General features: G+C 43.5%; 3 protein-coding genes and 2 long non-coding RNA genes across 11 annotated transcripts; 3 read left to right on the forward strand and 2 right to left on the reverse strand.

Moving 5' to 3' along the window:
* Positions 1–48,777: 48,777 nt before the first annotated feature.
* RAB31 (RAB31, member RAS oncogene family) lies at positions 48,778–169,387 on the forward strand. 2 transcript variants are annotated; one of them, XM_001489527.5, is made up of 7 exons: positions 48,778–49,368; positions 103,935–104,014; positions 112,152–112,233; positions 130,766–130,837; positions 131,893–131,999; positions 152,637–152,746; positions 165,643–169,387. In XM_001489527.5, the coding sequence occupies exons 1-7, from the start codon at positions 49,330–49,332 to the stop codon at positions 165,738–165,740; spliced, it is 588 nt and encodes a 195-aa protein (XP_001489577.2). In that variant the 5' UTR covers positions 48,778–49,329; the 3' UTR covers positions 165,741–169,387. The 2 variants fall into 2 exon arrangements, with proteins under 2 accessions (XP_001489577.2, XP_023503232.1); XM_023647464.2 differs by having other exon boundaries at positions 49,036–49,368; positions 162,971–166,844.
* On the reverse strand, positions 105,714–120,877 carry LOC138925371 (uncharacterized). The gene is made up of 4 exons (XR_011441426.1): positions 120,514–120,877; positions 112,759–112,849; positions 107,999–108,464; positions 105,714–106,564 (listed from the first exon to the last, which is right to left on the reverse strand). It is a non-coding gene; the product is annotated as an uncharacterized lncRNA (long non-coding RNA).
* LOC106780932 (uncharacterized) lies at positions 143,450–147,070 on the reverse strand. Its single transcript, XR_001377351.3, has 3 exons — positions 146,778–147,070; positions 146,365–146,488; positions 143,450–144,830 (listed from the first exon to the last, which is right to left on the reverse strand). It is a non-coding gene; the product is annotated as an uncharacterized lncRNA (long non-coding RNA).
* A 19,174-nt stretch (positions 169,388–188,561) lies between the features above and the next one.
* Positions 188,562–190,610, forward strand: TXNDC2 (thioredoxin domain containing 2). 5 transcript variants are annotated; one of them, XM_014727790.3, is made up of 2 exons: positions 188,562–188,919; positions 189,204–190,610. In XM_014727790.3, exons 1-2 carry the CDS (start codon positions 188,835–188,837, stop codon positions 190,520–190,522), a joined length of 1,404 nt encoding a protein of 467 aa, XP_014583276.1. In that variant the 5' UTR covers positions 188,562–188,834; the 3' UTR covers positions 190,523–190,610. The 5 variants fall into 5 exon arrangements, with proteins under 5 accessions (XP_014583276.1, XP_005612787.1, XP_023503234.1 ...); XM_005612730.4 differs by having other exon boundaries at positions 188,562–188,907; XM_023647466.2 differs by having other exon boundaries at positions 188,589–188,705.
* Positions 190,611–214,293: 23,683 nt separating this feature from the next.
* On the forward strand, positions 214,294–254,337 carry VAPA (VAMP associated protein A). Of its 2 annotated transcripts, XM_023647467.2 has the most exons (7): positions 214,294–216,010; positions 233,588–233,740; positions 236,697–236,800; positions 237,481–237,561; positions 245,752–245,886; positions 250,161–250,334; positions 253,568–254,337. In XM_023647467.2, the coding sequence occupies exons 1-7, from the start codon at positions 215,932–215,934 to the stop codon at positions 253,724–253,726; spliced, it is 885 nt and encodes a 294-aa protein (XP_023503235.1). In that variant the 5' UTR covers positions 214,294–215,931; the 3' UTR covers positions 253,727–254,337. The 2 variants fall into 2 exon arrangements, with proteins under 2 accessions (XP_023503235.1, XP_023503236.1); XM_023647468.2 differs by lacking the exon at positions 245,752–245,886.
* The last annotated feature ends 34,021 nt before the right edge of the window (positions 254,338–288,358 follow it).

The raw sequence follows: 288,358 nt of genomic DNA on the forward strand, positions 1-288,358 counted from the left end.
TAAAGAATCCATGGGAAAAGTATTAGAAATAATTAACAATTACAGTAAAGTTGCAAGGTACAAAATCGACATACAAAAATGAGTTGCATTTCTATACTCTAATAACAAACTTACAGAAAGAGAACTGAAGAATACAATTCCATTTACAACTACAACAAAAAGAATAAAATGTTTAGGAATAAATTTAACCAAGGAGGTGAAAGACCTGTACAATGAAAACTCCAAGACATTATTGAAAGAAATAGATAATGACATAAAGAGATAGAAAGAGATTCCACGCACATGGATCGGAAGAATAAACATAGTTAAAATGTCCGTGCTAACCAAAACAATCTACAGATTCAATGCAATCCCAATCAGAATCCCAATGACATTCTTCACGGAAATAGAACAAAGTATCCTAAAATTCATACGGGGCAACCAAAGACCCTGAATTGCTAAAGGAATGCTGAGAAAAAAGAACAAAGCTGGAGGCATCACAATCCCAGACTTCAAAATGTACTACCAAGCCATAGTAATCAAACAGCATGGTACTCGTACAAAAACAGGCACACAGATCAATGGGACAGAACTGAAAGCCCAGAAATAAAACCGCACATCTACAGACAGCTAATCTTCAACAAAGGCGCCAAGAACATACAATGGAGAAAAGACAGTCTCTTCAATAAACGGTGTTGGGAAATCTGGACAAGTACTTGCAAAAGAATGAAAGTAGACCATTATCTCAGGCCATACACAAAAATAAACTCAAAACGGATCCAAGACTTGAAGGTAAGTCCTGAAGCCATAAACCTCCTGGAAAATAATATAGGTAGTACACTCTTTGACATCCAACTTAAAAGGATCTTTTCAAATACCACGTCTTCTCAGACAAGGGAAAAAAAAGAAAAAATAAACAAGTGGGACTTGATCGGACTAAAGAGCTTCTGCAAGGCAAAAGAAACTGGGATCAAAACAAAATGACAACCCACCAGTTGGGAGAAAATATTTGCAAATCATATATCCCACAAGGGATTAATCTCCATAATATATAAGGAACTCACACAACTGAACAACAAAACAACAAACAACCCAATCAAAAAATGGGCAGAGGAGATGAACAGACATTTTTCCAAGAAGATATACAGGTGGCCAATAAACACATGAAAAGATGTTCAACATCACTAGTCATCAGGGAAATGGAAATCAAAACTACACTAAGATATCACCTAACACCTGTTAAAATGGCTATAATCACTAAGACTAAAAATAGCAAATGTTGGAGAGAGTGTGGAGAAAAGGGAACCCTCATCCACTGCTGGTGGAAACACAAACTGGTGCAGCCACTATGGAAAACAGTATGGAGATTCCTCAAAAAATAAAAACAGAACTACCATATGACCCAGGTATCCCACTACTGGGTATCTACCCAAACAACTTGAAATCAACAATCCAAAGCAACACGTGTACCCTTATGTTCATTGCAGCACTATTCACTACAGCAAAGACATGGAAGCAATCCAAGTGCCTATGGACCATTGACTGGATAAAGAAGATGTGTAAATGTATACAATGGAATACTACTCAACCATGAAAAAGACAAAATCATCCCATTTGCAACAACATGGATGGAACTGGAGGGTATTATGCTAAGCGAAATAAGCCAGACTGAGAAAGACAAACACCATATGATTTCACTCATATGTGGAAGATAAACTAACACATGGAAAGGAAAACAGTTCAGTGGTTACTAGGGGAAGAGGGGTGAGGGGGCCACACGGGGTGAAGGGAGCACTTATGTGGTGATGGACAAGAAATAATGTACAACTGAGATTCACAATGATGTAAACAATTATGAACTCAATAAAAAAAATAAGCAGAGAATATGAACAGACATTTTCCCAAAGAAGATATACAGATGGCCAACAGGCACATGAAAAGATGTTCAACATCACTCATTATTAGGGAAATGCAAACCAAAACTATAATGAGCTATCACATCACACCCATCAGAATGGCTATAATTAACAAGACAAAAAATAAAAATGTTGGAGAGGGTGTGGAGAAAAGGGAACCCTCATACACTGCTGGTGGGAATGCAAACTGATACAGCCACTACAGAAAACAGTATGGAGATTTCAAAAAATTAAAAATAGAAATACCATACTACCCAGCTATCCCACTACTGGGTATTTCTCCAAAGAACGTGAAATCAATTCAAAAAGATATATGCACCTCTATGTTCATTGCAGCATTATTCACAATAGCCAAGACTTGGAAACCAAAGTGCCCATCGAGTGATGAATGGATAAAGAAGATGTGGTATATATACACAATGGAATACTACTCAGCTAAAAAAAAAAAGATGAATTCATGCTATTTGTGACAATGTGGATGGACCTTGAGGGTATTATGCTAAGTGAAATAAGTCAGAGGGAGAAAGTCAAATACCATATGATCTCACTCATAAATAGAAGATAAAAACTACAAAACATAAATTTTACCATTTTAACCATTTCTAAGTATACAGTTCAATGACATCAAATACGTTCATATGTGCAGCCATCACCACCATCCATCTTCAGAACTCTTCCATCTTCCCAAACTGAAACTCTGTACCCATTAAACAACTCCCCATCCGTCCTCTTCCAGCCCCTGGCAACCACCATTCTACTTTCTGTCTCTATGAATTTGACTACTCTAGGCTCCTCATATAAGTGGAATCCTACAATATTTCTTTTTCATGACTGGCTTAGTTCACTTAGTATAATGTCCTTAAGGTTCATGTGTTGTAGCAGGTGTTAGAATTTTCTTCCTTTCTAAGGCTGAATAATATTCCATTGTATAGATATACCACAGTTTGTTTATCATTTCATCCATCAATGGAGAAACCCTTTTCTTAAATTGTAAATCTAATACATATTTATGTTTAGAAATCCAAACAATTGAGAAAAGCATAAGATGAAAAGTCAAAGTCCCTACTCCTCTTTCTCCTGTACTTTCACCACAGTGACTCTCGGTTAGCACTCAGCCACGCATCCTTCCGGAAGGGTTGTGTGGTTGCAGAAGCTCACCTCGTCCTTCCTCCTTCACTCACTAGTCTGTCCTCTACAGACTGGAATCCTGACAGCCTTGGCTTCAAAGCCCGCTGATGCAACCTGATTATAGGACAAGTTAGGCTTTGATACTGTTTGAGATGTATTAAAAAAAAACATTTGTGGGGTACTTGTCCTGATCAATCCAGGTCCCTGAATGTTTGCCCACTCTTGGTAAGAGTCAGAACTAGATCCAGCCGGCCTGTGAAAGGGAGGGCCCACGATGGCCAACTCTTTGGCAGAGCCTGAGGCCATAAGAAAAGGACTCACGTGGGGCTGCTCCTATTGTACCTGCTGGGAACCACAGCAGGCAGCAAGGATGGGGGAACCTCCAGCTGCTGGAAGGACGGAGGCTCCCTCCTCCACTGTCACTTTGCCCTGCACCTGCCTGAAGGGTGAGAGACTGTTTCTCTAAACTCCACTCTTGTGCTTTCTTTCCCTCTGGGTCACAGGAGAACAGGAACATCGAAGCCTGGTTGTGCCGAACCTACGCTCTGAAGGCCATGCTGTGAGTAGGGCTCCTCATTTCAAAGAAAACTAACCCGAAACTAGGTTAGTTCTGGAACGAGGCAGTAGGTCCTTAATCGTCACTGGCCCAAACAGTCACAGTGAAGCTCGCAGCAGGGCACAGGCATGGTTCCTTTGAGTAAAAGCTGAAGCCACCACAGAGCTTTTTTGGGCTTTTCACGCTCAAGGGCATTAGAATTTTTGCTGAAGACCTAGATCCTAAGTAAGCTCTGGGCCTCCTACCCAGAAAATTAACCCAACGAGTCACAACCAAGGGAAGGAGAGACTAGCCTATAGAAGAGGAGAATCCTGAATGCCAGCTCCATGCGTGTGCCAGGGCTGCTGGAACACAGCGCCACAGCTGGGTGGCTTAGAACGCAAAAATTCGATGCCTCAGTTGAGGCCAGAAGTCCGAAATCAAGGTGTCAGCAAGGCCGTGCTCGCCCCGCAGGCACTAGGGGAGGGGCTGTTCCAGATCTCTCTTCTTGGCTTGTAGATGGCCACCTTTTCCCAGCGCCTCTTCACGTCGTCTTCCCTCTGTGCATCGGTCTCTGTCCAAGTTTCCTCTTTTTATGAGGACACAGTCATTTTGGATTAGGGCCACCCTCATGACCTCATTTTAACTTGATTACCTTTGCAAAGACCCTATTTCCAAATCTGGTCATATTCTGAGGTACTGGGGGCAGGACCTCAATACATTTTTGTGAGGGGACACAATTCATTCCATGACACCAGTCCAAACTCATAACCAGTTGCAGAAAAATAAGTGAAGTGCTTCTGTCTGCATTTTATTGCTTATTGCCACAGTGAACCAATTATCATCCTTTTCCCTTTTAAAAAAGGTTATCATAATTTGTCCCTTGTTTTTTTTCTTTTCTTTCTTCTGCTTGATATTGGATTTGGTATTGTTGCCCGAATGTATCGATGTCTCTAAAGTGCAGAACACTGAAACAGGATCTCAGCAGAAGTGGAGACGTGTGGGCCTGGCCTGAGATCCTGGCCCTGGGGAATATGGCTCCGTGAAATGATGTCCACAGGCAGCTGCTGACTTTAACTCAGGATTATGTCCTCTTGGGGAAGAGCGCGTGCACAAGAGGTTAGTTCAGTTGAGTTAGACAGGGGCATCGTTAAAAGGACCGGGGAAGGGGTGTGTATATAAAATACAGAAGGCTCCTTCTCAAGGTCTTTTTCCAGTGGCCGTCTGAACTAAGTGATTTTGTATACCTGGACTAATCCATTTCCGTTCCTTTTGTGATTTTAGACTCGGAATGGAGAGACCTGATGTGCAGTGAAGAATTAACCCCACCCAAACAGAGGTCTGGCCTTTGCCCTCAGCTACTGGGAGGTGATCTCCTGGCTCTGGAGTGTCCTGCCTGATGGGAGTGTCTTTGTTCCCCTTGGAGTCTGGCCACTGGATAGTCTAACAATGTGATTTGTGATGGGGGCTTTGGGCTACAAGCTATCTGTTCTGCCTCTGGAAGGGACTGGAGACGAAAGGCATCAGCCCGCCCTCCAGGAGGGGCTAGAGACTAAAGGCTGGCCACGTGGACAGTGCATGATGGAGTCTTGATGAAAACGCTGGACGCCAAAGGCTCTGGTCAGCTTCCCTGGTTGACAGTACTCCACGCGTATTGTCCTGTCATGGCTGGGAGAAGTTAACACCGTCCACAACAAACACGGAGAAGATGGTCAGACAGAAGCTCTATGTTAGGACCCTCCTGCTCCTGGCTCTGCCCCATGCATCTCTGCCCATGGCCGATTTTAATCTGTTTCTTTTCTCTGTAATAAGCCATAACCATCAGTATTAGACAAGCTGAGGGTGGTCCTGGGAACTGACCAAACTTGCAATTGGTGTCAGAAGGAATGGCATTCTCTTGCGGGAGCTGTTCTCTCGGAGAGGACAGCGGGCTAACCTCCTGCGCCCAGGCTCTGGTGGTCAGTGTTGTTGAGTTCCATGAGCGGTGGCTCCAAGGAGAAAGTCTACCGCTGTCTGCTGCTGAGGTGTGCAGAGCTCGCCTGACTGCTGCTCTTTTTGTGTTAGTTCTTTGATTCTGCAAAATAACAAGGATCTTTCAAAAAAATCACATTTTTTTCTTAAGCTTTCCAAAATTGGATTCTGTTATTTGAAACCCAAAGAATTCTTAACTGCTGTGGAAGAAGTAATGCGTGTTATGAAAGCGCGTGGTAGGGGATTTGACCAACAGACTTTCCTGAAGAATTCCTCTGAAGGATAAATAAAAGACAACTTAAGTGAAAAGGGGACAGGAAAGAGAGAACAAGAAGTGAGATAGCCTTAAGTTTGATATAAAATCAATTTGTTATTTTTTAAATTGAGACATAAAGGGAAAGGGTCAAGCATTTATCCTGCTTCCCTGACGGGTTGATGGGAGAAGTTCTTCTAGAAGGATCAGTGGTTGTGGGGGCGGAGGGATACAGAATCAGACCACCAAGCACCTCCACTAACAGAAGAATGGATGCAGGCAACGAGGAATGGCCTTGGCCGGTGGGTGAACATTTGACGGGGAATGTTCCACTAACGGTCAGGCTGAGCGAACTGAACCCCTGATCAAGCTCCACATGACTGGCCACACAACCAGAGCTGAGGGCGGTTCCTCGTGAGATGCAGTAGGAAACGTCCAGCCCCACCTTTGAAGTATTTTTGATCCTGACCAAATTGAACCTGAATGTCAACAAACTTCTGGATCTAACCATCAGTTTACAGGAAATATGGGGCGTATTAAACTACCAACAAGAACTCAATCACCCAAAATCAGGTTGTGAGAAATTCTACGGAAAATTGTCACAACATCTTCAACAAATAAATGGCAGGAATAAAAAGGAGTGGAGAGGCTCCACTCACAGGTGGAAGTTAAACATGTAGACAAAGAGAACTGATTGTTGGTTACCAGGGGAAAAGGGGTGTGGGGGGAGGGCACAAAGGGTGAATCGGTGCACCTACAACGTGACTGATAATAACATACAACTGAAATTTCACAAGGTTGTAAAGTATCATAATCTTAATAAAAAGTTAAAAAAAGAAGGAGTGGAGAGGTAAACTGTTAAAGACTAAAGGAGTCTTGAGACTTAATCAAATGCATTAACTGGACTGAGTTGGAATCCTGATTTCAGCAAACTGATTGTAAAAAGACATTTGTAAGACAATCAAGGAAATTTAAACACTGACTCTGTATTTGATAATATTAAAACAACTTTATTTAAAGAGAAGATAATATATTATGGTTATGTTAAAGTAAAAAAAGAAGAATTTTCATCTGTTAGAGTCCACCCCAAAGTATTTCTGATGAAATGTTATGTCTTCTGGAGTGAAATGTTATATCAAATAGTCCAGTTGGGGCAGATGGGTGGGAGGGGTATAGATAAGACAAGATTGGTCAAATCTTTGTAATTGAAGCTGGGTAACAGGAAGTCATTCTACTCTGCATCTAAAATCAACTTTTGTGCATGTTTGAATATTTTCACAATAAAAATGACACTGGGAAAACTGGGTAACACACCTCACATTCTACACTGGGATAAATAAGGCTTAGTTGTAAAAACTGAAAAGAAAAAAGGCACTGGAAGAAGCCATCAGAGAATTGTTTTTGTAATCTCAAAATGCAGTAGGGTTTTCTGAAAATGCTTGACTTTCTGTTAGTCTTCTAATGGCATTGTATTCTATATGTTAATATTTTGCTCCTGGCATACGTGGTATTTGACGGTGGTTTACTTTTCTGTACTATTTTGTCAGGTTTTCATATTAGGGTTAGAATACCTTCATCAAATGAATGTAACCTTTTCCATCTTTTCTGAAGCTCAGGCTTAAAGTATGTTTTTGGAGACAGTTCTTCAACATCTTGTGCGTTTTTTCCAGTGGTATCCAATGACTTGTTGAGTGGCTTTCTTTCCCTCTTTCTCTTTTAGTATCATACTGAACTAATGAGTTTTTATATATACAACGTGTTTCGATCTTCCCTTCAGGTTGGTTCCTGTGTCCTTCGACATAACCCTCGAAGCCTCTGATAGCTTTCTTGCTTTCTGATATTTCAGATCTAAGAGGCTCATCTTGTACTTTTCCTGCCCTGGAGCTGTAAATATCCATTTCTCCAAGGAGCCCTGGTTCCTTTTAGTGGAAAACAGTCTTTAGCGACCACAGAATGGATGCCAGGTCAATGCTTCAAGGCCTTTTCAATTCAGAGCTAGGCAAAGCATATTAACTTTTTTTTTCCAAAAAAGAAAAATACATCATGAGTTCATATTTATTTTTAATTCAAATTAAATATCTCATGGACTTAACTTCTTGATTTTATGTTTGTATCTTTTTCCTCTTATGTTGAATAGCTTGGTTCTTAAAAAAATTAATATAATTACTTTATATATATATTACATATATATATACTATATACCCATATATATAGATAGATATATAATGTCTGTGTGTGTGAATGTGGGTATAGCGGTGGCTAATTATTTGTCAACTTGGCTAAACAGAACTACTTTTTCCAGAATTCCCTTCCCAGTACATCTCTGCTTAGGGTTGGACCCAAGAGAAATTTATGATTTCAAATCACTAAATTTCAAAATCGTGATTTTGAAGTAGCCCTGCTTACTCTGTGAAAGTCAGTGTAGGCTAGGCCCTGTTGGAGCTAGACCTGAATTGGCAGGCCCTGTCTGTTCTCTGGGTCTACTCATCATCACGGGGGTGGTTTCCCCAGTTATGGCCTCTCTATCTTGTTTTTTTTTAAGATTGGCACCTGAGCTAACAACTGTTGCCAATCTTCTTTGTTTTTAATTGCTTTTTCTCCCCAAATCCCCCTAGTACGTAGTTGTATATTTTAGTTCTGGGTCCTTCTAGTTGTGGCATGTGGGACGCCACCTCAGCATGGCCTGATGAGTGGTGCCATGTCGGCACCCAGGATCCGAACCAGTGCAACCCCGGGCCACTGAAGCAGAGTGCACAAACTTAACCACTCGGCCACGGGGCTGGCCCCTATGGCTTTGCATCTTTAATGGAATAACTGAGTTCTTAGAATTGGAGTTAATAATTGACATGCATTTTCCTAAGATGGTTTAGTCATAGCTCTGTCATATCGGTGTCTTCAGACCTGCACCACCTCTAAAACCACACCCTAGTGAGCCAAGAGGCCTTATAGTCAACAAGTCACGTGGTTCTTAGCTACCGAGGAAAGGTAATTAGACACTAATAATAGAACGATCTCACCCAAATGGCACTCTTTTGCTTGTTTGCGAGTATCAGGCTATTTTAGTGTATAATTCCTCAAGCAATCTAAACATTTCTCTCACGTGTGGTAAATGGATGTCAACCAGAAATAAAACTTCCTACTTGAGCAGTTTCATAAGGCAGTAAAAGACGTTTCTTTCATCTCTGAGTTTCTCTAACACAGACGCTTCCTTTTCACTGCTTAATACAAGCACGGTGGACCTACAAGGGCTTGTTGGCTTAGAGGCGCCGCCATCTGATGTAAGGGTTGGAAACCACATGGAGGCTGGTCCAACCCTTTTGCAAATGAAGAGCCGGTGAACTGCCCAAGGACACAGGGACTTCCGGGAAGAGGGCGGTTTGAATCCCAGATCTCCCAGCCTCTGGTCTGCCCGTAATGTCTCATTTCCTCACCTGTAAGCTAGGGCAGTCGCAGCGGTGGTAGATACTATTATTGTAAGTATTAACGGAGATAATATATTTTAAGTCCTTAGGGCAGCAATTGGTATACCACATTCAGTAAGTAAGTGTAGGCTTAAAATTTTAAACTTTTAACAGATACCTGGACATGTGGAATCTTCAACACTTCAATGGTCATGGTGTCCCTGGGTTCCTACAATTAGATGGTAAAGAAAATAGAGCAGTCTTGGATTGCAGAATTTTAGATACTTTTAACTTATCTCATGAAACCAACGGGCTGGCTGGAGCATTTCTACCTAAGAAATGTTTAGATGTAGCAATCTGGCTGAAATCAGAGCAGTACTTCACAGTAAGACCACAATTTTTGCTCTGCATCATATCTACTTGCACATCATTTAAGACAGCATAGATTTTACTCAGTTTATATAATATTGAGAAAAAGGTCAATTTTCCAGTCAAAAAAATGTCATTTTGTGAGTTAACCACTGGGGAGATACTCTCAAGGTCCTAGGGTACTTAGAGCCCTCTCCATGCAACTCTTTGCTTCCACCGCTGAACTTCAACTTGGTGATTTCTCTTAAAACAATTTGTTGATGCAAATAACCAATCACCATTCTATAGGTGCGAGAGCAGGTGAATTTTACTTGAGCTAAGCTCAGGGTTATAACCCAGGAGAGAAGCCTTCACAAAGGAGGAAAGAGCTCTGGAGAAGCTTGGTTTTCAGTACACTTTTATACCTTCTTAGAACAAAGAACATACATTAAACAGCCCAGGATACCTATTCATCAGTTTCAAAGAGATATTTAGTTGCAGATTAGCAGGGCAACATGACCCTGACATCCAGGAAAGGAAGCTTATCTTCAGGAGTACTGACACTGGCATGGTAGGAAAGGAAATACCAATCCTTATCTCCACAGAGTGCGTTATTTCACTTTGAGGTGATGGGTAGTGCCTTCCTTAATAGTTAATGCAGATGTCCAATGCATGTTTGCTAGCCCATAAGTCAGGCTTCTTTAGTTTAGGTCGAATCAAATTTAAACCAGAACAGCTCACATAGCTCAGTATGTAAAAATTGCTCATGAAATTCAAAACAGCAAACTTACCTACTTATTTATTTTTGGCAGGGGAAGAGTCACCCTAAGCTAACATCTGTTGCCGATCTTTCTCCTTCCTTCTTCCTTTCCCCTCCCCCAAAGCCCCAGTACACAGTTGTGTATGTTCTTCTGGTTCTTGTGTGTGAGCCATTGCCCAGTATGGCTACTGACAGATGAGTGGTGTGGTTCTGTGTCCGGGAACCGAACCTGGGCCACTGAAGCGGAGCATGCTGAAAACTCAACCGCTAGGCCATCACGGCTGGCTCTCAGCAAACTTATTTTTAATCAAAGCTTTAAATAAATTAAGCCCAGGTCCATAGTATTTATTTTCTATACTTCTCACCTCCAACATCAGGTCAGCAAGGGAATTTCCACATCAATGGGATAGGGTTTTTACCTTGGGGTAACCACTGGTGACTTTTCAATATTCGTTTGACAGAGAACATTTGAAAGCCCCAATTGGAGCAAAGATCAGTGGAATTTTTTGGCCCCGTGGAGTTTTCCTCTTCAAAAATAATAAAGGTGAAGGTCTGTTGACCATATTTGGGAAAAATGAATTCCAGCTGAAAAAGGAATGTTAGATGCTAGAAAGGGATACAGGTCCTATCCTGAAATGATAAGAAGTGGAAGACTTCTCAGGGAGTCTTGAAAAGCTTTTGAGTACCGCCTTCTGCTCCTTAAACTGGTCGCCCTGTGTGGCTCACCCTGATGCTCTTTTTCCACATAGATGAAACTCCAGAAGAGTTTGCCGCTAGTTTAGGCGTGAATGGGCAATGCTGTGCCTCCGTGGTTACGTCGGATGAATGGGCAATCTTGGCTGCTTATATTTTGGGTGGGAGGGAGGGGGAGTGGGCAGTAGATTTGGCAGATAAACCCCTGAATAGGAAAACCTGTCCTGCGTCTCCTCAATTTTGTGAGAAATTTTACTCATAGAATACTTCTGTACTCTCAGTAATACTTCACTTCTGATAATTCTGGTCTCCAAATGTGTGGGTGTTTTCCCCACATCAAATAATTCTACGACACCAGCTGGGTGTCCTAGAATTGAACTCAATTCTGACACCATCTACCTGGAGATAGCATCAGATCCCATAGGAGAGGGGCTCAGTCCCACAAGACTGCCTCTAGTTCAGACGCCAATCACAAGTCCAGATTGTCACCTGTGCTTCTGACGTACCAACTATAGGTTAGAGGTTCTCATGACCCCCTCCTCAGGTTTGATCATTTGCTAGACTGGCTCACAAAACTCAAGGAAACACTTTACTTACTGCTGCCGATTTATTGCAAAGAATATTTTAAAGGATACAAATGAACATCCAGATGGAAGAAATGCATAGGGCAATGTATGGGGGAAGAGGCAGAGAGCTTCCACGCCCTCTCCAGGCACACCACCCTCCCAGCACCTCCACGAGGTCACCAACCCAGAAGCTCTGAGGAACTCCATCCTTTTGGGTTTTTATGGAGATTTCATTACATAGGGATGCTTGATTAAATCACTGACCATTGATGATTAAGTCAACCTCCAGCCCCTCTCCGCTCCCCAGAAGTCAGGGGGGTGGGACTGAAAGTTCTAGTCCTCTAATCATATGGGTGGTTCCACTGGCACCGAGCCCCATCCTGTGGCTAGTTATCTAGGCTTCCCAAAAATGACCGCGCTAACACAAACTCAGGTGTGATTGAAAGGGGCTTGCTGTGAATAACAAGACTCACCTCTGTGGCTCTTGTCACTTACAAAATTTGAAAGGTCTTAGGAGCTCTGTGCCAGGAACAGAGACAAAGACCAAATATATATTCCTTATTATAAATTACAGTATCACAACCACAATTTGTTTATCCATTCACTTGTTGATGGACTTTGAAATGTTTCCTGTTTGGAGCAATTACAAATAAAGTGCTATAAATGTATATTTGCATTCCTCCTGGTAAACAGCTAAGAGTGGAATGTCTGGATCATAAGATAGGTGAGTGCGTAAGTTTTTAAGAAATTGCAAAACTCTTTCCCAAAAGGGTTGTAACACTTTACGTTGCCACCAGCAGTATATGAGGGTTCCAGTTGCTCCATATCTTCACCATCGCTTGGAATGATCAGTCTTAATTTTAGTCATTCTAATAGGTGGGTAGTGATATCTTATTGGGGTTTTGATTTGCATTTCCTCAATGTGTTATGATGTTGAATATTTTTTCATGTGCTTATTTGCTATTCATATCTTCTTTGGTGAATGTTTATTTGGGTCTTTTGCCCATTCTAAACTTGTTTTTCTTTTTCTTTTCTTTCTTTCTTTCTTTTTGGTGAGGAAGATTGGCCCTGAGCTAACATCTGTTGCCAATCTTCCTCTTTCTGCTTGAGGAAGACTGTCACTGAGCTAACATATGTGCCACTCTTCCTCTATTTTTATTTGTGGGATGCCACCACAACATGATTTGATGAGTGGTGTGTAGGTCTGTGCCCAGGATCTGAACCCGCGAATGTTGGGCTGCCAAAGCGGAGCATGCAAATTTAACCACTATGCCACTGAGCCAGCCCAAAATTTTTTGTTTTCTTATCATTGAGTTTTGAGAGTTCTTTATATAAGCTACATATAAGTACATATTTATCAAATATTTTCTCCCAGTCTGTAGCTTGTCTTTCATGTGTTTAAGTGTCTTTTGATCAGCAGAAATTTTTTTTTAATTTTAATTTTTTTCAATTTTATTTATTTATTTGTTTTTAATTGCATTAATGTTGGGTCATAACATTATATAGTTTTTGGATGTACATCATAATATATTTCGAATTCTGTGTAGATTACATCATGTTCACCACCCAAAAACTAATTATAGTCCATGCCCTCACATGTGAGCCTCTTCACCCCTTTTGCCCTCCCCCTGCTTCCCCCATGGTAACCACCAATCCAATCTCCACTGCTATGTGTTTGTTTGTTGTTGTTTTTATCTTCTACTAATGAGTGAGATCATACCGTGTTTGACTTTCTCCCTCTCACTTATTTCACTCAGTATAATACCCTCAAGATCCATCCATGTTGTCACAAATGGCCAGATTTCGTCATTTCTTATGGCTGAGTAGTGTTCCATTGTGTCCAAATACCACATCTTCTTTATCCATTTGTCCCTTGAGGGGAACCTAGGTTGCTTCCAAGTCTTGGCTATTGTGTGTAATGCTGGGGTGCAGGTATCTTTATGCCTTTGCATTTTCAGGTTCTTTGGATAAATACCCAGCAGTGGGATAGCTGGATCGTATGGTAGATCTATTCTTAATTTTCTGAGGATTCTCCATACTGCTTTCCATAGTGGCTGCACCAGTTTGCACTCCCACCAGCAGTGTACGAGGGTTCCCTTCTCTCCACGTCCTCTCCAACATTTGTTGTTTCCTGTCTTGCTAATTACAGCCATTCTGACCGGAGTCAGGTGATACCTCATTGTAGTTTGATTTGCATTTCCCTGAGAGTTAATGATGTTGAGCATCTTTTCCTATGCCTGTTGGCCATCTGTATATCTACTTTGGAGAAATCTCTGAACAGCAGAAATTTTCAATTTTGAAAAAATCTAATGTGTCAATTTTGTGATAGCTTAGTAGGTCACGCTTTTGATGTTATATCAAAAAACCCTTAATTAACTCAAAGTGACAAAAGTTTTCTTCTATTTGTTCCTAGAAGTTTAATTATTTTAGGTTTAACGTTTAGGTATATGACCATTTTGAGTAAATTTTTGTATATGATATGAGGTATGAAATGAAGTTCTTTTCTTTTTAATTTGGATATCTGACTGTTTCAATACCACTTATTGAGAAGATTATTTTCTTCTCTTAATTGCCTTTGTATCTTTGTAAAAAATCTGTTGTCCATTTATGTGTGGGTCTATTTCTGGACTCTCTATTTTGTTTTAAAGAACTATTTTTCTATCTTTATGCCAGTACCATGCTGTTTTTGTTGCTGTAGCTGTAAAAGAAGTCTTCAAATCAAGTAGTGTTAGACCTACAACTTTCTTTTTCTTTTTCCAAGTTGTTTTGGCCACATAGGTTCTTTGTATTTCCATGTGAATTTTAGAATCATCTTGTCAATTCCTACAAAGAAGTCTGCTGGGATTTTGATTGGGATTATGTTGAATCTATAAATTAATTTGAGGAAGATTAACATTTCAATGATGTTGAGTCTTCTGGCCAATGAACAAAATATGTCTCTCCGTTTATTTGGTTCTTATTTAATTTCTCTCAGCAATGTTTTGTGGCTTTCAGTGTATAGGTCTTACACATCTTTTGTCAGATTTATCTTCAAGAATTTTATAATTTTTGATGTTTATTGTGAATAAGTATTTTAAAATTTCAATTTCCGATTGTTGCTAGTACAGAGAAATACAATTGATTTTTTAATATTGATATTGCATCTTGCAGCCTTGCTGAACTTACTGATTAGTTCTAGTAGACTCCTTCCAATTTTCTACCTAGACAATCAAATCATTTGTAAAGAAAAAGTTTTGCTTGTTCTTTTCCAATCTGGCTATGCTTATTTTTATTTTTTTAGATTGGCACCTGAGCTGACATCTGTTGCAAATCTTCTATTTTTCTTCCTTCTTCTTCTCCTCAAAGTCCCCCGGTACACAGTTGTATATTTTAGCTTAGGTCCCTCTGTTTGTGCTATGTGGGACACTGCCTCAGCATGGTTTGATGAGCGGTGCCATGTCCGTGCCCAGGATGTGAACTGGTGAAATCCTGGGCTGCCAAAGCGGAGCACGCAAACTTAATCACTTCGCCATGTGGCTGGCCCTTATGTTTATTTTTATTTTATATCTTTCTTTTATCACACTAGCTTGAATCTCAATATACTTGTTGAATAGAATTTCTAAAAGCATAAATCCTTGTTTTGTCCCTAATCTTAGGGGGAAAACCTTCAGTCTTTCCCACCACTAAGTATGATGTTAGTTGTAGGTTTTTGTAGATGTCATTTATTAGGTTGAGGACATTTCTTTCTATTCCTAGTTTACCAAGAGTTTTTCTCAGGAATGGATGTGATATATTATTACATGAAAGTGGACTGTGATGGATTAAATATGTCAAGTTGGTTGGTTGTGTTTTTCGAGTCTTCCATATCCTTACTGATTTTCTGTTTACTTGTTCTATCATTTATTGAGAGAGGATTGTTGGAATCTCTGACTATAATTCTGAATTTGTCTATTTCACCTTACAATTCTATTAATTTTTATTTCATGTATCTTTCAGCTCTGTTATTATGGGGCTAACATTTAAGATTATTCTGTTCTCTTTATAAATTGACCCCTTTATCATTATGAAATGACTTTCTTTATCCCTGGTAATATTCTTTGCTCTGAAATCGACTTTGTCTAATATTAATATAGCCACTCCATCTTTCTTTTGACTAACATAGCACATCTTTTTGCATTATTTTACTTTTAACTCTTTCTGTTTTTATATTTAAAGCGTGTTTCTGGGGCCGGCCCTGTGGCTGAGTGGTTAAGTTTGCGTGCTCTGCTTTGGTGGCCCAGGGTTTTGCTGGTTTGGATCCTGGGTGCAGACATGTCATCACTCATTGGTCCATGCTGGAGCAGCGTCCCACATGCCACAACTGGAAGGACCCACAACTAAAAATATACAATTGTGTACTGGGGAGCTTTGTGGAGAAAAAGGAAAAATAAAATCTTAAAAATAAATAAATAAATAAAGTGTGTTTCTTATAGACAGCATATAGGTGAATCTTGATTTTTTATCCAATCTGAAAACCTCTGCCTTTGAATTAGGGTGTTTAGGCCATTTACATTTAATGTGATTATTGAAATGATTTGGTTAAATTTATCATCTTGCTATTTGTTTTCTATTTGACTCATTTTTCTTTGTTTCTTTTCCCCTCTTTTCTGCCTTTTTTAAAAAATTACTTTTTATTATTCCATTTTATCTCATTTGTTGGTTTATTACCTATAACTCTAGCTGTATTATTTAAGTAATTGCTTTAGGATTTGTGGTATACAGCTTTAACTTATCACAATCCATCTTCAAGTGATATTGTACCACTGTGTGTACAGTATTACAATGATATATTTCTATTTTTCCCCTCTCAATCTTTGTGCCATTATTGTCATACATTTCGCTTTTATATATATTATATTCCCTGCACTATATTGTTCTTATTTTTCTTTAAATAGTCAATTATCTTTAAAATATATTTAAGTACTAAGAAAAAATTATGTAATAAACTGTAGCTGGTACTCCTTATTCTTTTATGTAGATCCAAATTTCTACCTGGTATCAGTTTGGTTCTTATTTTACTTTAAAAAAACTTTTCATTGTGGAAAATTTCACAGAGTAAAAAAAGGAGAGAAGAGAATAGCTAACCCCTGTGTATCCATTACCCAGCTTTAATGATTATCAACTTTTTTGTACCATTTATGTTTTCTAGCATGTGCATGTGTTATATGTTAAGACAAATAAATAAAATTACAAACATAAAATATATGTGTTCAAGCCATACCACAGAATTATGGAGACAAAATCTTTGGGTTGGGGCCCAGAATCTGCATTTTAACAAACTTCTTGCCTAACTGGTATAATTTTCCTTCTGCTTGAAGGACATTTACCATTTAAACATTTCTTGTACTGCAAATATGCTACTGATGAAGTCTTTCAGCTTTTGTATGTCTGAAGATGTCTTTATTTCATCTTCATTTTAGAAAGATATTATCACTGAGTATAGACTTCCAGGTTGATAACTTTTTCTTTCAGTAAGTTAGACATCACTCAATTTTCTTCTTGCTCACATTGTTTACCACAAAATCTGCTGCTCTTCTGTTCTTGCTTGTTCTGTAGGGAATATGTCTTCTTTTCTTTTGGCTGTTTTACCTTTTCCTCTTTATTTCTGGTTTGATCAATTTTATTATGTTGTGCATTGGTATAGAAACTATCGCCTAACCCAAGGACACAAAGATTCACTTCTACATTTTCTTCTAAGAGTTTTATAACTTTAGCTCTTACATTTAAGTGTATGATATATTTTGAGTACATTTTTGTGTATGGTATGAAGAAGGGATCCAATTTCATTCTTTTGCACATGGATATCCAGTTGTCTCAGGACCATTTGTCAAAAAGACTATTCTTTCCCTATTGAGTTATCTTAGTACCCTTGTTGAAAATCAGTTGACCATGAAAATGAGAGTTTATTTCTTGATTCTGAATTCTATTCTATTGATGTATATGTCTATCCTTATGCTAGTGCACATTGTCTTAATTTCTATAGCATTGTAGTAAGTTTTAGAACTGGGAAGTGAGACTGCTCCAAAATTATTCTTTTTCTTCTTTTCAAGATTATTTTGGATATTCTGGGGTCCTTTGAATTTCCATATGAATTTTAGAATCACTATGTTAATTTCAGCAAAAATTTTGATAGAGATTGTGTTGAATATATAGACCAATTTTTGGGATAATTTCTCTTTATTTATATTCTCTATTTGATGACACACAGTCATCATACTTTACTTCTTTAAGTGTGGTATCCTTTAGCTCTTTGAATATGTTTGTAATGGCTGCTATGAAGTTTTTTTCTGTTAAGTCTGATGTCTGGGCCTTCTCACAGCTAGTTTCTGTTGTCTGCTTTACTTTCCAGTGAATGATCCATACGTCACTGTTTCTTTGCACGTATTACAATTTTTGTGTGTGTGAGGAAGATTCGCCCTGAGCTAACATCTGTGCCAATCTTCCTCTATTTTTTTGTATGGGGGATGCCACCACAGCATGGCTTGACAAGTAGTGTAGCTCCCTGCCCAGGATCCAAACCCACGAACCCCTGGCTAATGAAGCAGAGTGCACGAACTTAACCAGTACGCCACTGGGCCAGTCCCATGCACATATTATAATTTTTTATTGAAAAAATTGACTCTTTAGATATTGTAACAACTCTGGATACTGAGTCCTCCTTTCACTTCTCCACCCGCAGGCTTATTGCTGTTTGCTCACTCATTTGTCTGGCGCTTTGGTTGTGCTATTTTAGTGAAGTCTATTTTGCCCACAGTGTGAAGCTTCTTTGGAGGGTGCAGCTTTGGGTATGTGCACCATAACCCTGGGATGACCGGTTTTAGCAGCACTCTCTGCCTCTTTCCTTAAGCTTTCTGTTAAGCTGTCTGCTTCTGTTGGAATCACAACCAACTCTTTGGCTCTACTGATTGCCAGTTGATTGTTCTCTTCATTTCAATAGCACCCTGAGGATTAATTGCTCCACTGGCCGATCAAATTAAGTTCAGGCTCCTTTGCAGGGGTAGTTTTTGAGGCCAGTCTTTGAGGTTTGTTCTGACCCCAGGAAGGTTCTTAGCTGTCTCTTTTTTTAGTCCTCTCTAGTAAACTAGCTGGCCTGTAGTTTGCTTGTTGCTGTCACAGAGCTACCAGCCTTCTCTTAATTGCTTACTACCAAAATCTCCATTGTTCTCAAGTATGTTCTTAAACTTGAACTTCTCCATATTGTGTTCCAAATAAAGTTAGTTCCCTTGGGAAGAGATTCAGAGTTCTCCATCCTTATGGCCTGACCGTTCCCCTGAGCAGATCTCAATGCCTGCTCCAGAGCCAGGGGGAGGAACAGTGGTCACTTTCTTTGGAGTAACACCTCTGCTTTATGAGCAGGTTGCTGAACAGGGGTGGTCACCTCTGGTCTTCTCAGCTTGCATCTTGGCATCAAACCTCTGTCCTATGAACAAACAAGGGCAGGAACAACAGGGACCTTGGTGTTCTCAGCCTGCCATGCCTCGGGTAGAGTCTCCGTGCTGTAAGTGGGGATCGGGTGGAGCAAGGGAGCCCCTGACCTCTTGACTGCATTCACTGGGAATTTTGCCTTTGCAACATGGCTCTAGCGGGGAAGGGATGAGAAATGCTGGCAACCTTCCCCTCCCAGAGAAATGCCATTGCCCTTGACTGGGAGTTCTTGGTCACATCTGCTCAGAGTAGAGCTTCCGTCACACTGAGCTGAGGGGAAGGGAGGGAACAGGTTGTGGCTCAAATGCCATGGCCTCTGATGGTTCTTACTGAGATTTACTGGATTTTCTTGACTGTTTCTTTTTTTTGAGGTTGTGCTGGCTTATAACATTGTGTAATTTAAGGTATACATTATTATGTTTCAGTATCTGTATAGACTGCATCACATTCACCACCAATAGTTTAGTTTTTATCTGTCACCATACATATGTGCCCCTTTACCTCTTTACCCCTCCCCACACCCCCTTCCCCTCTGGGAAGCACTAATCTGTTCTCCTTATCTATAAGTTTATTTGTCTGTTTATCTTAAACATTAGAGTGAAATCATACGGTATTTGTCTTTCTCTGTCTGACTTATTTCGCTTAGCATAATACCCTGAAGTTCCATCCATCTTATCACCTATGGCATGATTTTGTCTTTCTTTACAGTTGAGTAATATTCCATTGTATATATATACATCTTCTTTATCCACTCATCCATTGATGGGCACTTGGGTTGCTTCTGTCTTAGATATTGTGACTAATCCTGCAATGAACATAGGGTGCATATATCTTTTTGAATTATTGATTTCATGTTCTTTGGAGAAATACCTGGTAATGAGATAGCTGAATCATATGCTATTTCTATGTTTAATGTTTTGAGAAATCTTCATACTGTTTTCCACAGTGGCTGTACCAGTTTGCATTCCCACCAGCAGTGTAGGAGGGTTCCCTTTTCTCCACATCCTCTCCAATGCTTATTATTTTTTGTCTTCTTAATTACAGCTATTCTGATGGGTGTGAGGTGATATCTCATTTTAGTTTTGATTTTCATTTCCCTAGTAATTAGTGATGTTGAACATCTTTTTGTGTGCCTGTTGGCCATCTGTATATCTTCTTTGGAAAAATGTCTGTTCATATCCTCTGCTCATTTTTTGATCTGGTGGTTTGTCTTTTGGTGTTGAGTTGTATGAGTTATTTAAATATTTTGGAGATTAACCCCTTGTCAGATATATGATTTGCTAACATTTTCTCCCAGTTGGTGAGTTGTCTTTTCGTTTTATTCCTGGTTTCCTTTGTCTTGCAGAAGCTCTTTAGTATGATGTAGTCCCATTTGTTTATTTTTGCTTGTGTTTCCCATGCTTGAGTAGACACGGTTTTCGAAAAGATGCTGCTAAGACCAATGTCAAAGAGTGTACTGCCTATATCTTCTTCTAGGAGTTTCATGGTTTCAGGTCTTACATTCAAGTCTTTAATCCATTTTGAGTTAATTTTTGTGCATGGTGAAAGATAATGGTCTACTTTCATTCATTTACATGTGGCCATCCAGTGCTCCCCACACCATTTATTGAAGAGACTTTCCGTTCTCCATTGTATATTCTAGGCTTCTTTGTTGAAGACTAGCTGTCCATAGATAAGTAGTTTTATTTCTGGGCTTTCAGTTTGTTCCATTGATCTGTGTGTCTGTTTTTGTGCCAGTACCATGCTGGGTTTGGTTTTTTTTTTTTTTGGAAGATTAGCCCTGAGCTAGCATTTGCTGCCAATCCTCCTCTTTTTGCTGAGGAAGACTGGCCCTGACCTAACATCCATGCCCATTGTCCTCTACTTTATATGTGGGATGCCTGACACAGCATGGCTTGACAAGCAGTGTGTAGGTCCACACCTGAGATCCGAACTGGCAAACCTCAGGCCACTGAAATGGAATGTGCGAACTTAACTGTTGTGCCACTGGGCTGGCTCCATGCTGTTTTGCTTACTATAGTTTGTAGGATATTTTGAAATCAGGGATTGTGATACTTCCAGCTTTGTTCTTTTTCCTTAGGATTGCTCTGGCTATTCAGCGTCTTTCGTTGTTCCATATAAATTTTAGGATTCTTTGTTCTATTTCTACGAAGAATGTCATTGGGATTCTGATTGTGATTGCGTTGAATCTGTAGATTGCTTTAGATAATATGGACACTTTAACTATGTTTATTCTTCCAATCCACAAACATGGACTATCTTTTCATCGCTTTATGCCTTCTTCAATTTCTTTCAATAATGTCTTATACTTTTCAGTGTATAGGTGTTTCACCTCCTTGGTTAAATTTATTCCTAAATATTTTATTCTTTTTGTTGCAAGTGTAAATGGGATTATATTCTTGATTTCTCTTTCCACTTGTTCATTATTAGTGTACAGAAATGCAAGTGATTTTTGTATCTTGATTTTGTACCCTGCAACTTTACTGTAATTGTTAATTATTTCTAGTAGTTTTTTGGTGGATTCTTTAGGGTTTTCTCTATATAGAATCATGTCATCCAGAAATAGTGACATTTTTACTTCTTTCTTTCCAATTTGTATCCATTTTGTCTCTTTTTTTGTCCAGTTGCTCTGGCTAAAACTTCCAGTACCGTGTTGAATGAGAGTGGTGATGGTGGGCATCCTTGTCTTGCTCTTGTTCTCAGGGGGATGGTGTTCAGTTTTTCACCGTTGAGTATGATGGTGGCTGTGGGTTTGTCATCTATGGCCTTTATTATGTTGAGGTACTTTCCTTCTATACCTATTTTATTGAGATTTTTAAAATCATAAATGGATGCTGGATCTTGTCAAATACTTTCTCTGCTTGGCTGTTTCTTAATTTGCTGTATGCCCTTAAGACAATTTTCAGACTTTAAATGGTCATGGAAAACAATAATTTTCCCTAGTTATGGTTGTTTCAGTAGGGAGTAGATCCATGGAGCTCCTCGTGTCACCATTCTGGGAGTCATGCCGCTATGTTCATTTTTTAAAATTCCTTTTCTCCTGGTTTCATTTTTGATAGTTTCTATTGCTATGTATATATATATAGTAATGTTCTTTTATGTATAAATAGGAAAAGCATCTGGAGACACACATTATTTAAAGACATTAAAAATAAAATGCAAATAGCTGCTCCAGATCAATGCTAACCTCTCCAGTGGGCTGCACTCTGCAGAAAAATCTCCACAGCCAAAGGAACAAAAGAGACCTAGGGATCACCTAAAACATTCAGGAAGGACATGCCCAACTGTCTCAAGTTCCACTTCATTCGTGGTGTGTTCTCTCTCTCTCTTTCTCTCTCCTTCTCTTCTTTCTCCCTCCTTCCCTCTAAAATTGCAATATCTGGAACTGGCTTTAGAGCAAAAAGGAAGACTAAAGGGTTTATGTTAGCAGTTGAAAATTTGGTTTTACTTAAAGAGTACCCCTTTAAGTAAAATAATAATATGAAAGAATAACATACTCAGTATTTCAAAATGTTCCTACTTCAAAACCCAAACAAAAGTCTTTTAATACTCAACTTTTATAGTTCTGTTTTTACCAGACACTGGAAAACATTGAAACCAAACCAATCCCTCAAAAATGTGTTCCTAACCACAACTCCATGTAGGCAGACAGACAGAATTTATGTCAGTTCCTGGAAAAGAAGGGCTTAGGAGCCACATTTAACCCTTTCATCTTTTTTGTTCGTTTGTTCTCTGTCTTCTTCAGAGGCGGTGAAGGCCAAGTGTCAGGCATGTCAGTTCTCCTCCTGCTTCTGTTCTGCTTGTGCTTCTGGGTTCTCACTGGTCTGCCCTAGATTTCCTGGAGGCCTTTCTCTGGCTCCTTACCCCTTCCCAACTATGCCCAGAAAATTTGAGTCTCCCTAGGTTCTTTCCATTACAACCTGATTCAAGCTGGGACAGAGGCTGTTGAGTAGGCAAACTGTTGCCTTCGCATTGTATCTGGGGACTCCTCTCTCAACGTCCCCAGTTCTTGGTGTCCTCTGCTGTAATCGTCCCATTCTAGAGGATGCCTTCTTTCAGCAAAGCCAACTTGCAGTGCAGGGGAAGTTGAGGACCAGCCTCAGCTTGTGTGTGGCTATCGCTGTAACAGGTAAATTTCAGGGATGTGCTGGTCAGGTCCTGCCATGTGGATGGGACAGCCAGAGAAGTCCAGCCTGCAGACGGAAAGGAAAAAAAGAGCAGATGTGCCGACAAAAGCAAAAAGGAAGGTCCGGATGACTTTGCTCTTCCAAGTCCAGCCCCTTCCTGAGTCCCTCATGTGTTTCCCCTCTTGACCTTATGAAATATCCCCAAAGCTGTTCAATCACTATCTCCGGCTAACCACCAGTTTTTTCTGGCCTAGGCCAAGCTCCCGAGTTGGTTCCTGTTACGTAACACATAACTGCTCCCAGATCTGTTTCGCTTCAGTGTGATCTTGGATTATTAAAAAAAAAAAAAATCCATGCTAATTGCTTGGGAATGTTATTTTCATATTTTGAAAGTTATGTGTTAGAGAACTTGTGTCCAATAAAGATAGAATGTGAACTACGTATGTAATTTTAAATTATCTAGTAGCTACATTTGAAAAAGTAGAAGAAACATGTTAAATTTATTTATTTATTTATTTATTTATTTATTTATTTATTTGAGGAAGACTGGCTCTGAGCTAACATCCATGCCGATCTTCCTCTACTTTATATGTGGGATGCCTGCCACAGCGTGGCTTGATATGCAGTGCATAGGTCCACACCCACCTAGGATCTGAACCGGCAAACCCTGGGCCGCGGAAGCAGAGCACGTGAACTTAACTGCTGTGCCACTGGGCCGGCCCCTAAATTTATTTTAATAATATATTTTATTTAAGCCACTATATCCAAGATATTATCATTTCAACATGTAATCAATAAAAAAAATTAATGAAATATTTTGAATTTTTTTCACACTAAGTCTTCAGACCTTGTGTATTTTCCACTTACGGCACATCTCAGTTTGGACGAGCCACATTTCATGTACTCCACAGCCACGTGTGGTTAGTGGCTTCTAGACAGGATAGCTCTGGTGGCTTTAATTAACAGGAATGACTAATAGTGGGAGTATAAAATGCCATAGCAAATTGATAGACATTATTCCAGGGGAAGTGGAGCCCTATGGTAGCCTTCATATGATACCATATAACAAAGGAAGGCACCTCTGCTCCTTCATAAGGTGGGCCCTCTAAAAGAAGAGGACTTCTCCAAAACTAAGAAGATAACCAATGATAGCAATGAGGGTACTCATTATTGATTAAAAAAAAAAATCAATTTTGTGTCTCTTATCTAGGACTATGCCCAGAGCTGAAGTTATAAAAATAGAAACATTTTCCCACATTCATGGCCACTACCGTCTCTTGAGGGAGAGAAATATTTATCAGAATCACACAATAAACGTGCCAAGTGTTATGGAGGAAAGGCATTGAGAGTGATGAGAGCAGATGTTGAGACTTGATCTCATCTGGAGTTTGGGAAAGCTTCTTTGGGGAAAGGATGTTTGAGCTGACATTTGAAAGATGTGTAAGTGATTACAGGCCAAAAGGAGGGGAAAACATCCCAGAAGAAGAACGAGCCTGAATGCAGGTAGCAGGAAGTGCGGCACATTCAGACATCTGAAAGAAGAGCTGTGGGGCTGAAGGGTAGAATGAGAGACAGGGGCGGAGCATGGGGTAGAAGAGGTGGGCAAGGCCAGATCATGCCACATGTAAGACCGGGTCACAAATGTTGGTCTTTATCCCAAGAACAACGAGAAACCATTGCTAGGTTTTAAGAGAGGTGCTGTAATCAGGTTTCAGTTTGGAAAGTGTGGAAAGTGCCCAAGGAGGGCAAGATGTGCCTGTGGGGAGACAGCCAGGATGTTAGTGCAGTCATCTCAGCAGGAGACCACGCTGGCCCCCATTACAGCGGTGGCAATAGAGATGGAGAGAAGTGGATGACTTGGAGAAATGTCAGGAAGGTAAAGAGACAGATCTTTGTCGAGGGGTGTGGGGAGGTTCCAATCATTGCACTAGGACAAGCATAAAGAAGACCAGCCTCGGAGAGGAAGCTCACGGAGAGCTTTAGGGTCCAACAGACATCCAAAGTGGACATGTTGATAGGTAGTTAGACATCAGAGTCTGGAGCTCAGAGGACAGGTCAAAAACGAAGATGATTTTGAAATCATCTGTGTAAACTCCATTTTCCAGCCACCCTGGCCTTTGAGCTCCTCAGAGATTTCACTGTCCAGTGCCTTTGCATATGTTGCTCCTCTGCCCCAAATCCTTTTCCTTCTCCCCTTTGCCTAGTGATCCCCTACCTCTCCTTTGGATTCCAGATCAATTATCGCTTCTTCAGGGTTACTTTTCCTGCCCCCATGCCTATCATAAACCCTCAGAGCACCAAATACCTCACTTTTGTGGCACTTGCAGCAATTATCGAATGTAGTTTTACATTTATTTGCATCCTTATTTGATTGACAACTGTCTCTGTCATTAGAATGTAAGAACAGGACCAAGTCTTTTCTTTTCTTTATTAGAATAGATTTTATTTTTTAGAGTAATTTTAGATTCACAGAAAAATTGAGCATAAAGTACAGAGAGTTCCCATATGCCTCCTCCCCCCACTACATACACGGCCTTCTCCACCGTCATATCCCACAGCTGAGTGGTACATTTGTCACAATCGATGAATTAACACTGACACATCATTATCACCCAAGGTACACAGTTTATATTAGTGTTCACTCTTGGTTTGTACATGTTTTGGGTTTGGACAAATGCATAATGACATGTATCCATCATTATAGTATCACACAGAGTAGTTTCACTGCCCTAAAAATCCCACATGTTCCACCTACTCATCCCTCCCTCTCCTCAACCCCTGGCAACTGATCTTTGTAATGTCTCCATAGTTTTGCCTTTAGCAGAATACCACATGGTTGGGATCATACAGTATGCAGCCCTTCAGATTGGCATCTTCCACTTAGTAATATGCGTTTAAGTTTCCTTCATGTCTTTTCATGACTTGACAGCTCATTTCTTTTTAGTGTTGAATAATATTCCATTGCCTGGATGTGACACAGGTTATCTATCCATTCACCTACTGAAAAACATCTTAGTTGCTTCCAAGTTTTGGCACTTACGAATGAAGCTGCTATAAACTCGCACGTGCAGATTTTTTGTGTGAATAGGAGTTTTCAACTCCTTTGGGTAAATACCAAGGAGCACAATTGTTGGATCATGTGGCAAGAGTATGTTTAATTTTGTAAGAAACCGCCAAACTGTCTTCCAAAGTGGCCATACCATTTTGCATTCCCAGCAGCAATGTGCGTTCCTGCTGCTCCACATCCTCACCAGCATTTGGTGTTGACGGTGTTTTGAATTTTAGTTATTCTAATAGGCGGGTTGTGGTACCTCATTGTTTTAATTTGCAATTTCCTGATAATGTATGATGTTGAGACTCTTTTCATATGCCTATTTGCCATCTGCATATCTTCTTTGGTGGGGTGTCTGTTCAGGTCTTTTACTCATTCTTAAATCGGGTAGTTCATTTTTTTACTGTTGAGTGTTAAGGGTTCTTTGCAGATTCCAGGTCTGTTTTTGTTCACCACTGTGTACTCAGTGCTGAGGATTATACCTAGTAAGAGTTGAGTAAATGTATACTGAGTGAATGAAGAAGTGAAAGCAAAAGGGCAGATAATTCAAGCTGTGGATAAAGATTAGTTATTGGAATAGAGAGTATAACAGTGAGATGAGAAGAGATTCTCCAGGCCAAGATTTTGAGGATTTCCCTTATTTAATGGCTGGATAGAAAACACAACCGAAATGGCCGGAGAACACAAGGAGAGAGGCTCAAACTCGTTAGTCATTAGAGAAATGCAGATTAAAACCACAACAAAATACTCCACACCCACCAGAATGGCTAAAATTCTTGAAAAGAATGGAAATACCAAGTGCTGGCAAGGATGTGGAGAAACTGGAATGCTCATCCTCTACTAGGAGAACTGTAAATTCACACAACCAACTTGGAAAATTGGTGGCATCAACTAAAGCTGAATGTATTCATATTTTATGACCCAGCAATGCCACTATTAGGTATATATCCAAACGACCGATACAGAGAACTTTATAGTTCTATTTATATAAAATTCAAAAGCAGGCAAAATGGATCTATTGCATTAAAAGCCAGGGTAGTCATTACCTTTGGAGAGAGGTAGTGACTTGGAGGAGGACCAAGGTGGGGATGAGTCTAAGGCTCTGGTATTTCCTGATCTGGGTGTTGATTACATGAGTGTGTTCAATTTGTGATGATTCATCCCTTTATGATTTGTGGGCTTTCCTGCATGCATGTTTATACCTTAATTAAAAATTTGTTTAAAAAGGAAAAGACAAGAGTCTATTTGCAGTCCTCCAAAAGAAATAGCAAAGCTCTTTTTCCATCCTTTCAGTGTCCCAAATTGTGAGTCTATGGCCATAGTGAAAGCAAAGGAACCTGTTTATAATTTTAAACGTTGATCTTTTAACTTGGAACCTAATACTATGGTCAAGAAGAAACTTAATTGAGGGTCATGGAATGATAAAAATATTTTGGAAATAGTCTAGGATATTTAACGGGTCATGAGGGAAAACACTTGGACCTTCAAACTGGGTTCTACTACTGATTCTTATGTAACACCGTTACATAAAAAACGTAAATTTTTTTAGCCAAGACAATGATAACGTGTAGGTGAAAAGATTTATTTGCCTGGAGACTTACTTTGGTTTTTAAAAATCCATTGTTCTTGACGAATGTGAGTCATGAGTAGCTCTCAGCTGAGCTTTAGGTAATTGCTTGGAAATGCTGTGATGGTTTCCGCTACTGAGACAGAGTTGAACATGGAAGGTTGTCCATAGAGCTGGTCAGTTTCTCATAAGCTCTCTCTTCACTCCTGGATAGAGGCCACTAGGTGATTGCTACTGCCTTGAATTGTGGAATTGGGATAAAATAATCAATTCTACACTAGGAAGAAGTGATTTAGTAGAGTTAAAAGAATATCAGAATTCTAGTTAGAAGAAGCTGTTTGTATCCTAGTCCTGCTGCTTCCTGTGTGACTATGGGTAATTACTGCACCTCAGTGTTCTCATCTATAACATGGGGCTGATTCACCGGCTTGCTGGGAGAGGTAATGACTCACCATTTGAAAGCATTTAGCATGTGGTACGTGCTCAGAAAACATTCTCCTCATTCTTGTCAAGATAACTGAGAAGTGAGAAAAAACACATGCTATAATCTATTTTTCAGTAAACATAAACTTTTCTTTAATAGAGTTGTTGAAATAATATATATTCTGTGCCGTAATTTAGTGAAAAGTGCTTCAACCTCAACAACTCTATGTGAACACAAGGACCTTGGTTCAAATCCTGCTTGCCATTTGCTAAATATTTGACCTTTTTATTATTTAAAAATAAACTAGTTCCGGTATCAGAATTTAGTTTTCTCATCACAAAAAAGCAAAATGTTACTAGTTTCTCTACACGCTATTGTGAAGGTTAAGAGTGATGTATGTAATAGTTAGAGGTCTTTGTTTGCGAATGAAACTCAGCTCCACCTAGCTTAAGCCATAAGCAGAATTTATTGGCTCTTGCTGCCAAATTTAGGAAAGGGCGGAGGTGATCTGGTCTTGGGGAGTCGCAGCCTTGGACTTAGACACTTTAAGTCTCTCTGTCTCTTAGATCAATGTTGGCACTTCTGTTCTTCTAAAACAGATACCAAGAAAGAGGCCCAACCTAGGTTCTCCAGGCTTGAAATCTTAATTACAAATGATGTGTCCTTTGAGAGTTTCAGGGTCACCTTACTAGGCTTCTCAAAGGTAACTTTGTGACCCTGTGCCATCTTTCTTCTCTTCCACTGTGAGTGTTGGCACGGTCATGAGCTCTTTCCCAGCTCTCTGAAATGGGGACATTGAGGCAATCTTGAGACTTCTTGGACAGACTTGGATACTTCTATTCTTTTTCCCTTAAGGGTGAGTTCTTTCCCAAAAAATGCTTTGCTGAGAGACTAAGATAAGGGGTACCTTTGGTGGCTCTTGGTATTGGAGATTGGCCATCAGTCCCAATGCATTCAGTCATGCTCTCTCCTGAATGCAGATAAATCCAAGTCAACCTGTTCATTTTCCCTTATGCATACAAGAAAAAATACGTATATGCATGTAATTATGTTATTTATAAAGGCATAGTGAATAGTTTTTCTGTGGGCTCCTTAAAATTCCTGAAATTCTTATCAATCTTTATTAATTTTTATTATTCCTTGAAGCATATCATGTTATTTAAAAGCACAAGCTTTGGGTCTAGGAAAAATGTGGCCAATGTTTTCAATTGGTGAATCGAGGTGAAGGGTATCTGAATGATTTGTTCTAGTCTTTCAACTTTTCTGTAGGTTTGAAAAATTTCAAAATAAAAAGTTTGAGGCAAGTCTCCACAGACACTTTCAGCGTAACACTATAAATTCCCCCTTCTGGCAGCAGCTCGGTTAGAACATTAGAACAAGTCAAGACAGGTACTAGAGAGAGACCATGTTGCTTTCCTCTGCTTGTCCACATAAGGTGTTAAGACAGATTGTAAAGTTTGTTGGGAATAAAGTTCAATCCTAGGGTCATAGAATCTGTAGTTGGAAGGGGCTTCAAGTCATATAGCTCAGTACTTTCAGACTCTTGGATTTCATGGACCAATATAAATTAAAAAACAAAAATATACACACACATACAGAACAAAAGAAAACAAAAGATGGGGAAACTGACATAAAGTTGCTAACTTTGTATTTTGTCTAGTAAAAACATATAAAAAATTCAAAAACTCATCTATTATTCCATCTGTTATCATACTTAGGTCATTAAAAACATCTTTTTACCCCAAAGAAAAAGGCAGTCTATCGTCTCAGAGTGAAATTTTTTTAATTGGCCATTTTCAACCATGTGAACACACATGTTGTTCTTGTTCTCAGTGGACAAGTGAAGGTGGTGGCAGGCTGGCGTGAGTTACAGGACAGACACTGGCGACCACTCCAGGGTCCAGCCACCTCCTGGGGGGGAATTGCCTCACTAATGTTCTTGCAGGCGGCCTCTGCTTGGAGCCTTCAGGGGAGAGAGGAGGACAGCTACCTCCTTGCTCCAGAACCTAGTCACCCTAGACAACTCTGTCAAGAGTTCAGCTCCTCCTTTAGGTGAGCTGATGTGGGCCGCTCTGACGCTTCCACTCTTTCTTACTTGGCCACCTGGAGCACCTCAGATTTTAGCCACCTTGTTTTTTTCTTCTCAAATGAGGTAAGATATGAATCTAAAAAGAAATAAACTGGGAACGAATCTTTCCTCTATTTTCATGAATGTGTTTGTGAGACTTGGAGGTTGCTGACATGTTTTTCCTAATCATCCTGGATCTAACACATTTACCTTTCAAACATCCTTCTTAAGCTATTGGTTGGTAACTTGATTTGTTCACTATTTCTTGAGCTTCCACTGGTTGGTAGGACTAGTGTTTTGCCAGTGTGTCTGTGGGGCCCTGTGAAGGTTCCTTCTATTCTAGTCACGGAAGGCTGGTTTGCCCTCTTGGGACACCAGAATCTTGACTGGGATTGCCATTTGGGGTTGGGTGTGCCTGAAAGGGTCTGCCTTTGTCGAATTTCTTTGGGCTATAAGAAACTGCACCTCACTCCCCACTCACTTGAATGAGGAGGGGGAATACATTAGGTTTCATGGTAGTTCAAAGACCCAAGTCAGGGAACGTGGCTACCCTCACAAGAAACTGGACCCAGGAATTGGAGGGCTGACCGGGACGGAGACAGCCATTTCCTAGACATTCTCTCCCCTTGAGACATGGTCAAAACCTGTTTGTCCCTCTACAGATTGGCTTCACACCCTCGTCTACCTCAGGCATGTGGCTTATGCCATAGCACCTGAGTTTATATCGCCTTCGTTCCAGTCGCACATTGAAACTGAATAGAGTCTTAGGGCCTCGATTTACTCTCGGGTGGTACAAAGATAGCTGCCCGGCCCTCCTGGTTTTTGTTTTGTTTTGTTTTGGTAGAGGGAGCATTCCTTAGAGGAAAGAGCCTTTCTGAACTGGGCAGAGTTTCTAAAATTGCGTCTGCTATAGGACTCTTTAACTTATTCATGACTTTGTAAATATAGCAGTAGGAATAAATGAGAAAACCTGAACTCACTTTGGCAGGAGCTGTGTTGAGTTTATCATCAGTTAACTCAAACATAGATACCATAAACTACAGCTCCCTCGCCAGTCAAGGCTGGGGACACCTTCCCGGCTCCTCCCGCTCCTCCTGAACTTGGCTCTTGCTTGTTCGGTCTCTAGTGGGGCTTAATACACTGATCTCTGCTGGGATGGGCCCACGGAGTAGGGTTTCCTTTTAAAACCAGTCTCAGGGATTTCACAGACATTCCATCTGTAGTTTCTCAAGGTGAAACTTTGAGTACTCAACAGTTGTTTCTATAGCTCTAGTTAGTGTGTGTGTGCGTGTGTCTGCACATGCATGAGTTAATAACACTGCAAGGCTGGAATGTAGGAGGTTTGTATGTAGGAGGTTTGCTTTCCTTCAAAATGCCTTCCACAGTGGCTGTTGCACACCCTCATTGCCCGGGCACTGGGGCTCCCTGTCTGTGCTTCCTCTCGCTCTTTCTTAGCTGAGCTCTCTGATCTCTGAGCTGTGGCTCTGAGGCATTTGCAGCAGACACTGACATTTGGGAGGGGAGAGCAGCTTTGAAGTTGAATATGGCTCGGCTATGGCTCCTGAACTATGCAGAAGCCAGGAACTCCTGGACAGTTCCGGGGTGAGGCTGCCACACGCCTCTCTGCCTGCAGCTCCTCCAAAGCCCATTGTCTTTACAGGCCAGCGGTTCCCAGACAGAGCAGTAAAATTTGAATATCCTGCATCTGATAATAGACTTGTATGCAACAAGAAAAAACAAATATAATCCCAAATCCAAACATTCCCTCTATTACCACTACCATTCATAAAAGAAAAGACATTATAATACCCACAAAATAGAAAAGTCATAATCTCAGCATAACACAGTTGGATACTTTAGCGTAAAGGAGGACTTATTACATTATCCTTTTTCCTTTCTCATTTGACTGTAGATTGGTGGAAGTCTGTCACATGTAACCCAGGAGCCACGCTTTCAGTTGCAATATGCAATGAAAGACACAAAAAGTGTCCGACCAGGGGTCGGCCCCGTGGCCGAGCGGTTAGGTTCTTGTGCTCCGCTTCGGCGGCCCAGGGTTTCACCAGTTCGGATCCTGGGCGTGGACATGGCACCACTCATCAGGCCATGCTGAGGCGGTGTCCAACACAGCACAACTAGAAGGACCCACAACTGAAAATACACAACTATGTACTGGGGGACTTTAGGGGGAGAAAAGGAGAAAAATAAAATCTTAAAAAAAAAAAAAAGTGCCCGGCCTGCAGTTGGGAGCTCATGCCTGGAATCTCAAATGGGGACATCCTTCAAATTCATCTTGCCCAACCTCCTTCTCAGTGTTTAGAAGAAATAAATGACACAGCAAGCTCTAACAATGGAGATATGACTACAACACAGTGTAAAAAATGAGCAGTCCTCTCAAAGAGGTATCATAATGTCCAGCGGGAGGTAAGAGGAGAGAGGAAGCAGGAAGGTCAGGGACCAGGCGTGTGAACCAGACTTCGAGGAAGGCCGTGCTTCAGCCCAGTGGTTCTCAAACGTCAGGATACGTCAGAGTCACCGGGGGGCTTGTTAAAACAAGGAGCTAGTATTTGATTCAGCCGTGTGGCAAGGGCCTAGAAGGTACAGCTGACTTCACAGGTGACGCTGATGAAAATTTAAAAAAAGAAAAGAAAAATTATTCTTTATTTTTTAAAAGATTTTATTTTTCCTTTTTCTCCCCTGGTACATAGTTGCGTATTTTTAGTTGTGGGTCCTTCTAGTTGTGGTATGTGGGACTCCGCCTCAGCATGGCCTGAAGAGCGGTGCCATGTCCGCGCCCAGGATCCAAACCAGCGAAACCCTGGGCTGCCAAAGCAGAGCGCACGAACTTAACTACTCAGCCATGGGGCTGGCCCCTAAGGTTTCCTTTTTCGATTGTTTTTTTTTGAGGAAAATTAGCCCTGAGCTAGCATCTGCTGCTAATCCTCTTTTTGCTGAGGAAGCCTGGCCCTAAGTTAACATCCGTGCCCATCTTCCTCTACTTTATACGTGGGATGCCTACCACAGCATGGCTTGCCAAGCGGTGCCATGTCCGCACCAGGGATCCAAACTGGCGAACATCAGGCTGCCAAAGTGGAATGTGTGAACCCAACCACTGCATCACTGGCCAGCTGGTTTCCTTTTGAGGTGATGAAAATGTTCTAGAATTAGATAGTGGTGATAGTTGCACAACATTGTGAACGTGCTAAATGTCACTAATGGCAAATTTCATGTTATGTGGTGTGTATTTTACTATAATAAAAAAACTCCAGTCTCATATTTCTTACAAAATTAGGTTATATCACGAGAAAATATTTTGGATATAATGTTAACAGATAAAAGATGCAAAATCACATATGTAGAAAGGTTATAACGATTTCAGATGCAACTTTCTATACACAAAAAGGATCAGAAATAACTTATTATTAGCTGTGTGTATGTGTGTGTTTTGGACAGTGAAAATAACGTGATTTCCTCCCTGTTAGAGTTTTTCTTAATTTTCAATAAATAATGAGATCGTACTTACATAATTTTTTTAAATGTTTTAAAAGATGAGGAAAAGGAGAGCGCCAGCTCTATCGTTCCTCCAAGAACACCTGCGCGTTACTGGAAAGGGGGTGCAGAGCGTCTCTGGCCCCGATTCCAACGTGTGTGTGGAGGCTCCCCACACCTGCAAGCAGCACTCGGATGCCAATAGCATCTCTGAGGATTCACTCAGTTCTGACACTGTCCACCTGGAGACAGCATCAGATTCCACAGGGAAGGGCCCAGTCCCACAGGGGCTCCACTTCAGACGCCAGTCTCAAGCCCAGGTTGTTACTTGTTCTTCTGACCGACTGGCTATAAATCAGAGGTTCCCACGACTCCCTCCTCAAATTCAATTAATTTGCCAGAACGGCTCACAGAACTCAGAAAATAAGTTTACTTACTAGATTAACAATTTATTACAAAGGATATTAAAGGATACAAATCAACAGCCAGATGAAGAGATATGTAGGGCGAGATCCTGAACAGAGGAGCTTCTGTCCTCGTGGAGCTTGGGGCTGGGCACAGTGGCTCTTGGAGGCATTCTGGTTGTCTAACATGGAAGCTCTCTGAAAAAACGAGGTCCCACGAGCTGTCCTCTTGGTTTTTATGGAGGCTTCATTACATCGTCATGATTGACTAAGTCATTGGCCGTTGGCAGTTACTCAACCTCAAGCTCCTCCCTCCTCCCCCCGGAAATCAGGGGGTGCAACTGAAAGTTCTAATCCTCTGATCACATGGCTGGTTCTCCTGGCAACCAGCCCTCATCCTTGGGTAGGGTCCAAAAGTCACCTTCATTAACATTAATACGATATGCGCTTCACCTTTATGGCCCTGAGGCGTTTTCAGGAACTGAGGACGAGAGACCAAATATTATAACAAAAGATGCTCCCATTGTCTCAACGCTCAGGAAATTCCACGTGTTTTAGGAGCTGTGAGCCAAGTACAGTGAATGAAGACCAAATCTATCTGAGAAATATATTTTGGTCATCTGAATAATCAAATATACGTATTTCTTGTAAATCACAATATCACAGGCAGGATTGAGCCTGAGCTTTGGGACAGATCTGCGTCTCAGACATTGGGACTGACCTGATAGATGCAGGAGGGCACCAGCATCAGGAGACAAGGTGTCTCCAAGCAGAGGTGGTAACTGTCCACTCCCCGCCCAAGAGCACTGCACCTTCCTCTGGAGACCGCCTCCTTGATACACAGCCCTCCGCTTTTACTTCCCTTTGTTTTTCTTCCTTCATTCAGCTGTCAGTGTGTCCCACGGATTTCATTCGTTATCCATTCATTGTCTCAACAAGTCTTTATGGAGCATCTACCATGGGCCCCGGGACAGCACGTGTAGCGTGCAGCTCCGGTACAAGCAGACACGCTCGCTATGCTGGCCAGCTGGGGCTGGTTAACACACCAGACATTTATACTGTTTCTCTCGTCCATTTTCTGAACACAACTGTTTTCTATTTCTGGTCTGGCCTGCGGCCCTCTCTCAACTCCCTTGGATGGGGAGGAAGTAATGCCTTTTTTGTTTCACTTCTCTGCATCGTGCCCTTGAGTCAGGCTAGATATTGCAGTCCAGACAAGCTTCCCGACACCCTGACGATGTGGTGGGTGAAACCTTCCCCCAGTGGTGCCTTCTCCTTCTTGGCCCTCCCCCCTTGCAGTGGCCTGGCTGTTTTATTCTGAACCACCACCTTCAGCACTGACTCGTCTCTGCTTCTCTACCAGCTCCTTCTCTCTAGTTCTGCCATTTCTTGGTCACCAGCTTAAACCTTACAGATCACATCTTTTCTGCTTTGGACCTGGATCTATTATCTCCAATTTTTATTTTTATTTTTTAATCATTATTGCTCTCTCCTCCAATCTTGATATGGCCCAATCCTACATTTATATTCGTGGATTCTCACCTTGTGGCCACAGCCATGGAGGTTTGGGAAATAGTCTATTTCTTCCAAGGGTCACAGTCACAGGTAAGTTCAGGCTGCAGTCTTCCTGATGCCAGGGCTCCTTGTTGACATTTTGCATCTCTAGCTCCTGGGCTTGTGCCTGGCACACAGTGGGTGCCCGATTAATATTTGGGGAAACAGAGTTGGGACCAATATATATGCACACTAGGTGGTGAATTCAGGACAAGGAAAAAGTTAGCAGAATATTGTATTAGTCAGTGTTCCCAGAGAAACAGAACCGCTAGGATGTGTATATATGTACATATAGAGAGATTTATTTTAAGGAGTCGGCTTAAGTGGTTGTGGGGGCCGTCAAATCCAAAATCTGTAGGTCAGGCTGGCAGGCAGGAGGCTCAGGGAAGAGTTACAGTTCAAGGGTGAAGGCGGTTGCTAGCAGAATTCCTTCTTCTCCGTGGAGGTCAGTCTTTTTCTGTTGAGGCTTTTAACCGATTGGATGAGGGCCACCGACAGTATGAAGGGTAATCTGTTTGACTCAAAGTCCACTGATTTAAATGTTAATCTCGTCTAAAAATACCTTCACAGAAACATCTGGAATAATGTTTGACCAAATATCTGCGTACATGGCCTAGCCAAGTTGACATAGAAAATTAACCATCACAAGTGTTATTGTCAGGTTTGTTGTTTGCTCTCTAAGTGAGAACTCTAGGACATTAAGAATAACAGAGTTGAGTGGAAAATGTTGTATTTCATAGACATGATCTCATGTATTCAATAGGTATTTGTTACTTTTACTCTTTGGGAGAGACTCCTTGGGCCTGCAGAGAATGCCAGCATGTTCAGGATACTGTCCTGGACCACCAGGAGCTTCCCGTCAGCAGGGAGGAGTAGGATCTGCACAGATGGGGGGTGACTGTGCACGCCAGCGCTGACTCTCTCCTCTCTCCGCTGACTCTGGATTCTCTGCATCCAGCTCCCGTATTTTACTTCCCACCGTGCTCATTGTTTCTATAGATCCCTACCAATGCCTCAAACTAAAAATCAAGGAAAGTTAAACCCATCATGCCGTAGTTGAAGTGCTCGCTGACTAGTTACAGAGTCTGGGCTGGAATCTTGGCCGTGGCCCATAAAGGCAGACTTCTGCAGAGAACTTTGTGCCTCAGTTTCAAGAACAATAGCACCTTCTTCTAAGCAGAGGACAGTGACATCACCGGTATAAGATGCTTGGCAGGGTGGTACCTGGTACCCAGCTAGCAATTAACACTCATTAGAGTTTGCTCTCATTAAGAGTCCTTCTCCCTCCCAGACTTCATATTGAAAGAGGAGATTATCACTAGTTATCTTGACCTAAACCTCCTAGGCCCTTTTTCTTCTCCTCATTATCCTCTAGATGCAAATACTGTATATTTGGCAAAGAGCAGAGAGCTTTCAGATTCCTTATCCCCCCCTCCCACCAGAACCTGAAGATAAACTTGATAAGAGTCTGCAGTTGCTCATGGAGAGTAAAACGGAAAATAAACAAACAATGTGTCAGAGAAAAGACGAGCGAAGGCACCTACACGACAGAATGGCTGTGAGGATACTCACATACATAAAAAAAGAACGTGTGACTCCAAAAAAGACAAAGCAGTTGGCAGTCTGCCCAGCCCGCGAGCGTCCCCTTCCCGCCCCGCTCACAGCAGCACCCAGCTTTAGGGTTTAGGACTTCGCTAATTTGATAAGTGGAAAAAAGTTGTTTCTTGATGCTTTAATCTATATTTTTACTTGTGAAATTGAATACTGTCTTCATACATTCATTTCCTACTGGTGAATTGCCTGATTGTGTCTGCTCACTTTTTTCAAAGATTTTTTTAGAGCAGTTTTAGGTTCACAGTAAAGTTGAGAGAAGGAACAGAGATTTCCCATATACTCCCGGCCCCCACACGTGCACAGCCTCCCCCATTACAAAAATCCCTCACCTGGGGGTACATTTGTTACAATAATAATCAACACTGACACATCATAGTCACCCAAACTCTATAGTTTATGTTAGGGTTCGCTCTTGGTGTTGTACATTCTAGGGGTTTGGACAAATGTATAATGACATGTATGTATCATTACAGTATCATACAGAGTATTTTCACTGCCCTAAAAATCCTCTGTGCTCTGTCTGTTCATCCCTTTCCTCTGACTCCTAACCCTTCGCAACCACTGATCTTTTTACTGTCTCCATGGTTTTGCCTTTTCCAGAATGTCATACAATTGGAATCATACAGTGTGTAGTTTTTCATTTATTTTTCATTTTTTTTTTTTTGAGGAAGATTAGCCCTGAGCTAACTACTGCCAATCCTCTTCTTTTTGCTGAGGAAGACTGGCCCTGAGCTAACATCTGTGTCCATCTTCCTCTACTTTATATGTGGGGCGCTGTAGGGGAGGAAGACATTTCCTCTACCCTCTCTGGGTTCGTCTGGCTGGAGAACGAATTAAATTCACATGAGACAGAATAGCAGGAGAAAATTAAACAAAGCTTTATAACATGTATACATGGGAGAGGTCAGGCAAGCTGAGCAACTCGCCAAAATGGCTGAAGCCCTCACTTAAATATCATCTTCAGCTAAAGACAAAGGAGGATGTTGGGGGTAGGGGGGAGTCAGTTACAGGAGGTTACCAGACAAGCACAATAAACAAATGCAGATTTAAGTCCTTGCCTTCCCCACTGATTAAGAGTTTCTAGAGATAAGGTCATCCTCCCTTCTTTCTGGTAAGAGAGGGAGATATCTTTACAGATGGAGGTTTCCTTTACAATGTAAATGTCTCTTACAAAGGGTAAGTAAATTCTACCTTTCAGTTGCTTTCCTGTCTGCAAAGCAACCAGCCCTAAATAATCATCATGCCAAAGAGACATATCTTGGGGTGGCCAATTCCAGGCCCCCACAGCGCCTACCACAGCATGGCTTGCCAAGTAATGCCATGTCCACACCCGGAATTGGAACTGGTGAACCCTGGACTGCCAAGAAGTGGAACATGTGAACTTAACCACTGCACCACTGGGCTGGCCCCTTGTGTAATTTTTCAGATTGGCTTTTTCACTGCATTTAAGGTTCCTCCACACCTTTCATGACTTGATAGCTCATTTCTTTTTAGCACGGAATAATATTCCATTGTCTGGGTGCACTGCAGTTTATTTATCCATTAGCCTACCGAAGGACATCTTGGTTGCTTCCAAGTTTTGGCAATCATGAGTAAAGCCACTATAAACATTTGTGAGCAGGTTTTTGTGTGGACATAAGTTTTGGATTCCTTTGGGTAAATATGAAGAGAACGATTTTGGATTGTATGGTAAGAGGATGTTTAGTTTTGTAAGAAACTGCCGAACTGTCTTCCAAAGTGGCTGAACCATTTTGCATCCCCGCCAGCAGTGAATGAGAGTTCCTGTTGCTCCACAGCCTCCTCAGCATTTGGTGTGGTCAGTATTCTGGATTTTGGCCATTCTAGCAGGTGTGTAGTAGCAGTACCATACAATCCAGAAAATTTTACAATCCAGCAAGATATCCTTCAGTAGGCAAATGGATAAATGAACTATGATACATCCAGACAATGGAATATTATTCAGCACTAAAAAATACAAGCTAACGTGAGCTGTCTCATTGTTGTTTTAATTTGCAGTTCCCTAACTGACATACGATGTTGAACATCTTTTCATCTTTATGAATTTATGGCTTATTTGCCATGTGTATATCTTCTTTGGTGAGGTGTTTGTTAAGCCCTTGGTCCATTTTTTAATTGAGTTGTTTGTTTTCTTATTATTGAGGGTTTTTAAAATTTTTGTGAGGAAGACTGGCCCTGAGCTAACATCCATGCCCATCTTCCTCTATTTTATATGTGGGATGCCTGCCACCGTATGGCTTGATAAGTGGTGCATAAGTCCACACCCCGGATCTGAACTGGAGAACCCCGGGCCACCAAAGTGGAGAGTGTGAACTTGACCACTGCTCCCCCGGCTGCCCCTCTCATTATTGAGTTTAAAGTGTTCTTTGTATATTTTGGACTTTGGGCCTTTATCAGATGTGTCTTTTGCAAATATTTTCTCTCAGTCTGTGGCTTGTCTTTTAATTCTCCTGACATTGTCTTTTGTAGAGCTGCAGTTTTTAATTTTAACGAAGTTCAGCTTATCAATTATTTTTTTCATGGATTTTGCCTTTGGTATTGTATCTAAAATGTCATTGTCATATCCAAAGTCATCTAGGTTTCCTTCTGTTATCTTCTAGGAGTTTTATAGTTGTGCACTTTATATTTAGGTGTGTAATACATTTTGAGTTAGTTTTTGTGAAAAGTGTAAGGTGTGTGTCTAGATTCCTTTTTTTGCAGGTGGATGTCCAGTTATTCCAACACCATTTATTAAAGAGGCTATCTTTGCTCTATCGTATTGCCTTTGCTACTTTGTCAAAGATCAGTTCACTATGTTTTGGGGGGGTCATTTCTGGGTTCTGTATTCTGTTCTGTTGATCTATTTGTCTATTGCTTCACCAATACCACACTGTTTTGATTACTGTAGCTTTACAGAACGTCTTGAAGTGGTGTCAGTCCTCCAACTTCGTTCTTCTCTCTGAATTTTGTGTTGTCTATTCTGGGTCTTTTGTCTCTCCATATAAGTTTGCCGATATCCAGAAAATACCTTGCTGGAATTTTGATTGGAATTGAGTTGACTCTATAGATCAAGTTGGAAAAAACTGACATCTTGACAACATTGAGTCTTCCTGTCCGTGAACATGAAATATCTCTCCATTTATTTAGTTCTTTGATTCCATTCATCAGAGTTTTGTGGTTTTCCTCATATAGATCTTATGCTTATTTTGCTAGATTTATACCTAAGTATTTCATTTTTTTTTTGCTGCTAATGTAAATGGTGTTGTGTTTTTCATTTCAAATTCCACTTGTTCATTCCTGGTATATATGTAAGAGATTGACTTTTGTATATCAACCTTGTATCCTGAGATGGGCTTCAGGGCAGGTTTCCCCAAGATGCTCCACTCTGGTATGTAGATTATCTTGAGCTGAAGTCAATAAGGGCTTGGAAGAATCAGGAAGAACATTTGGCCTTCCCCTAAATTGCCTAAAAGAATTTAAGATAGAAGGCCTGATCCAGGAAGAAGCTAACACCATGAGATAACCATAGTATAATGTAAAATAGGTGTGATAAGAAACGCACCAACAAGCCCGTCTTATGGAAATTCTGTCTCTTGGGCCACATTCTCTACAGGGGGCCCAGCAAACAGATGTCTAACAAGCATTTGCTTTTCCATCTCCATGTGAATTGCCTTCTTCCCCTTTGAAGTCCCAGACCACTACCCCCAACATCCTGCTTTGTCTTTAGTTGAGATGATATTTAAAGTGGTAACTTTGGCCATTGTGGTGTCTCTCAGTTTTCCTGGGTTTCTCCCATGTATACATGTTATTAAACTTTGTTTTATTTTCTCCTGCTAATCTGCCTTTCTATTTTTTTTTTTTTTTTTGAGGAAGATTAGCCCTGAGCTAACATCTGCTGCCAATCGTCCTCTTTTTGCTGAGGAAGACTGGCTCTGAGCCAACATCCGTGCCCATCTTCCTCTACCTTATATGTGGGACGCCTACCACAGCATGGCTTGCCAAATGGTGCCATGTCTGGACCCGGGATCCGAACTGGCGAACCCTGGGCCGCCTAAGTGGAACGTGCGAATTTAACTGCTGAGCCACCGGGCCAGCCCCTAACCTGCCTTTCTAATTATTTGACCAGTCATAAGAACCTTAAGGGAAAGGGAGCGGGGGAGAATTCTCCCTCTTCCCATACACCTGCAACCTTGCCGTAATCTCTCCTACTAGTTTCAGGCTTTGTGTGTATGTGTCGATTCTTTCAGATTTTCTACACAGACAATCATGTCATCTGCCAACAAGACAGTTTTATGTCTTCCTTCCCAATCTGTTTTATTGCATTAGCAAGGACCTCCAATTTGATAGTGGAGAGTAGTGACGAGAGGGGACATCCTGGCTTTCCACCTGACCTTATTGGGAGTATCTGCTCATTTTTTCTATGGGACCTTAGTTTCTTCTTTTATTTTTTAATATTTTAATTCTTTCTATATCAAGAGCATTAACTGAGTCATATTTATGCCAAATATTCTTCTAGATTGCAGTTTTAAAAAATCGTTTATAATATTTCCTCCATAAAGTAGGTGTTAACTTTTACGTGTTCCAATTTATGTCTTTCTCTTTGTGATTTCTGAAAGTAAATCTGCATTTTCCTTTCTCCATTTAGGAGTAGAGCCAGAGCCCCTCCCTGCTCAGCCTCTCTGCAGGGCACCACCAATGGTCTTGACACACCGCTTGTGAAAAATGGCTGACAGCAGAACCAAGAAAGGTTCTCTAGCCGGAGGCTCAGGGATCCACATGCAGGCTGCGGAAACAGGAAGGTCAACCTCCCAGAATATTTACCCCAGAAAAAATTCTGCCTTAAAATCCCCTCCCCCCGAGCTATGATGGACTGGCTCTGAAGGAAAGTTTCATTTTGACGAAAGAATATAACACTGAGACACGTGTGTGTGCTGAGGGGAAGGGGTCAAGTGAGAATCCAGAATGAGAGAGAGAGAGAGAGTTAGAGCAAGTTGTGAACGATCCAAAGGGGGAAGGGGCCTCAACCAGCGGGCTGGAAAACTAAGCAATCTTTTCTTACTTCCTGTTTTTTTTTTTTTTCAAAACCTGGTATGTCCTTCAGTGAAACAGTTGTTATTTAGCTGAAGTTATAATTTGCATGTTTAAGCCTTTCATGTGAACTGAGTGTAAGATGGTGAGAGATTATAGGCAATTTCAATGCTTATAGCTCTGTGTAAAGTATTGGTGCTGTTTTCCAAGTCTAGAGTCTTTTCTACATTCAGAGCTGAAAAACTGAGGCAGGAAGTGAGGATGTTTGGGAGTTAACACTTCCTTTTTAAGGGGTAGTAGCAAGCCAGAAACCGTTTTACAGGCTCAGGGAAGGGAATAGGGTGACCAACCAGCACGGTTTACCTGAGACTGAGGGGTCTCCCAGGACTCAGGACTTCCAGTGTTCAAACCTGGACGGTCCCATGCAAACTGGGGTGGTTAGTCATCTCTCTCTCTCTCTCACACACACACACAGACACACACACACACAGACACACACACACGAATCCAATTTAGTCCCCCCTCAAAATAATGCAACAGCCTTTTTATACCCATCTTTTACAGAGCACGTAGGGAAGGTCTAAGAGATTCAGGAACTTCCTTAAATTAACACAAAGTGGGGAGGAAGGAGCCTGGATTTAAACTTTGTTCTGTCGGATGTCAAAGTGCTCTTTCCACCACACCACACTCGAGATTATCTGTTATGCTGATATGCTCACTCTCTCATCCACTCACTCAAACATTTTCAGAGTGCCCAATGTGTGTCGTGCTGAGGACTGGATTACACATGATTTATGGCAGGCTCTGTCATAGTGGTAAGCCAAGCAAGTCAATGAATAACAGCGAGAGTAATATTTCAATAATAATAACCACAACAATAGAAACAATTTGCAAGAGTTCCAGGGTAATTGGAGCCTTCAGGCAACTCAGTTAACTGTTAAACTAGACACCTAGGTCTTCCGAGAGGCACTTGGAATTGCGGGATAGCTACCATTTGGCTCTTCCTAGTCTAAGGCAGTGTTGGGAATTCAGACAGAGTAAAGATCTCTGTCTCTCCGTCTGTCTGTCTGTCTGTCTCTGTGGTCTATATGCATGTGTGTGTGTCTTTCTTTCTCTCTCTCACACACACACTCTCTCTTTCTCTCTGTCTCTCTCTGTCACCTTGTGGTTGACTAGGTTCAAACTCTAGCCATCTTGATCATCTTCCCCCTTACTTGGGGGCTGGATTCGACTGAATTCAAGGTTTGCTGACTCTGGAAGTTATACTTATTTTCTTAACTGGAAGAGTGAAAATAACGAAGCAAGTGTACTGACCCTCAAACATTTAATAGCATAATATAGTTGGCTATTTATCTGTTTGCCTGTTTCCATTGTTTGCTCCCTGCCAGCGAGTGTCCTGTCACGGTTGCCTTCCCAGTGTCTAGCATAGTCAGCATTTACTATTTCTTGAATGAGTGTGTAAACAATTAAAACCAGAAATTCCTGAAGATATGAGGATTGTTTCCAACATCCAAAATCAGTAGTTTGATAACAAGTAATGTTAAATACAACCTCTCTTAAGAAAAGGGAGCCAGCTCCGTGGCCGAGTGGTTAAGTTCGTGCGCTCCGCTGCAGCGGCCCAGGGTTCGGATCCTGGGCGCGGACATGGCACCATTCGTCAGACCACGTTGAGGCAGCGTCCCACATCCCACAACTAGAGGGACGTGTAACTAAGATATACAACTGTGTACAGAGGTGGGTTGGGGAGATAAAGCAGAAAAAAAAAAAAAGATTGGCAACAGTCGTTAGCCCAGGTGCCAACCTTTGGAAAAAAAAAATCCTAAACTTCATAGTACTACTTTAAGCAATTGTAGGAAACTTACACATCTAGCCAGAAAGAACAACCTACTGATGCCCTAAGGAATGAAACCAGGCTGGGTTGACTTTGGTCTGCATCATTGTAATTTCATTTGCCAGTTTTACAAGTAAGCAATGAAAATGAACAAGTCTGACTGGGTTACATGTTGTTTATGGCTTTTGGGAGGTGGTCTCCCAGCTGAATCCATTCCTTTACATTTTGTGGGAGGTGTTAATACATATCTTGTATCTTCTTTTTTTTTTTTTAAAGATTTTATTTTTTCCTTTTTCTCCCCAAAGCCCCCCGTACATAGTTGTATAGTCTTCGTTGTGGGTCCTTCTAGTTGTGGCATGTGGGACGCTGCCTCAGCATGGCTTGATGAGCAGTGCCATGTCCGCGCCCAGGATTCGAACCAACGAAACACTGGGCCGCCTGCAGCGGAGCGCGCAAACTTAACCACTCGGCCACGGGGCTAGCCCCTCTTGTATCTTCTTTTAACTCAATCCTTTCAGCTCAACCAGGGATTGGAAAGACAGTACAGGCTGATGGCAGGAGTGTCCTGGAAGAGGCCAGTTAGATGAGAAGGCTGGCATGTGCCCAGTGTTGAGACTCAGGAAGGTGTATCCGGAAAATCTAAAAATTACTGCCCGACACCAACCCTTTGTGAGAGCCCAAGAGAGAACTCTGTAGTTTTAAGCAAGGATGATCTGCTTGTTCTTGAGCATTTCTGAGTACTCCCATTCAGGTGCTGATGGAGGAAATGAAGAGGGCAGGTCCCCACCCTCCTCTGCTCTCATCCATCTGTCCTGAGCTGACGCTCATTGACTTCTCCAGCTCTTACTCCTGAGCTTCTAAGTGATGTCACTGTCCTTTCCACATAAAGAGAAAGACAACTGGGCTGGCCAAGAGAGGACAATCACTCACAAAGGGGTTAGTATCCATTTACCTATGACACCCTTTGCCACGCTGCCCTATTCCTGGTGACTGGGGACCATCTCCTCCCCACCACTGGAGACTCCTTCTGTTCTCAGGCAGCCCCAGCAACTTGGAATCCCTTACAGGCTGCCTTCTCCTTCTCACAGTCTGTGGTGAGTTGTGGGGTCCATTCACCTCTGCTTTCCTAAACCCCTCAAATTCCTCTCTTAATCTACTGTGTCTGGGATTCAGCTTCTCAAAATTTGCTTAAAGGGTCTGAATTACAAGTAAGAGAAGGCAGCACAAGCTAGTTAGAAAGTTTGTGAAATTTAAGGAAGAGAGGAAGGAAAGAGAGAAGGAAGAAAGAAAGGAAAGAGTGGTTCAGAAAATGAGAAATACTAAGAGGATTTTTAACTGATATTGCAAACACTAAAGTTCCATAAAAAAGATATAATTATTAAAAGCAGCATTCATAAACATTTTTATTTTTCCTTAACTGCCCCTTGAGCAGACCAGATGACTCCCCAGTGGTCTGATGAGATGAGCCTGCAGTCTGGGGAGCTGTAACAAGTTCGCAGGCCTTACACTGTTTAACATGTAGCTTAGTGTCATGTTATTCTCACAGAAACTTCTTTCCTATAAACTTGACTATAAATCTACACCTCTCATTTAATACCTAAGTGACATGCACCACTGTCTACCATTAAATATACCCCAATAAAGACACCAGAGTTGTCCCCAAATGTTACCCCTAAGTCATCCCCAAATGTTAAGAGATTTCAGTGGTTTCCCCTTTAGTTACAATTAGTGCAGCCATAGTCCTTTATCTCAGTAGAGACAGTTTTTGTTTCTCTAACGTATTTCTTTGTCTCTTTATCTGCATGTTTGTGCACAAATAGGCAGGCTCTATATTTGTTCATTTTTCTCTGGTTGTTTCTATGTTATTGTCCAAAAAATGACTTGCTGGATCAAAAACCATGATCGGTTTTATGGCTATTATTGGCTTTTGACAGATTTTAAAAAAAGAATGAGGCGGTTTTTTCAGTACTTTCTAGTCACTTGGTAGACTCACACTAAATACTTGTTGGTGAATTACTCTTTCCTTTTAAAAGAAATCTCCAGAGAGAACCTTCCAAGATGAAGTCAAGGGTGAGGAGGAGTATTCCAGGCTCAACCAACCTATTGTGTGGATAACCCCTGGATGCTGGGGCCATATCGTAAAGACGACTCTGTGGTCTCCCAAACCTAGAGACCCACAAAATAGTAGTCTTGTTTGAATAGCATAAAAGGCCAAAGATCCCTCTGGAAAAAAGCCCTAGGTAGAGTGAGATAAAAAGATTCATTACGGTCACTTTTCTTTTTTAAAAATTTCTAGTTGTTTTTAAACCCTGGTGATACAGAAACGATCCTTGCTTAATCTACGGGTACCTGTCATTTAGACAGATAATTACATTTGTGTATCTGTTTAGACTCCGACTTGTTATGAAAGGGATTTAGTTGCTAATTACTTTATTTACGTTGAGTAAATGCTAAGAGAATTGTGAGCAGAGCACATGCAAGTTCAGGGGGAGATTCTACTCAGGAGCTGAAACTGGAGCAAGTCCTTGAAGGACAATGGGTTTCACCCCGTGGGCGGAGAAGAGGCTGCTTTGGGCATGGCATTGCAAGAAGTGCCGAAGCGTGTGGATTTCATCTTGTATGGTGCTGTTGAAGACGTGAAAATAGCAGAAAAGTGCAAGTCTGAATTAGTACAATGACCTTTTACTTTACAAGGGTCTCATAAGAAAAACTTGCGTGTTCTATTTTTTTATTTGCTAAATTCTCAGCTTTGTGCTATTAAATTTTTATCCCTGCTTAAGTTATATCAGAACCTCTTCATATTTGCAGAAAATTCCAGAGGAGTCAGGACAGGTCCTTAGTACAGTAACCCTAGAGTATAATAAGAGCATTCATAGAGGACATAATACCTTTTAAAAGTTGGGAGCTGCCCGGGACCTGTCCCTCCCAGCTACGTCTCCTGGCAGTCACCGCCCTCCTTCCTGGGTGAAGGCCTTATGCATCACCCTGGGTCGATCATAGGCACCGGGTTTTCATGAGGCCAGTTTTGAGGTCCCCAAGGCTGACCTTGTTGAGGAGGGGATATAAACCCATGAATGTGGTCCTGCTGCTGGACTAGAATTGCCACTTTGAAAAGCAGAGTGCTCGGCCAGATCAGAATGAGACACAGAAGAGGCAATTTTTGATGGGGTTAGAGGTGGGGAGAAGGATAAACAGACTGGGTCATTCGCAGTGGGGCAGGGCCTGGATAAAGGCTATTTTAGGAGAGCCTAGAAACCACACCAGCATCCCAGACACCCAGGCTAGTGGAGAAGATGGTGGAATGAGAAGACTCTTGAAGAAGAGTAAGGGAATGGAAGAGAAATTTTGTCAGCTCATTTTTGTCTGGGGGTGGTCCTGCCCTCAGCGACCTATTTGCAATTTTATGAATTATCACTCATTCCAAAGGGTGGAGGAAGTGGAAAAGGCTTCCGCTCTGGTTTGACCAGCTTTTGGCAAGTGAGGAGAAAGGCCAAAGGGAAGTGCTTCTACATGGAGATTCAAGTCATCCGCCAGGGCTGGCCTCCAAGCTAAGGGAGGCTGCTGAAGGCTTTGCCAAGGAGTTGCTTTATCGCCATGTGTTTCTGCAACTGTGTAGCAGTTGCTCTCTGCTTAGCAAACCTGAGAACAGTGAGGTATTGTGACCAGGGCTCTGTAATTCCGGACAGGCCTCTTTCTCCCTGCCCAAATAGAAGACTGTCCTTGGGACAGTAAACCAAGGACAGATGCTGACACAATAATCTCCATGTTGAATAGGACTTGTATCTTCTCCATGGCTACTCTCAGAACAATTTAGTCCAGATTTGTGCGAGTGAGTATCTCCCACAAGCCTGCACCTGCCTAGGAGAAGCTCCTGCTGCTATGGGGAATTTAATTGCCAGTTGTCTGTTCTGGGGCCTGTTTCAACTCCAGAGTTCTAGGATTTTTTTTTCTCTGGAGGCCCTGATTCGGAAATCCCCATTGTATGGGGCTACTTGGGTGCTGGGGAGCTTCAACATGGCTTCAGTAGGAACAAAGCCAGATAATCAAGGTGGGTGGTTCACTGGGGGAATGGAACTATTGATCAAAACTGGCAAGTCAGGGGAGAGGCCTGAGAGTTTGGGATAGAGGATGAAGTTTAAAAAATCCTGAAATGTCAGTGCATTATTCAGGTCGATATGTTCAAAAGACTGACATTTCTATAGCAGCTACAAATGAAGTCGTCTGAGTGGATGAGGTACACTGGGCCAAGGATGGGGACGGGAGCAGGGCAGTCCCCACAAGCCTCCCTGACTGTCTGGAGCCAGAGCCTCTCCTTATTTCCTGGTTAAGCAGAGAGGCAGAAGTTCTGCCGGGAGCTGTGCATTTCTAGCTACAGTGCTGAGGGCTGCGTGTCTGCCCAGGCAAGTTGGAGCATTTTCTATACTGAGCACCGCTGCTTCCTCTCTTCAACGCGGCTTTCCTTCCTCAGACATGGACGCGCCTGTTTTGGAGGGAGGAATAGATCGTCGCTTCTATAACCATTTTCAACCAGATATAGAAAAATCAGAGTGCAGAGCTGCACGGGAGTAAATTGAAGCCCCGGCATTAGGAACTGCAGTGGAAGGCGGGCTGCAATGTTAACCCCTCCCTCTCATCCCCACTGCTGTCTCTCGAGCGGCTTCGTTTCTGCCGGGAACCTAGGGCGTCTTTTAACGATGGGTCTACGCAGACTTCCAAGTGCTCCCATATAAATGACCCCGGCTGATGGAGAATGGAATCCTCAGTGACGCAGCCAGTCGTGGGGCCAGGTCTCCCCGGGGCCGGTCCTATCCTCTGCCCACCCCACGGGGCGTTTCAGCCGGGCGGGGCGGGAGGGGCAGATGCCAGGGGGGGCTCTGTCGTGTCGGGTCCAGTTGCTGAGCTGGTCTGAGGCAGGAGGCGCTCTGCCAGGACGCCGCAGGTCCCGGGGCGGCTGACGCCGTCCGGGGCGTTCCTGGGAGCTGGGGGCCGGCGAGGTTAGACCCGAAGCCCGGGAGGAGCCGGCCGGCGGCCACGTGACCGACCGCGGCGGGGCCCAGAAATAGCAGCGGCGGCGGTCCCGCCCGCGGGCGGCCGCGAGGGAGAGGCGGAGACTGGGGGCCGCCGGCTCGGCGCGGGCGCGGCCCCGGAGGATGCTCAGCTCCTGCCCGGCCCGACCCCGAGCACATGATGGCGATACGGGAGCTCAAAGTGTGTCTTCTCGGGGTGAGTCCTGCGCCGCCATGCCGGGGACCTCCTCGTCCCCCTAGTCCGTGCGCCTCCCACGTCCCCCGCGCCCCTCCGTGTCCCCCCCTCGTCCCCCCTGGCGTCCCCTACACTCCTCTGGTCCGTGCGCCCCCCTGGTCTCCCGCGCCCTCCCTGGTCCATGCGCCCCGCTCGTCCCCGCGCCCCTGGGACCGCCCCCCGTCCCAGCCCTGCCGGGGTCTGGTTCCAAGCCTGCTCCAGGGCTTTCTCTATTCCTTCCACCCCCTCGCCGGCCGGCCGGTTTCCCGGGGTCCGGTCGGGCCTCGCCGCGCCCGGGGCAGGGCAGGGCAGGGCAGGGCAGCGCAGGGCGCCGGGACCCTCCGCGGGGGCGAGAAGAGCGGCGGCCGTCCCGGCCCCGGCCCCTCCGCTCGGAGGGCTTTCTCCTTCGCTTTGATAATTTCCTTCCGGCGGAAACTTCAAGTTACTCAGCCAAGGCGCCGAATCCTTTTTGCCTCCCGGGAGCGATTGGTTTATTCACTTTTCTTTAAAGAAAGCCCAGCCAAGGGTGAGAAAACGCGAGGCGATGACCGACTGGAAGGTGAAGAAAGTGGACTATAGAGCGTTGCGCCTGGAAAACTTTAGTGCCGCGGGTGAAGGCGGGATGAGAAAGGCCCCCTCCCACCACTTCCCTCCCAAAGCGGGCCGTTCTGAGCCCGAAGAAACGCGAAAGAAGCCAGAAACGAACACCCGGGCCGGGGGAGAACACCCGGGCCGGGGGACGCAGGGCAGCCCCTCGGAAACCGCCCCGGGGCATTCAGGAACGGAAGAGTCATTTTCTTGTGGGTGCCCAAATCAAATTCCAGAATCACCTCTTTTGGAGGAGCTGGTTTTAAGCGGGGTTTTCAGCAGCCTTTGGCGTCGATGCCTAGTGTACTGCCCTTGGCAAAGCTGGTCCCCTAAGAAAACCGTCTCCTGAACAAAGGGCAGCAAGTGGGTAGTTCTTGTTTGTCTCAAAGAAATACTGACTGGCCTGTCAAGATGGATGTACAAGAAGCAGATAAAGAGGAAATGGTTCTAGGTTAGGACTGAATTGTACGGGACCAAGGACACCCTGCCCCCCACCCCGGGCTCTTCTGGAACCTTTGGCAGGACAATGTTCTTGACTGTCTCCCATCACCGTCCTTTGCCAGAGCTCCGTTTACACTAGATTGGCTGGTTGTCTGGTTCATCTGAATTCTGGGGCACCTGGCAAAGGCCCTGCCTTCCCTGTTACCTCGGCTCACACTGCCCAGGGGGTGTGTGTGCTCCTGCCTCCATGGCTTGCTCAGCCACAGCTGGGGTCGGGATAGGATGCTGCTCTGGTCTTCTTCTGCGGACCTTTACCAGTGTTGCAGGAGCGGGTTTCATCATCTGCCAGACTCTCCAACATAGTCCAGATGTAAATTCCAGGAGTCCTCCGTTTTCCTTGTGAGGAGTTATTTCGGCCTCGGAAGGCTTTCAAAGGCTCAGAAGGAATGGCCTGTCACCAGGACTGGCCTTGGGAATAAATGGAGGAGGACATATTTGGCCTTTTCCCCCTCTGTGTTCTTTCCTTTGTCATCTCCTTAGGTGGCACTGGCCCTGCCCCATCACATGAGTTATTTTCAGTTTCCCTGCTTTGAGATGAGTCTCTCTATCCTTCCACGAGGAAACGGATCAGGTGGAAAGAGCCCCGAGTCAGGAGGTAGCAAACCCGGGTTCTCGTTCTTTCCCACTCACTAGCTGTGCAGTTTTGGACAGCTACCTCGGTCGCCTCACCTATAAAATGGAAGTAATAACATCTGATTTTTTAAGGCAGAGGACTATACCAGATGATCTAAGGTACCAGGTACCGTTTCCTGCTAACCTATGATTCCAGGGTGACAGTTAGTAAGCCTGGGAGATGAGAAAGCTGGAGGAAATCCTGTACGTCCTTTTCTCTTGTCTCTCAGAGTGAAACACACTCTTTTCGTGGCTCCCTGGACACGGTGCCTCACCTTGTTGGCTAGTTCCTTGCAGCGGCTCTGCTGGTAGGAGGTTGGACCGGAAGAAGAACAGTGCCAAAGCAGAGCAAGACGGCGTCTCTGGGCAGACCGAGGCTTTGAAGCATCAATCATATCACACCACATTCGTGGCCGCCTGTTTTTGAGTGCCTCTAGGCTTTAGTCTTACTGAAGTCAGAGGATATCTTCTTTGAAAGGGCCAATAACCTCACTATCCACACTGAGTAATATTTCTTAAGTCCCCTGTTTGGCTGGTCCTGTCCCGGGCAAGATGTGTGTGACAGGCTGTATTCTCAGCTGCTCATGCAAATAAGGTGATTCTCTGGGTGAAGTAGAACCTGGGCGAGGCCAAAGTCAGTTTAACTGCCTTGGGTTTCCTCTCCTGGTCTGAGAGAGAAGCCTGTGGGTCAGTGGCTGGAGGAGGCAGTCAATGCCAAATCGAAAAGTCCTCTCAACATTTTAACGGGAGCCCGGAGCTCCTTTGTTCTTTGTGTCAGGAGCTCTGTCTTTTCTGGATAAAGTCTTGCGTACAGCTAGCCCTCAGCTTCCTGTTTTTTAGCCAGCACCACACCTCCCTGAAGTCTCAGTATGACCAATACCCTAACAGCCACGCCCTCTGTTGGGATCACTTTCTCTTGGGCCCCTAGAGAAGGTGACAGAGAAGGCGGACCTCTTAACTCAAGTCTTGCTGTCTCACTGGAGAGGCTGAGGGGCTCGCCTTCTGGTGCCCGGTGTTTGCCTGATTGTTGGGGGTTTCTTGGGGCCGTGCTTCCCATCGAAGGCAGAAGGTGGTTTTAGGCATGGGCAGTGCAGACTTTTATCCTGCTTGGCTGCAGTCTCCTGACAGGAGGGTCATTTGCAAAGGTGGACGCGAGAGTGGGCCGGATGGCACATCTTTTCTACCTGTCCCTGTACCTTTCAGAACCTTGATGTTAGGCTTGTCTGGTCTTATTTCTTTTGGTGAGTGCTCCCAGATGGGATTGACAAACAGTCTGTGGAACATTCTCTGAATGCCTTGTGCTCTTGGAAAAAACCCAGGACCCGAGAGCACGGGGGTTTAGTTTGGCTACCTGTTATCAATTCTCAACCCTTGTTGTTTTCATGGGTGGACTTTCTCATGTTGATCCCAAGCCTTTGTGAACTTTCTCAACTGGGCTAAGCTGGGCCGACCCCATGAGTCTTGTTCTTGCCAATAAAGTGCCAATATTCCTCCTTTGCAGTTGTTACTAGTATTATGAAACATGTAGCTTAAAAACAACACCCTTAAAAACAGCAAAGTATGTCAAAAAAAAACTAACAAAAACAATGTTGAGGCAGCAGCTGTTCCAACCCCAAAGGTGGAAAGCTTCCCAGTGTGCGTTTTAACCCACATCACCACGTGGCAGAAAGCAAGGGGAGGGAGAGGGGGTGGGGAGAGCAGCGGGAGGACGGGAGGGGACGATGTTTTATTATTTCCCCTGGGTGTGTGTGTGCGCGCACACTTAAAAACCGCTTGTGGATGGAATCCCAAAGAGATTGATATTTGGACTTTGGTTGTCTTGACAACAGTTTGGAGATTTCTGCCACTTCCTCAACAGCTGAGTGACAGGACTAAAAGATCGCGGAGGGCGTCCCTGCCTCTGGTTAAGGAGCTGGGTGAAGCCTCTCCTTTCGGTCTCTGATAGGATGTGTGTGGTGCTTAAACACAGAGCAGTCAGATACCTGGGATGCGGTGTGACATCTGGGCAGTGGGGACTTCAGATACACGCAGGGCCTTTACATGGAAGGGCTGTGTGATCCCTGACGACACTAGGACCCAAGAGGGGGATGGACTTCTGCTCATAGTGAGGCAGATCAGTCAGAGCTGTGGACCCCCACGTGGACTGCTTGGAGAGATAGTGAGCACCCCGTTACTGGAAGTATTCAGTAAAGTGATATGAATCTGTTAGGGTTATTGTGGAAGGACGAATGCGTAGGATGGGGAGGAGTGGGTGAGGCACCCATCAAAATTGCTTCCCAAGTCTGAGATTTGGTTAGCACACACATTTTTTTTTCTTTCCCAGAAACTAGCATATCTCTTGCGGCTGTGCAGGGAGGCTGGCAACACAATTTATTTCTTACCAAACCTGATTCCTCTAGTGAATTGAACCCCTTGTGGAGCGTGTGCTTCAGTGTTGGTGTCTCTGGGTAGAGAATGAGTATAAATGACGCAGTGGGCTGTCTCCAGCAGCGCCCAGGCCAGTTGATGGAACCCCTCAGGACCCCTTTGTTCCGGGCCAGCATGCCTGCGTCCCTCTCTCAGCTTTCAGAGCTCAGCGCCTCTGGGTGTCTCAGAATTGTTTGTGGAGCATTTTCACCTTCCAGTGGTCCCCCCCCACCCTCATCTGTAGCTCTCAGGCTGTGCCCACCTCTGCCCCGGCCCAGCATCCCTGCTATAATGACTGTGTCAGGTCTGCCTCAAGGCCATAGCCATTGGAAAATAGAAAACTTTACGTTTTAAGCTGCTAGGCCATAAAAAGATTTTGAGCTCATGCATTAGAAAAGGTCTTCAATTTAATTGTGTCCAACAGGTTAAACTAATTTGGATGCTTGCATGTCTATGCAAATATTCCACTTTCTTTTGTCTTCGTTTTTATAATTTATAATATGTGTTTGAAAATGGAATAGCCATTCATTCACTCAACCATTCACTAGTTATCGAGCGCTTCTTTCGTGCTGGGAGCTACGGGTGGCTACAGGTGGGCAGGACAGCGTGATCCTCGTCTTCAAGGGGTGCCCTGCCTTTCCTGGGACGTGGACACACCAGCAGTGAACTAACCGACATCGCTTGTGTTGTGGGACTGCACTTACCACCGAGCCACGCACAACAGAAGTGACAGAGTGTGATGATGATAAATATTGACTGTTGTCCATCTTACCAGACGTGAGGGACAGAAATTTTTTGCACAAGGTCTGTTTTAAGTACCTGCTGTGGATAGGTGCTGTGCTAGCTCTGCTGGAGATGGAAAGTGGGGGGGAGAGGGGGGCGCGTTTCTTGTCCCTGCTCAGAGGAAAGGCTCTTGGTTGGGCAGGAAAGACAGGCATGAGCACAGGAACAAGCATCTGCAGCGATGGGGGTGAGTGGGATGCTGCAGACACCATGTGGCCTGGGGAAGACAGTGGAGGTTGAATTAAATACAACGCGGGCTGGGAAGGGAGCAATCTGGAAAGGTCTCTTGGAGTGGGAAGGATTTGAACAGCCCCCCCGGCTGGAGTAAGGCTTTGACATGAGAGGAAAGGCTGGCGTGGACCCCGGGCGCCAGGGGAGCAGGCTGGGTCTCAGGTATTTCCTGGAAGGCTGGGGCAGGGAGAGTGAGGAGCACAGCTGTGCTGTCCCTTTGATGCCTCGGCCCTCTAGCTTGGGGGCTTTTACTTTTAACTCCCTTTTCCCCATGTTCTCTTTCGAAGACTTTCAACCTTACAAAACAGTTGAAAGAGTACAGTGAATGTCTAGACCCTTTACCCAGATCAGGAGGGATAACATTTTGCTACTCTTGCTTTATCTTTCTGTCGCTAATGTATGTAAATACTAAATTTTTTCCCCGAACCATCTGAAAGCAAATTGCAGACATTATGACACTTCACTCCTAAGTACTTCAGTATGTATTTTTTAGGAAAAAGGACATTCTCCTGCACAACTGGAATATCCTTATCTTACGCCCAAAATTGAACACAGATAAGACAGTAGTATCAAGCCTACGGTTCATTTCAGTTTTTCCAGTTGTCCCCGGATGTCCTTTACAGCTGTTTAAAAAATCCAGGATCTACTCAGAGATCATGTATTACATTTCCTTGTCATGCCTCTCATCTAAAAGAGTTCCCCTCCTTTTTCCCTCCACGACACTGGCGTTTTTGAGGAATCCAGGCCAGCTGTCTTGTAGAAAGTCCCAAGATCTCCCTTTGTCTGATTGCTTCCTCATTGCTTCTTCCGGGTTAAGCGTTTGGGCGAGAACACAACATAGGTGATGTTAAGTGGTCTTATTTTTCATGTGCTCATGTATAATGTAAAAATATTCCTTCCCATTTACCTTGATGACACTCATTCAAAACATATGTCCTCGCTGCTACCAGTGCCAGGCAGCGCTGTGTCTCAACAAAACGCACACAGGGCTGTGACCTTGTGGAGCTTATGCTGGAGCAGGAAGGTGGGAAAAGTAAATTCTACGGCCTGTTAGAATGTGGTAAGTGTTACATGGGAAAAAAGACACAACACAGAGCCAACGCAGAGCTGGACGAGGGGTGTGGGAGCTCTGGGGGTCGGGGAGCAGGTTGGTGGGTGCTGGAGGGTTTGTCTCTGTCAGTGAAGGGGGGTGGGGGTGCAGCGGCATCTGCCTCTCACTTCCCCAGGGGTTGACTTTGCTTCTGCAGCTTCAGTCCCAGGCGTGGCCCCTGAGCTGCTGAGAGGAGCTTCTGTCCTGAGGAGCCACAGTTGACTTTCTTGCTGCCTAACTTGGCCAGCAGAAATAAGGAAAAGAAAAGTGGGATTTAACATCGGGGTCACTGAACGAGTTTCTCATTGTGGAATCTTCTGTTTCGATGAGTCTTTTTCTGATGCACTTCCTTGTTCCTGATGCCTCAGACCTGCTCTGATTCCTCTAGAGGTCATGAATGTGGCTTCTCCTTGCTCAGAATTTCACCCAGAAGGGAGCCTGGGGCTACTTTCAGTTCCCCCCAGAGGCCCCCAGAAGACTTGGGTTCTCGGCAAATGGAATGGGCCCTGCAGGAGGGCAAGCAGACCTAGGGGAAATCATTTCCCTCCCATTTTCTCTTCTTTCAACAAGATACCAGAGGGCTGGATCCCTTTGTATCAACAGTAGATTTCTTCTAGAAGAAAAAGGTACCTGAATTCTCCAGAATTCCTTCCTTTCTGCCCTCGTGGATTCACTATTCTAACTAGGATCTCAAATAAAATGCGTAGTCCTGAAAACTGCCTCTCCTGAAGACTCCACTGGGAGGGAGGGAGAGAGAAGAGAGAGGGAGTTGGGGGCACTGGCGTGTTTGCCCGGGGGAAAGAGCAAACTGTTCCTGGTTTTTTTCTTCTAGTCAAACTATTGGCCAGGGTATTTGCATTTATGACAAGCTTAATTAAAAAAGTCTTTTTTTATTTAAAAAAAGAACATCGCATAGCATCAATACTACATACTTCATAGATACTTCATTTTAGCAGCTAAAATATTTTTTAAACTTTTTCATAACAAACTTCTAAAAAGCTATTTTTTTCCTCGTTACAAAGTAATCCATACTTGTTTTAATTAAATTTTGAATCTACTTATGAGGTAGGGGAAATGATTAAGTAGTGAAATGATAAATGTTGATTTTGGTTTGAGATCATAAAGACCGGGATACGGGATGGTCCCTTAACCTCATTTCTTTATAATGACGGATGATCGTACTGACCTGCTGATGGCTTGTTTTCCTCTAGGTCGTTTGAAATCCTGCAGGTGTGAAGACATCATCCTGCCTGCGTCCCTCTACCTCCTGGCTCACCTGCTGGCTCTTCTTTCCCTGATTTTTGTTTTATATTCACACAGCTGCTTTTCTACGTTATGATCAACACCGAGCTCACCATCCTGCTCCATATCTCTTCGGTTATGTCTCTGTCCTTTTCTGCCCCAGCAGCAGCATTTTCTTCCATCATTTGGTTGTTTTATTTTTGCCGCTTCTCATTGAGGAATCCTCGGCCCATCCTCCTTTGGAGAGGTGTCCAGGCCTTAGTTAGCTCCTAGAGGAGGATGCTTCTGGCTCTGCTTTTCCCTCGCAGCCCCCCTCGGCCCCTGCGGAGGGGCAGAGTGCCGAGTGCGTCAAGCTTTCCCCCTGCTGCAAAAGCAGGCCCGAAAACCGGCCAGGCTTACCCTTTGGAGAGTAATGCAGGCATTTTTTGGGTCTTATTTTGGTTCTAAAAACAACAAAATGTAAGGTGTATAAAGTAAATGAGGATTTGACTACTGGGTCTTGTGCTGTGAGGGATGAATAGACATACTTACTGGAGAGGTGTCGCGCGGCTGCTCTGCGGTAGGAAGGAGGGGACTCCGCCCCTGACGTTTGCAGTCCAGCAGTGCACTTGGTCTGATAGGTTAAGTAGCAACACTGGACAACCCCGTGGGATGTCATGTGATGCGTGATTGCCAGATGTTTGCAAGGTAAGGGCCGGGGGAGTTTGGGAGTGCCAGGGAGGGCGCGTGGGTGCCTGCTGATGAGCCGGAGGGAAGTGTACTGTTGGGCGGGTGCAGGGGAGGGCAGTGTTTGGGAGGGAATGGGAGTGGCTCTGTGCACATTATACACGCAGGTACAGGAAGAGGCTCCGAAAGACTCGGGTATCAAGGCGGTTATCCGCGGGGAGTGCTGATTTGCGCTTATAAATAACTTATTCTTTCCCTTTTCTTCTTACTGGCTTATTTAGTGAGCACCAAAAATTTACGGCAGGGCCCAAGGACATGTTTGACCCGTTAGAGATCTATTGGTTGTTACTGGAAATAACTGATAATGCAATTGGAAAGTAAATTTGGGTCAGACTGTGAAGGGGCCTTGAAATGTGAAAGTTTGTGCCTTAAAATGGTGAAATGAGAGGTTTGTCATTGCGGGGACTGACTCTGATTGGCTTATCAGGGCTGTGCTTTTATTTTTCAATGTTTAAAAAAGATTATTTTATTGAGGTCATATTGGTTTATAACATTGTGTAATTTCAGATGTACAGTATGTCGATGCAAATAATCCATAATCAGTCTATCAATCAAAATTGGGGCAAGTTTATTATGGGTCTCATCTGAGGACTAGCCCCGGGCCTTCGTTCCCCAAGGAAGGAGGGGCGTCAAAGAAGTGGGGTGGACAGAGTGGTTATATACTGTCTTGGGACAAAGAGCATCCATCACATATGACAGGAATGTCCCTTTTACAATAGTCAGGTGATGCTTAACTGGCACAGCAGGTTGGTGGTCAGCAGATCAATGGTCACAAGGTGAGCATGGCAGGTCAGCAATTAATCCTTAGTGTCTGGGAAGAGATGCTTATCCTTAAAGAAATGCCGATATGGGGGACGCTATATCCTTAACTTTAAGGGCAGCATTCTGTCTTTGGGGCACAGTAAATGTTTAAAGCAGATGTACAATGCCTGCTCAAAAGGCCGCGTCAGGCCCTTTTGGAAAAAGAAGGCCAGACTGAATTAGTTTTAACCCAAATGTCTTCCTCATATACTCCAGTATATCCTATTGCTTGTCACTTATTTATCAATCATTTTATATATCAGTTTCTGTATAGACTGCGTCATGCTCACCACCAGTAGGCTAAGTTTTATCCGTCACCATACATATGTGTCCCTTCACCCCTTTTGCCCACCTCCCCCCCAACCCCCTTCCCCTCTGGTAACCAGTAATCTGTTCTCCTTATCTATGTGTTTGTTTACCTTCCACTTATGAGTGAACTCCTATGGTGTTTGGCTTTTATTTACCCAGGTTGTTACTCAGGCTCCTTCTTCCACGAGGGAGGCAGCCACCGCCTTTGGGGGCCAGTGAGGGACCTCTTCTGTGGAGGGCACAGTCTGCCAATCTGTTCTGTGGGGTCTGCAGATTTTCTGTGCCTGTTCATTTTGATGCTGTTCTTTAAAAAATAAACAGAATTACATTCTAGATCTCAGATGGTCATCCTGTAACAAAAGTCTGTGTTATAACTTCAATGACCATTAAAACTGGCTGATGAGAAAAGAGCCGAGGCAGCGTTAGTGCAGAAGTAATGCACTGGGGCCACCTGAAGACGGAGTGATTCCATAGCGAAGGCCTCAGGTGTTTACTGGGTGCCTGCCATGTGCGCTGTTGTAGGGGGCGGGCATACAGCAGGTAACAAAACGAACCCATGGCCCCTGACCTCATGGAGCTGACATTCTAGCAGGGGTGACCAACACACATCCATTCCTAGCATGACAGATAGTGGTGAGTGCGGTGGAGAGACAGAAAGCAAGGAGGGGGCTTGCGAGTGCTGGTTAAGAGTGGTGGCTTTAAGTAGGCGCTTGAGAAGGGGCTCACTGAGAAGACTTTTAAGTTAAGATAAAGAGACAATATTCATGAATTGTCTGGGCCCTCCTGACAGAGGGGACCCTAAAGCTGGGGTGAGGGTGGGGCACGCCTGGTGAGTTGGAGGACCAGCAGGCAGGCCAGTGTGGTTGGAGCAGAATGACAGTGGAATGACAAAGAGGTTTGGGGCCTGATCATGTGGGTCTTTGCAGGTCAGTGTGGGAACTGTGGCATTTTCTGGGAGCCGATGGAGGTTTTTGTACAGAGCAGTGATGCGATGTGACTTCCCTTTTACAAGGATGGCCTTAGCGGCGGTGTGGAGGGTCATCCATGGGAGGATGCATGCAAGGGAGCTGGTGGGCGGTTGCTGCCATTGGGCTGGCGAGAGGTCACAGGGACTTTCTGCAGGCTGCAGCAGCCTGGGTGGTGAGCCGGCTCCCATTTGGGCTGCTTTGAAGGTAGAACTGAAAACTTTGCTGTCAGACTGTGTGTGGAGTTCGGGGAATTAAGCCATCACATGGCACACGGTGACAGAGCGTGCTGACCTCAGAATCCAACCACAGCCCTGAGCCATTTCAGTTCAGCAGAGCAACATCATCCATCATTGAGACTAATATTCATTTGAATGTTATTGATTTTATAGTTTAATTCGTACTTAATTAATAAATTTATCTTTATTTTGTAGTTTTAGAATAGCAAAAAGATTGTGTGTACTTTTATTACTTGTCTATATTTACATATTAATTAATATCTACAGTGGGGTCCATGGGATTGCTTTTCCCCTAAAAAAAAGCCTATTGAGTCTCAAAAGGGCCTGAGAAACACTACTCTCACCACTAAGGTAGGCCCTGGGCTAATGGAGGTGTTGTTCCCTCGTGAAGTGTCAGAGTCGTGGCAGGGCTCTGGGAAAGGAAGCCTGCCTTCCAGGATCGTGGCTTCCTGGGCACCAGCAGGGGAAAGGTGAAGGAGTGTTCTGAGGTATGCTGAGTGTCGGCCTGCGGTGCCATGCCCAGAGAAGCAGGCCCCAACTCGACAGAGTTACTGCCTTTCTAGTGTGACACAAGTATTGGACAACCTTGAAAATCCTGGGTCCTTCCACGTGCATACGCACTTGAAACCTCAAAGTGTATGTGGCAAAATTGAGCAATGAATGTATTAGGCTTCTAAAAAATGCTCTTCTCATAAAGGCATTATTTATATAAGCAAGTGAATGATGAACTCAGTCATTTAAAGATCTTACAAAATAATTCAATTTAAAAGGAACTAGTCATAAATATGGGATATAAATTTTTTAAAAGAATTTAAAAAGATGAATTGTATTATTTCTAGACCTCCACCTCATAGGTTAATCTTAGTGAAATAACTGAATATATAATATTGTACAATAAAATCGAAATATTTAAAAAATATTGTTGTTAAATTTTTAATTGATATAATTTACTGATTTCAATATGTTGCTGCTAGGAATGAATTGCATTATTGTACTTTCGCTTGCATCAGCCCTGTGCTTCTGATTTGTTAATCGTAACTGTTGTGTCTTAACTAACCAAATGTGTACATCCTGATTCTTGCTTATGAGCAGTGTAGTTAGACACTCTGCTTGTGCCTTCATCATGTGTCTTGACTTCTTCCTTATTAAAGATATCCAGGGGCAAAAGAAAAACAGTAATGATAAATTCACAAGCACTGTAATAATTTGTAATTGCCTCTCCCCTTAATCACGGCAGCATCAGTAATAGTTGAGAAGGGTTGGCGCACAGGCCTGGAATGGAAGCCAAAACTTACCCTGTTCTTTCCCACTCAGGAAAGCACTTCAGAGTGCCTTTGATTAAGAATGATGTCGCGATGCAGAGGAGCTTGAAGGCGCTCTAGACTGTGAGATCACTGTAATCATAACAGCTGCAGTGTACTGAGGATTACTCGTGTGTCACATACTCTGCTGAGTGTTTCAGTTATCCATTGCTGTGTGACAAACCACCCGAACTTAGTGGCTTAAAAGGAGGAGCGATTATTCTTTCTCCCAGTTCTGTGGGTTGGCTGGGCTCAGGTGGGCAGTTCTTGCTTGGGGTTCCTGTGCAGTTTCAGTCAGATGGTGGCTGGAGCTGGAGCCATCTGAAGGTTTTGTCATTCATGTGGCTGGTGCCTTGGGCTAGGACGGCTGGATCAGCTGGGGCCAACCAAGCATCTCTTTCTGCGGGGCCTCTCCGTGCAGTAAGCTTGGGCTTCCTGCTAGCATGGAGTCTCAGGGTAGTCAGACTTGTTGTGGTGGCTGGCTGTTTCCAGAGGGAGTGTTCCAAGAGCTTCCGGTGGAAGCTAAAAGGCTTCTTGTGACCTCGTCCCACAGATCCTAGATTGTCATTTCTGCCACATTTTATTGATCAAGCAAGTCACTAAGGCCAGTGCAGAAGCAAAGGGAGGAGAATTAGACTCCACCTGTTGACGGGAAGAATAGCAAGAATTTGTGGCATCTTTTATCTCCCCTGCTGAATAAGTGCTTTGCATCCATGACGGCATTAAAGGACTTGTAAGGGCGCGTTCTGCTATTATCCCCATCTCACTGGTGAGGGAACTGAAGCTCAGGGGTTAAATGACACGCGCAAAGACTCGGTGCTAGTAAATGAGGCTTCGTGGGTTAGATACCAGCTTTGTGCGACTCTAAAACCCAATGCACATAGCCTCTTTGCTGTGCTGCAAACTTTGTTATTAGTCACAACTTACTTGTTCACACTAAGCATGTATTAGGGAGCACACCAGTGGTTCACTAGAATGGTATTTAAAAAATAAACGGTCTTGTATTAAAAAAAGATATTTTAATAATTGGAACCAGGTTTGAAGTACTTCCATGGGAGAAAAAGGCAAATTCCCACAATGTCAGGATCCTGGCCAGGATTTTGGGGAGGTAAGAGGACTGTTTCTTGCTTCTAGGAATTATCGGAGGTGAAGAGGCAGTGCGTAGTATCAGAGGTGCTCGGATCTTGATGACAGTGAGAAGGCCCTGATACATCATGACAACACTAATTCACAGTGACAATGACAACAAAACTGCCTCGTATCTGCTGAGCACTTTACGGTTCCCAGTATGCTGTCCGTATGTTGTTTCATTGAATCCTCAGACAGCCCTACGTGGCAGGCATTTTGTCCCTGACTGTGGGTGTGAGAGACTGAGGCTCAGCGATGTTGGCTGCCTTGCGTGGGGTCACCGAGCCTGTGCGTGGGGCCGCCTGGAGCCAGTCTCTTGGGCTGGTGCGCATTTCCCAGCTCGCCCCTCCGGGAAGCAGCTGCTTTCCTTCAGTCCTTTTCTTCCTTCGCTCTCTCTTAGATACATGTTAAGCGCTCTCACTGGGTTCAGGAAATGTCAGTTTGTGAGTTGTGATCAATCTGTCTGGAAGGCCAACCTGCTGGATTGTAGGGGCCTGTTAGATGTCAGAAGTTTCTAGGTCTGCCCTACAACTGACACGGTTGTGCGGGTCACTGCAGTGCAGTGCAGTGGAGAATGGAGGCGCCTTGGGGTGGGCAGACGTGGGTACTTATTCTGGCTTGGCCACTTGCTAACTCTATTCCTGTGGCAAACCTGTGACTTCTGGGGCTCAGTTTCCTCCTTGTAAAATGCTGACAATTTGCATATAGAATCCCTCTACTAGGGAACCCTGCCTGGCATATTATATTAGAAAAATTTGCTTACCTCTTCCCCTGAAAACCATTTTACATCCTGATAACCTCAAAGCTTGGAAAGTTTAAATAGATTCCTCCCACAAGAGCACCTCCAACTAGAAGTTTGCCTTGATCTGCTTTGTTACGGGGTCTGGGCAGGCACAGGTGCTAAGAAGAGCTTTTGATCTATTACAAGGTACTTTTTTCATTAATTTGACCAAATTTGTAACATACTCTTTAAATTTTTATGTTGAAGTATAATATACATACAAAAAAGTGCAGACATCTTAAATATAGTGCACAGTGGATTTTCGCAGATTGAACAGACCGGTGTAAACACCCAGATCCAGAAACAGAGTAATACCAGGCCCTCAGAAGCCCATCCTGTTCCTCCTTCCAGGCATTATCCTTCAAAAAAAGAAAAAGAAAGAATAAAAGTAACCCACTTTCCTGATTTCCAACACCATAAAATTATTTTTGCTTGTCTTTAAATTGTAATGTATACTTACTGTAGGATCTTCATTATTTTGAAGTAACTGTGCTAAAGTGATGTTGTTTAGTAGAAATTCCCAGAGCAGGAGCCTCCCAACTCGTGGGCTGGGGCTGCCATCAGCCCACCGAGGTGCAGGACTTGGATGCTGGCCTTGGCAGGCTGCCAGCCACCCCCTGCCCGTGTGCCCAGTGCTATAGTAATAATATCATTTTCTGTGTTTGCCACCACGTGAAAGAGGTTGGAAAGCAATGTCTTAGGAGAGCTATTTTAATCAGTTAATTAAAATGAGAAGCATATTGGTTGTAGATAAATAAGCCTTTTTCAAGTGTTCAAGGGTGTTTGAAAACCATTCTACCAAATATTCAAAATATTGTTTCCATTTTAAATGAAGAAAACCTTTCTATGAAAAGAACTTTCACCACCATCAGTCTTTCTTAAAGTTCTTTTTAATGAGTAGACTTAATACATAGTTGTAAAGAATAAAAATAGTACAGAAAGGTACAAAATGAAAAGTAAAACACCATCTTCCTCCGCTAATCTCTTATGCTTCTTTTGTATTTTCCTAGATATGACCTATGCATATACAAGTGTTATTTTCTTGCCTTTTTCACCTAAAGGTAAATCTTGAGTATCTTTCCTTGTCAGCATGTATTTATCTACTTCATTTATTTAAAAAGTCACATAGTATTCCATCACAGCAATATATCATGATTTACTTAATTGGTGCCCTAATGATAAATGTTTAAATAGTTTCTATTTTTGGTTATTACAAACAATTCTGCAATAAGAATCTTTGTATCTGAATCTTAATGTATGTGTGTGAAGTATAGCTGTAGGATAATTTCTAGAAATAGAATGTTGGGTTAGGGATATAAGAAATTTAAATCTTTAAAAAGATAATGCAAAATTAACCTCCAAAACATTTTACCAATTTATATTCCCTTTAAGTGTTTAGGATATGATTTTCTGCACCTTTACCAACACTGAATGTCATAAAAATGTTTTATCTTCACTAGTAGTATAGGTTAAAAAATGATAACCTCTTCTGATTTGATTTCTTTAATTATGAATGACTGTGAGCATCTTTTCATATGTTTATTGACTAACTATATTTTTTTGTTACTTACCTATTCACGTCATTTACCTATTTTTTTACTGGGTAGTTTTTCTTATTGATTTGTGAGAACTCTTTGTATATTAAGAAATTAAACCCTTTGCCATTTTATTGCACATATCCCTCAGTTTGTTGTTTTCTATTTTACTCTTTTATTGTGTTTTAAAAATCACATCAATATTTAAAAGTCTTTAGCTAAATATATCAGACTTTTCCTTTATGGTTTTGGTGTTTTATGTCCTGATTAGAAAGTCTTTCCACATGCTAATATTATACAAATGTATGTATGTTTTATTTTGCTCTAGTACTTTTATAGTGTCTTTTTAAAAAAGTTAAAAAAAATTTTTTGATCATGTGGAATTTATTTTGGGATAAAAAGAGAGGCAGGGATTCAGTCTTTTTTTCTTTTTTTTTTTTTACTTCAAATGTCTAGGTAGTTGTTTTGATACCATTTATTGATTAATTCATCATTATTTACTGATCCCATATGCTTTTTTGGTCATAAATGAAATCCCCATGTGTATATGGATCTATTTCTGGACTCTATAGTATTCTATTAAAAATCAGTTGATTTCTGAATCAATCAGATTCAGGCAAATTTAGAAATTACATAAAGGCGTTGGCTTATGGGAGCTGAACAGTGTAGGGTGGGAGCTGAAAGTGTAGGATGGCTTGAATACCCAGAGCTGCAAGCCTGAACTAGTTAATTGGTTTGCTAATTCAGCAAATATTTATTGGGCCACTATTAATATGCAAGAGTTTTGCTAGGTGCTGAATGTGTTGTGAATTTTGATCATCTGTGACAATGCTAACCTTACTGAGAATAATAATATGGAACATTGCATATATTGAATTCATTTGTTGGTTACCGGAAGACACTTTTATCAGTGAAAAATTTGAGGGTAGCTAAAGGGAAAGAGAAGTGTTGTGAACTAAGCCTTAGCTCGGGGTGGTACCTGGCTCTGGAGTGCGATGGCTTATGTGTTTGGATCATTGCAGAAGAAGAAGCAGAGTGATGAGTTACAGTTTCCACCCTGTGCAGCACTTAGGTATTTTCCATGCTGTAAATCTTTATTTTTTTCCACTTCAGTGTGAGTGGGATCATTTCCATTGGAGTCAGTCCAGAAATTGCTATGTCAGTGGGAATTGTGAGTCTAAAACTTAGGGATAAATTGAGCTTAACGTGTAACAGTCCATTTAAAATGATCCTAGAGCCTAGGTTCTTCCTCTCCCCAAATAATGTGCAGTGCGGGAGTCAGTCTTTGCGCCAGATGAAAGTTTTCTGATGCGTGTGGTGTATGGCTATAGGAGATGTACGGGTGATAGTCCCACACTATAGTGCTGGGTCCAGCATTGCTTGTTGCCAGTCAGACTGGGGACGGGCCGCATCCAGGAAGATGGCGCTTCCTGTGCCTAGTGCCGTCCCTTTCTTTGGTATTGGTAGATATTCTAGAGGCACTGGCTCGCCTTCATTCTGATTAATTGCTCAGCCTAGAATTCTGATGCCTACTCTCTGCCTGGAGTCCCAGCCTGCACCCCAAGCCCCGTCCCCTTTTCCCGGGCCCTCGTTACCTCCAGGAGTCGGCCCAAGGTGGGTGTGGACAGAACTCCTGGGACCCTTGGGCTGCTGCCTGCCTCCCAGCTCTCTGCCTCTGTTCCCTGCTCTACTGGGTAGATCCTTGTGCCCTTCAGTTATTTGTCACAGGAGGTGTTGTGGCTGCTCCCTGGGTATTTTCTGAGCCCAGGATAGCGTTTTGCACGGGCACCTTTCTGGTCAGGGTGGAGGGAGAAGGAGGACCACGGTTCTGGGCTGAGAGATGCCTGCCAGGCACCTTCTAGGAGCAGCGAGGAGGAAGCAGCCCTGGCCCTCACGCAGCCTTTCCCGCTTTCACTACAACAGTCCTTGCTGGGCCCTTCCCGCCAGCCTCTTAGAGGAGTCGGGACCGGGCTGCGGGCTGGCGACCAGCCGGCCTGACCGCCGCAGGGAGGGTCGCCCGGCGATTGGCCGGCCCAGCTGCCTGGTGATTGGCTGCACGAGCAAGACCCGCTGAGAGCCGCGTGGCGATTGGCCAGGGCGCGGCTGTGCCCGCACGAGGCAAACGCTGGGCGCTTATAAAAGGCGGGCTCTGCGGCCTCGCTGCGGCACATGTGGTGCTTCTGCCTGATCCCGTTCCCCTCCTCGCAGTGTTCTCGGTTCTGCTCTTCACTCCAGGAGGCAGTGCGCCCCCGCCCGCTCGCGCTGTCCGCGGCCTCTCCTCCCCACCCTGTGCTCCACCTTCATGTTCCCATCCGTCTTTGCGCCCCTCTGGGGTCCTGCACCGGCCACCTCATGGCTGTGGACCCCGGGTCAACTCCAAGGCCCCTGACCCAACGCAGCACAGGGCAGCCGCCGACCCTGCTTCTGTCCTACCCCTACCCCCCGCCTCCCCGCCCCCCAAGTTGCTCACTTGGTGTCCAGCCCCAAGTCTTCCCTGTCCATTTCCCGAGTCTTCATCTGCCTGTGGCCGTCAGCACCTCTGCCAGGCCCAGGTGAGCTGGCTGGAAGAGGCTGCTCCCAGGTAGAAGACACATCACAGTAGTCATCGTGCACCCCCCCCCGCCCCATGCTGCACTCAAAAAATCTGAGGACAGAAGTCGCAGACAGTGAGGAGAGCGGCCTCAGAAACCTCCCATCATGGGGCTGGCCTCGTGGCGAGTGGTTAAGTTCGTGGGCTCCGCTTTGGCAGCCCAGGGTTTTGCTGGTTCAGATCCTGCGGACGTGGCACCACTCATCCGGCCATGTTGAGGCAGCGTCCCACATAGCACAACTAGAAGAATCCACAACTAAGATATACAACTATGTACTGGGGGGATTTAGGGAGAAAAAGCAATAAAAAAAAGAGAAAGCTCCCATCGCCTCCTGGCAGCCTCAGCCCTGGCCGTGTCCTTCGTTCCCAGATGCTGCCCCAACCACCTGAAAGGGAAGAACCGGTCCCAGCGGCCCCTCCCGCCCACGAGGATTCAGTCAGCCTGTAAGACAGAAGGCAGGCCAGGAACCGGGGCAGGGAGAACAAGCTGAACACAAAAAGTGGGGCATCTTGACGCAGACGTGAGACATCCGAGGCCCTGGGCCAGGCGGAAAACCATCTTGCAGCGGAGGGGCCGGTCGGGGCTGTCTGTGAGGGCAGAGGCTGCTGCCCCTGTCGGAGGCAGCTCGGAAACGTCAGTGGTTGGTGTCCAGGTGCCTGGAGCCATTCAGAGTGCGTCCCCCTGATGGGTCACTGTGCCCAGGTGCTGGTGGGCTCATGGCCTGAAGACCTTTGGCCTGGGACTGACTTCAGCCTGATGTCCTGGTGGCATGTCACTTGGGGAGCCTTTCTCTGGGGAGTTCTCTTGTCCAGAGGGAGCAAAGGCGGCCATGCGTTAGAACAGGAGAACGAGCGGAAGTTGGAGGAGCTGTCCGTGGAAATCCAGCGTCTAGAGAAGGGTTTGACAGACTCTGAGAGAAAGCTCAAGTTGACCAAAACAGCTCTTAACACTGGCAGGGAAATTAATGAAAATCTGCGTGAGGGAGTGTCCGAGCCAAAGGGTTTCCTAAAACTGTGTGAAGAAAATCAAAAGCTGAAAAATTCACTTGTCAACTTGGCGTCACAGCGAGGACATGAGTTAAGGCACTTGCCAGAGGACCAGGCCTCCCTGGACACGGCATGAGATGAGGAGGGGGTGTGCCAGCAAGTTCCGGAGGAGACCGGGCCCTGAGCCCAGAGGAGTCCTGGCTGAGCCCTTCCAGGCTGAGGACAGGGCCTCCCGAGGAGGGGACAGGGCAGCGTCACAAGGACAGGCCGAGCAGTGGAGTCGGCCACGGCCAGGTGGTGAGCTGGGGAGCTTCCACCAGGAAATGCAGGATTCCTGGAAGCTTTTGCCTTCCAGGCGACATTTCCACAGTACCAGGGGCTGACGTCCCTGCACACAGCTGCCCCAGGAGGATGTGGAGCTGGGGTGGAATGTGGTCCCTCCTTGGGTGAGGTGGCGCGAGCTTCACAATGTTTGTGGGTTCTAAATAACTGTTGAGATGCAGAAGTGTCCTGGGTGATTGTGAGGTACAGCTTGGGGTCACAGTCACTGCACCGCCACACGAGCTGTGTCATTCTCCAGCTGCTTGGTCCCCGACAGGGCCACTGTCTAATTTGGCCCTGAGAGCAGAGCCGTGAGGGGGCAGGGGTTCCCACGGCTCTGAGAAGGAGTCAGAAACCACAGGGAGGTGACACTGAGCACAGTCTGCTCGTCTCGTCAGAGCTTCTCGCACGTGGTGACTCCTCTGAAACTCAAAGCCGCACTGAGGTGGGCGCCCTCCTGCTGGGAAGGAGGCGGAGCCGGGTCCACACCGGGGTGTTTCTGCGGAGACCGCTTCTGGCCGAGACCTCCCAGCCAATTTGTGGCAGACGTGGGCTCGGACCCCATCGGGATGGCTCCCAGCTCCGCCCTCCCGGCAGCAGGTGCTTCTCCCCCGCAGGCCCCTGTCTCCTGCAGGCCTTTGTTGAGCAGATGTGTGGGGGGAACTCGGAGTGGGGAGATGCCTGAGGCGTGGGCTGCAGGTCCTGACCCTGGGGCAGGTGGGTGGAATGAGGGCAGCAGGGGAGGGACTGGAGATGGGGGCCAGGGTGGGGGGCTGAGTGCTCAGGGCCACGAAGCCCTGCAGGATGGGGGAGAGACGTGGGATTTGCTCCCATGCTCTGGGGGCGGGGGTGGAGGGACAGAGCGGGCTGAGTAGGAGACAGGTGGGCACAGGTGCGTCAGGGAGACTGGAGGGTGTCCGTGGACACGGAGGGAGGGGGCCCCTCCAAGAGGCAGAGCTGAGAATCGGTGATGAGTTGGATGCTGGGGGCAGGGAGAGAGGAGGAGGCCAAGGTTCCAGGCTCAGCCCTCCAGGGCATGGGCCCCTCAGCTCCAGGGATTGTGGGTGGAGCTCAGGTTGGGTGCAGTACCAGGTCTGAGTTGTAGAAACTACGAAATTAGATGAAAGAAATCTAGTCTTTTATTTTAGGAAATTCCTTATAGCATTAATTTTGGAGGGAAGTAGATCCTTCTGAATCGAAGCTAAAAAAGGCCAAACATCTCTTTGGCAGCTCGGTTGTGGGCACATGACCGGTTGGAGGCACGTGCCCTGGACTTTGCCCGGGAGCCAGGCCCTAGGGAGCTGGGATGGAGGAGGATGTGTTGTCTGGGATGGACAGTGACCATGGCAGGCAGGCCCTGGTGAGCTGCGTCTGGCAGGCTTACCTTGCCAGCCAGGCACTGTGGTGTGATTTTGGCTGTGGTCACTGTCTGTTTTCCTAGCCCAGCTCTCCAATTTCCTGAAAACCCTGTGAGTTAGGCAGTATGACTCTCACCCCTCCCCACATTGTGTTCTTCAGGTGCGGAGGATTAAATGAATCATACTCCTCAGCTCATGTCACATTATTATCCAAGGTCCGTGTCCCTCCTCTCTCTTATTTTTCGATCTGATTAATTCATTCTTATCTCTCTACTCCACTCTCAAACATCTCCCCAGCTCTGGCCATTCTGTTGTGTTTACTGTGTGTCTTTTTGTTTCTGTGCCAGTATGTTTTCAGTCAATTCCTTTCTGCTTAAATGCGCCACTTTGACCTCCAACCCCGAGTGGAGAGTGTGGAGAGGTTGTTGGGCCAGGTGGGAAATGTGTCGATGAGCTTGAAGAAGTGCAGCCAGCAATCTGGGTAGGCATTCTGCACGGATGGAGGAAGGAGTCATGTTAGGTAAAGGTGGCGAGCAGTGGAAAGGAGAGGTGGGAGCAGGGGAGAGGACCACAGATGAGATGTACGAAAGAGGCCCAGAGAATCCTCCCCGTGAAGGAAGCATTTGTGAAAGACCTGACAACATGGCACCTCAACCTGGCCGTGGCTCCAAGTTGCTCTGTGGGCCCAGCCAGCCCATGGAGGGAAAGGGACCAACAGTGTGAAGACGTGCAGGGCCCAGGGCCTGAGGGCCACAGAGCCCTCCCCAGACCTTGCTTCAGTGACTGATGCAGAAGAGCCAGTGGACACAGCCCTGGATGACAGAGTTCTTAAGTCAGAAGGGGTGTCAGGAGGCAGCCCTTGGCTTGGTAACCAAAAGATCCCTGAGGTGGCAGCCACTCCGTGCTTCTTGAGTCCAGGACCAAATCACTGTGTGCACAAGCCACGTGCAGGGAAGGACTCGCCGAGTCATCCAGTGGTTTCTCTTTCTCCTCAGCATCGTGGGCCAGATGTGTTGTTGTGATTTTTTTGTCCTCTCAAAATCTATTTCTTCTTTTAAAAAAGGGTGTTTTTTCTCACTCTTTACTGTCTTGATGTGGAAAGTAAATAGTGTCTTCTTTGCTTTTATTAAAACATTTCATTTTGATTCTAGTGCCTAGAACTGAGGCTCTAGAAGCACACCACGCACGGTTGTTACTGATCTTTAACTCCCTGTTGGGACCATGCAGGACCAGAGCCAGCCCAGGGCCTCCTAGGTGACGCTCAGTGATGCTGGAGGCTGCGGTGGAGGAGCCTTCTCTGTCCCCACCCTCCTGGCTCCCTCTTGTTCATTTGTTGATTGGGAGGGCTGAAATTTCCCAATGGGTGTGAGTTCATGCGTCCAAAGCCAATTCAATAAATGTTTGTTAATAATTAGATTTGCGAAAGGCAAGAGACATCTTAAGTGGGTTAGGCTTTCAGTTTCTAAAAGCCTTCTGTCTATGGTGGTAATACATTTGCCTTGAAAATTATGTATAATTTGTGTTAGAATACACTAATTTATTTTGAAAGCACAGTACTTTTTTATATGAATTTCCAAGTTTTTCCCTAATACTAAAAAGATTTTGGTGGCAATGTTTCGAAATATTGTCAGATGAGAGGGGAAGGGCTCATTATTTTTGTTTTTAAATCTGTGATATCTCTAGTTTATTCTTTCAAATGTCTATTAAAATTTATTACCTATTTGCATTTATAAATGTCTCATATACCAGTTTTTAGAAGATATCAGTGGATTTATGTCTCTAGCAGAGGACTGGTTAATTAGTTTTGAATAGTGTGCCAAGGTGACACTCTCAGTTTTATGACTTTCCATAGATGATGGATTCTAATACAACAAGGTCAAGAACATAAAGATTCCAATCAAATGCCCTAGAAAGCACAGTTTCAGATGCCAGTTTCATTCTATGGCTATCATTTGTCGGCATAGCTGGCGATGCCATCTGTTTCAGTTTAAGAGTAGCGCCAGTCATGCTTCTGTAGCAGGTGAGCACACACCCACGCAGGGTTTCCTTATATAATGTGTAATATAATATAAATATGTAGCACATAGGATACAAACTTATATTAAATGTAATATAAATACAGATGTGTACTTATTTAGGTTGTCGTGGAGGCTGAGTCGGTGGCAGAGCACAATCTCCGTAATTCACTATATGGAGGATGATGCCCGTTTCTCTTTGTGAAACAACTTGTTTCCCGTATACTGCTTGGTATTGGTGGGTACATAATGCTGTTAATAAAGTGTTGCTACTAATGACCAGATGTATCATCCTCTACTGCAGCTCTTCACTGGAAATGACATGGCCAAAGTGAATTGCCTGTGTTTATTATTCTAGTCATGGGATAGCAGCAGCTGTCACAGCAAATCAATCTTGGATAATAATAGGTTGTCATGAAGGCAGAAAATGGCAGGCTAGAGCAAATTGATCTCTACCTGTTATAGAAGCTCAGGGAAAGATGCTTGATTATTGGAGGAGGGAGTGAAATATGGCATTGCATAGGGCATCCAAGCTGGGGTCTCTAAATAGGTCAGAGGGTTCTATCAGATCCCCCACCCGCTCTGCTTCTTTTAAAAGCTCTCATTACTGAATGGTCTTAAAAAGAGTTTTGTCTCCCCTAACACTGCCAACAAGACAAGATTACCAACCACTTGGTCCTGGCAGGCTGCCAGCCTGCCAGCATTTAAATGATGCCCACTGCCGTGGCAACGCCACTGGGCCTTATGTGTGTGAAAGTTGATGCAGCTGCTGAAGAAGGACACGTGCAACCTGGCAAGGCATAGCCACGGTTCAAATGATGTGTTGCCAGCCTGGGTCTCTGGAACACCACAGTGGCAGACAGACCACCTGTCCAACAGCTAAAGATGGGTGGGTGGCATTTTCCAAACAAAGATATTGGGAAGAATATGAGTTTAAAGAAGTGGATAGTGATACCTGGTATAGCGTCATACTCTATGAGTAAATCTCATAAATTAGGATCTAGAATTTGTGAGAGTTCAGGCCCAGGGCCTAGGATGAATTTACCTTGTACCCCTCTGAAGAAGTGGTGTGCTAAGAAAATGAATAAGTTCAACAAGCTATAAGGATAATTCTTAGAAGGATAATTCCTCTAAATTCTATTTAGAGGAATATACAGGTTTTTAAGTTTCTTAGATGTGCTACATTGATTAGGATGCAGGCTAAGCTGCTGAAATAAGAGATTCCAAAGTGTAGTGACTAAGCAGGATAGCGTTTACTTCTTCTTTATCAGTCCTGTTAGCTTGTTCAGGGCTGGTTTTGTGCCTTATGGGGTCAACACGTGGCCTCTGCTTCTGTCCTGTTTGCCGGAAACAAGCCCCATGGCCACCTCCGCCAGCCTGGGTGACCTGGTGCCCAGCTAAAACTCAGGGTTCTTTTTCTAATGGTTGACAGGAGAGTTGGTATCACGGACCCCCAACAGTTTCTCCCCTAAACACCTTTTATGTTCCAACAATCACTGCCGGAATATGAGTTTAAAGAATGTGAATTTGTGACTTGACTGAAGTTTTGAATTGATTCTTCTCTTGGGCTCTGGACTTTAAGGAGAGAGAAGCAGGATGGGATCGTGGAAGAGCATGACGGTTCTAGTTAGACTAAGCTGACGGGATCCTGGCTGTCACTTGCTGTTCGTGTAGTCTTAAGCTGGGTCATTGAACCTCTCTGAGACTCCGACCCCTCATTTGTAAAATGTTGATAACAGGATCTATGTCACAGAGTTTTTTAGTAGTTACGTGGCACAAGTATTATGAGAACATCCAGGATGTCCCCGTCACCTGGTAAGCTCTCAGTAAAAGTTAGCTTGTTCTTCCTCTCCAGGAAGAATCGTAGAAGCCATCTACTTCCCTAACGCTTCTAGAAAAACAGGTTGATTTGCTCAGAAACCTGATTTAATTTGCATGATTGCACCAGAATTACACCACTTTACGGTAAGGGTATTTTTACTTCTCTAAATGCAAATATTAAAATTCTATTGATGAACAAATGTTCACCCAGAGGCAACTCATACTGTGTTGACACCTCTTCAGGGCCCTGTCATACCAATGCTAGAATAAAGCAGGTAAACAAAAAAGCCGATTTCCTTGGGAAATGACATGTGCATGCCGCCTCACGGGGGTCTGCAATGGCAGCATGCCACCTGAAGGAGGCTCTGAGGTGGTCCTGAGCGGGAGTGCTCTCCAAGGTGCAGACTGCTCCTCCTGGCCTGTAGCCTGTAGGACCCTGTCATGCAAGATGCTGGAGGTGGGCAAGCCCCTGGCAGGTGCTGCTTTGAGGTGGGTACACTCCTACTGGGGCATTGTGTGCTGCGCAGCGTGAGAGGTGGTTACTGGCACCCCTGGGACATGGCCAGTGAAGTCTGTAGGGAGGCAGCTCCACTCTCGAATCCGGTGGCAGTGCGAAGTGACAAAGACGCATTGTGAGAATTGGAGTGGTGGAGTGGGAATTGATAAGGCTTTCCTGGGAAAGGTGCGCTGTTTGTCCAGAGGGGCTTCCTCTTCCTGCCTCGGGAGCACCCAGCAAGGATTCATGCCCCCTTGGGCAGGCCGTGGGGAAGGCCACATTCTTTCCTGTCACTACTGTCAGACATTTGTGCCAGCACCCCCTCCCTGCCCAGCTCTCATGCGCGTGCACACAGGCGGCTTTCCAATGCTTTGCTGGCTTTCAAGGGGTTGTTAGAGGGAGTGGAGGCCGCTGCCTCACAGCCTGAGTTTCCTGCAGCCTCTGTGTGTCGCTTCACCATCTGCCCCCCTGCACCTTGGCAGCCCCCTGCTGCTCCAGCTTTGGGAAGCGACAGGGCCTGTTAGCTCCCTCAGGTGTGATTACTTTTTGCGTGAACCCTGAGGTTGCCATTTGGGGGATTGCATTTGGAAATGCTTGCCTCCTTTTTCGATATAGCTTTTTTGTCTTCTATGAACTGAACAATCCCTCATTCAATACCCGTAGGTTTCGTGATGCTACAGGGGTCCCTGGGGCAGGTGGGGAAACTGAGTCAGTGGCCTTTCCAAGTGGCTTCCAGGCCTGTGGTGTCTTGGGGGCTCCAGCTCACTGCCCTGTGTCCTCTCCAAAGCTGTCCCTGAACCTCACCAACAGCCTGTTGATAAGACAGCTGAGTTACTGCTGATCACCTGGCAAAGCCGAAGTGTTGGCAGTTTCTGGGAGTGGAGAGGAAGGAAGGTCTGAGGATTGAGGACTGCAAGTTTGATTTAAGGCGGGCTTTCAAAGCAGGAGCTTGGCTGGGATTGGGTAAGCATCAGGGCATCCCATGCCAGATTGGTGGAAACAGCCAGGCAAGGCCTTTGAGGGACTCAGAGGATCCTAGAGCGCAAACTGTTGATGCTTCCCACTGAAGAGTTGATGGGCCTTCTGGGAAGTTCCTGTCATGAACAATCATCCCGTTTGTCTGGGCAGGAAGAGTAAAGAAATGCTAATGCGATAGAGGAACAGCCAAGTCCTGTTCAAGTTGTGAGGAGGGGGTGTGGGGGCCAGCCCTGTATTTGCAAGTTTACATGCTAAGGAGGGTTTCTGTTTTCTTCGCAGCTATTCGTCTTAATAAAAGATATGTTTTTATTCATAAATGTAGATGGGAAAAATTCCAATTTAAAAAGCAACGTAAACAGGCTCTGGAACACTTACTGAGTGAAATGAAGACCCGTGACAATGCTGTAAGGTTCAGCCCTAGACCTACTTTTGAATGAAATCGTTTTGCTTGAAATAATTTATTTTTTTTGAGTTTTATGATTTTTTTTCCAGTTCTGTGTGGTGACTTTCCCTGTATAGGCATTACTGCCATATGAGGACAAAGGATTAACGGATGTACTAATAATTTTCATATGCTTGAAAGCTAGAAAACAATATGTTTGTCACTGAAAATAAACAAGTTAGATGTAATATCTGAATTATATATTTCTCAAACACTTGAAGTATTACCTTAACTCAAATTATAAAACCTGAATGTTTATATAATGCTCATCCGAAAAGTATTTGAAAGTTACTGTTATTTCTTGATTTCTAGAAGGGCTGGTTCACAAGAGAGCTGACTGGTGAGGACGGCAGCTCCCGGTCCCATCCCCATCCAAACTGCTGCGTGGTTGCCGAGTTGGACCCTGGATGGGTTTGGGAAAACGCCCGGGTTTCCACTGCCCATGTGTTCCCTACTCCTGGCTCCAGGAAGCCCCGCTCCCAGCCCACAGCACACCTGGTTCTGTTGTCACCCCTGACACACTCTGAGCCCCATAACCCACTCTGGGAAGCAGCGAAGGAGACCTCGGTGGCAGCTACCGCAGCACCAGGTTTTGCCATCTTCCAGCCCAGATCGGTTTATTTGTCCTTTGGGGCCCCTCTCTTTTAGGCCTGGGTCTCAGTTTGCAGAGAGATCTCAACAGCGCACAGATTCCACCACGGTGGGCTCCTGTGGTGTGGTGTGGCCCATGCCTGTGGGGCAGCAAACCCACTTCACTCTTGGTGCCTGGGGCTCCCTCAGACCCAGGTCACCTCTCTGACTGCACTGGGGGCGTGGGGCCTCGTGGTATATGTAGGCCCGTTAGTCTTTTCCCATTTTAGTTCTCATTTTTTTTTAGTGGTTGAGTTGCCTCTGATAATTCCTTTTCTCATTCACACCTTTAGTTTTTCTGTTTTTTATTTTCTATGTCATATTGTGAGGAAATTTGGAATGAGCAGAAAAGACTGGAAAACTATGCATTTTGTAGAGAACACCCTTTCAAGGTATTTGATTCTAGCCTTTTCTTGCGTTTGCTCTGTTTTCCACCTCCATAAGTTGTGGGTAACTGATAGCAGTGCAAAATGATTACTGTCGATAGGCATGAAAAAAATATTTCACTATGGTTAAAATGACTCTTTCTCCATTAGGAAAAAAAGCCAGTTTCTTGTTTTTCTTTTCTTTTTCTCCCCAAATCCCCCAGGTACATAGTTGTACATTCTAGTTGTGGGTCCTTCTAGTTGTGGCATGTGGGACGCTGCCTCAACATGGCCTGATGAGCAGTGCCATGTCCCTGCCCAGGATCCGAACTGGCAAAACCCTGGGCCGCTGAAGTGGAGCGCGTGAACTTATCCACTCGGCCACGGGGCTGGCCTCCAGTTTCTTGTTTCTTTATAAATTCATTACAACTTTTAATTGGATCATTCCTTTAATCCATATGAATTGTGCTCCTCTGACTTTTCCTTTGAACTGGTTGTAACATCTTACTGATTCCTTCATTAATAATGAGGTCAACATGGGGCCAGCCCAGTGGCGCAGTGGTTAAGTTCGCATGTTCCGCTTCAGTGGCCCGGGGTTCACTGGTTCGGATCCCGGGTGCAGACATGGCACCGCTGGGCACGCCATGCTGTGGTAGGCGTCCCACATATAAAGTAGAGGAAGATGGGCATGGATGTTAGCTCAGGGCCAGCTTTCCTCAGCGAAAAGAGGAGGATTGGCAGCAGTTAGCTCAGGGCTAATCTTCCTCAAAAAAAAAAGTAATAATAATGAGGTCAATAAAGTCCTTAACACACGTTCATTTTATATGTGTATGAGAGTCATGATTTTACCTTTGATAATTATTCTTTAATACAACATTTTATGTTGCCTATTAAAAATAACAAAGGTACTGTGCTTCCTGGTTAGCCAGTGACAGTAACGTAGTAAGAGGATCTTGGATGCCAAAAGAAGAAGAACTGATTAATCCTAAGGAGTCCAAGGCATTGGCAGTTTTTCTGTTAATACTGTAAAAATGAGTTTTGACTCAAACAACCAATGAGTCAAAGAATAATTTACAATGAAAATTAGAAAATAATTTGAGATGAATGAAAATGAAAACACAACACATCAAAACTTATGAGATGCTGCAAAATGCAGTGCTCAGAGGGAAATTATAGCTGTAAATGCCTATTTTAAAAAAGAAGATTTTGGGGCTGGCCTGGTGGTGTAGTGGTTAAGTTCGTGTGCGCCACTTCAGAGGCCCGGAGTTCTCAGGTTCAGATCCCAGGTGCAGACCTATACACTGCTCATCAGGCCATACTGTGGTGGCATCGCACATATAAAGTAGAGGAAGATTGGCACAGAAGTTAGCTCAAGGCCAATCTTATCTAAAAAAAAAGATTTCAAATCAATAATCTAACTTTAATGAAATAGAGAATAGAAAAACAACAACAAAAAAGACAAACAACAGGGAAATCATGAAACCAAAGTTGGTTCTTTGAAGATCAACAAAATTGAGAAACTTTGGGGCCAGCCCTGATGGCCTAGTGACTAAAGTTTGGCATACTCCACTTCGGTGGCCTGGGTTCCTGGGCTCAAAACCACACCACCCGTCTGTCAGTAGCCGTGCTGTGCTGGTGGCTCCTGCAGAAGAACTGGAAGGAGTTACAGCTAGAATATACAGCTATGTACTGGGGCTGTGGGGAGGAAAAAAAAGAGAGTGAGAAGAAGATTGGCAACGGATGTTAGCTCTGGGCGAATCTTTCCCAGAAAAAAAAAAAGAGCTAAAAAAACAAAAAAAAAAATTGAGAAACTTTGACAAGATTAACAACAAAATTGACTAAAAAACTAGATTGCTAAGAGAAAAGAGAGAAGAAGCTAAGAGATAACAAATGAAAAATGAAAGTTAGGACATTACTACCAACCTTACAGAAATGAAAAGGATTATAACCATGAGCAATTGTATGCCAAGAAATGAGACAACCTAGATTAAATGGACATATTCCTGGAAACTCACAAACTCCCAAAACTGTCCCAAGAAGAAATAGAAAATCTGAGGAGACCTATAACAAGTAGAGAGATAGAATCAGTTATTAAAAACCTCCCAACAAAGGAAAGTTCAGGACCAGATGGCTTTACTGGAAAATTCTACGAAACATTTACAGAAGAGTAACGTCAGTCTCACTCAAACTCTTCCAAAAATAGAAGAGGAGGGAACATTTCCTAACTTGTGTTATGAGGCTAGCGTTATCCTGATACCAAAATCAAACAAAGACAATATAAGAAAACTACTTAGAAATGAAAAATCAAGGAAATCTAGAAATCAAAACTACATATTGAGGCCAAAATCCTCCAAAAATACTAGCAAACCGAATTCAGCAGCATGTTAAAACGACCATATCCAAGTGGGATTTATCCCAGGAGTGCAAGAATGGTTCAACATAAGATCAATCAATGTAATGTATCATATTAGTAGAATGCGGGGAAAAAAAAACACATGATCATCTTGATCAATGAAGAAAAAGTATTTGACAAATTCTAACATCTTTCGTGATAAAAACACTCAAAAAAACTAGAAATAGAAGGGAATTGCCTCCACATGATAAAAGGCATTTATGAAAAACCCACAGCTAACACTCAATGGTGAAAGACTGAAAGCTTTCCTCCTAAGATTGGGAACAAGTCACGGATGTCCACTCTCGTCACTGCTATTCAACATTGTACTGGAAGTTCTGGTCAGAGCAATTAGGCAAGAAAAAGGCATTCAAATTGGAAAGGAAGATGTGGATGTATCTCTGTTTGCAGACGACATGATCTGCAAATCTCAGAGAATACACAGACACATACACACACACTACGAGCTAAAAAATGAATTCAGCAAAATTGCAGGGTTCAAGAAAAACACACAAAAATCACTTGTGTTTCTGTATACTGGCAATGAACAATTTGAAAAGGGAATTAACAAAACAATTCCATTTACGGTAACATCCAAAAGAATAAAATATGTAGGAATAAATTTAACCAAGGAGGTGAAAGACATGTGCACTAAACACTAAAAACATTGCTGAAATTAAAGTAGACCAAAATAAATGGAAATATACACCATGTTTATGGACTGGAAGACTTATTAAGATGTGATCCCAAAAGTGATTACCCAAAGTGATCAACAGATTCAATGCAATTCTTAGCAAAATTCCAGTGGCCTTTTTGCAGAAATGGAAAAGCCAATCTTCAAATGCATATGGAATTGCAAGGGGGTCCTCAATAGCCAAAACAGTCGTGATAAAGAAGAACAAAGTTGGAGGACCCACACTTTCTGATTTCAAAACTTGCCACGAAGCTACAGTAATCAAAACAGTGTGGCACTGGCATAAGAATAGACTTATAGACCAATGGAATAGAATTGAGGTTCCAGAAATTAGCTCATACATCTATAGTCGATTGCTTTTTGACAAGAGTGCCAATATCATTCAATAAGGGAAAAATAGTCTCTTCAACAAATGGTGCTGGGATAACTAGATACTGTCCACATTTAAATTGGACCCTTACTTCATCCCATATACAAAAATTAACTCAAAATGGATCAATGACGTAAATATAAGAGCTGAATCTATTAAAATCCTAATGGAAAACATAGGGTTAAATATATATAACCTTGGAATTGGCAATGGATTCTTAAATATGACAATAAAAAAGCATGAACAACAAAAGAGAAGTGCATAACTTGGGCTTCATCAAAATTTAAACCTTATGTGCATCAAATAATATTAGGAAAGTCAAAAGGCAGTTTACAGAATGGGAGGAAGTATTTGCGAATCAAATGTCTGGTAAGAGTCTAGTATCCAGATATGTAGACTTACAACTCAAGAACAGAAAGACAGATAACCCCAAAAAAGAGGCCAAAGAATTTGAATAGACTTTTCTCCAGACAAGATATACACATGGCCAGAAAGTACATGAGAAGATGCTCACCATCATGTCATTAGGATAGGCAAATTAAAATCACAGTGAAATACTATTTCCCACCCACTAGCATGCCTGTAATAAAAGGAAAACAAAGGAAAATACTAAGTGTTGGAGAGGATGTTGAGAAATTTTGGAACCCTCATATATGGCTGGTGGAAATGTAAAATGGTGCAGCTGCTGTGGAAAACAGAAGTTTGACTGTTCCTGAAAAAGTTAAACATAGAGTTACCATACGACCCAGCAATTTCACTTGTAGGTATATACCACAAGCAATTAAAAACAGATACTCTAACAAATACTTGTACATGAATGTCCATAGCAGCACTATTCACAGTAACCAAAAGGTGGAAACAACCCAAAGGTCCATCGATGGATGACTAGATAAACAAATTTTGTATATACATACAGTGAAATATTATTCAGCCTTAAAAAGGAATGAAGTACTGATACTTGCTACGATGTGGATGAACCTTGAAAACATGCTAAATGAAAGAAGCCAGTCACAAAGGTTACACATTGTATGAATCCATTTATATGAAATATCCAGAATAGGTAAATCCATAGAGACAAAGCAGATTTGTGATTGCTAGGGGCTGTGGGAAGGGGAGGACGGGGAATAATTGCTTAATGAATATGGAGTTACTTTGGAATAAAGAAAATGTTTTCCAATTGGATAGAGACAGTGGTTGCACAGCATTGTGAATGTACTAACTGCCACTGATTTGTTCACTTTAAAATGGTTCATTTTGTCTTATGCAAATTGTACGTCAACAACAACAAAAATAGCTGTAGGCAACTTGCACGTTTGGTATGGTTTAAATGTGAGTAATTAGTTCCCAGGAGAAAGAGGGTTTAGATCAGCAGTATTAATATTTTCCCACCAAAAACACATGACACATATAACACCTACAGACGATGGCATGGACACAGGAAGCACGCTGCCTGGAGTTCCCAAGATTATGTGCAATTTCCAGCGAGTTTCCTGTAATTCTGCCTCATCAGCTTGTTAACTCTGACTAACACACATTACTTTTGGTGTACCTCACAGAAGCAAGGATCTGTGATTTAGGTGATGGTCATTTTAAATTTTGCTCATATGAAGGTGAGGGGACAGGAGTGTGGGGAGAAAATGTTAGTGTAAAAAGTTTCATTTATATAGAGAAGCTTTAAAGAAGAATAGAGAATTTGTATCCCAGTGTCTCCACCTAGATCACATCTGTTCATATTTAAAAAGAAATACAAAGAATCCTTTGTATAGGCTTACAAAATTTAAATGATACAGAAAGGTGCAGAATGAAGAGCAAAGGCTTCTCACCTTGGACAATAACTGCTAATATGTTCCTGTGATTTTTTTTGTGTCTGTGTGAGGAAGATTGGTTGTGAGCTAACACCTATTGCAAATCTTCCTCTTTTTGCTTGAGGAAGACTGTTGCTGAGCTAACATCTGTGCCAGTCCTCATCTACTTTATGTAGGACGCTGCCACAGCGTGGCTTGACAAGCAGTGCTAGGTCCATGCCTGGGATCCGAACCCAAGAACCCCAGGCTGCCAAAGCTTGGAGTGCACAAAATTAACCACTATGCCACCGGGCTGGCCCCTGTGATTTTTTTTTTGGAGAAATGTTTTGTGCTCATGTGTTTGTGCTCACACATGTAGATATTTTTTTCAAATAAAGGAGTCATTACAGATCTGCATGCGGCTTTTTTCTTTTTTCTATTGAGATATAATTGACAAATAACATTGTATTAGTTTTAGGTGTACAATGTAATGATTTGATATTTGTGCGTATTGAGAAATGATCACCACGATAAATCTGGTTAGTATCCATTGCCATACATAGTTACAATTTTTTTCTTCTGATGAGATCTTTTAAGATCCACTCTCTTAGCAACTTTCAAATATACAATACAGGATTGTTAGCTATAGTCACCATGCTGTAGATGACATCCCCAGGACTTATTTCTCTTATAGCTGGAAGTTTGTACCTTTCGACCCTCTGCACCCATTTCACTCCCGGACTCCTCCCCTCCCCCACTGCATCTGGCAACCACCAACCTGTTCTGGCTTTTTTCCATCAATACATCTATCTGGGAGCTAGATGTATATATGATTCCATAGGTATCAGCACCTACAGATGTACTTTGTTCTTTTAAATGGCTGCATGATCATCATCACGATAATTAGCATTCATTGAACATCTGCAGTGTACCAGTGGTGTTCTAAGTGCTGCAGACATATCATCTCACTTAATCTTCACAACAGTCCTAAGAGATGGGATCGATTGTTGCCCTTGTTTTACAGATGGGGGAACCGAAGCACAAAGAGACAAAGCAAGAAATTTAAATTCCGTGCGTTGGATTCCAAACCCACGCTCTGACCACCACAAACATCTCCCCTGCACAGTTAATTTGTGGGAGGGCTGAGGCTTATCATTATTTAGTTTTCATACATCCTACTCCTTAACTGATGTTTTCTAGTCCCAATTTGTCAGAGTGTTCCCTGTGTGTGCCGCGTCTCTCTCACTCCAGGCCGTGACCTCTTGGGGTCTCTGTTTTATTGGAGTTCTCTTTATATTGTCTTTCTCCAATTAAAAGAGATAATAATTATGTGTAAGACCTGTAAAATTATTCCCAAGAATGGCTACCACATCTTGATCCATCAGCCCAGGAAAGAGAGTGTCTATAGTTTTTATAGCTTGGCGTGCATACGAAAAGAAATCTTTAGGGACTTTCATTCTCTCCTGTTGGGGAGGCGAGTCCTAGTTGTTCCACTGGGATGCCACATGGAGATGCGCTGAGCCTTGATGGGCCTCCTCTGCGTGCCCTGCCTCACCGTGACTGGCACTCAGAATAAAAGACAGGGCGAGGAACTCCTGACCCTGGGGCCGGCGGGCCCTTTGCTGTTGCTTTCTTCCTTTCCTTCACACTGGGTCATTGTGTCTCCACAAACTGAGCTTCAGATTGAAATGTAGCTGGTAGCCCGGCCAACAAACGTGCGTGACTTAAACAGGTCAGAGGGTAGGGGGTCGGGATGCTTTGTGAATTTGAGGCATGTATCAGATGAGGGCACATTTTGGAGATGCCTGTGAACAAGGGAACTTATGTTCTGGCTTTGTGGAGAAGGAACTAAAGGGATAGCACAGTGATGCCAGCCAGGCTTGTTGCTTCCGTTTTGAGGGAGCATAAACGGCTAGCTGGTTTGGATCTAGAGTCAAGATTAAATGTAATAGAAATCTCAGGCTCCCAAATCTTTCATTTGGTCAGCAGGGTGGCAGGCTGCTGCTGCTGTCTGTGTTCTGGCTGACCCTGTGTCCTGGCCGCTGCAGATACTGTTTGCCGTTTAGATCCATTTAACAGAAAAGGATCCCGTCTTACAGTAAAATTGCAGGCGTGGCGTGTGCTGGGACTCAGGGAACTCGATCTTAAATACACTAATCCTTCTTTGGGAGAGGGGCAGACACACAAAATAGGGGACTTGTTAGGCAGATTTACCAGCATGCCTTCTATGTGTCAGACACTTGGGAAAGTCTATTTTGTGCCAGTTTGGGTAAGACACCAGATTTACGGTAGGGAACCAAAGTATGAAATTAGCTACTAAGATTGTCTGGTCAGATCACAGTAGAGCAGAAGTTTGTGCTCTGAGTTCAGAGAAGCTCTGCAATGTCCTTCTTGACCTTTGAAGTTGTCCAAACCACTAAGTGAAGAAACACACTTCCTTTGGTTCATCTGACCCAATTATTATCTGTAAACTTTTAGCCTGGTTGCCTCAATCTCACTGCAATCTTCCTGTCTGCTTGAAAGAGGATTTGATGGGGGGAGGGGAGGTGCGTCTCATCACTCCCCAGAATCAAAGTGTGAACAAACAGAGAGTCCAAACTGAAACCAGAGTGATGATTTCACTCCTGAAGCAGGTAATCATCTTTCCTGGTACATTTATTTTTTTGTGTGTGTTTCTCTTTTCCCCTAAAGTCAATCAGTTGTATTATTGTAAAGCTAGAATATAAAAATGAACATTCTCTGACAAATTAAAGGCTGCACATAGCTTTCTGTAACTTAAGCTCTGAGCGCATGTGTAGCAACGCATGACCGTGGCCCACGATGCTAGTGAAATAGGCACGAGGGTAGCCCGTGGCCAAGTGACTGCTCCTGGTGCTTTGGCCAGAGGCGGAGGGACTTTGCTGTTGGCAAGGCCTGGATGTCAGGCTGCAGAGATCTTTTCCAGCCCCTGCGTGTCGAGTTTTTCTAGTTAGGAGAAGTCATTATTTTGATGTATCACCCCGCAGCCACAGTGTTAGAGCAGCACATTATTCAGTTATGATTTGAACGTAATAAATAATACTCGTTGCAGAAACCAACTTGAACTAGTGCCTGTAAGAAAATAGTGTGTATGGTAGTGTGAGAGCAAACAAAGGGGCCAGATGGAAAGGGGTGGTTGCGATGGTGTAGTATGACCAGGGCTCTTCTATGAAGTCCTTATGGATGTTTGCTCCTGGGGGTCAAGCTTCAGACGGGGCAGCCTGCTGCTGTGCTGCTAGTGGATGTCAGAAGGTTCCCACAGGCCCCAAGGCCCAATTAAGAAAAAACGAAGGGGGCCAGCTGGTGGCGCAGCGGTTAAGTGCGCACGATCAGCTTGCGGCCCTGGGTTCACCGGTTTGGATCCCGGGTGCAGACATGGCACCATTTGGCAAGCCGTGGAGTGGCAGGCGTCCCACGTATGAAGTAGAGGAAGATGGGCACGGATGTGAGCTCAGGGCCAGTCTTCCTCAGCAAGAAGAGGAGGATGGGCGGCAGATGTTAGCTCAGGGCTAATCTTCCTCAAAAAAAAATAATAATAAAGTAAGATAAATTTAAAAAAAAGGAAAAAGATACAGGTGTCCCCTGGAACCCAAAGGCAGGAACGCAGTGGGACCTCAGGAAGACAGAAGTGGACTCGGGTCACTCGCAGGCCTGGAAGTGCCGTCTTAGGGCTGCTGACTTGATTTTTCTCTGCACAACTGCTTCCCTTTTCCTCTTGCCAGGAGTCGAAAGATGGCTGCCTCTGGCCTCTGCTTCGCATGTTACAGTTCTAGCTTCAGGGAGCTTCGTGTCTCCAGCCTGTGTGGAAGTGCACTCTGGAAGTCCTTTCCCCCAGTGCTTGCATGTATTTATTGTATGTAAATCTATCTGTGGCACCCACCAGGTTTATTCTTTTAATTTTATTTTATTGAGGTCATAATAGCTTATAACATTGTGAAATTTCAGTTGTACGTTATTTTCAGTCACCATATAAATGTGCCCATTCACCCCTTTCGCCCACCCCCACCTCCTTCCCCTCTGGTAACCACTGAACTGTGCTCTTTGCCCATGTGTTAGTTTATCTTCCACATAGGAGTGAAGTCATGCGGTGTTTGTCTTTCTCTGTCTGGCTGTTTTGTTTACATAATACCCTCAAGGTCCGCAAAGCTTTTGATGAGCAGCAATGTGAAATGGGCAGGTGCAGCTGACACCAGCTTCAGCATTCAGTTGATTTCTTTTTTGTTTTTTTAAAGAGTGGCCTTGAACTAACATCTGTTGCCAATCTTATTTTTTTTCTTCTTCTCCCAGAAGCCCCCCAGTACATAGTTGTATATTGTAGTTGTGGTCCCTCTGGTTGTGGCATGTGGGATGCCGCCTCAGCATGGCGTGACGAGCAGTGCCATGTCCGCCCCCAGGATCCAAACCAGCGAACCCCGGGCCGCCGAAGCGGAGCACATGAACTTAACCACTCGGCCCCGGGGCCGGCCCCCTGATTTCTGAACTTTGGTGGCACAGTATTGAGAAGATTCTGATTGACATACCATTCTTTTAAAATTTCTGTTTCTGTATCTGTTCTATATTTGTGTAATATCTTAGTACGCAGTACATGCATGTACTTTGTAAATAAATATACACATATTAGAGGATGCGCGCCAACCTTTTTTGCGGGCAGGGATGTGTAGTCCGAACAGTTTAGAGACCCTGACTTTATGGAGTGTTTACACTGCATAGAGGGTGTTTAGCCGCCATATCTCTGGGAATAGTCAGTGATTCATAAAAGGGGTAGTTCCTGTCTTGAGGAGCATAAATGACACATTTTCTTTCCTGGTTCTAAAATGAACTTCTTAAACAGGTTTATATTCCCAGATCTCGAAGTTTCCACAAGCGGAATTTCACAGTGTTGGAACACAAAGTGCTGATACCCTCTCGTCATGGTGAGGAGGAAGGTGGCCAGTGATTGTTACCACGTTATCTATACTTATTTCCATCAAATTGTTTTTTAACATCAAAATTAACCAAAGTTGTTCATTTGCAAGAAACAAACTGCCTCTTACTTCTCCTTGAGATTTCTTAGCTCTGGATTTTTCCTCCCTGGTGTGTGAAGGCCCCTCCTGGTCCCACATCCTGAGATTCTATGAGGTGTTGTTGACTTCTTAGGACTCAGGATATGGAGTCCTAAACAGAAGGTTGTTTCGTGTTGAGGGAAGAAAGTACTAGGGGACGGAGACCTGGAATTGGCCCTGTCCATTTGTTCGAGCAGTGTGACTCTGGATTACACTAGCCTCAGGTTCTTCAGCTATAAGATGGGAATAATGATACTTCAGAGTCGCTGTGAAGACCAAATGCAATAATGAGCATGAGCATGCTTTCTAGCCCATCCAGCCTTTAGAATGCTGGTTCAGGTAAAGAAAGGCCATTGTTGAGCCAAGCCTGATGGCCCGGTGGTTAAAGTTTGGCACATTCTGCCTCGGTGGCCTGGGCTCGGTTCCTGGGTGTGGAACCCCAGCACTGGTCTGTCAGTAGCCGTGCTGTGGTGGCAGCTCAAGTAGAAGAACTAGAAGGACTTACAACTAGAATATACAACTGTGTCCTGGGGCTTTGGGGAGGGGAAAAGAAAAGGAAGATTGGCAACATCCTAGCTCAGGGCAAATCTTTGCCAGCAAGGAAAAAAGAAAAAGAAAAAAAGTAAGAAATATCATTATATAAAAAAAGAAAAGCCATTGTTTAGTTTCTAATGGTCTTTTGATGAAGGGCATGTTCTAGGACGTCAAGCATAAGGGGACTTGTGAGGTGCCAAGGAAAACACCCTGGGCCTGAGCAGCCATACCCTGGCTGGCAAGGAGGTGCCCCTTGATGTGGTGCACACTGCTCCTCTCGGTGTCGTGAAGATGAATTGAAGACAAAACTCCACCTCTCTGGGCTGTTAAGACCTTGAGGTCTGGCTGCATATTTTGTTCCTGTGTGTGTCTCATGCACTTACCGGGTAAGAGATGTCCTATTGAATCTGCAGGGCCTGATGCAGCGCCTGGTATTGCTTAGGCATGCCGGATGCGTTTAGTGAGTGGAAGATAAAGGCACCATCATACCCGTATGTATCTCTGGGACTTGTCACAGGGTTAGGAGCTCAGGCTGTGCTCGTCAAGAGGCAGTAGGGTATAGGATGGAAGACAAGAACTCGGGCTTCTGAGGCCCAGACCAGGTTCAATTGCTGAACCTCCCTGAGCCTGTTCTCCCAACTGTGAAGGGCACTAAGAGTACATCTCTCCTGGAATTGAGTTGAAGATTAAATGGGGTGATGCAAGTTAATACAGAATCTAGCTTAGCAAAATGCGAACTGTCCTCATCGTCATTATGAATAACATGATAGTAGCATTATTAATAGCTCATTGGTAACTGATTTGGAGCTTGGAAGCTCAGAAGCTCGGTTTTGCCTTGATGCCTTTAACTGCTTTCCCTTTAGTTTTCCCTTAGTCACCATTTTTGTTGTAATTTCAACCCAGCTGGCCACTTGTGCTCCCTTTTTAGGCCAGGTTCACTTCAGCGCCTTTGATCATAACCTCTGCCAGCGGGAACTTCTTGCTCTCTGGCAAGGTTTCAGATGAGTTTGCCTTGCTGGAGGGGTCACAGGTATTTGCTTAGACCAGGGCTGTCCTTCAGTGTTATTGACATGGGGTTGGCTCTACAATTTACTATCTAGTGCAGCACTGAGGCGCAGATCAGCAGCCACTTGCTGTCCTCTTTGACCTTCAGTGGGTCTTCGGCTGGGGAGCAGTGGAGAACACTGTGGAGGAATCAGAGAGCCTGTTTCCATGGCTTTTGCACTTTTTATCGGCAGCACGCTGATTCAGGTTGTCTTGGGAAGTTTGTCCAGTGAGTCTGTCTGTCTTCATCCACGGCCCCAGCTGCCACACCCACTTTTTCTCCTTTGGATGATGGAAGAACCAGGTGCCTCATCTTTGACCCTGGTGGCTCAGGCAATGATCAGATTCCTTAAACTAAGTGTAATAGTTTAGCATTTATTTCCAAAGAGCATAGATTGAAAAAGAGGGTGGTCCTCATTTTCCTCAAGTTGGAAATTCATTGATGACTTATTTGTATTTTGTAAAGTCTCTTAAACACTTGCAGAAGTGCCGAATGACGGCAGGAACTCTAAACCATGAGAAAGTCGGGCTGGTCTGATGGTCAGAGAGGAGGGTGTTTTTCACACTCCACAGGCCCACCCGCCTCCTCTGACACACTTCCTCCCTTTCTGGCAGGTCCTTTTCCTGGTGCTAGTGTGATAGTCAAGTCTAGGCCTTGATGCAGCTGACCTTCATAAGTGTGGGATGATTCCTAAAGTATCACGGGTCGAAAACTATTATTACTTAGCTGGAACAGTGATAACATAGGAAGGTAGATAAGTTATGAGCAGACTGTCATATTCCCGGCTTATAAATAATGTGCAACTGTATTGGCTGCTTGCTCTTCTCTATCCAGCCCGCAAGTGTGCTTCTGTCTCATTGGATTAAATCATGTTCGCTAGTATCTTAAGGGATCACAACAGTGAACTCTATCACACAGGATCGCGACTTGGCGGTCTGTGAAGCCTTCGGTGCTAATTCATATTAGTGAGTGGTCTGAGGATACTAAGCTTCCAAGTTTATTATAGTCAGGATGTCCTTTTGTCTGCCCTACAGAATTAAGCACAGAGTGTAAGCTGAGCTCTCGTCGCAGAGTCTGAGCATTGACATGATGGACTCTGGTCTCTATCATCCATGAAAATGCTTGGCACACAGTTGGTGCTCAATAAAAATGCAGCAAATGAAAAACAGCCTCCTAAATGGCCTCAGTTTCCTGTTTGGTTTCCCTCCGGGCCTTTTTTTCTTTTTTTTTTTTGATGAGGAAGTTTGGCCCTGAGCTAACATCTGTGTCTATCTTCCTCTATTTTGTATGTGGGATGCCACCTCAGCATGGCTTGTTGGCCGGTTTATAGGTCTGCGCCTGGGATCTGAACCCGTGAATCCTGGGCCCCTGAAGCAGAGTGTGCAAACTTAACCACTATGCGACCAGGCCAGCCCCTCTCCAGGCCTCTTAAAATTCCACCGCGGGGTGGATTCTTTTGGTTCCCACTGCCCTCTGGACAAAGTCCTGACTCCCTAACAGAACGATCGACCACACCCTTGGCTTTGGGTGTTCTGGGGTCTGTTCTGATTGATTGACATTCTTCTGCTCCATTGGTTCACCATACTGACGTCACTCCCACCAGGGCTTACCTCTCGCTCTAGCCCGTGGCATGTCCGTTTGCACTCTCCTCTTTTCTCTCCAGGCCACTTCTCCCTGCTGGGTGCATCAGCATCAGTTAGGGTTCAGGCAGGACGCAGAACTGCTGTGATGGGAAAGGGATTTATTGCAGTAATCACACTTGATACCAGCGTGGGCAGCTGGGGGAGGGAAGGCCTAGAAGAAGGAGCTCGAAGATCAGAGGAAAGGCCTCGAACAGAGAAGCACCGGCCTGGTGGTGGGGCAGTGGGGGCTTTCATGGAAGCTCTGAGAAGCCGACATGGCCAGCAGCACGTGGCCCTGCAGGGGCTGGGGTAGATGTCTTCAGGCAACTGCTGCCTCTCACCTACACCTGGAGGGAGGCCTGGGGCCCCTGTGGGGAGAAGAGGCTCCGCCGGGAGCCTGCTGAGACCTCCAGAGTACCGGCTGTCCTTGTCTTCCTGCAGATTCCTCTTTCAGCCAGCTCTAACCCAGAACCCTATTGGAGAAGGGGTTCCTGGGAAATGTTGTCCCTGCTTTAGCCAAATTGACAGTAGGATAATCCAAGACACTGCACAGTGGGCCAGTCAAGTGGTATCTGTGTGGGGTTTGTGCGCCTGTATGCATATGTGTATGTGTGTGCATTCGTACATGTGCATGTATGTGAGTACATGTGCGTATGTGTGGTGCATGTGTGCATGTGCACACATGTGCTTCAGATCCCCTGCAGGAACGTCAGAAGTGGAGAGAGAGGGCCCCTGGGTTAGAGAGCCTCTTTAAGGCCAGTTGGCTTCCACTCAAAGTGGGATCAGCAGGAGGAGGCAGAGGAAGGGGCGGAGGGACATCTGCCAGCTCCTGGCCCCTCCGTCCACGTGTTCTTGGGGAGCTGCTGGCATCTTTGCCTCCCCGAGAAAAAAGCCCCAAACCGCCACTAAACTGAACTCTTGGAGAGACTTTCTTTCTCCCCTGGCCTCTGCTCGTGTTGCTGAAATTCGCCTACCCCTCCCATCTTCATGACTTCTCCAGTTCTGCTCCCTGCCTTGCGTGGCTAATGTGTCTTTTGGTGTTGGATTTAATGCCCCTGCCTCCACAAAGCCTTCTTTGATCCCTCAAATGTGGGTTGGATATCCCCTTATCTCTCCATCATGGCACTGGTCACTGTATGCCATACTCTCCAGTATGCTTGTCGGTTCTTCACTGGACCAGGAGCTCTGTGGGGGTAGGGACATAGGACCTTGCTGGAACTTACCAGCAAGAGCCATTATTTTCCCTTCCTGGTGTCATACAAGTGATAAGTGGTCAGGCCTTTCTGATTCCAAGTTCTAAGCTGTGCATGTGTGCGTGCACCTGTGTGTGTGTTGATGGCTCATCCATCCCCCTGACTCTCTCCTTGTGAGAATGGCCAGATGGCCACCCTTGCTGGGACCTCTGCTCTGAAAGGGCAGTATGGATGGCGGGACCTCAAGACAGCATAACTTATAATATCTTCAGAATTTGCCAAGTTGCCCTGGTGGATGGATCAGGGAGCAGGGCAGTAGAAGATTAAGCAGAATTTATACTCTTGGAATCAGGCAGTGTGAGCCTGAGATGGATGAGCCGGAGGAACTTTGTCCTTTCCAGGGCTTGGACCCAGTGTCCTTGGACATAGACTTTCAGAGGTCGGCGAGGCAGCCTGAGCCGTCGATGCTCAGCAGTTGAGAATGGAAAGGATTCAGAGGGCGTCTGTGTGTTCAACGGATCTTACCAATATTGAGGTCATAGGTGACATGGAGAATCTGGTGAGGGACCTTCTCACCAGAAAAACTTAGCTACCCACAAAAGTTTATGTATCGTTTTGGGGGCTAATAGGTGCCTGAAGTCCGTGATCTATATCTGACCCTCATCCTACAGATGTGGCAACAGGACTAAAGAGTCCACGTGCTTGCCTGAGTGAAAGGCTAGCCGAGACAGAGGGGACATGGGGGGAGCCATGCCGCTCACTTGGATGGAAAGTTGACCTTTGCCTGTTTATGATGGTGGTAGAGACACGGTAATGCCCTCGGATTCCAGTAAGGGGCAAAGCGTCCGACGGTCTTCGGCCCCGATGTGTTGATGCGTCAGTTATTAGGATTGTGTCTGCTTCAGAAGCCCCTAGCTGGAGTGGGGAAAGCATGGGGAGAAGGTGGGAGCATCAGCCTAAGGGGGTCCCCGATAAGCACGTTGGCAGGGGGTGTTAGGTGGGTAAACTGCTGGCTGGGTGTTTGCCTTCCCTTTCGTCTAAGACTTGGCTGCTGCACATTTTCTCCACGGAGGTTTAGGACCGATTTAATGAGCTGTTCTTTAGAACGGTCTTCCGAGGTGAGTTAGTGGGATTCTCTAAAGCCAAGAAGTGAGGAAGCGAGCTCCGGGGCCATGTCCTCCGTGCTTCCTTTCTCCCTCCGTCTGCCCAGGTCCAGGCACCACTCATCCGGGCCGTGGCCTGTCCGCTGGGTGGGAGAACATTCCTGTTTCCCCTGAAGTGTCCTGTCATGCCTGCTAAGGCACACGCTAAGGGTGTGTGGAGGGAGGACATGAGATAGGAGGAACCCAAACTGCCCCACCCCCAGCGCCGGAGTCCCTGTTGACTCAGTGTGTGGAAATGATGCCAAATGAAGGAGAATGGTTCTAAGGAGATGAAAAGGCACTTAATAAAACAGGAAGCTGTGGGAATAGTCACTCAAAGCAACTCTGAAATGTCTATAATGAGATCTTAAAAGCAAATTCTAGAATCTCCAGTTCTCCGCTTTCTGATCTCAGATGCTGTGATATCTTCCCCAGAGCTTTACCCTTAAGATTGAGTTATCGCTCTGCATTGTAGCTCTTGGTCCACAGTAACTTCATTAGCTGACTTTACGTTTATCCTCAGCGCTTAAATTGCTTTAAATAAGTTTTGTCAGTTGAAGCAATGTCATAGCTGTCTTTGCTCACAGCCCTGGGAGTGGACCCCTGTAGAGTGTTCAGCACAGCTGCTCTCAGGGCAGAGCCTTGGCAATCCTATACAACTTGGCCCTCATCGTCCACGGAGGGTCACCTCTCCCACTGCTGACTCCCCTCAATCTTAATTTCCTACTCTGCTGAATGGGGTGACCCCACTGCGTTAGGGTTGCTGCATGCATTCAGTAAAATTGGTTCAGAGTGAGTGCTTAAATGTCGTCCACTCCATCTGTAATGGTTACCCACTGCTATGTAACAACTTGCCCCAGATCAAATAGCTTAAAACAACATGCCTTACTATCTCATGGTTTTGTGGGTCAGGAATCTGGGTGAGGTTTCATGGGTCTCTTACAAGGCTGCCATCAGGTGTCAGCTGGGGCCACAGTGACCATGATGGAACTGGGGCAGGGGCTGCTTCCCAGCGCCTTAGCGGGTGCTGCAGGATGCTGCTGCTGTGGGCCTGTTGTGGACGTGCACTGCGGCCTCAGTGTCTCTTGGCTGGATCCTCTCTCAGTTCCTTGCCTCGTGGCACCCCCCCCCCCCGCCCCGCCCCATGCATGGCAGCTTGCCTCATGAGAGGGGCAAGCGGGTGTGTGAGAAAGAGGGCAGTCACAGTATTTTTACAAGCTAGCCTCAGGAATGACAGCCAGCACTTTTGCCATTTTCTGTTTTTTGGGAGCAAGTTGTGAGATCCAGGCCACACACAGGGGAACGAATGCCAGGAGGAGGGGATCATTGAGAATCGTTTTAGAAGCTGCCTACTGTAATTATGATCATTGTTCATCCTTATTCGCTGGATCTGCAGCTCGGAACGGTGAATATCAAGTGTTTTGTAAAAAAGTTACAGAATATAACTATGAAACCTGATGTGTAGTGTTTGGTCTCCGTGTAGGCCAGGCATCTCACGGACTCAGCGGGTTTCCCTCTGGGAGGGAGCCTGCGTCTTTGCCGTTTGTCTTGTGACCCGTCTTACCCCACCGAGAGCCCACATGTGTTGCTTGTGAGGAAAGAAGGGTGACAAAAGAACAGCTGGTTCCTTTGGCAGGAAGTGTGATTTAAGTAAAAAACTATGTTAATTTTTTTTAAAAACAGTTAAGGTCACACCTTCTAAGACACATTCGGTAAACTAAGTTTCTGCTTAGCTGCGCAGAGTGTGTACTTCGGGACGAGCTTCTCTGAGCGAGCTGGGAAGCTGCAGGGCTGTGATGAGAACAGCGGAAGTGGGGGAGACCTGAAGCTTGCTCTTCTCCCCCATTGAAACAGCATCTTTCCTCTGCGTTTCCTTCTTTAACTTCTCCGTAAAGGAAGGCCGGAGAAGAGGTGGTGACCACGAGGACTTCCTTGGAGCCGGGCGAGGTCTCGTCTTTTCTCACTCCTCACGTGTCGGTGACTTTGGCTTCCCTGGAACAACCAGGATATTTCTTTGCCATCAGCAGGTCCAGGGGCCAGAGCTCTCTATTCCTGAAAGATTGCTGGACTTTGGAATCCACCAGATCTGCCAACTCTGGAAAAATGAGAGGCAAATCAATTAACAGTAGTAGAAAAGGGTAGTATTTTTTAATGTTATAAACATTTTCTTACTAGGAACAGTCTCTTTGGGGTAGAAGATGTCCCAGAAGCAAGATCATCTGTTCCTTTTAGACCCTTGTCCAGGAGCCACAGAGGACTAGGCTGGTGTCTTAGCTTTGACACCCATGTCCCGGACAAGCTACTGTAATTCTCTTCTCTAAAATGATGATTCTAAGACTTAGTCAAACACGACCAGAGATATGAGGAGACAAGGCAATTTGACTGAAAACCTTTCCACAGACGACAGAAACAGACCCATGGAGGGTCTAGACAATGGAACCATCAAACATGGACTTCAAAACTTAATATGTTCAAGGAAATAAAAGTCATGATTTCAAAATTTGGCAACCAATCAAAAACTATACAATGAAAATTGTACAACAGAAAAAAGTACAATAACTGATAGCAAATCAATAAATGGGATTACCATCAGGTTAGATATATCTGCGGAAAGAACTAGAAGATAGATCAGAAGAAAATCTCCAAAATGAAACTCAGACAAGAAGATGGAAAATAAAGAACAGAAAATAAAGCATATATCCGATAAGGTGAAAACGTTTAGTCCAGGAGTGATTGGAGTCCCAGAAAGACAGACGACATCTGCTGGAGCAGAAGCAATACCAGAAGAGCTAACAGCTGATGCTGGTCACATAAAACGCCTGGTGGGGTGCCGGGAACTTTTCGCGTGCTCTGTAAATGCCAGCTTTTGTCATTGCCCATATCACTCTTGCCCACTCCTGCTCCTATGAAAGATTTGTGCTTGTACTGTTGGCAATATTACTGGGGTCCCAATCTCCAAGACCGTTTGTTCCCCAGAGATCTCTGTACTCTCCTGGGGCCTTCGTCTAAAGGCCTGGGAGTCTGGTTCACACTGGCTGAAATCCCCAGTGTGAAATTAGAGGAAGTTTCCTATGGAAACAATGTTATGCATAGATATTGGGTTCTTCCCTGGAGAATGCTATAGTTCAGCATAAGTTTGGGAAATAATCATTATTTATTTACGGCATTATTTCAACGGAAAAATACAAATCTGAATTTCAGATGGTTAGCCAACAAATGGACTTTTGGAACACCACCATCACTATCCAGTGGATGTATTGGGGATTTGGAGGATTGCCTGTGCAATGATCTTGGTCACGGTCACTCTAACCTCCTGTCTTTGATCGCTTTGTAAAGTCTAAGTCTGATGTGTAAGTGTTCCAACTGCAGGGATCAGGGCTTAATCTTCTTATTTCCTGTGCTTGCGTACTGTGGACCCCACAGGCACTGAGTGAGTGCATGGAAGGGTGGGTGCATGCATGCCTTCTGGAGAGGGGCAGTCTGGTTTGTGAACTGAGTGCTGGATGTGGGCAAGGTGAAGCCTGAATCTTGACTCTACTTTTACTAGTTATACAACTGTAGGCAGTTCACATAAATTTTAGACCATAATTTCCTTACTTGGGAAATGTGGACAATGCCACCTGTCCTCTTCTTTGCGAAGGGTTGTGGTGAGGACCAAGTGAGATAAAGTAAGTGAAGATGTGTGCCTCTGTTCCCTTTGGAACCATCTAATCTTCTCTTTCTTGTGGCTTTCATGCTCCTCATTTCTGCTTATTTCTTCATATTCTCTAGCAGGATTTTTTTAACACCTCTCCTGGTCATTTTGTGTATTTCTAACATGGCACTTTATTCTTTGTATGTGGACTTTAGATTATTTTCATTTGTGTTTAGAGGATTGTGGACATTCCAAAGCTATGTTCATTAATTTGCGTGGGACATTAATCTAAGTGCTTAAATTCACTTGTACTGCTTATATCCTTAAAATTAGGTCTGTAAGCAGTTTTTTCCCCAGGAGGTAGATAGAGAAAACAAAGCCTAGTGACTCTCAAACTCAGGTTAGAACCCACCATTTTCAATATGAGACAATTCATTTCCATTTTTGTCATATACGTAGTTAGTTCCTCTTTGTAAAGAGATTTGTCATAATACCACTCCACTGACGTCCTTCAAAAGAACCGTAACAGAAAGAACTGCAGAGTTGTTTCTGGGAATGCTTGGGAACTTTTTATTTATATTGCGTTTTCTGCAAATAATTTTGTGGTACGGTTTCCTAAATATGGTATGATGCCCAGAGCTGGATTTTTCTTGCATTGTTAGCTCAGCTTTTCCTAGAACCTTGCGTGAAGGCTGGGATATACTCTGCTTGGACAGAAGTCTCACCACCCCCAGAGGAAACCTTGTCTGATGTGTGGTAATCGAACAAGCACGTTATGGACTTGAGTTTCATGATGTTTTTTGCTTTTATGGCACTTATTTTTTTGCTAGTGGTTACTGTGATTTATAAACATTGAACCCTTTTCTTTTCAATGCTGAAGAATCTGGTACAACGTGCTTGGGATACATAGGAATTATTTTAGACCAGCAAGATATTATTTAGGGCTCGGGGGCAAACAGACCCATTAAGTCCATAATTCCAATAAGTCCTTGAACGCATCCAGGAACAAAGTACTTCGGTCCTCCTGTGGGAAAGGAGTTGTAGGTACAGAATAAGGTGACGCACTGGAGATGTCCAGGGAGCTCAGTGGAAGCTCTGCGGGTGATGTGCAGTGTTTTGACCTTGAGTCCTTAGTCCTGCCAGTGTAGGTTCCTCAGACGTAGTGGCCTTTGACTCTCGTAAAGAGTGTGTGATTGGGGTTTTCCGTAGGTTGCTTTGTTATAAACTCAGTGCAGAAGAGTGGAATGAGGGTGTGTATCCTCTTCCTCTTAGCCAAAGCTTTAAAATACGCTTGGTGGGTTAATATAGAATTTGTGCCACATTTCCATGGGGTTTCTTTGAAATCTCTAAATGCAGAGCTTTCTGGATTGGGATTCCTGAGCCTGAGAGAAGTGTAATCCTTTGTGTTGACTCCTGTTTTCTGTTCTGGGTGGACCCAGGTTTCGGGCCGTGGAAAGGGCAGGTGGTGCCAGCAGGGAGCCCTGGCCTGGATGGCTGGGACTGGCCCTTGGACACAGGGCGTGGTGATGAAGCCCTGGGCCCCAGTGCCCTACAGCTATAGGAAATGGAAACTATTTCCCTCATGACCTCATCTCTTCAGCAGCAGCACACACTTCCTCCAGACGTTTCTCCCCCATCTTCCCCAAAGTGGAGCTAATGACCAGTGATGCACGGCGCTGCCCCAAGTTACTAGTCACTGCTCTCTGCATCTGCTGTGGTTTGTCTCCACACAAGGCCATCGCCTGCAGGGGGCGGGGGGGATGTGTCCGGTGTCTTTTACGAGACTTTTGCTCCGCTGGATTGGACTCTGCGGTGCTCTTGGCTTCTCTTATCTTTGGGTTCAGAGGAGCAAGACATTAGCCATCCCACTGTTCTGCCTTTTTCTCTCCTTATTTTGTTTCTGTCCACCTACAAGATCTGCTGGCCTCTGTAATATGCCTAAATTCCTACTTAACTGTTTGAGACACTTAAGACTTTTTAGAAGTTTGTACAGCTTAAAGTCTAAACACTTAAATAAATAGATGACTGAATGAAACAAATAAACAAATGCAGAAAGCCTTGCCATATGGGTCCTCTCTGACTCCCAGACCAGAGACGGATGCTGGGATGATCGCATCCGTAGTCAATATGGACAAATCGTATGCTGCTCTTTGACCTTTTGATAGGCATGAAATGAAAGCTAAAAAGATTACTGTCTCTGTCATAATTTATTTAATTTATAGTTATTTTTTAGGCCATTTCTAATTTTTATGAATAACACTTCAACGAACTTTTCTGTGCTTATTTTTTTCTTCTTTTAACTACATTCTTAAGATTGGAATTCTTGAGTCTGTGGCTCTTGTTATAGTTTGTAATTTCCTTTCCATAAGAGGCATGTTGATTTATAATGTTATCAACAGTGTGTATTTTTTATTAGTTTCTCAAAAATCCTCACCACCTGTAAAGATGCGTAAACTGCCTGCAGAGCAGCACTCAGTGAGTTTGGGTGGAGTGGAGGAGTCGGTAGGAGTGTGTTGACTGTCGGGAAGAGTTGAGCGACAGGAGACAACAGCCCTTTGTTCTGGGAACCCACCTCGATTGAGTCAGTGATTCTCTGCAGAGCTGGGTTGAAAAGATTTTGAGGCCCTTTTCAGGTTCAGGAAAATAACGTGTCCTGAATTGATTAGCGATGTCTTCCCTCAGAGCAGGATTAGGCAGTGGGGGTATACTTGCCTAAGGTTTACCGTTCTTTAATTGGAGAGGTAGGAACCCCTCCTTGAAGCCCATTGTGATAGTCCAGGGGTGGATCAAGCCATGCCTGGCGTTTTACGTGGCAGCAGCTGAAAGTTTGTGGTTGATGATTTCATAATTACAGATTTATACGTGATTAATAAATGTGACAGTTCAAACAGCAGAGATTATAATGTCAGAGTAAGTGGCTGTTCTTAGAGAACAGTATTATTAGCCCCAAATAATAATGTACATGAGAGGAGTATCATGAGGGCCCCATTTCCCAGTAAGTGGATGGAACCAGTTGTGAGACCCCAGCACACAGCTGATACAGCCCTACAGATGAGAATACACCTCGACACTGGTTATCCCCCCAGGGAGGATTCTCCTAGACTTTGCTCCTGGTTGGTGGAATCCGAGTTGGTTTTATTCTAATGCCTCCCAGTAGTTGGTAGTATGTCCCCCTTTCGTTACCAGCAAAACCCAGTAGATCTATCTTGAGGACACACGATGCTACTATGGATAGTAAAACTGGAAAGCAGTAATAAAAAGACCCCTTGTGCATTCTAGAAAGTGGGCTTTTTTGGGGAAGAAGTCTACACTTGGCAGGGAGGTTGACTTGACCTGGCAAAGCCTTGAGAGGATTTCACTGGGACTCTGAAAATTTGATTCTGACTCTATAGGTGGCTGTGGACCTTGAGGAAGTCGCGCAGCTTCCTCTTTTGCAAAACTAGGAGATTGGACAAGATGGGCTGTGATATTGTCATAATCTTATGAATTGGAAAAGTATATGCAGAGATGAGTTTCCTTCCATTGGTGTCAGGCCACCAACAATAACGTGGCTTTTGAAGAATGCTGGGCATCCATGATCCTCCTCTCTCTCCCTTCTCTTCCTTCACAGACTCCTTTATTCACCCAGCAGCCTTTCTTCTCTTTTCTGCTTTCAACCTTTCTGTTTTCCTGTGCGATGGTCATGACTCACCAGCATTTTCCTCTTGTGTACGTGTGTCACCGTCTGGATGAGGTTCCTGCAGGAAAAGCAAACCACAAAGCCGAGTGATTCATGAGCATGGCCCGTATCCTGGCCTCAGGCTCTCCCGGACTCTCCTTGGGCAGGGCATCCCCTGGCGGCCAGCTGGGGAACAGCAGTCGTCCTGGGAGAGGAGGAGGCCCCACGGTCATTTCTTGAGCCGTCACAAAGCCACTGGCCAGAGAAGGTTATTTGACGCAGTTCTTCATAAGAATATTTTCTTTTCTGAGACAAATGAAAACTTTGCCTATTGTTTTGTTCTGTTATTTCTTTCCTATCAAATGTATAAGAGAGAGAGAGAAATGTTCTGAGTTAAATTGTAAAAAGAAAAGAAACGCTGAGTGTATTGGGCTGAAGAATTAATTGTTAAACGTCAATTTGAGCAGGCGTGCTGCTTTAACTTTTCAGAAAAGCAGGTGTGTAGCTTGAGTTCTCTCTGGAAGACCATGAGTGGAGATGAATAGTTTCAAGATGGCTTTTGAATTTTCATCTTCAGGGATTTTTTTTTTTTTAAAGATTGGCCCTGAGCTAACGTGTCGCCAATCTTCTTTTTTCTTCTTCTTCTTCCCAAAGGCCCCCAGTACATAGTTGTATATATTTTTAGTTGTAGGTCCTTCTGGTTGTGCTATGTGGGATGCCACCTCAGCATGGCCTGATGAGCGGTGCCATGTCCACGCCCAGGAGCCAGAGTGGCAAAACCCTGGGCCACCTAAGTGGAGCGCGGAGACTTAACCACTTGGCCACGGGCTGGCCCCTTCAAGGATATTTTGAGGGTTGGCCTTGCAGGATCTGTTGGGCTGTTTTGGGGATGTGGAGCCAGTTGTTTTGAGGAGAAGCTTTGGGTAGAGTGAATGGATAGACTCCGAAATGTGCTTCCCAGAGCAAAGCCCCGACTGTGAGGACGCACAGTCTAGCCAAAGCCCCATGCACCAAGGGCGACTCACAGTGAGGAGCGCCATGTTGCTTAGGGGAGGAGGGCCCCTCCAAGGGGCATTTTCTCAGCTTGGAAGTAGGATGAGCCTGGGTGTAAGCCAAAAGGACACCCAGGAAGCCCAAAAAGAAACAAAACTTGGACGGTAAGGATTTGTCTCCTGATCTGTCTCTGGGCAGAGGGTCAGCCCCAGGCAGAGCAGCCCTGGCCGGCTGTGTGCTGGTGCGTAGCTCTGCGGGCACCTGTCACGGTCATAGAATGCAGGGAGGCCGAGGAAGGGTCGTCTTACCTCCCATCAATCAGGGTCCTCTGTATTGGGACGTGGAAGGTAGGGTTTGATGACTACTTGCTGGACCAGTGAAGAACGGATGAATAAAAGAGCCCTGAGAAAGAGAATTCCTAAACTGATGGAGAGGCCCAGTGAGGGCCGAGACAGGCTCTTTTGTCAACCTGCGTTCCCCTCATAGGAATGGCTTCGATGGGTGCAGAGAGGGCAGAGATTAATCATTTAGCATTTCTAGTGGAATAGTAAATTTGAAAACTCTCTACAGGAAGGGGTGGGGTTGCACCCCATGAGCTTGGTGACATAAAAATAAAAATTGGTGTGCTCAGCGTTGGGGAGAAGTTCCCACCCTGCCTGCTGGGCAGTTGGCAGAAAACAGTTCACCGTATGAAAGAGGGCGTTTTCCGTATCTTCCGGGGTGGGGTAGGGTAGCACAGGTCGTCGGCGTGCAGCTTCTTGGGGTTGCATGGACTAAAGGACTGCAAGGAACTGCTCCTCCACAGGGGGTTAAAGCGACTGAGATGACAAGAACAGAATTGTGGTCGGGGGACTGTGGGGACGTCAGCGGGAATTCACACAGAAGGAGCAGCTCAGAAATAGCAGCTACACTGATGCGGAGTCTTTGGAGCTAATGTTTTCATTCTGCACCTCAGTTTGCACACTGCAGTTTTGTTTGGCTCAGCACCAGTGACGGCCACTCTCCTTCCAGAGAATGATTTCCTGATGAGGAGCACAAGCTAATGCCCTTCTTGCCCCAGGTTCACTGGAACTGCCCCCTCAACATGGGAGCAAGAAGGAGTCTAAATAATTCAGATTCTAAGTTGGTATTTCACATTTCAATATCTAAAGAAAAAGACATTTCTCTGAGGTTTCAAGGTTTTCTCCTTGATCTTCAGATTTGTTTTTTGTTGTTTTTTGTTTTTTGAGGAAGATTAGCCCTGAGCTAACATCTGCCACCAATCCTCCTCTTTTTTGCTGAGGAAGATTGGCCCTGAGCTAACATCCGTGCTCATCTTCCTCTGCTTTATATGTGGGATGCCTGCCACAGCATGGCTTCCCAAGCGGTGCATAGGTCCACGCCCGGGATCCGAACCAACAAACCCCAGGTCGCCGAAGCAGAATGTGCGAACTTAACCGCTGTCACCTGGGCAGCCCTGATCTTCAGGCTTTTAAAGTTACACCTTTAACATAAGAGAATCGTATCCCTATTTTCTCCTTCCTGGGCTAAATATGCCTTGTTTCCCTTTCACTTATAGATCTTGACGTCTCAATGATCCTTTCAGATAAGCGCATCCTGACAGGACTTCTCTGTGGTGACTGTCTGCAAGCCATGCATCTTCTTGCCTTGCCACCTCCTCAGAAGAGCAGCTGTTGGCAACTGAGGGCAGCCACGTTGTTCTACTTTGTTGTACTTTCTGTGCAGTCTCCCAACTTTGTCTAGTAACTCTTCCTTTGAAATTTCCATTTCTACCATCATATTTTTAATTTCTAAAGGTTGGTCTTACTCTCTGAATGATCTGTTGAAATAGCATCCTGCCACGGCCGGCCTAGTGGCCTAGTGGTTAAGTTCATGGACTCTGCTTGGGTGGCCCGGGGTTCACTGGCTCAGATCCTGGATACAGACCTACGCATCGCTTATCAAACCATGCTGAGGCGGTGTCCCACATATAAAATAGAGGAAGATGGGCACAGATGTTAGCTCAGGGCTAATCTTCCTCAAAAAAAAAAAAGCATCCTGCTCGTTGTTTGTGGGTATAAATGTCTGGTATTTTTTATCTGAGTGTTTCTTTGTAAGAGATTAAAATGCGTTCTGAGGCTCTGTTTGCACCAGGGCTTGTCAGCTGTGCACACCTCTTCTGTCTGGGCTCACACAGGGCAGGGAATAGCACTGGGCACTCCCTGGGCTGTATCTCAAGTGCCCCAGCCCAGCCCCTGTCTCGTCCAGGTTTCCTGGAAAGTCAGCTTCTCTGGGTCCTCCTGGCATGCGGGTGGGTGTCCTCTGTTCTGTGGCCTGGGGCACCAAGGGTCTGTGTGTGTGAGCCTCTCAGGAGATGCTGTGTTCAGGCCTGTCCTCCAGTTCCTGATATGCTCAGGGGTTCTGTGGCATGAGTGGAGCTGCTTCTCATTGGCTTTGCTCCCTGCAGGCACTTAAGGCTCCAGCTGCTTCTCCCTCGGTGACCACTCAGCCAACTGCTTTTCGTTGACATCACTTGTCTGGTGTGTTTCTTCCCCCATGTCTTTGACCTTGTGAATTTGTTTATTTTATTCCTTAAACCATTTTGCAAGGGTTTTGGAAGGGAGTGGATAGAAGTGCATGCATTTGATTTCCAAGGTGTAACTGGACCTCTGTCCTACTCAGCTTTAGAGAATTATTTAACAGAGAAAGAGCTGAGATGAGACCTTTATATGATTAAGCAAAACTGGAGGTTATTATGCAGTCATCAGACTCTAAAGAGAAAATGTTAGACCTGCAGAAATTAGAATTCATAGGTCTTACAGGTGATACCTACAAAAATAGATTACGCAGTTTTTGAGTGCTAAGGTTTTGAACAAAATCAGTTTGTCTCTACCAAAACAATGCAGTGTGTTGCCATACCTCTCTTCTAGATCCCTCTAAAAATTTGCAAATTTCTGGAAATACACGTACTGTGAACATTGCCAATTCTAGGTCAATTATTGTATATATGGGACATTTCCCAAACTTATTTTTGCCATACTTCTTTTCTTTCTATGAAAGCAATGCAATTTCATTTCAGGAAATACCCACCTCCTCCTCCCCCCTTCCTGCCGCCAGGAGCCACCTCTCCTTCCTCTGGTTCTGTGTTTACACTAGGTCAGAACTGGCACCCTTGGTCTTCATGGCTGTGTCCTCATTCTTTTCCAGGACACCGGGGTTGGGAAATCAAGCATTGTGTGTCGATTTGTCCAGGATCACTTTGACCACAACATCAGCCCGACCATTGGGTAAGTTCCTGTATGTTCTCTTTCACGTTTCTTCCTTTCAAAGCACTCAGAGAGGTCAGCCAGTGAGAATCGATCCCACTGGAAAGACTTGGACGGAAATTCAGGGACTTTGAAGCAGTACGTCCGGGCTTACTGTCCCTGTCAGTAATTTTTTTTCGTAGCCAGCGTCCTCATGCTGCAGCCTGAGGCCATTTCCTTGATCCGAGAGAGCGGTGTTCTGCAAATCATGCGGCCTTATTTCCAGATGGAAGAGGAGACACAGGACAAATCCCCAGGGCTCCGCTTAAACCTGCCTGGCAGTGAACTTGGAGACGCCGTCCACTCACACAGCTGCACTGTCTGCAGCCTGTGGGGCAGGTCGACTTTCCTTTTCTGGATTAACGAGCATCAGCATTTCCATACCTGTGCTTGAGGGGCGGGCTGGATCGGTCCCTTCCCAGGCCCGAGGATCTGGGTGCCGGCTCCCTCTCCTGGGGGAGGCTTTCGCCAGAGGGTCTTTTGCCGTGGCATTTTGCAGATGCTCCATGGTTGCCTGTCTTAGGACTTGGCCTCACTTATTTTCTCCCTGCAGATAGCATGCTCTTTGCAGAGAGCAAGGGTTTGTTTTCCTCAGAAGGGAAACAGCTGGGTATATATTTGGGGAACGCTGCAGGACTGGTGAGGATGGGGGCAACTGTCTCTCTCAGTAGTAAGTAGAGAAAATTCGTGGCAGGGCATAAGCGGGTGCTCAGGAACAGTGGGTCGATAGGCCAGTGGTTGGCGCGGTGGACGTGAGAAAATCCGATACGTTTTGTAATTAAAAAATGGCTTAAAGAAATGTGGTCGAGGAAATTGAGCGTCAAGAACCGTGAAGGGTCCAGAGGCTAACCAGTTATCTGCCCCCATCTCATGGATGCTGGCAGAAGACACTCGGCTCCTGTGTCAGAGACAGGAAATAGCGGTAGCCAGAGTATTATTGCTTGGCCTTGGTTCCCTAAGCCTCACTTTCCCCGAGGGGGAGGCAAAGAGCTGACACCCTACATGCAGTGGGTTGCCTCACAGGAGAGGAGCCCAAATCTTTTCTAACGGGCGGTAAGCATGCCTGTGCTTTGCTCTCTCCCTTCCGAGCCATACAGACATCCCGACAGCACACCTGGGGAGGAGACGCAGTTCTGCCCTCGAGAGGTGTGGGATGTGAGAGGCGTGGGCATTGCCTCCCAACGCCAGTGCTTCTGTAGACGGGGGACAATTTTATAGGGAAATTCTTCTCGCTCTCATCTGTGATGTACTTTTTTCCTCTTTAATTTGCCAGTTTGTGTTTCTTGATAATAAAAGCAAAACCTATAAGAGTGATAAACTGAAGTATGGTTCTGGAAGATGGAAGAGGGACTTTTGCTGTCTACTCTTTTTCTTAATTAAAAAAATTTTTTGAGGAAGATTAGCCCTGTGCTAACATCCACCACCCATCCTCCTCTTTTTGCTGAAGAAGATTGGCCCTGAGCTAACATCCATGCCCACCTTCCCCTGTTTTGTATGTAGGACACCTGCCACACCAAGGCTTGATGAGTGGTGTGTAGGTCCGTGCCCGGGATCCCAACCGGCAAACCCTAGGCTGCTGAAGTGGAGCGTGCAAACTCAACTGCTGTGCCATCAGGCTGGCCCTCTGTCTGCTTTTTAAACTTAAAAAAAAATTTTTTTAATAACAAATCTGTCTTCCTTTGGTAATGATTTCTTTTTAAATAAAAAGGCATAAATAAATGCATGCTTCACCACAAATTATGGTAAATACATAAAAGTGTTAAGCATAACCGTTACTCATAGATGTAAGGACCATTATGCCAAAATTATAATAAGCATATCACTCTGATCACCATCGCTTGGTCAGAGCACGTCATCATGCCAGCCCAGATTCAAGAGGGGAAATACACTCCACCTCATGGGGGCAGTGTGTGGAGTCGTGTTGTATCCAGCGCCCCGCACTGCTCTCCATTCTGGGGATAACCGATCAAACGCTGTTGGTGGTACTTCGCCTAGTAAATACGTTGTGGTGGTTGGGGCTTTTAAACAATTATGTCTTGTATGGAAACTCTCTGTACTTTCTGCTCAGTTTTTGTGTAAACCTAAAACTTCTCTAAAAAATAGTCTATTAACTAAAAACTTTTGTATTTGTTCTTTAAATTATAATGCTCATTGTGAAAAGTTCAGATCATACATAAATGTTTAAAATTAAAACAGAAGTTAGAGGATCTTTACTAGCTCTCCAATCCCATATTCTTCGATTTGTATTACCAATATTTAAAAGTCCAAAGTGCATGTTTAACTTATTTCTTAGAAGTATTTTCTATGTATATGCAGGTATACAAACACCTAATTTTCAAAAACAAAAACAGTATCAGGTCCTTCCTAACATGCTGCAGCATGCATTCTCCGTCCATGTGGGTCATTCTCCGTCCACGTGGGTCATTCTCTGTCCATGTGGGTCATTCTCCGTCCTCGTGGGTCATTCTCTGTCCATGTGGGTCATTCTCCGTCCATGTGGTTTTCCTTATTCTTTTCATGAATACAGATCTCCTGGAAGATGGCATGAACAGGACACTTTAATTGCTGTCTGTGCATTTCCTCGACAGAGTCAAGATTAAAGTTTAATTTTTCTGGTTATAAAAATTCATGTTCAGTCTAAATAAGCTAAAAAACACAGAATTTATGAAAAATAGGAATTATAGTATATATGTAGTTTTTATCCTGTTTTCTACTTAATATATTTTGAACATTTTCTTATAATGTCACATAATCTTCAAAAACATGATGAAAACAATATTTTTTTCTGATTATAAAAGTATATACTCATCATAAAAAATTGAAAATGAGGAGAAATATAAAAATTGCCCATAATCTACCCCCCAGAGTAACTACTGTAAACATTTGGTATATTTTCTTTGTCGTTTTCCTATATATATATATAAAATCATTTTTTCATTCAGCATTATATTGTGAATTCCATGTCATTAAATGGTCTTTAGAAACAATTATTTTTAATGGCTATATTTTCAATTTTAGGCATTTAGGTTGTTTAAAATTTTTTTACTTTGATAAATAATGTTACGATGTATATCATTGGGCATAAATACTTGCGTCTACCTCTGCTTATTTCATTAGATTACATTCGTAGCAATGGGGTAATTTAGTCAAAGAATAAGAACATATTTCAAGTTCTTGATGGATATTACCAAATTGTTTTTCAGAAAGCTTGCCCTTCTGTATATGAACGAGCTTTAGGTATTATTTAAAAATATTTTGCATGTGTCATTTTGAATTCTGTTCTTCTCCTGTAAACTTCACACTTAAGCCTTTTCTCCTAACTTAATTCTTCATAGACACAACGGCAAGCGGCTGCAGCATTAAACTGTGTGCTCCTCTGCTTTCCGTCTACTGCGTGCCTCACTCTGGATCAGGATTAAGCTCAGCTCCTCCATTCTGACGTGTTGTCTTTTCCTGGTATAGTTTAATTGCCCAATTTTAAAATCACTCAAACTTTGTCCTCTTTTCTGGGATTTTGAGAAAATGTTTCCAAACCCCAGTTTCAGAAAAATAAAGCTAGCAGGAACATGCAGACTTCTTGGAAGATGGCGTAAGTGGGATACTTTTAAAAGATTGAGTGCTTATCCCTCAGCAGGTAGGCCGGGAGTCTGGCTTATAGGTATGTTTTGTTTAGTGTGCTTTAAAAATCCTAAAACAATAATGAAGAATCAGGAGATTTTTACATAATAAACTTGAATTCTGACCTCTTTGAAAATCAGTAGAATTGGAGCACTGGGTGTGCATGCTCATGTGGCGGAAGCCACTGGAACTGAGCCCCAGGGGCTCCCTCTGCGGGGGCCGGGGGTGGGTGTGGGGGGGCAGGGCTTGCTATCTCCACTCCACGTCACTCCCACTGCTTATTGTTACTGTTATTTTTATTATCATTACTTTTACACCTAGCCCACTTTGCTCATTTGCATGGCCTACCTGGTCCCATAGATATTTCAGTTCTTGTCCTTGGCGCAGAGCCTTTTTTCCAGTAACCCAGCCGGCCCTAAGGGTCAGTGCAGCCAGGTGACTTGTTTGAGCGCACACAGCCAGTGAACGGCAAACTTGTGATTCAAACCAAGTGCGTCAGTCTCAGAGTCCACCCTTGTTCTCTCACTGTGATCACCGACCAGCGGGAAAGGCCGCAGGCTCTAAAATGTCATCAGTTCAGCGTCAAAAGAGTTCATTCTTATCATCTCCTGTGACTCACACTGAAAAGTCTTGGCTCTGCTGTTCAAGCAGATTGTGCCAACATCTTGAACATATATATGTGCGTGTGTTTCTCCCTTTCTATTTCGACTTGTAAAAGGAAATTGTGTGACTTCTCTGCCAGATCTTGGTTCCCACAGATAATGAAGTCAAGTCAGCATTGCAGAATCTTCCCCCTCCACTGCTGGAAGGTAATCTGTAGAGAAGAAAAGATGCCTGAGGTTCTTATAAGATTGAAAGCTAGCAGAGGCTGGAAAAAACACCCCAAACAACCAAAAGAGCAATGATTGTCAGTCTTCATTTCAAATATTGATAGTTCTTCTCCTAGTGACAAGAAATCAGGGACAGAGAGGGGTGTGTGCCTGTGTGTGTGTGTGTGCGCATGTGTATACACTATATATGTATGTATGATATGCATTACTTCTGTTACTAAAGCTGTTTCTCAGGACTTACCGTGTAGCAAGGGAGAATTTCACAGTTTTAGGTGTTATTTTTAAAAATGTTGTGAATTTCACAGGGGTCATTTCCTGTTCGACCCTATCACAGCCCCCCAGATCATGCAGAGTAGACATGGGTCCTATTTCACAGATGGGGAAACTCAGGGAGCTTCTTCTCTGACCACGGACAAGGCAGTCTTTCTGGTCTCAGATTCCACCAGCCCCTTATCTCTGAGGTGAGGGGGTTGATATTTTATGTTTTTTCCACCTCTAAAAGTTTATGATTCTAAGATTTTAAAGGCATGAACTTAGTTTTCTAAGCCTGAGAACTTTTTAACGTGTGGTTGATGTATTATTTATCCTGTTACCTAGAATATATGAGGAATGAATGAAAATCTGGCTTACATCAAAGCAAAAGCAAAAACAAACACAAAAACAAAATATTGACATAGCCGTCTACATAAAATTTTAAAAGGCGTTTATGGAGAAACTTCCAGAAACAACATTAAAGGGCAAAGATTAAACTGGAAAAATATTTTTAAAAATATACTGTTACAGGCTGGGGCCGGCCCCATGGCCGAGTAGTTAAGTTCGTGTGCTCCGCAGCAGGCGGCCCAGTGTTTCGTTGGTTCGAATCCTGGGCGCGGACATGGCACTGCTCATCAGGCCACGCTGAGGCGGCATCCCACATGCTACAACTAGAAGGACCCACAACTAAAATACACAACTATGTACCAGGGGGCTTTGGGGAGAAAAAGCAAAAAAAAAAATAAAATCTTAAAAACTAAATAAATAAAAAAATAAAAGATTCCTATTTAAAAAAATGTATATATATGTATATATACTGTTACAGGGGGCCAGCCCAGTGGCACAGCGGTTAAGTGTGCACGTTGCACTTCTGCAGCCCAGTGTTCACTGGTTCGGATCCTGGGTGCAGACATGGCACCGCTTGGCAAACCATGCTGTGGCAGGCGTCCCACATATAAAGTAGAGAAAGATGGGCATGGATGTTAGCTCAGGGCCAGTCTTCCTCAGCGAAAAGAGGAGTATTGGCAGCAGTTAGCTCAGGGCTAATCTTCCTCAAAAAGAAAAAAAAAAATAATGTTACAAAAGGTTAGTATAAAATACTCAAAAAGTGCATAAGAAAAGGATGAACACTACAACTGCAAAGGGGCAAAGGTCATGAATTAAAGATTCACAAAAGTAAAATACAAGTGAACAATCAACACGGAAGTGATGGCCAGACTTCTGATGAGGATCATACACACAGGAATGAGATACTGCTTTCTACCTGTCGTACTGGAAAAGATTTAAAAGATTAGTATTGGTTGGGGCAAAGGTCGTCTCACACCCTGCCATGGGCGTGTAGGTTGGGACAACCCACAGTTTGGCAAACATAGGAAAGTGGAGCACATCTACTTCTAAGAATTAGGTCCAAGGAAATAGTTGTACAAGGACGCAAAGATTTAGGTACAAGGATATTCATTTGATCATTGTCATAATAGTGAAAAATAGGTGACCAAAATGCCCATGAGTGCATTTTGAGAGCAAATCTGTAATATGGTGTGTAATACTCCATCATTTTAGATAATGATGTTGATCTATATTCATAGAAATGGAAAGATGTCCATGATAAAGTGGAGGAGAAACAAAATTTATGTAGAGTCTGATCAATTTGGGGGGTAAAAGTTGTATAAAAATAATTTGGAAGGACATATACCAACTTATTAGCAGTGATTGTGGCTATGTGGTAAAATTACAGTTGAGTTTTATTTCCTTTGTTTTCCTTTTTTGAATTTCTTTTTTGTACATATATTGCTTTTATAATGGGAAAAGTAATAAGGATATTTCCATTTTTGGAATATATTTGCTCTTATCAGTAGTCTGGGATGCATATTTTAAGGACTTTTAAAGAAGTGAAATGTCATGGGACAGATGTGGTTTTAAAATATTGGGTCATATCACTTAGAAAAATACTGAGAATTTCCATTTAGTGCAATTGTACACAGATAATTAGAACTCTCTAACTGTTAACCTTTGGGGGGTGTGTGTATGTGTGGGAATTGCAAGGACATATGCTTTTCTCCTTGGGACTTCTGGTTTGTCTCTTAGTCTTGGGGAAAAGCAGGAGAAGTTGAGGAAATATTTCCAGGATGCGTGCCGAGTGGGTGCAGGGCTGGGCTCTGCGCTGGCCCTGGGGGCCGGCTGGACCACATGAAAGTGAGAGGAGACATCCTGGCACTTTACCTCTAAAAACTCTAGTATGCATCTCCTAGGAATAAGAATATAATGAGAATACCATTATCATACGTAGGAAATTAATTTTGAGTCAATGTTTCGTCACAGATAGTCTAAATTTAAATTTCTCCAATTGTCCTCAAAATGTCTTTTAAATCTGTTTTCCTCCTAATGCAGGATCCAGTCAAGGTCCACATGATACATTTGGTTGTTTTCTCTCTTTCTTCTCTCTCTTAATCTAGATCTAAAACAATCTCCTGGTCTTTTGTTTTGCTTGCTTTTCATGACGTTGTCTTACTTGAAGCATCCAGGCCAGTTGTCTTGTAAAAATGTTCCATGTTCTAGATTTGCCTGATTCTTTCCTCATGATTAAATTCAGATGAACTATTTTTGCAGAATGCTGCATAGGTGATGTGTGTATTTCTTACTCCATCACATCAGCAGGCTTGTCATGTCTTGTTGTCCCACTGTTGGGGACGCTTGCTACTTTTAAATGAATAAGAAGCTTTATTTCACAGAAAAAAAGTCAAGGGTATTAAACATTCCTTGTATTAGATTTTTACATCTTTCATGAGCACAAAGAAAAGCTTAAGAGGAAATATGCAAAAGAAAATATCAAGATATATACTATCTGTACTGAGAATATCAAACCCTTTCTTTTTCATGGAGAGAAGATACATGTTTAAGCTACCAGTCTTTCTCCCTGCATTTATGCTGGCAGGATGGGAGTTAGAGCTCATGTTCTCTTCCTGGCTGTTAGTGTTGGGTTGATAGCACAGGTAAATATGTAAGGCAGTTTTCTGTTTGTGCCATTGCAAGGCCTGAAGAGTAACACGCCCAAATACCAGCTCCCCTTTTCACTCTTAATTGTTATAACAATATATTTTTAAAATCTAAAGCTTTATTTTCTTTCCTGATGTCGGGCATATTATCTTAGAAGAATTGAAGATAAGTGTTTTTGGAAAGGCAGTGTTTCAAATGCATCCTTTGCCTCTCCTCCATCTCCCACAAACCTCCAGTTGGACAACAGAACATGCAGAATCTTTGCTTTTACTTGCTCCAGCTGTCCTTCCTTCTTCTGAGGGGCCCCCAGGACGTGAGCTTTCAGGGTCCTGCTGAGGTACAACCTTAACTTGTTTGAAACAGGAGTCTTTGTGAAGACTGTAGAGGGTAATTGATAATGTGGAGATGTTGATTCTCTTTTTCAGGGCATCTTTTATGACCAAAACTGTGCCTTGTGGAAATGAACTTCATAAGTTCCTCATCTGGGACACTGCTGGTCAGGAACGGGTAAGGAAACGCTGCTGTTGGCTTTCTAGGGAAAAGACCGAGATCAGTTTCTGAAGCCTTCTTTGTATTTGGTGAGATTCTCTTGGTTGCAAGTGACAGAAACCAGCTTGAAATTATTTAAGCAAAACAGGAGACATATTCCTCAGCTATGAGAAAAACGTAGGGGGGTGCGTATCTTAAGGCAGGGCTGAGTTCAAGTCTTCCAAATGCCTTGTGAGAGGCACCCAACCCCGTTCCTTTTTCCTTCCTTGCTCACCTCAACATTGGCTTCATTTTTAGGCAGACCCACCTTCCTCCCTTCCCGGAGGGTGGCAAGGATGGCCTCATAAGCAACTCCAGGCCTGCATTCTACCACCTCAGCAAGCCCGTGAAGGAGAGCACCTCTTTCTCATGAGTTACACCCTACCTGTCCGAGCCTCTGGGTCTCATTGCCTGGTTTGGGTGGAGTGCTCCCGCCTGAACTTGATGCTGTGTAGTGTTCTGGGGGATTGGTGCGCCTACTGGGAGGGTCGGGTGCACGCTTACCCGAGAGGCATGGCTCCACCTGATCCACACGGCGGGAGGTCTGCTGGAGGTCGGGAGCCCTGGTTCCTCAGGGGAAGTCTGGGTTCTTTTACTGGAAAATGGAGGAATGCACTTTGGGTTACCAGAAACAGCTGATGACTTTTCTCTTATTCTTAGTTCTTTTTATTTGCTGAAAATATTTATGGAGAAGATTATTCATTCAAGCAGCTTGTGTCTTTAGATTTTAGAAAGTGAAATAACAAGTGCCAACAGACTGTAACAGGGAGTTTGTATAACAACTAGAGTGTGTGAGAGTTGGAAGGGGTGGCCAGGAAGAAGGAGCACAGGGAGAGCCAGTGCCTTGTCTTTACTGAGAGCTCCAACCTGATCATGACTTTCGTCAGAGCTGATAATTATGCAGTTAGATGGCTGGAACTTTCCCTCGTCTGACCCAGGCTCAGATGTCGCCTTCTCCACTCCGCCAGCGACAGTGTCAGCGCAGCGTCCTCTCCCCTCCCTACTGCACTCGCTTCGCCTTTCTCCACAGCTCTTACCAACTTCTTAGATACTACTTAATTCACTTACTGACTCCGTTTGTCTCTTTCTCTCAAAGGAAGAGAATCTGGGGTTTGGGATAATCCATCATTTTCATTATCGGCTCCTAACAAGTTAAGTGTATGTTTATGTAATTTTCATCTTATATAAACCCCCTTTTAAAACTAACGTTCCAGCGTTTGCAGATAAAGGTGTTTTAAAGATTCCTTTTTTTAAAATTAGGACAAATCTTCCGGCCTACAAATGCTAACCTCATTAGAACGTCTTGCATTTTGCCGCTGCACTGAGCGCAGACGCGCGCACACCCGGCGCAGCCGCTGCCCAAGCACCTCTGTGACTCTCTGCGTTGGCCGTGCGTCCCGACTCCTGACACCGGTGACTGCCGGCCACGAGGGGCCTCCTTCTCGCCACCTGTGTGTGCTTTGTAGCTGGTCTGCGAGGTTTTTGTTTTTGGAGTTTTGGTCGTTATTTAGATGTAAGCAGAGAGGTTCTCCCGCTCCCTTTTTACTTTTGGCCATGAAATAGCTGCTTTTGCAGCTGCTTTTAATGAGTGCCCTAAGTCTTTTTTACAAGTAGGTGTCTTAGTATTAGCTGCTTCTGCTAGTGGCTGACGTGCACCGAGGACTTGCTGTGTTCCCTGTGCTGTCCCAAGTGTCTTCTGCGTACAAAGGCATTTAGTCCTCTCACAGCACTCTGAGGTAGCGACCATTTTTATCCCCTTTGAGGTCACTGAGGCACAGAGAGGTTAAGTCACTTGTTCAAGATCACACAGCCAGTAAAGCTTAAAGTTGAAATTTGAATCTAGCAGTTTGGGTCTTGAGCTTTATGGTTTTGTTCTGATAGAAAAACCATACAGAAGCCATACAGTTGAAAGTAAAATTATCCAAAATTCCACTACCCAGATATTTCCACTGTTGACATTAGATGACCATTGGTCAGATATCTCACTATGCGTGTGTTGATAATCTCATCTCAATGCGATCGTGACTCTTTCTAACCTGCTCTTTTCACTTGATAAATCTTGTTCCTAAGGGGGCATTCTGTATGATCTAAACAGAGTAATCGCCACTTACTTACCTCTTCTACTACAGTGTTCAAGGGGTTCACTGCTTTTGATGAGATTTGGTACTCTAAAGGGACTATTGTAGTTTGTAGTTTGGCCCCCTTACTACCTCAAAGCAAAATAGCAATAGAAAATTTTTCATATGACTGTATTTCTAATTATTTGAATTGATTTTCCTAAAATTTGACTATTAGAGATTGTAAATATCTGTGACTATATTGCTATGCCTGCACTTTTGGAAGCATAGCATTGTATAGTAGCATGTGTGTAGTCTGTTATGTCTATGTATTGCTTTAGTATTACAGCAGACCCCCTCACCTGTGGGGGACACGCTCCAGGACTCCCGTGGATACCTGAAACTTCGGATAGAACCGAACCCTATATAAACCGTTTTTTCCTCCACATGCATACCTGTGATTAAGTTTAATTTATAAATTAGGCACAGTAAGAATTTAACAACAGTAACTTCTCTTTGTCATATCTGAATTGCCAGCATCACTACCCTTGCGCTTCGGGGCCATTATTGAGTAAACTAAGGGGGGCTTGAACACAAGCACTGCGGTACCGCAACTCCTGATCTGATAACCAAGAAGACCAACTGCTCAGTGACTAACGGGCCGTGGCGTCTACAGGGGATCTGAGGGACAAAGGGGTGAGTCACCTCCTGGGCGGGAGGGAACCGGATGGCTCACGATTTCATCACACTACTCAGAACGGCAGGCAATTTAAAACTTATGAATTGTTTATTTCCGGAATTTTCCATTTAATATTTTTGGACCTTGGTTTACCACGAGTAACCATGGAAACCACAGAAAGCAAAACCTGGGATAAGGGGGCCTTGTGTATATGTTTTATTAGTGTTACGTGTTGTTATAGTTCTGAGTATGTGTGCAAGGCCCGACTCCGCAGTAGTGTTTCAGGGAAGAAGGACTAATTTTGGATGATAATTTCAGGTGAATGCTTTTAGAATCTAGATTTGTGGAGCGTGTGTGAGCAACATCTCCTTGGCCCTTGCAGTCATGCGATCTCTCTCACCCTCGAAGGCCTGCTGTGGTTATCCTCAGGCTGTCCTTGTCTGGGGCCCCCATGCAGTCTCACATGTCTCCAGGGGTGGCAGTTTTTCACTCGCTTTGGCAGCTTGTTGCTGGACTTAATGGTGCTTGTAATGACATTGCCTAATGTTTGAGCTAAAAATAAATTCCCTGCTGTGGCTTGTGCCTATTGCTATTTGTTCTGTCTCATTAATTGTCGGAGTCCAGCGCATTTTCTTATTCCTCCTTATCTTTGTAGAAATCTGCTACTGTTCTTCTGAGTTTTCATAATTATAAATAAACAAACTCTATTTGGATTTATGATTTGGTGATGGAAACTTAGATTTCTGTGTCCTCAAGAGAGGAAAATGCTCAACGCAGTGCTCTGCATGTGTTAGGCACTGTGTAGCTGCTTATTTGTGGAAGGACTGACCCATGTTCTGCCTGGCATGCACGGCATCCCGGCTAATGCCCCACTCACTGCCCCATACTAATTCGGTGTTATGTTTGCGGCACAGATTCATACTCTTGAAAAATCACTTTTCCCTGTGAGCACTGGAAATGTAAAAGGATCCCCCTTTTCCTCCCAGTCTTTGTATAAGAGAGTGTTCATTCTTCATATGCTGTCTTAATTTTGCTTTGCATTCCGCCATATACAATGGACATCTCATGATTCTTTCAATGGCAGATGGTAATCCTTAGAGTGCCTCCGTAAAAAAAAGTTTAAAAAAATTTAACCGTCTTCCAATTGATTGTTGAATCCCATTTGTTAGAAGCTTAACGTTGTCAAGATTTGTGCATCCAGCTTGTTGCTCTGAGGAGCTGCTGACGGGGAGGGGGCCCACGCTGGAGCGTCAGTGTGGGCTTTCGGGGGTTTTCAGCCTGTCCTCCTTCGATGAGTTATTGTGCTAGTTTCTGCTTCCTGCTGAGCTGTGAGGAGAACGCAGCAGTCGGTCAGCAGATGCCTCTGGCAGCATGTACACAGGAGCTCGCAGTGGTCCCCAGGGGGGAGAGAAGAATTTGTCTGCCCAGCTCTGCTCTCCTGCTTCCTGTTGGTCAGGGTTTGTGACGGGAGACGAGACTTCTGTCCTAACGTGTCAACACGCCATTCTTTCCCATTGAGTGTCCTTTTGACTTCCTTCTTTGTTTTTCTACTTAAACTGGGGGCTCGAATATCCTCATTGCTATTAAAAATGTCTCGTCAATAGGAAGTGCAACCTTCATTTCCTAGATATGTGCTTCCAAATCATTCTGTTTCTGCTTTAAAAAAAATCAGAATCCATAGGATAATCCATTAAAATGTCAGTAACTCGGAAGAATTTCCGGCTTCATTCTCTTGGTCTGATCCAGCAGAACAATGTTATTCTAAGACTGTAACATGGAAAAATAGATCATTTTATTCTTTTGTTTCAGTTTGGTTAAAGTCAGTGTTAGAGCTGTCCCTCTCTCCTAACGCCTCAGTCATAATGGTTGTATTTATAAAGGCTGGGTTTCAAATGAACCTCAGTCACAAATTCCACAAAGGAGAATCGATGGTTCTGTTACTAGAATAAAGAACTCTCCGTTACTTTAACACATCTGAAACTGAACAGATTGACTTCTGAAGTCAAGCTCATTATGTTATGCTTTTTAAAGGTGAAATTGGAGAACACATCTACAGACTAAAAAATAGGCTCCCTTTGCCAATATTTAGCAGTAATTATGAAGCATTGAAATTAATAATGTTAAAAATGACATTATGCAAAGACTTGTGTAGCAAATTACATAATTTATTATTATTGTCCTTTTTTGGTATTTTAAAAAATTTGATAAAACTTTGAAAATAAAAGAAATGCTAAGTAAGATCAAATTGAATAATGCTATACGGGACTGAGTCCACTGATATCACCCGATATAAGATTGAGCTATTGTAGAATTCTAAGTATGAGCTTGAGTAAACAAGACTTTATTTAGAATACAGAGTCCTATTATTAATCCTGAAAATCGACACATCACAGTGTGTGCAATTCTTTCTTTATCATTTTATTAAAAATACTCATACTTCTAGAATAGTGGCAAAAATATTATGGAGCTCTCTAGCTGAGGTGGCTCTGCTTTAGGCTGTGGGTCTGTGCGTCGGCCTGGGGCGCTCTGCTTGCTTGTTCATTCTGGGGTTGGAGAGGCAGCTACCTGGCGAAGCTCTTCTCAGGCAGAGCAGAAGCAGGAGGGCCAAGGGACAGGCACAAGGCCTCTTAGCGCCACGGTTAGAACGAGCACATGTCACACAGCCTACATTCCATTGGCCAAGGCAAGTCACGTGGCTGAGCCCAAAGTCAAGAGGTAGAGAGACACACAGACTTTAGTGAGAGGAACTGAAAAGTTTCACTGGCACAAGTAGGGCATAGACTCATGGAAAAGTGAAGAATTGGTGGCCACCATTGTGTCCCCCAGAGGCCTCTGTTGGGTTCTCTTGCTCTGGATGCCTCGGAGGCACAACTTCTTTCAGCCGGAAGCTTTTTCTCAGACACCTCCCTCAGTCTTTGCCCACTGAGCTTTACTATTCCACACTCCATGATCCACCCCGAATAAATTTCCTGTTAAGAAACCTGACACTGTAGAGATAACGTTTGACCTTCCATGGCTTTTTTAAAATATATTCATTACTTCCTCGTGCCTGAGATGGATTCCTCTTTGTGTTGGAAAATGGTTTATGAGAAGAGCCTGATGAAGCAGCTGTGGTGTGGAGGGCTCTGTTTGCTTTTTCCTTGGCAGGGGAGCTCTTTTCCTGTGCACCTCCTCACCTGTTCTAGACTCACTCAGAGCTTCAGTCTCATGAGCTTCTTGTTTTCGTTCCCTGGTTCACCTCAGAAGCAGCTGAGCCAGGCTTTCGTCTTTTCTGGATAATCTATCCTGGAGTTTTAGTGCTTGAAAATCAAATTAAGTGATAAACGCTTCTGTCCACGTTTGTTTGTGTTGATTATTGGCATGTGGAATATTACCAGCCTCTTTTTATTTTTTTGAACAGATATAATTCACATATCATACAGTTCACCCACTTAAAGTGCACAGTTCAGTGGACTCTAGTGTATTAAGAATTGTGCAGGCATCACCACAATCAATTTTAAAACATTTTCATCATTCCCAAAAGAAACCCTGAACCCATTAGCAGGCATTCTCCATTTCTCCCCAAGTGCCCCAGCCCTCGGTTACTTTCTGCCTCCAGATTTGCCTAATCCGGACATTTCCTATACATGGAATCATAGAATCTATGTTTTTTTGTGGCTAGTGTCCTTCACTCAGCATAATATTATCGAGGTTCATCCATGCTGTAGCGTGGATCAGTGCGTCCTCCCTTTTCATGGCTGATTAATGTTCCATTGTGTGGATTCACTACATTTTGTTGATCCATTCATCAGTTGATGGACAGCTGGGTTGTTTCCACTTTTTGGCTATTGTGAATAACGATGCTATGAACATTCACGTACAAGTTTTTGTGCCGACATGTAGTGTTTTTTTGGACTTTTTTTCAATGGGTATATAGCTAGGAGTGAAAATGATGGGTCAGATGGTAACTATGTTTAGCATTTTGAGGACCTGCCAAACTGTTTTCCAAAGTGGCTGTACCATTTTATACAAAGTGGCTGTACCATTTTATACAAGGTGGCTGTAGCATTTTATATTCCCGCTAACAATTTGTGAGGTTCCAATTTGTCCACCTTCTCCCCCACACTTGTCTTTGCCTAACCCAAGGTCACAAAGATTTACTGCTATGTGGTTTTCTAAGAGTTGAATAGTTTTCGCTCGTACCTGTAGCTCTATGACCGATGTGTTGTTAATTTTTGTGTATCTTGTAAGGAAGGGATGCAGCTTCCATATCTACAAAATCTCTTGTCCCAACACAATTTGTTGAAAAGACCATGCTTTGCCCAGTTAGCTTTCTTGGCACCTTTGTTGAAAATCAATTAGCCACAAATGTGACATTTGTGAGGGCTGAATTCTGCACACTCAGTTCTGTTCCTTTGATCGGCAAATATCTGAGGTCAAGTTCAGGCTTGACAAACATCAAAAGAAACTTTTTTGCTCTCTTTCCTTCTTTGTTCAGAGCCCTGGATCTATGGTCAAGAAACTGGTTTACTATTCATAGGCTGTTGCTAAAGTCAGAGGAAATTTTGACCTTCAGGAGTCCTTGAAGAATGGGGCCTCTTACAAACTCCAAATGAGCTGCTCTCTGTTTTCTCCTCCGCTTGCCCTGCAGCCACGGGAAGGAGAAACCCCGCTCCAGGCACCGCCAGCAAACAGCACGTGCTCGGAATCTGCTCCTGACCCGCTGTTGGAGGGGAATGCTTCACCTTGCTCTGCCTTCCCACAGACCCACTAGGGAGCTGCTTCCGTAGGGATCACCCTTCAGTGGGAGATGGCAAATTCATGACTTTGCTTCCCTCCCCCACCTTTCACAAGAGAACAGTGCTTTTTATTAGTGCACATTGAGATCCTGAGAAGAGGACATTCCCTCCCTTCAGATCCCCACTGCCCCACTAAGGAGACAGATCAGAAGCTTGCGGAAACGGTGTGTGCTATGAAAATGAGATCAGCAGGTGTCCATAGGGCTATGCCAAATCAGCTACTTTTAGAAGAAGCCTCAGGAGTCACCTTTAGTTAAAAGTGTTGCAGCTGAAGAGATTCAGTGATATTTAAAAATTGGTGACAGAAACTCCGGAAGGAGAGTATGACAGTGGCATTCAAGAAGGGCGTCTGATGGAGCGGTGTGGACAGAGCGGGGAGCCGCCTCAGCTCACTCGTGGGTCCCAGGGTTGTGCTGTTTGGGGGTTTTGGTGTCAGGTAGGAAATCAGGAGTTCAGGCGCAGAATTGCCCTCCTGTCAGGAGGCCACTGACAGGAGAGAGAGAGGAAGGATATGTCCGGATATTAAAATAAATTTAGTAAGTCCTTAGGGAAACACTTTAACATTTCTACCCTCAGCCGGTGCGATGGGAAAGCCGGAAGTGAGGGAAAGGGACGGGGCAGTGGAAGACAAAAACAACAGGGAAATCTCACCCATGAGTTGATCTTCAGAAGCAAGGATGAGCTTCTCCTGCCTGAAGGGAGACCCAGCCCCTTGCCCCTTCGCATTCTGTCACAACAGACCTACCGTTTTCTTTGGTTCCCCAGCGGGCATCGCCCCCTCCTCTGTGGGCCTCCACGACGCCTGCGCTGCCCCCTCCTCGGGACGCGTGTGTTCTGGGAGGGACGGCAACTCTGCCTGATGCAGGTTCTTCACAAGCGGAGCAATGACATTTCACTGGTCTGTATCTGTCTGAGATGCGCTAAGTAGCTTCTAATCAGGTGGCATTGTCTGTGCCGCTTGGGTTGAGGCCAGTTCCTGTTCTGCCACGTCTCAGAGGATGTGTGGCAAAGATTATAGGCAGCCTTGCAGGAGCCAGGGTTCCGGGGGGCTCTGGGTTTGCATAGTTGAGACTCTAAGAGGCTCTTTACCTGGTTGTGTTTTCTCCACCCCCTCTCTGCTTCTTTTTCATTTATGCAGCTAATTTCCTAAGTCTGGTTAAAATACAGGAGAAAGGGCCTATAAAGCATATGAATGTCATTCTTGACAAGGAAATTGGGCACACGGACTTTGGTTAATAACAGAAAAGCGTGCTCCTGAGGCACTGAAGGACATGTCCAAAGGGGGACAGCTGGAGGGTCTTCGGAATGCAGACCTCGCTGTTTGGAGACATTTATATCCAGAGCAGCCCTTTTGAAGGCTGCCTAACTCCACCCTTCAAGCCAAGAAAAATGTACAGTAGCCCCCTTATCCACGGTTTTGCTTTCCACTGTTTCAGTTTCCCACAGTTAGCCACGGTGTGAAGATGTTAAATGGAAAATTCCAGAAACAAACAATTCATAAGTTTTAAATTGCGTGAGATTCTGAGGAGCACGATGAAATTTCTTGCTGTCCTGCTCCGTCCTGCCTGGGACATGACTCATCCCTTTGTCCAGCGGGTCCACACTGTGTCCACCACCGCCCATTAGTCACTTAATGGTCGTCTTGGTTATCAGATCAACTATGCAGTATCGCAGTGCTTGTATTCAAGTCACCCTTATTTTACTTAATAAAGGCCCCAAAGCGCAAGACTAGCAATGCTGGCAATTCGGATATGCCAAAGAGAAGCCGAAAAGCGCTTCCTTTAAGTGAAAAGGTGAAAATTCTCAATAAGGAAAGGAAAAAAGTTGTATGCTGAGGTTGCTAAGATCTATGGTAACTTTTCTTACAATATATTGTAACAATTGTTCCATTTTATTGTTAGTTATTGTTGTTAATCTCTTACTGTGCCTAATTGATGAATTAAACCATCATAAGTATGTATGTAGAGGAAAAAACGTGTATGTAGGGTTGGGTACTGCCGTGGTTTCAGGCGTCCACTGGGGGTCTTGCATTGGATCCCTCGGATAAGGGGACTGCTTAGGGCAGGGCTCTTGTTTGTCTTCTTCCCCTTCTCTCTGTTTCCTACAGCTGCTGTGACAGATTAGCACACATTCAGTGGCTTAAAGCAACACAAATTCACTCTCACAGCTCTGCAGGTCAGAAGTCTGAAATGGGCCTCCCCGGGCCAAGACCAAGCACAGGTGGCTGCCTTCCTTCCCGGAGGCTGGAGGGAAGAACCCGTATGTTGCCTTCTTCAGAGACCACCGGCATGGTTTGTGGCTCCTTCCTGCATCTTCAAAGCTCTCCAGCATCCCCCCTCCACTTGTAAGGACCCTGCAATGACATTGGGCCCACCTGGACAATCCAGGCTAATCTCCCTATCTCACGCTCAGCTGGTTAGCAACCTTAATTCCATCTCCAACTTCACTCCCCCTTGCCATGTGCCATAACATATTCACAGGTCCCAGGAATTCAGATGTGGACATATCTGAGGGCTAGTATTCCACCTACCAGCTCCATTGCTTAGAACAGTACCTGTCATGATATGACATCAAGTGTTTGCTTCATAAGACTCTAGTGGTGGGGTGGAAGTGAGGAGAGGGTAGAAACAAGCCAGGGGGCCGTGTGCAGTGATGATCTTGAGGCTAGAGGATGAGAACATGGATGTTCATTATACCGTGCTCTCTTCTTGTGTATATGTTTGAAAATTTACACCATGAAAAGTGAAGAATAGATTCAATGCTATATGTAAGTAAATATCACAATCCTGCAGTTAAAAACAAGATCCCAGGGCTGGCCCAGTGGCATAGTGGTTAAGTTTGCATGCTCCGCTTTGGAGGCCTGGGGTTTGCAGGTTTGGATCCTGGGCATGGACCTAAACACTGCTCATCAAGCCATGCTGTGGCAGTGTCTCACATACAAAATGGAGGGAGACTAGCACAGATGTTAGCTCAGGGCCAATATTCCTCATCCAAAAAAAAAATGAAAGAAAGAAAAAAGAAAAACCCACATGTTGCCTCTGGCCACTGTGTGTATACCTCTGAAATTAATATATTATGTTGATTATACCTCAGTTAAAAAAAACTGAATATAATATATAAAATGTGTAAAAATCTGCAATGATCAAAACAGTGTAGAGGCATAGAATCAAACCAAACAGTGGGAACAAGAAAGTGTGTCCAAAGACAGGCCAGGTACCAGCATGCCTAAGCACTCAGTGTGGGGTAAGGTAGTGCTTTAGATCAGGGCAGGGAGGACAATTTATCTAATAAATGGAGTAGGGAGGGAAAAAAGCTGGGTCACTACCCCCAAGACATACCCTAGAACACATTACAGGTTGATAGATGATGTATAAGGAAATAAACAAAATGTTTTATAAGAAATTATAGGGGACATTTATACAAATTTAACTTAGATAAGGACTGTCTAGGTATGACATCAACACATCTAGGCAAAAAAATATTAAGGAAAATATTGATATATTTATCACATAGATATTTTTAAAATATGTTTCTTTTAACAAAGCCATGTTAAAACTGGAGAAAATGTTTTAAACATAAATGACAAGTAAATGCTTAATATTCTTAATATACAAAAAGTTCTTAGAAATCAATAAGAGAAAAACAAATTTAAAAAATGGCAAAAAGTACTATAAGAAACCGATAAAGATATGTGATTTGTACATTAAAAAAATAAGGAGGTAACATCTGTTACCTAACAAAGGGGTCAAAGAATGTGTTTATTTGTAATACGTAAGGTTAGCAAAGTGTGAGGAAACAAGCTCTTACACACTGTTGGTAGGGTTATAAATTAATTCATCTTTTCTTGGGGCCAAGTTTGCCCCAGCTCCTTATGATACGTAACCCTGTGGCCCAGCACTTTCGCTTATGAGACTTGATCCTGAAATAGCCGTAGACGTGTGCAGGTGTGGATCTGCACGCATAGATAACACGATCTTACATCGCCATCAGGTATTCCTCATAACTTGAAATACCTGTGCTCTGCAGTAATATTTGCACTTACCTGGAATTTAAAAAGTTTTAAATATGACATTCCCTGAGTGTTATTTGTTAATCTTTAAAAGCTGTGCTTATGTAAATACCCTTGGAATGCCTTTAGGGAAATGTGTATAAAGAGAGACAAAGTAACTCCAAATGACTGGGTTGTGCAAACAAGAAGGGTGGAAGATTTGTTGATTAAACAGGAAAAAGTAGGCAGGGAATTTTTAATAAAAGATGGACAAAAACACCCCAAAACAGGATCCCTCTGGCCGCTGTGTGGCCAGCGTGGAGGCCACTGCCATATCTAATGCTGTAGTGGAAGCTTCCGGACAGCCAGTCAGGGAAAGGTGACCTCGGCTCAGGAAAGCAGGGCGCACAGCGGCTCCGCGCCCGGGCGCCTTGGCGCGGGGACAGGCGCGGACCGAGTCCCTCCCGGCCCGGCGGCGGCCCCGCGGGCTCGGCCAGGGCGCGCTGGTGCTGCGGCGGCTGCCACCGCGGCGAGGTCTGCCCGCCGCCCGTCCTGCAGGGCACGTGCCTCCGAGGCGGGACTTCGCCCGAGCAGAAGGGCTAAGGGCGGCGGGGAGCAAGGCAGCCTGCGCAGCGCGGAGGGAGGGGGAGGCGCGGCCTCCGGACGCACGAGCCGTGGCTGCGGGCGACGAGAAACGCCGGTGATTTAGGGACGAGGGGGCCGTAGTGGTGGACTTGGAGGAGATTCCCTTGCTGAGGAAGCTCTTCGATGTTAATTAGCGCGTTGAAAGAAAAAAAGGCAAGGAAAGGAAAAAGGATTCCCTCTCATTGCAAAAGTAGTATATTCTGTTAAAATTTTTTTTTTTTTAAGATTTTATTTTTTCCTTTTTCTCCCCAAAGCCCCCCGGTACATAGTTGTGTATTCTTCGTTGTGGGTTCTTCTAGTTGTGGCATGTGGGACGCTGCCTCAGCGTGGTCTGATGAGCAGTGCCATGTCCGCGCCCAGGATTCGAACCAACGAAACACTGGGCCGCCTGCAGCGGAGCGCGCGAACTTAACCACTCCGCCACGGGGCCAGCCCCTCTGTTAAAATTTTCTAAAAAATAACTCAGAAGTATTAAAACAAGTGGTGGTCTGCCTATAATAGCATTATTCAGAAGAGTCATTGTTCATAGTTTGGTATATAGTCTCCTAGCCGTTTTTCTCCTCAGCTTTGCATACTGTTGGGTTTTAGCCTGTCTGAGTAGACATATCAGACAGGCCCTCTGCTTTTGTGTGGAGAGAGGGTCTACGTAAAAATCAGAAACGTTCTTCTGAATGGCACAGAAAGAACATTCAGTAATGGTTTTTCCATTCAACACTTGCCAGCTGAGAATGTTGGAATGTCAGGAATTTTCCTCTAGACTTGCCTCTTTGTTTGAATCCTAATGGCCCCCTGGGTGTGTTTTGGCTTCTGCCCTTGACTGTGGTGCCCGAGGTGGTCCTGGGGAGGTGAGATTCTGGGTTGTGCGCTGGCACCTGAGACAGACCTGAGCTCTGGGCACAGGCCTCCGTTGGCTCTCGGGCTGCGTCGAAGCGACTCACCAGGGACAGAGCGTCCTCTGAAAATCATCATCCATAGCTGATCCCTGCAAGTTCCGGGCGGCGATGCCAGAGCATTCTGGCCGGGCTAACTCATCTGGCAGGGCAGAGCTCAGCTGGAGCCTGTCCTTGTTTGGAAACTTCATGTATTTTTCACCACTGCTCATTCTGGACATGCAGAGTTTTGCTGCTATGGAATTTATGATGCCGCAAACCTGCATTTAAGGAATTTTGCCTGAAGCACACTGGGTGGTCTGAAGCATTAGGAGATTTCCTGGAATAATATTTTCCATTGTGTGCTGAGTTGTGTGACACACAGGATGGTGTGGAATGGGAAGAAGGGAGGTTTGTGTTGTGGGTAAGGCACTCAGAAGTCAAGAGCAGGGCAAGGGAGGGGTGTCCAGCCAGAGCCTGCCTTACCTTGGCCATGAGCATCCTCGCGGAGCTGGGAGAACCCCCGATCCCACCCCCACCGCCACCCCATTTTACACAATTTAAGAGCCAGCATGCAAACAGGCACAGGGCTCCAGGCTCCCTCTTGATACTATGCCCCTGAGGGTGCCCAGACGTTATTAATGCTACTTGAAAAAAGGCAAAAAGTAAGTTGAGAATTCCTAATTAAAACCTAAATAAATAGGTTTCTTTACTAATTGTCAGAGCATTTAATGTACTAATAATACTTTGTAAACCTCCAGGGGAGCATTATTACATGTGGTGTTTCTCAAACTTATTTGGCCAAGAAACCTTTTTTCCAAAAATCACCTCAAGGGCCCAGGGTTCTGCAGAAGACCTTGGGAAATACCAAACTGTGCCATCTCGCCTCATGGGCCATTTCATGGTTTTCAGAAATGAGTTTAATTGCCGCTCAATAGTCCATTGCATGGGTAAGCCAAATTTACATTTCCAGACCCCCATGGTTAGACATTGAGATTGGTTCCAATTTTTCAGCATTACTGATAATTCTGCCAGCCCTGGTGGTCTAGTGGTTAAGATTCAGCACTCTCACTGCCACAGCCCAGGTTTGTTTTCTGGTCAGGGCCCCACACCCCCGTCTGTCGGTTGTCATACTCTGGTGGCTGCATGCTGCTGTGATGCTGAAAGCCGTGCCACCAGTATTTCAAATACCAGCAAGTCACCCCTGGTGGACAGGTTTTGGCGGAGCTTCCACGCTAAGACAGGCTAGGAAGTAGGGACCTGGCCACTCACTTCCGAAAATATTGGCCATGACAACCCTATGAATAGCAGCAGAACGTTGTCTGATACAGTGCAGAAAGGCGAGAGGACGGCACGGAAGGACCGGGCAGGCTCCGCTCTGCTGTACACAGGGTTGCTAGGAGTCAGAATCAACTTGACAGCACTAACAAGCAGCTGATAATTCTAGAATGAATTCTGGTTACTTTGTGACCATCTCTGATTATTCCCCTCAGAAGTGGAATTGTTAAGTCAAAGCATATGAACATTCAAGACTCTCAAAGTATATTGTCCAGTTGCTTTCCAGAAAGGTTATGTCCACTTATCCGTCTGCCAGCTGAGGGAAGTGGGGGCAGGGTTAGCAGCCCTCTGTGCAAGCTGAGAAGCCTAAGAAGCTTGAAGAAGACACTCCATTCCCTCTTCTCCTGTAGACATCCAGCAATTAAAAGACAAGGAGACACACGCTAAGGACGTACACAGCCATTTCTTCTGAGGGGACAGATGGGCTTTTCACAATTCCCTGTGCTTCTTTTAAATGAGGAAATGCCACCTGAGAGTTATCTAAACACTTTAACTTGGTATTTTAGGGATTTTGCTGGATAGTTAGGGAAGAAGTGATTTTGAATTGGCATCTTTTGTGCTAATCTTCAAATAACCTTTCAAAGTAAGATTTAAAAAAAAAAGTTGTATGAACCTCCTGTGATTGTGAACTCTTCCCAGAAGAATCTTTTATGTGAGTGTTTCATCAGTCTTAATTCTGACTCTATGGAAATTGAATTATGTCGTGCTGAGTGTGGAGGCCAGTTGTGGTGCTTTTGTTTTATATTTGTGTGGGGAGAAGTGTACACATAGGCTAGAAGTGATTTCTCTTTTTGTCCTTCACAAATATTATCCTTTCGTCAATGCATTATTGGGTTTGGAACCCAGATGTGAACTTTTAACTCATTAAAGCCCCAAGTCCCTGGCAGTAAAGTCATTTAAGTGGCTTCACCAACAGATTTATTTCAAAATGATTCTGTTTGGAGGAAAGAAAGAACAAGGAATGCATCCTATACAAAGACCTGTTCAATAATGCGTGAGACCTGCACACCAGGGACCGTTTTAGGTTCTGCTCGTCGTGGTACAGCAGAAAGTGACCTCTGTCTTAGAAGGTGTCCACAGTTTGCTCCTGTTTGTGCTTGAGTCCACAGGTACCTTGATTTTTTGAGATATAAATTTTGTACCTACTTGGTGTATTTAAGTGGACCTTTTTTATATGAAGGCTATTTTGAAAAAATGGGCATTTTATATAATTGGGCTAAAAGGACGCTTTATATTCATTCCTTACCCTTAGTAAAGCAGGAATATTTCAAAAAAATACATTGCTTCTTCCTCCCTTTGGGCAGGAATTCTGATTTTATTTTCTATGTGTGGAATGGATTGCCAAGGGATGGATTAAAAATGGATTTATTGATGCCTAACGATTACACAGCGTTGGCAGTCAGTGAATATGGAAAGGCACGCGTGGCAAATGGCCCACTGTCCTCCAGTGAGTCCTGGCGCGTGGCCACAGCCCTTCAGCTGGGAACTCCTGGGTTCATCCTGGGCTCCATCCAACCTACTCCTTTTACTGAAAACCACAGAGGTACCAGGGCAGTTTCCCTTCAAGCTGGAGAGTGCGCCAGGGCGTGGAGTTGGGGGGGTGGCCTGCCTCCCTCCATACACTTGTAAGTGCTGTGCTAGCATTCTTCAGTGCACTGAAGGAAACAGGGGGCCCGATGAGCCCCAAATTTCCAGATAGGATCATTTCAGTTTGGCAAGTATTTGTTCAATGATAAGTATTGCGTGGGAAATAAAAATGAATGAGTGATGGTTTTGTTGTTTGCTGGGAAACCTTCAGAATCCATCCTTCCTTCCCTCCTTGCTCCTTCCTCCACTCCCCAATAAAAATGGTGCCCTTTTTTTTTAACTTAAAAACCATTTTATTGAAAAAAATCATTGTACAAATTTATACTATACAGATTCTTATAATGAAAATGTACAAATCCCTAGAAATCCCACCATTAACATTTGGAGAAACAGAATAACTATACACACAGGCATACACCCACATACATTTTACCTGAAATTATGTTATGATACATATGCTGCTTTGACACTAATTTTAACAGTATGTCAAGGATATCTTTTCCTATAAAGTCCTCACTATCATTTTAATGGTTTCAGAATATTCCATTATATGAATACACCATTAATGAATTCTCTATGCTGAACCTTGATGCTGTTTTCAAATATTTGCTCCCATACACAGCATAGGGATGAGTATGTTTGCGTGTGTGAAGATCACTCTAGTATATGTTCCTATAAGTGGAATTGCTGGGTCAAAAATGTGCACATTTCAACTTTTGGTAGATATTATGAACAGTGGCTTTGAAAGAAGATTTCTCTTTTATTAAATAAAAATTATATATACTGATTTAAGGTGTGCAACATGATGATTTGATGTATATATACATAGTGAAATGTTACTGCAGTCAAGCTAATTAGTATATCTTCTCACAGTTACCTTTTCTTTTATGATAAGAACACCTGAAATCTACTTTCTTGGCAAGTTTCCAGATTCAATACAGTGTTATTAACCATGGTCATCACGCCGCACGTTAGACCTCTAGAACTTGTTCATCCCACGTAACTGCAGCCTTGTCCCTTTGACCAACCTCTCCCCAGTTCCCTCCACCCCCAGCACCCACTGTTCTACTGTCTGCTTCCATGTATTCCACATTTTCAGATTCCACGTGCCAGTCAGATCATGCAGTTGTTTTCTTTCTGTGTCTGGTTTACTTCACTTAGCATAGTGTTCCTCAGGTTCATCCATGTTGTTGCAAATGGCAGGATCTCCTTTTCTTTTTTTAAAGCTGGATAATATTCTATTGTTTACGTATGCACCATATTTTCTTTATCCCTTCAATCATCACCGCACACTTAGGTTGTTTCCATATCTTGTCCGTTATGAATAATGCTGCAGTGAACATGAGAGTGCAGATGTCTCTTCACGGTACTGATTTCATTTCCTTTGGGTATATGCCTAAAAGGGGAATTGCTGGATCATGTGGGCGTTCTGTTTTTGGTTTTTTGAGGAGCCTCCATACTGTTTTCTCAGTGACTGTACCAATTACATTCCCACCAGCAGTATACAAGGGTTCCCTTTTCTCTATGTCTTCACCAACACTTTTTTGATAACAGTCATCCTAACAGGTGTGAAGTGATATCTCATTGTGGTTTCGATTTGCATTTCCCTGATGACTGGTCATATTGAACATCTTTTTATAAGAAAGTCTTAAAATACATTCCTGTGTAGGATATGAGAGTGCCACCCTTCCCAAATACACACCAAAAATGGATGTGATAAATCTTTTCAATACTTAATAAATGAACACAAGCCTCATCATTGCTTTTATTTTCATTTCTTTTACTGTAATTGAACATGTTTTGAATTTATTGGATATTTCTATCTCTTCCTCTGTGATTTATCTATGTTATATCCTTTGTCCTCTTTTCTATTGAGCTTTTTCTTACTGACTTTCAAAATCCCTCCACAAAATATTCTTCAAATATATTCAACGATATTTAAATACATTCAAAGACTTATTCTTCAAAACATACATGAAGTCTGCGTGTATCCCCACAATAACTGTCTGTCCTCAGCATAGCCGTCTATGCTGCGTAGGGGTGGATATTCCATCGAGCGGTGAGACTTGCTTTGTTCACATTTGGAATGAAGTTCACCTGTCTCACCATTTGCTGTGCGTTTGAGCTGGGCAGCCATCCTGACCGAGGGCGGGCTGCCCAGGGCCGTCACCACTGTGTTTCTCATGAACGGCTCCGCAAGGGGCTTGGGATCTGTGCCAGTCTCCCCTTTTTCTCCTCTTGGCAAACATCTTTTTTCTTACCACTGTGTAATGCTAATGGGATTGCCCTGGGTCAATCATATTAAATAAGTGAGCAGTAGAGAAAAGAAAATTCGTAGGATAGCAAGATTTGAAATAAAATTTATTTTTGGCCTTTGCCCAACAGTGAATTTCATGGTCTATAAACCACTAGCGCATGTGCCGTCAAGGAGGAGTATTTATTATCTATTATGAGCCCTGGGGAGATTCAGGATCCTATAGGGGTGGTGTAGGATAGTAATTTTATATTTAATTTAGGATTGCATAAAATGTGTCCCCTTTGGCCTAAAGCTCTTCATTGTTCCTCTGCAGTTTCATTCCCTGGCCCCCATGTACTACCGTGGGTCTGCTGCAGCTGTCATAGTGTACGACATCACCAAACAGGTAAGAGCGCCCCTTTGAACTCAGATGCCATCTATGGTGATTCTTTGTCCTCGAAAGACCAAAGCAGAGACTTGCCTGCTTGCGTCTTGCCAGTACCTGGCATGAGATTTCACACCATGGTGACTGGGGGTCATGAACACCACAGATTGAGTTTATCTCACCTGTATGTAGCAGCATTTCAAATTTATCTGCCAAATTAAATAAACAACAGTGAGAATTCATTTTTAAAATTGCCTGTTTGTAGAGGCAAGGTCATACCTGCTAGTGCTGTTCTCCAGAATGTCAGCTTTTTAGGAAAAGGAAAATTATTTTTAAGTTCTGCATGTTTTGTAATTGTGGAATACTTATTTTCTATTAGTGTTTCAATCATATTACTTAAAATGCCAAGAATAATGTTTATGTATGCGTCATGTGCATATGATATAAATATCTTTTTGGTTATCACGTTGAGGATCTAGGATATCCGTCAACGATAACTGTAGTGGTTTGCTGGCATTTTTTCCCACTCCTGCAGTGCTGACTCAGTGCTCAGGACCTTTAGTTTAATGACCCATTGCTGTGGCCATCCCTGGGTTCCTGACCACTCCTACCTGAATGTGGGGTCTCCCTCGGCTCGTTTCCTGGAGGATGGTTGTGAGTGAAGGGCAGATGGGAAAACAGGACTCTAAAGTGTGTGTGTATGCGTGTGTGTGTATATGTATTTGTTTCTTTTTCTTTCCTGAAGTAAGTATGAACATTATTTTAGTCCTACAACAGTCCTTATTCATGTTGAGCCAAGGCTATAATTTAAAATTAATATTACTTATAGGAGACAATTACTAATATGTTTATCTTAACTTCATCGTTTCGATTTTAGAAAAGGAAACTTTTACAGGCTGTTTAAGTATAACTTGGCTAACATTAAATTTTGTGCCAAGACAGGGGTAGTATGTTAATCTATGTGAGTCTCTTGAAAATATTTTTCGTCATTAAATTACCATGGGTTTGTATATCTACTTGGTTGAAATATTATGTTGATGGGTCTTTCCCAAGATTGATTTACACTTTTGGTTTAGGATTCATTTTATACCTTGAAGAAATGGGTAAAAGAACTGAAAGAACATGGCCCAGAAAACATTGTAATGGCTATTGCTGGAAACAAGTGTGATCTCTCAGATATTAGGTAAGATGCGTTTAAAACATTTTTTTCTGTTAATAGCCTCCACCCCTGACAGTCTGTGTGTAAAAAGCTGTCATGCCTGTTTTGTTAAGTTTGTTCTCAGTGTAATAATTTAATCCTGGTCATTCAGTTGTGGTGGTCAAGGTGGTATTTATTCAACCAGAGTAGAATTAAGGGGAAAATAATAGAGAAACACAAATTGGATGGACCAGCTAGTAATGAATATTAAAATCAAATCTCCTGTTCAGAGGACAGTTACATCCCTGACTCTAGATGTCTTTGGACTAAATGGTTTTGTTATCTTTGTTACCTTTTCTGTTATTTTTATTGTTACTATCACCATTTTAGTAACACTTTCATATGGTAAGGAGAGTTAGGATTCTTAACATTTTCCATTGCGTCCCTGCTTGTTTTAGTTCTAGACTTTAACTTAAGGATGGAGTCAAGGCTGTGTAATCTCAGTGTTTCATTCTAAGATCTGAATAGGATGTGTTCTACGTGATCACTCTGGCTTTCTCCAGAGACACCGAATTGTTTAACTTCCTTTACCCGGAGACATGTTCGTACGGACCCAGTCCACGGAGACTGCAGATTTCATGATAGCTTTATCTAGCCTGAGAAGCTAGCTATTTTTACTAAATAAAAATGGTATAAAAAAGGAAATAGTGAATTTGCATTGTCTCCATTCTCCTGTTTAATTTAATTCTCAGCAATTCCAGTAGCTGATTTTCATAAAGACAATGACATCATGCTTCAGGTTTTGCTAATCCAAATATGATTGAACCAGAGTTTAATGAACGGTGAAGATAGATCTTCCAAAAGCTCTTAACATGGCCTTTGACAAATTGCTGTTTCTTGGGGATTTTGAAAGCTTTATATCACGTTGCATCAGGTTGGTTTATAACAACAGCCATAAACACCGCTTAATCGTTTGTTTTTCTGGGGGCTGGACAAATCTTTAACTCCCCAGATTTAGTCCAGATCTCTTTCTCTTTATTGTAATCCTAAAACAGCTTACTCATCTAGAATTCCCAGCAGAGTGGCTTTAATTTTAGTCATTGGAAGAGGGTGGGAAGAGACCGCCTTTGTTGAGAGAAGGTGCTATCATTTGACACCATTGAATTGTGGTAAAGGTGCGACTTTAAGTGGAACTAAGCCTTGATGAAACAGAATAGAGAACCCAGAAATAAATCCCCACAAATAGGCTCCACTGATTTTTGACAAAGATGCAAAAGCAGTTCAGTGGGCGAAGGACAGCCTTTTCAACAAGTCGTGCTGGAGCCACCAACCGTCCATAGGAAAATTTAAAAAATCCACCTAAACCTCACACCTTATACAAAGATTACTCTAAAGTGAATCATAGACTTTAATGTAAAATGCAAAACTATGGAACTTTTAGAAAAACTCCTAAGAGAAACTCTTGAGGATCTGGGGCTAAGCCAAGAGTTCTTACAGCTTGACGGCAAAACATGAGCCATATAAGGAAAAGTTGATAAACTGGGCCTCTTCAAAATCAAAAACATTTGCTCTGTGAAAGCCCGTGTGAAGCAGGTGAAAGTCAAGCTACAGACTTTGCAAACCACATATCCGACAAAGGACTGGCATGTATGTGTGGATATAATATAAAGGCTATCTAAAGAACTCTCAAAACTTAATGGTTAAAAAAAATCTGATTTGAAAATGGGAAAAATACATTTCACATGAGAGAATATGAAGAAGGTGAGCAAAGGCGTGAAAAGGTGTCCAACATCATTATCCAACCTATCAGAATGGCTAGAATAAGAGAGCAATGACACCCAATGCTGGCACGTATGTGGAAAGACTGGATCACTCACACGTCACTGGTGTGAATGTAAAATGGTACAGTCACTCTGGAAAAGAGTTTGGCAGTTTCTTTTGAAAGTAAATGTGCAATTACCATATACACAGCAATCACACTCTTGGGCATTTGTTCGAGAGAAATGAAAACTTAACGTTCACACAAAACCTGCACATGAATATTCAGAGAGACTCTATTTGTAATAGCCCCGAGCTGGAATCAGCCCAGACGTCCTTCAACAGGTGAACGACTAAGCAAACTGTGGTGCATCCATACATGGGATACTACTCAGCAGTAAAGAGACGCAGACCATGGATGCATGCAGCCTGGACGAGCCTCCAGGGGAAAGATCCTGGGTGAATAAGGCCAGTCCCAGGGGTTCCATAGTGTACGATTCCACTTACGTAACACTTTTGAAATGAAACCAATTTAGAAGTAGAGGACAGACTAGTGGTGGCCAGGGCTTATGCTCAGGGGTGATGTGAGCAGGCAATGGGGAGGAAAGTGGGCATGGACATAAGGGGGCAACACGAGGATCCTAGTGATGTTGGAACTATCCAGTGTCTTCTCTGTAGGGGCAGACACTCAAACCTACACCGCTGATACAATTATGTGGAACTGCACACACACGTGCACACACACACACACAAATACCAGTAAAGCCAGGGATATCTGATTGGGATAGAGTGTCTCAATGTCAGTGTCCTGTCTGGGACATTATACTGTAATTTTGCAAAATGTTGCCATTTGGGGAAACTGGGCAAAGTACACAAGGAATCCCTTGGTGTGATTGCATGTGAATCTATAATTATCTCAATAAAAATTTCAATTAACAAAAAGTTGAATTAGATAAAAATAAGAAATAAATATTAGAACAGTGGTATATGTGCATGTTATATGTGTTATGTATGATTAACTAAAGTTTCGTAAACACACTGGGCCAAGTGATGAATTTAACCATTCTCCGCATGCCTGACACAAACAAAAAGCAGGACAAGCATATTAAAAACTCCTGCTTAGGAAAGTGGGTATTGGTCCTTGCCCAGAGTGTAAACTGTTTCCTGAGAGACAGGAATAGTCGGGTAAATGATAGGGCCTGCGAACCTAGTGGGCATCTGCTCTTGCTACCTTTCCATGGCAGTGGAATCAGGTTCTTGGTCAACCAATCTGGCTGCTCCAGATTCTGCCTGATGGTGTGATTTTTCTGGGGAGTTAGCCAAATCTTGACACACCAGACCTTATTTAGAGCTTGACCGTCTTTTATTCTAGTCCTAAAACACTTTGCTCTTCTGTAATTGCCAAAAGACTATATTTTATTTTTCATTGGGGGTTGGAGAAGGATAATATGTAGATTTGGCGCATGCCTGTGCATGTGTGTGTGTGTATGCATGTGTGTGTGTGTGTGTGTGTGTAGGTGGCAGCAGTCTCATCTAACAGACTTTGATTGTGTAAGCTTGTAAATTCTTAAGAGGAGCTATACTTGGCGTATTTTGATAGTGTCCTGGAATTTATGGGGTTAACTCTCTGAGCCTGACTCCGCCCACTGGAGGCATTTGTGTGCAGAAGTGCTTCGCAGAGGAGATACAGGCTCATTGGGTCAGTGTGTTTCATGTGCATACATGTTCCAGGAGATGGTATAAAGGTCTGACCACACTACCCACAGTGACAGGCATTCATAGGTATCTGCTCAGGTAAATTCCAGACTTCTGGTTTGGATTTTTTTAGGCTCCTGATCTTTGTGAGAGATTTTCTTGAATATCTTGAAGAATTCTAAACAAAATCTCTTGTGCTCAAATTTTTGTGAAATTGGAGTAATGTGTAGTCTCTTTGAATCTGGGGCATGGAAGCAAGCTACAGTGGGTGGCACTGTATGTGAGAAGACAGTCCCAGGCTCGCACACAGTGGGTGCTCATCAGGTGTCACTTCCTTTCTTTCCTGCCTCTCATCTTCCTCCCCAGTAAAGACGTGCCTTAAAGAGAAGATCTGGAAACAGAGAGTGTGTGGTTCCCGGGGCGGGGGCTGGGAGACTGGGCTATCCCCTTCTCCTTCTGCTGATGCTGGGACACGGATGAAAAGTTGGGGACATTTTAGGGACATACAGTGTTGAAAGAAAATGAGAAAACCTTGACTGCACTGATGGTGCAGGGCTGAGGTCACAACTGACTTGAAAGCATAGACAGCTCAGAGTGGAGAGTGCGTCATGCAGTTTGCAACCCAGGTGGCAGGAGAAGCGGACACAAGTGCTGAGAGGGGCAGGTCACCCGGTTCTGATCAAGTATCGTGAGGCATGGGGCTAGTTCCATGTGGCTCGAAGGAAGCAGATTTGGCCAGGGGTCTAGATGGAAAAGTAACCTTCTTCTCCAAAAGTCTAGGAAGCCCACAAGCCTCGTCCTAGGCCCAGCTGAAGAATTGGGGCAAACGGGTTTTGAAAAGAAAAAACAAAATAAGTCACCTTGCTTCAGTAGTTTTAAAAGTTCCGTGAACATAAGAATCACATAGGGCAGTGGTTAAAAATTCAGATTCCAGGACCAGCTCCTGAGATTTTTTCATTCAATAGTCAGGGTCAGGCTGGGAATTTATGCGTTTTTTTAAAGTGACTTTTTTTACAAGTGGTCCAAGGGCCATACTTGGAAAAGCATTGTCTTAGGTGGTAGGAGTTGATGATAGGGAAAAATGGGGAAGTCCTGGAGCCCAGCTGGGCATCTGTCCAGGTCTCTGGCTGCCCTATACCTCACCCTTCAGACTTCATGGAGAAGGGAAATAGCAGCTCATCTTTCAGGATCCGGAAGTAGCACCATTGACCCATCATCTTGTCATCTCTTCAGAAGCAGTTCATTCTCTGCCCCCTCTCTTTTGCGTCTCACATCAATAGTCATCAGAAGAAAAGATGTGATTGGGTTGGCTTGTCTCCATCTAATTAATATCAGGCTTCCCCTTGGGCCAGCATCTTGTACTCACTCACCTCCTGGATGGCTGGACTGCCTCGTATCCAGCCTGTACTTGGTTGTCTTTGGCTTGGGCAAGGGATTAGGGTCACCTGGCTCTGGCGCTTTCATGAGAGGGGCTGCAGGTTTTTCAGGAACCATCTGCTTTAATTGGCAATGGGGGCAGGATCTTCCAGGTGTCAAGGTTAGAGGAGGACTCCTATCCTACCCCTGACCCTTCAGCCAGAATTACCCCCTTCATATTCCCTCATCAGCCTTCAAGGAAGCCTTGACCTGTAGCCATTATATAGAGTAATTTCTTGGAGAAATGACTCCCCCACCCCCAACCTCATAGGAGGTTTCACTTCTACATTTCTTTTGCTTGATCTTCTTTTCCTCATTTTGAAGTCTTGACTCTGTACACACATCCCCTTTGACATCTCCAAATTATGAACTCTTCCTGCCTTTCTTGATGATTTGGACATTGGCCTTACTCTAATAGATTCTGACTTGACCTGCTCTTCAAGCTCAGGGGTCTCCTATTGGCTTTCCTCGGAGTTCCACCCCTCGCTGGTACCTTTAGGGCTGTGAAGGTATCAGAAAGGGTGAGGGAGGGGTCGTGTAGAAGTGCTGATAGGAGAAAGCCCCTCAGGCCTAATTTATTTTACCTTGTAAGTGGTAGCAGTGGGAAGTCAGCCAACAACAGTGATGGTGGAAACGAGGGGATTTTGAGAGTGAGGCAGCCTTCTACTCAGAGGTGGTGGGTAATGACTTGAGGGTGGCTCTTCTACTGCTGTCCCTCTCTGCCCAAGGTTCCTCCCATCCCCCATAAATACAGCCCAGCTGATAATCAGGGACTATGGAGTCCTCTCGCCCCTTCTGAGGAATGGAATTGTAGTCTCTAAGATTTGACATCAACACTTCTGGTATCTCTAAGGGAAACTCTGAGAGAGATTGGTGGGGCCACTGCTGGTGGTAGTCAGAAATTTTTTCCTGGAGTAGGGGTTGTACACCAAGAAAAGAACATCTGGGGGTGCTCTTCGGAAGTGAAACTAGGGTGCGGTAGGAGGAAGGAAATTTGTCCTGTCAGTTTTCAGCCATCCGATTAGCAAATAAATTTTGGTAGTTCTTTTGTTGCAGCAAAGCACTATGGGAAGTACAAGAAAAGAGAAGAAAGTCTCTTCCTCAGAGCTACTTACTTCTATTTGGGGAGCCAAGAGTAGTAGTCCATGTGAGAGGAAGTATCTAGTGAGTGGTCCAAGGCTGTGGGTAATACAGTTCCCAGCGTTATGGTGCAGAAAGAACAAAGGCACTCAGGGAAGGGAAAGGCTCCTGGATGAATGTGGCACAAGTAGGGCTGTTTAGGATGAGTCGGGAGGAGGAAATTCCAGGAAGGAAAGGTAATGGACAAAGGTGTGGAGGTGGGAGGGAGTTTGACAAGTGTAATGGGGAAGGGAAATCAAGAATATCACCTGACCATTTGCCCTGGGGTGTGCGGGAAGACAGTTGGCTGGCAAGGGCATGGTTTATGAATAGCTTAAAAGTAGGCAGAGGGGTTCGGGCTTGATGTGCGGGGCCAGGATGGCAAGCACCAAGGCTCCTGCCTCCTGCTCCCCGTGTCTCACACCCTTGGCACTGTTGCCCATCAGTCATGGCTCTGAGCCTGCTGTGGCCTCAGGCTCCTTCTTAACACAGTGCTTCATGTAGTCATCACCAGTTAAAGAGATGAAACCTATTGGCCAACCTCAAGGTAGGCTGTGGAGCCATCTGGATTCTTGAGCAAGTGAGGGTTTGTGCAATTTCCTGTACAGTCTAGAGCTAGAAACTGGACTTTGCAACCCAAGTGCCTTCTGCAGCTTCCCAGAATACACACCAACCAAGTCAGAAATCACCAGGCATCACTTTCAAATTTTTGGATAAAGTTGAGGTCTTTAGCAGATTAAAAGTATATTTGGAAATAAGTATTTTCTACTGAGTACATGAATTGCTCTCATTTCTTACATGTGACTCCAAAACTCATTCCAGTCTTAAAAGTGGGCCAAAAATGGGTATAGGAGTTTCTTTAAAATTATACAAACCAACTAAAAGAACTTGAGATGCTGGATAATAAAAAATCCCATTTATTCCAAATACTAAAAGCACAAAAACCAATGAATGTCAAAAGGTCTGGAAATATCGTGGCCAGCATTAAAACGCACACAGCATTTTCTCCACATGAGATGAGGAGGCAGGTAGAGTCTGTGCTGTTGAAATGTGTGCGGAGATGCGCCTCCCCGTGTCTCCACCTTCTGGTGCCGTGCAGGTGGCTGAGCCTGCCTCCCCATGCCACTGCTGGAGCAGGAGGGAAGCAGCTGAAGACTGAACCCCCTAGAGAGCCAAGCAAGGGCATCTGGAATCTCTCTCTCTCTTTTTAATTATAAAGTATTCTTAATGAATAATCTATAAGACATTTATGTATATTTTAAAGAATAATGTGAATTTTAAAGAACAAAATGAACTGTGTGTAACTATGAGTGAGTCTTCCCTCCCCAGTCGGATCCCCTTCTCTCCACCCAGAAGTAATCACCACTCTGACTTTTGTGACAATCATTTCTTTGTTTTCTTTATACTTTACTACCCACATTTGCATTTCTAAACAATAAATTCAGGTTTGCCTGTTTTTGACTTTATGTAAATGGAATACCCTTGTATATCTTATATCATGACTTGTCTCTTGCACTTACATGCCTGGGAGACTCATCCTGGAATGTTAGCTGTAGTTTGTACATTTTCTTGCTGTTTACTGTTCTATTTTATGAGTGTAATACAGTTTACCTATCCATCCTGCTGTTGATGGATATTTGAGTTATTTCTGGTTTGATGTTATTCTGAACATTGCTTCTTGAACATTCTTCTACATCTCGTAGTGCCATGTGTGGGCATTTGTCTAGATTCAGGTGTATAAGCGTTTAATTGCTGAGTCACAGGCTGTGCGCATGCTCAGTTTTACTAGGTAAAGCCAAGGTGTCCCAAAGTGGACACCAGTGGTACATGAGACTTCCTGTTGCCCTGCGTCCTCGCCAAGTCTTTGTACTGTCAGACAATAGTGTGTGGAGTGGTATTGGTAGTAGTTGCAGCTTGCATTTCCCCAGTTACCAATGAAGGCGGCATCTTCTTATGTATTTATTCGCCATTCCAGTTTCCTCTTATGTAAAGAGCCTATTCAAGTCTTTGCCGCTTTTTCTAAGGGGTTGTTTACCTTAATCTTGTTTATTCATAGGATTTTTAATAATATATATCTGATGCTATTCCTTTGTCATATGTATGTGTTGAAATCTTCTTCAAATTTGTTTTATCTTTTCATTTTCTTTATATTGTCTTTTCAGCATTAGAAGTCCTAAGAAGTCTATGTAATAGAATTTACCAGTTTTTTCTTTTAGCTTTTTTTTTGGTGGAGGGGGAGGGTGGAAGAGTAAATCTTATTTAAAGATTCTTTTCATACCCCCAAGACCATGAAGATATTTCCCTATGTTGATTATCTTGTAAAAACTTGACGGTTTTGTTTTCCTATCTGTCTTTAAATCACTTGGAATTGATTTTAAATATGCAGTCATCTCGTTGGTTGTAAAGTCTGCTCTTTACCCACCCATGTGCAGCACCCGCTCGGTCATATGTCACGTGTCCTGTGTGCGTGGGTCTGTTTCTAGGCTCTCCGTTTTGCCCCATTGCCCTACTTAGTCATCCTTATACCAGTACCACACTGACCTTAATTATTACAGCTTTAGCATTAGTCTTGATAAATGGTCTGGACTTACGCCATGGTCTGGAATCCCTTTAACCCGTATTTGTTGGCCCCAGAAAGAAGACTCCATGAGGGTGTATGCTGTGGGTGTGGATGTGTGTGTGTTGTGGTCTGGTGGGGATTAGGGGAGTGTTCAGGCCCATTATCTGCATGGGGTGAAGATGTGTGTGTTGGGGGGTGGTTATTTTTATGCCTGATTTAAAACAATATTTAAGTAAACTTTTTTTAGAATAGATTTATATTTACAGAAAAGTACAAAGGTAGTACAGAGAGTTCCCATGTACCCCCCATCCAGTTTCCCCTGTTGTTAATATCTTACATGATTATGGTACATTTGTCACAACTAGGGAACTAATACTTCACTCAGATTTCATTAGTTTTTCCCTAATATCCTTCTTTTATTCTAGGATCCCATCCAGAATATCATATTAGATTTAGTTGTCATGTTTCTTTAGGCTCCTCTGGACTGTGACAGTTTCTTAGACTTCCTTTGTTTTTGATGACTTTGACAATTTTAAGGAGTACTAGTCAGCTGTTTTGGAGAATATCTCTCAATTGGGGTTTGTCTGATGCATTTCTCATGATTAGACTGGGGATATGTGTTTTGGGGAGGAAGACCACAGAAGGAAAGGACCATTTTAATCATTTTATCATTAATTAAACTTATCAAGGGTTCATGTTATGAACATGACTTACAACTAATGATGTTGGCCTTGATGCCTGGCTGAGGTAGTGACTGTGAGGTTTCTGCACTGAGGTTACCCTCTCTCCACTCTCCTCACTGGGCTCTGTGGAATGAAGTCACTGTGCACGGCCCACACGCAAGGGTCGGGGTTATGCTCCACTCCTTGAGGGAGGAGAGCGTCATAGACTGTTTGGAATTTTTTTGCAGGTGCAATTTGTCTTTCCCCCCTTAATTAATTATTCAATCATTTATTTATATCAGTATGGAATCCTGGATATTTATTTTATAATTTGGGTTATAAGGCAATACTGTGTTATTTAATTCATTGCTCAAATTGTTTTAGCTTTGGCCACTGGGAGCTCTTTCTCTTGGCTCTTGTGTCCCCTTAACATATGCCTATTGTTTTAGTTTTTGAGCACTTCCTTACTTTTCGGCACAATAGATGTTCCAGGCTCGTCTTGTGTATTTTTGGCTATATCCCTAGGATCAGCCATTTCTCCAAGCAGCCCTGGTTCATTTTATTGGAGATGGTATTTAGAAGCCAAGATCTGGCCTGGGTGTGCTCATTGCTGCTGGGGTGTCATTAGGTCTAGGGTCTCTCAGTGAACAGAGCTAGGAAATAGACATAATGTATACTAACTCGAGTGTACACTCATGTCTATAATTATTTCTCTATCCAGCCATCTGTATCTATATTAAGATAAACATAGGGAGCCAACCCGGTGGTGTAGTGGTGAAGTTCAGTGTGCTCTGTTTTGGTGGTCTGTGTTGGCTGGTTCAGATCCTACATCACTTCTCAAGCCATGCTGTGGTGGCAGCCCAATACAAAATAGAGGAAGATGGGCACAGTTGTTAGCTCAGGGTCACTCTTCCTCAAGCAAAGAGGAAGATTGGCAACAGGTGTTAGCTCAGGGCCAATCTTCCTCACCAAAAACAAAACAAGACAAAAACAAAAAAAGATAAACATAAATTCATATTGATGCCTCTGACTCTAATATAGAACCACATGGCTCATTCTAACCTTCTTTCAGGGCTGGGAAGGGATGTTTTAAAAAGTCATCAACTAATGTATGATTAAGCAGAGTGGTAATCCTTTGCTCCTGGAGATTTTGTTAGAAGATAGACAATCTTTTCCCTTTCACTTTACATATTGCCCATAAGTTCCAGAGTTCAAAATGTAACTTCCATTAAGAATTACAGCAATCTCAGCGATTATTTTCAAATAGCACAGCATTTTCTTATATTTATATTCTGTTCACTTAGGCAGTGGACTGAAAACACGTTCATCATCATCATCATTATCATCACTGCCAACCCAAATTGAATGCTTATTATGTACCACACACAATTAGAAGTGGTTTAGGTTAATCCTCATGATCCGGTGAGTTACTATCATTCTTCCATTTTATCAATAAGGAAACTGAGGCACAGAGGTGGAGAAGCTTGTTCCAGGTCCTGTAGCTAAGAGGGTATGGGGCCTAGCTTTAAACCCAGGTAGTCGTCCCAGAGCTGAGTTCTTGACCATCATGCTATGTTTCATCTCCTAAGAGGTGTGAACAGCATTGAGGAGGGAGAAGAATTTCCAATGGCAGCCCATTTGATTCTGCTCATGGGATGTGGGGCCAACAACTCTTCCCAATGGTTCTGTCTGGCCTCTTGGGACCAGCCTGAAATCTGTCTGGAGAAGCATATTAAGAGGCAAAGGAAGGGCCATGTTTCCCTAGAGATCCTATGTTTTCTGCTCAGTCCTCATTTGATTCAAACTCTGACATTTTCCTTTAAGTCTGTGGGAGAACCCGACACTGCTTATGGGAACCTGACACCAGGAACTTGGCCTCAGGTGGACAGCAGTTACGGACACACATTAGTAAGCAAGTGAGGCCCCATGGAAACAGAAGTTCTTCCCAGGGTACCCATGTCAAGTGCTGTAACCGTAAGCGCTTAGACCATTGTAAAGTGTTATTGTCCAATCAGATATTTACTGCGAAGGTGGTACTTATTTGTTTTTTTTAAAAAAGTTTATTTTGGGGGCTGACCAGCCCCATGGCAGAGTGGTTAAGTTTGCACGCCCCGCTTTGGAGCCCCAGGGTTTTGCTGGTTCGGATCCTGGGCGCGGACCTAGCACCGCTCATCAAGCTACGCTGAGGCGGCGTCCCTCCTGCCACAACTAGAAGGACCCACAACTAAAAATATACAACTATGTACCGGGGGGTTTGGGGAGAAGAAGGAAAAATAAAAAGTAAAGTCTTTAAAAAAAAGAGTTTATTTTAGTTTCACTTCCTCACAGGTAAACCAACCCATGTGTCTAGAAGAACCAGCATTTTTTAAACAGAGATTTTGCTGCTTTAATTATTGCTAAAATGGTTGCCTCATCTGTGTGTTACACACATATCTTGGATATTTAGGGAAAATACGAGCTGATGGGAGCACCACCAGGCCTGATTCCTCATTTCTGTGGCTGCCTGAGGGAGTGGGGGAGACTCAGACTGCTTCACTGCACACAGCGCCTTCGCAGACAGCCTGCAGCCTTCCTCGGCTGGATTCCGATGGAATGTTGTGAATGATTTCCGTTGCTCTTGGCTAGAATACCTTAAACATGTGGGATGGTTTTGACAAAAAATAATTCCACCAGACATTTCACAGCCGGCTCCTGCTCACTGTTGCCTGTCTACTTGCTCATGGCCAGCTTAAGTGGCCTAAATTAGCTTGACCTTGGAAGGGGGAGGGGACAGTGGCTGGAGAAGAGAGTGAATGTATAGGGCAAACAGTTTTAAATGATGTCTTAACTGTTATATTCCAGGAGTTTGGCAGAATATAAAATGCTTCATGTTGCTCTAATGGTATTTTCGAAATATGGTGTGTGCGTTAGAACACACCTGACCCTCCAGAAGATTTCTTTTGGGAAGAGCTCATGAGGCTGCTACTCTTATTTTGTCACCGTACAGTGGTGCCCTGGGGATAGTCATGTTAATACAGATTGCCAGACTCTTGACCTCATAGTGTCACGTTATGAATTGGATAGACTGCAAAAATATCAAACGCAGTATTTTACAGTCCATCCCCTAAAAGAGCTATTCTCAAGCTTCAGAATGTGTAAGAAGCTGTTGGGAAGTTGCTTGCCCAATAGACCTTCTGGTTCAGTAGGCCTGGGGCACAGGGATCTTCATTTCTAACAAGCCGCAGTCGTCACTGGTGGCTGATGTAGGACACGCCTGGGAGTGATGCCCGAGATATTCCTGGGTGTCTCTGAAGATGTCTAGAGGAGGCTTGGTTGCAACTGTTATGTGACAGAGAGGAGTGCAGGAATCTTGGGTGTTTGTCCTCATTTCGTCTCTTTGTTTTTAGCATCGAGTTGTTTTGTTTTTGTTTTTTAACTTCTGTATTTAATTTTCCGAGAGAATGAATTTTTCTGCGCTTGCTCTAAGATACCTGAAAACATCTTAGGAGATGTGGTTTTTCTGCAAGTAAGCTTCCATGAGCTCTTTGGAACATATGTTGTCCTGCCAACAGTGTACGAGCATCAGTCTCTCCACACTCCAACACTGCAGATATTCAACTTCTCCATCTTAGCCAGTCTGATATGCGAATAATGTGATCCTCATTTTCATGTCAGTTTCTTTAATTGCTAGCAGGGTTAGGAAAACCAAGATCATCTACTGAATAACTATTCTTCAACTATATGCAAATAATAACCAATTAGAAAATCAAATAGAGGGGCCGGCCCCGTGGCCGAGTGGTTAAGTTCGTGTGCTCCGCTTTGGTGGCCCAGGGTTTCACTGGTTCGGATCCCGGGCGTGGACATGGCACCGCTCATCGGGTCATGTTGAGGCAGCGTCCCATATAGCACAACCAGAGGCACTCACAACTAGAATATACAACTAGGTACCCGGGGGCTTTGGGGAGAAGAAGAAGAAGATTGGCAACAGATGTTAGCGCAGGTGCCAATCTTTAAAAAAAAAAAGAAAACCAAGTAGAAGTTAAAACTCTCCTATGATAGCAATACAAATTTGAAATACCTAGTAATAAACTTTTTTTGTTGTGTGTGTCATTGTTAAAATTGTGAAGTTTTTTAAATCCTAAGAATAAATTAAGCAAGAAACAAGCAAGACCTACATAGATAAAAATGTTACAGCTCTCTGATAGCACATAAAAGAAGACTATTTTAAATAAATGAAAATCTGTACTTTTTCCCTGGATAGAAAAACTCAGTATTGTAAAAATGTCAGTTTGCTCTAAATTAAACCATGAATTCACTGAGATTCTAGGCAAATTACCAAAATAACACTTTAAAAGGACAGTTTATTACAAAATAACCCTAGAATTCATCTAGAAAAATAAACAGGCAGAAACAGTATTGGAGGGACAAACGCCAGCAGTTATTGAAATATATTCTAATGATTCTGTAATAAAATGATGTAGCATTGTCATAGAACTAGACAGAAAAGCAACGAACAGAGCATAGAAAAAAGAAATAGGGTGAAATATATAGGATGATTTAGTATATGATAATGATGATATTTAAATAAGTGAAAAAAGAGATAGTTGAATAAATGGTTTGGGGATACTTAGTCATAGGGAAAAAATAAGAGAAAATAAATTCAAAAAGGAATAGGGCTTTAAATGGAAAGTAGCAAAACCATGAAAGTTAGAGGAAGCAGTTGAATTTTAAAAATAATCTTGGAATTGGAATGAACTGCTTAATTATGATACAAAACTCAGAAGCCGTAATAAAGAATGTTCAAGAAGTCTGACTATATAAAAACTTCTGTGTGGCAACAATATTACAAATTATATCCAATACAAATGATAAACTGAAAAAAGTATGGAAAATATTACAAAAGGCTCCATTCCTTAATATGCAAAGACACTTACAAATTAATAAGAAAGAGATTCAAACAACCCAAACCAGAGTGTGCAGAGAGCATGCACAGGAATGTCACAAGAAATGTTCATGATCTCTGAAAAGTTGCACACCATCTTTGAATAAATAACTTCAGAATTAATGTCAGGTCTTTCTTATGGAGAAAGGACTTTAAAACACGATGGGATTTTACTCTTGGGGTGATTGATGGAAATTAACATATTTAACGAGTTGGCTGGTGTAGCCTGGGTTCCCCTGTTCTTCTATGGACCAGTGATGGCTGAACTGGGAGCCTTACCTGGGCCACGAAGTGAAGGGACTGAGTCAGAGGAACTTCTGAGGGCCTCGAGCTCTTAAGTAGTTGGAGCCTCCTTTTTACTTGTTTCCTCCATTTACATCATTTCCTCAGTCTTTTTGGCACTCTGTAAGAAAATGGTGTCATGCCATTGTCCCGGCTGCTACATCTTTGTAAAGATTTAAGTAAACGCTGATGTTCTGAGCACTTTGTAATGTCAACTTACTTGACATCTACAGTGGTTGTAAAGCATTCACCCTGGCCGGGAGAATGACCGGCCTGAGACCTGAGGGAAGTGGACATTGAGTGAGGGGCTGTTCACTGAAGGAGAACACAACCATACTTCTGTGGGCAGCACTCCTGAACCGCCGTTCTCGCATCAGGTGCTTGCTAGGCCACCTGTGAAAGATTCTGACCTGAAAGCCGTGGCCAGAACGCGCCCCTTCAGCACAGGTGGGCTCAGTGGAGGTCATCTTCTCCACCGACGTCCAGCAGGAGCCCGCAGAACCGACCCTTGCGGGTGAAGCCCTGGGGCTGAAGCGTTGTTCTGCCTCAGCCTGCTGCTGGTCCCCTTCCTCACTGGTGGGGCTTCTGGAACGCCGTGGTGCACCTGTCTGTCCTCCTCTCTCCCTGCGGCAGCGGAGGAGGAGCCTGGAGAATTCAACAGCCCTGAAATTGGAATGAGTCAGCTGCCGTGTTGCCTGGTTACACCGAGAACAACAAAACAAGGACCCTTATTGGGCAGCACTGCCTGCTGAAAAGTCTGCAGCCCACAAGAATGTTGTTTCCTGACCTCCCTCCCCCGCAGAGAGCCCACAAGTGCTGTGGCCAGCTCAGGCCTCTGCCTGTGTCTGGGGCACACCACAGGCCACTGTGTGGACCATGCTGACACATAAGCTGATTAATGTCAGAGCCCGGGCCAGGAGGAGACCCCTCCCCGTTCGTGTGCTGTCACCCCTAAGCTTCCCTCCCTGCTCATATGGAGGGTGGGGGTGCCTCCTCCCCAGGCCTTTTCCAATTGATTCCTCAACACTCCCCACACTGCCCCTTAAGTCTGCACGGCCCCTCCTCCACCTGAGTCCTTTCTGCTGAAGGAGACTTGGGTGATTTTGTCATTCAGTCGTTCAACAGATACTCATTGATTACCTCCTAGGTGCCAGGCTCTGTTAGGATGCTGGCACACTAAAACAAAACCGTGGTCCTGATTTTAAGAAATCCACAGCCTGTTTTGGGAGCCAGACGGTTTCATAAGGGTGATAGTATTATGCCGGAATAAGCACAGGTATGAGGGCACAAGGGGAAGAGCATCTACCCTGGAGGAGGGGCTGTGAGGCTGAGCTCTCCAGGAGGCCACGGGTGGAATATTGCCAAGTAAGAGCAGGTGCACGACCCAGAAACAGACATGAGCACAGCAAGTTCCCAGAATGGCAACTGGCTTGGAAGGGCCGCAGCTCTGGGCAGGGCCAGAGAGCAAGAAGACCTGAAGCCTCGTCCTGCGTAGGTGGTGGGTTTTATCCTGGGGCAATTGGAAGACACTGAATAATTCTGTTCACGGAAATACTGGATAGATTTGTGATTTTGAAAGATTTCCACAGTGTGCACGTGGGCAGTGGGCTGCAGGAGGCTGGAGGAGCAGTCAGAGACAACTGCAGATATTCATGTGGCAAATGAGGCAGGTGCCTGGAGGGGAGGCTACCAGGGAGGGTACGCAGGCTTCATTACTAGCGTCAAGAGTAAGAGAGGAGAAGCCACTTAGGACGTCTCCATGGTCTCTGGCTTGGGAAGTAGCGGGTTTATGAGAAGGGCAGCAGGTTTGTGGGGGAAAGGCCGTTAGCCAGGCTTCGACAAGTTACGTTTGTGAAGCCCGTTTGCTGTTCAAGTAGCGATGACCAGCGATCAGCTGGCTCAAGAGGGAGATGTGTCTAGATATAGAAGAGAAAGGATAGCGTCTCCGGCCCTCTGAGCATGTAGCCACATGCCATGCACAGACAAGTCCATCTATTGCACAGTGTCCACGTTGGAGGCAATCTTCCTTTCCCAATCCTGAGTGGTACTGCTTTCACTCCCCTTTGCTCAGCTCTTGACCCTGACCCTGACTCTGGTCTCTTCTTATGGGCCCTGAAAGTCAGAGTTTCCTTGGTAAGGGGACTATCGCGTCTCCCATGGGCTCCAGCTTTCCCACTTCTCCCTCCGTTCATGTCTGCTGGCTCTAGAGGGAATCCAGCGCCGGCTCTGAGTCCCAACCTCCATCCTGCCCACTCGGCCTGCCTGAGGCTGGCCAGTCCCACTGCTTTGAGGTGGCAGTAGGACTTCAGATAGATAGTCAAGAAAGAAACCCTGGGCAATGCTGACATTGAAGGGTCAGATAGAATATAATCAGCTCCTTAAGGAGGGTGAAGGAGCCACTGGAGGAGGGCGCAGGCGAGGAAGGAATCCAAGTTTACCCTTCCCAGCGAGTTTGCATTAAGGCTTCTGGGTGATTTCTGGGAGTCCTTACTATCTGTATGTAGCTTGGTCTAGAAAGTCTAAAAATAGCCTTTACCATCAAAATTGACTGTGTTTATATCTTGGCTTGGGCAAATAGGTTTCAGTTTACCTGTTTCAATGCCTAGCACAATGTCCAGCATATGGCAGACACTTGATAAATATTTGTTAAAAAAAAAATGAATGAAAGTCACTAGATGCCATATCTCTTGTAATCATACTGGCACCTTCCAGCCTAATGGGTCTGTGCAGTGGGCCTCTGCTGAAATGCAGCTGGAGGAGTTCCCAGTGGTCGCAAGAGGCTCCAAGGAATTACATTCTCACACTTCTAAGGCTCTTTTTTCAGATTGTAGTTGTAGCCTTTGTTCCAACAACAATTTTCCTACACCAACTGGGTATGCAATTCAATTAAATTCTTTTTTTTTTAAGATTTTATTTTTCCTTTTTCTCCCCAAAGTACCCCAGTACATAGTCAGATATTTATTTTTAGTTGTGGGTCCTTCTAGTCGTGGTATGTGGGACGCTACCTCAGCATGGCTTGATGAGCGGTGCCATTTCCGCGCCCAGGATCTGAACCACCGAAACCCTGGGCCACCGAAGTAGAGCACACAAACTTAACCACTGGGCCACAGGCCGGCCCCAGCAATTCAATTCAATTCTGACCCTAAACTACCTGAAGTTAGCACAGACCTCACAAATTAAGGACTCAGTCTCACAAACTTGCCCCCCACTTCAGATGCCAGTGGCACGTCTTGGGTATCCCCAAGTTACCCTTACTTCTGCCCAACAGACTACATATTTGGAGGTTCCCATGACCCCCAGCCCCCAGGTTTGATAGTTTGCTAGAATGGACTCAGAGAACTCAGGAAAGCACTAGACTTATGATTACAGTTCTCTTGTAATGGATACAACTCAGGACCAGCCAGATGGAAGAGGTGCAGAGGGCAGGGCATGTGGGAAGGGGCAGAGCTTCCATGCCCTCTCTGGGCACACCACCCTCCCGGCACCTCTGTGTGTTCACCAACCCAAAGCTCTCCAAGCCCTGCATTCAGGAGTTTTTACTGAGGATTCATTACTTAGTCATGACTGGTGAAAACTCCAGCCCCGATTCCCTCCCTAAAGGTTGGGGAGTGGGGCTGAAAGTTCCAACCCTCCAATCGTGTGGCGACCAGTCCCCACCCTGAAGCTTTCTAGGGGCTCCTGCCTGTCAGCAGCTCAGGTATGGTCTACGGAGCTCTTTATGTATAACAAAAGACACACCTCTGTCTCGGGAAACTTCGTGGGTTTTAGGAGCTCTGTGCCAAGAACCAGGGACAAAGATCAAATACATATTTCTTATGATACCACAGTAGTGGAAACATGTTTTGGCAGACCCAAGAAGGATCGGTCCTTCTAATTTCAGTTCCTGGTAGCGGGACTTTCACTGGCCTTCTAGACTCTTAGAGTGAGAGCCTGTTCCTTAGGAGGCTCTGCCCTCCCCTGCCTCCAGCCCTGACTCCAGCGTAGTGCAGTTCGAGAATAGTTTGAACCCCTCATGTTCTTTGTCCATAAGCATGGAAAGAACGGCCTCGGGAGTATGGGTGCCAGCTGGGTGGTTGTGTTGTCAAGGCCTGATGGGAGCAAGGTGGGCAGAACCAGAGGCCGTGGGTTAGACCCTGCCTCCACCCCAAATTTGCTCTGTTTTCAGCAAGTCATTTACTTAACAAGATCTGTTTCTAAACATGGGAGAAGTATGAGGACACACTTTTCTCATCTCATTTCAAGGTCCAGCATTGTAGCCTGTGAGGTAGTTAGCCCATCTCCATTTGCTGTTATCCTGAGGATGGATATTTTGGATTATGTTGCAAGTGACTTTGTTCTCGCCTTAATCCTGGCAAAACCTGGCCTCCTCCTCTTTGTCCCACAATGAGACTGCTGAGAGGGGAGCGAAGGAGGCCTTTAACTGTGTACGTAAGCTCTCGCGTCAGGGTCTCTGAAGCCTCCTTGACTGCCAGCTGCGCCTCCACCCCAGGCAGAGATCAGCAAGCCACAGCCTGTCTTATCTGTCCCACATTTGGGCAGAGATGAGCCTCACCTTTCCGTAAAGACTGCCAGGAAGAAATAAAACACAGGGTCACATGCCAAACTAAACATAAAAAAGCCCTTTTCTGGAATGTTTCTAACGTAAAATTCATTGCTACCAGAAAACTTGTGTTTTTTAAATACCTGTAAGAGGCCAGGGCTTGTCAGTTAGAAACAATAAGGATGGTAGATTCAGGAGTGTAATTTTCCCGAGTGTGTCTTTGGCAGGAAAGAGTACGGAAATACGGATTCCAGCAAGATTCTCTTCTCTGGCGTGGCATCTGCGACAACCGTCTAGCGCATGGTAGACTCCAGTCAAGCCCTCTCCCAGCTAGTACCTGGAAAGCCCTCTTCTCATTTGATTTGGGGTACATAAAGAAGCTAAATGCCACACTGCAATTTTCCCAGTAACTTTACAAACCAGCTAAAACTATTTCTGAGGAATTTGGAGGGCATGGAGGAGAGGGAGGGAGATGGGGAGACAGAGGAAGTCTCTTCGCCTCCCTCCCGGTTGCGTTTTTCTGTCCTCCCTTTTTTCTTTTCCTATAGCCGTCCTCCTAGTGCAGCATTGTACTCTCTCTCGCCGACGGGTTAGAGGAGCTTCCAGAGCCTTCTCCTCACTCCCCTCCTCCAGTCCCCTTTGTGCACGGCTTTTCCCTGGAATGCGGAGCTGACCCCGTCACTGTTCTTCGGTCGCGAGGTGCTTTCCTGCCCTTCTGCCACAGTTCCTGCTGGACCCTCTCTCTCGGCTCCCGTCCCTCTGACCTTCTCTCCCCTTCATGGCCACACTTCAGGTGACCTCCTCCCAGGCGCCTTCCCCGGGTCCATGGGTCAAAGGCATCTCTTTCCACCCTCCCCTCCTGAAGCACTTTATTGGCGCCTTTGTTATCCACATATTGCAGATGTTACGATGCAGTGGATTAGAGTGACCGTGAATGTGTTTGCCTTTGCTCTCAAGTAGATTCCAGAAGGCAAGGACTAGTGTTTTCTCTGGCACCTGCAAGAAAGACTGGCGTACAATAGCTGCTCAGTAAACATTTGTTGAATAAATGAATACGTTTCTGGAGGATAGGAACTGTGTGTTTTTTATCTTTGTATCCACCACAGTATCTTCCCATTGAAAGCAGATCAATAAATGTCTTTTTAGATTATTCATTTAAGTGGATTCATGTCCTGAAACCTTTGCGGGAACAGCCTTTTAAAGGTGAGAGTCCAAATAGGCCACGTTGCATCATAGCCATGGCAGCTAACCACGTTCATTTCCAAACTTTCAAACCACGTCAGTATCTTCCCTGATTTGTAGAAGACGATATTTGAAAGTCTTCTAAGGGCGTACGAACACGTACTTGCACACACATACAATTTCTTAAGAATATTGAGTCATCATTATGGGGAAAAAAATTTGAAGTCAATGCTAACTCTGAAAGCTGGAATGTACACTGCCGTACTCATAATGACTTTTCCTACTGTTCTGGAATTTTTTCCTTCTGTGGACTGGGGCCGACATTTTATATATGCACATCTTGTCTCTGTGGATGCCAGAGACCAGGTTTTAAACTCTAAAAAGTCTCACCCATACTAGGTTTTCAATACTTCCTGAGCAAGTGAATTGCTATTATACAGGAAAATAAAGGATCTTTTTCCACATGAGCTTTTTGTTTGATCTGTTGGGGTTATTTATATTTTACAAATGAGCATTCATTTCTGTCTGGGTTTGGTTTCTTTTCCAGGGAGGTTCCCTTGAAGGATGCTAAGGAATATGCTGAGTCCATAGGTGCCATCGTGGTTGAAACAAGTGCAAAGAATGCTATTAACATTGAAGAGCTCTTCCAAGGAATCAGTAAGTACCTGGAATTTTTGGCTTACGTTTTATGCTCTGAGAGTAAAGGATGAAATCATAGAGCTCTGAAGTGGAGCTTTTCGTGTGAATTTGTTTGATGCTGTGGATATAAAACCTACAAGCATACACTTGTTAATTCTGACCTATATTGTGCCTCCCAATTCCAACTTTCCATAATTCTGTGCTGTAACCTGTTGATTCTATGTTTTGTGAATCAAAACGTAGTAATCATGCTGCAAAATAAAATTTATTTTAATTGAAAAATTATGTCTTCCATAGCATCTTATGTCAGTGTGTGGAGGGGAGGAGAAATAAAATAGACAGTGATCAGATATAGAAAACCAAAGTCACCCGTCCAGCTGAATGACTCTAGGCGAACAAAATAAGAGGAACTTTTAGTGATTTCATTTGCTGGTGATCGTCAACAAAAAATAGTATCCCCATCCACTGTGATCTGAAGTTGGGTATTGGGTGAAGAGTTGAATTGTAAAGGTTTTCCTCCGTCTGATCAGCTAATTAATAGAAGGTGACGGCTCCATCTCCAGTTCTGGGCCATGTTATGCTTCCCTTTCTTTACGCTGCTTCCCCATGAATAACCTTTATCTAAGATCTGTTTCCCAGCTGATGGCCAGACTTCGCCTTCGCAGCCTCTCTGGTAATGACGTTCTGTTCTGGGTGCCCTCAGAGGCTACCTGTTCTTGGGAAACTGTGCTGAGATGCCCTCAGAGCGTAATCAGGGACTTTGCAAGAAGTGTGTTTAGTGATTTAGTGAGGTCCTTGCACACAAAGTCCTGGGGTACCCACCTTAGGAAAAGTCAAACCCCTGAATAGTTGGCAGTTGTTCTCAAATATCTAGGCTCCAGACAATTCTAGAAGGAAATTCCAGAAGGGAAACTGATAGTTTGATCTCTCTTCTGCCTGAGGTCATTGTTGGCGGTGCTCTCAAAGTCAGAGGGGCCGCTTCCCAGAACAGATTTGATTTCCTTTTAACTGGTTTTGGTTCATTACTTTAGACTCTGAGAACCCACCACAGGGAGTATTTTGTTTGTTTTTCTTGGCTTGAGGGGGAATTCACTGGGATGGGGAACTCTGGCACGACACAGAAATGCACCAAACAATGCAACCCAGCTCTCCAGAGACCCTGGCCCTGCTCACTGGGGTCCACACCACCTCCCCTTCTTTCCTCCTCCAGAAGGATTCGTTTTTCTGCTATTTCACCCTCTCTACAGAATGGTGTTCTCTGAGCTTGTTGACCTGAGTGGTTGAACTCTAGAGAGCTAGGGCTGTCATTTCATGTTGGAAACCCCATCTCCCAGACTCCTGTTCCATCCCGAAAATGGGCCGTGGCTGCAGCGCCCTGCTGGGAGGAAACTGCTCGGCCGCCCTCTGTGGCTGTGGAACTCTGGGTGACGTCTAAGAGAGGTGGGCTTGAACTCATTCCACCGACCTCCTGTTTCCTTGGACCAAACTCATTCTCTTCTGGGGACGTTTGGCTTTTCTGGTTTGTTGGGCTAGTTGTACAGCCATGGAAAGTTTGGTTTTATTAATGGTTTTAATTCATGAAGCCAGAGAGCTGCTGATGACGGTGACGTCCACGCCACTCTGTGCGGCTCCTCCCTTCCCTCGAGCCCTCTCCCCAGCTGGCCCCTGGGAGGCAGACGGTGCAGAGGGCGGTGTGCAGCAAAGGGAGCACAGAGTTCCGTATCCTTGAGATTCAGCTTGAGGCTTCTGCACGAGCTAGGAGACCTTCTGAGGCTTACGCAAGTCATTATTAAAATAAAAAATGAGGGGCTGGCCCCGTGGCCGAGTGGTTAAGTTCGCGCGCTCCGCTGCAGGCGGCCCAGTGTTTCGTTGGTTCGAGTCCTGGGCGCGGACATGGCACTGCTCATCAGACCACGCTGAGGCAGCGTGCCACAACTAGAAGAACCCACACCGAAGAATACACAACTATGTACTGGGGGGCTTTGGGGAGAAAAAGGAAAAAAATAAAATCTTTAAAAAAAATAAAATAAAATAAAATAAAAAATGAAATAAGGACCTCAAATAAGAAAACAAACCTAAGCAGCAAGTATTAATATCTTAACTTGAAAAGTGTTTCTTGGTGTGGTCCGGCCAGTAGACAGCCCGTCACACGCATCCGGTCTTTACAGCTCAGAGTGATGGGCACTTTGGATAAGGAGTTCCTGAGAATCCTGGTGAAGAGAAAACAAATATTTTGCTTAAAGCACCCGGTAATTGTGGCTTCCAATACTTAATTTCTCTGGAAGCCATAGAATACTTGTATCACCTCATCTTCCATATCAAATAAACAATTGTTTGATTCTGTTTCCTTATGCTTTGGTTAAATTGCCTTAGCAAAGAGCCTGTAGACACACAGGCCCTGCCAAGGTGTCTCTCCATATACGTGCTGTGAGCACTGGTGCCCAACGGCCTTTCTCCTTCAGGCAAATTTCTTCGGACCAGGGCGTGGCAGCCTGAATACAGGTTTGTCTCCAGCGCAGCACCGGGTACCTGTAACAGTGCAGCTGACGTTTCCTTTATTTTCCTTTTCCCCAGTCTTACGTGTATTCTTGTGCTCCTCCCTGAGCTTGAAATAGAATGAGATATTGCTGACACCTGTGCTTCCCAAAGCTGTGTTCAGAGACAAACGTGCCTGGGAGAAAAGATGCAATAAGAAATCAAGAAGGGTAGTGAGAATAAAAGCCTTTTAAGAAGGGTGCGTAAACAAAATTAATTCATACTGACTTGGATAGAGAGACACCTTTCTCTTTCACGTACCCGGAGTGTTCATAAACCAGAAATGAGACAACTGTGCTTTCTGAATAGGAGTTAATATATTTTCTAACTGGAAATTGTTTAGCAAAGACTGTCTGCTTTCAAATACTGAAGCTACCCTCTGAGGATTTCGGGGCTGCCCTGTTTTGGGTGGTCTGCGCACAGTCAGCCCTCACACAAGGTGCCATCCTCTGCTTGGCATCTGTCTGGGTCCCTTTTCTAAATCCCATGTTTGGAGCTCCTGTACCCCACTGCATGTCGCTAGTTCTCTTCCACGCAGTTCCAACCAGGGTTGTCCATTACACTTTCTTAGGTTCTTATGCCTTTAATATGAACTTTAAAGATTTGCCCTTTGAGTCAAAATATAGGAAGAAAAATTCTTGGCCAAGAAAATTATTCTACGTTTGAGTTCTTAAATTGGTGTAGAAAAATGCACAGAATATTCTGCTGTTTATTTATTACAGTGTTAAAATCAATGCCCAAAATTTTGATGTTCTTCCTTATGCATCTACCCTCTCAGCCTGTCTCCGTCATCATGATTTGAAAGGCAAGGCGTGGAGCTCCGAGCTGGCGTTTGCTCCCGGGCAGGCTAGGTCTGCGTTCTCTCCTTCCGGAATTTGCTCACTCTGCACCCATGTGTGATGTTCATTCCTGCAAACCTTTGTTCCCTCAAGGCCCCGTTCAGGTCTCCTCCCTTCACGAAATCTTCATGTGCCCCGACTCTCACAATGGTTCCTCAACGCCTTTCATTTGAGGTTTCTTACTGTCTGCTCCATCATTTTGACTTGGAACCTATTCCCTCTTTAAATGATTCTCCGCGTTTCAGGTACTCATCCGTTCTTCTGGCGAGACTGCACGACCTCTGGAGCAGGTCTTATTCTGTCATACTAGCTGAGACTAGTAAATAGGACAGTGCCAAATTCAGGTTTTTGAATTTGCATCTTCAGCCTCATCTCTTGATGTTCCAGGAGATAATATGTGAGAGGGTTCACAGATCAAGAGAAGTGTAGTCACTTTTCTATGGGGACTTCAGGTTGGATAACACCAGCCAATTAGACAGGCCTAGTGTCTCTTCACTTGTTTATCCAACAAATGTGTCTTGTGCTCTTTGTGAGTCAGGCGTCATGCTGGATAGCGGGGACATCATGGTGATCTAAACAACTGACAGTTGAGTGGGGAGACAGGCTGTGGGCGGAGTCAGACAGGTGTATAATTGCACATTGTAATAAATGCTGTGAAGCAGAAGAACAAGGACTGTGACAGGTGGGACTCTAGATTGCGTAGAGGAGGTCTCCCCAAGGAAATGATGTTAAGCTGGACCTGGAAAATGAGAAGAGGCCTGTGAACACCAGAGCTGAGTTCCTGAGGCAGGAGGTGGTGTGGTGCATTTAAGGAAGAGAAAGGAAGCCTCTGGACTGCAGGTGGGGAGCTCAGGGATCGGGCTGGGGGTTGAGCTTAGAGACTGAGCCAGGTCCTTGCCTGGCCTTGTAATGGGAAGGAGGGGATGCAGCTAGAAGCCACTCGAGTGATTTAAGCAGGGGGTGGCATATCCAGTTTACAGTGACAAAAAGATCGCCCTTGGAGAATGTATCAGAAGGGGGAAAGCTTGGAAATGGCTCACCCAGTTAGGATGCTGTTGTAATACTGTAGTCCCCACTTATCCATGGTTTCGCTTTCTGCAGTTTCGGTTACCCTTGGTCAACCATGGTCTGAAAATATTAAATGGAAAATTCCAGAAATAATTCATAAGTTTTAAATTGTGCGCCCTTCTGAGTAGCATGACGAAATCTTGCTCTGCCCCTTGCCATCCCGCCCGGGATGTGACTCATCCCTTAGCCTCGCTGTATACGTCACCCCCCATTAGTCACTTAGTAGTCGTCTCGGTTATCAGATCAACTGTGCAGTATCCCAGTGCTTGTGTTCAAGTCGCCCTTATTTTGCTCAATAATGGCCCCAAAGTGCAAGCGTAGTGATGCTGGCAATTCTAATATGCCAAAGAGAAGCTGTAAAGTGCTTCCTTTGGGTGAAAAAGTGAAAAGTCTCGACTTAATAAGGAAAAGAGAAATTTGTATGCTGAGATTGCTAAGATCTATGGTAGCTTTTATTACAGTATATTGTTATAACTGTTCTATTTTATTATCAGTTATTGTTAGTCTCTTATGATGACTAATTTATAAATTAAACTTTATGATTTATCGTATTGGAAAGAACATAATATATATAGGGTTGGGTACTATCCGCACCTTCCGGAGTCCACAGGGGGTGTTGGACTAGGTCCCCCGTGAATAAGGGCGGCTACTGTAATCTAGAAGAGAGGTGGCTTGGAGTAGGTGGAAACAAGTGGACGTGAATTTCAAAAATCTGGAAGTAGAACCGATCACACGGGAGGGTGTGGAACGGAGGACGCGGCAGGGAGAGGGACGGAGAGCACCCCAGGGCTCCCTTTCCTGGAAGGAGGAAGATTCTCACAGAAGCAAGTTCTCTCGGGTCTGGATTTGCGGTGAGCCTAGCAGACTAGATTCTGGAGTGGGAGGAACACAAGTTTTGGTTTGTGGATTTTAATTATTCAATTCAAATACTTTTTTTTTTCCTTAACTCTCCCTGAGAGCAAAAAGAGGTGGGGCTGTGCAGACTCACCAGGAAAATGTCTGGCCTGGGGTGGGCCTCGGCCAGGCAGCTGTTGCTTTTACTTGAGTTAGTTGGAATATTGACTGTAGAGAAGAGAACATGAGGCTTTCTCCTGAAAATCACGTCTGGGGACGTTGAAGGTGTTGAACTAGGTTTTTTGTTGGTTACTGTTAGTTTGAGAACAAGGTGAGAAATATTTGGTTTTTAAAGTGAGTATAATTAGAAGTACAAGAATGTTGGTTTGGAAAAATTAGAATAGGGTGTTAATATGAAAGACAGGAAGTTAAGACTTGTGGGCAGTAATAGTGTCTTGTTCTGTCATCATTTGTTGCACAGTGTTAGCTATTTTAAGTCCACTGGATTTTTGAAGTTCCCTAGGTAGTTACTTTTGGTTGGAGCCGGTTAAAGAAATTTGAAAACAAAATAAAACCTTGGCAGATTTTGTGATAGTACAGCAAGCTGTCAAATGAAGGCAGAGTTAGCCCTAAGGAACGAGGAAAGGCCAGGGACAAGCCTGTCCACTTTCTCTCCACCAAAAATGTTCATTTCACAAATGCAGAAATAGGAGACATCTGTGAAGTAATGTGGTTTCAGAATATGGGCAAGTTGGATATCAAAAGCCCTAAACATACGTATCTTTTGTCCCAGTGATTGTAGAGAAGAAATTGATCAGGTGTGTAAAATGCAGTCATAACGTTTGACATCTAGCGAGTTCTCCTTCTGTGCTGTTGTTGCAATTGCTTAACTATATCTTAACTCATTAGAGCACCGTTTTTCCCTGAAACGGGCACTGTGCTCCTTCCTATTTTACGTGTGAGGAAACCGAGGCACGGAGAGGTTTGTAACTTGCTCTGGGTCACCTAGCTAAGAAGGGAGAGGGCCAGGATCCGGAGGCAGGCAGGGGGCTCCAGAGCGCTTGCTCTCCATTTCTAGTGTGTGTCACTTCTCAGTGCGTATGGTGGTTTATGGTGACATTATTCATGATGGTGAAAAGCAGGAAATGACTTAACTGTCCAAAAGTTGGGAAACAGTGTTGAAAAATTCATGGTACATCAGTGTAAACCAGTGATTAAAATGATGATGTAAACATGTATTTACTGAATAAAAAGATAACTTGAGTGTGAAATAAATGTTACAGAGCGGTGTGAGTAATAGCCTGATTTCATAAAATATGAACTGTGAAATATATAATAATAAATTACGTATTCTTCTGGGCAAAGATTGGAAGGATACATACACATTAAAATGTTAATAATCGTGTCATAGTGGTGAGATTCCAGGGAACTTAAGAAAAAAGACTTTATTATGGAAAATTTTAAACGTTTACAGTAAACCAAATAATATAGTGAACCATCATGTACTCATAACCAAGCTGGTTTCGTCTCTACCCCACACATCCCCTGCCCACCCCTTGCCTCTGTTATTTTTAAGGGAATCCCAGACATCATTTTATCTGTAAATATTTTCAGTATACAACTTTGTTTTACATAACAACAATTACGTTATCACATTAATAATCATAATGCTATTATCATATTAATATCATCAAATATTCAGTGGCCAAATAGCTCATAATTGTCGTAAATGGTTTCTTTGCTTCATTTTATGGTTTATTTGAATCAGGGTGCAAATAAATTCCACACACAGTGGTTAGCTGATATGTCTTTTAAGTCTTTCTTTCCATCTTTCTCTCTTTTTTCTCCCTCATGCGATTTCTTTATTCAAGAAATTAGATCACTTGTCCTATAGAGTTTAACACAATATGGATTTGAGTTCCTTTTATTGCTGAGTGGTATTCCCTTGCATGAGTGAAAATTAGTTAATCTGTTCACCTGACATCTGGGTCATTTTCAGTAAGTTTTGGCAGTTACAGTGAGGTTGCCATGAGCATCCATGTGCAAGTCTTTGTGTGGGTACACACCCAGAGTGGAACTGTTGGCTTATCTGATAGGTCACATTTAACTTTTTAAGAGACTGCGAAACTGTTTTCCAAACTTTTTGGTTTTTTGGTTTTCGCATTTTATATTCCCACCACCCACGTCGGAGAGCTCCAGTTACTCCACATCCTCGCCACTGCTTGCTATGGTCAGTTAATGAAATTTCAATCATACTAGTGGGAGTATGGTGGTATCTCCTTGTGGTTTGAAAGTTCGTTTTGCACATGACTACTAATGTTGAGTACCTTTTCATGTGCTTACTTGCAATTCTAGTGTCTTCTTTGGTAGTGTCAATTCGAATTTTGGCCATTTTATATTGAGTTGTTTGTCTTCTTACTGAGTTCTAAAGATTATTTATATATTTTGGATACATATTCTTTACAAATATTTGTTTTTCAAATATTTTCTCCCAGTCTGTGGCTTGTCTTTTCATTTTCTTGGCAATGTCTTTGGAAGAGCAGAAGTTTTTAATTTTGATGAAGTCTAATATGTTAGATTTTTTTTGCTTTGTGGCTTGTGTTTTTATGTCTTATAATTTTTAAATGTTAAAATAAAAAATTAAAGGGATCTATCCATACCATGGAATGTTATCCAGTGACAAAAAAAAATGAGCTAGCAGGCCTTGAAAAGGCATGGAGGAACCTTAAATGCGTATTGCTGAGTAAAAGAAGCCAGTCTGAAAGGCTATGTCCTGTGTGACTCCAACTATATGGCATTCTGGAAGAGGCAAACTGTGGAGACAGTAAGGAGATCAGTGGTTGCCAGGGGCTTGGGGGGAAGGAGGGAGGAGTGGGTGGAGCACAAGGAGTTTTTAGGGCAGTGAAACTATGCTGTACGATACTGTAATGGTGACTACATGTTATTATACATTATCAAAACCCATAGCATGTACCACATTAAGAGTGAACCCTAATGTAAGCTATGGACTTTAGTTAATGATCAATAATGGCTTGTCAATTGTAATAAATATTCCACATTCACACAAGATGTTAAAATAGGGGAAATTGGGGCTGATGGGGAGAAGTATATGGGAATTCTTTGTAATTTATGCTCCGTTTTTTCTGTAAACCTAAAACTGCCCCCCCAAAATACAGTCTATTAATTTTTTTAAAAGACAAAGAAAAAATGCCTTTGAATCGTCAGGAAGCCTAATGATTTTAGGATAGCCTAAGGCCCTCTGTGTTGAAGACATTTGGCATCTTGGACTATTAGCCGGTGGTGGCCTTGCCCCCTTCCCTGTCTGTTGGGGCATGGCCGTTCCTTTGCTTCCTAGACTTTGAACTTCAGTTTTCTTTGTCCCTCTCTTCACCCCCCACTTCCCATCGGTTGTCCGTCCTCCAGGCGTCTTCCTGCGGTTCTCTTCCATCTTTGTTTGCTCCTTCTCTCAACTGCACCCAAATTCAGGCTCTCAGTCTCCCTGCCGGGGACTTCCTGCAAGCCCCCCGGCTAAATGCACTCACTTCCCGCCTCCTAAGCCCGTCTGGTCCCGTGGAGAATGTTAGCTTATTCTGCAGGTCTAGACTCTAATGTCCAAGATCATCTAGTAATTCCAATATTGTCTTCTTTTTGGCAGCAAAAGGACAGTTTAGAGAATGGCTTCAACTCTCATGCGTGTTTCCCCCGCCCCCAAACTGTGCTCTTAGGGCAAAGTTCCATGGTTGTGAGTCACTGCAGTGTTCCATAGAGACCCCCTTTTTTAATGGAGAGGCTTGAAGGTCATTATCAAGAGTAAATACTGCCAAGTCCTGGTAAACTTGGTCAGTTTACTAATCTGGATGATTCAGAAAATCAAGATTGAGAAACAGAAGTTACCCAGCAACTGCCAGCACCTCTAACACCGAATAAAAGGTGGCCAAGCCCAGGAAATGCTGGAACTGGAATGAAAGGGGAGGACAGAGACAGCAAAACGTCAGGGATGACTCTGAGCTCACGAAGGAAACGGCTGGTCCACCACACAAAGAAGGACAACAGCTGCAGCTAAGCATGCTGTTTATTTGTGTTGCGTGCAAAAGCATTACAGCCTCCGTCCAGAGCCACGATAAAATTGACAGGCTTGGAATTTGTTTTTGCGCAAATTGCATTCCTGAGAAATCATTTATAAAAACTACTTTTTCTCTGGGCTGTCAACTTTGAGGAAAACTGAACTTCAAAAAAAGGTCTTAACTTTTCCCAAGCAGAATCTTACACAATCCAAAGCTTATTAAAATAAACACCCTGGCGTAGGCTTGTACTCCAGGATGACTCGTTCTGGAGACTGTGTGCTCAGAGGACATTTTGTAAGAGTAGAAACACGCAGATGATACTCACAGCTTTTCAGATGTTTGTATGTATATATTTGTCTTATTCTTTGCCCATGTAACTAATACTGATTCAACAGTGTTCAAAGGTGATCATTTCGCACAGAGCGCTAGGGCTATTTTCCAGAACTATTCTCTTGTCTAAGTACATTTAACCTTTCCATAAGTTCCAGAGAACTCAGACCACAAGGTCAGAGCCCCGTTGTATTCTCACAGCGCTGCTGGCTTTCTTCTCTTTTTAAGGTGCTTGCCTCCTTGTTATGACCTGGCTTTCCTCTCTCTGCCTTAAAGTGTAAGCACTTCTTTCTTCTCACTGTTTGATGCCGGAATGTGTGGGACACCTCCAAGGTTGAGCGTTTCATGAAGAGCAGGATGGGTCCTGATCTTAGTAAGTGAACCCTGAGTGTCCACCACCGTGAGCCACTGGGGAGGGGTTTCACCCCCTGCAAACGCCGCTTAAGCTGCGCCCAGAACCCTGAGACAGCTGGGGACTCTGTTCATTGCCATGAGTCCCTTGCATATTGTAATAGCTGCCTATCTATATTGTGCAGGAGTTGTCAAGTGACTTTCTCATATTCTTTTTATAGGTGAGGAAAGGAAGTCTTGGAGATATTAAACAACTTGTCCAAGTTCGCTTAACTGGAGTACTGACACTCAGATCGCAAAACTCTTTCTGCCAGATGAGAAAAACAAAGTCTGAGGAAACTGCAGTAATTCTGTCTTTGAGAAATATTTTGTTCTAATAAGTGAGGTTTTCAGGATTCTGAAGAGAAAGAGAACCCGGTGCCTCTAAGAAGCCAGGTTCAACAATTGATTTAAAAATGTTGCTAACAGTTTAAAACAAATAAGAGGGAGTCCCCCTGAGCTGTGACTTGGGTCTTACTTAATCTGGGGAGACTCCCCAGATGTTGTCTCCTTATTGTCTACTGGGGGGAGGGGTGAAAGGCGGAAAGATAGAGGGAGAGGGGAGAGCAAGGCAGGGTGTTGGGGCTGCCTTAGCATTCCCATTTTGCTTTCTATATGCTCTTTGTCGCTATATTTTCACTCTACTTTTGTGGCTTTAATGAATATCTTATGTATAAGCTTTTTCTATATTTGGGGTACTTGGAAGAGGAAAAAAACTTAGGAAAACTTATGACAGGAGTCATGTAGCACAAGTCACGTGTGGGAGGGCTGACGGCGTGCTGCTGTCCTGCTAACTTTAGAGTTGACAACATCAGAAGAGCATGAGGTCGATGTTAGTGTAGGATGCTGATTTTGATATTGTCAGAAATACCGACCAGTAAATAGGACTGTCTTGGTTAACTAGAGCAACAGCTTGCACCAATCAGAATTATAATTTTGTCTGAAAATATTTCAGATGCAAAAGAAAAACCCCCTCGTGCAGCACCTCACACATTCGGGAGGCACCTGAAATATTATTATCCTAAATAATTTAAATAATGATATAACTTGACACTATCCTCCCTCCAAAACACATCGCTTTCTCTAGAGGAGTAAGTAGCACTTGATTGGCGAGATCTGATCCGAATAAATCAGAGTATTGGCAGTCATTGGGGACTTCCTCCTCTATCGCTTAAGATAGACAAAGTAGAACAGGCTTTTTGTTTACTTCCTTTTAATTATGACTAATAAAAAAACACAGCCTGTCCAGAAGAGGAAAATACATACTTACATCTGTATTCGCTTCTGCATTAGGACCGAACTGTTTTGAGAATGGCCAGAAAAAGCTTTGGATAACTTTATGGGCTATGCAAAATGGCAGAAGCAACAGCTGCAGAATTATTACAACCTTCCCATCTGTTCGGTAGTCAGGTGAAGAGCTCTACCATTGATTTTGAATTGGGGATAATTGCCAGTGACCTTGATCTTTATGCTTGAGCTTTGATGGATGACCGTGCCACCCAATCGACACAATGAATTAATACCCTTGAAATTAACTATTTCTGCCCTTTGTGAAAATGTCCTCTGCCAGGGCGTTTTAACTCTCTTTATTGTCCTTAGGTAACATCCACTTGCACTGAAGGACTTTGTCTTTGGAACTAATTTCCCTTCCATTTCTAATTACTGGTTACTTAGTAAACTGATACTGCACTAAACTAATTAGCTGGGGGGAAAAAATCCTGCTTTTCGAGCTAGTGTTTCATGCCTTTTTCACGGCAACTAGAACAATAGCATAGAGAGCTACGTGTAGAGCGGGAGGAGCGCTGGCTCTGGGATGCCTCAGAAAATCGAGATGCAGGTCATCATCAAAGAGCCGCCTGAGGTGTGACCTTCAGCCTGGAGCCAAGGTCCTCTGAGTAAACTCGTGATAATCACGGCCACCACGCCAGCTTCACAGGATTAAGTGAGGAAGGTGCCTGTGACAATCCTTGAAAACTGTGAGGTTCTAAACACATATTTGTTACTTCCAGATTCCACTGCCTTTTTTAAAGACAGCTTTTTGAGATAAAACTCACATACTATGCCTTTCACCAATGTAAAGTGTACACTTCAGTGGTTTTTAGTGTGTTCACAGATATGTGCAACCATCAGCACAGTCAGTTTTGGAATATCTTTATCGTCTCAAAAAGAAACCACACACCTTTTAGCTACCCCCTCCCTAACCCTCCATTCCTTTTTACTTTTTACGTTGTGTATTTACAGAGACTCTGGGATAATTTTTCAAGTTAAATTTTACAGGTAGGATTACTTGTGGATGACGTGAAAAATACTGTTTCCTGTGAAGAACGCCTCCCAGGGCTTTCCAGTTAATGCTCTAAGTGCGTTGGCAGGATGAAGGGTGGGGAGCTAAGTGTCAATAAGTGATATTACTAGGAAGATTACAATTCCCAATCCAGCTCTATTTTAAGAAGCAGAAAAGACGAGCGCGCGCTGTTACTGCTGAAGCCTCGGGTCCATGAAGCAGCCCATTGCAGTGGGACAGACGCGTGGGAAGCCGAGGGAGGGACGAGGCGCTGATGTTCGTGCCGAGAAGCGGGATGGGGACTTTCTCTGTACTCAGGAGCAAGGGATTCCAAGTCCAGGGACATTTGTAGTATCTGGAAGCTGCTTTTGCTTTTCCTTAACTTTCTAAACGCGGTTTGACTTCATGCAGTGGAGTGAGGAAGGAAGAGAGGGAGGAAGAAAGGAGAGGGGAAAAGAGGGAAGGAGGGAAAACGAGCTACTTCTGTAGCTTCTCCACTTTCTGTGTGACCCAAACCTTAGTGGAGGTGTTGAAGCAAGGTACAATCTATATGTGGCCTCCTTTCTGTTCCAGGTCGCCAGATCCCACCCTTGGACCCCCATGAAAATGGAAACAATGGAGGAATCAAACTTATGAAGCCATCCACGCAAGCCGGCCCGCGGTGCTGCTGACCCGTGGGCCAGGGTCCACTGTACTGGAAGAAGCCAGAGCCCCCCGCCCTGTGCACTGCTGAAGGACCTCCCACCCTCGGTGGCCTGGCACCTCACTTAGAAAGAGTGAGCGCGCTGGCTTGGCATCCTGGAAGACCTGCAGGGAATGGGGCAAGATTGTCCCTGGAAAAGGGTTTTAGAAAACTCTGGAAAAATCCACCATACCACCGCAAAGTGGCCTTTAGTGTATGAAATGCACCTGGGAGGGAATGGATGTTAGGTAATAAGTATATTTGAGTTTTTCGTTAAAAGTCTTAAAATATTCTTAAATTTGTACAGAAGTCTTACTGGCTCATTATGTGTGTGAGATTCTAAAGTGGAGGTCCACTCTGATGTCCTGTGTCCCCCGCCAGATTTCAGTAACTTCTTCAGTGCCATTGCCTTGCTGCCTAACCAGCCTTCATGGAAAGGTTAATTTAATTTAGTTTAATTTACCTTTCAGTGGAGTGTAATTGGACCATCACTCAAGCTGTGGACTTGAGCTGTTATAAAAGTGGAGAAAGATGTATTAGAAAGTGTTGTCTACATCTCTGACTTTTACTTGATAAACCTTTTTTTAAGTTTTGGTCATATGTAAACAAACCAAATCTGACTAAAATATTGCGTGTGATTTTGGGATTGGGAGGCCTGGTTTGGAAGACTCATTTAGTAGTTATTGTGTAATCAGTGACAGATGTAGGATATAAATATTATTCCAGACACCGCCTGGTATGCATTGCCTCCACAGTAACAAATTCCTACTTTCTTAGAGAAATTTAATGCACAGAGTATTATTTTATTAAGAGAATATATCGGGGCCGGCCCCATGGCTGAGTGGTTAAGTTTGCGCTCTCTGCTTCAGCTGCCCAGGGTTCGCTGGTTCGGATCCCGGGTGCAGACCTAGCACCACTCATCAAGCCATGCTGAGGCGGCGTCCCACATAGCACAACCAGAAGGACCTACAACTAGAATATACAACTATGTACTGGGGGCTTTGGGGAGAAGAAGAAGGGAAAAAAAAGGAAGAAGAAGATTGGCAACAGATGTTAGTTCAGGTGCCAATTTTTAATAAAAGTGTTTTAAAAAGAGAGAGAATATATCATAGTGTCATATCTAGGGGGAAAATTAACTAGAGGATGTTTGAGTCTAGACCAAAGGGCAAACATCTAATAGCATCAATTTATAATAGATTACAGGAAAGCCAGCCAGACGAGGTACCAACACCTTAAGATTCTCAATTCCAGATTAAGATTCCCAAAACTATAAAATTGGAGAAAGCGTTTTAGAAGATGCCAAGCTTGGGGGGTGAGTTTGGGGGAGTAACCAGAGGTCCAACTCTGGAGTGCAAATTGGCTGAGAATAGGCTTCGATAAAACCTTCCTTTTCAGGTTCTCTGTCTGCTCAATTAATTAAAGATATGTGAATCCAGTGGAAGTAAAGGGAAAGAAGGCATGAAAAAAGGGAAAAGCTTTTCCATGGAAAATTCAAATCCTATTACCATTCTAACTGTCATAAAAACCCAGGGTCAAGAAGCAGTTGATTTCCTAGTAGGGCTCATATCGGGAGGTGATTCTTAAAGGACATTTGGATCGGGGCCTCTTGTGGGGGCTGCAAGGGAACAGCCTCACGCAGCGTGGCAGCAGAGCCGATGAACCTTATTTGCCAGGAGCGTTCAAGGCCAGGCAAACATTAGTTGAACACCTACAGTGTAAAGCCAGGAAAGAGATAGTGAGCTGATTAAACCTTGAACTTTGAGTCACTCAGCGTGACCTGGTACTTAGAGTCCTCTCTCGGCTGTGCGCACCATGCTCACGGCAGGTGGAGACGCTGAGTCCACCATCAACAGAAAGCAAGAGTACTTGAGAGACCAGGGCCAAGTTTACACTCCTGTAAGTGGTCTGCAATCAAGAAAACAGGTGGAAATCACAGATTTAGGTTTTTTTTAATTCAAGAATATGCTGTCAATTTGATGTTCTAACTGCTTCACCCAGCTTGCCAGCGTAGTTGACAATCTTAGGATGTGAGGGCATATTTTTGGTTCAAGGGGGCCCCTTAGGTCTCCCAGACAGTACCTCAAGAACTGTTGGCAAGTGGCATTTGGATGTCTTGGCAGGGGTCCTTAGGGCTTTCTGCACATTGTCAACATTACTGACCTACATGATTCTGCTTGCCGGCCAAGTGATTACCGTGCCTCTTTCCAAAGTTAAAAAATTTGGGTTCCAAATTGAAATGACCTCTTTCTGGGTGACGTGCAGGCTTATTTTGGAACCCTTCCTCACCCAACAGTCCCTGAGAACCTGGGTTTATCTCTAGACAGCCGCTGGGTTGCCAAGCTAAGGTGGTACGCTCCTCAGCAGCCTCTGCAGCTCTGGGCCAGCTCTTCAGTGGTTGTGTCTTGCATAAAATAGCTGATCTTAACCACACACAGCCAGCTACCCATGAATGAGCCCCTGGTTTTATTTCAGAAGCACCTGAGGGTGTGAACCACTCTTACCTTAACTATTCAAGCCAGTCAGATGACAGAATATATATAATCACTGCTTGGAGCAACTGGTGTCAAGAGTGGATGGCACTTGAGCACATGAGCATTTGCATAAACGCAGAGGCTTCTCTGAAGACGGGTGCTCCAGCCTTGTCTGCAGCGAGGCCATCTCATCTGCCTTTGATTTGTCTTGAGATTACTTTCTGGCTGTTCTAATATTGAACTATAACCATGTAATATTATGTAAAGGCCTGGAAATTACTATGGCTCCACAATGTCAAGGAGTTTTATGTGCTGTAGCATCCTTCACATCATTTTTCCAAAATTTACTCCTTTTCCTCTGTTTTCTTTCCTTTCGTGTGTGGTATGTACGTGTACATGTGTAAATATGATTTCGTATTTGTTAGGCCAGCGTATAACCCCTTTCACTGGCCGCATTTGGCTCGTGACGGTGTGTTATCTAATGTAGGCGTGGGCTCTCCTAGGGGTTATCTCCCCATGGAAATCCCAAAGAGGGCACTGGGGTCATATAAATATTTTATGTAGGTACATAATTGACTTGCCATTTTATAGTAGAAAATGGTACATTAGGGTGCTGAATATGACGTTACCTTTCAGACCATAGAAGGTTGAAGATCTAAAGCCAAGCTTTAGCCAACAAAAGGGCTGTGCACCAATAAGAACTGAATTTATTTTCTGAGGGAGGTTTGGATGACTGAAATATTTCCTGTAAGATCAAGGAAGATGGCTTGTGATGGCCGACACTGAGCTCCTTCTGGGGGGCTCCACTTCTCACTGCTCAGCAACGCTCACAGCAAGTTGAATAATGAGCTGGCTTACAAATGAAAGCGCCCTAAGCTGTATTCAGACCTGTTAGGTATCCAGTTTACTCTTTTAACCATCATTGCTGAAACCAGACCCAGTGATCCAACATCATACTCTGTTGTGTAAACTCCTTTTTCTCATGTTTTTATAAAGAGCTTCTGTCTGGGCTGGACCCAGTTCTCGCGTATCGAAGACGCTGCTGCAGACCATTCCACCTTGTATTCCACGGTAAAGCTTTGCCCTCAACAGCGTCCAATTGTATCTGTTATTTTTGGTTTAACACACACTGATTCATACTAATAAATATTTTAAGTTTTACCAAGTTTGTCTTTTTCTTGTTGTATGTTCTGTTGAATCATTTTTTACAAATCAGTCTCCTCAGAATAAGAATGGTGAGTCCCTGTGGAAACTTGTGTGCCTGTACCTATGAAGACCTGTGTAAGGATGTTCACTGGTACTGTTTCCAACAGCAGAACATTGGCTTCCCTTAAGGAAATGGATAAATAAAATGTGGTACAGCCACGCAATGAAAACTATAGCGTAATTAAAATGGATGCGAGATCTACCATGCATCGGTGTGTATCTCAGCACAGAATGTGGAATGCAGGGCTGCCGTGCCCACATCCCCAAGGACCACTCTCAGTGGTCTGTGTGAATGAGCCCTCAGGAGCTGTGCAGTGCACAGGCTGAGCAACAGAGCCGTGGCCCTGGCTGAGTGAATAAAGCAAGCTGAAGTACAAACATGTATAAACTTACACAAAACAGTAAGGTATGTTGTTTATGAGTGTGTGTGTGTGTCTTAACATAAAAGAAGAATTAGATAGAAAAACATCAGCTTCATGATAGTACTTACCTTCAAGAGGGAGGGAAGTAAACAACATCAGGGAGGAGAAAAAAGCATTTAACTCTCAGTAATTTTTATTTCCTGATATAAAAATCTGAAGCCAATATAACAAAGTGATAGCGTTTGGTAATTTCAAGGTGTGTGTTTTACTAGTCCCCATATTCTGCTGTATTAAATTTTTTCAGAGACAGGATATGGAGACAAGAAACAATGAAAAATTAGGCTGACTTTAAATGTGCTGGCGTGACTTCAGAAGTGTAATTGCCAACTTAGGGTACTCGGTAAGCTTTCCGAGGTTCACTATTCCCATCGCTCCACATCTCAGCTCAGCCCCCTGGCCGCCAGCACACGCACAGCTTCTCGTACACACTCTGGACCTTATGCTTTCTCTGTGGAGCTTCGTGTGACACACAGATGACCAGGGGAAAGCAGGCTGTGAGGAGGGAGGAAGGCAGTGCCTTCTGTTCTCAGAGTTTGAGTCGCTACCCAAGGCACGTGCTGGGAAGCTGCTTTCAATATATAATCAAACAAGGGAAAAAAGACAATCCACCATCACCAAGAGACCCAGTGTTCTGATTTTGTAAGAAAACAAGTCTTTCTTTTGCGTTTATTAAGAAATGGTTACCTATTTGTGACACTTTTGGAAATGTTTTTAGAAAGAATCCCATGATTGAATTAGGCAGCAAATTGTGTGCAGCCCAGCCCTCTCTGTGGGTAGCATTCTACACGGGGATTCCTCCCTCTCCTGCATCCCTCAGTCGGGCTTTGTCCCACTGCTTTATTTAACACGACCCAGGGTCTGGGGCGTCGTGCGCTGAGGTCCCTCAGTCTGGCTTTGTCCCACCGCTTTATTTAACACGACCCAGGGTCTGGGGCGTCGTGCGCTGAGGTCCCTCAGTCCGGCTTTGTCCCACCGCTTTATTTAACACCACGCAGGGTCTGGGGTGTTGTGCGCTGAGGCACTTGGCACATTTTTACAACACAACTTTGTGTGGGGCCCTGGGGAACAGGCATAAGGAGTCCGGGGCTGTCCTCAGCTTGACCCTGAGCATTGCCTGTGGCTGCTCTGGATGGTTCTCAACATCTGCTGTTCAGGCAAGGACTGTCCCAAGCAGAGGAGGGAGACCTCATCCTAATCTCTCGAGCATCCGTCTCCAGGAACGTCCTCCCTAAGCTTTCGAGACACTGCAGTAACCTGTAGTTCAAGTGGCTTCTTGTGAGGGTGTCTTCTCCCCTTCATTCCAGTGTTTATTAAAAAACCAAACAGATAATACCCAGCATTGGCAAGTGTCCTGAAAATGGCCACTCTCATACATGCTGGTCAGAGTAAATTGGGGCAGCCTTTCCAGAAAGCGGTTTGAGAACATGTATCTAAAACGTTTAAAAGATCACATCCTATGACCCACTAATCCTGTTTTTCTATTTCTAGGAATTAATTTAAGTGTGTGTGTGTGTATATGTATACATACGGATGTATGCTATACATAATACATAACACACATATATGTATGTATTGTATATAACTTATATACGTGCATATATTACTACATAACACATCCATCCAAAACTTAGTGGCTTAGAACAATAAACACCCATTATCTTGCAGTTTCTGTGAGCGGGAATTTGGGAACAGCTCGGTTGGGTGGTTCTGACTGAGGTGAGATGTCAGCTGGGGCTGCACCATCTGAAGCCTTGACTGACTCCCTCACATGGCAGCTGGCAGGAGGCCTCATTTCCTCGCCAGCTGGACCTCACCACAGGCTGCTCGTAACCTCACGACATGGCAGCTGACTAGCACAGGTTAATTAGTGATATGCACATACTGAGATGTTTGTCCCAGTATCGTTTATAACAATGAAAATTTAGAATAACCCAAATGTCCTATGATAGGAAATTAGTTAAATTACAATACATCCCTAAAATAGAATACTGTAATCATTAAAAATTACAGTATTATAAATAATTGTTACTGGCCATAGGACTCAGAGGTACAAAACGGACCCCTTTCTTTTTTCCGTAACAACTAAATTTCTGCCCTGAACCCCATTCTGTCTAATGCGGAAAGCTGAATTTAGTTGCATCTAGTTTTACCTCGTCGACTCAGTGGCTTCTATCATTTTAGGCTTACACTTGTTACCAGGATTTAACCCTCTGCGTTTTCTTCTTGGGGAGTGTGAAAGGGTGGGAGGGATGCATGTAAGCTTCTAGAGGGCTTTTGTAGCATTCCTGGGTCTAATTGTCTGGTCACCAGGCCCACAAAGTGGTCTCTCTCTGTCCCCCTTGTCTCATGCACCTGGCTACCTCCAGTCTGCTTCCACACCCCACCCAAGGCTCTTGAGAAGATTTTGGATGGAGCGTTAGCCTCTCTGGAGTCCTCAGAGGCTGGTAGGGGAACAGACTGGGGTTGGGTGGGGGGTTGTCTCAGGTGGGCTCTGCCAGTATCCCTATCCTGTTGCTGGGATCCCATGATGACAGCTTCAGGTGGGGCCCCCTTTCTGGGAGGGTGATGGGAAGCCAGAGAGGGGTCCGCCTTACTCAGGTCGTATGTGCATGCAAGCTGTCTCCACTTCTCTAGGGCTCCCTTCCCACAGCCCAGGGGGTATAGGAGTGGGGAGAGGCAGGCGATACCTTGTACTAACTTTGTTAGAGCTTGCCCTTTTCAGTTCCAAAATGCTCTGCAAACGTGCAGACTTTATCGGCCCAAAGGGACACTTTTCAGAGTGAAGGAGCTGCTGCTAACATCAAGCTGGGACAGCAGGAGTAATTGGATAGTCCCAGGCAAACTGGGATACGTGGTCATTCTGGTCTAGCCAATTCCGCATCTAGCAACTGGGAGGTGGTTTTGGGTCAGTGGGACAGAAAACTCATGAGTTCCTAGCTAAGCACCTTATTACCACTGTCTTCGTGAAGTCATCCATCCATCCAACAAATATTTGTTCAGGGCTCTGAGTTGGTGCTGAACGAGCCTGCCATGCCCCATCAGATGTGCACAACTTCCAAGCTTACAAAGGAGGAAACAAAGACAAGGGAAAATAAGAGAGCCAAAAATGGCAGGAATGAGAAGGGCAGAAAGGGCGGCTTGACTGAGGGGGCCCTGTGACCACGGGGGTAGGAATGGGGGCTTGGGAATCAGCCTACCCCTTACTCATCATAAGATCCTGAACAAGTGACTTGGTTTCTCCGAGCCTCGGTTTCCTCCTGGAAATCAGATATAATGCCCATGTCACAGGGTTGATGACAAGATTAAGTGAAATCATCGCTTATATAAGGCACTGAGCACAAAGAATCTGGTGGCTATGATTACGCCATAGGCTTCAGCCTTTGCCCTGGACTTCGGAAGACGTCTTTTTTCCTGTCTTTCTAGTTGCCACTTTCTTATTTTTGTTCCTTTCCTTGGAAAGCAATGTAGTATAAAGATTAAGATCAAGAACTCTAGCGTCAGACAACCTGAGTCAGACTCCCAGCTCTGTAATTTGCTCGCGGTAGGACGTTTGGTAGATTAATCTCCCTAAGTCTGTTTCCTCATATGTAAAAGGCAGAAAATAATTCAGATGCACACGTCCATAATTCTGGAAGCCAAAAAGCTTTGTAAGTGGAGAGATTTTTCTTTAGTTTGATACGGACTCATTCGGCAGTAAAACCAGACTTGAACTGATATGATGCTATTTATAGTTGCTATTTATCCAAGGGTGAATTATTATATATTATCCAGGGGTGAATATTGTACATTTAGTTGCAGAAATACTACTGGGTTTGCTTAAGGATCCTATCCCTGAGTCTACTGGATGTTCTGTAATAGATGTGATGACGATTTTTAGGCTGGTTAATTTTAAAACTGCAGATGAGAAGCAGGCTCCGAGGACTGGAGTTTGCTTGCCCTTAGTTGGGAAACATTTACATTTGAAAGGAAACCTCCATCTGTAAAGACGCCTCCCTCTCTGTGCCAGGAAGAAGGGGGATGGCCTTACCTCTAGAAACTCTTACTCAATGCCAAAGGCAAGAACTTAAGTTGGTTACTGTCTGGCAACCTCATGTAACTGATTTAGGGTGGTGGCTTCTGGCCTTTACTTAATCCAATTTGATTCCTATCTAAAAGTTGTGGGACCACCCAATGGCCAGACCCCACCTGCACTGATACCATTTTAACTTTTTTACATGTTCTTTCCTTTGTCTTGTAAAGAGGTGGCTCACATACCTATGCCTTGAGTTTAGCCTGACTCTCCACCCATGTTTGCAGCAGGAGCAGGGGCAGCAGCAGCTCCTCCTGCCCGTGGGCCCTGTCCCCACGCAGCAGCTCTGACTGCCCATGGGTCCTGTCCCCATGCCGGCAGTAGCAGCAGCAGCTCTGACTGCCCATGAGTCCAGTCCCCACGGTATTCCACACTATTCTCTAAATAAAAGAGCACTACTGCCAGATCTTGAGAGTCCAAGAAATCTTTCTTTCGACTCCTCAGCTCACTGACCCCGCATCAGATGCACTATATTACTTTTATAAAATCCAAACAAAATTCTAAATTCTGAAAACACCTGCCCCTAAGGTGTCATATACGGTGTTGTGGGGCCCATCATATCTATCTTGCAGGTGTGTCATGAGGATTAAATGAGAATATGCGTGTGAAGAGGCTTTCTTGTGGGGAGCTCCAGGCAGCCTAGGGGCCACTGTTTACATGATGTCAGTGCTCTCCATGCCTCCTGAGTGGGGCTGTGTGGGTTTCACTCTACAGAAAGCACTTCTTAGGGTCCTGGCACCGAGCAAATACCCAAAAACAATAATAGCTAACACAAATATGGCAACTTGCTATGTGCCGGTACTGTCCTAGGTGTTTTACAACATATTACTTCTTGTTATTTTCACAACCCCCTCTAAGAGGTAGATACTGTCATTATCTCCATTCTACAGATGAGGAAACTGAGGCACAGGAGGTTAAGTAAATTGCCCAAGACCATAGACTAGTAAGAGAGACAGAAGTCAAATATTAGCTACTCTGATTTTCTCCTTTCTTTTATTAACTAAAAAAATTTTTTTCATTGAGGTGTAATTGACATATGATAGTTTCAGGTGTACAACATAATGATTCAGTATTTGTATATATTGCAGAATGATCACCACAATAAGTCTAGTTAACATCCAGCACCTCACATAGTTACAATTTTTATTCTTGTGATGAGAACTTTTAAGATTTACTCTTTTAGCAATTTTCGAATACACACTACAGTGTTATTAACTGTAGTCACCATCTTGAACATGACACCCCCAGGACTTACTTATCTTGTAACTGGAAGTTTGTACCTTTTGGTCCTGTTCCATTTTCGCCTTTCTTTACTCTCGTTATAAGTACTGCAAATATAAAGAAATGAAGGAGAGGACATCTATGCTTATTGAATACTTCCTATGAGCTAAATACTTCCAAATTGCATCTCACCTTATCCACAAAACAAATCTGAGAAGGATGCGCAAGTGTTCTCCTTTGTGTAGAAGGATCATGGAGAGCTTAACTTCCTCGATTTTATGCAGTTAGTCAGCGGGCAACCAGCCTTCCTGCAAGGCCCATGCTATCATTGTTGCATCTCGGGAGGAAGTGCTGGCTGGGGAGCTAAGGGTGAACCAGCTCAGGCCAGAAGAGCTGAATCACTCCATTAACGAGATTTGCTGGTTTCACTGAACTATTATCTGATGCCAAACTGCTGGGGTGGCTCTCCTTGGCCCTACCGCTCAGACAGCTTGATCGATCTTTTCTGTATCCCTGACCTTGATGTTGACGCTACTGCTCATCCTTGATGGAAGTTCTTTACTGGATTTTGAAGTGACTTCTGCATCAGGGTTCAACAATTTTGACTTTGCAAAGGCTGAGGCCTTGAATTCATTTCTGAGAACCCAGGGCCAAAACTGTGTCCCCAAGTGGTCCTGGACGACCTGAGAGAGGCCAGCTTTCTGCACCCAGCGTCTTCTTTGGATTGTACCTATTTTCTCCTCTGCTGCTCCTTTGGAAAAGGATCCCAACTCACTTCTACAGCACATCTCAAGCTTTTCTTTTTTTTGCTTCCATCTTAAAATTCCTCTGCACTGTTTTTCCCCCTTGTCAACTTACATATATACATCAATCTAATTTTGATCAACTGCCATCCATCTATCTCCCTTTCCCCATCAAGCTACCCTCTTTCCTTCACATTAATGAAACTCTTAGAAGAGAATCTTGATCTATTCACTTCCACCTGCATTTGGCCGCTGTCCCTCATTCTGCACTTTCACAGATCACCACCACATACCTGATTGCCCACTGCTGACCACTGTCTCCTCACTGTCCCCACTTCCCTGTGGGCATTTGAGGCTGTTGACCTCTCCCTCCTGATGCTCCTCCTCTGGCTTGTGGGCCTGGGCCCCACGGTTCCCCTAGCTTCTTCCATGAGCATTTAGACTTCCTGTCTGCTGAAATGCAGGTACTCCCTCCAAATTCATGCTCCTAATCCCACTCAATTTGTACCCCCTCCAATTTTATGATTTTAACCATTACCTCAAGCTTCCAAACTGTGGTCTGGCCTGACTTCTTTTTAAAAGATTTTATTTTTCCTTTTTCTCCCCAAAGCCCCCCGGTACATAGTTGTGTGTTTTTAGTTGTGGGTCCTTCTGGTTGTGGCATGTGGGATACCGCCTCAGCATGGCTTGATGAGCGGTGCCATGTCCATGCCCAGGATTCAAACTGGTGAAACCCTGGGCTGCCGAAGTGGAGCGCGCGAACTTAACCACGGGCCACGGGGCCAGCCCCTGGCCTGACTTCTTCCCAGACATCAGATCTTGGTTCCCAGCTGCCAGTGGATGTGCACTGTGGATGTCCTGCTCAGGTACTGATGCCCCTTCTGGGCACGCAGACCCTACTTCACCTTGTTACGGTGGACGTCACACACTGCTTTCTCTCAGAGACTCAGGCTTCAAATTTGAGAGTCAGTTTCAGCTCCTCCCATTTGTCAAGTGACGTAAATTCTGTTTCTGGGATTTCTTAAACCTTTTACCCTCTTTCCACTGTCCTAGTTTAGGCTTTCCATATGTTCTAGCTCAACTATTGTGATAGTTTCTTTTTTTTTGTTTTTTAAACATTTTATTTATTTTTTATTTTTCCTTCTCCCCAAAGTCCCCCAGTACATAGTTGTGTATTTTAGTTGTGGGTCCTTCTAGTTGTGACATGTGGGACACCACCTCAGTGTGGCCTGATGAGCGGTGCCATGTCCGCGCCCAGGATCCGAACTGGCAAAACCCTGGGCTGGTGAAGCAGAGCGCACGAACCCAACCACTCGGCCACGGGGCCGCCCCGAGGTAGTTTCCTAACAGATCCCTTTGAATTCTGTCTTTGGCCCTCCAATCTATTGTTGACCATGCAAACAGTGAACCTGCTAAAGTACAGATCCGAGCATGTCATTCCAGAACTTTCTGTGACATGCCATTGCAAATTAAGTAAAATCCCCACTCTGTAACCTGGGGTGAAACATTCCTCTCATCTGGGCCCAGCCTCCCTCTGAGCCAGTCACTCCTGGGGCCCTGCTCCTGACCACCTTCTCCAAGTGGTTGCTCTCCCTGCGCTCGGAAGCCAGTCCCCACTGGCTCCTCTCTGCCCGGCGGTGCACCACCGCTTCCTGAGGCTGGGAAGCACTTCTCAGACTTTCCCAGACCTCCCCAGGGAATTGCACCCCCTCTTCTAATCATTGTAGAGTTTAGGGTAGCAGGTCAGCCTGTAAGTTAAAATCAAAGGTTTTTATCAGAAATAGTACATTTTTTGCACTAAACATGATGAGTCTAGTATTAAATTGTCATTTTTATTCTCTACACTCATTGTTGTAGCAGAGGATCAGGAAGTTAATTAGGTATTACCTTGGAGAGTCATAAAAGAAGAGACAGTCACATGGCACCTAAATTCCACAGTGCAAGTTTTCCTTGCGTGTCCGGTGTGTTGCATGCCGGGAAAAGACTGGAGATGCTGAGCAACACCCCTTATCCTCAAGAAGCTTATACTTGGACCGAGGAGGAAAGATTTATGCCATGTGACATCGTTTCACTAAATGTGTGGTGCTGACAGGAGAGGCTGGGTGACTGGAATTAAGTATGGGTGTGTGACATTTCACTCTTTTTTGGTTTTAACACTTGTTTTTCAATATTCTGATTTTGTACTTTGTATGGATGGTTCAGAAAACTCTTCTGGGAAAGTTTCTTTTACCCCTCTCCTATTTCTTTATTCAGATGCCAAGGTGGAGATAGTGGTCTGCTAGATGTTAATAAAGATGATTTTGGCAAAAATATATTTTAAATTAAGTGTTTTACTGTAAACCTTCTTCAACTGTTTCCCATTATGCATACTGTAGTCCATTCATGCCTTTATCCATCCATTCATTAAGTGCCCACTGAATGCCACACTCACATACGGGGAGAATGAGTTTGGGCCCTTCCCAGGAAGTTCAGTGTTGTGACACCGAACACCAAAGCCACAGTTGATGTGCTGAGAGAAGTTCAGCGGGACCTGTTGCTTTGCTTGCTCTGCTGTGGGTGCCACTTGTCCCGGAGGCAGGCACACTCCGTAGTCTGCTGACTTGCTTGTCTGGCTTCCTGTAGAAGGTGAGAATTGGGACATTCGAAGAACTAAGGGCAGACAGCAGTGTTCCTGCACTAGGAGTGATGACCCAGGGTCATGTGCATTTTTAAAGTCTTTGTAGAGCCTAATGCCAATAAAACATCAACAAACTTGTAACTAACCTGAATCTTACCAAAGCAACTCTAAACAGAATTTTCCAGTAAATATTCACACAGGAGAGCTTTAAACATTATACTAGAAGTCTTTCCAACCACGAAAATGTTGGGGGTCAAATATTAGAACAAAGGGAATGAATATAGTCAATAATCCACTCCTTTGAGCAAAACATCGACATCTTGTGTCCAGAACTGATGAGGAATGATTGAGTGACGAGCTCAGACAGCCAGGTCCAAAGGCACAAGATCTGAACCTCAGGTAAAAAACTGATGGTTTATGACAATCCTCTGCAGAGCCATTTGGAGGTCAAACAGAAAAGCACTCATTTAGCATTTTTAAAAATAATGTTCTTTCCCATTATAAAGGTCTATTCTTGGAAATTTGGAAAATCCAGAAAAGTAGAAGGAATAGTAAGCAATTTCCCACCTTGGCATTCAAAGCACCTAGAATGTTTTAGGAGTTTGTCCAGGGTTTGTCACTATGACACTGAGAAACTGGGGAAAAAATAATCCTCTAGTAGGTGTTCAAATGGATCTACTGCTTTATTTATTCTATGTGAGCCCATGACAATGTCTTTCAGATTTGGGGGATGTTATAAAGGAAAGTGGGATATGGTGGGGGAACTAAGTAAAATCCAAGGGAAACTGAGTCCAGCCCCGCGTAATGACTTACACAACTCATTGCTCCCTGATTACTTTACAGAACGTACTTAAATAGCAGTCATATTGAAGAGAAAAACTAGGATGGGGATATGCAATGTAGATAACTTTACACTTAGAGCAATCAGTACTGAAATGAAGGCTTTTATGGAAGATAAGCATTCTTATATTCCAGCGGCAAGCACACAGCAATCGTGCTATGTTGGTCTGATTGCAAAAAAGTCTTCATGAAGAATGACCCTCTGTGATAAATGCTTCTCTGTTCGAGTAATATTCTCCACAGTTCTACTTGAATTGTCGTAGCGAGACTTCCAGTTAAGTTCCTTCAGAGGTGCCTGTTCTCAAGGAGGTGACAGGTCACTGCAACGTGATTCACCTGCATGAAGGACGTCACCCCCCACAGCCCACCATGGCTCTTATCATCCCACATCAGAACGTGCAATAACTCCCAGCTGGTGTCCCTGCTCTTTCGTGTAAAGTCTTACAAATACATTTCAAAGATTAATGCAATGAGCCCATGACTGTGTGCCCATCATCCAAAATTAACAAATACTAACGTTTTATTTCTAAATATGCATGTTATACCTGCACACATATATTTAACGAAGCAAAAGGAAATTGAATATAATAGATAAAGTTGAAATCCCTTTTGATCTTCTCCCCAGGCCCAGTACCCTCTCCCTTCACCTGCTCAGAGCAATTAGTATTCTGAGTGTGCTGCACAGCCTTACAAGCCAAGGTTTCCCTTTATTTCATATATTTACATTTATAAATAAATGTGTATATATATTCATATGTATGCATATCTGAATCAATGGTATTGCTTACATTTTTGGACATAAATAATAGAAACCCCATTTTTTGGTGTCTGTTTTCCTTACTACGATAAAAGCCCTAAAGCGGTAGACACAGGGTCTACTCACCTGGTCTATAACCTCATTTGTACCCTGTGTAAATGCTCAACAAATGTTGAACTGAACAGTAGCTGCCAATGTGTTATAAAATATTACTAAGTGGTGTTAGTTGATGTTTCCACCATGGTGGGTATGCGTGCACACACACACACTTGGATCCCAAGAATAGTCCAAATAGCATTTCTCTGGCCATGGAGCTTCTTCTGTATTGGACTTCTGCAACTCTTCAGTGTTCTCCCCTATCACATGCTTACCCACCCTCTCTCTCCTCCGTCCTGCTCTGGCCCCCTCTAGCCATCTGAGCCCAGGCCGCTGAGACCCTTGGGGCTCTGCTAATGTGGCAGTGGTTCCAGGAAGCAGTTGCAAAAGTGCCTCTACCACCACTGCCACCAAAGGCACTGTGCAACACTGTCTAGCTCTCCTTCCTGCCCACTGACCCCTAACTCTGCTAATTTGAGCCCTTTCTCTGAAGCTCTGGATGCACAGAAAAGGCACCATGTACCCCACTGAAGAGGGTAACCTTGTCTCCCTTCTCCTTTCTGTCAATTCCTAAGTCACCGCTGCTTTGTGCAGGGTTACTTTCCAGCAGTACAGGATGCCCGGGAGGTGTCTTTTCTCCTGACTCCCTCCTCCAGAGTGCAGGACTGTCCTGTGGTCAGAGTAGACCACTGCCCCCAGCTCCACGCTGGCAGGGCGCCTCAGGATCCTCAGTTAGGTTTTCAAGCTCTACCAACAAAACTTTCTTCTGCTCATACTGATCGCCTCTTGTGACAGACACTGCCAGCCCTCTGCTCCACGCAGTCTGTCAGCACTCATCTCTCTTCTCAGATGATTGCTTCCTGCAAACACCTGCTATCCTCTCAGGTGGCTGTGGGTACAGGTAGAGCACGAGCACGGAGCAAGCAGAAGTGCCAGACTTAACTCCCCTGGAAAGAGTGCTCCAAAGAAGGAAGGAAGGATCGCTCGCTCGGAGGCATGCTCTGTACTCCCCTCCCGGTTCCCCAGGGGGAGAGCCTCAGTGCTCACAGAGGCGACTGGCTTGATGCCTTTTCCGCTGCCCCACCAATGTCTCCTGGGGTCACCTCCCAAATAAACTACCTGCACTCAAATCCTTGTCTAGGGTCTGCTTCTCATAGTTTAGTTAAAATGCATTGTTGTCTATTCAGTAACCAAAAGAAACAAACTATTGATACACAAAACAACACAGGGAAATGTAAATGCGTACCGCTAAGTGAAAGAAGTCAATCTGAGAAGGCTGCACACTGGATGACTCCATTTATATGGCATTTTGGAAAAGGCAAATCTGTAGAGACAGGGAACAAATCAGTGGCTGCCATGGGTTTGTAGCAAGGTGAAAGGTGACGGTGAAGCACAGGAGATTGGTTAGGGCGGTGAAACTGTCATACGGTCCTGCAGTGCTGAGTCATAACGCTGTCCACTTGTTAAAACCTGTAGGATTCCACGGCACAAAGAGTGAAACTTACTGTATGCAAAATCGAAAAAAATCAACCCGGAGAGCAGGGGATCCCAGAAGGAAATGCTGAATGTGATGAAAGAATATATCCATTTCCAATGTGTGATACAATGTCACTGAAGGGGTGGGGGAAAAGAGAAGCTGACCTAAGCAACTTTGGAAATGACAAGAAACTGTAAGACTAAAGACAAAGGAATTATATGTAAACACTGTGCTCTAGTTGATAAAGTTGTTAACCATGGAGGTACAGATTAATTATCCTGAAACCACTCTGCATGTATACTGGAATTGAGCAAATGAGGAAACGCATGGCAGACGGTGGGAACCAAGTCACTTTTGGAGTAGAGGGTTACAAGACAAGCACGAGGGAAAGGCTACAGTGAACCATGTAGTGCTGAATTAGAGTTGAGGACATCAACATGAACTCATATTTAGCTTAATACAGATACTCATATAGAAATAATTATGAACTTGTGCGCATGCATGGGTTAGTATACATATATATATTTCCTAGTTATGTTCACTGAGAGTCTAGAGGCAATGACACCCAGTATAAGGAGCACACACAGCCCAGATCTTGGTTTCTAAATACCATTCTCCAATAAAAGAAAGAAGGTCTCCTTAAAGAAATGGATGATTCTAGGGCTGGGGCAGTGAATCTACAGGATGAGCCTAGAGCAACTTATAGTGCTAGAAAGTAAGAAAGCGCCCCCAAACCAAAACTACAAGTGTATAACCGTCAAAAGGAGACAGGCGTCATCTGAAGGAGCTCTTGATGGTCAAAGCTGGAACAATTTGAATAATGAATAAATTACATAGTATTGGATTATAACCCAAAGTACAGAATAAAGGTATTAGTCCACACTGATGTAAATAAATGACTGAAGAAATAAATAAGTGGGGGACGGGAGAGACAAATCTTCCAAACAGAAAAATCCAAAAAATTTATGTCAGTGCTCCTCCCTTGAGAAGGTGGAACATAACCCCCACCCTTGTGTGTGTGCTGTGCACAGTGACTCCCTTCCACAGAGCTCGGTAAGCAGAGGAGGGTGAGGATAACTTCAGTGCAGAACCTGACAGTCACTACCTCAGCCAGGCGATCAAGGCCAACATCATCAGTGGTAAGTCGTGATCGTAACAGGAACCCTTGATATGTTTAATTAATGATAAAGTGATTGAAATGGTCCTTTACTTCTGTGCTCTTCCTCCAAAAAATATGTAGCCCTGGTCTAACTCTGAGGAAAATACCAGACATACCCCCAATTGAGGGACATTCTCCCAAATACCTGACCAGTACTCCTCAAAACTGTCAAGGTCATGAAAAAAAGGGAAGTCTGAGAAACTGCCACAGCTCAGAGGAGCCAAAGGTGATATGACAACTAAATGTAATGTGGGATCCTGGAGCAGATAAAAGGGCACTAGGGAAAAACTAACGAAATCAGAATAAAGTCTGGCCGTTGGTTAGCAGTAATATATCAGCATTCGTTCCTTAGTTGTGACAAAGGTACCATAGTCACGTAAGATGTTCACAACAGGGGAAACTGGATGTGGGGCACATGGGGACTCTCTGTACTACCTTTGCAACTTTTCTGTAAATGTAAACCTATTCTAAAATTCAAAATTTACATAAAAATACATTGTCATGCTAAAAGGTCTTCCTCCCTCCGGCAGTAAGATTGGGAGAAAGGTAGGAGGTAAAGGGCAGAGAACTTTTCCTGCTTCAGTCTTTACTGTAATTAGAACAGAGAACTTGGGGTTAAGATCTTTTTGCTTTGAAATCTTAAACTGGAAATAGGATTTCTGGCAGGACGCTCACAAAATTCCACAACCTGTACCCATTTTATGTCTTATTTGTGTTTTAGCGGTGATTCATACTAAATTTTCCCTTTCCTGTCACCTATCCATTACGCTGAGTACCCAAAAGAGTATGAATCTTTACAAGGAAAACATTTTTATTATTCTATAGTAAATTACTGGGCACTTTGATGCATGTATCAGAGTCACTGAGTTAAATCCTGAAAGTTTTAGCACTATTATTTTTATTGTTATTATTATTGATTTGGGGTTGTGCGGGAGGCAGTTTCAGAATCAGGAATTCAGAAGTTTATATACCAATATGTCACCAGGAGTGAAAATCACAAAAGACAAAATTGATGGATTTAACTACACAAAAATGAAAGCATCTCTATAGTATTTGAAAAATGCAATACACAAAATTAAAAGAGAAACAAAAAAAACTATGACGATAATTGGCCAAAAGTTAAAGAAATAAATATATGTGGAGATGTCTCCCCTTCAAGAACTATCATGCAAAGACCATGAAATGTCAATTTGCAAAGGAAGAAATATAAATAGATGATAAATATGCCAAAAAAGTCAATTTAATAAGGAAATGCAAATTAAGATACTGTAGGGAGCTGAAATTGGCCACCCCAAGATATGTCTCTTTGGCATCAGGATTATTTGAGGCTGATTGCTTTTGATAAACTGGGACAGGGAAGGAGGCTCTGAGGAATGGAACTTGCCCTTTGTTAGGACACATTTACATTTGTAAGGTAAATCTCTATCTGTAAAAGGTGCCTCCCTCTCTGTACCAGGAAGAAGAAAGCAGATGACCTTCTCTCTAGAAACTCTTAATCAATGCCAAAGGCAAGGACTTAAATCTGCATTTTATTGTACTTGTCTGGTAACCTCCTGTAACTGATTTCCCTCCCCCTCCCAAAGTTGGCATTTCTTTAAGGATTAAGCATCTTTTCTTAGGCTACGAACTGGTTGCTGCGCTCACCTGTGACTGCCCAGCTCAAGACAATAGACTTGCCTCCTGCTACGCCCACTGAGACAGCAGACCACTACCTGCTGTGTCCATCAAGTGATGTGCCGACAGGGCAATCTTGTGACTATTGTGGGAGAGACATTTCAATCATATGTGAAATATCCTGTTTGGGGGGGGTATATAACCACTCTGTGCACCCCACTTCTTCGGTGCTCTTTCTTCCTTTGGGAAGAAAGGCCCCGGGCCATGGTCCTCATAAAGCTTTGTTTAATTTTCTCTTGCTATTCTGTCTCATGTGAATTTAATTCGTTCGCCAGCCAGACAAACCCACATTTGGGAAGAGGAAATGTCTTCCTCCCCTACAATACTAATGACATAACTTCTTTTGTCCATCAAATTGCACTTTCATACCCTGCTGATAGTTACAAATTGGAACAGAAAAATCTTTAAAATGTCTACTAATTGATCTAAGGATTCCATTTCTAGAATCTCATTCTAAGAAAACAAGGACTATGTGAAAAGATTTATCCATAAACATTATTATGTTTATTGCTTATAAGAGCAAAAAATCAAAAACAACTTTTATGTCCATCAGTAGAAAATTATTTAGATAAATTGTACTTTGTTCATTCAAAGGAATGTCGATCAGTCACTAAAAATTATTTTTTTGGTCAGAGATCAGCCAACTACGGCCCACTGGCTGGCTGCCTACTTTTGTAAATAAAGTTTGTCAATGAAAATAATCCATAACCAATCTATAAATGAAAATTTGGGTGAGTTTATTTTGAGCTTAAATCTTAGGATTATAACCTGGGAGAGTCTTTCCACAAAGGAACAGAGCACTCCAAAGAAGTGGGGTACACAGGGTGGTTATATACCCTCAAAGAGGGTGTTTCACATATGATTGAAATGTCCCTCCCACAACAGTCACAAGATTGCCCTGTCGGCACAGCACTTGATGGACACAGCAGGTAGTGGGTCTGCTATCTTGGTGGGCGTAGCAGGAGGCAAGTCTATTGTCTCCAGCTGGGCGGTCACAGGTGAGCGCAACAATCAGTTTCCAGCCTAAGGAAAGATGCTTAATCCTTAAGGAGATGCCAATGTTGGGACGGGGAGGGAGGTTGCACCTTTATCTCAAGGGCCTTTGCTTTTGCCATAGGAAATCTCTAAAGCAGCTCAACGGCCTCGGTCAGGCCCTTTTGGAAAGACAAGGTCAGGCCGAATTAGGTTTACACCAAATGGCTTCCTCATATATTCCAATATATCCTATTACTTGCCATTGTTATTTGTCAAGTTTTATTAGGACACAGCCATGCCCGTTGGTATGGCTGCTATGTTAGTTTGCTACAGCTGGCACAACAAAGCACCATAGACTGGGTGGCTTAAATGACAGAAATGTATTGTCTCACAGCTCTGGGGGTTAAAAGTCCAAAATCAAGGGGTCAGGAGTATTGGTTCCTTCTCAGGACTGTGAGGGAGGGATCTGTCCCATGCCTCTCTCTTTGGCTCGTAGACGGCTGTCTTCTCCTGCGTCTTCACACCATCTTCCCTCTACGTGTGTCTGTGTCCAAATGTCCCTTTTTCATAATGTTGGACCAGTGGCCCACACTACTCCAGTATGACCTCATCTTAACTAATTACGTCCGCAATGACCCTATTTCCAAAAAAGTTTCACATTCTGAGGGCCTGGGGGTTGCGACTGCAGCATATGAATATCGGGAGGACACAGTTCAACCCACAACAGCGGCTGGCGCACCACAACAGCAGAGGCGAGCAGCTGTGATGAGACCATGTGGTCTGTAGTCTGAGATAGCCATGCTCCAGCCCTTTACAGAACAAGGGAAAAAAAGCTGACCCCTGTTCTAGGTGAACATGTTTTGACTGACACGGAAAATCTTCAGAATGTATTCATAAGTGAGAAAGATTACAATATAGTATCTTTTAGAAAATTATCTCATTTGAGAATATCTACATATGAATAGAAGACAAAAAATATACGTCACAATATTAATAGTGGTGATACCTGAAGATTGGCACTATGGGTAATTTTTATTTTCTTTTTACATCTGTGTTTTCTAATTTTTCGATTGTGAATGTGTATTATTTTTGTAACTATAAAACCAAAAAATGATGCCAGCATAATGTGTCAAAAACTAGATGGTCATGTTGTCACTGTGTGTGGTAGAAATGAATTTCCACTCAACATTTATACTTCTAGTGTGCTTCCCTGCGTTGCAGAGGCTGGAAAACTCAAAACCACTTTTTCTTGACTCCTCTGTAGCTGAGATTCTGGATGCCAATTAGATTCTAACAATAAATGAACTTGCGTGAGAAAGAGACCAACTATCTTGCCTCTTTGCCCCTTTCTGTGCAGCCAGGTGGTAGAGACACTGGAGCAGACGCCAGTGTTCATCCCTAGCTCTGAGCTGAGGGAGTTGTAGCGGTGGCTGACTCCCCCTGGACTGTAGCCATAGCAGAAAGTTCTTGAAGCCAACAATTCTAGCAGTGACTTTCTGATTCCCTACCTTCCTGAGATTATGGAGGTGGCAGCACCCCTGGCAGGCCAGGTCAGCAGCCTTGCTCATTTTTCTGGGAATCATTCCCGGACACCTAGCCCAGAGGTGGCCTGTCCAGCTATTTCATACTTACCTAAATTTTTCTATGCCTAAAATAGCTGATTGCTCATTTCCCTGACTGAACCATGACTGACATAAAGGTTCGTAAGCAATTTGGGGACGAGCTTGTGCTGAAGGAAAAAATACATTTTATGACGTTGAATGAAAGTTTTTGAGAGATATCTCTATTTCAAGTTGCTTGGAATCCATCTGAATTGCAGAATGAAGAGTAAAAATAATGGGAACAACTCATTGCCAAACCTAAAACACAACTCAGATCTCCAAGTATAAATGTAACAGAGTCACAGGTTTCCTCACATTTACTAAGATGCTCAGATGGAGCGTGGCTTTAAAATTTTCCTATAATGGACCCACTCTTCCTCGTGAGCCTTATCTCAAAGGGATGTGGCGAGGAGCAGGCACACAAAATTAAATCTGCCTCTTGGTGAAATTTCAGCCTGAAGAACACTTCCTCCTGAGAGCAGCTCAGTCTTTCTCAATCCTCTCTTTCTCCACAACATGTGCGCGCACAGGGCTATGTGGACTAGTTGTGGCTGGGCCTCTGCCTCTTGCTGGTTTCCCACGTGGAGTGGCTCGTCTGGCTTGTCCCTCAACTGAGGACTACTGAGGACTGCTGATCCCATCTAGGAGTTGGGACACTGTGCTGTACCCACTGAGAGCCCATGCTTCTGGTCACAGATCCCCCTGCCCGGTGGCTTCTTTGTTCTTCCTTGAGGCTTCCACTGGTTCACTGGTCTTCTCAAAACACTCACATCCCCACTCTGGGGTGTGCAAGACTTCTGGATCCCTGGCTTCCACACGGTAGGCTGTGAGGCCAGGAGCCAGCCCTAAGCCCAAGAATCCAGTTACATCCACTGCCAGGGGCCCATGCCAGTGGCCGATGCCGGCTACGCTGACATGGAATCCATGTGGACATGGGCGCTTCTTGGCCTTCCAGATGGAGCATGAGTCAAATATTCCTCTGCTTTCAGCTTTCTTTTGGACACAGTTAACCTGCATGCATGTTAAAGTTTCAACCTGGAGAGGGGAGGCCAGGACGCACGTGTCTGTTCTTTTGGTTCCCCATCTACCAGAATGGAAGGAGTGATGGTTTTCACTTCTTCCTCTTGGTTAGGGAATTCCTCTGTGTCACAATCTACTCCTGGTCAAATAGCTCAAACAGGTCATCTGTCAGCTGGGCAGGACTTTGCAGAGGAGGAGGAGATACTTAGTAGATGGTGACGGGTGAGTCATAAAGAGAAGGCTGCAGCTGGAGAATCCCAGAGGGAGATTGTAAGAAAGTTGGTTCCAAGTTACCCATCCTGGACAGGGTGTTCGGTAAACAGTACAGCACAGTGTAGTATTCAGAGTGGGGGCTTGGAACCTGCCCCACATACTAGCTTTGTGACCTTGAATGAGTTACATAACTTCTGTAAGGGTCAATTTTCTCATTTGTAAAGTGGGGATCATAATGGTACTTACCTCAGTGGTTTGTTGAGTTATAGGAAATAATGCCTGTGAATGCATATCAGGCACGGGGCACAGCCTCACACACAGTGGGCCACTGTAACCAAAGCTGTCATGAAACTCTCAGATAGTACTGTTGTGAGTAGAGAGGGAAAACCAGCTGTAAGTACTACTCGAATATAAGTTGTTACTCATTTCATGATGTTAGGTTGGCAAAAGCTGGAGAGTACGGCCTTGTCTTCACTATGAGGCGTCTGTAAAGTAGGAGTGGATATAGACAAGGAACTGGAAATGGAAAATGATAAACCTGGAGCCCCAGAAGAGCCAGAAGTGAGGCCAGACAAACAAGAAGGAACAAATGAAGGTGATGCTAATGGTAAGGGGGAGAGGAGAAGGTCACCTTAGGGACCCAGGTGATTAGGGAGTAGGCAGCAGTGTGAAATTAAGCAGAAAACTGTAGTTAAACAAAACCCTACATAAAGGATACAAGTAATCATATGCTGCTTGTCTTCTGTTGAATGTGATTATTCAAATTAATACATCATTCGTAAGACTACATTCTTGAGCTCTAAGAATGATACTAGTGTTCCTTGGAGTATATGATCAGAATTTTTTTTTGTTTCTTCTTTTGCATTTTTATTTATTTACTTTTTTGTTCAGAAAGTCCGTTGTTACAGGTTCTGTCCAGCCATATGACTCTCCTGGTCCCAGAGTTCTTGGACTCAGCACACACTCAGGAGAAGGCCTTTGTCCATGAGGCCGGCAACATACAACACAAGCCTGCAGAGGAGTTCGAAGTCCCACAGCCCCCAGACACGTTCCTGCCAGAGCAGAGTGGTGACATCTCCAATTCCTCAGCAAAAACCATGCAGCCCAAGGAAAGTGACACCCTCAGTTCTTCAGCAAAAAGCATTACACCCAAGCAGGCTGACACCCCCAATACCTCAGCAAAAACCATGCAGGCTGACACCCCCAATTCCCAAGCAAAAACCATCCTGCCCAAGCAGGCTGACACTCCCAATTCCCCAGCAAAAACCACGCAGGCTGACACTCCCAATTCCCCAGCAAGAACCATGCAGGCTGACACCCCCAATTCCCAAGCAAAACCCATCCCACCCAAGCAGGCTGACACTCCCAATTCCCCAGCAAAAACGATGCAGGCTGACACCCCCAATTCCCGAGCAAAAACCATCTCACCCAAGCAGGCTGACATCCCCAACTCCCCAGGAAAAACCGTCCCACCCAAGCAGGGTAACACCCCCAATTCACCAGCAAAAACCATCCCATTAAAGCAGGGTAACATCCCCAATTCGCCAGCAAAATCCATTCTGAGAAAGCAGAGCAACATCCCCAAGTTCTCAGCAAAAACCATCCTGCCCAAGCAGGGCAACACTCCCGAGTCCTCAGAAGGAACCATCCAGCCCAAGGAGGGCGACACCCCCAAGTCCTCAGAAGGAACCATCCGGCCCAAGGAGGGCAACACCCCCAAGTCCTCAGAAGGAACCATCCGGCCCAAGGAGGGTGACACCCCCAAGTCCTCAGAAGGAACCATCCAGCCCAAGGAGGGCGACACCTCCAAGTCCTCAGAAGGAACCACTCAGCTGGTAGAAGGGGACATCCCGAAGCCGGCAGAAACAACAGTGGAGCTCCTGGAGGCTGACATGGTGAAAGTGATCCTGAGCAAGGAGGACTTCAAGCTGGCGCTCCAGGAGGCTGGGGAGAGGCTGGTGGCCGTGGACTTCTCTGCCATGTGGTGTGGACCTTGCAGGACCATCAAGCCTCTTTTCCGTTCCCTGTCTGTGAAACACGACGATGTGGTGTTCCTGGAAGTGGATGCAGATGACTGCGAGGAGCTGGTGAAAGACCTCGAGATCTCTTGCATCCCAACCTTTCAGTTTTACAAAAAAGAAGAAAAGGTGGGGGAATTTTGTGGCGCCCTTAAGGAAAAACTCGAAACAGTCATTGCAGAATTAAAATAATCATGTATTCTGCAAGCATTGTAAACAGTCAGCTGTTTATTATAGCTTGTGATTTTTTATTTACATAAAAGATGATGTATAATGAGAATGTATGTCTAAATGGCACCTGCTTGTAAATTATGAATATTAATTTATTCGTTTCAAAATGAAGTCAAAGCACTAAAGCATATTGCGACCATGTTTTTGTTGATAGGGAAGAATTTCCTTTGCTGGAGATTGGAAGTCCAGCTGTTCCCTATTTTTCAATCTTTGATTTTTTTTCTGCTCACTGCCGAAAATCCAGCTCACCTAGTGTTAGCAGCAACATTGGAACCCTAGACAATTCTTCCGTAGAATTACATGATTTAAAGACGAGTGGAAACTTCTTTTCTCATGCTCATGTATCTTTCAAGTTTCTGATAAGAAACTTTTGGAAATAAAGAATTGGAAGATTTGCATATCATATGTAACCTCCTCCCTGTGTGGAGAGTGCTACGGCGGCCTTGGGGAATTCCATGGGCTCGCCAACCCGCAGTGGGCTTTGTTGGTGGCAGAGTTGAGACCAAGGCCATGTTTCCAGATTTCAAGTCCAGGCCTCTTTCTACCAATCCATACTCACAGAATCTGAGACAGAGCTCAAAACTTCTGCTTTCTCAGAGCTTTATTATTCAGGTTTAAGTCAGTGTGATCCTCAGTGCCATTATGACATCAACTCCCTGGTGACAAAGTTTCTGCTTTATCCTCCCTGGTAACTGGGTTTCTGAGACCTGCTCTCAGGTCTCTCAGAGCCCAAAGACCCATGCCTGGATCACAGGTAGTGACTTAGTCTAGAGATTTTGTGGTTTTATATATATATATACACACACATATGCATATATATACAAATAACTGCATATACATAATTATGTAATTTGATGAATTTGGATATGTGCATACACCCATGATGCCATTATCACATCAAGGTAATAAACATAGCTATCACCTCTAGCAGTTTCCTTGTGTGTTTCTTTCTCTTTTGTTTTTTACGGGAAGGTCACTTAACATGAGATCTGTTCTCTTACCAAATTTTTTTTTTAAAAGAATTTTTTTTTTTTCAAAGATTTTTTAAATTTTTTCTCCCCAAAGTCCCCCAGTACATAGTTATATATTCTTCGTTGTGGGTCCTTCTAGTTGTGGCATGTGGGACACCGCCTCAGCGTGGCTTGATGAGCAGTGTCATGTCCGCGCCCAGGATTCAAACCAACAAAACACTGGGCCGCCTGCAGCGGAGCGCGCGAACTTAACCACTCGGCCACGGGGCCAGCCCCTCTCTTACCAAATTTTTAAGTGTACAACACTGCATTGTTAACTCTAGGCACTATGTTGTATAGCAGATTTCTAGAACTTGTTCATCCTGTATAGCTATAACGTTGTAGCCACTGAACCACAACTCCCCATTTCTCCCCCTATTCCCTGTCAGCCACCATCCTATCTTCTGTTGGTCTAGAGTGTTTTACAGAATTTAAACTAGTTGTCAACATGTCAAAAACCAGGATTCCTTTTAAGATCTTGAATTCTAACTTTTCTTGAGGAATTGCACAATATGGCAATCCGGGCTTGCATTACCTCAAGAAACCAATCTAATCTTAGGGGTGCGGGCAGTTACCTCCCTTAGATGAGGCATGGATTCTCCAGTCCTCTGCTGGACTGGCTTCTTCATTTATCCAGTTGAGCTGGAATCTCTGTCTTAGTTAACTGCAGGATGGGACTCCCCCAGCAGCTTCCATTGGATGCCTACCCTGACCTTAATAACAGACCTCAACTGAGCCATTAGAAACAACCATGTAACAACAGCAAACAAAATACCATACATACTTGGCCTTTTTCCCAAAAAGATCTGGAAGGCCCTACAAAAAGTATCAATTATAAGGTTAACAAACTAGTAAGGGGAAATTGGGAACATGAAATAAATATGCCAACTCTGAGGGCTCGTATCACTGCTCTGATTGAGTGGCAAATTGTGTTCTAAGCTTCTCGGCAAGAGGGAGGTGGGGGAAGAAAAGGGAAACAATAATCCCCAGACGTCATTACCCAAAAGGAGCAAGCACGGGAATTGGAAAAAGGAATCAAAGCCTTCTTGTTACTAAATTCCTGAATGAAGCTTTTCATCTGGGACCTTAAGTTTGAGACACACAACAGTGGATGATGTTCTTGACATTATTTTTAATAATAAATTCAGAACATTTTCATATGGCTATTTCTGGCAATAATCTTTCCTAGAACCCAAAGCTGTAGTCATAAAACACTTCTCAATGCAGAGATTCCGGATTTAAGGTGTACGAGTATATATCTTTTGTTTTCACATGAATGGGCTTTTACCACTGATTCATACACCTCATCGCTTCTTTCCCTCTGGTGGAGAGACCTTCCTCTGACTTTTTTCACTCATATTTGTTTCTATTTTCTGTATTGAACAAGCCTGGTTTTAATATGACTCTGTCTCCTTAGACATCAAGGCCCAGACTTCAATGAAATAACCCAAACCCTGGGCTACCAAAGCCCTGTTTGGACCACTTTTAGTGAGGCTGACACTTGAGACTGCGTAGTTTGGAGGACCAGGGCCCCGAGATCTAACATCAGTGAGTTACGCCAACTGCTTTTTCTGGGAATCTAGTATTGAAGATATTTCTCTCATAGGTCTTTCTTTATATTTAGGTTACTAAGTGATCACATGGACAATGACCTCAAAAAAATCTTTAAAAATAATTGTGGTAGATTTTTCAGCTGATTTTGTACTGCCAATGTAAGTCAAGGCGGGAACGATAGCACAAGTCAATGAGGGCAATTCTGCAGAGCCAACGCAGTGCGGAGCCAACATGTGGCTCTCTGACGATCTAGTTTGATCCTGGAAGAAAATCCAAACTACCAGAGAATCCATCCCTGTCCTTCACACCACCCACCGTTGCCGTTGTTTCTCTCACAGTTTGGACTATTGTTGAGGAGTAGCCAGGTCAAAGTTATGTTCTCTGCAGAAAGCTTGAGTACGGACATTCTATTTTGCTAATTAAGAAAGAATCATGTATTTTTCTTTAAAAATGAGCCAAGCAAGTGATATCACTTCTACTACTCAACACGAAGGAGAAATAAAAAGCACTTCTAATGAGAAGGAAGATTCCAGATAATCATGTTGGCTTAGAATGATGAAAATCTGACGAAAGTCTTAATAAGAATCAATGGGGGGCTGGCCCCATGGCCGAGTGGTTAAGTTCTCGTGCTCCGCTGCAGGCGGCCCAGTGTTTCGTTGGTTCGAATCCTGGGTGCGGCCATGGCACCACTCATCAAGCCACGCTGAGGCGGTGTCCCACATGCCACAACTAGAAGGACCCACAACTAAGAATATACAACTATGTACCGGGGGGCTTTGGGGAGAAAAAGGAAAAAAATAAAATCTTAAAGAATCAATGGGAAACCTGTTTGAGTTAATAAGAGAACTGAACAAAGTGGCAATTTTCTGAGTTATATCCAAAAATTAATGGTTTCTCTTTGATTCAGTGATAAATAATTGAGAATCGTTATGGAAAAAGGTCTCATTCACAATAGTGACAAAAAATAACAGATTTATCAACCCTCCTCACAAGAACAGTAAAAATGATTAAGACTAAATCTAAAAGTTTTGAGAAGTATACAACAAGTAGATCTGAACAAAGTGAGACACAGTCCACTTCTCTGTTAGAGAGAAAGACTGGAAGAAAGAGCCTTTACACTTGACTGGTAGACTTCATGCAATGACAACCAAAGTCTCAATGAGATCATTGGGACAATTTGACAAAACACTTAAAAATTCACTGAGAATCACAGGCAAGAATGGATAGGAAAAAATCTTAAATGAGAAGTGATGAAGAGAAATTTGCCCTATCAGAGATTAAAATGTATGATTAGTACAGCAACTGTATAGTAAGTGTGGTAAAACCGATAGTGGGACTGATGAGGGAATGAAAGAGAGCAATGAAACACAATGGTAACTAAGAATCAGACTCGGGTACATAACTAGTAAGGTATGAAAAAGGATACATTTCAAATTGATGGAATGTGAGTGGATTATTTTCAAAAAATTACATGGCAAAATTTGGATATTTGGGGGAATAAAAACATCCCAGCCCCATGCCAGACACCAAAATAAACCCTGGGTTAAAGATTAAAAAATAAAGTAAAAAATAAAATATAGAATCATTAAAGAATTGAAGAAGATTTAGTTACACATTTATCTGATTCACGGATGGAAAGGGGATTTTCTAAATATAAGTGCAATCAAAGAAATAAATTTGAACATATAACAAACTTAAACTTTCCCATTCCAAAATATAAACAAAATTAACAGGAAACAAGAAACTGAAAAAGTATTTGCCAAATGTATGGTGTAAGATTCAATATATTTACTATAAAAAGTACTCCTACAAATCAGTAAGAAAAGTAGAATACCCCAATAGAAAAATAGGCAAAAGCCACAGTCAGTTGATATTAGAGTAAGAACACATGAGTAATAAACATGAAAAGCTTTCACTGATAGGTAGAGAAATACCAACAAAAGTCAGCAGGACTTTGCTAGTACGGCCTGCAAGGGTGTGTGGCAACAGTGCTACCGAGGAGAGAAGATTGCTACAAACTCTTCCGGAACACAGTGCTGTAACAAAGGTGCAGACCACACGGTGAACTGTAGCTTGTGCTTGAGTCAGCTTGGGCTGCCGTAACAAAGTCCCCTGGACCGGAGGTCAGGGGCGGGGGGCCTTCAACAACAGGAATGCGTCTCTCACAATTCTGGAGATTGGAAGTTGGAGATCAAGGTGTCAGCCGGGTTGGCTTCTCCTGCGGCCTCTGTGCTTGGCTTGCAGACACTGTCTTCTCCCTGTTTCGTCTTCACATAGTCACCCTTCAGTGTGCACATCCCTGGTGTCTGCGTGTCCAGACTTCCTCTTCTTGGAAGGAGACCGGGGCCCACCCTACCAGTCTCATTTTACCGTAATCATCTCTTTAAAGATCCTAACTCCAAATACCCTCACATTCTGAGGTACTAGGGGTTGGGGTTTCAACATATGAATTTGGTCGGGGGGGTATGCAATTTAGCCCATAACAGCTTAAGATGTGGCTCGGAGGCCAGGCTTGAAGACTCCCGTGCAGCTGCGTCACAGAGACAATCACACCAAAGGAAGGCTTAGGAGCCCCAGGAGGACAGCGACGTTGCATGTCAGAGAAGGGCGGTATCCTAGGAAACTGCCTCATGGCTTTGCGGAGTCTGTCCTAAAAGTGAAAGCAGGAGCTTCTCCAAAGGCCAAAAAGAAGACTGTGCCAGAAGGGTCTGCAGTCTCTCCTGCACAGAGGCCTTGAAGCACAGACCTGGAAATCATAGCGCCGAGGGCTCAGATGGCAGTGAAGCCAATGGTGCATTTCTCCAAATGATTCTTCCGCCTTGAAAGAAGTTGCAGGCGTTGGGGGCCCATCTTCAAGCTCTTGTGCCCCAGGGCAAATGCATTCCCGCCTTCCATTGACTTCCTGCTCTTCCTCAAGCAGGCTGGATGGTCGGGCATGCAGTGTGGAATTCTATTCCATTCTCCTGTGCGGGAGGTGGGTGGGCAAAGTAAAGATGGCTCAGGATTGTATTAAATCAGGGTTTCCCACACTAGTGGTCATAAAAACCACATGAGGTGCTGCTGTTAAACATTCAGATTTCTAGGCCTCTGTACTTGAAAAACTGGATTCAGTAGTTGGAGCTGGGGCCTCGGAATCTCTCCCTATAGTCTAAAGGAAAATCGCCCAACAAGTCCAGCCCCCCAAGCTCCTATCCTGTGCAGACCGCAGTTCCTACATATGCTCCTCACTCTCAGGACAATTACTCTCCGCACAGCGTCACCTTTATCTAATTTCCACCCACCTTTCCAGAAACCCACAACCCCAGCCCACAGGAGTTGTCTTACCCCAGAACCGGTCACCTTCCCAGTAGCGTTTCCTCCCTGAGTCTAAGTTATTCAATTTGGGATACCACCGCCAGAGGTGGGGCTAGACTGTCTATGGGGGTCTTTGCGGTCCAAGTTCCGTAAGGAGGCTAGGGCTTGGGTGGGTCCAGTCTCTTTGAGATGTCCCACTAGTATGAATCCCTAATAGTATGCCTCTTATTTTTCTGATAATCCAGAGTACAACTGTTGGAACAAACATATACTCCCACAACAGAGTCACGCCTCAGAGACCGAATTACGTAACCCCATAGGGACCTTCCTCCTGCAGGAAGCTCTTCCTAACTGTCTCTATCATTTGCAAGGCTGCTTCTTTTCCAGTGGAGTTAGGACCTCACATTATTATACAGAGCATCCTTACTTCATCCCTTCTCTCTCAAATTGGTTCCACAGGTCTACCAGAAATAAGAAAATGGGTTCATTGCTGAGTCATAGTTACAGACTGTTGAAAGATAAACTGAGGCATATTAAAAATTTTAAGAGTTTATTTGAGCAAAAATTGACTTCACTTGGGCAGTGCCGAACTGGAAATAGGTAGGAGTGCTCCGCCACCAGGACCCAGAGGAAAGACTGACACAGAGAAGGTGTGCAAGCAAAGAAAGAGAATTACCAATTGGCTGTAGTTTAAAGCCTAGTTGGTTGTTTGTGATGGGTGTATCCCTAGGTTTCGATTTCTTAATCTTTTATTTATTTTATTTTCTTAAAGATTTTATTTTTCCTTTTTCTCTCCAAAGCCCCCGGTACATAGTTGTATATTTTTAGTTGTGAGTCCTTCTAGTTGTGGCCTGTGGGATGCCGCCTCAGCATGGCTTGAGGAGCAGTGCCATGACAGTGCCCAGGATTCGAACTGGTGAAACCCTGGGCCGCCGAAGCAGAGCGCGAACTCAACCACTCAGCCACGGGGCCTACCCCTCGATTTCTTAACCTTGAGGCATTTACAGGCTTAGGTTTTGATTTGCTTACGTAGGCCGCCATGGCATTAGGGCCACCTCAGTCTAATGACCTTCTTGTTTAATTAATTTAACAAGGGCTACAGCCCACTGAGTTCCCCTGGGGCAGAGATGTGGGAGTCTCAGTTATGCCTCTTGATGGTCTGGCCAGATTTCTGGGCTTCATTTATTAGACGGAGGGCCTTCCTCCTCCTGATCAATGCTTGGAGGAGGGGGCAGGGTGAGACGAGTCGTTTGCTCTTCCGGATTCATTGAGAAAGGAAAAAAGAGAATATAAAGGTCAAGATACTAAGAACAGAATGATCCCTATTTTGTTTAAAGGTTGAATAAAAGGTGTAAATTGTTATCATTGGCTACTTGTATGTATGGAAATTTTTTCTTTCATTCCATTTTTGTTTCTCTCTGCTTATGTATATAATGAAAAAAATTAATAGGCTACTTTCGAGATCCCAGCTACTTAGAAACTGCTGGGAAATACAAAATCTGGGAGGACTGAAGTGAAAGGAAATGGGCATAATGGCCCAAGGTCAAGGAGGTTCTGGTGGAGTCTTTGAATGCTGAACCAAAGCCAAAGTTCTGTGTTCCAGTCGTGCATTGTGCGCCTTCCCAGCTTTCTCTTACAAATAGTCTGAGAGACTAAAACAGTACATGCTCTTCTGTTGAAGGCCAGCTGCCTAAGTGATTGTGGACGTCATGCGGTAGGTGATATATTCAGTTTTTGGTGGCAGGTGATAGAAACCCAACTTAAACCTGCTCCAGCAAAAATGGAGAGTGTATTGGATCTTGAAACTGGAAAGTCTGGGGGGACAAACTGCTTCAGGTGGATGTGGGAGTTCAAACGTCATCAGGACACTGAAGTTTTCCACCTTTCAGCTCTGCTGGTCATCTTGATTTCATCACCGACTGCTTGCACAACTCATGATTATACACAAAAAGTGAACCTGTTTCTTAATAACTACAACAAAAGTCCCTCGAAAAACTCTGATTGACTGGATCACGTGCCGGTCTCTGAGCCATTCTGAGTACTTGGGGGAGATGGGGTACTCTGAGCGGTCTGGGCCAGGTTACTTTGCACCCCTGCAGCAGGGTCAGTGTGTAAGTTTCACTAAAGATGGCATATGGAATATGAATCAAAAGAGGTATGAAACACTTGTGAAGTGGATGTTCAGAAAGATGACAAGGGTGTGAACAGGGTAAGACAGTTTTGGAGTCTGCTCTTCTAAGTGAGGCTTTTGAAATTTATTTTTCTCTAAGTATGAGCAACTTAATTAACAGTGGGGGTCTACATAGAATACTTCTTGGGTATTCAACACTACTGCCTTTTTGAGGCAGAAATGTTTATTTCAAATATATTATATTCAGCAAGTGTTTAAAAGTTATGGTACATTGTTGCCTAGAGAATTCTGTTGTGATTTTTGGCAGATTTTGGTTTCCAAAATCTTGTAAGGGAACTGGGGAATGGTACATTCTATGCAGATAAGAGTTAACTGAAAAACAAAATAAACCAAAAGTTACAAGGAGAAGTTAGGCTTCAAATTTTGAAATAATAGTGGCACTTTAATCAGGAGATCTTTAAATACCTACAGTGAACATAGTTGCCCAGTGCAACAAAGACAAATATTGGGATCAAGATAGCATGGGGCCAGAGAAAGCCCAAGGCTGTAGCTTCAAGGTTTAGGAAAATCAGGATTTTCAAAGTCCAGAATGGAAAAAAGATGATTCATTTGAATATGAAAAAGCTGATAATAGAAAAAGGCAAACACAAAGAAGTTAAGGTTGGTAAAGAGAGGCCCTGATTGAAGTGAAGAAAGGTGAATTGTGGAAACTGAAAGAAAATGCGATCGCTCTATTCCATGTGGATTAGAAGTGTATGACTCAAAAAAAAAAAAAAAAAAAGAAGTGCATGACTCTTACGCACACACGTTGAGAGCCATCTTTTAAGTTAAGATGGTGACTCCGAGTAAGAGTGACATCTGCCTCGGGAAGAATGGAGAAGAGCAGGGTTGCTCTCGCTCAGAGCACAGGGTTGCTCTCTGCGGGCCTTTCTTGCTGTTTTCACTAACCGCCCCTGGAGGGTCTCTGGCCTCTGGAGAGCCACCTGACTGGTAGAGCTTGAGAAATGCGGAAAGGACTGTTTCTCTCTGTGCCCCAGGAAGGCCCAAAGCCTTGGTGTTGAAAGGCAAAGGGAAATGCAAGTCTGAAGACTCATAGATCTGTATCTTTCACTGACATTAGGAAGATACAGGAGGAAGTCATCAGCTAGCTAATGATTCTTAGTTTAGAAACGTCAGATGAGGCTAACTGTCTCCCAGAGAAGGCTTTAGAGAAGATTTCCTTTAAACCATGCCAGTTAACAATGGCTATAGTGTGTTGGCGTGCTATCAGAAACAGCCAAATTAACTAGACTTGGAGCAGCATCTCAGTGTAACAATTCAACATCAATAGATTTTGCTGATTTCCTCCCTGTGTTCATTTCCCTAATAAATTTGATCTCTTCCTGTGAGCAAAAATTACTCATATGAGGGGCTGGCCCTGTGGCCGAGTGGTTAAGTTCGCACGCTCCGTGGCAGGCGGCCCAGTGTTTCGTTGGTTCGAATCCTGGGCGCAGACATGGCACTGCTCATCAAACCACGCTGAGGCAGCGTCCCACATGCCACAACTAGAAGGACCCACAACGAAGAATATACAACTATGTACCGGGGGCTTTGGGGAGAAAAAGGAAAAAATAAAAATCTTTAAAAAAAAAAATTACTCATATGATAAAGATGCTTACTTTCAAATAATCTCTGTTTTGGTATCCGAGGTCTTTAGAAAGTATTTATAAACTCAAATTATAATTCTACTTCGTTTCGGATTGCTACCTTCACATCTGTATATTGATGTAAAAACACCAAAATAAAATTGGCAGTTGTGTAGTTTGGACACTAGCTGCCATCATTCATCCTTTTCGGGTCCCATCTATGGTACTGATTTTTTCCTTATGTGCTTAAAAAAAGGCCAAGATTTATTACTTGAGGTTCAGAGACCACACATGTTTACTATTGATATTCAAGCTGAAGGCAGAAAGACAGGTACATATGTCAGGAATGAACTCTGCTCACAGGCAAGAAACTGTTTTGAATGCAGTGAATGTTCAGAGCCCATAGGCTTTCCTTGGAGAAAACTGTTTAGAGGTGCATATGAAACTGAATACTCTTCGTTTTTAATTAAAATCAATAAATTGACTTGTGATTCTTAGGATTCTTCTATACTTTATTGATTTGCTTAAATATAAGATCTTGAGAACCTTAGCTTATCCTCTTGGATGGAAATTAGATGCCTTTTCAACAATTCAAGTGAAACATGTCCCAATGTCACCTCTCCAGGAGGAATAGGAGTTGAGCTGACCAGTAAGGGAATGGGGAGTTCCTGAAGTTCCAGGGCTGAGAGCAGAGGTCTCTCTCGCCTCAGCAGCAGAGGAAGCCAACAAAGCCGAAAATGAAGCAGTGAGGTTGTGACCCAAGAAACCAGGAGGGGACTGCAGAGGTTGCCCAAACAATAGGGGTGATTGGCGGGTATAAAAGTCACAATCCGGTTACTGGGCATGGAGACAAGATGGGCTCGGGTAAGATGTGGGGAAGGTGTGGGAAGTGGAGGAGGTTGTCACTGGGACAAGCCCTGATGAACGGGGCAGAGGTACAGTGGAGAGCTGGGTCATCCTGGCTTTGACAGCTGTCATCAGAACAGACAAGATCTTAGCAGTTGAGTGCCACCCTAGCAACATGCTTGCCGTTTCTTTTCTAAGTAGATCATTGGGCTATACCAGAAATCTAAAATTGTATTTAGAAACTAGATAGACTTTAGACTATGCTTATCAATATCCCTGTAAATTAGGTAATATGATTGGTGGCCAAAATGTCCATCTGAAATATGGCATATGTAATCCCATAATGGGGTTTGCTGTCCCTTGATAAAAGATAAAACAAAGTTTACTACTGTGTGAGAAGAAAGATTGAGCACGTGGACCTGAACCTGTCTCTGGCATCCCTTGCACTTCAACTTTTGATAATTTTCAATCTTACTTAAAAAAAATGAGATTCTTAGGTTTGTGTAGTAATCACTAGCAAATTTACACATATTTGAGGTAAAATATTATTTTTCACAATGCCTCAGAAATTTTTATAAGAGAATTAGAAAAAGGGAAATAATTTTCACTTTATACAAAGCAATCTATTGATTGAATGTTTTTTATATTTTCAACTAATAGTAATATCATGTGGGCACCTCTTTATATTACATTTCTCTATGGTGGATTATTTCTCAGAGATGATGTTAACTAAATTCTTAAGCCGATGTGAAATTTATCAGTACCAACTATAGTGGACTGAATTACGGCCCCAAAGGTAATAGATTCTAACCCCTGGAACCTGTAAATGTTACTGTACTTGGAAAAAGGGTCTTTGCAGACGTGATTAAGTTAAGGATCTTGAAATGAGGATTATCTGGGTTAACCCTGAATACCATCAAAAGTGTCATTATCCAAGAGAGGTAGAAGGGGACTCACACAGAGGAGAAGGCGGTGTGAAGATGGAGGCAGAAGTCAGAGTGCTGCGGCCACAAGTCAAGGACCGCCGGCAGCCGCCAGGAGTTGAAAGAAGGAAGAGCAGACTCGCCTGTAGAGCCTGCACAGGACGGCAGCCCCGCTCACGCCTCGATTTTGGACTTGTGGCCTCCAGAGCTCAGGGAGGATAAATATCTGTTGTTTTAAGCCGCAGTTAGTGGTAATTTGTTACAGCAGCCACAAGAAACTAATATACTAATGAATAACACATTTTTGCAAAAGGGGCATAAACATAAAATAGCATTGATAGGTCAGTGTTAGGACATACTTGAGTAATGTGTTCTTGCATTATATATAAGGATTTCTAGTATGATGTTTTCTTTAACAGCCTAAGAAGTTTGTATTCTGTCCAATTATGAGAATATTATTCACATAAATATTTTAATTACTCTCATTTATCATAGGATCAGGTAGTATGGAAATGTTGGTTGTTTATTTTTTCACAATCTATAACCCATTGCACACAAAAAACAATTGTATGTTTTATTGTATTTCTTTTTCTTTAGCTCCTACACCATGTTCCGAACAGAGAGGCTGGTCAATATGACACAGATGAAAGATGGCCTAAGAATGTTGATTAACAAATTCATTAGAAGGGAAACAACCGCCTAAGGATAATAAGAGATTGCCAGATGCTGTTTGAGCAGAAGGCATTTTTGAGGATTAACGTGAAATGTAAGCTGGAATTTCTCCCTGGTGGGTGGAAGAATGTGTGCAGGAATGCAAGAAGAAAGGCACAGCGAGCTGAGGGGAGTTGCCCCAGGAAAAGGAATGTTTCCCTGCCTGGTCCTGGACCGACCGATATTCACATTCAGAACCCACTGACTGAAGAGACGGCTGAGTCTCCAGGAGGACGGCTGCAGCAATTCCATAGCAAATAAACACTGTGGTGATTCCCTCAGGACTGCCCTAAAGGTACCTCTGGCCATTTGCTTGGATCACTATACACTGGGGAAAAGGAAATACCCAGACTTTTCAAGGATCGTTGGACACAGTCTTAGTTAACATGGATGCCTGGAGATCTGAAATGTCATCTGTGCGTGTTCCTCCCCCTGCCCCAATCTTAGAGTCCTGCCTAATGTCTGGCTTATTGTTGGCCCCCTTACGGCCACACATCTACCTGGCGGTCATTTTCTTGGGCCTTGAGTGTATAATTGGCAGCTCTGGAAGCAATCACATTGGGGGAGGCTAGATGTGAGCCCTAAACTACCCCCACACCTCAGGATGGAAAGGCGAATCCACGCAATGCTGCAGTACAGGGATCAGTGCTGCTATGAAAGCTGGAAGGGACAGGCTGGCGGTCCCTCCCATCATGCCTCTCTGTGATTAGCCAGTCTGGTGCCTGCAGAAGACAGATGGTAGAATACCACAGACTAAACCAAACTGTACTTCCATTGCAGCTGCTGAACAGAGCAGTATTGTTGCTAATATTAATAAGGCCTCAGGTACATGTGATGTGGCCAGTGATACGGCAAAAAGTTCTTCTCTATTCTGAAGAGAAACAGTGGGTATTCACGTGGAATGGACAACAATATACTTACTGTTTTACTCCAGGGCATTGTGAACTTTTCCATTCTCTGTTATGTTACAGTATGAAGAAATCAGGACTGTCTGGACATCCTGTGTAACATCACAGCGTTCCGTTACATTGACGACACTGTGCTGGTCGAGCAGGACAGCAAGCGGGGCTAGTGTACTGGAAGCTTGCTAGGATGGTGGAGATTCAGGGACCTGCTACATTAGGAGAGTGTTTAGGAGTCCAGTGATCAGAGGTGTGCTGAGATACCTTCTCCAAATTAAAAAATAAATACTTGTTCTTGCACCCCCTACCACAAGAAGGAAGCACAGTGCCTGGTAGTCCTCTTCAGTTTCTGGATGCAACACATTCCACACTGGGAATATTGCTGTGGTTCAGATGACACAGAAGGCAGGCTGCCAGCTTTGAGAGGGGTCCTGAGCCTTGCCATGTGGCCCATGAGATCCAGTGGGGCCTGTGGTGTTAGGGGTATCAGTGGTGGGAAAAGATGCAGTAGCACAATTGATGGCATGCTCCAGAACTCCAGCCCTGGTGTTCTGGAACATGTTCATATTGTCTGCAGCAGAGAATCCGACACCTTTTGAAAAACAGATCCTGGTGTGTTACTGGGGTACCAAGGGACTATGCATCTGGGACTGCTCCTGATGAGCTGTTGTAAAGATTTCTGTCCCATCTACCAAGTCATAAAGTTGGGCAGGCCTCGCAGCAGTCCATTATGAGGGGGACATGGTACATTTTGGATTGAGGATAAGCAGAAAAGAGAGCAGAACTGAACTGCATGAGCAGGTAGCCCAAACCCCACATCACCCATGGGGATTGCCCCAGTGCCCCTCCCTTAGCTCACACCCATGGCCTCATGGAGGTTCTGTACAACAAGCTGAAAGAGGAGAAAGGAGCTCAAGCTTGGTTTATAGTTTCGTCAGCTCATATCTGGGTGCAAGGTGAAAATGAACAGATGTTGCGTTATAGCCACATTTAGGGGACAATAATTAACAATAGTGGAGATAGAAATCCCAGGGTGTGCCTTCTATTGCAAGGCTTCGTGGTGAGCAAAGAAAGGTGAGAAAAACTGCAGGGAACAGAGATAAAGGCAGCTAGCATGGGGTCTAAGTTTGATCTAAACCCACTGCCAAAAAGACTAGGTCCACCTTAAGTCTGAACCTAGTAAAAGAGGATCTGAGAGTTCAGAACATGGACTACCGAGAAGAGAATTAAAAATATGCTTGTTTTGAAGGAGTAGTCTTTGAAACACATAGCTTCTGGAGAAGAAAAAAAAGACAAGTCAAATGGAAGTGAATTTGTTGATACCTAAAACTACATATACATTTACCTTTTGATCTAAAAATCCCACTTATGGGACTATACCCTACACATAGACCTCAAACAACATGAAAAGACATATGCATAAGGTTATTAACTGAAGCTTTTGTTGCTTGTTGCATAATATTGGAAATGCCTAAATGCTCATACATAAGACAGTAGGTGAATAGCATCCATACAATGGAGTACTATGCAGCTGTAAAAAAGAATGAGGGAGCCCTCTAGGAACTGATATGGAGTGATTTTCAGGATATATTAAGTGAAAAAAGCAACGTGCAAAAAAGAATATAATAATCTACCCTTCAAGTAAAGATGAGGGTTATATTAGAAAACATACGTGCATCTGCTCATTTGTACCAAAGGGAAAAAAAGGCATTTTGTTTACTCTAAGAACTGTGTCAATGCTTCACATACCCACAAAATAAATAATTAAAGCAAAAGGGAGGGGCAAAATATAATAAAAATGGTAAAAATCAATTTAATTGAATTACATTGTGAATAACATAACTGCAGGGAAGGGAGTGGGAAGGAAAAGCACTTACCTAAGTAACTTTGGAAAAATATTTTGACTGTGCACTGTAAAGTAAAAAACACAAGGACTGTACACAAATATTGTACTCTAGTCAGTAAATCTGTTTTCACAGGGGTGTGGGTTAGCAATTCTGAGATTACTCTATATGCGTTCTAGAGTTGAGCCAATAAGTACATGTATTGTGTGTGATGAGAGTTAGGTCTCTTACTATTGGAGAAAGGAGCTGCAAATAAGGAAAGCAGGGAGGATGCAAGCATGAACTCTGTGATGTTGGATTGAACGGAAGGTATCAGTATGAACCCACTGTTTTTAATACATATAAAGATGGATATAGAACTAAATATACATGTGGGCATATTTTAGTACATGTATTTCCCAGCTTTGTCCACTGAAGGGGCCTAGAGGCTATGATACTCCAGTAGCACGAACACATCTAGTGGCCAATCTTGGTTTCTAAATACCATTATCCAATAAAAGGAACCAGTGCCCTCAGGGACCTGGGACCTAGGGAAATATAGGACGTTCCTGAAACATCGTGTGGTACTGTAGAGTAAGGAAGTGCTCAGAAAATGATGGAGGCATGTTGGAAGAACACAGGAGCCAACCTGAAGGAACTCCTAAAGGCCAAATGTGGAAGAAGGTAAGCAACAACATAAATAATGATGGTAGTGGACTATAATAAAATAAATTTCCATGAGACCATACTTATATAAATAAAAAGATATATAAATAAGTGGGGGAGAAGGGTCAGCTGTTCCTTACCGTAGATTCCAATGAATGAATGAATGTAGAAGGAATGATGGATATAGACAATCACTATTAAGCAAACAACTCAGTAATAATTATTACAGGCAAGAATCATTGATGGATGCTGAAACTGGTGAGTGAAAGTCTGATAGAAACACAGTATTTGCAGTCTTGAAGTATCTCATCACAAGATACTTATTACAAAGGGAAAAACAGCAACTTTTATAATAACTTTTTCTTTAAACATTGGCATCTGAGCTAACATCTGTTGCCAAACTTCTATTTTTTTTTTCCTTCTTCTTCTCCCCAAAGCCCCCAAGTACATAGTGGTATATTCTAGTTGTAGGTCCTTCTGGTTGTGCTACGTGGGACGCGGCCTCAGCATGGCTTGATGAGCGGTGCTACATCTGTGCCTAGGACCCGAACTGGTGAAACCCTGGGCTGCCAAAGCAGAGTGCAAGAACTTAACCACTTGGCCATGGGGCAGGCCCCTATAGTAACTTTTTTAATAGTAACTACTGGCAGACAACACCTTAACCTGGTACAGAGGGAGATATCTTTACAGATGGAGAGTTCCTTTACAATGTAAATGTCTCTTACAAAGGGTAAGTAAATTCTACTTTTCAGTTGCTTTCTTGTCTGCAAAGTAACTAGCCTCAAATAATCATCATGCCAAAGAGACATATCTTGGGGTGGCCAAATCCAGGTCTCCACAAATACATTTCTTTAGAGATTGAATTATTCTGACCCAAGGTTTGCAAAATTTATAGTGATACTCAGCTTTCATTTCAATGGTTTCATAAAAAGGAACGTATAATCAGGGCCCAAGAACCCTTGACTACACTGCCAAGCGGTTCTGGGATTTACATACTCATTTCCAAAACTGCATTGTTGCTAAATCTTCCTGGTGCGCATAGTCTAATTTCAGCTTCATGTATTTCTTCTGAAATTGAACCATGCTGGTAAGATCAATGCATGATAAACCACACATTATCTGGATTGCATTTTATACGTAACTATAGAAACGTAAAGAACGATTCATACACATTAAAATCCATGGCTCACATCTGAATTGTGATTCCATTTCCATTCTTTAGTTTTACAATTCTTCAAAATCTGTAATTCTATCGATCTCTGACCAGATTAAAAATAGGAATAGTTATATCCCAGTTGCCATGTGTTCACTTCATTTGTCTGAACTGTGTCAAATCACCCTCCCTTGGCAAGGAAACTGGGCAAAGGGCAGCCTTGCAGGTCAGTCCCAATGCTGGAGCTTGTCCCTGACCACAGAGCGTGCAGTTGTGGGCATATTGAAGTAACCCCGGAAGGTGAAATCCAGCCAGAGGAGGGGATCGATGTTATAATTCTGGAGTTGGAGCCCTGGTGTTTGTGAGGCTTCTACTCTGGCAGCATGCTCTTGAATTGGCAGATCAGTCATTTAAAGGAGCTGAGAGGAGACAAATAGAATGTGAAAAAAGTAGGCAATATGTGTGTTTCTTTGAGGGTTTGAGTATTTTTATCACATCTGTAACAAAGTGAAACCTTGTGAACCACGGAGGCTATGATAAATTAAACTTCTCAGAGCCTTTTAATTCCAGAGAAAGTCCTCCATCTGAAGAAGCAGCTCAATGAACTTCTTCCACAAGTTCTCATGACCTGGCCCTGTAATTGCATTGAAATAGAATTAAATCTACATACTTAGCTTCAACTTCGTTCAAACATATTACAAACTGACAATGGCTAAAGCCATTGGACTAAGCAAAGGACCAAGAACGTTACACTATTGAACATTTCCTCCATCACGTCATGCTGTCCGCTTGACTTACATATTTCACTGCACAGATTCTCCAGGTGAATGAATCAGTGGAGTCCGGACTCACAGCCGGACTGACTTGAATGGACTGCGGACTCCCAGCTCACCAGCCCCACCCCACCTCACAGGTCCTTTGGGTGTGGTGAGTGAACTCATCATATCCATGGTTAGACCAAACATTTCAGGTTCCTAACTGGCAACTGGTTATGCCTCACTAGATAGAGTGTTTAACCATGGGGTCACCCAGACTTCATTTGACCCTTAGTCTTAAACCACTGGTTAGGACTACAGGTAACTGCTTATCTCTGCAAGAAAAAAGTGATTCCAAAATGGATTCATATTCCTATTTTTTAATGTAATGATTGAGAACTTACTTAATATGCTGATGAAATCATAGTCCAATCTTATGTGACAGTGCTAGCATCAAGGTCAACAGGATGTCTAAAGAGACTGCTTTTGGAAATAACTTGTCAGATGGTGCCATTGAGTCTCCAGTGGTAACAGTTCAATTTTTGGAGCTCTATTTTCTTCAGATAAATTTGTGATCCAAGTTATCCCGAGCTATATAACCTCTAAAAAGAGAGCCAAAAGAGGGACATTCATGCCTGCTTATGAACGAGCAATTATGAAGTAAATGACAATAGTGGTAACACTTATTGAGTACTTACAAGTGCCAGGTATTGTGCTCAGATAGGTACAAGTGTCATCTCACTTAATTATCACAGCAACTCTGTGAGGTAAACAGTTTTATATCCTCATGTAAGTGATAGAGCCAGGAACTGAAGGCAGATTTGAGAAAGCCTAAGCTCTGACCCCCAAGCTATTGCTTAAAAAGGCCAGGATAAGTGAGGTCAGAAGAGTCATCGAAATAGAAGGAGACAGCAAGGGCCCTGTTGCAGAATGAAATGACTACCCATCTGTGCTAAACAAGACAAATTGTTTTTATTCTTTTATTTTATTGTGGTAAAATAATCCTTAACATAAAATTTACCATTTTAACTATTTCTAAGTGTAAGTTCAGTGACACTAAGTACATTCACATTGTTGTGCAACCCTTGCCATCATCATCCACAGAACTTTTTTTCATTTTCCCAAACTGAAACTCTGCATCCATTAGACAGTAAGCCCTCATTCCCCCTCCCTCAGCCCCTGGCAACCACCGTTCCACCTTCTATTTCTGTGAGTTGTACTAATTTAAGTACCTCGTATAGGTGGAATCACACAGTATTTGTTCTTCTGTGTTTGTCTTATTTCACTTCGACAATGCCTTCGAGGTTCATTCGTATTAAAGCATGAGTCAGAATTTCCTTCCTTTTTAAGGCTGAATAATATTCTATTGTATGTATTAATCCTATTTTGCTTACCCATGCATCTGTCAATGGATACCTGGGCTGCTACCAGCTTTTGGCTATTGTGAATAATGCTGCTGTGAATATCACGTTTTTGTTATTAACCAAAAACAAAAAAAAACAACAAAACCATCTAGGAAAATAGATGTTCTAGCAGAAAATCTTGGAAAGATGAGTGTGTTTGTGTGTATTTATATGTACTTGGACATAAAACATGCCATCATCTCTAAATGGTCAGATATCGCAAAGCATTTCCCAGCTCTCCCCAAGTTAATTGCTCCTGTTCCTATTCTTCCATAATTCTTTTCAATTCCTTCTCTTAAAGCACGTCACACATTGGATTATGCTTGCTTCAGTCCATTCAGACCATCTTCAGGACTGAAATTAGGTATTAGACTTCTTTTTGTCTACCCCAGCCTGTACCACAGGGCTTGGCCCAAAACAGGTCATCAGCCAACAACAGGAATAAATGAATACAAAAAAACCAATCACCAATCTCTTCAGAAAACTCTGGAAAATTATCTTCTGTTTATGAAGTATCTCATTAAGGAGATAGCATTTGGTTGTGGATTTAAATGTCTAACAACTTACATACATATAGCTCATACTTCAAAGGAGATATCAAATTTTGTGAGCTATGAATCACAATCATTTATTAAAAGCTTACTATTTGCCAAGCACTATGGGAAGCACTTTATACACACTGTTTCATTCAGTACTCATGAGCAATATGAAATATAGTTTGCATTGTTGCCATTTTATAGAGAAGGCCATGGAGTTTCATTGCACAACAACTCTGGGCAACAAGCCTTGGATGCCAGTCTGTCTGCTGTGCAAACATGTGCTCTTCGCCCACATCTGCTGTGGGAAGAAGCCTCTTTTCAGAGACTCTGAGGAGTCAGGCAAGGTGTCAAGTGTGGATTTAATGTTCATAGACACCTTTTGATTTCTTCTTGTTTGGTTTCCTTTATGAATAACTGCATTTGTGGGAGAAAATACCTTATGAGCTGCAGAGACTCTCTGGTTGCTTCAGGTGCTATAGTCTTTATAATCTACAGAAGGAAAATGGAATGAGCAAGAGGAGAAGATGGATTCAATGTACGAGGATGTCTTCAACGAAAATGTACAATTTTGGGGGCCAAAACTATTGACCCAAAGAATCCAAGGCTATTTATACACGCCTCTTCTTCAGCTGCTGGTGAGGAGTGGGATCTAGCACTTGGTGAGGATGGGGCAGATGGACACCCTCATACGTTCCTGACGGAAGTGTTAACTACTACAATCCTTTGGATGAACAGTATGTAATACGTATTGAACTAGGAAATAGCTTTGATCCAGCGGTCCCACGGCTGGAAATCTCCCTGTCGAAATAAGCACATCCTATATTAAGGATATGTGTATAAGGATGTTTATTGCAGCACTATTTGTTGTGATAAAAGCCTAGATCAATTTACATGTTACCAATAAGGGAACAAATGGTATCACAGTAATCTAGTCTATAGATTCAGCTATTAAAAGGCGGAATTAAATCTATGTCAATTCACTTGGTCAGATATCCATAATATATTGTTAGATGAATAAAGTAATTGCATAGTATGCAATATGTTAGAATTCTTGTAAAAAAAAGCCCCCCCCAAAACAACTGTTTTTACAAGTATGGAGAAAGTTGGAGAGTGATACACAGAGCAGGCAGTTAACATTAGTCACTTTAACTTGAGTGGAAACTGTGAGGCACAGGAGGAAACTTTTTATTCATACGCCTTTGGATTGTGTTGCTTGTTACAATAGCACATGTTGCTGTTACCACATAAAAGCTTAACAGAGGAAACACATATTCATTAAATTATTTTTCATAAACAAACATAAATCTTACTGTTTTAACTGCTTTAAATGGTCATACAGAGAAAAATCCCCAGGTCAAGGCTTTTTTCCAGATCTTTTTCTTCCAGCCTTGTCTTTATCTGGTGAAGCTTCCCTCTGCCTTCTCTTGGCATCTATATTTCTTTCTTTTCTTTTGGAGGAAGATTGGCCTGAGTTAACATCTGTTGCCAATCTTCCTCTTTTTGCTTGAGGAAGATTGTCCCTGAGCTAACATCTGTGCCAATCTATTTTTGTATGTGGGACACTGCCGTAGCATGGATTGATGAGCGGTGTGTAGGTCCGTGCCTGGGATCTGAACTGACAAACCCCAGACCGCCAAAGTGGAGCACATGAACTTAACCACTTTGCCATAAGGCTGGCCCCATTATATATTTCTTTTCTTCCTTTTTTTTTTTTTTTTTTGAGGAAGATTAGCCCTGAGCTAACTGCTGCGAATCCTCCTCTTTTTGCTGAGGAAGACTGGCCCTGAGCTAACATCCGTGCCCAGCTTCCTCTACTTTATACATGGGAAGCCTACCACAGCATGGTGTGCCAAGCGGTGCCATGTCCACACCCAGGATCCGAACCAGCAAACCCCGGGCTGCCGAAGCAGAACGTGCACACCTAACCGCTGTACCACCGGGCTGGCCCCTATATATTTCTTACACAGTCTGATGAATGTGCTACAATAAGCACCACCAACATATCCACATGTACCAAGCATTGCATCCCTGTGATACTTCCTGACCTGGTGTGTATTTCATTTGGTTGCCACGCTCGACCATAGCCATCTGTTTTAGGAGGAGCTCTTTGTGTGCAGTGACTCTGTTTCATTCAGGTTTTACCCCTAGCACCCTTGTTACTCTGTCAGGTGAATGCTTTCCAGTCCTTGCCTTATAGGACAGCTCAGCGGATTTCTACCCATTGAGCTTCTTGATCCACTCAGCTTCCCTGACACCTCACTCCCTGCAGCATTCTAATAGCATAAGCAGGAAGTAACATACTAAAGGGAATTAGGTGTTTATAAAATTGTGGGGAGAGGTGGAGGAGCAGGCTCTAGACGTGGCTCTCCAGGAACGACTCTCGGGGCAAGACCGAACTGCCCAACCAGGGGCAGCTGCCGTGGAGGCTGCAACTCTTACCTCGGACCCAGGGGTCAGGAAGCTGGACTTGAGAAGGAGCCACTGCTTCTGCTGACTGGCAACAACTCCCTGCCTCTTGATATCCAGGAAACGAGTCACCGGGTGTTGGAATGCTGCTGCAGACAGCCTCGCATCTCTGCACTCTTGCCTCAGCAGAAAAACAGCCAGAAGAGGCAGAGAGCTGGCCTCTGATTCACTTCTAACTTTCAAATAGCATGTGAGTGTAACTCACTGGTTGAACTTATTTCAAGAGCAGAATCACGGCTGCAAAGGAGCTATTTCACGCCTGTCTTTCCTGCTTGCATGTAAGCCTCTAGGGGCAGAGATCATGTCTATTGTCTCACCACTCCATCACCTACCAAAGTGCCAGGCACACAGCAATAATTTAACATTTAACATTAAAAAGGTAACTGTGCTAGAACCAGTCACTATTCTAAATTCTTTGTGTGTATTAACTCATTTAACTCTCATCACAAACCTTGGATGGATGTATTATTATTCTCCCCAACTTACAGATATAACAGGCATGGAGAGATAAAGATGCTAAGACTACACAGTGGAAAACGGGACTTGAATCCAGCGGTTCAGATTGGAAGCCTATCCTCTTCCTCAATATGCTTTACGGCCTCAAGATTTAATGAAAGTATGCCCTTTTAAACATTTACTGAATTGAATTACACAAAGAATTGATCATAAACAAATTCATAATTACATACAGAGTACCTCCATAGTAAAGTTTAATATATTTAACTATGGAGGAGATGGTTATACTTTGTTACCATCTGTACCGGAAACGTTTTTTTTTGATCCTTGGCAAACCCAGTAGAGATAACCTGTCCAAGGGTGAATACTATTGGTGACTCAAGTAAGTTAAAGTAATATTCAAGGACTTGCTATCTCTTAGACTCATGAAAACTTGGTAGCTAGAGAAATATGCTTACGTATATATTTTTTGCTAATAGCTTAAGAGACCTTTATGTGCTGCATTAATCAATGTAAAAAGAGCAAACAATGAACATTAGGTCCCATGTTTCTCCATTCCTTGCTTAAACGTTAAACATAGATAAGTCAATTACATTTTAAATTGCCTTAATCACTTTCAGTTATAATTTTATCGCAGCTTTGGAAAGAGCAAAAATGCACAAAATGGGAAACTGGGCAAGTCGCCCCTACCAGCTTTAGCTCTGCTACTGAAACAACATGCTCTCACCTGTGTTTTAACTTCCATACTTAACAACAAAAGTAACAACTGCTAATTGTTCTGAGTAGCAGGTGATCATATTGGTAAAGTTCTTTGAACTGCTAGAAGAAAGGTATTAATAACCGCCAAAGCACAAACCACTTAAATAGCACACTATTTAATGGGGAGTAGATGCTTTAAGAGGGCTCTGAGTCATTATTAAGGCAATGCTCTAAAACAGTAATAGGGGAATTATTCAAAAGACGTTTCATGTAGTCTTAGTAAGCTTGTCCATTTTAAAACTATATCTACATACTCTTCAAAGCAATATTGAGAAGACAGAAAGTTGACTCCAAAGGTGATGATTTAAGTGGGCAGAGGTTTCTTAATGATATAGACTGGGAAACTGAAATACCACCTCCAATTTAGGCTTCCTATTGAACTCAGGGTGAATGGGCAGCCATTGTCCCAGAGGGGAGTCCTCGGGAACTTCCTCAGCATGCTATACCCACTGATTGGCTGTTTCCACACCGAGGATTCCCAAATGCTTTCTGGTAAGGGAAGCGTCCCTCTAGCTGCAGAAGAGACGGTTCAGCCAAGGCTAACTTGCCCATGGATAAGAGTTCTCGCGCAAGCAAAAAGAGGGGAGATCGTGACAGCTTTAGAGTTGTTAGTTCACAACTAAATATATGTGGGACACCATCCTGTGGAGCGACTGTCAACCTCAAATTTTTATTTTTTTAACCTTAAGCCCCCTTAGACAAACATGTAATTTTTGTATTCTCCTTTTATTGATGATTGAAATTTCAAAATAAATTTTGTGGAAAAAAAGGAAATCAAAGGAAAGGTAAATTTAGAATACGCTTTTCAGATCATGTAAGCACTCCCCTCCTCCGAGGTTCCCGCGGCTCTTACGTCGCACGATCGTCTGTGAACCCCAGGTTAGCCCTCTGAGGAGCTGCTCCCAGACGCGCTCCGACACCTGGACTGCACACGCGAGCTTGGTCTTTCTGCCTAAACCTAGACAACTGTTCCATTTGTGTCACTTATTTTCTAAACAAACTGGGCTGCTCCTTCACGGCAGCAGCATCGATATGTCCCTTGTTTCGTGGTGCTTCCTAGGGATTTAAATTCAAGAGGTTCTATAAAGCTTTATTTGCAGCACAGTCGCTCGCGTCGTTTGACGTTCCGGTCCCCGATTACCCTGGCGGTCGGTTGCAGATTTGTCGGCAACTTTGCTCCCCGGGTTTTTCACCTTTGGTTCAGTTTACTACAGGCCACAGTAAATGATGCGGAGGGAGTCATTTCCAACATGTGAACGGGACAACTGTTTTGGTTTGGGTCCATTCTTAATCAAAACCGAAGAACAGACCCAGCAACTGAAGGCTGCAGATTTTGACTTTTATTTCTAGCTTGATACGTGCGTCTCCTCTGATGTCCCCAACGACGCATCTGCTTCTTAAATGAGGTGTGCTTCCTCATGTGCTTTTGCATCACTGGAGAGGAGTCAGGAAGCAGGAGAGGTTGGACTGGAATTCGACGGAGAATTCAGCTCCACCAACAGAGGGATGGATAGAACGGAGAGCAAGCTGACAAATCCCGGCATGTTTTCCACAGGGTACGTTTTATATTTCTAACCAGGGGCCTCGGGTCAGTCTCCAAGTTTCTGCTTTTCTTTTTTAGCGCAGACGAGACGCTGGGAGCGCCCAAGTGAGTATCGGCGCGCCCTCGCCATTCGCCTCCCACGGACCCGTCCTCCTTGCCGCCTGCAGACAGCCACGACCACCACTCCCGGCAGCCACCGCGCAGCGCCGCACCGAACCTGCTGGGAGCTGTAGTGAAGGAGCCTGGCCACGCCTTCCCTCCATCAGGCATTCCCGCTCGGAATATGGTGATGCGCTGCCATAGCGGGTTCTCCAGTTTCCTAATAGGAGCTAAACGTTACCGAGCATTGCGACCTCCTGCCACGAAGCGCGCACCGTGTGGGTCTCTCGAAGCTCAGCCCCGCCCCCGTCCCCACCCGATCCCTTGACAGCCGCGCTGGGTTCGGAGCGGCGGCCAGACCCGGAGCGCGCAGGCGCACCAGCCCGCGCCGCGCGGGGCGGGCCTCGGGGGCGGGACGAGCGCGAGAGGCCCCGGCGCCGGGGCGCGCACGTCGGCACGCACAGGCCGTCACGTGGGGCGCCGAGGATCGCAGTGCGCGTGGCCGCGGCGGCTGGTGTGGGGTTGAGTCAGTTGTGAGACCCGGAGCTGCTGACCCAGCGGGCGGCCGGGCGGCCCGCGACAGAGCGGCGGGCGTCGGGGTTCGGGAGCCGTGCGCTGGCCCTTCATAGAGCTCGGCCGAGCCGGCGCGGCCGTTCCCCGCCCCCAGCCCAAACCGCCGCCGCGGGCGCGCCCCCGCTCTGCGCTGTCTCCGATGGCGTCCGCCTCCGGGGCCATGGCGAAGCACGAGCAGATCCTGGTCCTCGACCCGCCCACAGACCTCAAATTCAAAGGTAGGCAGGCGCAGGGCAGCCCGGGAGGGACGGGGGGCGTGCGGGGGGCTGCGCCGGGCCGCGGCCCCCTCCCCCGCACCTCCGCTCTCGGCGGCGCCCCGGGCCCAGCCCGCTCCCCCAGTTCCGCCCGGTCCGCCCCGGTGCCCGGGGAGCCGGGGCCCGGCCCGTCGCCGCCATCTTGCGGCCCCGCGGGCGCCTCCCGGCGCTGCCGCTCTGCCCGCGCCGGCGCTTGTCCTTGGCCGGGGCGGCGGGCGGCGTCCGGGCGGGCGTGGTGGGCGGTGACCGAGGCCGGGCGCTCTGCGGCGGGGAGGGGCTGCGGCCGGCGAGTGCGTGGGTCGCCGGCGGGGCGGCGGCCCGGGACTCGGTTCCGAGAGAGGGCCCCGGCCGGCGCAGAGGGCTGCTCCCACCCTTTCTCCCGTTGGCGGCCCGGCTGTCGGGTCTGCGAACGCGGGGGCCGGGGGCCCTCTGGCTCTGGCCTGGCCGGCGAGCGGGCAGACACCCGCGTGCGGCGGGACAGCTGCGGCAGCCGAGGGGTGGTGGGAGGGCCGTAGTACACGTCCCTCGGCCTCTGACGGACCTGCTGCCTGTCTGCTCTTGCCTAGCCTCTTCGCTTCGCTCTTTTGCTGTAGAATCCTGTTTGTGACTTCTGCCTTTGCGGTTTCCCCGCAAGCCGCCCAGAAGGCTGATCGGTGTCGCTCAGTTCTGGAGCGCCGTGGATTTATTTTGTAGCAGTGCCCGTGCTAAGTTGTTAGTCTGACTTGGTGAGCGTTGAGGAATCCGAGGGGCTGTTTGGCCCATTTGTTTTCAGTATGTAGGGTAGTTTAGGGAAGACAGTTAAACTGACCAGGTTTCTATTTAGGAATACTTAAAGTGCGTGAAGATCCTAAATAGAAAGCAGATTTCTTCCTATTTTCGGTTAAGCATAAAGAGAATCGCCTTTTGGAAGGTTCAGTATGTTGTATTTCGATTTCAGTAGCTGTGATGAGAACACTTTGTGAAATGTGTAGCCATTCCAGTGCTTAAAACAAATCCTTTGTTGTTGTACAAGATTAAGTCCAAAAGAAAAACACCTAGATTGTTTTCCATAGGAAAAGATAATAGTTTTAGGAATTTCAAAATGATGTTTTCTCGTATTATGAGAGTATATTGTATAACTCCTTTATTTTGCAAGCTTTTTACTGCATTTGCAAATTTCTTTGAATGGGAATGTAAATGAGCTGTTTGTTAGGTAAGGATTTAGTTTTAAGACAAACCTAAGAAGTATTTTGAGAGGCACTAAGTGCATTTTAGTGTGGCAAGCTTATGTGTGTGGCATGATTTTACATAATTTTAGCTGAAAGAAGAAAAACTCCTTTGAGGAATCATGAAATTACCTAACTTAAATAGCCGTTATCTTAGGTTGGAGGAATTTAATGTAAGCCTTTATGGTCTGTGTGTTCTTTGGAGAATTTAAATATTTTGCTTTGACTTTTTGACAGGCTGAGTTTTACTGAGGAAATTTCCGCTCCTTGATAACCATATGTGGGTTGCCATTAGGGACTTAGAAACCTTTAAAACCAGTTTTAGGCCAGGAAATGTCCACAGAATTGGAAGCTTTCTCCCTAGAGAAACTGTATTGTTGTCATAGTAAAAGACTAATAATAGCGGAGAAGCAGGTTAAAACAACAACCAAAAACCCTACCCAGTGACATAGCCATATATTTCACTTATTTTAGGTATTGAAGAATTATTAACTTATTATAGAAAAGGTTGTTCTTGTGTTATGAATGAAAGTAATTCACAAGGCCCGTTTTTAAAACTTTGGACATCAATGACCACCTTTTTTTTTTGTTTTGTTTTGTTTTTTGGAGGAAGATTAGCCCTCAGCTAACTACTGCTAGTCCTCCTCTTTTTGCTGAGGAAGCCTGGCTCTGAGCTAACATCCGTGCCCATCTTCCTCTAGTTTATACGTGGGACGCCTACCACAGCATGGCTGCCAAGCAGTGCCATGTCCGCACCCGGGATCCGAACCAGCGAACCCCGGGCCGCCGAGAAGCGGAACGTGCGAACTTAACTGCTCTGCCACCGGGCCGGCCCCTTCCACCTTTTAAAATTGATTTAAAAAAATGTTTCATTGAACTTTGTCATAAACTCTTCTTCTGAAGCCCATTCATCTTTCCTAAAAATCCTTTAGTTTCCCCTAACAGCCCTATATCTCCTCTCCCCTTTCCCTATTAAGATGGTATTGAAGCCTGAATTCTAATCCACCTCTGGGAGTTGCTCTTTTCTCCCTGTCTCCCATGTATACACGAGGTATGCATGTCAATAAACTTGTTTGTTTTTCTCTTGGAAAAAAAAAAATGTTTCATTGAAAAGTTTATAGGGGGACACATTCAGTTGTGCTATTTGTTGTTGTTGTTTTTAAGGTTTTATTTTTCCTTCTCCCCAAAGCTCCCCAGTACGTAGTTGTATATATTTTAGTTGTGGGTCCTTCTAGTTGTGGTATGTGGCCTGATGAGCGGTGCTGGGGCCATGCCCAGGATTCGAACAGGTGAAACCCAGAGCCTCCGAAGCAGAGCGTGCAAACTTAGCCACTCGGCCATGGGGCCGGCCCACTTGGGCCCTTTGTTTAGCAGACACTTACTGAAAGCTTTCTGCCATTCTATATTTGATTAAGAGTATTCAACAATGAGTAATTCATTCAACAGGTATCAGCTTATGTTTGGGGATTCGGTGCTAAACAAGGTGGAGAAAAGATTCACGGTTTGTGCTTTAATGGAGAAAGCATATAATTAACAGTAAAATGTGTTGGTTTTATCTTTGCCCTTGAAGAACTCCAAGACTAAGGAGGGAGACAGAAAAGGCGTATAGATGCTATAACAGAAACAAAACTAGAATCAGGAAAGAAGCCCTTTCCTCTCCCCTCCTCTTGCCACCTTCTCCCCTTTACTTTAGGAAGCTTTCTAGGAAGAGGCTTGTTTTCAGTTGGGGAGGAGCAGGGGCTTCTGCCAGGGAGTGGTTGTGTACTCACCCACTGATGTGACAGAATGGATGGTTTATACTTAAAATACCCAGTGGTTTGCTGTGTACTTCTGTTTAAAGGTGGAGTAGTGGGGAGGACTGGGAAAGAGGAGAGGTAGGGTGAATTAGGAAGTGACATTTGGTGTCATTTGATTCCTTCCTCCTTAATGTTATTTTATTCAAAGATTGCTTTGATGGAAATCTCTCTGTATTCCAGTGCACAGTTCACATTAAATGAGGAGACTCCTGTAGAATCAGCAGTCTCCTTATGCTTAGTTTGATGATATAAGAAGTCATTTAATTCTGACTTGCCCTAAATCATCTGTAATTTTTAGTTTAAGTAATAGTCTGTCAGAGGATAGTTTTGCAAAATTCTGTCATCTTCTAGTGAGTTTATTTGAGTTATTTTGAGTCTGCATTTGGCTAAGATGGTTTCTCCAAGAGTGACTCATTTAATCATTCTGAGAATGAGTGGTGAAATTTTCTCTTAAATGCATAACATAATCATCTTGATATGAATTATCAGCACTGTGACCAATTGTGGAGAAGCAGATACCAGTTTAATACGTTTGCTACATACCTCAATATTTTATTCAAAAAACTTATTGTTTCATACAATTGTTAATATATGAAAGTGTTTTCACTTTCATGTAAATAATGTAATGAATTCCAAAGTAGCTCTTTTGTTGCATTAGTAAAAAGAAGAGGTAGATATTTTCATATTCTGTTGTTTAAACCCTGGCAGTAATTTGACCTAGAATTCAGATTTGAATTTGGTATTACAGGTGAGAGACTATTTTTTTGTCTTCAAAATTTTTACTATGGTAAAATTTCTTTGTATTATACATTTTGTTTTTCCTACCTATAAGTGGTTTTGGAGGAAAGTTTGAAGAATGAACTTTAGAAAATGCTAAAATGTGAATATATTCTTCCTCCTAATGAACAGAGAGAGAGGAAAATAGACGAAAACCATTGTGTTGAAGGTGGCGCATAACAATGTCAGATCAATAAAGAAAATTAAGCTCTCTGAGGGACTAAGGGACCTGTGATGTCTCAGCTAGAGCATCTTTGAGTAAGAAGCAGCACAAGTGAGGTCATAGAGTACTCCTATTTTTGGTGCATGTTTGGCACATTTTTAGGTGTTTCAGATCAGCTCCTATTTCATAGTAGCTATATCAAACTCCTAGGGTGATTCCCCCCCTCCCCCGCCAGGACATAGATATCATCTTAATAGTCTATTCCTTAATGCCTTTCAGCTAGCTCTTGATTGCCCATTGGATAAAAATCTAGTTTTTCTGGTATGGAATACAAGCCCTTCCATGATGTGCTGTCTTCTCTTATAATACCTGTTCATCTGCTCACATCCGTACTTTCTTCCCTGAGAAAGAAAAACCCTTCTCATATCATCGCTTGTTTGTTCTAATCGTTTTGTTGGTAAGGTAAAATCCCTCGTGACTCATACTTAGACCATGTTCCATCAGATATTTTCCCTCTCGTGTTTTCAACCTCTGGCTTCTTTCTTTAAGCATATAAATATACTCGTCTTTCATTTTAAAAACAAATAAGCAAACAAAATACTTCCTTGACCCCCAACTCCTGGTAAATATCCCTCCCTCTCCTTTATTTCCCTTGCGGTCACACTTGTTGGAAAAATAGTCGATGTTCCCTGTCTTTCCACTTCCTCATCTGTTGTCTACTGTAGTGCCGTCTCTGTCCTCACTGCTTACTGACTGCCAACTGATTGATCATTGATTATTTTTTTATTCGCTTGATCTCTCTTTGGCACTTGACATTATTGACAGTTCCTCTTTAAAAACTCAATTCTGACTTCTGTGATACAATTGTCTTCTAATTTTCTTCTTTGCTCCCTTTATTGTCTCCCTTGTGGCCTTTTTCTTAAATGCTAATATTTCTGTGATTCTGATTCTGTTTGAATTTTATCTCACTCTGAACTTTCCTTGCTCAGTCTGTTTTGAGGGCTTCTTTTTCTCTCCTTGCTCTCTTTGCACACGTTGATACACACTCATCTGTATTTTAATTCAGACTTGACAGTTTTAGAATACATACTAATTACTTACTGTCTGGATTTGAATGTTACTCGGACATCTCAAGCTCAACATATCCCCAACTGGTTTTTTACTCCCTGAGCCTACTCTTCTTCACGTATTTTTCATTTTTTAGTGGCATCATGATTACTCCTACCAAAGACACTGCACGTCTAATAATTGAAACCTGTGTTTCTGTATCCCAGAGATAGCTCTTGGATCTATTCCCTTTAATGCATCTCTACTTTTAAATTCATTTATTTGTTTTAATTCATTAGTTTATACACTAAAGATTTGAGTTTCTACTGTAATACGTGGTGAATAAGGGTTGGAACTATCGTTTTGAGTAAAACACAATCTTTGTTTTCATGAGGCAGTTCTAGTGGGGGAGATAGACATACTCAGGTAATCAGAAGAAGGAAGGGTAACTGTGAAGAGGTATGTAGTGCTGTGAGAGTGTAAAATAGGGGACTTTGATCTGGTCAGGGAAGACTGTCACCATTGGACTAAGATGTTCCAAGAATGAGTAGAAGTTATCTAGATGAAGAAGAGAGGAAAATGCAGTTGGAGCAGCATACACAAAAATCCTGTGGCAAGAGGAAACATGAAACATTTACTGTTATTTAACATGTTAAATAACATCTCCTGTTACTTACAGGCTGAAAGAGTCAGTGTGATAGTAGTGTAAACAGCCGAGATGAGTGCGATGATGGTTTGTTTAGTAGGTCAAGTCAGGAGTTTCATTTTATCCTCACCCACTGAGGGATTTTAAGTGAGGGAAATGGTAGAGGTAGAGGGAATGGAACAACATCACATTTGTATTTAAAAGAATATAATTCTGCTAGCACTGTGAAGTAATATTAGAGGGAAGATAGAGATGAATTAGGCAGTTGCCACAGTCCAAGCAAGAGGTGACAACTTGGACTGAGGGAGTGATGTTGGAGATGGTGAAAAGTTAGAGGGTCAAACCAGAGAGACTTGGTGATATATTAGCTGTGCGCACTGAGAGAGAGTGCATAAGTATCGTGGATGCCTCTGAGATTTCTGGCTTGCATAACTGGAGGAATGGTGGTAGTATGCACTGAGCTAAGAAACACTGGATGTCTGGATGCGGACCAGTTGTATTTTATTTGGGGGTGTGTGGGAGAGGCAAGAGGAAGATCATGACCACATTAGATAATGTTTGCTATGTTTAGGTCTTTTCAAGATATTAATGAGGAGGTGACTAGTAGGCATTTGGTTATGTAGATTTGTTACTCAGGGAGAGGTCTGGGCCTTGGATAATTACTTTAGGTGATTGTCTTACATTTTCTCTACCAGCCAGCAGTCTGGTCTCCTTTTCTCTAGTGTCCCTCTCTCTTCAGCCTATCTTCTACACTGCTGCTAGCACTAGCCTTTGAAAGATGCAGACCTGGGGCTGGCCCTGTGGCTGAGAGGTGGCTGAGAGGTGGCTGAGAGGTTAAGGTTCTATGCGCTCTGCTTCGGTGCCTGGGTTCGTGAGTTTGGATCCCAGGTGTGGACCTCCTCTGCTTATCAGCCATGCTGTGGAGGTGTCCCATGTATAAAGTAGAGGAAGATTGGTATAGATGTTACTTCGTCTGTGAACCTTCCTCACCAAAAAAACAAAAAGAAAAAAAGAAAAATGCAAACCTGATACGATTGCTCCCGTGGTTAAATAACCTGTAATATTTTCCCATTATGTACTTAAAGAAGTCCAAAATTCACTGCCAACCCCTCCATTTCTCTTCTACCGATAGCTTTGATTATATGAAACCATTTTCCCAAACACTTTAAGCTGTTGAAAGACTTTGCAGGTACTCTTTTCAAAATACTCTCCTTCATATCTCAGGCAGTCTCCAGTTCAAGAATGACTTCCTCTTGTGATGTCTTTGATTCTCCCAGTCCAGGCTGGTGACTGCCTTCTTCATGTCACTATTGAAGCTTGTGCTTACCTGTAATAAGAGCACTTAACATGTTACACAGTATTTATGCTTACATATTTTTCTCTCCCAAACTGTACTGTGAACTATTTGAGGCTGTACCTGTTTCTTTTATTTTTATATCCATAGTAACAAGGTCTGGCATGGGATGATTGCTCAATAAACGTTGATTGCATTAATAAGACTCAGATGATTTCTCTGGTAATTCCCATGTTTTTAGTCTTAAATCTCTTTTCAGTAGGGTTTTTCATCTGCCTTTGGGGGTGGTTGTGTTTTCAAAATTTCGTAGTTCCAGAAAGAGGCTAGTAGGGTATTTTGTTAAGAGCTGGCTAACCAGAGATAAATCGTTTATTCTGTGAGCCTCACCTTTTTCATTTGTGAAATGAGAGGCAGGACTAAGTGATTTCTTGGGTGTTATTCTGGCCCTAAAGGTTTGTGAATATATGACAGTTGAGTGCAAAAAAGAAACACAGTTGTTCTATGAAGTGGAAAAATATATGTAAAGAATTGGGAACAGTTGATTGATTTAAGTTCATCAAAGTTTGGTGTTTTGTGATTGTTAGTGTGGTAATTTTGTTGTTGGTTTACTGTATTAGTTAGCTTTTAAATTTCCTTTAAGTAAGACTTTACCTAAGCATGCAGAGATGGTCTGTGAAGAGAGTCATGAGTGAGGACACTGTAATTTCTCAGAGGCGCTCCCTGGCCTTTTTCTTGTTGCTTTTGTATTTTAACCTTGACTGAGACCATTCAGTGGAGACTTATCTGCCTTTCACAGGAGAGAGTAATTAATGTAGGATAGATCTTTCTTTCAACTATTAAAAGTTGTTTTCAAAGAATTAAATGTAAGAGGGAGGCTATTATTTGCAAATGCTTATTTACTGGGTTTATTATGACTGAAATGTGACTCAATTACTTGATTAAAAAGTTCAAAATTTCTTATGAAAACTTTTAAATATTCATAAAAATAAATTATGTTGAACCTCTATACACTTAAATTTAATAACTTCATATACTTAAGTTTAATGATTATTAGCATTTTACCAAATTTGCTCATTTCTTTTTGTTTGCTGCAGTATTTTAAAACAGATTCTGGATATCATAACATTTCGAACCCAAATACTTGAGCTTGCATTTCTAATAAACAAAAAGGACATTTTCTTTGCATAATCATGTAAGTGATAAGTGATAACCATTATCACTTAATAAAACCAAAAAGAATTCTGTAATACCATCTGATATTTAATATACTGAAATTTCCCCAATTGTACTCCTGTTTTTACTTGGTTTGTTTGATCTACGCATTGCATTTGGTTGTCATGTATCCAAGTCTTTTTAATCTTAAACAGTGCTTCCCCATACCTTTTATTTTTTATCATGCCATTTACTTCTTGAAAAGACCATGTTCAGTAAACTGTTTCATAGTCTAGATATATCCGATTTGTTTTTTCCGTAAAGTTAGAGTTAGATTTAAGGGCTTGATTAGATCAGGGTTCAGTATTCTTTGGTAAGAATACTTCATAGATGGAAGTGGGTCACATCAGGTGTAGATAATATCTGATTGTCCCACTTTTAGTGATGTTAACTTGATTGGTGGTGACATCCTTGTCTCTCCATTGAAAAGTTGCATAAATATGAGTCCATTTATGCTAATATGTGTGAGAAAAAAGATTAGAAAGAAAATGTTAGTAATCATTAGCTCTGCTTTAGGATTAGGGTGCCTTTTTTATATTTTCACTTTTCTGTGTTTTCCAAGATTTCTACAATGACATGCAGTGCTTTTTATGTTTGTTTGTTTTAAAGATTGGCACCTGAGTTAACAACTGTTACCAATCTTCTTTTTTTTTTCCTGCTTTTTTCTGCCCACATCCCCCCAGTACATAGTTGTATATTTTAGTTGTGGGTCCTTCTAGTTATGGCACTTGGGACGCTGCCTCAACATGGCCTGATGAGCGGTGCCGTATCGCGCCCAGGATCCGAACCCTGGGCCACTGAAGTGGAGCACGCGAACTTAACCACTTGGCCACGGGCCTTGCCCCTCATACTTTTTATAATAAGGGAAAAACTTAAAATTATTTTGCTGTTAGACTTGATACCTTTGGGAGATTAATCAAAGGTTTAATTTGTCCTTCCTGTATTACTGTTTTCTTTTTTGTTAATAGCTTAAGCATTTTACACAGTCTGAAGTCTTTTTTTTTTTTTTTAAAGTAATAAGGCAAGTAATATAAAGGTAAATAGAAAACAAGTCTAATGTTTGTAACCACCCTGTAACTGTTCACCAATTAAGGCATATAAAGACAAGCAGAAAACCATGGTTACCCAAAATCCACTTGATAACTGTCCTGCAACAGTTCACAAGTCATAACTGTACCTAAATGTGTTGTTTCCTTGAGCTCTTATTGTTGGCATCAGTTGATGGTCTCTTGTGAGAAGTATGGTATATTTGTTTGGGGGTATTTATTTCTCTGAGAATGGCCCCTGCCCATCAACTGTATTAAAGAGGCAGGTAGGTCTAAGCAGCGCATAAGTTTATAGGATCCCTCTTCCCCCAGACAGTGCTGACTGGTTCATTGGTGGGCACCTAACCTCAGGCCAGCCAATATATATGCTCGTGACCAGCCAGTCGAAGTTTTCTTCCCTCCCCTTAAACACAGCTTTAGTTAGATGATGATAGGCTTTAGACCTTTAAGTAGCATCTACATTTCATGTTTAATCTTGAACACAAGCATTGTTCTGTTTCAAATAATTTTTTAAGATGTATGTGTGCATCTTATTTTTCTCCCCCCCCACTTTTTCTCCCCAAGTCCCCCCAGTATATAGTTGTGTATTTTAGTTGTGGGTCCTTCTAGTTGTGGTACATGGGACACTGCCTCAACATGGCCTGATGAGCGGTGCCTTGTCCGTGCCCAGGATCCCAACCAGCGAAACCCTGGGCTGCCGTAGCGGATCGTGGGAACTTAACCACTCGGCCACGGGGCCAGCCCCTTATTTTTCTTTAGAAGGTTACACAGGGAAGGACATAATTTAATGCTTCATTTCAGTGTGAAGACAATTTGTTTATTCTGTCTACCCCTTGTTTTCAAGACTGTCAGTGGGATTGTTTTGGGCAGAGTGAACAGCCTGTGCACCTGAAGGTCTGACAAAGCCCTCCTCAGTGTTTATGGTAGCTTTATACAGAACACTAGGATGGAGTTCTCTGGCCTCTTACCATAGAGTGGAAGATGTTGTTTAATTAGGGCAGTAAGTGAAGAGGTGTAGGTTATGTGCCGTGTGAATCGTATGGTCAGCCATGTTTCTCTTCCAAGATTCATGCTTTGGTTCACTGCTCTTTCTGGTATTAGTCATCCAGAGGTTACCAAGTCAGTCTGTATATCATAGCCAAGAACTTAGAAAGGTCTTGTCAGGAACTGAAGGGTCTGAAAATTTAGCCTGCTTCACTTTTATGGGTGTTTTATGGCAGAAAACATGGTAGAAAGAATCAGAGGATTTTATTATTCTCAGCATTGCAAGCAGCATGAACTTCATATGTGTGTTGGTTTCCTTTGCCCCCTCAAGTTCCACAGGGGCAATGCAGAGGGGTTCAGTTTAGGTGGATGTACCCACGTGTAGTGAGCTTTCATTGTAGCTGAAAAACGTAGAGTCTTAGGGAACTTGAATCTTTCTTAATGGGCTGCATGGAAACCTACCTGACCTTATTTCCAGAGGAAGATCTTATCTTTATTACACTGGACAGTAAACAAACCTGCTCTCTCCTTAGGGGGGAGACATCGTCTTCCAAGACTGTTCGCTATCTACTACATCTTTGAAAAGATAGTCTGGATAAAAGCCCCCAGTGTCTCTACTTGTAAAACATGCAGAAATGCTAGAGACCCATGAGGATTCTCTGCCCACAGGCCTCTGAGGAGCTAGCCTAAATGGATGTCACAGAGTTTATGAATTTATATTGATGTACATTGCCTGTTTGATCTTAAGCTTCATGTCAGAGCCATTTCTGTTTCTGAAACGCTTCATGCTGTATACTACTGCTTATCCTGAATTAAAATTTGATTCTCCTTACAGTAAGCTAATACTGAACTCAAGTTGCTGTACATGCTGATGTGCTTAGGAGTGAGTACACTGATGTCTTCAACTTAGTTTGGAATGCATCAAAAATGGGTGGATGGACAGAGAGTTGGATAAATAGATTGATACGTCTCAATTATAGAAAATATTAATTGTAGAATCTAGGTAATGGGTATATGATTGTTCACTGTATAATTATTTCAGTTTCTCTGTGTGAAATTTTTCAAAATAAAATGTTGAGGGAAAGGCCAACTCCTCTCGCCCCTTCTCTGCCCAAAGTCAGTTTTCTTTACAACTAAACTCAGCCTGGCATTTCAAGAACACTTTAACAGGCACTTCACTTCAAAATATGGATGGATGATAACCATTTTTAAAAATTGTGCGGTCAGAATGGTTCTCCTTTTAGCTGTTCTGAGCTTAATGGGATTCCTTTTAAGATTGGGGGGGTGTTTGGAGAATAAAAGTCCCACTATTTAAAAAGATATTATTACCCTGAATGCTAAATGTTTTTTAAAGATTTTATTTTTCCTCCTTCTCCCCAAAGCCCCCTGGTACATAGTTGTATATATTTTTAGTTGTGGATCCTTCTAGTTGTGGCATGTGGGACGCCGCCTCAGCATGGCTTGATGAGCAGTACTAAGTCCGCTCCCAGGATCCGAACCTGCGAAACCCTGAGCTGACGAAGCAGAGCGTGCAAACTTAACCACTGAGTCGTGGGGCTGGCCCCTGAATGCTAAAATTTTATGTGTACACCCTGAATGTAAAGGGCTTCATGCTGGAAATCATTTTTACGCAAAGGAGGCAGGCCAGTCCCACTTGGGATATCTGTCTAAATGTGCTGTCCTAAACTTGTCCTACCTTTTTGAAATTTCGGGTTCCAAGGCTTTCAGACCTATGTCCAGACTTTTTTACACAGAGGCCATAGTTGTGTATGTAACATTTCTGATTATTAGGATGTGGGGCTGGGAATAGGATTTTCGCTTAGTGGCAATGACAGTTGTAGTCACATTAGGACAGAATACTTAGTGACAGGAAATGTTATGACTATTTAACACGGAGACTAAAGGAGGACAAGCCATGTAATTAAAAGGTAGAGTTATTTTGATTGTAGTTTTTTTTCCCCAGTGAAAGAGGGCAAGGGAAGGTAACCTGTGTTGTGTGGAATTTTGTTTTACACAGAACATTATTACGTATAAAGTGTAATTTCATCTCTAACATAGGAAGTATGTATCAGATGGTACCTGTGATTGGTGACTAGTATACTTTACTATCAGGTAATTTTAAAGTAGACTATCTTAGTAATTGCTTCTAAATGTTAAACTGTACATTTATATTGGACCAGATGACAGGATTTTCCTCAATTAGCGGGATTAAGTTTTAGAAACCCTAAAAAATAGGAGAATTTGTTTTGTTCATAAATTGCTTCAAATGTTCACTTTCTTATCAAAACTGCTTTTCACTGTTTTTCAGGTTCTTTTTTCTTTAAGCTTATTTTTAAGGATTAGCTTTTCTAAAAAAAACCTTGTTTTGCATGAAGGAAAAATAGGTACAGTTCAAAGAATTATCAGAAAGTAAATATGTAATCATTGCTCAGGACAAGGAGTAGAACCTGGCCGGCATTTGAAAAGCTCTCCTTGTACCTTTTCCCAGCTCCTACCTTCTCCTTTCCCTGCAAAGTTAACCCCTATCCCGATCTTACGGTAACTGTTTACTTCTTTTTCTTAATGGTTTAGCCAGTTTAAAGCATTGTAAAGTGTAAGTTTTCAATTAGTAAAGCAGGAAATTATTGATATAATGCAGTGGTTTTTAAACCTATGCAACACAATACCCCATTTTTAAATTTTGTATTTTGTAATGCCCCGTTTATCATCCCAAAATGAAATTCATATATAATACCTACCAACACATATAATAAAATTTTTTATGTAATACCCTAATTATAACATAAATGAAAAGTAAAGAGAAAGTAAATTTATAATGAAGTATGCATTTCAAAGTGTAAAGTTTTGGGCACTATTATATTAGAATACATAATGAAAGAGCTAGATGCTTGTAACCTTATAACAAGTAAGTTTGGATTTAAGAGAAGACAAAAGTTACCTGAGTAGGGCTGACTAGTTTTCTTTACCATTTTGAAATAGGGGCAAAATAAGAATGTTTATGCATATAGGTAGACTCACGTGACTGTGTCACCTGCAAAGGTCTGCTGACTGACACACATGTGTTGTGGTGGTGGTTCAGGTATTGTGAGTGGCATTGCTGTTAGTAGAATACTTTTCTGTAGTGGTAAACTTGCCTTTTAAAGTTTTGGAGGAAAGAGAACAAATTTTCTCTGTTTTACGCAATAGATGTGTTTGTGGAAAAGAGATTTTTCACAAGTATGTATTTCTGGAGGGGTATTTGAAAATTTGGTGGGATAGGGGCATAATACTTCATTGTATGGGTCTGCCCTGGCATTGTAGAATGAGGAAATTTCTTGTTCCTCTTTCCCTCCCCCCAACAATCGCACCACCCAATTGATGTCATACGAAACCACCTGTCAGGGCCAGTGGGATTTAGGATTGTGTTGTAGTGCTTTCAGTAACTTACGTAACTTTCCTCCTTTTCTATTTTTGAGGGTCTGCAAAGGTAGATTTCATCAACTCTTTTTAACCTGCAGGCTTTGGGGATCCATGATACACCCCCTCCCCTAATCTTTCTATCTTACCCTTACCCTCCAAAAAAATTCAACGTAAAATTTTTGTGAATATTTGCCGTGTATGTTTTTCTGGGGTAGTATATAGCTTTCATTAGATTCTCAAAGGGGTCTGTGACCCACAAAAATGGACTGTCTCTTCCAAGACCTCTTGTAAATATGAAGTCTGGTCATTCTTAATCTAATGGTTGGTCATCAGTGCTTGCTAATTTTCCATTTTAACCATGAAAATGGGCTCAGATTCTGAACTAGTCTGTTAAGAGCAACCATTAATTGAGAGTCTTGGTTAGAGGGACACAGTGGAGCAGAATATCTCAAATTCATTTGTTAGGTGGATTTATTATAGCTAATTTTACGTTTTACTGGTAAGGTTAACATATCCAGTTAAGAATTTTGTTTTAGCAGCTGGCCCTGTGGCTGAGTGGTTAAGTTCGTGTGCCCTGCTTTGGGGGCCCAGGGCTTTGTCGGTTTGGATCCCGGGCGTGTACCTAGCGCTGCTCATCAAGCCGTGCTGAGGCCATGTCCCACATAGCACAACCAGAAGGACTTGCAACCAGAATATACACCTGTGTAGTGGGGGACTTTGGGGAGAAGAAGGAGAAGAAGAAGAAAAAAGACTGGCAACAGATGTTAGCTCAGGGCAGGTCTTTAAAAAAATTTTAAAAAAGTGAATTTTGTTTAAAATTGGTGGATTTTTTTCTTTTGACATACTATCTTCATCTTTAGAATGTTTTCTTTTCTTTGTTTTGAGGAAGATTACCCCTGAGCTAACTACTGCCAATCCTCCTCTTTTTGCTGAGGAAGACTGGCTCTGAGCTAACATCCATGCCCATCTTTCTCCACTTTATACGTGGGATGCCTACCACAGCATGGCTTTTGCCAAGTGGTGCCATGTCCACACCCGGGATCTGAACCAGCGAACCCCGGGCTCCTGAGAAGCAGAACGCTGCGCCGCTGGGCCAGCCCTGAAAGTTTGTATTTTTATGTCTGAAAGACCATAATCTATTATTGAAGATTTGTAAGCCCTCCTGGGCAATATAAAATTTAAGTACTATTTCAGAATTCATATGTTGATGAAAATTGACACATGGACATCTTCTTAATCAGTTTTAAAAATCTGTTATTTTGCCTATTTTGAATAATTGATATTTTCCTCTAAAATTGGGAATTTAAAAAATTGAATTAAAAATCTTACATAATTATGTTGTGAAAATACTGGATTGTTTAAAATTAAAGTTTGTCAGATGTTTCTTTTGTCATTTTACAAAGTTTTTTTAAAAAATACCTGCTTGCTGCTAATGTTATAGTCCCAGTTGAAGTTAGTCCTATAAAAATTTACATGTTCTCAGTTATGTGTAGTAATTTATGGACTTTAAGAATATGAAGAAATGGAATGTATGTCCTGTAAGACTCCTAGTTTTTTCAGTAGTTTAAAATGTATTTCTAGCCAACCATTTTGTGGATTCATGTAGCTATATGGGTAGAATGGAGTTTTCTCCTTGACTTTCATATGCCAGTGTATGGTGGAGCTCCTTGTCAAAAAATGCAAACAACTGGGATTATAAAAGAAGCAAGGAGTGTAAAATAATATACAAAGTGAATGGTTAACTTGACCATATAATTAAAGCAAGATGTTCAAAAGATCATACTTCATATATATTGTGTATATACTTTTGTTTCCCCCCAAAACATGCATACCTGTTGATTTGGCTATTTTACGTAAGAATTTTTTTTTTTTCTGTAACTGGTTCTCTGTCTTTATATGTTTTTTTCATTTTTTTTCTTTTTTGAGGAAGATCAGCCCTGACCTAACATCCGCTGCCAATCCTCCTCTTTTTGCTGAGGAATACTGGCCCTGAGCTAACATCCATGCCCTTCTTCCTCTACTTTTTATGTGGGATGCCTAAAACAGCATGAGTTGCCAGGCAGTGCCATGTCTGCACCCAGGATCTGAACCGGCAAACCCTGGGCTGCTGAGAACGTGCCAACTTAACTGCTGTGCCACCGGGCTGGCCCTTATATGTTTTTTTCTAATGTTCTCTCATTTCTATCTCCTTCTTCTCGTTTCAGTTCCAAATCTTTATTTGTTAGAAAGTATTTTAGGACACAAATTTGAAGCACAGGATAAAATCATTTCACTTTTTAGGACTTAAGATAAGGCTGTTTCTTTTCCTCTGGCTGCATTAGGCAGATCTGTTTGTTTTCATCTCCTGCAGCCTTCCTAATGCCTCTAGTTGTTTGCCGTTTCGCTTCAAGCCTTTGTCTTAGATAGTTTTCTAATATTCAACAAAATTGGAAACTTTATCTGGCAGAGTTGGAGAATTTTCTGAATCTGGGCTCCATACTATAAGTATTTTAAAGTTTAAAAAGACATACTTATTGTTTATTTAAATAAAGATAGCCTTTATAATGGTTGCCTTTGATTTTAGCCTTCTCCCTTTAAAAAAAAATAATAACTTAAGACTGATTGTTTTAAAAACCATTTAAAATTGCTTTTGAGGGGCTGGCCCTGTGGCTGTGTGGTTAAGTTCGTGTGCTCTGCTTCGGCGGCCCAGGGTTTCGCTGGTTCTGATCCTGGGCGCAGACATGGCACCACTCATCAAGCCACGCTGAGGCGGTGCCCCGCATGCCACAACTAGAAGGATGCACAGCTAAAATATACAACTATGTACCGGGGGGCTTTGGGGAGAAAAGGAAAAATAACACCTTAAAAAAATTACTTTTCGGTTAACTAGAAGTGTGCAGTTACTGTTTCTCATTGAGACATATTTTTGAGTTTATCTTCTGTCTACAAATTGACAGGTATTCATTTTATTGTCTAAGTTACTCTGCATAATATCTTACTGACTTTTCTTCAGTCAAGAGGAAAAGTGGCTATAATCTTTCTTTTCCTCCCTGTTTAAAAAAAATGAGGTTATACTGGTTTAGGACTAATTTAATTCAGGCAGGAGTGGATCACCTTTCTGGGTTCTTTGTTTCACAATTTTATGCTGTTTGGGTGTAGAACCAACGCTTGAGAATTTTGTATCTAGAGCATTTGACACAGCGTTCATAATAAACACTTAACAAATATGTGAGTGAATGAAATGAGTAAATGAATTAGCCTAATTGAGGTGAAGCAAGAGCACAGTTGTCATTGGGTGTAGCGTCTTCAGATGTGGAGAATTTTACAGTTGCTTCTAAAATGAATTTGAAGATTGACACTGGTGTGAAGACCACTGGAAAATCCTGATCTTTTCAGTAATGTGGTAAGAGCATACTATAAGAATATAATTGTGGACTTATTTCATGAATTGAAACTTTCAAATTACTTTTTATTTGATAGAAATAATACATGTTGATGTAGAAATTTTGTAAAACGTGGTAAGGAGTGAAAAAGAAAATAAAATTCACTGTCGGGCCGGCCTGGTGGCACAGCGGTTAAGTTCGCACATTCTGCTTCGGTGGCCCTGGGGTTCTCTGCATCGGGTCCCGGGTGCGGACATGGCACCGCTTGGCAAGCCATGCTGTGGTAGGCGTCCCACATGTAAAGTAGAGGAAGATGGGCACGGATGTTAGCTCAGGGCCAGTCTTCCTCAGCAAAAAGAGGAGGATTTGCAGCAGTTAGCTCGGGGCTAATCTTCCTCACAAAAAAACCCAAAAAAACAAAAAAACTCACTGTCTATCACTTAGAGAAAAGTACTGTCAGTCACCTGGTATAGTTATTTACACAGACTTCAAGATATTCTTAAAATACAATTGAGGTTACGTATGTTCAGTTTTGAATTCTGCTTTTTTTAATCCGTGTGTGAATCCAATTAAAAATTTTTTTTCTGCTTTTGGTTTTTAAATCTTACAGGCCCCTTCACAGATGTAGTCACTACAAATCTTAAGTTGCGAAATCCATCGGATAGAAAAGTGTGTTTCAAAGTGAAGACTACAGCACCTCGCCGGTACTGTGTGAGGCCCAACAGTGGAATTATTGATCCAGGGTTGACTGTGACTGTTTCAGGTAACAAGTCATGTGCTGAATTTATACAATTTTGAATTTTTACCTTTTATGGTTATGTTTAATTTGGTTTTTAATAGAGTCTCATCTGGAGGGAGAGAAATAGTTTTTAAGTTTTTCTGGCTTTGCCTTTAATGATGTCCTTTTGTGGTCTTACTGCATGCAAATTGTTGCAGAAAATTTTTCACCTTTATCTTGTGGCGGAGGTGTATGTGGTCAATTTGAAATTTTATATCCTTTATTACTACAGCTCATTACCACATTCTCTGTCTTTATTATTTTATCTTTGAAATACTGCATCATTTTTGAAATGATCATTCTCATTCAGATCTCTAGCTGTTGTTACATACTGCATGCAGCTATGGAAGTATTAATGTAGATCTTTTGCTTAAAAATTTACAGTGCCTCTTTTTTGCCTGTTGTATCACGTTAGATGAGTCTTTCTGCCTTTTACTATAAATGCCAACAGCGTCCTGTACTTGAAAACTTTAGTTTCATTGCTCCCTTTTGTGTTTACTTATAGTCCAAGGAGTATGCTTGGTTTCTTCCATATATGGATTGCTTACTCCTGCTCTGGAGTCCGTGCTAGTGCCATAGTTAGTGCCTTCTGTAAACTGTTCCTTTCTTCCCTCACACTTCCCTAGACAGTGCTCCATGACAGTGTCATCTGATAGAACTGAGAAATAGGAAGCAAATGTGAGAACATACTTTATGGGAGAGCTTCTCAGGCTCACCCAGAGACCATTTACTGTTGCCTTCTAGCAAGTAGTTGTGCCTCCCGCTGTGTGTCATGATAACATGGGGAGCAGGAACACACATGGGCCTCCCCCAGATCAGAGTCTCTGGGGGCCTGGCCTAGATATGTATAACTAAAAAACAACAAAACATGCCTGGGTGATCCTGCTAAGTATTCCTCAGATATAATAATAATAATAATAATTCTGTATCAGTTTTCTGGTTTTCAAGTCCACAGCAGATTAAAATTGGCAAATTACATGAAAAGTGTTTAGAAGTGGATCCTGACTGCAAAGGCAATAAAGGTCAGAGTTCTTGGTGACACTGAATCCTCCCTCAGTAGGTTTAGGCAAAACCTTAGAGCTAGAAGGCCCTAGAAAAGATGTTTTTAGTGAGTCTTGTGGTATGGTGGCCTGGGAGGAATGCTTTTGTGTATGTGTGTGTCCAAGTTGTCAGTTCATGGGAAGGATGGATGGGAAATGAGAAGATGAAGCAGTGAGTACATGCATTCTGAAAGCTGCTCTCTAAATCTTCAAGTCTTTAGCTAAATTGGAGGAAGATAGAATTATTTCTCTCCACGTGGTTAAAATTAGTTTTTGATGCAGTTATATCCCTAGAAATCCATAAAACTATTCAGAATGACTTTCCCTTGAGGGTTCTAGATTGCTCAAGTTTTGGTGTATTAATGTTTCTTAAGAAAATGTATACTTTTCAAAGCACTTAATCCCACATAAACCCCTTGTATTGAGCACCTGGGTTATTAAAAACTTCAGACACACTAGTTACTGTTTGCACATCATGCCCTCAGATTCCTCTCCTTGGGTTAGAACTTAGCTCTTCAGCTTTCAGTGTGGCACCTGCCTTCCATATGAGGAGTCACTCAGGCTGCCCTCCTCCAGCACCTTTCCCTGACTGGCTGACTGTGCTATACACTCAGTTCTTTTTTCCCTCTCTCCCTTTAGCGCTTTGTTTTGTGAATTTGCTCTTACAATTTGTATGTATTTATATATGTATTTTAAGATTGTCTTTCTCTTGTTATATGGTCTGCAACCTTAGAGTATAACTCAAAGTCACAACCCTGTTTTAAGTTTTTTTAGTCCAGGTCTTAGTGATTAGCCTACAGTGATTACTCAGTGAAGGGCGTTAATGGAAATTTATTCTGCTTTCTCTGGATTCTCAGGCATTTTTCCTGTACATTTTCTGCTGCTATGTATTTGGCCCTTAAAATTTTTTTCTTTAATTGTGATGGGAGTGGATGGACTTCTCACACATATGTTAGAAATAAGACTTTCTTATATAATTGATATTTCCTACATTTGCTTAATTGCATTTGTTCTTTTGAAAGTGTTGATACATATACACACAGACAGACATATATCTTTAAAATAGTCTAAATATTAATGGGACTAATTTCCACAATACCATATACCATAATTTTATAAAATACCATATTTTGTAAGTTGTTGATTCGTTGTTTGTAGTCTCTTAGTAGATTTGTACATAATTTAGCATGACTTGTGACACATGGAGCCTCTAAAAACCCTCTTGCAGGCTACTGAAAATTATAAATGCTTAGAAAATAATTTGAATATAATTATTAGGATGCTAGAAAAATTCTAGAAATCATGAGGCTGTCTATGGTTTCCTTTCATGCTTTTTCTTAAAATCAGATTTTAACTAATTGATAAACTTCTTGAATGGTTTATTTAAAACTTTTTGAAAAATTATATTTAGAACACTAATATATGGTAGTGAATTTTTAAGTTAACTTAGAATTTCTCCTTTAAATAATCCAGATTTCTAATTTTAAGAGGTACCATCACTAAGTACTAAAATGAAGCCTAAATTTATAACTAGTTTTAATAGTTAATTTACTACATTTAATTTGAGTTTACAGGCATTATAATAGTGTTAGCAAAGTTTTGAAAATTTTCCCAAACTTAAGTTTAAAGGGGACAATCATAGGTTATTATTTATGTTTTAAATAGCCATTTGTTTATTTTGTGGGTCATTAAAGACTTGACAAATCAGAAAAGTAGACAATTGAAAAATAACTGGAAACCATAAAGTTGCTTCTGGATCTTTAATGTAAATAATCCAGTGTTAAGTTTCTGAACCCTCCCTGGTTTCCTTTAAATTTGCATATTAGTCAGTGAGATAATAGGAATGATAAGAAGCAAACAAATGCGGAAGACCAAGTAATGTGTCCTTTCTTCTTCTTTAGTAATGCTACAGCCTTTTGACTATGATCCCAACGAAAAGAGTAAACACAAGTTCATGGTACAGACAATTTTTGCTCCACCAAACACTTCAGATATGGAAGCTGTGGTAAGTATGGAAGTTGAACAGAATTATTTTGGGGAATGTTGTTTAAACTGTGGGCTTTGTGTAGTTCTCAAGTGAGAAACCTGCTTTTTAAAATAAAAAAAAAATCTGTAAATCTCTTCATTACAGATAATCCTGACAATTTCAAGAATGAAAGAATTTGGAGATAGTATTTCTTAGAAACAGTTTAGAAATGCTACTACAGTGATGTGTCGCTTAATGATGGGGACATGTTCTGAGAAATTTGTCATTAGGCAGTTTCGTTGTCGTGCACACATCACAGGGTGTACTTACACAACCCTAGAAAGTATAGCCTACTACACACCTAGGCTGTATGGTTCTAATCTTATGGGACCACTGTTGTATATGTGGCCTGTTGTTGACCCAGGTGCGGGTATGAGGCCCACGACTGTACTGAGAAGAATGTCCTGTGATCTCTAGAGATGTTAGTGAGATTTTAACAGATAGTGATAGTAGCTTTTAGGGCTGTATACAAAGTTCCGTGGCATTGCCATGTAATGATGCAGGGTGATCAGTACCGATGCAGCAGTGCATCCTGGCTGAGCCAAAGACCCTACTCCTGCCCCAGGCAGCCGCACTATTCCTTAGTTATGCCTTGAGGTGAAACCTGTTTGTCCCCGTCATACCTTCTGTGTCTTATGTTTGCTTTTGTTTGTTTTTAGTGGAAAGAGGCAAAACCTGATGAATTAATGGATTCTAAATTGAGATGTGTATTTGAAATGCCCAATGAAAATGATAAATTGGTAAGTAGGAAAATATAAGAAAACTGGTAGCTGTTGAACTCAGTTACTTTCAGATTAATTTTGCCTTTGTCTGTTTTTGGCCTTTGTGGGAGGTGTGAAATGGCTATCCACTTGATTAGACTCAGTGCTTTATTTACGTTTTAAAAAAACTTGAACTCTCTTTTTATATAACATTTGTTTGTTCAAGAAGAAAAATACTTTTAGATACAAGCTGCATGATGGAGAAGAATCATTTAATTCTACCAAATTTTTGCCACTTAAACCACTTCGGTTTTTTTTAGAATGAGACGTGTGTATACATAAATATAACCAAATAACAAGACATAAGCCGCTTTTTGGCAAGTGTATACCAGAAGTCTGGGGATAAAAGATTTAGTTTCCATAGACAAGCAGTTTCTTCCAAGTTTGACTATTCCCAGGTATTTTGCTCATTATGGATTTTGGTCAAAGTCCATCTGATTTTATTCCTTAATAATTTTTATGTTGCTTTTTGATTAGTATGTGGCAAACCCAGTGTGGGGGACTGAGGGCTATATGTGTGTAGTTTACAAGTAGTCTGTGATTGTAGAATGGGTCGTGGGTACTTTGCCCATTGCTCTTCTGAAAGGCACATTTGAATCTTTTTCTGTGGTTTGTAGGGGGGACTTGAAAGGTAAGTAGGCTTTTTTTTCCCCTGACTTAATATGTAAAATAATATGGACAAAATAGAATTGTTTGACACAATTAGGTTACCATCTGACATGACTCTTGCCTTGATCTGGAGGCCATTTACCTTTTTGAAAAGTAAACTTGCAGATTAAATACATGGGCTCAATTATGTGTTACTCTTTCAGGATGAGCTGAAATGAGAAAGTCCCTGATTGGTAATTGGATGTTGGCCAAATTATTTATTGTGTTTTTTAATGCGTTTTAAAAGAGATTTCGAGATAGTTGCCAAAAACAAAAAATGTGAATACCTATGTTCTTGAAAAGTGAGGGTTCAGTGGCATGTTTATGCTCCCCCTTTGGAGTTTTCTTTCTCTTTTGCCTAGGCTGCCAGGAAACTAATAGCTTGTATAGCTCTTACTATTGGAACCAAGAAAACGTAACAGCACATTGTCTAGGTTGACTAATTTTATTTTATTTTTTTCCAGTTTTTTGACGTATAATTGACGTACAGCTCTATGTAAGTTTAAGGTGTACAGCATAATGACTTGGCTTACATATATAGTGAAATGATTACCACAGTAAGTTTAGTTAATATCTATTGTGTCATATAGATACAAAAACAGGAAAAACAATGTTTTTTTCCTTGTGATGAGAAGTCTTAGGATTTACTGTCTTAACAGCTTTTAGATATACCATATAGCAGTGTTAACATGATAGTCATGCTGTACATTACATGCCCCGTACTTATTTATCCTATAACTAGAACTTCGTTCCTTTTGACCACCTTCATCCGTTTCATCCATCCTCCACCTCTGGTAACCACAAATCTGATCTCTTTTTCTATGAGTTTTGTTTTTGTTTTTAGATTCCACGTATGATTGAGATCATACAGTATTTGTCTTTCTCTCTCTGCCTTATTTAATTTAGCATAATTTAGCTCCATCTGTGTTGTTGCAAATGGCAGGATTTCCTTCTTTTTTATGGCTGAACAATATTCCAATGTACATATCTACCACAGTTTCTTTGTCCATTCATCTGTTGACGGACACTTAGGTTGTTTCCATGTCTTGGCTATTGTAAATCATGCTGCAGTGAACATGGAGGCACGTGTGTTTTTGACAGTGTTTTCGTTTCCTTTGGATATATTCCAAGAAATAGAATTGGGTGGAATAAGGGTTGACTTACTTTAAAAACACATTTGGATATTTTCTCACTTAGAATTTTATGTCATTTTTTACACTTATTTAGTAAACGTAGAGCTGACTCTTTCATTTGGGCTTCTGTTATGCTCTTGTTAGCAAACAATTTGAAATTATAGTCTGAAAAGTGCTGAAGCCAGTATTTGATATTGCTCATTAAGAGTGTCTCTCATTGCTTTGGAAACCAAATCAGAAGTTGACAGAAATGGTATGGCTGTGACAGTTGAGCCTAGCCCATTTTAGCACCTCTTAGAGGAGAGTAGCAGGTTCTGCATATTAGTGTAGCCCATAGTAATCCAAGAAAGTGGTTTTGGATCTGCTAAAGGGCTTGATGAAACACTGGATCGAGTTCCCAGAGTCCCACACTGTGAAGCACCAGCGGTAGTTTGGCCCTGGAACCTTTTCAGAGCAGGTGTTACAGTAACGCAGAGTCTGTACCATAATTTCAAAGTCCTCCAGAGAATAGCTGACTCTGAGCCCCGACGGCCTAGCTGCAGCATGCATTTCCACTAGTTGAACTCCTTGGATTTGTGGTGTAGTTATTACTGACCAGTTAAGTTGTAGGGAATATTTGCTAAAGATAGTGATTTTAACATTTTATTTTGAAAAACTTTAAACACTTAGAAAAGTGGACAGTACAGTGAATCCCTGTGAACCCATGACCAGCTTTACCAATGACCAGTTTATGGTTAATCTTACTTCATCTAAAGCCCACCACTTCCCATCTCATGTATTGTTTCAAGGCAAATCCCAGACATCATAATTTCATCTGTAGCTATTTTAGTGTATCAAAGATAAGGACTTCAAAAAAAGGGAAAAAAAGAGTTTAATGATGATAAAACTATTTTTAAGCCTTTAAAAGCCTAATATATCAAACTATCCAGGCGGCATCCAAATTTTTGTCACAAGGGTCATTTAAAAATTCTTTTGCAGTTTGTTTGAATTGAGATCAGAATAAATTCCACATTCTGCGATTGGATGATGTTTCTTAAATCTCTTAATCTGTAGATTTCCTCCCTGTTTTTTCCTTGCAAATTATTAAGGAAAATGGGTTTGTCCTGTAGCGTTTTCCCCACAGACTAGATTTTGCTGGTTGTATCCGTGTGGAGTCATTTAACTTCTGTCTTAGTGTAGCCTAGAATTGGATCTAGGGACTTGATTAAATTTTTATTTGTTTTTGCTGGTGGGGGAGAGGCAAGCCTGCTTTTGTAGGTGGTGATATATTCTCTCAAGGAGGCACATAACATCTGGTTGGGTATTTTTTGTGAAGTTAGCACCCATTGGTGTGCAGTGTGTAGATGAGTGATTCTCAACCAGGGGTGATTTTTCCCCCAAGGGGACATTTGTTAAGGGAGACATTTTTTGGTTGTCACAACTGGGAGGCAGGGATGTTGGAGGCATCTAATGGGTAGAGGCTGGGGATGCTGCTCAGCTTCCTACAATGCGTGGGGAAGCCTCTACAGCAGAGTTATCCAGCCCAAAATGTCAGTGAAGTAGAAATTGAGGAAATAAGGTTTAGGTTCATTAATCCATTAAGGGTTGCATTATGGTGATATTCTGTCATTCCTACTTCGTTGTATTAGTTAGAATACCTGTGTAGAGAGAAATTTGGGCTCATCTAATATTTGATTCTTCATTCAATGGTAGAGTTTATAAAGGCAGGGTAAATGCCTGTCTTTCTTTTCAGTTATAGGCTTTCAAAAAATGAGTTTGTCTCAGGTGTCCCTCTGATATGACAGACAGTTGGTCAACCTCCCTCCCTCCTTCCTCTCCTCCTCCTCTCTCCCCCTGTCTTCGACGTGTTATAAACTCACGGACTGAAACATATGTGTGTTTTAACTCCTTGCACTTAGCATTATTGGTGCTCAGATTGGTAGGTAGGAGCCTCTGCAAGGTTATTCCTGAGTCCTTTTATCTTAGTAATCTTTGGTCATTTTCTTGATGTCTGATATGGCAAGATATTACCAGGCCCAGTCCTGGAATCAGCCATTTCTTAAGAAGCGCTGGGTCTGTGGGAGATGGTATCTCCAGCCACAACCTAGACAGTCGAGTAAGATAGTGATTTTTAGTTTTGTCAGAATTTCTATCAAACCATTCTTTTGGCCAAGATTAGAATGGAGATCTGACTGTCACTTGAAGGCACTTCTTCAAATGGTAAAGTTTTAATAGTAAAATGATGTCCAACAACACACAAGGTGATTTGCGTCCTTTCATTTCTTATGAGAGTGATTGCATTTTATGATTGGGAAATGTTCTTGAAGATCTCGAATAATTCAAAATGTGTAAAATCCACCAGTGACCTTGAGAAGAATGGGCAGGTACTCTGAACCAGCTGAAGTGCTGCTTTGATATAGCAACTTACATGGCTTGCTAGCTTTGCCATTATTTAAGTGTTTGGAATTCATGTTTCAAGTTTTGCACACACAGTGAGACTTCTGGTGTTTCAATATATCAGTATCTCAAATTTATATAATTCAAAGGAGTAAAAAAAATGGTATCTACTATACACAACCTAGAGGGGACCTTAAAATTAATGGGTATGTTAAAAAGATGGGCTGAAACACAGCTGTGTTTTTATAAGGCAGTATTTCCCAAAGTGTTTTGAGTTGGAAGGTTCTTTGGTCAACTGAGTTTGGAGAAATGCTACAAATACTGTATCTACCAATAAACACGTTGCATATTAAAGGCCCTGAATAAAGGAAATATGTTTAACCCAGCACTTCTTATTTAAACATAAATAACTTCTCATGAAATATCTAGTGTTCTGTAAAATACATTTCTGGAAACACTGACTGTGACTGCTTAAACTCATTCTGGTGCTGCTACTAACCTGCGGATTCTACAAGAAAATCTTACTGAGAAATGGATTTAAATTGAATGCAACCTGGCGCAGACCCAGTTCCATCTGAGTTGTTGATCATGTGACTTTGTCAAGTCATTATTTTAATGTTGCATCCCTTTATAGAAAATGTGAAACCTCAAAGTGACCAAATCCAGGGGTGTTATAATAGTATAAAACATATAATAAAGCTTTTGTTTGTTTATTGTAATAAGGGTGAAACTCTTTATATATATATATATATATATATATATATATATACATAAATACATAACGTGTAAAACACTTTTATAATACTTCATTCGTGTGATAATAAGACCCTGTTGATAATTGCATTTTGACATCTCCAGTTCAGTATTGTCTGTAGATGAAGTTGATAAAATTGCTTAAAAACCATAGTATCTTTGACATTGGTTTCTTTCTAGCATCCATAGATAAAATTACAAAATTACTTAACATCCTTTTTCTGTATGTTTATCTTCAGTTTAGCATGAAACTTGTCTTTTAGGAAATATGGGCTTTATTGAATACTGTTATGCCTAGGTAGAGTTTGTTAGTTTACTACAGATACATTGATAAAATGCTGTATGAGGCTGAATCCTGACTTAAACAAATTGATTAAAGATGACACTCCCTTATTCAAGGAAAATACATTTCTAAATATGCAAGATTACTGAAAATGTTATGAATACTATGTTGGTAATAAATATTTTTAAAAGTACAGAGTACGAAATATATTTCTTAGTTTATAGTTATGATTGCTGTATAGTGATTTCTTTGATATCGTTTGACCCTTTATTCTCTTTTTAGTTTATTTGTTAAATAATATGTTGTAGAAAGTATGTTATCTTAAGCAAAATTCAGTTTAGTTTTTAACTAAATTGCTGGTGACAACTTGAGATTTAACAGACGGCGCTCTCAGGATGGCGCCTGTACTTCGTATTCAGCCTCACTCGGTGTTGAGAGCAATGGAGAAGTCCAGGTGTAGTTAGTGGTCCCTTGTACATTTACTTTAAAGAGTTGATCATCAGGATTTGTGCTGTTTAGTAGTCAACTTGAGAAGAATTTAGTTAGTATCCAAAGCACATAGGTACCACAGGTAGCCATCATAGTGGTTGATATTTTCTTCTCAGAGTTAGAGTAGGTAGCAGGTCTTGGACTTGGCAATGTTGATTCGGTGTTTCTTAAATTAACCACCCCATCCCATTCTCTCACTGCTGCTCCCAGCCCCTCACCCACCTTCCCGTACCCCCCCAAAAGTAGAAAGGCATTTAATTTAAGTATACATTATGTATTATACCCCACCTGTTTGAGGATTGGATCTTTTTAGGTATGCTATTAGTTCTTGGGCATTTACATGTTCTAAAAACAGTGGAAAAGGATATGTTATTATTTTGTTGATTTCTCTAGGTTTTTTGGGACCTTGATACTGAATACATAAATAAGAAAATGATTCAAGTTTTGTTGTCATCGTGTAGGGTAAGAAAGGTGTGCCAGCTTTAGATGTATAGTGATTGAGTCCATGTTTTTTTATTTTCATAGTTTAAAGAAGTCGTTGCTTTGTGACAAAACAATTCTAATTTATTTGAACCATCGTGAGAGTCTGGGTTTCCTTTTGGGAAATAGCTCTCTGATTTGGATTATAGATGGAATGACCTAGGAATCCAGGAACCCTTTTACTTTAGAATAAATGGAAGTATTATTAGTAATTTTTCCTGGACAACAGGCATTAACTTAATGTCCTTTAAGGACACTAAAATTTGTGGTCACCCTAGTCCTAGGGAAGAGCAGGTCTTTGACTGGATATATTTCAGTCAGTTAATGGCCAGTAGAGTCTTCAGTTGAGTTGTATTCAGTGCTAATACTGAGAGCCATTTAGCGTGTTCCCTGGGTGGTTGATAGCTGGAGGCAGATCATACTAAAGCATTGACTCTTTTGTGTTTTACCATTATAAAAATGAATTGTTAGCTCTCTTTTAGTTATTATCAACACTGTATTAAGAAGTCTAGTGTCCAATTAGCGGTAGTGTTTTTTTAGGATTGAATGTGGGTTTAACTTATTTATGTTTTATCACCTATTCAGTTCTTTGTGTTCAATTAAAATTTTTTTTTGGTTTATTTTGAGGCCTCCAACTCTACTTGACATTTTCCAGATTTCTTAAATGTATTGCATTTCATTTATGCCCTCCATCCAACATCTGGTAATGACATATTTTCTAGAAAAATTACTTACTTGTCTTAATGAAGACTGATGGGCTATCAAGAGTAGGAGATTTCAGGGTGCTACATATAAAGACGTTTTATGATTAAGAATACATTATTTTCGGAGCCGGCCCATTGGTTGAGTTTGCTCACTCCACTTTAGCGGCCTAGAGTTTCGCCAGTTTGGATCCTGGGGGCAGACATGACACTGCTCATCAAGCCATGCTGAGGCGGCATCCCACACGGCACAACCAGCAGGACCTGCAGCTGGAACATACAACTACTTACTGGGGGGCTTTGGGGAGAAGAAGAAGGGAAAAAAAAAAGATTGGCAACAGATGTTAGCTCAGGTGCCAATCTTTAAAAAAACAAAAGAAAAAAGAATAGGCAGCCGGCCCAGTGGCACAGCAGTTAAGTGCGCACGTTCCGTTTCGGCGGCCCGGGATTTACCGGTTCGCATCTGGGGTGTGGACTTGGCACCGCTTGGCAAAAGCTATACTGTGGTAGGCGTCCCACGTATAAAGTAGAGGAAGATGGGCATGGATGTTAGCTCAGGGCCGGTCTTCCTCAGCAAAAAGAGGAGGATTGGCAGTAGTTAGCTCAGGGCTAATCTTCCTCAAAAAAAAAAAAAAAAACGTTATTTTCTGTTGAGACAACACACATTGGGGATGGAGTTCTCTTAGTTATATACAATGACCTCGATATCAGTAAGTATTATTTCAGTCTCTTCCAACCTTTTTGTAAAATATTATTTTTATTTGTGTTAAAGGAATTTACAGGAATTTACCTGTATTTAGGAACTTGAGAAGATAGATTAAGTACAGGAGAGGTTTATAAATCATGGCATCTTTTGAGCTTCAAGGGGGAAAAATTCATTTAACTTAAAAATCGTTCAGATTGTTATCAAAGGTGAGAAAATATGAAGTGCTTGTTTGCAGATATTGGCAAGTATTGATTAGTAACAAATTAAGAACTACAAAGTTAGAAGGTATTCATTTTAGGACAATGTAAGACTAGCATAAATTTAATAAGGTTTATACATTTAATTAGTGAACGTAATGCAAGCTGATCATAGCTAATTTTGTTTGGGAAATAATATAGAAAGCTAGTCGGAAACTTGTACTTTTTTGCTTTAATATAGCTATTATTGACCAGTATTATGTCTTATGCGTAACACATTTTTGTAAAATAAAATGTGAATGTATAGAGCCTAATGATGTCTGTGTTAGTCATTTCCCAGTACCATGCAGGAGAGATCAGAGTTTGGTGCGAATCTGAGACTGTGTTTCCCCTGCCATCTCAGGGTATAACTCCACCAGGGACTGCTCCGGCTGTCACTTCAGTGAGCAGCATCAACAACACAGTTGCAACACCTGCCAGTTATAACATGAAGAATGATCCCAGGGGACTCACTGTGTTCAAACAGGAGAAACAGAAGGTTTGTTTTAGGGAGCTAACAGCCATAGGAGTCTACTAGTGTTACTGGTTATGTTAATGTAGTTACCTAGTACATATGTGAGTGTATTCTGTGAAGTAGATAGAATTGAAATTTTCACCGATGTTTAAAATTACAGTAGAACCACAAATCACTTAAAAATGATACACATGTAACTATTCTCTGTTCTAAAGAAACCAATTCTACACTTAAAATCTCAGCAGTGAGCAGGACAAATATAAGTGTGAACATTATTGTAAGTGTGAACATTATTATGAAGTTGGTATAATTTTTCCTGTCACTGAGATTTTGGGAGCATTCTCTCAAAAGAGAGTTAGGAGCTTGCTTGAATAGACCTGCGAGCATAGCAGCGAACGGAGGAGCTGGCAGACGTTGCTCTCCAGGCAAGTATTTGTGTTTATATATCAAAAAAGGTAAACGAAACTGCTATTTTGTGTTTTGTTATCAAACACAAATAATAGTGACCCTCTAACTGTCATTGTTAGTTGTTTACGGTGCCCCAGGGTAGGAGAATTGGTGGTTAAAGCTCTGAAGATCTTCGGTCATAGTTGAACTTGCTCAAGTACAATGACACTGCATCAGTAAGACACTGGTGGCTTTCTGGTGGTGTAAGGTTTGCTGTGTGATTCCTTTACCATTTCTTGCTCACTGGAAACTTCAGGAACCCCACAGTCTGAACCAGCTTGCTTATACTTTGATTTGGCTTTCTAGAGAATATGTATACTAAGGCTTAAAATCTGACCCTTTTTCTAAATGTCTGATACTTTTTTGATTTGTGATTTTAGTTAATCACTTCTGGGAATCATCCTAGAGAAGCAGAGTAAATTGGTTGTTCAGGGAAAAAATATATCTTTGGTAAACTTGTTATTCAGATATACTCTCTTACTTCTCAGGTTAAGGCTTTAAATTATGCCTGTGACGATTACATGCCTCAGCTCTTAACTTTAGCCTTTTAACTCACTTTATATACGTTTACGTGCCTTACTCATAATAGTCCCAAGAACGGAGCTCCATGTGTACATTCCTTAGCTCCTTTGTCCTTCCCAAAGCTGTATTGCAAAACCCTGGTTTGTCTTATATTTTACCTTTGCCCTTCTATATCCAGTCCCTAGCTCTCTCTTTTTCTAATTATCCCCAGTAGGAATAAGTTAGAATATTGGAATTGACATTCTGAAGGTTGTTAAAAAGAAATAGAGAAGTAAATTGAACTCGTAGATGGAGAGGATTACTGCAGATAGGCTGAATAACATGAAACAATGGAAAATGAACAAGGTGTGGCATATCATGTCTTACTGATATCGTGGCCTTGACCTTTCAGTTTACTCTTGAGTTGCAGTTTGAAGTACAATGTTAATATAATGTTACTCTTCATCAGTTTCCTACCAGTCACAGTCTAGTTTGCCTGTTTCATGGTTCTCAGAACAACCAGTCTCCTCTTTCTGGACCAGTCTGAAGAAACTCTCCAGGAACGAGCTGTTTTCCTGGAGCCAAACCTCACAAATGGAGCTCCTGAATGCAAGCATAGACTAAAGTCACGGCGAGCCTTAGTGTTCCCATCAGGCTCTTCAGATTGTTGGTACATGAATGACTCAGCAGCCCCCCTTAATCCTCGACTAAGTTAGGTTATATATGCTTATACTTTAAATATACAAAAATAAATTAGATTTCTTTGCATCTGCTATGTATGTTGACTGGTTTGTAGGGGGCCTAAATAGTATGTGGTATAACCATCCTCCGAGTAACTCGTTTCACACTTACTTGGCTCACTTTTGAAATGTGTTCAAACTTCACTGTATCTTTTGCATTCTAGTCTTAGGTTTAGGCTCCACAAATTGGTTATGACCTTTCTTCTTTTTGTTATAAAAGCAGTATAACAACATTAAGAAAAATTTTAATAAAAAAGAAAAATCTAATTCTGTCACCATAAGAAGATACTCATTGACATGTTAAAAAATCCCAGAGTGGGAAGCTACCCATCAAATGTCCAACAAGAGTGAAATGTTTAAGTAATTTTGGTAAGGCACAGAATAGGATATTTAATGACATATTGTGTCATTTAAAATGATAAAAGACGTACATATAAATTAAAGAAAGATAAAAACATTACATGTATGCTGGTTTTATAAAATGTGCATATGAAGAAGCATTGGAAGATAATATATAAATAATAGTTGTGTTGGGTTGATGAGATAATGGAGGTAATTTCCTCTCCTCCCCTTTCATAATTCTAGATTTTCTGGAATTTTGAGAATTTATTTAAAAAATAAGCCATTTGTGGACAGTTTGATCCTCATTTTAATTTTTTTCACTTGTTGGCCTCATGTATCTTCTCTTAATTTCTTAGTCAGCTTTCTGGTATGAGTATGATATTTTTTCCCAATTCTTAACAAAAGCCTAAAGAGTCCTTCTCAGTTGCCATGTAGTTGACTGTTGACTTCGTCTTTACAGAGCAAGCCAGTGTGCTGCCCTCATTTTCAGAATTTGGGCTTGGTCTAGGTTGGAGTTTGAGCACACTTGAAAAATCATTTTGAAGTGAGTTCTAATTATTATTAAGGAAAAGAATAGGAAAGAATATTGATGAAGAGCAAAATATGTCTGACACAGATTTTTAATAATAGCTTTGGGATTGGTTGGGGACAGGGGAGGATAAGGTGAAGAACCAGAAAGCCAGCAAGAGGAAAACTCAGAGAAGGAGGCTGAAGTAGGCTTCGTAGAAACCCTTCACAACCGGGAAGCTTCTGAAGAAAAATGGAAAAGTCTGAATGTTGACAGGTCTGATATGTGGTGTTGCACATTGGAGCCTCTTTATAACATTATTTTTACATGAATTCAGGCATAGTGATCAAATCACACCCCTTTCGTAAGAAATAATAGTTCTTCCCCTTGAACAGTTTACTTACACTTAATATAAATTTGGGAGCTGACATGGTGTAATATGTGTGTAATCTATAATTACGTTTTATTAATGAGTACTGTGCAGTGCCATAACGTTGAATTTGGAAATCTTGTTAGAAGTTTATATCTGAATAAAGTAAAGCAGTTTTTATCTTTTTATCTAGAAAGTTAAATTTTTAGCCAGTAAAACTCAATTAAAAAGATGGCTTGGGGGGCTGGCCCCGTGGCATAGCGGTCAAGTTTGCACACTGCTTCGGTGGCCCAGGGTTCATAGTTTCAGATCCCGGGAGCAGACTTAGCACTGCTCGCCCAGCCAAGCTGTGGGGGCGTCCTACGTAAAATAGAGGAAGATTGGCACGGATGTTAGCTCAGCAACAGTCTTCCTCACAAAAAGAAAAAAAAGAGAGAAAAAGATGACTTGTTGCGCTAATACTGCTACGGTGCATGTGATGGTGTAAGTGATGATAGGATGAGGGATTCTGAAGCAGTTTAGACCACAGGCTTGGGAATACTTAGGCATTTTCCTTGGTATTTATCTCCATGCCTTTGTCACTAGTTTCAAATTGGTAAGTGTTGGTAAGAATTAAAATTTGGGGGCTTGTAGTTTTAAAAGTGTTAAGTACTGCTGTGATTCTGTATTGAATTTCATGAATTAAGACAAAGTGTTACTGATAATTTGAAAGAATCATTTATGTTTGAGTTTAAGATCATGGAATTAACTTCCTTTCCTCCTATTTTTGCCATATTATGTTTGTTCATTATCTTTCCTTCACTGTTTATATCCTTCAATTATTTTTTCCCATTAATAGAAGTTAGGTTGTCTTTTAAATGTTTTTGTTAGGTAGTGTCCTAATTTTATTGGAATTATTATGATAATATTCCCCCCGCCTCCCCAAAACCTCATTTGAATTGCAGAACCAGAGCACTGAAAATGACCTTATTTGGATCTTGGTTGGCATCAGACATTCAGCATAGATACTTTCTTTGAATAACTGCTGTTGGCCAAAGTGCTGGGTTTAGGGGTAAATACAAAGAGAAATGCCTCTTGCTCTCCAGCCTTTGAAGTGTTGTAGGAAAGACCATCAAACGTACATTATTATGATAGATGATAAGTGCTATGGTGGAGGTAAGTGCGGAGGTTATGGGAGCAGAGGGAGTGGGCTGCTATATCTAACTGCTGACATTTACTCATTTAGTATTTGGTGTTTAAAAAAATTCTTATTAATGAAATTGAAAATTGTCAAAACTTTTCATTTAAATAGTTTTTTGGAAAAGAAGGGTGTGGAGTTTAAATTTTTGTTTGTTTAAAACCTGTAAGGAGATTTGGCAGTCAAAAAATTCCCACTGTCTTGTTGATACAGAATGATATAGAGCCTAGCAAAGCTGTTCCGGTGAATGCATCTAAACAAGATGGACCCATGCCCAAACCGCATAGTGTTTCACTCAACGATACTGAAACAAGGAAACTCATGGAAGAGTGTAAAAGACTTCAGGGAGAAATGATGAAGCTGTCAGAAGAAAATCGACACCTGAGAGTGAGTTTGAAAATAAGTTGATTTAAATGAAGGCATAGGATATGTGAATATTATTAGGCCATTTTCTCCATTGGTTTTAAAATTGATCCTTATCTTTCTCCTTTCCCCCAGTTTGATGATATCCTTGCCTTTGCTCCCTACTTCAGCCTTTTTTCACAGTTTTACTATGGCTTCTCACTGCCTGCAAGTTCCTTTCCTAGTAGATGTCCTAGTTATTTGTGATCTGGCCTGTGGCATTGCCGGCTTCGTCTTGTTTGTACCATCCTTCACATTTTGTGTCCAAGTCATATAAACTGTGTGGAGTGGTGCTGTCCCATTTAGTAGTCACTAGCCCTTTGAGGCCATTGAGCACTGAAATGTGGTTGGTTGAATTAGGATGTGCTGTGAGGGCAGCTGCCCTGGTGGCGCAGTGGTTAAGTTTGCGTGCTCTGCTGCAGCACCCGGGCTTCATAGGTTAGGGTCCCAGGCACCGATGCAGCACTGCTTGTCCAGCCATGCCGTGGTGGTGTCCCACATAAAACAGAGGAAGACTGGCACAGATGTTAGTTCAGGGGCAATCTTGCTCAAGCAAAAAGAAGAGGATTGACAACAGATATTAGCTCAGGGCCAGTCTTCCTCACACACACACACAAAAGTGTGCTGTGAGTGTAAAATACACACTGATGTCATAAATTAGTACAAAAAAAGTAAAATATCTTTTTTGTATTGTTACATATTGAAATAATATTTTGTTTACATTGGATTGAATAAAATATAGTATTAAAATTAGTTTTAAGTTTCTTTTCACCTTTTTAGTGTGCTATTAGAAAATTTAAAATTACATCTGTGGCTCACATTTGAAGCTCACGTTGTGTTTGTATTGGACAACCCTGGGCTAGAGCATCCTGAAGAAGCCTCTTTTTTATCACTCCTCTTTTGTTTTAGCTTAAGCTTTTCCCTCTGACTGAAAAGGCCTGAAACCCTGCCCCTGCCCTCACAGCATGTACATACACGCACATTTGTACTCTTTTTCATCTTTTTGTTCTTGTCATCTTTTCAGTGTAACTTTTTCTAGGATTCTCTCTCCCTTAAAGAAAAGAAAGATTGTTTTGGAATGCTGTCTCCTTTGTTTCCGTGTTACCTCTTACATCTTACTGCTTCTGTTTGTTGGAGCTCTTTCTCCCTCTATTGGGCAGTAGTTTCTTTGGGGGCAAGGACTGTGTTCATCTTTGCATTCATATATTTGAATGAATAAACGGATGGTCTGGTGAATGAGGACTAATTTGAATGTGTGGAGTTTATTAATCATTTGCCTTTGATAAGTACTTACTTATTTCAAGACCTGAATACCTTTAAATTGCTTTTTTAGGCTTCGTTAGAAGCTTTTCGTATCCAAGTAGATACAAAAATGTATAATAAGCTACATTATGGGACTTAATCTGTATTTCATTTTTCTATCTGTTCAGTGAATATAGGAACTACACTGAATCAAAAGCATGTATCTCGAATTGATCTGTGCTGAAGTAATTTTCTGGCTCTCTCTTCATGTTCCATGGTACCCTTCCCAGGGGCCCCCTGCACCCAGTACCTGGCTGGTGGAAAGATTATGTCCAGTTCACACCCACACCCCCTGGATGTTTAAGGATGCTTTTTTTTGTTACTTTTACTTTATCTACCATGATTTCCACAGTTCTGTTCTTTGATGAGAGATGTACTCCTTAGCACGCTCAGTAGATTCGGTCATCTCTTGGTAGGGAGGGCAGAAGTGGAAACAGTAGGAATGGCATAGGTAGGGTTGGACAACAGGAAGAGTCAGCGGGGAGATAGGTGAGTGAGACTTGATTCCTGGTCTGTGTTCTTTATGGGCTGTGCTGTAGGCACTGTTTTTTGAAAAAGCATTCTGCTGTTTAAAAGATAAAACAGAAGAACCTTGAAGACTCCTGGCTTATAAATCAATTTTGGCCCCTTAACATTTCATACATAAGGCCCATCATAGTTGCCATCTCAAGCGTGTCTGATCTCTCTCCATTTTTATTCCTCTAGCCCTGTGGTTCTTAATCCAGACTGTGTATCTTGCTCTCCTAGTGAGCTTTTTAAAATACCCGTGTCTAACCCTCCCCAGACCTAGTGAATTAGACTCAGCAGGAGTATTTTTTTTACAGTTCTTGCTGGGATTGAGAATCCTTGCTCTCTCCACATAGGACTTCATTAGCATAAGACCAAACCCACAAACCCTCAAAAATCTAGTAATGCAAACAAAACCATATGACATCAGGTGGGCTCTTTGAGTTGGTATTAGGAAGCAACTAAAGGAATCGGTGTGAGAAAATAAAAATAGCTTGCACTGAGGAAGTAAAAATGCGCCCTGTCATTCATCTAGTGGGATGATGGACACAGGTAAAGCCAGCTACCTAGGAAACGGGTATCAGTATTTTCCCCAGGGTCACACTGCAGCTGGTAAACTGTCACAACAACCTCCTTCTTTGAGTGACTACGCTTTCTTGCTGAGAAACCTTGTCCCCTAAACTCATAGAGTGTCAGAATCTTTGCTGTGTGAAACCCGTACATGTCAGAATGAGGCCTCCCGCTCTTGTTGGGAGGCTCTCAGTCACTTTGGCGTGGAGCAGCGGCCTCCCTCTCCAGTCCAGGTGCAGCGCTTCAGGTGGGGTTTCTGTGTACAACCCTCCACAGCAGTTGTAATTTGTAGTTTCCCAAGAAACGATCCTGTGTCTACTTAGCAGTCCAGCCCCAGTGCTGGCCCTTTTACACACAGCCCTCCTGCCTTACACTGAGCATGCACTAGGACAGCTGCATCTGATGAAGCAACACTGGGCCTCCTTGGAAATAAATAAGTGCCCGGAACTCTTCTTGAATTATATTAATTTTAGTGGGTTTTTCCTTCTGTGTAAATATAGCCATGTCTGTTTTTCAGTTTCTTTGGAGTATATTTTCAGCTCCAGTTTTTAAAGCTAGCATTATTGAGGTATAATTTATATTCCATAAAGACACAGAGGATACAATTCACTGATTTTTAGTAAATTTATAGAATTGTGCAGCCATCACTAGCATCCAGTTTTAGCATCTTCCCATCACCCTAAGGGAGTTTTCTTACGCCACTTAGCACTTACTCCCTGTTCCCGTCCCCAGCCAGATGCGTGCTGACCTGCTTTCTGTCTGCAGATTTGTAGCTCAGTAGTCTTACTATATACATATCTGTTTTTAAAACCTCTTTTTGTGTGTATGTTTTTTTCTAGGATGAAGGCTTAAGGCTCAGAAAGGTAGCACATTCGGATAAACCTGGATCCACCTCAGCTGCTTCCTTCAGAGATAATGTCACCAGTCCTCTTCCTTCACTTCTGGTTGTGATTGCAGCCATTTTCATTGGATTCTTTCTAGGGAAATTCATCTTGTAGATTGAAGCATGCAGAGTGCTATTTCTTTTTTTTTCTCTTGACCAGAAAAAGATTTGTTTACCTACCATTTCATTGGTAGTATGGCCCACGGTGACCATTTTTTTTGTGTGTACAGCGTCATTTAGGCTTTGCCTTTAATGATCTCTTATGGTTAGAAAACACAATAAAAAGAAACTGTTCGGCTACTGGACAAATTGTATATTACCAGATCATCACTAGCAGATGTCAGTTGCACATTCAGTCCTTTATGAAATTCATAAATAAAGATTTGTTCTTTCTTTGTGGTTTTAATAAGAGTTCGAGAATTGTTCAGAGTCTTGTAAATGTTATTTTAATAATCCCTTTAAATTTTATCTGTTGCTGTTACCTCTTGAAATATGATTTATTTAGATTGCTAATCCCACTCATTCAGGAAATGCCAAGAGGTATTCTGTGGGGAAATGGTGCCTCTTACAGTGTAAATTTTCTCCTTTACCTTTGCTAATATCATGGCAGAATTTTTCTTATCCCTTGTGAGGCGGTTGTTGACTGAGTTTTTCATCCTTACAATCCTGTCCCATGGTATTTAACATAAAAAAATAATAAAACTGTTAACAGATTCTTGCTCGATAGCTTGTTTGTGTCTGTCGTGTCATTAGATGGGTACCAGAGCGTGCACGGTGTGGTAATGTGAAATTTATGATGCCTCATTTTATCTTGCATTGAAACCCTTTTGGATATTATAGTATTTGTAGTTAAAAGTCGTCCTCTTAAGGAAAGGAATTGATACCATTTTAAGCTACTTTTGGGCTTTTGGAAGATCATAATCAGTTTGTCTTCAAGATAATATAAAATGAGCAAATACCGTGAGAACAAAACTGCTGGAACTTCAGTCAGCTTATAGGTATGCCTTCTGGCTCTGCTGCATTTAATTTACCCCATTCTTAGCAGGTTCTTTTAGTGTCTTCTCAAAGATGACTGCTTCTTGGTTCTAGTCAAGTGCTTTTTAACCAGCCTAATAATGCCTTTGATTTTGTAACGTTTCATAATAATAGTTAAAAGTAGGTGTTTTTTCCTGCCCAACTTGGTGTTCAAAGTAAATTTCCATTATGGAAATTTGGTGTTACTGTGCAAGCCTTGGGAATTTTCTTTGTGAAAAATGACTTTATGCTTTGTAAACCTGTTAAGTGTGAAACAAATTTTCAGTATAAATGTGCATTATAGGGTCTGATAGTTTCCTGTACTTAGTCTTATGTTTTCATTTATCTCACTTGTACTAGCACAGAAAATTTTGGAACCAGAGAAAATCTGTTGTTTTTCTACTCAGTACACTCTAATCCAAGTGAGTTTTGATTCCTGAAACTAGGTGTTGGTTTTGTCAAAGACGACACACTTCCTTGTGAAAGGGAATTGGACTTGGGGCTCGATGTGGCACAGTGAAGTATGCTGGGCCCAGGTCTGTGTGCACATTTTCTAAACGAGCGACATAATGTAAAGTCCTTTGGTTGCCTTTTCGTTTCAGGTGTGTTTTGAATTTGTCAGATCACATGGATTGTATCATTGTGCTCTAAGCTATCTTTTATAAAACCTCTTGCTTGTTTGCAAAAGTTCCTAAAAACAAACACAAGTAATGCTGTCCATTACTAGCATGCTACTGCGGGTAGTGTTTCCATTCTGTGCTTTATGGTCATTGGAAAATTTCCCTCCCTTTCTGATAACTGGAAAAGCATGCTAAAAAATTTGTCTTTCGTTTCTGTCCCATAAATGCAGAATCAGTAAAGCTTAAAGCTCTCTTTATAATAACATTATTGGTGATAAGTATCAAGCTTGATATTTCATGGCTATCATTTTTTTAAAAATTAAAGTTCTCAAAAAATTTGGCAAAATCCAGTTTTATGGAAATGCTCCTTAGAATTTATTTCAGGCCTTTTGCTTTATAGTTGAGGAGTCTGAGGCTTTTATGAGAGTTAAGAGAACTTTCGCGTGTCTCACAGCTAGGTAGAGGCAGAGCTGGGACTAGAAGTCGCCTCTCCTGACTCAAGCACAGTGTCTGTTCTGGTCACTTTGTGGAAAGAAAATTGGTCTTAATTTGACATGACTGAGTAAGGCACGTAAGATGCTATTTAATAGGTGTGTGTGAAGTCTCCTATCATAAGACTGTATTACAGGCTACTGTCCAACAGTCTCATGTATATGTTTGGTTTTAGTGTTTAGGCTAGAAATCTCCCTTCCCCTCCACATTGGTAATAAATATTATAAAATGCAATGTATTTTTAGAATAGGCATTTTAAAAAATGCATTATGCAATGGTTGGTTCTGAGATAGATTGTAGTCTGGGTAGCATCTGCAAAATCAAGTATACATGGGCTTCTTAACTGCTTTACGTTTTGGGAGATACTCTGATTGTGTAGAGGACATTTAATTTCTCTTCTTTTTAAGTGCTGTATGAAATGTGATTAGATTATTTTACTACCAATGGTTACGTTTAAAAGAGTCCAACTGTATTAATTGAGAATGTATAGATTAAATTGTTTGTCTTCAATTCTTCTATGTTTAGAAATTTTTGCTTTGTCTGCTTGCTTACTTGTGTGTGTAAGCATGATGGAAATGCACTGTTGCTAATACTGAAATCCCAGTCAAGTAACTAAGGCCTTAAGTTCATATGTGACACTAAATGCACTACCTTCCTTCATTCTTTCTACAGCTCATGTTCGTTGACTTTGCCCATTCTTGTATTTACAAGAAGCAAATTTTAAGACCTGTATTCTGCGTGTCTGGTATGTTACCTTAAAAAAAAATAACCTTTGGAAAAAAATGTGTGGATCAAATTCAAAAATTCTGGTCAAAGAAAAATATCCTAAATTTCTTCTTCAACTATCTTAGCTCAGAAGTTCTTCTAAAATTGATATTTTCTGCTATGGGAATTACTTTGAACTGTAATCATTCAAAATATACCTGTTGCGAACAAGTTTTATCAGTAAGATAAAAAAGAAGAAAGTTCTTTCAGGGTATATCCCCTAATTGTGATCTTCTGCCCCTTTAAAAACATTGCAGTAACAGTTTTCCTAGATCTTTGCACATTCCTATTCACTGATTTTGGTGTGTGCATAGATTTTAAAAACGTGACCTTTATGAGAATTGGGGAAAGATTACTGTTTACCAATATGGAAGAACAACAAAAGAAAGTAAATAAATGATCTTTATTTTCTAGCTTTCAAAGGAAATTAAACTGTTGTGTGAATAAAATAAATTGTTTAAAAACGTGGTGAAGTGTCAGTTTCCTTTCCAAAAAAAAAAGCAGAAAAAGGAATTTGATTTCAAGGGATTATGATGGTTTGTCAAGTAACACCAGCCAGTCATTGACTGGCACTTGAGTTCCGATGAGAGAGAGTCTTTTGCTTAGTGACCTAGTGGTAAAGTACTTTTCAGTAGGAAATAGGAATAGCTGTTTTTTCAGTCCCACATTGATAGCCCACTGTTGTTAGAAGCCATGCTTCTGGAGAGTTCTCTGCAGGAACAGTGGCCTCTTGGGAATGCCCAGCCTGATGGGAATTGGTGCAAAGAAGTTTGAACATCCATCCTTAGAAAGAAAATTTTATTTTCCTACATTTCTGGTTGTAGAAATAATGTGTGCGTTTTAGGGAATTTGGAAAACAAAAGCTAAACCCTACCATCCAGCAGCATCAATTTCTATGAACGTTTGATTTATTTTCCGATAATATTAATGCTCTTTAAGCATAATCATAAATTACATACAACTTTGTATCCTACTTTTTTTGCTTAATTATTTCTCTAGTTTATTGAAAACAGTGTAAGTGGCTGCAAAATGCTTTGCTTTATTTTTGGGATCACCTTCTTGAGTGTAGTTACGAACATTTTAGGTGCCAGGTAATTTCTAGTTATGCATACCTTCCTATTACCACATTTCTTTTGTTTTAAAACTCAGTTTCCTGTTTTCCACTTGTTCCTATATGTAACACCCATCTTGAAAGATGGCGCAGGGAACTACTGAGATAACTGTTCATCTTGTTTGTTTCTCGTAGGTGGTACTCAACTACAGCAGGACGTTAACTCACATGATGAGCTTAAAGGATACTGATCCTTGAACAGTGCCTCCAGAGATAGTGAATTGGTTGATCCTGAATCTGGAGTGGAGACATGGCATGACCATTTGTTTTTAACTTCCAGTCATTTTAATCTGCAGCCAGACAACTGCTTTATAGGCTTTTAAATGCCAAAACCAGATACAAAATAGGTTTAAGTAAGACTTAAGTCCTTCAATATAGGGAAACTGCCTTTTCAGAATTCTTTGTAGATTAATCTGTAAAAAAAACACTAAGTTGCAGGAGTCACCATTAGGTATTGCTTAATGCAAGAGCTGTTTCTGTAAAGTTAGGATTGTTAGAACACCAGTAAAGACTTGTGTAAGAAATGTGAGCTGTCTGTGCAGAAAGAAATGCTTTAAGAAATTTTAGGGGGTTTGATTTTAATTGCCACTTTGCTGACACCCAAAGTGATTATCTTTACCCACCTGAGAAACTTTGGGCCCATTATATATTTCTCAAAGTATGAAGTGGTTTTCAAAAGATGCTTATCACAACGTGCCCACTGTTAGTTTTATGTCAGCTCATTTAATCCTGACCCAGATCCAATGAGATAGGTCCTGTTCCTTTCTCCGTTTCATGGGAGGGGCGGACATGTGTGGAGGTTAGACGTGCTCCGGTTTGCAGAGCTGTCCGTAACTCGGCAGGGATTGGGTCCTCAGGTTCCGGGCCCTAGCGCCTGCATGCTGCTGTGATCTGCTCCAGGAATGACTCGCGCCCTGTCCGAGGCATAGCGTCTCCTCAGAAGATGAGTGTGGTAATTTCGTGATGCCTGTGCTTCTACTTTAAAGGCAGTCCTTACTGATACTTCTCTCTGAAAACTTTTGGTCTTAAGTTTTCACACTTGACTTTTTTTTTTGGTTCTGAGGAAGATTCACCCTGAGCGAGCATCTGCGCCAGTCCTTCTCTTGGCCACCACTGAGTGGTGTAGGTTTGTGCCTGGGAACCGAACCCGGCTGCCGAAGTGGAGTGGGCTGAACTTAACTGCTAGGCCGTGGGGCCAGCCCCTCGGACCCTTTTTGCCTCGTCTTTATCTCCCAAAGAATAGAAGAAGAAAACCACTGCCCGTTAACAGTCTCAGCTCTTGAACAAAACCAACATTGAACCTTCTAAACAATGTGTTAAAGAAGAAGGCTACAGAGTTCATTCATAGAAACGGCTATGTAAACCTTCAGGGCTGGAGGACAGAGTGTGACCTCACTCTTCTCTATCGTCCTGTAAGATTGAAGGATTATTTAAACCAAGTGTCTGAACTCTGACATTTCGTGGTCTAAATTCTTGACACTTTTTATGGTTCTACAAAGAACAAAGGATGTCAAGTAATAATAGGTACTTAAGAACCTTGAGGAAAATCCAGATCTTTTGGTGGGTGGGGCGAGAAGTTATTGACCCCTAGTTCTAAACAAATCTAGAGAGTTGAAATTGCAAGTAATTGAAATCTATTTTACATACCTGAGCAATGAGAATCTCTCAGTACATTCCTTGTTTTAAGAAGTGGAGGTCTGTTAGGAGTTTTTAATACAGTTTTGGGGACAAACTTGGTTTTTCTTTGTGTGCTGTTTTAATCCAAAGTGTATATCCTTAGATGTAGAATATGTAGATAAATATATCTACATGTGTATCAGATTACTATGAATTAAATTTAGGGAAATATTTCGCTTGCTAAATCCAACTTACACTTGAGAATCCAAGGAAAGTTTTGTTGTGGAGTACTTCTTTGACACTCTCATGTACTTTGCCATCACACAGGTGTTATGAAGTTATTGAAATAGAGTTCAGATTTTCTCTTAAAAGTTTAATGATCATGGTTAATTTATCAAATAAGTGAATTTTCATTTACCCGAGGGAAAAATGCTCTTGCAGTTTGAGACACCCTCATGGAGTTGTCAACCAGGAGTTTACTTACGTTTTCAGAAATCATGGTTTCTTACCAAGGTTTTACATTCTTGGTTTTTAGTTGGGCAGTGATTTCTCTGTCAGATGAGCGGTGGGTGGAGTGGAGTTTCAGGGAGAGAAGTATTTCGGAATATATGCTGAAAGTTTTTCAGCGTGAACTTGAAAGTGCTAAAAATGTGTTCATCCTTGTGTTTGCATCGCCATGTAATAGGAGGGCTCAGACACTGTTAGTATTTAACAAGTCTTGTAACGTCTGTGCATTTGGTTGAGGTAGTAAATGGTATAGATAAATGTTCCCAATAAATAGTGTTTAAACTGTAAATATGTAAACAATTATTTCCAACCAATACTTGAATCTCTTAACTCCACAAAACCACAATGCTGGTGCCACAGGGAAATGAGGATTTACGTTTGTGTCCTGTGTTCCTACCCCCAGCACTTCAGTTGGGTAAGATGGGCTGTTGTGGCTGGAGAATACTGTTTACTTTCCCCTTTGCTTTGACTTCGTTTTTCTCATTATGAAGTTTTCCCCAGATTTTATTTTTCCATAATTGCTTTTGATCTTTCGGTTTCTTTTAAGGAGCAAATCATGGGAGATAATTATGGAACTTTATACCCTTCCCTGATCACATTGCCCAATGTCAAACCACTAACCTGATGTTGATGTGTATCATTCTTTTCCATGCATCAAGACTTCACTACACATGTATGTAATAATCAGTAGTATTTTGCATGTTTTAAAATGTGACATAAATGTGCTTTACTCAGAATATTTCTCTAGCTGTCCCTTCACCTAAAGTTCTTACTTGGAAGCCCCCGCACTTCGAGGTGCATCCCTTGTGTATATGTGTACATATGTTCCATGAAGTAGTACAACGTTTTCTCCTCTGCCCTACCAGCTTGGACCCATTGTACTGGTGTGTTCTGTCGCTGCCAGTGCTCTGATTGAAATTATGACACGAATACCTACTGAAGGCCATGCCACTGCTGCCGCAGCCGGATCTCACAGTGGTTCTAGGACTGGGATGTGAAGGCTGACCAGAGGACACTTGGTCAGACAAATGTTGCCCTAAAGGCCACCTGCTATGTGAGACTGTAAATGTGCATATGTAATATGCACACGTAGTTTTAGATGTAAGTAAAACCAACCTAAGGGAAGAGTGGAGAGGCGGGCTGGTACGTGTGTGAGATCTTCATGTTACTGTGCACGTTGGTGTTTGCGAGTTTATGCGTGTGCTGCAGACTGAGTGTATGTGCACATGGATATTGGTATGGAGGTGGTTTTTCTTGCGTATTTTGAAAATTGAGAAATGTCACAAAAATCTGGAATTCCTACTTTTGAAGAATTCAAGCTTTGGAGCACAGGACTTGCATTCCGACATGCAACAATTTGCTGGAACTGAGTAACAGTTTTACCTACAATTCCCATCACTTCTTGTTTTATACTCTGTTTTACTTATTAGTTATCTGCACAATCCCTGTATTCATCTGAATTTGTGACCCCTGGTTTAGACAGTCATCACATATTACTAATTTTGAGTAATTCCTCTGTGCTGGACAGCGGTGGGAGTGGGGGAGGGGTGAAGGTGGGGTAAGATTGTACCAGGTTGGAATTTAGTTTTGGACAGTGGGATCTAGGGGGATCTTATTGTCAAGAGGCAAAAAGTATTTAAAGTCACTTGTACCTAGTCAACGGCTGATTGGCCCCAGAATGTCCAAAACATGGTCATTTGCACACACTCTCTCCACACATGGATACATATGCGTTTTATATGCCTACATACGTATGCACACGCACGCATTCCTAATGCATTGCACACATGTACACACGTACACATTTACATGTGTATTACATATATACCCACGTTTTATTTTCTGTTTAAACCTTTCAAGACTAAGTTGCATATAGCATATAGCATGTATATATTATCCCTAGCCACTTCAATGTGTATTCCCTAAGAATAAGGCTCTCTTACATAATCGTAGCACAGTTCTCAACTTCAGTAAGTTGAACATCGATAGGACGCATTTTGTCCACATCCTAGTGGACTAATGTCATTTCTAGCACGCCTTTCCAGTACAAGGTCCAGGCTGGGTCACGTGTTTCAGTTGGTTGTCGTGTGTCTTTAGCCTCCCTTAGTCTGAAAGAGTTCCTCAGCCTGCCTTTGTCTTTTATCACATTGATGTTTTTGAAGAATCCAGTCGTCCCTTGCCTCCGACTTTTAAAATAGAATATTTCTCATGGGTTTTCTTTGACATTTCCTCATGATTAGATTCAATGAATGGATTCTCAGCTGGATGACTACAGAAGTGGTATTATGTCCTCAGGGTACCATGCCCAGAGGCACGCGCGGTTCTGCCCCCTTCTGAATGAAGATACAACTGAGTCAGGGTAGGGGGAGAAGGGGCCTCCCACACTGGGTGGTTAAGGCTCTGCATTCAGACTGCCCGGGTTTGAATGCTGGCTTTGCCATGTATCCTTGGGCAAGCTTTCAACATTGTTGTGTCTTAGTTTCTCATCTGTAAAAAAGGAATTTTTAAAAAAAGTGCACTGATACCCGCCTCATAAGGTTGTTTGCGAAATTAAATGAGTTAAGACGTGTAGAGTGCTGAGAACAGTGACCGACATAATTCAGCCCCATGGGTACTAACCATCATTATCGATAATTGCTTCTCCCAATGGTCGAATTATTATCATTAATTTGAGAAGTAGGAAAAGAAAGTCTCAGAATTGCTGACATGCTCTGTGCATTGTTTCAGCTTGTGCAGATGGGATTTTAAGGCTTGTGAACTAACTGAGCTCTCCTTATTCGTGACATCTCTATTTGGTTTTCACAAGACGTGTTGCAAGCACGCCTAATTTCTGCTAATTTCTACTGAAGAGATTTGAAGACATCGGGAGAGTCCATTCTTGTGTCTCCTGCAGCAGAGCCTCCAGGACAGAAGGTGGGCTGGCGCCCCTCCTCAGTCTGCTGGAGAAGTCTGCCGTGGGTGCCGCTCTGCCTGCAAGAGACGGAGCGAGCCCGTTCACTCGGAATCGAGGATCACTGCTGAAGGCTATCACCAGATAAAACAGATTCATTCTATTCTGATAAATCCTTGGACATTTGTGGAAAATATTTGAAGCTTTTTAGTGTAAAAGTGGTGCTAATTTCCCAATCAACCCTCAGGCATTGTGATAAAATTGGCAGGTTCTCTTTATGTGCTTTACAAGTGTGTTTGCATAGCACTGCGATCATGTGAGACCCCCGTGTTCCTTCTTCATTTTTGGACTAGGCCTCCTGTCTGTGTTAGAACAGCAGAGGAGACGTCAGAAGCAATCTGGGTCCTCTCTCCCCTCATTTGCTTAGATGTTCACTGACACTTCAGACTGATCTAGACCTCTAGCAACGTCCATCTTCTTATTTGGGGAAAGGATTTGATCCCATTGACTTTGTAGGGGAAGCCCCAGCAATCCGGAAACTCTATTCCAAAAGGTGAAGTGGACAAACAAGCAGAACCATGCCCCTTACAGGTGGCAGTCCACTGGGTGTCACGTGCAGAATTACGGGAGGCTCTCTGCTCGTGAATGGTGACCTCAGGCTACAGGAACCCCCCTGCCCCCCCGGCCTTGACTCCTCTCTCCCAAGTCAAGAGTGGGACAGGGAGGCTGAGATAATGAAAAGGAGAGCAACAAGCCATGCTTATCAAGGAGAACTGAACAAGGAAAGATGGATGTAGGTCATTGGTTTTTGCAACCTGACTTCTTTCCCTCCTCTTTTTGTAGTTAAACTCCGATTTCCTTTGGGGAACTGTATGAGTTTCCTATTGCTGCTGTAACAGATGACCACAAACTTAGTGGCTAAAAACAACACAAATTTATTAGAGTTCTGGAGGAGGCTAGAAGGCCAGAACTGTCACTGTATGACTCAAAGTATGGGCTCCAAGTATGAGCAGGGCTGGTTCCTTCTGGAGGCTCCTGGGAGGGTCTATTTCTTGCCTTTTCCAGCATCTAGAGGCCACCTGCTTCCTCTGACTCTGCTTCCAGCATCACTTCTCTCACTACAACCCTCCTGCCTTCGTCTTATAGCAACCCTGAGATGACGTGGCCCCCTGGAGAATCCAGGATCATCTCCCATCTCAGGACGCTTCACACAATCCTATCTTTCTTGGGAGATAACATACTAAAAGTTCCGGGGGTTATGTTGTGGACTCCTTTGGGGGACATCATTCCGCTGAGCACAGGCACCATCATTTCCCCACTCAGTCAGGGTTCTCCAGGCTGGATGCCACCTCCAGCAGAGGGCAAAGTAGAAGATCTACATCCAAGCCAAGTGGTACATCCCGCTGGTCGAGAGAGGAATGTGACCCAGCTAGAGCCAGAGACAAAATAAACCTTTACCCCTTAAACGGATCTTAGTTTCTTCTGGTTTAATCAGTCCTTTCAGATTAGTTCTGTCTTTCTCATATTCAACTCAAGATTCAAGTCATTATCAGCACCATTCTCATCTTAAAGATTTGGATTTCACATACTGCTGGGCCCTGGGTCTCAGCAACATTCTGCATCTGTGTCTGCTCTGGTATTGCCTCCCCCTCCCCTTTTGTGTCCCCTCAAGGCAGGGCCGCTGGTTCTCAAGTCGGGGCTAGTTTCTGAGTCCCCAGCGGGAACTTGTGCGTCCTTCCATAGAGCAGACTGGTGGAGGGGGACGCTGCGCCCTCTCTGGCTCTTCCTCAGGCCACACTACTCTTCCTTTTCTCCCAGGGCTGCCACCTGTCGGGGAGGGGCACATGGCGAGGAGGCCTCCAGTCTCCAACAGGAAGCAGTGCTCTGGCTCGCCCCTCCATCTGCCTGAGAGCTGTCCTCCTTTGGCTCCATTCCCTTGTCTGCCCGCTCCCCAGCCGGGCTATCAGCTCCCTGCATTCCAGGCGTCCACTGCCTCAGGCGTCCATTGAACACCTCAAACTACATATGTCCTCGCTCCCTTGCTTGCTCCATCCAAGTCTTCTGTGTCGACACCCCTCTGGTTGATGAGGCCACAAACCTTGGGTTGTTCTTGATTCTTTCTTTCCTTTCACGTGTCACAGCCAATCTTACCAGAAACTTCTGCTGGCTCTGCTTTCAGAATACCTCCAGAATCCAGTAACTTTGTCCCCTCCCCCCAGCCACTCTGGTCTGAGTCCCCTTCACATCCCTCCTGTTCTCGGTAGACTTTGGACAGGTCTCCCTGACTTCACCCTGTGCCCCTTCAGCCTGCTCTTAGAGTGAGCCTGTCCAGTCAGATTGCCTCTTTCCCATCCTCAGGCTCCAGAGCCGTCCCATTTCGTTCTGAGTAAAACACGAGACCGTACAATGTCCTCCAAGACTCCACAGTCTCCCCAACCCCACCACTTACCTCTCTAGGCTCATTCCCTGCTCCAGCCTTCACTCCATCTTGCTGGCCATTGGATATTTGTGGAACACTCAGGCACATTCCAGTCTTGGGAGACTGCACTTGGCCTTACTGCTGCCCGAATGTCCTTCCCTCTGTGTCCACATGGCTCACCCTTCCCCTCTCTCAGGCCTTTGCTCCTGGGCCTCTCCAACTAAAACTCTGCACCCTATCCTCCTCACTCTCACCTCCTTCCGTGCTCTGCTCCCCTGCACGTCCCTCACTTCCATCGAATCTGCTATGTGCTGTATCTGTTCATTGTCTGCTCTTCCACCAGAGTGAAAATTCCCTAAGAGCAGGGATTGTATATGTTTTGGTCACGGCTGTGTCCCCAGAGCCTGGAACCCACTGGCATACAGTAGGTGCTCAATAAATCTTTGTTGAGAGAGAGGGAGAAGAAGGGGGAGTCCGAGGGGGCCATTGTGCGTGCACAAGGGGCCAACAGTGTAAAGCGTGTTCTTACTGTGGGTTTGAGTTGAGAGCACTCTCACAGCCCCTCCTGATTCACCCCTGCCCTCGCCCTCCTCGTTGTCCTAGTCTCTGCACAATGTGCGATCAACAGACCTCCTCCTCTTCACTGTCTAGGATTGGCCTGGGGCCACCAGGCTCTGATAGGAGCCTAGACGTCAAATGGAGAAGAAACTTCAGAGCCAGGAGGAGGGGCTGGTTTCCCTCCTCATTTTCATGTGCTCTGAATTAGTATTTCCTCTTCCTCTTGCGAAAGCTACTACTCATTTCTTTCCTTTTTTTTTTTTTTGTGAGGAAGATTGGTCCTGAGCTAACACCTGTTGCCAATCTTCCTCTTTTTTGCTTGAGGATGATTGTCCCTGAGCTAACATCTGTGCCCATCTTCCTCCATTTTATGTGGGAAGCCGCCACAGTGGAGCTGCTGAGTGGACTAGGTCTGCACCCAGGATCTGAACCCGCGAACTGCACCCAGAATCCGAACCCGCAAACCTGGGCGGCTGAAGCAGAGCCCAGGCAACTTTAACCACTTGGCCCCGGGCCGGCCCTGCCACTCATTTCTAATGCGCTCTCTCTGTGGTCCGCCCGCCTCCTTGCCGCACTGCTGTTCTCTAGTCGTGACCATGTTGCTTCCCATTCATGTACCACGGCCGCTGCTGGCTCCCAGCCCTCCTCTCCACACTGCTCTTGTCACTCCCAATGACTTTACTGGGTGGCATCTAGTTCCTGACCTCCCCTCTCCAGTGGCATTGTCCTCCTCATCACCTCTGCCCCCAGCCCTCCCAGTCTCTTCCTGAAGGTTGTCACCATCAGGACAGAAACATTGAGGAATCTTGACTGCACGTATCTACTTGGCAGTCACGGCTTCCTATCATTTCATTTCAGAAATAGCCTCTGTTGCCGTAACTTTCGACCCTAACTCTTCCAACCACGAAGTTGATGACTTCTCACTAAGAATAACTTTGTTTTCTGGTTTCTTCATGCAGGCTTGGTCCCACTGTCCGTGAGTATAATCCCTGCTTGGCCACTACGCTTACCTCTATTTCTTCCCCTCTCCGTCTCCATCTAGCGAACACCAGCCCTTTCTGGGCTCACAGGGAAGCTTCCAGTCCAGGGACGGTCTGGAAAACACCTTTAGGGGCTTGAGCGTTCCCCTTTGTTTTCGTTTAGGGCCCTTCCAGTATTGCATTCAAGGTGATCATGTGAACGAAAGACCAAACCACTCCGACTGAAGGAAGTGAACCTGTGCTGGCCTCTTGGCCGTCGTTGGGACGTCAGGGGCTGGGTCGAGACTTTTCTGGTAAGGTATTGGTGTGCCCATTATTAGTCATTCTGGGAAATGGGTATTTGGAAATGAGGCGAGCCTGGGCCTTGGCAAGGAGGGACTTGCTCTCTGCTCTCTGGCCCAGGACCAAGAACAGAGAGCCAGGGCGGCTGGGGTGGTGATGGACTTGCCTGTGCTCTTGTGGAACGGGGTCTCTTCCCTCGGCGGAGACGTGGTGGCAGAGCCCTGGAGGGTCCTTGCAGCCTCAGCGCGTGTCTGTGCTCTGGCCGCAGCTCTGGCAGTGAGAGGAACGCCAGGAGAGCAGGGCCCCTTCCCTGCCCCAGGGGCGTGTGGCTCAGGTGACACCTCTCAGCTCAGCCGCAGTAGCATTCCCCGGCTTGCAAGCAGATGGTGAAGAATGGCGGTTTTCCTGCGGGACACCCTCAGGCTTCTTCCTTCATCCTGTGAGGAGTTGCTGGGTGCCTCTCAGCCCTCTGCCGGGAAGGGCAGTGCAGCAGGCCTAGGGCACTGACACCAGCAAAGAGGGAAGAGCAGGGGACACTCCGTGTGTGTCCCTCTCCTGGGAGGTGGCAACGGTGAGGTCAGGTGGGATTGGGGACTGGCTGGCGGACCCCCATGTGTCCCTGTGAGCATGCAGGGAGCGAGCCCCAGGGAAAGCCACTGGTGCTTGGTGCTTGACTTTGTGATCCCATGAGGAAGAGGCCTGTGGACTCAATTTGAAAATTGGGTCAAATTCATACAATTATAGTTATACGTAAATTGTATTGGTTTAAAATAGAATCATCTTGTTGATTTTTTTAGGATGATAAGGCTTCCGTCCCCCCAGGAAGGGCCAAGTCAGCAACCAAGAGCGAGCCTTGCGGTGGCCGTTTCAGGGGCATCGGGGGCATGCCCTCCCCGCCACCGATCGCTGAGGACGCCCCTCCGCTGCTTCGCTCTGTGTCCTTAAAACGTCGGCTACTGGGTGAAATTGCTTTTCTTATGAAATTTTCTACAATATCTCCACCCCAATATTTTAACCACTGTGACGTGTCTGAGAAGGGAGTCACAAGCCTTTGTTAGTTCAAGTAACCCCTATGCTTGGAGTGTCTTTTAGGCTAAAACTAGGTAAATAACTGTATTTGGCTTCCTAACCTCCAAAGCCTTACCAATTTTATTGTGGCAAAATGGCACTGCTGGATTTTAGGGTCAAGGAAGCAGGGTTCCTGGCAGTGCCGATATGTCACTCCTCATCAGGGGCCCCGCAGGTGACCTCACAGGGGCGTCTAGGTGGTCGGTGGGGCTGGGGCTTCGTTCCACAGAAGGAATTGGGCTAATGGCTTTTCTAAGATGATTTGGCACTCCAAAAACGTTTTGTTTTCATTTGACACCTCCAACACCCTGTCCCTCAGACCCTTTCATTTTTCTTAAGGTTCTGATAATCACCTAAAATACATACTTTTCACTTTTCATATGTAATCTAAGGCTGGTGAGCTGGCAAAACGAATTGATGCAAAATTTGATTCTGCCACCAGGTGGCAGTGTGGTCTTATGTCATGTGTCTGATGTCTTTCTGGACCCCGGAAAACCGAGTCGGTTTATCCTTTCTGTACCGATATGTGAATTCCTTCAAAAAAGCCACATCTTAAACAAAATCAAGCTATTATGTTTTTATTCAAGCTGTAATAATCACCAGAAGGAAGCGTTTGTTTTGATTCTGAAGATAGATATAAAACTTCTCCCTCCTATCTTAGAATACATCAGATAGTTGGTGTAAAGTTTGTTTTTCCTTTATAAAATTGGGATAATTAAAGCGATAAGGTAGGTAAACCCTTGTAGTATCTTTGATGAAAACATATACAGAATAATACCTTTAATTTCATTACTAACCTTCATCTGTGTGACTTATTTTGTTGCAAGCATTAGTTTCTTATAATGCCTTATAATTGCATAAGATGTTGTGTGTGTGTGTCTGGCCCGTAACTCAAATGTCGAAAATCTTTTTGATTTAGTGATTGAAATGGTTAAGTTCTGGGTTCCGTATAAACCCCCGGCCCAGGTGAACGTGTAATTGGCGCGGCCCATCCGCCAACTGTCAACTGGAGCCTCTGGCCAAGGGGAAAGCAAAGCCTGCACAGGGCTTAGAAATAGCAGTAATTTAAACAGCAAAAACCCCTAAGTTCTTTTTATTGTTAGAAACGATTCATAACTGTCTTTGAGTTTACTGTTTTGGAGCTCTAACGAGAGTCGTTTTGTTAACTTTCTCACTTTTGGAACTCAGTTTAGCTTGGGCTGCTCTCCGCCCCGGCTGGGCTGCGTGCATGGATCTGTCTTAAGACCCACGCGCCTGGGCTTCAACACGCCACCCTCATGACCAGCGCAGTGAGGACGAAGAAGATGCTTAGCTTTGACGAGAACCCTTCTTTCTGAGGGTCTGAACCTGGAAAAAAGGGTGCCCAGTCTGGGCCAGATAATAGCCATGGGGGTAAGAGGAAGGGGTGAGTGCGCAGGTTAGCAATTATGCGGGTGGGTCAAGGGTGGAACTGCCACGCATGGAATGAGCGTCTGCTCTGTGACTGTTAGTTGTCTTAGGTTAGCTCGTGCAATCCTTCATATGCTCCCCCTTTTACAGAGGATCAAACAGGTTTACCAGGTGTGGTAGGCAGAATAAGGCCCCAAAGATGCCACATCCTGATCCCTGGCAATTGTGGCTGTGTTACGGTCCACAGCAAGGGGGATAAGGTAGCAGATGGAATTAAGGTTGCTAACCGCTGACCTTGAGATGCGGACATTATCCAGATTAGCTAGGGGAGCCCACGGTCCTCACGAGGGTCCTTATAATTGGAAGAGGGAGAGCCAGCGAGATGGCAGCATGAGAAGGCCTGAGCCGAGGCTGCTGGCTTTGAACAAGGAGGAAGGGGCTCCAATCTGACGCATGTGGCGGCAACTGGAATCTGGAAAAGGCAAAGAAACAGATTCTCCTCTTTGGCCTCCAGAAGGGGCGCCACCTGCTGCCACCGTGGGTTCACCGGGGGACTCTCGTTTTGGACTTCTGACCTCCAGATTGTAAGATAATAAGTCTGTGTTTTTTAAGCTACTAAATTTGTGGTAACTCGTTCCGGGAGCCACAGGGAAGGGGTCCCCCGGTGCATTTAGATGGTGCAGGCCGTGAGGCAGTGTGGGCTTCCAGCTGAGTCACGGCTGGGAGAGCTGAGGAAACACCAGGGCTTTGTTTTACCGATAAAGTGACATTTCTCACCATCCTCCACCTGCTAGGTGGGTGATAAAAGGAAACTCGATTTTCGTTCTGTTCCATTTGAAATCTAGTCTTAATCCAATAATTAAAAAAATGCCTTCAGGCAATGCTGTGTCTTTGTTTTTTGTGGTTCTTCACTTTTTCTTTTCTCGTTGGTCACCTGCTCTATTTTGATGGACTATGTGTGTGAGGTGACTTGGTGGCAGTGGGGTGAGGGGTTCCCAGCTCCTGTGGCGCTCAGGGCCTCGGTGGGCCTGCTGCTCTGCCCTGCTCAGCCCCCTGCAGGCAGGCCCATCTACGCCTCCAGGGAGAACCTACAGGCTGGTCCCTTCCCAGCTCTGCAGACTCTTCTCCTCCAGGATCAGCCCCGCCCTGCACAGATGCTGCCCTGGCTGGGTCCACAGCACCTGTGATCCAGGAGGGCCCTGCCTGTCCCAAGTTACTGAGCCATCAGGTGGCCTTTTGGAGGTTCCAGGGCCCACTGACCCTCCATCCCCCCTCTGCCCCCCAAAGCCTGGTCTAGTCAGAGTGACAGGCAGGGCGTGAAATTGCTTTGAGATCTTCAACTTTGGTCCTGTAAAAACTAAAGAAAGTTGTAATGCTTTCAACAGAGAAGTCTGTTGTTCAGGCCTCTGGTCCTGGTAAAGGGCTGGGTGCCCGCCTTCCCTTGGCCCAGGCCACCGATCTGGAGACCACAGAGGCCATGCTTTAAAGGGGCTGTTCAGAGGCTCGCTTTAGGGTTTACTATAATGTCTCTGTAGCAAAGTGTGTTGTGTCGTCCCAGCCTGTCAAGAGTGATGCTGTGGACTAGGAAGGCCCGGGGCCCTCCCCTGGGCCAGGTCTGCTGGAGGCGGCCCCCAGACATTTCCCAGACCAGAGCCCATGTTGTGGCGGGAGCAGCCCTTGTGGTGCTTGTTATGACTGCAAGACGCTCGCACCTCAGCAACAGCCATCCGAACGTTGAGAAAACAAGGCTGATTACTCACAGGTCCTGGAGGGTACACGGCATGCCTGGGCCCCACAGTGAGGTTACAGGGGGAGAGAGGAGAGAGTGCAGACCTGCGGCTCTGCCTTTATTGGGGTTGAGGGTGGGGTGCCTAGGGTTTCTCGGGTTCCTTCTTTACTGGTGACTTTAAAACACAAGAGCAGACTTTACAGTGCTAGAAGGGAAAGTGGGGTCACTCAAGAGGTCAGTTATCTGGGTCACCTAGGGCTTTCTGAAAGGGAACTTCACGGGTGGGGTGGCCTGGCTCTTTATCTACTTGTGTAGCTGGCGATGTGTTTATTTGAGGTGATGTCTTTGAAGTGGATGCCTTGGTAATCAAAAGCTAATTGTTAGGCACTTACCTACACAGAGGCTGAGCTGAGACTGCAGCCTGGGTCTCTGTCAGTAAAGAGGGGCTCCTCACACCCTGTAATGCCTGGGCAGGTGGCAGAGGCTGGAAAGTCTCCGGGTAAGGAAGTCTGGTTCTAAGGCCAGCATTTGGAGGGGAAGGCCAGTGTCTCCTTCCTGTAATTAAAGGAACATCTTTCCCTTTGCCTGCTCTGGTTTACCAGGAGGAAGGGAATTACCAGTGCTCTCCAGAAGTGGCTCATTCTGCTGAAAGCTGTCTGCAGTAGAAGGGAGAGCAAAACCGGGGGGGGGGGGGGGGGGGGGTGTGCCACTGGGGATGTCTGCTTCTCGTTAAGTTGTGTGGGAGAGGGAGGGGCTGGGTGGAGTTCATTAGCATCATTAGATAGTTTATCCTAAGAATGAATAAATACAGTGCCTTGACCTACCTCAGAGGAAAGGAATAAAGCCTGAGGACATTTTCAATTAAAAAAATCTGATTTTAACTTTTTGGGGAATAATTTTATGTTTACTCCTTAACATACCAATTCTAATTGTGTTCTTTGACTTCTAAAAGAACATTTTTTATTGACCATAAAGAATAAAACTCTTGGTGGCATCCAAACCCTGTTCCACAAATTCAGCCTGGAAGCATCTGTAAAAAGCAAACCAACAAACCAAAAAACAGCACATAGACTTTTAGAGAATAAAACTTCACTCTTAGGAAGAAGACAGTTACTGCTGAGAATAAGGTACTTTGGAAATCCAAGCAGGACTTTCAGTGAGCTTGTGCCAAGCCAGGATGGTGGAGCTCTCGTGGGGTTGGTCTGGCTGGAGTGCTGAGTGATGCTTGCCCACCCCACATGTGTCCCCCTTCTTTACTGACTGAACCCCGCTTTTGTTTGGAGTGGTGTTTGCCCACTAAAAGAATGACATTCCTTGGCCTCCTTTGTAGTAGGTGGAGGGTCACGTGATACTGTCCTGAATAATGAGCAGTGAGCGGAAGACCGCCAGAAGCTTCTGGGCTGCTCTACTTCCTTATTTTGGCTTCCACTACTTTTTCTTGATGTTGCTTTCCCTTTTTTCCAGATTGAAATGTATTTTGTTGGCTTTACCGCTCGTAGCCATCTTGAGACCATGAAGCAAGGACTAAGAGAGTCACAGAACTCTCAGCCCTGATGTATTTGAGCTGCTGCACTAATGCCAGTTGACCTACTCCTGGATCCCACGTGACACGAGAAGAAGAATAACAACCCTAATTTATTTAAGTGACTTGTGGTCAAGTTTTATGCATTTCTAATTTATGCATTTCACCAGTATGAATATAATTACACTTCTTTTATTTTTCTTATTGAAACACTTCAGCCGCCATGTGTCCATATTTGCAGGAAGTCCAGTCTCTTCCTCTTCAGGTCTCCTCTCTGTCACTCTCCCCACTCCTCCCAATTGACCAAAGGGATCCATCCTGCTTCCAAAACCCAGGCAGAGAGAACTGGAAACCTGATCGCCACTAGCAAAGTCTACTGCTCACCATGTGATGTTGCTGTTGTTGAAAAGTGTCCCTGAGCAGTCTAATACTTTATAATCTGCTTTGGCTACAGCCTTTTGTTTTAAAAAAAATTATCTGGAAGTGTCATTATTTCACCTATGCTCTTGAAGGCTATTTTTGCTAAGTATCCAGTTCTAGGTTTGTAGTAATTTTCTTTGGCTCCTTTAGAAGTGTCGTTCCATTGTCTTTGGCTTGCACTGTTTCTGTAAGAAGTCAGCTGTCAGTTTGTTTATTGCTCCTTTAAAGGGGTTTGTCTATTCAGGCTTCTTTAAGGTGTTCCTGTTGTCTTTGGATTTTAGCTGTTTTATAATGATGCAATGAGATGTGGGTTTTGCTGTTGTTTGTTCATTCTGTTTAGGGCTTGAAAGACTTCTTGACTTTGGGACTTGATATTTTTCAACAGTTTTGGAAAATTTTTCACCATTATCTCTTCTAATATAGCCTTACTTAAATTCTTTCTTCTCCCCTAATGAGTTTCCAATTATTTATATATTAAACTTCTTATTGTATCCTCTCTGAACCTTATCCTCTCTTTTGTGTTTTACTTTCTTTGTCTTTCTGTACTTTATTCCTGGATATTTTCTTCCAATCTGCCTTTTCCTTTACCATTTCTCTCTTCAGCTGTGTCTAATCTGTGGTTGAACCTACATACTGAGTTCTTAATTTTGATTGCTGCATTTTTCAGTTCTAGAATTTCCTTTTAAAAAGTTTCTAGTTATCTGATAAAATTTAAAATGTTATCTCTTGTCTCTTCGTACATATTAAAGATAGCTATTTTAAATCCTGTGCCTTATACCTCAATTTTCTGGAATCCAAAGGGTGAGCTTCTGTTTTGTTGCTTTTCTTGTTTTCTAGTATGGTTGGTTGTTTTAATTTTAATGCCAAACATTGTATATGAAAAAGGCTAAATAATTTGAACCCTAGAATGATTTTATCATCTTACAAAGAAGATACAAATCAATATGCCCTTCGTACATTCTGTACAATTAGAATTATCAGAGAGTTTTAAAAACTACTGTTGCTTGGATTCCATACTCAAAGATTATGACTCACTTGGTCTGGAGTTGGGCCTGGACATCAATATTTTGCAAAGGCTCCCCAAGTGACTCTAATGAGTACCAGGATTGAGACTTGCCCCAACATAAAATATACTAAAGATAGTACAGAAAGGGAAAATAACAGCTTAATCACCTAATCTCACTTACGAATATAGCTGCAATAATGTTAATAGATAGATTTAAAGTGTTATCAAAAATAATGAACTTTGACTAAATAGACTTTATTGCAGCAACTCATAAATGATTCACTCAGAAAATTTATGAGCATAATTTATGACATTACGTTTCCTATGGAGAAAACTCATAGGAACATATCAATAGATGTTGAAATTTTAACAACCAAATAAAAACTTTTAATAGGTACGGAAAGAAATTGCTAAGCTGTAATGAAGCCTGTTTGGTAGATGTTAATAACGCTTACCAATATCTGGTTTCTGTCTCCTTCCAGGCATACAGATGGTTATACTTCCCAGTCCCCTAGCAGCTCCCTTGGCGGAGTCGTGCGAGTGGTTTTGGCTAATGGGCTGTGCTGCAGCGTGGGAGAGCGGGTGTGAGAACACTGAGTGCTCTCCTCTTCCACCGTGGTGACCCGGGAGGCTTTGTGTTGTCATGGCAGAGCCGCAGGATTGAAACGGCCTATGTTGTGTCACTTCATGGAGAACAACACCCTGGCGGTCGTCCAGACCCACAGCTGGCTTTGTGGGAGCTGGAAATGGATGTGTGAAGCCACTGAGGTTGTGGAGTTGTTTGTTACCACAGCATAACCTTTCTTGACCAGAGCTTGTTGGAAAAGTTTTCCTGCGAAGGGCTAGATAGTAAATATTTTATTTTCTTTTCCAAGATCTTATGTCAATATGCACACCTACCCCTTCCCATTTCTTTACGTCCTTGCCATTGCTTGGTACTGTCAGATCAGGCCTACCCAGGGCACAGTGCAAATCGCCCTATACTAAGTATTTACACATTTAAAAGTTATGAATCAAGATAATAAGCGTCTAAGTAAAATATGAACATCTACTCTTCCTCTGACAGACATACCTTGATGTTGACCTGGAAAACTCGATTTGAGCTTCAAGTCTCAGATTCCGTGGAGTCCAATGTCAGCGTGTGACAGGGTGGGGAGTAGGCCTCGTCCTTGGCCTCTTCTTGTCCTGCCACCCCCAGCTCCCCCCGCGCAGCTAGATCTCTTGCATGCAGCTGTGTGGGTCCCAGCCCTAGGGTACACCAGGCCTAGGGGAATTGTGGTCTTCCCTCAGGAGGACTACCCCAGGGAAGGGCTCTGTGTGGGTCCTAGGAGCAGACTTCTCCTGTGGGTAGGGTGGTGCAGGGCTCTGTGTACCCCGAGGTGCGGGACATAGCATCCGATGAGCACATCCATTGGCCCCGAAGACTTTTCTCCTGGTGTGGCTGGAGGAGGGCCAGAGTGAGACCTTCTCTGAAGTGACCCTAAGAGCTGTGGTACTGGGCAGAGTTAGGGCTTTTGTCCACCTGAGGGTGTAAAACAGCATCTCATTGTTTTCGTTTGCATAGTCCTGATTATTAGTGAGGTTGAGAACTTCTTCATATGCTTGTGGATTTTTCTACTGAGTCGATGTTTTCCTTGTTGATTGGGTCTCTACATGTTTTGAATACATACTAACGCTTTGTCTCTTAATAAGCATTGCCAATTTCTTTCCTCAAGCTGGACGTTATCTTTTGACAGTCATTTTAAATTTGATGAAGTCAAAGTTATCATTTTTTTTCCTTGTGAGTTTTGCTTAAGAAATCCTCTCTTTCTGAGGTCGTAAAAAATGTTATTCTCGGGGCTGGCCCCGTGGCCGAGTGGTTAAGTTTGCGCGCTCCGCTGCAGGCGGCCCACTGTTTTGTTGGTTCGAATCCTGGGTGCGGACATGGCACTGCTCATCAAACTACGCTGAGGTAGTGTCCCACATGCCCCAACTAGAAGGACCCACAACGAAGAATATACAACTATGTGCTGGGGGGCTTTGGGAAGAAAAAGGAAAAAATAACATCTTAAAAAAAAAATGTTATTCTCTATTTTGTCTAAAGATTTTTTTTTTCACATTTGGATCTTTAATCTATCTGGAATTTATCTAAGCCCTTTACATGGATTTTCACTATGAGTTAGGCACTATTATTTGCTAGTAGTCAGATGATTTGAAGGCTCAGAGCGTTTAGATGACTTGCTCAAGTCACACAGCTAGTAAGGGCAGAGCCAGGACTGGAGTTTGGGTTGCAATGCGCCGGGATGCACACAGGCTTTTAAAGCTATGGGATTCATAGTGAGGACAACCAAGCAAGTAAGGATGCTGGGAACTTTGATTATACAGCCAGGTCTCATGGACAAACAGGTAGGCCATGCAGGTGGGACTCATGGAGACTGCGACACAGCTTAGGAATTGCATGGCTGTTATATTTTATCTACCTAACAACACCTATGTAGTGCTTTTTACATGCCAGTGACTGCTCTAAGCATTTCATAAATATTAACTCATTTAATTTTCATAACAACCCTATGAGGTAGGTATTATTATTTGTCCATTTTACAGATGGGAAAAATTGAGGCATAATGAAATAAGTTGCCCAAGGTCACACAGCCCATTGGTGGCACAGCAGGCTTTGCACCGAGGTCATCTTGTTCCCAGTCTGGGTTCCTGTCACAGCAGTGCCAGGGTGCAGGGCAGCCCTGGGACTGGATGTGCTGGGCCCTTACCCCATGCTTCAGAGCTTCACCTTTTGCTCACTCACTCTGTCCCTGCCGTGGCTGCTCTGCAGTCCACAGTGGCCTCTCTCCCTGTGTCTTAAGGGCCATCGTCCCCAAAGAGAAGACCTGATTGGTTCAGCTAGTCGTCATCCATTAGAGGCATCTCTCTCAGCCAGAGCCCCTGGGACTCTGCTAGTTAATAGGTCAACCGTGTTTAGGTGAGATCCCCTAACCTCTGTGGTCTAGCCAGCTGTGGTCATGGTGGCGGAGTTCCGAGGTCCAGCTCATGGTACCCACTGTGGGAGGAGGATGGGGAGGTGGCACTTCTCTCAGAGTGGGGCTGTAGGCAGGGCAGGCTTTCAGAGTGTAATCAATTGGTCTTTAGTACCCAGGTGTGAGCGAAGCCCAGGGCTGAGTGCCAGCTCTTGAAGCATATATAAAACTGGAATGAGGACCCCTATCTCACAGGGTTGTTGTCAAGATCAATGAGATGATACGTATGCATATATATGTGCACGGTAGGCTCTTGTGGGACGCTGTTGGCTGACCCGACATCCAACCTCCAGCCGCCTCTTCCTTGCTTTTACTATGATGTCTATACAAGCAGAGTATTTGTTTCCCAGCCTCTGTTGGAGATAGGAGCTGGGAGTGGCCACGTGACACAGATCTGGCCAATAAAACCTAGAAGTGTGCCGCATCGCCCGTTTCTCCTTCCCTTCTTGCTGTCTTTACCACACACTTGGGTGGAGCTGCAGTGCCATCTTACCCCCAGGAGGGAAAGGCCAAGAGGACTCCAGCAATGTCGCCTATGATATCATTGAGTTGCAAAGCAATACCAGCACTTGCCTACCTTGAGACTTCTTGTTATAGGAAAAAATCATAAACTCCTATTTTTCTAGGCAACTGTTAGCTAACACCTGCCTTGTGTCATGTAATTATCATTTCTTTTCTTGATGAGGACATTTAAGATCTACTCTATTTGCGACTTTCAAGTATATAATACAGCATTATTAACTATAATCACCACGCTGTACATTAGATCCCCAGAATTTACTTATCTTATAACTGGAAGTTTGTATTCTTTGACCAACATCTCCCCATTTCTCCCACCCCCCAAGCCCCTGGTAAGCACCACTCTACTCTGTTTCTAAAAATCTAAAAAAGTTCACCTTTTTTAGATTCCATATGTAAGTCATATCATACCATAGTTGTCTTTCTCTGTCTGACTTATTTCACTAAGCATAATACCATCAAGTTTCATCCATTCTGTCATGAGTGGCAAGATTTGCTTCTCTCTCATGGCTGAATAATGTTCCATTGTATATATCTACCACATCTTCTTCATACATTCATCCCTCGATGGACACTTAGGTTCTTTCCATGTCTTGGCTATTGTGAATAACGCTGCAATGAACATGGGAGTGCACATGTCTCTTTGAGATCCTGATTTCATATCCTTCAGATATATGCCCAGATGTGGGATTGCTGGGTCATACGGTAGCTCTATTTTTAATTTTTTTGAGAGCCTCCATACTGTTTTCCATAGTGGCTGCACCAATTTACATTTCCACCAATAGTGCACAAGGGTTCCCTTTTTCTCACATTCTCACCAACACTTGTTTTCTTCTCTTTTTGCTGATAGCCATTCTCGTAGGTGTGAGGTGATATCTCATTATGGTTTTGGTTTGCATTTCCCTGATGATTAGTGATGTTGAGCATCTTTTCATGTACCTGTTGGCCACCTGTGTGTCTTCTTGGGAAAAAATCTATTTAGGACCTTTGACCATTTTTTAATTGAGTTATTTGGATTTTTGCTCTTGAGTTGTATGAGTTCTTTATATATTTTGGATATTAACCCCTCATCAAATATACGATTCGCAAATATTTTCTCTCATTCCATAGGTTGCCTTTTCATTTTGTTGATGGTTTCCTTTGCTGTACAGAAGATTTTTAGTTTGATGTAGTCCCACTTGTTTACTTTTTGCTTTTATTCTCCTAGTATTTTACTTTATTTTTTATCTTTTTGTGAGGAAGATTTGCCTGAGCTAACATCTGTTGCCAATCCTCCTCTTTTTTTGCTTGAGGAAGCTTAGCCCTGAGCTAACATCTGTGCCAGTCTTCCTCTACTTTGTATGTGGGATGCCTCCACAGCATGGCTGATGAGCGGAGCAGGTCTACACCTGGGATCCGAACCTGTGAACCTGGGCCACCGAAGCTGAGCGTGTGGAACTTGAACCACTCAGCCACAGGGCCGGCCCCGGATAGTATTTTAAATGAACACAGAGGACTCTTTTTAGTTAGTTGACAGACAGAGCAGAGAAATTGAGAGTGCACGCTGCCCTCTATGGCCTGGCTTGTTGGGCCATGATGGGTTGCATATCGTAGGAGTTCCACGTTGTAAATGACAGGCACACAGTGAAGCGAGCGAGCTCTTCCTGCTCCGCGGGCGACTGCAGGAGTGATGGGGTGAGGCTGCCTGCTGGCCCTGGCTGAGAATGACAGTAAATGAACTCACCTCCTACTAAGTCTGTGACTGCTCCTGTGTAAGCACCGGAATGTATACCCAGCTGTTTTCATGAGAAAATGAATCAGCTTGTTTTGTAGAAAAGAAGCATATGTTTAAAGTTTATGAAACTTCTGAGGTCTCAAATAACCAGCCTCCCGGGGTCATTATCAAATGGCACCAGTTGTTTTTCGCTTTTTCCTGTGGTCCTACTGCTTAATTGAAACCCATCAGTCAATTCATCAGAATCAGTTGAGCTTTGACTGTGTGCCTCCACACCAGGTTTAGAGTCTTGAGACAACAGAAAAAACATATATGTCACAGTCATCACCTTCCAGGAATTGACAGTCTGTCTGGGAGCAACGAAGCGAACATTCAGGGCGGAGCTGTGGGAGATCAAGCTGGGCAGGGCTCAGCTAGGGACAGCAGGCTCTGAAAAGGGCAAGATCTGTGGGCTGGAGTAGCTTTGGAGGTTTTATGGAGGAGGTGAGGTTGAGCCAGGCCGGAGAGGAGCAGGAGTACTTGCATAGGTGGGAGGCAGGAGGCAGGGCACTGGAGGGTCCATCGTGCGGGAAAGGGTGGGAGGTGGGATCCCACCTGGTGTCAGCTGGGGATTGCAGGTCCATCATAGGGCATGCTCAGGTGAGCGTGGAAGACCGACTCCTGTCTGCACTGTCCACACAGGGCAACGAGCCTCCCCTGTGAGGGAGGAGAAGGGAGGAGGAGCGAGGTGGTGGTGGTGAGCTGTGGGAGTGTCACGGGCCCGGGCATGGGCGCAAGACCGCTCCTCACACTCAGTCTTGCCAGTGGGCAGCTCAGAGCTGGGAGGAGCGAGAGCTGACGCCAAGGCCTCTCTCTCTGCAGCTCTCCTTGTGAGTCGGTTGGGCAAGGAGTCTGGATGATTTGCGGCAAGTTCCTAAACTTCCTGCCTCAGTCTCCTCATCTATACAATGGGGATAGTGATAGGCTGTCAGGACTATAAGCACTTAGTACGTTGCCTGACATAACTGTTTGTTCAGTGTGTGTCTATATGTATAATATATATTAAACATATACATTTGTATTTATGTATAATATAATAATGTATAATTGTATAATGAAATATAGCTTTATATACTGTTATAATATATAAATATATTTACAAATATATTTATGTATAATATAACCTATATATTATATAACATATGATTAGTATATTATATAATACTTTATAATTATATTTGTATATAACTGCATATTTTATAAATTATATAATTTATAATGCAACTTATATTTATATATGTTACATATAAATGTTAACCATGTTTATATTTAGAATTACTTATAAAAATTATAAAATACATTTGCAATGACCCGAAAACTCCTGGCTAGTCTCTGGTTCCTCTTTCTATGCAAGCTCTACTTGGGAAGAACGGATGGATGAGGAGGAGAGAAAGGCAGGCCCCGTGTAGTGTGCTGCAGAGTTTGGTGTCTGGGCACCACCCTCATTTCATCTCCGCTGGAGGCTCTCGATGTCGGGGAGGAGTTGGCTGAGGCCACAGGAGGGCAGCTGCTGTCCTTAACCTCTGCCTGGTCAGGAGCAGCGCCCGTGCCCAGCCGCCGTGCTGCTGGCAGGCCCGGCAGGATATAAACAGACCTCTTCACCACCGCCCGCCCTGAGCACAGACTCTTGGCCTCGTTTTTTTGACAGGATTCACCACATGTGCTTGTTCTTAGAGAACTCAGACCTCCGCCGATCCTGGGCCGGCGCTGGCCAGGTGCGGCCTGTGAGCCGTGCTGAGGGCTGGCTGCGCAGAGTCACTACCGGGCTGGGCTCCAGGCTGAGGCGCCCGCTCGGACCCCACTGCAGCGGCTTTGGGGACAGCCTAGAGCACCCAGGAGCCCCAAGCGAGTACCCTCCACCACACAGAGTTGGCACCACCTGCCATTTTCCCAGGTACATTTTGTAAAAAAAGAACTCCCACAAGGGAGTGTTTCCTTTGTTCCGTCTAGAACTGTCCGGACCAGTGACGCCATCATTTCGTTGACCTCGTTAATTACATTCAAGCTTACTTTTGTCGTAAGCGTTATTTCTGCCATGTTTTATATACCACACAGCTTATTAAACACAGGGAGGAAAAACAAACCTGATTTCATCCTTAATTCACTGTCTCTACAGACGCCGTTTGTCTCTGAAGGCACAGGGCGTTTGGAGTCGCGGGAGCACAGACAGACACGTCGTTAGGGTCCACTTGAGCTTTTGCTCTGAGCCAACAACACCTTGGGGTGCAAACACAGGCCTTTTGTCCTCTTCCAACCCAGTGCTGTTTCACTGGAAGGACAGCTCCACCCGTCCTCAGATGAGCTGACACATTGACTCCCGGCAGGAGTGGCTTGTCACTTCCTCCCTCACCACCTTCTCCTGGTGTGGCTTGGCTTCCTCCCTCGGCCAATGTGCTTTCCACTCCTCACATCCTCCTGGGCCGCCGTGGGGCTTCAGGCCACCCAGGGGAGACGTCAGTGGGCTCCACTCCCTAGGGCCAGGGTCGCTGCGATGGGTGTGTCTCCAAGCCCGCTCAGCCAAGGTAAGTGAGCATGCCCCCCGTGCTCACACAGGGGTAGGTTTTTTCCTAGATGTAAATTATTGAGAATAGTCAATGGCAAAGCTCATCATAACTTTGAAGAAACTCCATCTTGTGGACTTTCTTGTCCTTTTACTTGGCAGGAAGTCAGTTCCCGCAGAGCAGTTGTGAGCCCGCAGGAGCAGCAATTAGGAGCTAAGAATGTGCACTGACCCTCACGGGAGCCCAGCTTTCGTACCATGTGGAAGTGCTTGGTCCTCGGTCGATGCTTTCTTCATTCCTACCCCCAATCCTGGCTGCTTATTTAATCCCATGAAAGTCTTATTTGCTTGCTTTTCCCCAACCCCACGTATGTGTAAGAATATAAAAGCGATTCTTTTGCGGGTCTCTTGCAATCGCACCTAATCCAATATTCAGGGTCTGATGCACTGGCAATGCAGAGTAGACTTCTAAACCATGTGATCAGAGAATGTGGACACCACAGCGTTCATTTCTCTTTTAACGTTCAAAACATCAACCAAAATATTGCAGCTGATGACCCTGGGTAGGCCAGTCAAGGAAACGTAAACCCCCTCCCTCCCCAGACAGTTTGGGAAATAAATCGCAGGCAGGGATGGAGGCACTGAGGGCGAAAAGGGGACGTTGTCCCTGGAAATCTATCTGGAGCCGTCCCAGCTCTGAGCATGCGTTGTGGTTGGCTCTGTATTTCTTAAACATGACTTTTCAAGGGGAGCTTGTGATTTTGTAACCCCAAATTAATCGACAGGCCTTTTGAAGCTAGAGGATTGTGGGATGCGGGTCAGGGGAGCGTGGGAGAGCTCCGGCCCCTCCTCTGGAAGAATGAGGCAGAGCCGACCGGAACTCCAGGTGTGCCTGGGGTGGTCTCCACTTCAGCTTTCCTGCATTTAGACCCCGTTCCCTCACTGTGGTTTGGGAAGTCGCCTTTCTACAACTTCCCCTTGATTTCTCTCTTCCCAGTGTCCAGGGCACTCCTGTTACCTCAGCCTTTCCATCAGAAAAGCTCACGCTGAAGTGCTGGGGGCTTCCTGAGTTGTCTGCACAGTGTAGACGACAGCCCCGGGGTGGAGGGGCGACGACACAGGCTCTCCTCGGATGGACCGACGGACGGAAGGACGTGTGGGCCCTAACACGCAATTCCCGACATGAGTGAATGAGGCTGTGACGGTCTCACAGTCACCTCCTCCATCCCCCATATGTTGCCCTCTGGGGAGAAAGCAGAGAGTGGCTCTTTCACGTCACAATTCCCTGTCTCTTTGACCAACTTTCTTTTTGGTGAGGATAAAAAGGATAAGAATGCTACTTATTTGGTGTTTACTAAGTGCCGGGCACTGTTCTAAACATTTCACGGAGACAGTGACTCATTTAATCTGCACGACAACTGCACGTGGTAGCTATTCTGTTTTTATCCCGATTTTATGAATGAGGAAACTGAGGCACAGAGAGGTTGTGTAATTTGCTTAACGACACAAGTGCGGGGTGAGACCATTGGCCGTTACAGTTCTCTTTGTGGTGACATTCTAAGCCAAATTCCCACTAAGCCAGCCCTGTCCGGCCTCCTCAAGTCCACGCGGCAGCCTCAGCCTGTCTGAGTTTGCTGGGTTGGCTTGTGTGTCTTACCTTTCGGGACTCATTTCAGTCAACTGCTTCATTTCGCCTCAACGTCGTGTCTTTTCCTTCAAAACGGACTCCATTCCGGGCGACTGCATGGAGGGGGCTGCCTGCGAGGTGACTGGACTCCTTCAAACAGAAGGTCATTCATTCTAAAGCGTTCATTCAGCTCCAGGGAAGGTGAGCCAGGAGGTCGCCGTGGAATCGGCCTCATTTCATGTCTGCTACATTTACAGGCCTCGAATTCCTCAAATATCCTGAGATCTTAGGAAACGAAAAAATCAATCAGCCCATTGTTGTTCAGATTCTTCAAAATCTGGAATAACCACCAAGCTAATGTATTTGGAGAAATATATATTCAGAGCCCAAATAAGCACATTAAAGAAAATGTCCTCAGTTCCTTACTAAAGGTGGATCCTGAAGATGCTGAAGGGAAAGCCGAGCTGATGACTGAAGAGAATTCGGGGTGGTGTTGAGCCGGGGGACGCTGGCCGGCGGCCGGGCCTCGTTCAGTCACGTTGCCCAAGCAGCTCAGAATAGGCCTGGGTCTCAGGAGGCCGCCACAGATACGTATAACTAAAGAGTAAATAACGGAATGAACTAAATCTATCAAGCCTGTGTGTATATTAAAGGGACCTTCATGGGCATCCAGCCTGGGGGGGACTGCAGACCCGAAGCCCACGTGGTCCTCGGCGCTAACTTCTTTCCTGCCTCAGTTTCCTGGTATCCTCAGGCCAGGAGGGGAGCTCTTCTGGCTGTAGGAATTCCTTCAAATTATGTTAAAATTTCTACATTCTTCCCAAACTTCTGAACCTCCTTCTTCCCTTCTCACTCTCGCAGAGAAAACAGAAACTGCCAGGAGACAACTCTGAACTTTCTGCCCAAAAGCACAACCTTCCTCCGCGCCTGCTCTGCTCAGAGCCTGTTGCTGTCGAGACAGAGGCTGCTTCTGCGTCAGAGCCCAGCGCTCCTCCCCGTGCTCGGGCCCTCTACCCTCTTGCCTCCGCAGGGATTTCTCTCTGAGATTAGTCGCTCCCCGCCTGTGTCTTCTGGATCTTTCTATGGGCCCCTTCCCATCGGCATTCAAATGTACTCAGTTCTCATTCCTAAGTTAAAAAAAATTCCTCCGGACCCTCATTCCCACGTCTCCAGCTACTACTGGCGTGTTCCTGAGTGTTGTCTCCTCTTCCCCGCTTCCCCTTCATTCCCAGATTCTGTTGCCGCCGACACAGCTCTCAGTGACCATCTTGACCACCAATGGCCGCCAATGACCATCTTGTGGCTACAGAGCCAATGAATTTTGGCAGTATTTTACCCTGCTGATCATCTCCTCAGCTTGAAACATTTTCTCAGCTTTTATGACACTGTCGCCTCTTGCGGTGTCTCCTTCTTCCTCTCCAGATGAGTCAGTCAGTCGCCTTTGCAGGTGTCTTCCTCGGCTCTCCCCTTCACGCTGAGCTTCTGTGGGGTTATGTCTTGGTTTCTTCTTCTTATCCTACCTGCTCTGCTGATCAATTGTATCTCTTCCCATGGCTCAAACTGTTATCTGTGTCCTCCGACAACTTAAATCTAAATAGCCAGCCTAGTTGTTTCTCCTGAGCTCCAGGTGTGCACAATGCACCGTGAACGTTCATGTCTGCTTGGATGTCTATAGATGCCTCAGACTCAGCATGTCCAAAACCGAGTCCTTTATCCTCCATCTAGAATCCACTCCTCCTTGCCTATCTCCAGTCTCAAGTGAACGGGACCACTCTCTGTCCCGTGGCCTGATCCAGAACCCTCGGAGTCATCCTTGACTTCTCTTTCTTGCTTCCCCACCATCCAGTCAATCACCACAGCCTGTGAATTCTTTGTCCCAAGTGCTTCTCAAACGTGTACATGTCTCCCCTTGCCCAATGTGGCTCCACATCCGGGGCGCCGTGAGCTCTCACCCAGGTTGCTGCACCTGCCTCCTGTGCCACTCTGTCTCAATTATCACTATTTCTCAATCCATTCTCCAAACTGCAGCTGGAGCGATCTGGTAAAAACGCGCGTGGTATCAAGTCACTCCTCTGCCTGAAACTGTCGGTGGAGCTCATGTTTCAGGGAGAGGTTCAAACCTCTCACTGATGTGAGTTTTCATGTCTCGCCCGCCTCCTTCTCCCAACCTCCTGCCCCTGCTTATCTGTAGTGGGTTGTTATCTTCTTCAAGAATAAAATGTGGGGCTGTCTAAGTCTCCTTCTGTCCACGGCGATTTGGCCGATGGCACGTAGAGTGAGCACCTCATTGTGCGGCCATGAGGGCTTTGACAGCTCCCCGTGGCAGGCTAGGCAAGTCACCGTCCTCTTGGAAAGCCCGTGGCAGGTTCTTTATGGGCGGCAAGCCCTCCAGAGTCTTGCCCTGAGGTTCACCAGTTCTCCCGTCATCTTCGCTTCTGAACTGAGAAAGCAGGGGTCGGGGGGAGTGGATGCTCCATATTTAAAAGCACCAAACCCAACAAAATTTATGTGGACATTGTAATTATTACTATGCTGAATTAATGAACCCTATCCTCTCCTTTTTTGGCTGGAAGAACATAAAAATCCCAATGAAAGGAAACAGATGCCGTTGCTTTGAGCATTTCCAAAGGAAACTGCAGTAAAACATGACACGTTGCCGTATGAAAGCCTGCTGCGTAATGGAGATGTTCTGATAGTGTTTTCATTTGCCAGCTGTGTGGAAGTGGAGCTGGTGCCTCTGGCCAACACAGCCCCCACATCAGAGCAATAACAACAGCAAAGTAATGGAAATGTTCAGGGAAAAGCTCAAACTGCCCTTGATTTTCCTTTTAACCAAAAGCCATGTCAAAGATGTGAGTCCTAAGGGCTTGTGGGTTGGTAATTAAAAGTGATTTACGAACTGACAGGGAGAAAAGAGGATCATCAGGAAGAGCAATCTTTGGTGATCAATTTATAAGCCCCAGTCGGCAGGCGAGAACTCTGGCTCACCCCGCAGTGAGCAAGGACCAGCGTTTGCTGCAGGAGGGGCTGAGCTCAGGCTCACTCAGTCAAGCATACTTGAGAACCCACCTATTTGACTTTCTGTGTCCAGGGCATCTGACCCCCCCAGACTGGTGGCTTGGATGTCCTGGGGCAGCCCTCTTCTGCCAGTGCCTGCTGGAAGGGGAGAATTTATTCTCTCTCCTGGGCTGGGAGCCAGTGGGCATTATCCCTCTTTCAAGTTTGCTTTCCTACAAAACGTTGGAACTTGCAGAGTTCTGCCCATGTTTTAAAAGAGGGGCAGGACTCATGTCTGCAACAAGCTCTCCCTCTTTTTTTCCTTCCTCGTCTTCCCCTCACTCTTCTTCCTACCTAGACGCTGAGAATCAAGGGTACAGGCGAGGAAGCTTGCACTTCTAAAGACTTGTGGGGGAAAATCCAGTGGGAGCGTGACTACTTTGTGGTGATGGACCCGTGGGGCGCCCACTCATGCACGTGGGCCTGCGGGCACGTTGGGAGATGCGGGAGGTCACTGACAGGTTGCTGCTCAGCAGTAGCAGGCATGCCAGGCCCCTCTGCCTCACCCCGCCTGGCTATGCTCCATAGGGCCGGAGCAAGAGAATGGCCCCGTCGTCATTGTCACCCAGGCAGTTCCTTTCATAGATGCCTTTGTTCTTTCAGGCTGCCCGGATACCAAGGGGCTTGAATTAATAATTGACTGAAATTATTAGGGCGGTAATTGTCTAAATGAAATGTGGTCTGGGCTTCATTTCAACTTGATGGTTCTTGTTCTGTTAAATGTTTGTTGTATGTTCTGAGGCAACTTTAAAAGGACATGGATGAGTGTGCCCAATTTTGATTTGTGGTTTAGCTGTCTACTTTTAAATTGAAGTGCCCAGCAAACAAAAGGCCCAGCTCTTGGGGCCAGGAAACGAATTGCGGAAGTCCAGGGTGGGACGAGGGGATTTAGGGGGAACCGGGGTAAAACAGGCTAAAGGTTGGTTGATAATAAAGTTAATATTTAGCACTGGGATGTTGTGCCTGCCAAGAATATGAGCCACGGTTGTGTTAATAAAAAGTGTCGTCTTTAGAAGGAGAGGAGTGATGGTCTTGTTCTGGTGTAGTCAGACCACCCGCGGAGCACGGAACTTCTCTTTAAAGGGGACATATTGAATGGGAACATGTGGGCACCTCAACTACGCCACACATGAAATGGGGGAGGTGAGTGGGGGACGCATATCTGGCTAAGGGAGTTGAAATGCTACTGGATCCGAGAAGGACACTGGACTGTTTGGGTCCTGTTCCCACGTGGCTGTGCCAGGACATCAAGGGGTGCGCCTCAGTGTGAGAGAAGCTTCCAACAGAGCCCTTCAAGGAGGCTGAGTGTGGCAGCGATGAGGACCCCATCAGGGGAATCCTGCGTAACTACCCTACTTACAAACGCCAGAAAGAAGTTGAAATAAGGGACTTTAAAGTCTTGTCCAAACATGAGATTTTATGATTTTCAAATGGGCAAATCTGTATTTTTAATACATCTAAGTGAAATTTGATAAGTGGGTTGGGAGGAATCAAGCCCTTGGGTAATTCGACAGAGCTGCTTGGACCAACCCATGGTGGGATTTCCACTCTCCCTGCCTCAGGGACTACTCCCCGATTTGACCCTTGACATGCCCTTGCGATCTTTTGATGAGCATAGGCCTACCTGCCAAGGAGCCTGCCATTTATTAGGGCCTCCTTCAAGACTTCCAGTTTATTCCTGAGAAGAGGTTTACTTTCTGGGAGCAGATGATTATTATTCATAACATTTGTTGGATATCAAAAAATTGGTAGGGAGCATGTAACACGGAACTCAATACATTTCTCTCCTTTGGCTTTATCACCTAAAGCCAGAGACGGGGAGGTCATCTGAACTGGCAAATGTTTTGGGAAAACAGTGTGCCAGTGCTTCTTTCCTGGCTGACCCCATGGA

The sequence above is a fragment of the Equus caballus genome, chromosome 8 (genome assembly GCF_041296265.1).
Source record: "Equus caballus isolate H_3958 breed thoroughbred chromosome 8, TB-T2T, whole genome shotgun sequence".
In the NCBI taxonomy this organism is placed as follows: Eukaryota; Metazoa; Chordata; class Mammalia; order Perissodactyla; family Equidae; genus Equus; species Equus caballus.

What these genes read in the sequence shown, in the direction of transcription:
- RAB31 (XM_001489527.5), top strand. Translation starts at nt 49,330, where the DNA reads ATGATGGCGATACGGGAGCTCAAAGTGTGTCTTCTCGGG. An exon ending in ACACTGCTGGTCAGGAACGG is followed by an intron (nt 112,234 to 130,765) that starts GTAAGGAAACGC and finishes GTTCCTCTGCAG; the next exon opens with TTTCATTCCCTGGCCCCCAT. An exon ending in AGAGCTCTTCCAAGGAATCA is followed by an intron (nt 152,747 to 165,642) that starts GTAAGTACCTGG and finishes TTTCTGTTCCAG; the next exon opens with GTCGCCAGATCCCACCCTTG.
- TXNDC2 (XM_014727790.3), top strand. Translation starts at nt 188,835, where the DNA reads ATGGAAAATGATAAACCTGGAGCCCCAGAAGAGCCAGAAGTGAGGCCA. An exon ending in AAATGAAGGTGATGCTAATG is followed by an intron (nt 188,920 to 189,203) that starts GTAAGGGGGAGA and finishes TTTTTTGTTCAG; the next exon opens with AAAGTCCGTTGTTACAGGTT.
- VAPA (XM_023647467.2), top strand. Translation starts at nt 215,932, where the DNA reads ATGGCGTCCGCCTCCGGGGCCATGGCGAAGCACGAGCAGATCCTGGTC. An exon ending in TCAAACAGGAGAAACAGAAG is followed by an intron (nt 245,887 to 250,160) that starts GTTTGTTTTAGG and finishes TTGTTGATACAG; the next exon opens with AATGATATAGAGCCTAGCAA. An exon ending in AAGAAAATCGACACCTGAGA is followed by an intron (nt 250,335 to 253,567) that starts GTGAGTTTGAAA and finishes GTTTTTTTCTAG; the next exon opens with GATGAAGGCTTAAGGCTCAG.